Source organism: Lepus europaeus, chromosome 14 (genome assembly GCF_033115175.1).
Source record: "Lepus europaeus isolate LE1 chromosome 14, mLepTim1.pri, whole genome shotgun sequence".
Classification (NCBI taxonomy): domain Eukaryota; kingdom Metazoa; phylum Chordata; class Mammalia; order Lagomorpha; family Leporidae; genus Lepus; species Lepus europaeus.
Window position 1 is genome coordinate 958,290 of NC_084840.1, and position 256,219 is coordinate 1,214,508.

General features: G+C 58.7%; 6 protein-coding genes and 1 long non-coding RNA gene across 9 annotated transcripts in view; 3 read left to right on the forward strand and 4 right to left on the reverse strand.

Annotated features, from left to right (window-relative positions):
• RNASEL (ribonuclease L) overlaps nucleotides 1-6,443 on the reverse strand; it is an 11,740-nt gene extending 5,297 nt beyond the window's left edge. For both annotated transcript variants that reach the window (XM_062211460.1, XM_062211459.1), the window contains exons 1-2: nucleotides 6,357-6,443; nucleotides 2,790-4,369 (exon numbers count right to left, since the gene is read on the reverse strand). In XM_062211460.1, the coding sequence (XP_062067444.1) occupies nucleotides 2,790-4,266 (1,477 nt within the window). In that variant the 5' untranslated portion in view covers nucleotides 4,267-4,369; nucleotides 6,357-6,443. The remainder of the gene's footprint in view (nucleotides 1-2,789; nucleotides 4,370-6,356) is intronic.
• Nucleotides 6,444-13,992: 7,549 nt separating this feature from the next.
• Nucleotides 13,993-16,867, reverse strand: RGS16 (regulator of G protein signaling 16). The gene is made up of 5 exons (XM_062211409.1): nucleotides 16,786-16,867; nucleotides 16,401-16,496; nucleotides 15,976-16,040; nucleotides 15,651-15,817; nucleotides 13,993-14,181 (listed from the first exon to the last, which is right to left on the reverse strand). Exons 1-5 carry the CDS (start codon nucleotides 16,827-16,829, stop codon nucleotides 13,993-13,995), a joined length of 561 nt encoding a protein of 186 aa, XP_062067393.1. The 5' UTR covers nucleotides 16,830-16,867.
• An 18,066-nt stretch (nucleotides 16,868-34,933) lies between these two features.
• On the reverse strand, nucleotides 34,934-54,517 carry RGS8 (regulator of G protein signaling 8). Of its 2 annotated transcripts, none has more exons than XM_062211225.1 (5): nucleotides 54,498-54,517; nucleotides 51,369-51,470; nucleotides 50,829-50,893; nucleotides 35,868-36,034; nucleotides 34,934-35,116 (listed from the first exon to the last, which is right to left on the reverse strand). In XM_062211225.1, the coding sequence occupies exons 1-5, from the start codon at nucleotides 54,515-54,517 to the stop codon at nucleotides 34,934-34,936; spliced, it is 537 nt and encodes a 178-aa protein (XP_062067209.1). The 2 variants fall into 2 exon arrangements, with proteins under 2 accessions (XP_062067209.1, XP_062067208.1); XM_062211224.1 differs by lacking the exon at nucleotides 54,498-54,517 and adding an exon at nucleotides 53,305-53,330.
• A 41,132-nt stretch (nucleotides 54,518-95,649) lies between these two features.
• On the forward strand, nucleotides 95,650-128,578 carry NPL (N-acetylneuraminate pyruvate lyase). The gene is given in 13 exon segments (XM_062211464.1): nucleotides 95,650-95,726; nucleotides 100,120-100,204; nucleotides 107,106-107,179; nucleotides 108,816-108,827; nucleotides 108,830-108,902; nucleotides 112,566-112,623; nucleotides 113,180-113,255; nucleotides 113,831-113,923; nucleotides 118,448-118,596; nucleotides 118,717-118,763; nucleotides 122,119-122,203; nucleotides 124,637-124,676; nucleotides 127,685-128,578. Coding segments are annotated over 12 exon segments (960 nt in total). The 5' UTR covers nucleotides 95,650-95,726; nucleotides 100,120-100,136; the 3' UTR covers nucleotides 127,870-128,578.
• A 7,021-nt stretch (nucleotides 128,579-135,599) lies between these two features.
• On the forward strand, nucleotides 135,600-189,632 carry DHX9 (DExH-box helicase 9). The gene is made up of 28 exons (XM_062211465.1): nucleotides 135,600-135,697; nucleotides 139,651-139,783; nucleotides 140,671-140,811; nucleotides 155,383-155,494; nucleotides 156,232-156,344; nucleotides 157,251-157,399; nucleotides 159,664-159,710; nucleotides 162,425-162,561; nucleotides 163,538-163,627; nucleotides 163,725-163,886; nucleotides 163,993-164,070; nucleotides 164,557-164,748; nucleotides 168,195-168,336; nucleotides 168,703-168,785; nucleotides 172,120-172,276; nucleotides 175,104-175,204; nucleotides 176,166-176,379; nucleotides 176,546-176,640; nucleotides 176,886-176,959; nucleotides 177,751-177,903; nucleotides 179,957-180,117; nucleotides 180,935-181,046; nucleotides 181,802-181,963; nucleotides 182,064-182,191; nucleotides 183,176-183,405; nucleotides 183,515-183,630; nucleotides 184,269-184,469; nucleotides 189,011-189,632. Exons 2-28 carry the CDS (start codon nucleotides 139,673-139,675, stop codon nucleotides 189,330-189,332), a joined length of 3,783 nt encoding a protein of 1,260 aa, XP_062067449.1. The 5' UTR covers nucleotides 135,600-135,697; nucleotides 139,651-139,672; the 3' UTR covers nucleotides 189,333-189,632.
• Nucleotides 189,633-193,395: 3,763 nt separating this feature from the next.
• SHCBP1L (SHC binding and spindle associated 1 like) lies at nucleotides 193,396-226,660 on the reverse strand. Its single transcript, XM_062211466.1, is given in 11 exon segments — nucleotides 193,396-193,644; nucleotides 195,763-195,885; nucleotides 197,515-197,765; nucleotides 199,050-199,203; nucleotides 207,869-207,974; nucleotides 218,510-218,728; nucleotides 218,790-218,876; nucleotides 219,841-220,055; nucleotides 222,013-222,162; nucleotides 226,318-226,566; nucleotides 226,568-226,660. Coding segments are annotated over 11 exon segments (1,896 nt in total).
• On the forward strand, nucleotides 193,902-206,162 carry LOC133773925 (uncharacterized). Its single transcript, XR_009867980.1, has 3 exons — nucleotides 193,902-199,239; nucleotides 199,352-199,415; nucleotides 204,386-206,162. It is a non-coding gene; the product is annotated as an uncharacterized LOC133773925 (long non-coding RNA).
• Nucleotides 226,661-256,219: the final 29,559 nt, after the last annotated feature.

Genomic DNA, 256,219 nt, shown 5'->3' on the forward strand with positions numbered 1-256,219 from the left:
CTGCCTGTGTCGGCGTCCGCATCCAGTGTCCTCTGCCTGTGTCGGTGTCCGTGTTCAGTGTCCTCTGCCTGTGTTGGCGTCCGTGTCCAGTGTCCTCTGCCTGTGTCGGCGTCCGTGTCCAGTGTCCTCTGCCTGTGTCGGTGTCCGTGTCCAGCGTCCTCTGTACGTGTCGGCGTCCGTGCCCAGTGTCCTCTGTTCTCTTCGTGTGTCAGCATCAGCGTCCATGTCCAGTGTCCTCTGCCTGTGTCGGTGTCCGTGTCCAGTGTCCTCTGCACATGTCGGCGTCCGTGTCCAGTGTCCTCTGCCTGTGTCGGTGTCCGTGTCCAGTGTCCTCTGCACATGTCGGCGTCCGTGTCCAGTGTTCTCTGTGTCGGCGTCCGTGTCCAGTGTCCTCTGCCTGTGTCGGCGTCCGTGTCCAGTGTTCTCTGCCTGTGTCGGCGTCCGCGTCCAGCGTCCTCTGCCTGTGTCGGCGTCCGTGTCCAGTGTCCTCTGCCTGTGTCGGCGTCCGTGTCCAGTGTCCTCTGCCTGTGACGGCGTCCGTGTCCAGTGTCCTCTGCCTGTGACGGCGTCCGTGTCCAGTGTCCTCTGCCTGTGTCGGCGTCCGTGTCCAGTGTCCTCTGCACGTGTCGGCGTTCGCGTCCAGTGTCCTCTGCCTGTGTCGGCGTTCGCGTCCAGTGTCCTCTGCCTGTGTCGGCGTCCGCATCCAGTGTCCTCTGCCTGTGTCGGCGTCCGCGTCCAGTGTCCTCTGCCTGTGTCGGCGTCCGTGTCCAGTGTCCTCTGCCTGTGTTGGCGTTCGTGTCCAGTGTCCTCTGCCTGTGTCGGCGTCCGTGTCCAGTGTTCTCTGCCTGTGACGGCGTCCGTGTCCAGTGTCCTCTGTTCTCTTCGTGTGTCAGCATCAGCGTCCATGTCCAGTGTCCTCTGCCTGTGTCGGTGTCCGTGTCCAGTGTCCTCTGCACATGTCGGCGTCCGTGTCCAGTGTCCTCTGCCTGTGTCGGTGTCCGTGTCCAGTGTCCTCTGCACATGTCGGCGTCCGTGTCCAGTGTTCTCTGTGTCGGCGTCCGTGTCCAGTGTCCTCTGCCTGTGTCGGCGTCCGTGTCCAGTGTTCTCTGTGTCGGCGTCCGTGTCCAGTGTCCTCTGCCTGTGTTGGCGTCCGTGTCCAGTGTTCTCTGCCTGTGACGGCGTCCGTGTCCAGTGTCCTCTGTTCTCTTCGTGTGTCAGCATCAGCGTCCATGTCCAGTGTCCTCTGCCTGTGTCGGTGTCCGTGTCCAGTGTCCTCTGTACGTGTCGGCGTCCGTGTCCAGTGTCCTCTGCCTGTGTCGGTGTCCGTGTCCAGTGTCCTCTGTACGTGTCGGTGTCCGTGTTCAGTGTCCTCTGCCTGTGTCGGCGTCCGTGTCCAGTGTCCTCTGCCTGTGTCGGCGTCCGTGTCCAGTGTCCTCTGCCTGTGTCGGCGTCCGTGTCCAGTGTTCTCTGTGTCGGCGTCCGTGTCCTGTGTCCTCTGCCTGTGTCGGCGTCCATGTTAAGTGTCCAGTGTCCTCTGCCTGTGTCGGCGTCCGTGTCCAGTGTCCTCTGTACGTGTCGGCGTCCGTGTCCAGTGTCCTCTGCCTGTGTCGGCGTCCGTGTCCAGTGTCCTCTGCCTGTGTCGGCGTCCGTGTCCAGTGTCCTCTGCCTGTGTCGGCGTCCGTGTCCAGTGCTCTCTGTTCTCTTTAGGCGTCGGCACCCACCCAGCGCCCTGTGTTGCAGACCCGTCTGCCCACCCTTTGCTGCCGTGTGGCTCTCATGGTTTCTCTGCTCCTCCTCGCTCGTCTCCTGGGCTGCTGTTTCCCTCATTCTGTGGTGGAATGTGAAGGCCATGCCAAGATGGCTGCTGGCAACAGAAACTGCCTGGCAACAAGCTGACTGGATGGTTTCAGAAACCACATGACAACGGAGCCTGTCTGGCACCAGGCTGTGATTGGATGGCTTCGTAAACTGCCTGGCAACAGGCTGTGATTGGATGGCTTTGGAAACTGCCTGGCAACAGGCTGTGATTGGTTAGGGCACAGACCACCCCTTGACCGGATTGGCTGCCTTGGCTATATAAGCAGCTGTAGCAACTGAAATGAATGAGTCTGCAGGCTGCTGGCCTCAGGCCTGCTTTCCCCCGACTCCCTCCCGGGGCCTCCCGGGGTCTGTGTGGTGACTCCGCGCCGCTTGCCCCCACCACGCTCCTCCTCCCAGAACGAATCCACCGGAACATCATTCTGTTTCGGGCTGGGGCCCAGGTGCTGACTTGCTCTCTGGAGTCTGCCTCCTCCCACCAGGGACCCTCTGTTGAGACCCCAGCTGTGCCACCAGGACCACAGTGGCTGCCACCTGGGCTGGAAGAACTCACTTCACGACTCCCTGGCTGGCAGGCAGACTGCTCCAGGAGTTCACATTGCTGGAGCCAGGGAGATATGAAGCCACCTGGTGTCACCGGCCTCGGCCGACCTCTACCTGATGCTGGGCTTGGGGGCGGCTGCCCTGGGATTCTGGTTGGTTGCAAGGACCCTGGAATCGAACGTTCCAGATTCTCGCCAAGACTTTCCTCCACGGTGGGAGGTGAGGAGGCCGGAGGGCTCCGCCTTCCACGCAGGAGGGCGGGGCCTGTTAGAAAGGCGCTGTCCACTGCCTTCCTGCCTTCGGCCAAGGGGTGGGGTGGCAGGAAGTCCCTCACCAGCCCCAGGCCCTGCTTGTGTCCTCGCGGGAAACAAATCTCCACGCACTGCCTGGCCTCTGCAAGCAGCCACACGGAGCGGACACAGACTCACCCACGAGGATGTTCTGTGGCTGCAGGTCCCCGTGGGCATAGCCCCAGGACTCGTGCAGCTCCCGGACGGCCGCGAGCAGTGTGGCCAGCACCCTCCGGGCACGTACGTCCTCCTGGTCCTCCACAGCCTCCTGCCAGTGCGCGTGCAGGTACTCCTCCAGCGTCCACTCGCACAGCGCCACGCACACGTACAGGCGGCCCCGGTCGTTCTCGCACCCGTACAGCGTCAGCAGGTGGCTGCTGGGCCGGCCGTTCTGCAGGCAGGACACCTCCTGGCGTGCCCGCGCGCTGCCCAGCGCGAACACCTTCACGGCCACCTCCTGGGCCTCGTAGAGCCCCAGGTAGAGGCCCCCTTCGGACGTGGGCGCGATCCGGTAGTCCTGGTCGAGAAAGATCTTGAGCTTGCCGATCATGGGACGGTTCATCCTGTGGAGACGGCTCAGGGCTGGCCCCCAGCGCTGGCTCTGGGGCCTCCAGTCCTGGGCGGGGGCCTGCGGTCGCTCTGGAGCTCCGAGACTGAGAAAGAACCGGGCGAGGTCGTTGTCGTAATTCCTCCTGGCGGCCAAGACCAGGTCCCCGCAGTCCACGCGGGCCCCGCTGCGGCACAGCAGCCGGGCCACCTCGCCCAGGCCGAGCTGGGTGGCCACGAGCAGCGCTGTCCTGCCCTCGCTGTCCCTTTCGTCCACGTTGAGGCGCTCCTGCTCCAAGAGCGCCCTCACCGCGCCCAGGTGCCGCCTCTCCACCGCCAGGATCAGGGCCGTCTTGCCCTCGGCGTCCTGCCCGTTCGCGTCTGCGCCATGGCGCAGCAGGAGGTGGATCGTGGCCTCGGCGCGCTCGGCCGGGCAGCTCAGCAGCGCGTGCGTGAGCGCGCTGCGGCCCATGTTGTCGCGGGCGCCCACGTCCGCACCCAGCTCCAGCAGCGCCCGCGCCGCCTCCACGCGGCCGTTCTCGGCCGCGTCCATGAGGGCCGTGGCGCCGCCCTTGCGCAGCGCCTGCTGCTCCCGCGTGGTCTCCCGGGCCAGGTTCACCCGCGCGCCCCTCTCATGAAGGAACCGCAGGGCCTCGACGTGCCCACGCCCGGCGGCCTCCATGAGCGCGGTGAAGCCATGGGCGTCGCGCTCGTCCACGGCGGCGCCTCGCTCCAGGAGCATCTGCAGCACGCGCACGTTGCCCTCCAGCCCCGCGACGATCAGCGGCGTGGCCCCGTTCCGCTTGCGCAGGCCGGGGTCCGCGCCGTGCTGCAGCAGCAGCTCCACGATGTCCGGCCGGTCCCGCTGCACCGCGCTGTGCAGGGGCGACCAGCCCCACTCCGGCTCCTGGAAGTTGACGTGGGCCCCGCGCCCCAGCAGCTCCCGGATCCGCGCCACGTCCTCGGCCGCCACCGCGGCCATCAGGGAGCGGCCGTCGGCCTCCGCCCCGCCCCCGCTGCCGGGGGGCCTGGGGCCGTCCTGGGGGCTGTGAGGGTCCTGGGTGTCCATGGCGAACGCCAAGCTGGCCGCAGCTCTCCGCCTGGCTCGGCCCTGGGGCTCAGGCTGGGAGTGAGGGAGGCAGGTGCTTCGGTCTCACAGCGGCCAGAAGGGACTGCAATCAGAGAGGTCAGTGTTAGGAGCAATCTTGGGTAAATACACTGCGTGTGGCTTTTAGGGTTTTTCAAATTCGTTCGAGAGGCGGAAGAGAGGGGGGATGGAGAGACACTTCCTCCCACCCCATCCACTGGTTCACTCCCGAATGCCCCCAAAGGTTGGGACCGACAAAGCCAGAAGCTCAGAAAGAAATCCAGGTCCCCCCGGGTGGGCGGCAGGAGCCCAAGCATGCGTCCAGCCAGGGAGTGCGGGGCAGGGCGCAGCTCCAGGCCGCACACCGCCTCCCCTGGCAGAAGCCTGGAGTTCCGGAGTGGTCTGAGCGAGTGTGCGTCTGCAAGAGCCGCTGACCGCCGCCCACTGCGGAGGCAGCCGGGTTCACCCTGTGGCCACACGAGCGTCCCTCTCCCCTGTCACTAAGTGGCCTTGTTTCAGAGGATTTATTTATTCATTTGAAAGCAGAGTTAGAGAGGGAGGGGGAGAGACAGAAGAGGGGGGAGAGGTCTTCCATCCACTGGTTCACTCCCCAAATGGCCACAATGGCCAGTGCTGCGCCAAGCCGAAGCCAGGAGCCAGGAGCTCACCTGGGTCTCCCACTGGGTGGCAGGCACCCAGATACTTAAGCTGCCCTCATCTGCTTTCCCAGGCCATTAGCAGGGAGCTGGATCGGAAGTGGAGCAGCTGGGACTCGAACCGGGGCCCGCACGGGATGCAGGTGTCACAGGCGCCACTTTACCCGCTGCGCCACGTGGCCCACGTGCACTTTTTTAACCTGCGTTTGTTGTTGTTTGGTTTGTTTGTTCGTTGCTGAGAGACTGAGAGAGAGCTTCTGTCCTTTGGTTCGCTTTCCAAGTGCCTGCAATGGCTGGGATTGGGCTGGGCTGAAGCCGGGAGCCAAGAACCCAATCCAGTCTCCTACCCGGGTGGCCAAGACCCAGCCACGGAGCCCTGGCCCCTGCCCGCAGGGCGCACTCACAGGGGTGGGGGAGCCTGGCCTCCGGTGTCCTGACCCGCGCCACGCCTGCCCTCCCTGTCGGCTTCGGACAACTTGCCTTGCAAAACTTCTCAAGTCTCGACGCTATTGCCGCAAGTCCGGCTTTCTCAGCTCATTTCCTGTGGTAGCTTGCAAGGGGCGGAGTGACCGGTCTGCACTCAGCCCGCACTAACTCCTTTCTCTCGGGATCACAGAACCACCCCATCAGAAGACACGCAGCCTTCAAACACAAGAACCTGCAGTGGGCCAGAGGCACCGCGGGGCTTCTGTTTCCGCCTCCCCAGGCCTGAGCTCGCTCCCTGAGCGGCCGGGGTGCAGCCGGGGAAGCCACTTCCTGCAGCCGAGTCTGTTTCCTCAAACACAGCTTGGACGGCAGTGAGGCCGGCGGTCCTGTGGGTGCCTCCGTGACGGGAGAGCCGCGGAGGCCACTTTGTGGGACGAGTTCAGGCACCCCGTCCCTGACGCTCCTGCAGGCAGAGGAGCGCCAGCCAGCTCCAGGCCAAGGGGCCTGGGAGGCAGCAGGAGACAGCCCACGTCCTCGGGTCCCTGCTACCCACATGAGAGAATAAGATGGAGGTCCAGGCTCCTGGCTCCTGCCTGGCCAGGCCTGGCTGTGACTGTGAACTGGTGGGTGGAAGACCTCTGGCTCCCTGTAACTCTGGCTTCCAAATAAATAAATAGCGAAGGGGGAGGGGGAGGGAGGGAGGGAGATCAAGAGCCCGCTAGACACCCCCCCCCCCCCGTGGCCCCCACTGTTCCGGGTGCTCGGAGCAGCCAGGTCGCCGCCCACCCGGGGCTGAAGCCTTTGTGTGCAGACCCTGTCGGCGGGGTGGGGGCCGGCAGAGGGAGCAGAGGAGGAAGCAGCGCCTGGGGAAGCCTGGTGGCCGCTGGGAACCCTCCGTTTGGCTGTTGGTTTCGTTTTCCCCGAGACTGGAATGAGCCATGTCTGGGTTTCCCCTGCCCGCCCCCCAGCCTCTCCTGCTGCCCCTCTTACCTCCAGGCTGCTGCTCCTGCTGCTCCCTGGACAACTGCTGGCCCCGGAGCCTGCCCCTGGGGGCAGGAGGGCTGGAGGAGGCGGGGCTCACCACACCTCGCTCCGCCCTGCCCCTCCCCCTGCCCCTCCCCCTCCTGGGACTGTGGGGAAGGAGTGGACGGGGAAGCACAGGGCCAGTTAGTGGGAGGTGTGTGGTGAGGGTTGGTGGAGGTGTGTGCCTGAGGGGCCCAGCACAAAGCAAGCTGCTGTGGAGAGCACAGGGCCGCCCAGGCCCCTACAGCTGTGCAGAGCGGCCCCTCTGTGCCCAGCACCACGTGGGCCACAGCTGACCACACCGGGCGGCCCAGGGGGTCCCCAGTCGCCTGGCTCTGGACAGTGAAACCTGGGACTGAATGTCACCCGGTTCACCCTCAGCAAACCTGTGTCCAGGGCCGGGGCCACACCCCGCCCTCCTCCCCTCTGCAGCCAGTGAGGAGCAGGAGGGGGAGGAAGCAGCGCTCAGCCTGCCCTGTGGGGCTGGGGGCTGTGAGGCTCCTGGGCGGGAGTGGGGGTGGGGGTGGGGGGTGGGCAGGGGAGCCATGGCGGAAGTCAGTCTGGCCTGCTGAAGCTGGACCACGCCTGTCCCAAGGCCGTGAGGCATGCAGGAGGGACCTGGGCGGTGCCAGCTCAGGTCAGAGTTTGTGGAGGGTTCCAGGAAACAGTGGGTGCTGTGGGGGTGGGGCCTGGCGCCTCAGCCCAAGCTGCGTGGGATTCAGGAGGAGCCCAGAGCCGGAGCTGCCTGACAAAGGAGCAGCCCCACTCGGCGCCCAGAGGGACCAGGCAGTGAAATCCCGAGCTTAGTGATAGTTTCAGTATGAATGTCTTGAGGGTCTTTGCTGTCTACTCAGGTCGGGATTCTGGATATCAGCTCCAATAAACCAGGTGACATGGTAGGTGTTAGCATGTATTCAGTGAGAGAAATACACAGGAAGCGAGGGCTGTTAGGGGAGAGAGAAGTCTGGAAGCACAAGCTGGTCCATACCAGGCAGAGAGCAGGCCGGGAGCCACGTGGAGCGGGGCGTGCGATGAGGAGCAGCCACAGGTAGCGCAGTGTGGGCAGGAAAGCAGAGGCAGAGAAAGGCCACAGGCCCAAGAAGCGGGACAGCAAGGGGCGACCCACCATGCTCCAGGCCTTTGATTCACCTCCACAGGGGCGTGGTTACATAGTCTGATTGGCAGGTGGGCATACAAGTGAGGTCAGAGACGAGAGCACACGGGGCAGGGTGAAGGTGTGGTCCCCAGCTCACTAACCTTAACAGTTTAATCCCTTCAGCTGCTGTGTCATTCCTGCCCACATCTGTGGCAACACCTTTGTGACCAGGACCCGGCCCCGCCCATCCCTGGTCCTCCTCCCTCTCTGGCCCCGCCCCTCTGTCCCCACCCCCTCTGGTCCTCGGGTGTCTTAAGTCTTTTGTGTGTTTTCTCCTCACCTGTGTCCAGTCACCCCACGGCTTCAAGCCAAGGTGCTGGTTCTGGGCTGACCAAGGAGCCCATTTGCTCCAACCCAACCGGGCCGGATAGATTGGTTTAGAAAATCTACACCCCAGGACTCGGTGCTGCTCCTGCAGTGCCCGCATCCACTGTGGGCACCGGCTCCAGTCCCGGCTGCTCCACTTCCAATCCAGTTCCCTGCTAGTGGCCCGGGAAAGCGTTGGAAGACCGCCCAAGTGCTTCCAGGAAGGAGCTCCTGGCTCCTGGCTTTGGCCTGGCCCAGCCCTGGCCGTTGTGGCCGTTTGGGGAGTGAACCATGGAGGGAGGATCTCTGTGTGTCTCTTCCTGTCTCGGTGTAGCTCTGACTTTCAAATCAATAAATAAATAGTCCAAAAAAAGGAAAATCCTGTACCCCTCCCCCACCTGGGTCCGCAGACGGGAGCTTGTAATTCCTTTTCTTTTGATTTTTATTTATTTTTATTTATTACAGGCAGAGAGGAGCAACAGACACAGAGCTCCATCCACGAGTCACTGCCCAGGGCCCACGGCCGCCGGAGCTGGGAGCCTGGGAGCCAGGAGCTCTCCCGGGGGCTCCCGTGGCTGGCAGGAGCCCGGCTATCACCCTCGCGGGGTGTCTGTGGGCAATGAACTGCAGCCAAAACTGGGCCTGGGACCCCACGCTCAGGGCGTCCCCGCTGCTGGGCCACACGCCCGCCCTGGGGGGCGCAAGTGAGCACGTCTCAGGGTGGGCTGTCACGCCCACTCACTACACTGCTTCCTGATGGCTCTCAATTTCCACTCACACAGAGCTGAGGCCATTCATAATTCAGAAAAAAGTCAGGAATCACAAAGCTCAAACTAGGAACACGCCGGAGGAGGGACTACGGTCTGAGGGAGGAGGGACCAGGGTCTGACGGAGGGGGACCAGATCTGACGGAGGAGGGACCAGGATCTGATGGAGGAGGGACCAGGTCTGACAGAGGAGGGACCAGGGTCTGACGGAGGGGGACCAGATCTGACGGAGGAGGGACCAGGATCTGAGTGGGGAGGGACCAGGGTCTGATGGAGGAGGGACCAGGGTCTGATGGAGGAGGGACCAGGGTCTGATGGAGGGGGACCAGGATGTGAGAGAGCAGGGACCAGGATCTGACAGAGCAGGGACCAGATCTGACGGAGGAGGGACCAGGATCTGATGGAGGAGGGACCAGGTCTGATGGAGGAGGACCATCCCATTTAAACAGCAGCCCTCGTGCTGGGTCATTGCCAGAGGAGAGAGCAGATCCTCAGAGGACACAAGTCACAGACCCAGCCAGGTGCACGCCGGCCATCACCTCGGTTGTCTCAGGGCACAGAGCACAGGCCGGGCACCTGCTGTCCTCCCCTGGGGCCCATAAACACAGGGGCCACACCTGCTCTACTACCTGAGGACGCGTCTGCACACACGGACCCAGGCCTGCTGCCCTCCCCGGGTTGTGTCCACACACGCGGACCCAGGCCTGCTGCCCTCCCCGGGTTGTGTCCACACACGCGGACCCAGGCCTGCTGCCCTCCCCGGGTTGTGTCCACACGGACCCAGGCCTGCTGCCCTCCCCGGGTTGTGTCCACACACACGGACCCAGGCCTGCTGCCCTCCCCGGGTTGTGTCCACACACACGGACCCAGGCCTGCTGCCCTCCCTGGACGCGTCCACACACACGGACCCAGGCCTGCTGCCCTCCCCGGGTTGTGTCCACACACACGGACCCAGGCCTGCTGCCCTCCCCGGGTTGTGTCCACACACGCGGACCCAGGCCTGCTGCCCTCCCTGGACGCGTCCACACACACGGACCCAGGCCTGCTGCCCTCCCCGGGCTGTGTCCACACACGCGGACCCAGGCCTGCTGCCCTCCCCGGGTTGTGTCCACACACACGGACCCAGGCCTGCTGCCCTCCCCGGGTTGTGTCCACACACACGGACCCAGGCCTGCTGCCCTCCCCGGGTTGTGTCCACACACACGGACCCAGGCCTGCTGCCCTCCCCGGGTTGTGTCCACACACACGGACCCAGGCCTGCTGCCCTCCCCGGGCTGTGTCCACACACGCGGACCCAGGCCTGCTGCCCTCCCCGGGTTGTGTCCACACACGCGGACCCAGGCCTGCTGCCCTCCCCGGGTTGTGTCCACACACGCGGACCCAGGCCTGCTGCCTTCCCCGGGTTGTGTCCACACACGCGGACCCAGGCCTGCTGCCCTCCCCGGGTTGTGTCCACACACGCGGACCCAGGCCTGCTGCCCTCCCCGGGTTGTGTCCACACACACGGACCCAGGCCTGCTGCCTTCCCCGGGTTGTGTCCACACACGCGGACCCAGGCCTGCTGCCCTCCCCGGGTTGTGTCCACACACACGGACCCAGGCCTGCTGCCCTCCCCGGACGCGTCCACACACACGGACCCAGGCCTGCTGCCCTCCCCGGGTTGTGTCCACACACGCGGACCCAGGCCTGCTGCCCTCCCCGGGTTGTGTCCACACACGCGGACCCAGGCCTGCTGCCCTCCCCGGGTTGTGTCCACACACACGGACCCAGGCCTGCTGCCCTCCCCGGACGCGTCCACACACACGGACCCAGGCCTGCTGCCCTCCCCGGGTTGTGTCCACACACACGGACCCAGGCCTGCTGCCCTCCCCGGACGCGTCCACACACACGGACCCAGGCCTGCTGCCCTCCCCGGACGCGTCCACACACGCGGACCCAGGCCTGCTGCCCTCCCCGGGTTGTGTCCACACACACGGACCCAGGCCTGCTGCCCTCCCCAGGTTGTGTCCACACACACAGGGCCCGGCCTGCTGCCCTCCCCGGACGCGTTCACACCCACGGGGCCAGGAGTGGCAGGAGCCCTGGGCAGAGGACAGAGACCAAGGCCGGGTGAGCTGTGCGGAGACCGCAGGGGCTGATCTGGGCTCGAGGACGGGGGGGCTGTATCCACAGCAGTGAGAAGAGGCGGGGTCCGGCAGAGCGCAGCGGCAGCCTGGGCAGCTCCGTGGCCAGCGGTGTGGCCCGCTGAGAGGCTCCCTGCTGGCCTTGCACCTTGGCGACTCGCTGGCCCTCCCAGGCCCCGGGTTCCAGGGCTGTGGCTGGGGTGTGGACGGCAGCCCCCACCCCGGGAGCTGCGTGGGGGCCATGGACGTCCTTGCCGGGCCTGTCCTGCACGGGCAGCCACTGCTGCAGAGCACCTGCCACCAAGCGCCCCGAGCCCTGCCGGGTGAGCCCCTCGGAAGCGCTGGAGCGGGCGAGTCCGTGCCCCCCCACAGGGCAGCAGAAGTGCAGGCCCCTGCAGCTGCCCCTCAAAGCTGCGCACATTCGCTGTCCAGGCAGGGGCCTCCTGCCGGGCCTGCAGTGGCCTGCCGCACGCTCAGCGTCCCTGCTCTCCCCCTGCCCAGAGCCGGCTGGGATGCCACACAGGGAGCTCGGGGACACAGAATCCCCCGGGCGCCTCCCCCTGCACCTGAGAGCACCTGTATTTGAAGGCCAGAAACTTTCCAAATAAACAGAGTGGAAACGGATACATCAGCGAATCCAGAGAAGGGACGTGGGGTGCGGGACCAGCAGCTCCTGGACCCACGGCCACCACGATTCTGGCTTCCACACGAGGCTGCACGAATTTTAGCCAAATGCGCGAATAAACACAACTTTGCAGCCACACAGCGCAGCCGTGGGGAGATACCCAAAGAAAGAATTCAAATAGCGCGAAAGCCAAGACTGCGTGGCCAAGGCTGGCCACAGGGGGGCAGCAGAGGGCCGGGGAGGACTCAGCTCCCTAGGGCACCATTGTAATCAGCACTGGGCGAGCCTCCTGGAGTCCCTGGCCCTGCCCTGGGTGTAGACCGCACCGGTCAGCCTGGGCATCGTTAGTTTTAATATTCATACTCTTAATGGACACAACTCGACTAAACTCTGCCACAAATTTTGAGCCCCTTCAAGCGGCGTGGGATTAGCAGCGGAAGCCATTGGGCAGTGCACCTCACGGGGCCCAGCCCGGCTCTGCAGCGACAAAGGGAGGCAGCATCTGCCCCACGGAGCTGCTGCTGGGAGCCGGGCAGGGCCTGCAGTAGAGACCACGCTGGGGTCAGATGTCCTGGGCAGGTTCCCCTGGGAGACCTGGACCTGGGACAGGTGTTTGAAGGGTGGGGGAGGGAGTGGGGAGACAGCAGCCCTGGGTGGGGCGGGGGCAGAGCCCTGGTCCCGAGACCCCGGCTCCGGGCTGTGGCTGAGTGGGCCCGGGTGAGTCGCTGAGACCCCCCCTCCAAACCACCTCCTGCTGGACCGGCCAGCGGTCCATTCTCCCCACCTGCCACGTGCCCGCGAGGCCCACCTTCAGGGCGCCCAGTGTGTGCTGGGGGCAGGAGCCGCTTCTGTGAGCCTTGTGCGTCCTGGGGGCACGGCCTCCTCCAGGAAGCAGAGCTGGGCCCCAGCCCCCAAGCCATGAACTGAGGCCACCGTGACCGGTGGCACAGATGCCGGCTTTGGCTTTGGGTGGGCACAGGGCGTGCACTCAGTAGGCACCTAGTAGCAGGCGGCGGGAATGGGAAGGGTCCTGCCCCTCCTGTGAGCTGTGCAGCTGCCCCAGGCCTGCTCCTCCCCCTGTGCCCAGCCCCGCCGCCTTCTGTCCAGGGTCCCACGCAGCACCCGCTGTCCGGGCTTAGGGTGTGGTGCTGGGGTCCACGCAGGCTAACGGCAGGGGCAGCAGAGCTCAGCATGTGCCAGCAGCCACTTCAACACAGGGACTCATGTGTATGTAGCAGGCACCAGAGGGGCTGGCAGCATGGGTGGGGCGGGGGTGGGGCCAGGAGGCTGCTGGCGGGGAGGGGGTGGGGAGGGTGGAGTTGACACCTGCAGCACCCCCCCTCCCCCTGGCCCAGCACCGGCTCCCCGCCCGGTGGACAGAGAGCAACGTGAACGTGATGTCACACAGGCCGAGTCTGCCTGCACACAGCAGCCCAGCCCACGTGAACCAAGTCACAGTCCCGTGGCCTTGCTGGGACCCAAGCCCTCCACTCCATTCTGCCCATGCCGCCACGCCCATGAGCCGCACAATGGATTTTATTGTTTGTGTGACAGGAACACGGCACGCAGGAACACGGAAACCGGGGTGTCCACATCACTCCCACCACGGCAACCAGCTCCGGCTGGGGCCAGCCAGTGAGCAGGGAGCTCCTGGCCAGCTCTGAGTCCCCACGCGCTCAGAGGCACAGGCAGGGACGGGGGGTCAGCCACACCCTGCGAGGTTCTCCAGCGGACAGAGACCACGGCCACAGTGGCCATGGAAACGCTGCTACCAACATGGGTGCCGAGTGCCCACAGCCATGGAGATGCTGCTACCAACACAGACACTGAGCGCCGGCACCAAGTCGGCACCGAGCTGCACTCACAGGGCTGCTTCTGGGGGCGCCAAGGGGCTCCCAGGCCTGGGCTCCTGGGCGGGAAGCGGCTGGGGGAGGCTGAGGTGCCACTGCATCCCAGCATCCGTGTCCCATCCAAGGTGGCCACGGGCCTGCCCTCGGCTCCCCAATACCCCGCACCTCTTCCTCCCTGTGTGGGTTCCGGGACATCCAGGGACGCCCCTCCCCCCACTCCCCTGCCGGCCTGTGGGTCGGGCTGGCTGCTGCCACGGGCTTCCACGGGGTCCTCAGGAGCCCCACTCACGGGGAAGGGCCCCGCTGCACCACAGCCCAGGGCCACCTGCAGAGGCCACCGAGAGCAGCTGACCACCATCCCGTGGGGCTCACAGGCCGAGCTCTGGGCTCTCAGGTCCTCAGCCTGGGTCAGGGCCACACTGGCTCGCTGGCCTGGAGGAGCCTGTGGGGCTGGACACGTGGTCCAAGCAGAGGCCCTGGGGGGCCACAGGCAGGTGAGGGCAGGTGAGGGCGTGCCGCCCGCAGGGCCCCTTCCCTGCACTGGGCGGAGGTCTCGGCAGCCCAGAGCACCCTGTGTTTCCCAGCCGCTCCCCCAGAGCCCCGCCCACAGCCTCCTTCACAGCCCCACCTGGGGCTCTGTGCACGGGGTGGGGTCCGCGTATTGGAGGAGGGGGCTCCAGCAGCCGTGACCTCTCCGACCTTTGCCATGGCTGCATACTGCTTTGCAGAACCTGCACGGGGGGAGGGGGCGGCCCGTGGAGGGGGCTCCCCTGGGCTCAGGTGTGTGAGGGCCGGGGTGGGGCTTGGACGGCCAGGTCCCGGTAGGCGGGCGACTGCAGGAAGCGCGGGTAGGAGTCTTTCTCCATCAGTGCCCGCGCCTTGCCCTGCGCCACGTCGAAGCAGGCGGCCGTGGCGCCCTCCAGGTTCCTCTTGGTCAGCTCCCGCGTCTCATGGTCGAGGTTCACCTGGGTCAGGGCAGGCACGGTGAGCAGGAGGACAGGATGGCTCCTGGGTCCTCGCCAGCCGCTTCTCAGCCCTGGGCCTGGCCCCGCTCCAGGGGCGACTCTGCTCTCAGTTCACAGGTGCACACCGGACGTCGGGAGGGAGAAACCCTTTCTCTGTCCCCTGCCTGTGCAGCCCCAGACAAGCCCCCAGTGCCGCCCTGCTCCCCCCAGCCTGCCAGGACCCAACCAGGCTGGGGGCCCCGCTGCTGCCCTCCCCGTGACCCAGAGGAACAGCCACAGTGCCACCTGTCACCTGCCCACTGCCACCCACCAACCACCCACCTGTCCACTGCCGCCTGCCACTGCCGCCTGCCCACCTGTCACCTGTCCCCGTCCATCTGTCACCTGCCCACCTGTCCATCTGCCCACTTATCCACTGAACACCTGTCTACCAGCCCACTGCCACCCACCCACCGCCCACCTGTCCACTGCCCACCTGTCCACTACCGCCTGCCCACCTGTCACCTGTCCACCTGTCCCCGTCCATCTGTCACCTGCCCACCTGTCACCTGTCCACCTGTCACTTGTCCACTGCCCATCTGTCCACCTGTCACCTGCCCACTTGTCCACTGCCCACCACCCACCTGCACCTGTCCCACTGCCCACCTGTCCACCACCGCCTGCCCACCTGTCCCCGTCCATCTGTCACCTGCCCACCTGTCCATCTGCCCGCTTGTCCACCGAACACCTGTCTACCAGCCCACTGCCACCTACCCACCACCCACCTGTCACCTGCCCACCTATCACCTGCCCACTGCCCACCTCTCCACTGCCCACCTCCCACTTGCCACCTGCCCACTGCTCACCTCCCACCTGTCCACTGCCCACCGCCCACCTCCCACCCCCCACTGCCCCCACCCACCTGCCCACCCTCCTCCCCTGCTCTCTGCCCGCGGCACTCTGACCTCCGTGCCTGTCCCCTCGCAGTTGCCGTGTCTGACAGCCGCTCCTGATCCCTCACAAGGGGAGAGGCCGGCCTCCTCCAGGTCAGGCCGCTGGACACTCCCCCCCGGAGGAGCCAGGTCAGCGCCGTGGGCGTCTGTTCAACGGCTCCGGGCATCACCGTGCAGGGAGGGCCTCTCGCTGTGGCCCTGCGACCACTGCGGTGGCCTGGGTGTAACTGGAGCCCCGACCAGAGGTGCTCAGACACGAAAACACAGATGCAGAGCCAAGGGTCACCATGTCTGTCCACCAGGTGGCGCCACGGACTTTGTCAAACCCACGGAGGGACGGCTGACCTGGGGCCAGGGAAGGGGTGGGACAACAGCTGGCCAACTCCTCAGGCAGTGGGTGGAGCCCCCAAGCCCATGTCCTAGGGGTGCATGGAGGCCTGGCGTGGGCACAGCACCCAGGGCTGGCTCAGAGCCTGGCCTTCACCTCTGAGCCTGGCTCTCAGTGGGGAGGGAGCAGGGGCCCTGCGGGGCGCTGACCTCTCGCGGGGCCTCTGTGCAAATGAACTCCTCGAAGATCCTGCGGGCCCTGGAGGCCAGCTTGGCCGCCGACCGCGTCTTCTTGAAGTCCTCGCAGGCCAGCCAGAACTCCAGGTTCTCCTCGCTGAACTCCGTCTTGAGGAAGGCGCGGAAGGCGGCCACTCCCTCTGGGGTGAGGGGAGGAGGGGAGAGGGTCAGCCGGGAAGACAATAGCAGCTGCAGGCAGAGGCTCCATTCTTAGGACATCACCCCTCCCCCGCCCTGCCTTTGTGTTCCCCGGGGGTCAGTGCCGGGCGCCCGAGCCACCCACGTGGGCCCCACTCACTTCTACTGCCCAGCAGCAGGTCGAACGACTCCCTCCAGCCCAGCGTGTCTTCCGAGGGCTTCCCGCTGCAAACAGCCACCGAGTCACATTTTCAGGAAAACAAGGGCAAGGCAAAGCCCACACAAACCCCAGCACTCAGGACAAGGCGCTCGGCGGCAGGCGGCAGTCCCGCACGTAGGGGTCCGTCCCACGGGCAGCTCCAGCCTCCATCCTGTGTCCAAGCCCATGTGCCCAGAGCCCAGCGCCTGGCACGGCCGACGCCCAGGAGGGGAGGGCTCCCTGGCCAGGTGCTCACGCGCGCTGGAGGCTGAGCCACTGCCGGGCACAGGTGCCCTGGCTGCAGACATGGTCAGGGGCCTGGGGCCCTGCAGCCTCCCACCCCACCCCCGCAGCGGGTCCTGCTTCTCCGGGTCAGCAGCCCCTACCTCTGTCTGCTGGGCTTCCTGGGGTCGCTGCCCACAGCGGGGCCCAGCTCCTGTCCCTGAAGGAAGTCGCCCAGGCGCGCCTTGAACTCTTTGGCTCTGCAAGACAAACCCAGAGCTCGCAGGGGCTCCCCATGCGCTCGGCCAACACTGGGGCTCACTGCCTGGTTGGAGGCGCCGGCCCTCCAGTCTGCAGCGGCGCCCGGGCCTCCTCCTGCCCGGCACTGCCAGGGAGCCGGGTTCTCAGGGCCTCGGAGAAGGCTCCCTTTGTGTGTGCGGCCGGCGGTGGCCTCAGCCCTACCTCAGTCCAGAGCCCGCAGGCTGGCTGGAGAGCTGGCCCGCCCCCCCTTCCCCACCCCCACCCCGGTGGCCGCACAGGCCCCCTCACCTCTCCAGGCAGGAGGCGGGGAACACGCTCAGGGTGCGGCACATGGCTGTCACCAGGGACAGTGCTCGCTTCGCAGGGCCGGCAGGTGCACCCGGCTACTTTTGGCCCCGGCGGCGCTGCAGCTTTTGTGCCCTCGGCGAGGGCGGGGCTGACACCACCGGCCAATCACGGAGCTGGTCAAGAGCCGCTGGCCAATCAGAGAGCCAGGCGGGGCGCGGCGCTGCTTTCCCACGGCGGCCCCGGGGAAGGCACCGCGAGTGGGGTCTGCGTGTGCTGGGCGCATGGCGCCTACGCGGGGAACTGCGGGCGTGGCGTGTGTGCTGACCGGGAAGCCGAGGCTCGCACATGGCAGCTCCTCCCAGGCTCAGGGTTCACGCGGGAATCTGGGGCAGGGCAGGTGGGCGTGGTGTGGCGGCCCCAAGGCAGACCCTGGGAGGCCTCTCCCCTCCCCACTCCAGGCCCGCTGGGTCCCCAAGACGTGGACGCAGCGCCCTGATCCCAGGGCTGTGGTGAGTGCAGGGGTCACTCCCCCTGGCAGCGGGCAGAGGACCACGGGGCAGGGGCACAGAGGCCTTGGGGCGTCCCTCCCACAGCCCAGGCTCCTGTTGGGCTGGTGTGGATGCATGGGTGGCACTGCCCTGCCCACACAGCCTGCAGCTGAGTGCTCTGGTGTCGCCGGCGCCCTGAGTGTGCAGTGCAGGCGTCGTGCTGCTCTCCGTGCCCCCGCTTCCCCCCGGTGCCAGCGCCGGAGCATGGGCAGCCCAGGCTGAGTCAGCCACAGGAGGACCGAGGACAGCAGCCGCTGGCAGGGTGGCACAGCAGGTCAAGTCTTCGAGCGCTGGTTCAGGTCGCGGCCGCTCTGCTTCCGGTTCGACCCCTGCGGATGCCCATGGGGAAGCAGGAGGTGCTGGCCCCAGTGGTCGGGCCCCTGCTGCTCACGTGGGAGGCCAGGAGTTCCAGGCTCCTGGCTTCAGCCTGGCCCAGTCCTGTCCACAAGCCGCGGAAGCAGCACCGGTTTCTCTCCCCCTCGTGGTGCCGGGCGGCTGCTGCCTGCAGCGCCCTGGACGCGCAGAAGCTGAAGGGAGCCTCGAGCCCCAGGTCCCCAGCTGCAGAGCGGAGGGAAAGGACCCACGCCCAAGGCCTCCTCCGCGTGCTGCACTCCTCTGCAGGCAGAGGCTTGCTGAAATTCGAGTGTACCCCGAATCCGTGGCTGCCCCAGCAGCGACCCGGGGGCCTGTGGCAGGGCTGTGAACCCAGCAGAGCCACCTGCGACCAACCCGACCTCGCCTCCTCCTGCCATTCCCGCAGCAGGAGTCACGGGGGCCGGCGCTGCGGGCCGAGGCCTGGACTCCCACAGTGCCCCAGCTACACCACCTGTGCCGCCTCTGCCCTCCAACCCCGCCCCAGCCCTCCAACCCCGCCCCAGCGTTCCCACGGGGCCTTTGTCTACCAGGACCGGGGAAGACTTGAAAACCGCTGTTTCCAGCTCAGCACGGATGACCCAGGGCAGTGCGCACGCAGCTCCCAGCTGTGGCTCTGCAGAGAGCCCCTTCCTCCCCTAAGGCCCTCGGCTAACATCTGGGCTGGCCGCACGGCAGGATCTCTCCCCATTGGCTCAGGGAGCCCCTGGCCGCCCCTGGAGGGAGCCAGACCCTCAGCCCCCAGAGCCTCGGGGATGCCCCACCCTCCTGGACCGCCTGCAGGTGGACGGAGCGCTGTCTCCGGATGGCTGCTCGTGGGCGCAGCACCTGCTGCTCTGTGGGCTTGTGTACCCGGCTGTGGGGTCTGGGTCACCCCCTCCACACCCGGAGTGCACCTGCCTCCAGGCTCCCGAATCCCCTGAGCACGGTACCCAGGGCCCTGGGCCTCCCCTTTGCCACCCACAGACACTCCTGCCCCACCCCCGCTCACTGACCCAGGGCGACCAAGGGGCCACCTGGTCCCAACACTGCCCCCCAAGCAGGAGACCTGCCTGAGACCCCCAGAGTCTGGACGGCCTCCTAGTCCCACGGTGGCCAGGGGTGCTGCCCCCAAGCTTGTGCCTCTGTGCACAGGCAAGAAGCCAGCACGAGGTCCCACTGGCCACGCGGGAGGCAGGGACCTGGCCCCGACGCCTCCCAGTCTCCAGCCAGGGCAGCGGCGACGCTGGACCCGGGAAGCACACCCTGTGCTCGCCTGGGAGCCACAAGCCCCAGCACGCTGCTCCCACTGCTGGGTCAGGGCCCGTCCTCTGCCTGTGCCTTCCTGCTCGGAGCCCTGCTGGGAGTCTGGGCTGTCAGGGGGCTCGAGAGAGCAGGAGCGCAGCAGGTGGGGCGGGGCGGGGGGGGGGGGGGCGGCTCCCAGCCCAGCAGCCAGCCAGCCTGGTTGTGTGGTGCCCCGCCGCGGGGAGGAAGCCGGGCCACGTGGGAGTGCGGCAGGCAGGGTGGGCGGGCGCTGGAGGTCCTGCAGAGGCCCAGCAGCAGCTGGCCTGGAAACGGCTGCAGGTGGCTGCACGTGATGTCTCGCGGAGACCGGCGCCAGCAGGGCCATGCGCTGAGCTGTGTGACAGCCGCACCTGCCTCACTGGCCGTGTGGCTGCGGGGTCCCACATCCCCAGCCTCCCGGGCACCCTCCCCGGCTCCTCTCTGCCCAGCGCGGGTGCTGCCTGGGGCTGGGCCTGGACCCTCTGCCCGGCTCCCACTGCGGCCTGCCCAGAGCCACAGCCTGTGTGCCACCTAAGTACCACGTCCAAGATGGCACCGTGCCCTGGGCACTGCCCCCACCTGCCCACAGGGTGGTGCTGGTTAATGACCTCTGTGCCTGCAGTGACTTCTGTGAGGAGCCACACGTGCCCCGGTAGCCCTGTTCCCCCCTCATCTGCCCTGAGTGGCCCTGCCCCCCCAAGCGTCCCAGTGGCCCTCACTCCCATGCGCCCCCGGTGGCCTTGCTCCCTCCCTTCCCTGTAGGCTCTGCTCTGGCTGTGTGACGCCTGCCCTTCAAGCATCCAGAGCCCGCGTGTGTCCCCTCCCCCAGTCACTGAGATCCCGTCTGGCTCCTGTCACCTGCCCACCCCCTCGCAGCAGCATGAGGACCTGCGCGGATCCTGGCACACCTGGGCAGTCGGGAGACCCTCGCCCCTGGTGCCTCCCCAGGGGCTGGCCTGTGGGGCCTGGACGGGACAGGAAAGGGGACGAGGGATCCGCTCGCTCGCTCGCTCGCTCGCTCGCTCTTCCTTTTCTAGCCGGACACCGCAGAGTGCCGAGTGCCAGTCCAGCCCAGCGCCCTGCTGACGGCCTGGGAAGGCAGCGGTCGACGGAGGACTGCCCAAGCGCTCGGGCCCCTGCACCCACGCAGAGACCAGAGGGAGTTCCGGGCTCCTGGCTTCGGCCTGGACATTTGGGAGTAACCAACAGACGGGAACACACACTCTCTCTCTCTCTCTCTCTCTCTCTCTGTCACTCTGCTTTCAAATAAATGAAGCCCTCATTTGAAAGACAGCGCCATGGGACAACCGCAGGCGAGCGGCGTCACAGAGTGGAACGTGGTCTGCTGAGAGCGGCAGAGGACGGCGCCGGTTCTGGTGCCGCTCGGTTTAGAAGTAGGTGCCCTGCAGTGATTTTATTCAGAATCAATTATGTGAAGTAAAGATTTTTAAAAAACGAACACTACTGGCCGGCGCCGTGGCTCACTAGGCTAATCCTCCGCCTGCGGCACCGGCACACCGGGTTCTAGTCCCGGTCGGGGCGCCGGATTCTATCCCGGTTGCCCCTCTTCCAGGCCAGCTCTCTGCTATGGCCCGGGAAGGCAGTGGAGGATGGCCCAAGTGCTTGGGCCCTGCACCTGCATGGGAGACCAGGAGAAGCACCTGGCTCCTGGCTTCGGATCGGTGCAGCGTTGGCCGTAGCAGCCATTTGGCGGGTGAACCAGCGGAAGGAAGACCTTTCTCTCTGTCTCTCTCTCTCACTGTCCACTCTGCCTGTCAAAAAAATAATTAAAAAAAAAAAACCACTACTGGTCACGTATGTGGAAGCTAGCTGGCAGACAGTGAGGGAGGGAGAGCCGCCCACAGCTGTGGGTCTCGGGCTCCTCACCCAGCTCACGGGGTCATCTCTGGGGTTGAAGTCCTAGTTCATGTGTGAAGGGCCCAGGGCAGCGCCCGGTACATGGGAGCCTTCTGTCCCCGCCCCCCGGCACTGGGCACCGTGACGGCTGATCAAGGCCATCGAGGGGGGACCCTGTCCTGGTTCTCACTGTGTGGTGCACCTGTCTGAAGACGAGCGTGCCGAGCCCACGGCCCCAGTCCACCAGCTGGGGGACTCAGCTTCCAGGGGTAGCCCGGGTACCCACGGTGGGGGCCCCGCTGCACCCAGCCCACACAGAACCGGCCCCCGGCCCCCGGCCCCCGGCCCCCGGCCCCGGGGAGCGCATCCAGACTCCGCAGGGCTTTGGGTCTGGGGAGGGTGTGGCTCCCTCCTGACAGCCTCTGGTCAGGACAGAGACCGACACGGGGGGCGGGGGGGCACGGGCTGTACCCAGCATTTGAGCTCCGGCTCAGTCGCCAGGTCCCCGGGAGGCCAGGGGGTCCCAGCGTCCTGGGCAGGCCCCTCTTTCATTAATGCTGGAGCTCAGGGGGACAGGAGTGAAGGAGATGCGGCCCCAGGCCCTGGCGCAGGACACGTGGTGAGTCCCTGCCTGGAGAGCTCAGGGCATCCCTGGCTGTGGTGGGCTCCAGGCCCGGCTCCCCAGGGGCTGGGGGTGGGAGAGAAGGCTGGGTCCTGGCTGGAGGGGGGGGGGGTGGAGCACAAGGCTGCCGGGCTCCTGCAGGCCTTGGGAGCAGGCTGCGTGGGGTGAGGGAGGGCACCAGGGGAAGGCAGAGCCTGTCGCCATGGCAACAGGAAGGGCTTTGCAAGGATGCGTGCCGGGAGGGCCGGTGCGGCCTTTGCTGTCCACTGCTGGTGTCCTTTCCCTTCAGATGGGAGCAAGGGCAGGGGTTTGCTCTCCAGAGTTCAGGAGAGAGCCGGATGCTCTGTTCCCACGGCCGCACCGTGTCCAGGGTGGCCGGCATGTGTGGGCACCTGTGTGTGCTCCAACAGCCTTGTGCAGGCGAGCACGGCGACGCCACTCCTCCACAGCCAGGGACAGGCACGGTCACGGTCGGAACCCCGGACTACAAGTCCAAGTCCAAGCCGAGGTCATGAACCTTGAGACCACAGGAGCCCTGTAGGGGCAGTCCTGGCCCCCTCCTGCAGCGCCCTCCTAGAGTGTTCCAGAACCCTCTCTCCATCTGCATCACCAGCCTGACTCTGTGTTCATCTGTCCAGTGGTGGAGCCAGGTTGACCTGAGTGACAGGGCCCAGACCCCCTCCCCTGAGTGACAGGCCCAGACACCCTCCCCTGAGTGACAGCCCAGACACCCTCCCCTGAGTGACAGGCCCAGACACCCTCCCCTGAGTGACAGCCCAGACCCCCTCCCCTGAGTGACAGCCCAGACCCCCTCCCCTGAGTGACAGGCCCAGGTCCCTCCCCTGAGTGACAGGCCCAGACCCCCTCCCCTGAGTGACAGGGCCCAGACCCCCTCCCCTGAGTGACAGCCCAGACCCCCTCCCCTGAGTGACAGGCCCAGGTCCCTCCCCTGAGTGACAGGCCCAGATCCCCTCCTCTGAGTGACAGCCCAGACCCCCTCCCCTGAGTGACAGCCCAGACCCCCTCCCCTGAGTGACAGCCCAGACCCCCTCCCCTGAGTGACAGGCCCAGGTCCCTCCCCTGAGTGACAGGCCCAGATCCCCTCCTCTGAGTGACAGGCCCAGGTCCCTCTCCTGAGTGACAGCCCAGACCCCCTCCTCTGAGTGACAGGCCCAGGTCCCTCTCCTGAGTGACAGGCCCAGACCCCCTCCCCTGAGTGACAGCCCAGACCCCCTCCCCTGAGTGACAGGCCCAGGTCCCTCCCCTGAGTGACAGGCCCAGATCCCCTCCTCTGAGTGACAGCCCAGACCCCCTCCCCTGAGTGACAGCCCAGACCCCCTCCCCTGAGTGACAGCCCAGACCCCCTCCCCTGAGTGACAGGCCCAGGTCCCTCCCCTGAGTGACAGGCCCAGATCCCCTCCTCTGAGTGACAGGCCCAGGTCCCTCTCCTGAGTGACAGCCCAGACCCCCTCCTCTGAGTGACAGGCCCAGGTCCCTCTCCTGAGTGACAGGCCCAGACCCCCTCCCCTGAGTGACAGCCCAGACCCCCTCCCCTGAGTGACAGCCCAGACACCCTCCCCTGAGTGACAGGCCCAGACCCCCTCCCCTGAGTGACAGCCCAGACCCCCTCCCCTGAGTGACAGCCCAGACCCCCTCCCCTGAGTGACAGCCCAGACCCCCTCCCCTGAGTGACAGGCCCAGGTCCCTCCCCTGAGTGACAGCCCAGACCCCCTCTCCTGAGTGACAGCCCAGACCCCCTCCCCTGAGTGACAGCCCAGACCCCCTCCCCTGAGTGACAGCCCAGACCCCCTCCTCTGAGTGACAGGCCCAGGTCCCTCTCCTGAGTGACAGGCCCAGACCCCCTCCCCTGAGTGACAGCCCAGACCCCCTCCCCTGAGTGACAGGCCCAGGTCCCTCCCCTGAGTGACAGGCCCAGATCCCCTCCTCTGAGTGACAGCCCAGACCCCGTCCCCTGAGTGACAGCCCAGACCCCCTCCCCTGAGTGACAGGCCCAGGTCCCTCCCCTGAGTGACAGGCCCAGATCCCCTCCTCTGAGTGACAGGCCCAGGTCCCTCTCCTGAGTGACAGCCCAGACCCCCTCCTCTGAGTGACAGGCCCAGGTCCCTCTCCTGAGTGACAGGCCCAGACCCCCTCCCCTGAGTGACAGCCCAGACCCCCTCCCCTGAGTGACAGGCCCAGGTCCCTCTCCTGAGTGACAGGCCCAGGTCCCTCCTCTGAGTGACAGCCCAGACCCCTCTGAGTGACAGGGCCCAGACCCCCTCCCCTGAGTGACAGCCCAGACCCCTCCCCTGAGTGACAGGGCCCAGACCCCCTCCCCTGAGTGACAGGCCCAGGTCCCTCCCCTGAGTGACAGGCCCAGGTCCCTCCTCTGAGTGACAGGCCCAGGTCCCTCCCCTGAGTGACAGCCCAGACCCCCTCCCCTGAGTGACAGCCCAGACCCCCTCCCCTGAGTGACAGGCCCAGACCCCCTCCTCTGAGTGACAGGCCCAGGTCCCTCTCCTGAGTGACAGGCCCAGGTCCCTCCTCTGAGTGACAGCCCAGACCCCTCCCCTGAGTGACAGCCCAGACCCCCTCCCCTGAGTGACAGGCCCAGACCCCCTCCCCTGAGTGACAGCCCAGACCCCCTCCCCTGAGTGACAGGCCCAGGTCCCTCTCCTGAGTGACAGGACCCAGACCCCCTCCCCTGAGTGACAGGGCCCAGACCCCTCCCCTGAGTGACAGCCCAGACCCCCTCCCCTGAGTGACAGGCCCAGACCCCCTCCTCTGAGTGACAGGCCCAGGTCCCTCTCCTGAGTGACAGCCCAGACCCCCTCCCCTGAGTGACAGGCCCAGGTCCCTCTCCTGAGTGACAGGGCCCAGATCCCTCCCCTGAGTGACAGGCCCAGACCCCCTCCCCTGAGTGACAGGCCCAGACCCCCTCCCCTGAGTGACAGGCCAGACCCCCTCCCCTGAGTGACAGGGCCCAGATCCCTCCCCTGAGTGACAGGCCCAGGTCCCTCCCCTGAGTGACAGCCCAGACCCCTCCCCTGAGTGACAGGCCAGACCCCCTCCCCTGAGTGACAGGGCCCAGATCCCTCCCCTGAGTGACAGGCCCAGGTCCCTCTCCTGAGTGACAGGGCCCAGATCCCTCCCCTGAGTGACAGGCCCAGACCCCCTCCCCTGAGTGACAGCCCAGACCCCCTCCCCTGAGTGACAGCCCAGACCCCCTCCCCTGAGTGACAGGCCCAGGTCCCTCCCCTGAGTGACAGCCCAGACCCCTCCCCTGAGTGACAGCCCAGACCTCCTCCCCTGAGTGACAGGCCCAGGTCCCTCCCCTGAGTGACAGGCCCAGGTCCCTCTCCTGAGTGACAGGCCAGACCCCCTCCCCTGAGTGACAGGGCCCAGATCCCTCCCCTGAGTGACAGGCCCAGGTCCCTCTCCTGAGTGACAGGGCCCAGATCCCTCCCCTGAGTGACAGGCCCAGACCCCCTCCCCTGAGTGACAGCCCAGACCCCCTCCCCTGAGTGACAGCCCAGACCCCCTCCCCTGAGTGACAGGCCCAGGTCCCTCCCCTGAGTGACAGCCCAGACCCCTCCCCTGAGTGACAGCCCAGACCTCCTCCCCTGAGTGACAGGCCCAGGTCCCTCCCCTGAGTGACAGGCCCAGGTCCCTCTCCTGAGTGACAGCCCCAGCAAGCCGCACACTGCTCACTGCACAGTCCCGCCCCTGGCCTCTTGCTCCTGGTTCCTCAGTGCACAAAGCTGGATCGGCCTACAGCCCTTGGCCCACTGCCGCCTCGGAGGTCCGCCCTGCCTTGGTGACCACCTGCCCGCTGCACCTGTGCGGTGATCAGCCCAGCAGATCCTGAGCGTGACCCCCATGCTGCTCCCCGGGCGACCCCGGCCCTGCCAGGCCTCCCGCTCCTGCGTTGGTCGAGCCCGGGCCGGGGGGACCTGCGAGGACGTCCTGGGTTGACAGCTGCTCTTGCCGAGGCGGCGCAGGCAGTGAGGCTCGGCCCCTCCTCCAAACGGCCCAACAGTCCCGAGCAGCTGACGGGGTGGTCCTAGGTCTTACCTGGGAGTGGGATCACTGAGACTACTCTACAGAAGGGGAGACTGAGGCACGGAGCGGATCCTGAGACTGCCCAAGACTGCGCAGCCACGGAACACCCGGGCCAGGACCTGAATCCAGGATGCTGTGAAGGGGGCGGGGCATAGCTGTGGGGCGGAGCAGAGCGCCGCAGGCCTGGCCTCAGCTGGACACAGGTTCCTGTGCTCACGGCCTCACTGTGCTGGTCCGGGGAGGCCTGCTCCGTCGTCCCCGGCCTGGCCGGTCCTCCGGGCACCCTCCCTCCCGCCATGAAACCTTCCAGTCTCCACCTGCAGGGCCACCTTCTGACCCCACCCCAGGGCCACACCAGCGGGGTAAAGCCAGCCCCGGTGCCGTCCAGGGGTCCCCCGGCGCCGTCCAGGGGTCCCCTGGCAAGGCCACGCCCCAGTCTGTGCGACAGCGGGGATGACAAGCCACACGTGATGTCAGGGATGGGCAGAGGGCGTTCAATCAGACGCAGGATCGCCAGGCCAAGAGGCCGCGGCAGGCCGGCTTTCGCTGCCCGCAGTCCTGCGCCTGGAAACCTTGCACCGAGGGCCACGGCCCCCGCAGGGTCTCTCCCTTCTCCAGGGCCTTGGGCCTCGGTACAGCTCGCTGAAGGCTCCTGGGGACAGGAGTGTCCGAAGGGGAAAGCCACCTGGTGCTGAGGCACCGCTGACCGAGGGCCACCTGGGAGGGCCAGGGGCCGACCGTGGGCACCTCAACCCGAGGAGAAGCAGACCTGACGCTTGCCAGCAGTCCAGGGGAGAAGTCGGGGAGGGAGAGCAGGGGATGAGGTGGCCCCCGCCTCACCGACCAGGTGGCCGGTGTGGGCCCTGGGGCAGGCGGGCACACAGACTGCGTCGTCCTGGGAGGAGCGGCGCGTGACCCAGGATCCTGCAAGGCCTCGCACAGCCCGGGGCTGGGCCTCGCGCTCCTCCCTGGAAGCCCTGGAAGACCCCCAAGCCCCTGTGAGCTGGCCTGGCTCGCAGCCAGATGCTGAGGCTGGTGCAGGGAGGTGCCGCCAGGCGGGATCGCTCCCAGCCAGCAGAGGGGGCCTGTGCGTGGGGGCTTGGGGGTGGGGGGTGGGACAGGCGCCTGGGCCACCGCATGGACACAGGCAGCTAAAGGCCCAGGCCATCCCTCCACGGTCTCTCCAGCCCTTTCTTCTCGGCCAGATGCGTGCTCCTGCGACAAAGGGCTTAGCCGGCTGGTGAGCAGGTGGCCAGCAGCTGCCCCATCCCCAAAGGAGCTTGTGGGGGGAGGGGCCGAGCCCGGAGAGCAGCCCCTCTCTCTCCTCCAGGCACCGGTCTGGTGTCTAGTGCGCCAGGGTGGAGGCTCTGCCCTCTCCTGGGCAGGGCGCTCTGTCCCCGCAAGGACCCCAGCTCCTTCCCCTCACCGCCCCGCCCCCTCTCCAGCCAGGCCAGGAAGCCCCTCCCCCACTCCTGCAGGACAAACCTCTCTGCGCTCAGCCCCCTCCTCCGTAAAGACAAGGGCATCACCCAAAGCCCCAGGACCCTGGAAATGGGGCTGGGCTTTCTACAGGGGGGCTGAGCTCAAGGGAGGCCTCAGGCGGCCCTGCAGCGACAGGAAGGGGACAGGAAGGGGACAGGAAGGGAACAGGAAGGGGACAGGAAGGGGACAGGACGGGGACAGGAAGGGGACAGGAAGGGGACAGGAAGGGGACAGGAAGGGCCCGCAGGAGCGGGTCTGCAGCCCCGGGGTCTCAGCCTTGGGAGCCAGCCCTGGCACAGAGAGACGCCCCCGTCTGCTGCCCACGCTGACTCAGTGGCCTGCAGGGCGGTGGCAGGGGCCGAGCCGGACACAGCAGCTGACTGATGGCAGGCAAGCCGTGCAGCGTGGCCTGAGTGAGTGCACACTCACTCCTCAGTGTAGCCTTGTGAGTGCACACTCACTCCTCACATGGCCTGTGTGAGTGCACACTCACTCCTCACATGGCCCCCTGTGTGAGTGCACACTCACTCCTCACATGGCCTGTGTGAGTGCACACTCACTCCTCACATGGCCCCCTGTGTGAGTGCACACTCACTCCTCACATGGCCCCCTGTGTGAGTGCACACTCACTCCTCACATGGCCCCTGTGTGAGTGCACACTCACTCCTCACATGGCCTGTGTGAGTGCACACTCACTCCTCACATGGCCCCCTGTGTGAGTGCACACTCACTCCTCACATGGCCCCCTGTGTGAGTGCACACTCACTCCTCACATGGCCTGTGTGAGTGCACGCTCACTCCTCACATGGCCCCCTGTGTGAGTGCACACTCACTCCTCACATGGCCCCTGTGTGAGTGCACACTCACTCCTCACATGGCCTGTGTGAGTGCACACTCACTCCTCACATGGCCCCCTGTGTGAGTGCACACTCACTCCTCACATGGCCCCCTGTGTGAGTGCACACTCACTCCTCACATGGCCTGTGTGAGTGCACGCTCACTCCTCACATGGCCTGTGTGAGTGCACACTCACTCCTCACATGGCCCCTGTGTGAGTGCACACTCACTCCTCACATGGCCCCCTGTGTGAGTGCACACTCACTCCTCACATGGCCTGTGTGAGTGCACACTCACTCCTCACATGGCCTGTGTGAGTGCACACTCACTCCTCACATGGCCCCCTGTGTGAGTGCACACTCACTCCTCACATGGCCCCCTGTGTGAGTGCACACTCACTCCTCACATGGCCTGTGTGAGTGCACACTCACTCCTCACATGGCCCCCTGTGTGAGTGCACACTCACTCCTCACATGGCCCCCTGTGTGAGTGCACACTCACTCCTCACATGGCCCCCTGTGTGAGTGCACACTCACTCCTCACATGGCCCCCTGTGTGAGTGCACACTCACTCCTCACATGGCCCCCTGTGTGAGTGCACACTCACTCCTCACATGGCCTGTGTGAGTGCACGCTCACTCCTCACATGGCCCCCTGTGTGAGTGCACACTCACTCCTCACATGGCCCGTGTGAGTGCACACTCACTCCTCACATGGCCCCCTGTGTGAGTGCACACTCACTCCTCACATGGCCTGTGTGAGCGCACACTCACTCCTCACATGGCCTGTGTGAGTGCACACTCACTCCTCACATGGCCCCTGTGTGAGTGCACACTCACTCCTCACATGGCCTGTGTGAGTGCACACTCACTCCTCACATGGCCTGTGTGAGTGCACACTCACTCCTCACATGGCCTGTGTGAGTGCACACTCACTCCTCACATGGCCTGTGTGAGCGCACACTCACTCCTCACATGGCCCCCTGTGTGAGTGCACACTCACTCCTCACATGGCCCCCTGTGTGAGTGCACACTCACTCCTCACATGGCCCCCTGTGTGAGTGCACACTCACTCCTCACATGGCCCCCTGTGTGAGTGCACACTCACTCCTCACATGGCCTGTGTGAGTGCACACTCACTCCTCACATGGCCCCCTGTGTGAGTGCACACTCACTCCTCACATGGCCCCTGTGTGAGTGCACACTCACTTCTCTGCTTGGCCGCCCATGAGTGCACACTCACTCCTCACATGGCCTGTGTGAGTGCACACTCACTCCTCACATGGCCCCCTGTGTGAGTGCACACTCACTCCTCACATGGCCCCTGTGTGAGTGCACACTCACTCCTCACATGGCCTGTGTGAGCGCACACTCACTCCTCACATGGCCTGTGTGAGTGCACACTCACTCCTCACATGGGCCGCTGTGTGAGTGCACACTCACTTCTCTGCTTGGCCGCCCGTGAGTGCACACTCATCCTTGCACTGCCCGTGAGGCACACGTACTCCTCACGCCCACACCTGCGCACAAGGCCCCGGGGCCGAGGCTCTGCCTGTGAGGCCCGTCTTTGGTTTCTTGCCTCCTATCACTGGGGTCCTGATCCGTCCTGGGAACTTCCGGTGTGAACCCTTGGTCAGGAGACCCAGGATGAGGCCGCGCCCCGGGACCTGCGCCCCGGGAGCTGCAGCCCGGACGATCGCGGGCCCCGCTGCGCCGTCACGGACAAGGACAGGAGCGGTTACACTGACTCCCCTTGGCTCTAGGCTTGTAAGACACACAGCTGGGGTTCACACCAGAGGGTGCTGGGGCGACGCGGGTCAAAGGTCAAGCCCAAGTCATCAGGAAGGTGTGGGGGTGTTGTTAGGTATTTCTGCTAGGCCGTCACCAAACACACCAGACACCGGAGTACGGGAGCGGGTTTATTGGGGCAAACCAGCAGACCGGAGGGGAGGGGCGAGGAGGGAAAAGGAGAGGGGAGTATAAGAGAGAGACAGAGGAGAGAAGAGAGAGGAGCCCAGAGAGAGGAGCCCAGAGAGCCATGTGTTCAGGAACTGGTCCTTTGGAGGGCGGGCAGGGAAGCAGGAGCAGTGACTCCTGTTAGGATGGGGGTTGGGCCATGCGGCCACCCGGCTCTGGGGAGGGGGCAGGGCCTAGGATGTAAATCAGGGTGTCGATCGCGCCATAGATAAAACTGGCCAGTTCCTAACAGTGACCTGGGTTCTTCTGTCTCCACGGCTGGGGTGAGCAGGTGCGGGTGGGGGCGGCACCCAGGACTGTGTCACACACCTGTGCAGGGAGCAGGACAGACCCTAAAACGGACTGGATGTTGTTCCTGCCCGTGCACGTGTGGAAACCCTAACCCCAGGGTGCAGTGTCCGGAGGGGCACAGTGAGGGGTGCGCACAGGTCCGTGCCTTTGGCTGGAGGAGCTGCAGGAGCCCCCTGCCCTGTGTGGACTCACATTCCCCCCACCCCACCCCCACCCCCCACGAGCTGCGCTCACCAGGGCCCACCCATGCCAGCAGTGCACCCTAGTGCCCGGCTGGGCTGACACGACCACAGCTGGACAGATCCTGTTCCCACGCGTGCTGCGTGTCCAGGCGTGTACACGAGGCAGAGCCTAGGGGGCCCCAGACACCCAAGCAGGTCCCACGGCAGGCGAACACCCCATGGAGGGGCCCTGATAACATCCCACAGAGGGGAGACGGGGGCCTGGGGCCTTGGAAGGCTTGGGGAGAGCCGTGAGCCCACTGGGCCCCTCTCACTCCCTTGCGGGCCCAGCGGGGTCCGTGGGTCCATGGGGAGCTCGCCACGCGCACCAGGACCTGCTGCCAGCCTGGCCGACCAGAAGTGAGGGCAGTGGCCTGGCTGAGGCCTGACCCACAGGGCGGACAGCGGACGCCTGCAGCTGGCCAGGGGCCAGGCAGGCGGGGATCGGACAGCTGTGGGGGGGTGTTCCTGAGAGAGGTCTCCAAGGAACCAGGTGGACCCGGCCCCGCCCCCCACAATCCTCCAGGAGCCCCAGGCTCCGCCCAGCAGCCAGGAGAAGTCCCACCCTCTCCCCTTCCCGTCTCCTAGAGCAAGGGCAGAAGAGGGACTGCACTGCGCACAGCCCCACCCCCACACCAGCAGCCCGGGAACAGGGGCGATCATTTGCATAACAAAAGGCCCTTTCTTTGAACCCGAAGGACTCTTTAAAGTCTGGCCTGGGAGCATCCTAAACCGGGAGCTGATCCAGCCTTTGTCACGGCCAGCCCAGCCGACAGACAGGGGCCCCGCCCGCCTGTGCGCTTCCCGGTGCCTGCCACGGAGCACGGGGACCCGCGAGTCATCATCGGAGCCTTTTCTCTCCCCAGCGCTCAGGCCGTAGGCGGTGCTAATAAAAACGCACCTGGGGTGAGGCGCGCTTCACGGCTTCCAAGCCGCTCTCATAACCCGCAGCCACCCACAGCCCAGCCTTGCTGGCGGCCGGCCCCGTGCAGCCGCCGCCGAGGAGCCCACGTGTCCGTGAAGAGTCAGGCAGCCAGAAGTGTGGGCAGAGGGCCAGGGCCGGCTCCGGCTCCAGCTCCGTTTATTGTATTCACAGCCTGGTCGGAAGGAGGCAGCGGGGTGCGGGCCGCGGCTCAGCTGGGTGCCACCGGCCCCCTCTGCCATACTGGGGAGCAGGAGGGCTCGGGGCACTGGGACATCTGTGTGAGCTTTGGGAAGACAAGTCCTAGGCGACCCGGGGCGGGAGTGAGGGCGAGAGCGGAAGCTGCACCCCACCCCGGAGGCCGGTGACCCCACTCCGTGTCCGCCGTCCGTCCGTCCGCCGTCGGGGTCGCAGCAGCGCGGGCAGTCCTGAGAGGTGGCTCCCTCCTGCAGAGGCTCATGCTCCGTGGCACATGGTGGGGGCTCTGTGTGCCGGGAGCAGCCTGGCCCCTTTTCCTGTTCCTGCTGTGGAGGGCGCAGCTGTGCCGGGCACGGGCGGGGTGGCCTTGGGGAGGACACCGTGGCTCCTCTGCCTGCCGAAGACAGGGCCGGCGCAGCCCTGGTGCCGTCCCCCTGACCCCGTGCACATGGAGGCCCAGGTCTCACCTTCCCACCCGTGTCCTCCGTGGCCCCAGCATGACTGGCCCGCCTCGGGTTCACACGGCGCCCACAGTCCGAGGGACGCCACTTCCGGGCTTCGGTTTGCTCTAAGCAGCAGCTTCCGGGAGGCCCAGAGAATCCAGTCCCTGTCTGAGCCCCCCGGCCGGTGACACACCAGCCCCAGCTGTGTCCCTCACCCTCCAGGCCCCCAATCTGGTCCACCTGTGGCGCCTGGGTGCTTGCTGTGATCTGCCAGGGGACCCCAGGGTCAGCCGAGGTCCTGAACTCCACTTTAGATCGTCTGTTCAAAGCCCCCTGCCCACCCGAAGCCCAGGAGAGGTCCGCATTCCTGGGCCCGCCCAGCTCTGGCCCTCAGTGTCTCTGGGCCTGCACGGGCAACAGGCTCTCCGGAAACAGCCGCCCAGCGGGTCCTCGTGGCCCAGGGGCCTGCAGGCCGAGGGCAGCTCTGCAGGGTGGGCCTGAAGTCTTGAGGTCACAGCCGTGCCCAGGGCACTGCCTAGCTTCTCAGCCCCGCACAGGCCCCAGGGGCCGAGCAAACGCGGCGTCCAGAAAGCGGTCCCCAGCCAAGCTCGGGAAGATGCTGATGGAGGCAGCCTGGGCGCTGATGTGGGACAGGGCCGGGACGGGGGGCACGCTGCGTATTGCACTAGACGCTGTGGACACTGCTCTGGGCTGGGCCACGGACCGCAGTGTCCAGAAGCAGACATCCAAGACCCCTGGGCCTTCTGTGGGAAGCAGGGTGAGGGCATCTGGGGGGGTAGGGGGTGGAGCAGGGTGAGGGCAGCTGGGGGGGTAGGGGGTGGAGCAGGGTGAGGCAGCTGGGGGGGTAGGAGGTGGAGCAGGGTGAGGGCATCTGGGAGGGTAGGAGGTGGAGCAGGGTGAGGGCAGCTGGGAGGGTAGGAGGTGGAGCAGGGTGAGGGCAGCTGGGAGGGTAGGAGGTGGAGCAGGGTGAGGGCAGCTGGGGGGTAGGGGGTGGAGCAGGGTGAGGCAGCTGTGGGGGTAGGGGGTGGAGCAGGGTGAGGCAGCTGGGGGGGTAGGAGGTGGAGCAGGGTGAGGCAGCTGGGGGGGAGGGGGTGGAGCAGGACCAGGGCAGCTGGGGGGGGTAGGAGGTGGAGCAGGGCGAGGGCAGCTGGGGGGGGAGGGATGGAGCAGGACCAGGGCAGCTGGGGGGGTAGGGGGTGGAGCAGGGGGAGGCAGCTGGGGGGGTAGGGGGTGGAGCAGGGTGAGGGCAGCTGGGGGGGTAGGGGGTGGATCAGGGTGAGGCAGCTGGGGGGTAGGGGGTGGAGCAGGGGAAGGCAGCTGGGGGGGTAGGAGATGGAGCAGGGTGAGGCAGCTTGGGGGGGTAGGAGGTGGAGCAGGGAGGGGCAGATGAGGGGTAGGGGGTGGAGCAGGGGGAGGCAGCTGTGGGGGGAGTGGGGTGTGGCAACGGGGAGGAGTGGTCTCACAGGGGCAGGGCGAGGGCAGCTGGAGGTGGAGTAGGGAGAGGCAGCTTGGGGGGTGGGGGGGGAGTGGGGCATGGCAGCTGGGGGGCCCCACTCCCCAGGAAGTCCTGATGCTGGCCACTGTCCCACGTGCTTCTCGGGCCCTGAGAGGAGCCGCCACGCTCCTCGGCACGCGGACACGCGCACACACGGGCACAATCCTGGTGGAGTGAGGGAGGCCCTGGGCACAGGGACGCCGCCCACAGTCACTGGCAGGAGCGCTGAGCCCCAAGTTCAGACACTTCTGGGGATCGCCCCGGGCCTGAGTCTGTAGTCCGGTCCACCGGCCTCACAGGCAGTGCAGCTGCTCATTTGCATGTAAACAATGTGTAGCACACCCTGTCAGAATTTAATCACATCCAGCCGCTCAGCCAAGGCCAGTCCTTACCTGTGCAACCGGGAGGCCCCCTGGGGCTGCAGGGCTGGGGCAGCGGGGAGGGGGCGCCCTCCACACCTCAGTGCACGCCCACTCGCCAGCCCTCACGCCAGCTGACTGTGGCCCTAACACCGTGGCACTGGGGGCCTCCGTGGCCTTGTCCAGCTGTGGCCAAGGAAGGAAGGGGCGCACCGGCGCCACCTGTGGCAGGAGGGCGTCACTGCAGCCCAGGGCTGGCGCCCAGCCGCAGATCCCCTCTGCCCGGCTGGAGGCGTTGCCCGAGAGCTCCTGGGTGCCGCCACCGTGTCCTCTGTGACTCTGTCCCCCGGAGGCTGGCTTGGTCCCGGCCCGTCCTCCACACCTGATCTCCACGCCCTGTGCCACCGTCAGCATCTCCTGAGCTCCTGGGGCGGCCCCTGTGTACTCAGCCATCCTCGGGGAGGAGCGTCCTTCCAGGGTGGTTCCCGGGCACCTCGGCCACACGTCCCAAAGGCCGGAGGTCAAAAGGGGCCTTCCCCAGTGCGCTCCCGGGAGCACAGGGAGGGAGTTCAGCCGCTGGATGAGGAGTGCACAGACGGGGGAGCCTCAGGCCCCTGGGAGCTACTGGGCCCTGGCCCTCGCCGCCGTGTCCTGGGAGACCCCAGGCAGCTTTCCCAGTCTGCAGGTGCCACGGGAAAGGCTCCCGGTACAGCCCAGGGACAGGGGTGGGATTGTCCAAGCCGTGTCTTTGCAAGGGCAGCTGTATAGGTCAGAGGTCACAAAGGACGCCTCCCAAGACCCTCACGGGGACGCCGAGGAGGGGAGTCTCATGTGGTCTCGGGCGAAGACCTCGGCCCTGGGCCGCTCAGGAGAGAGCCGGCTCCCTGGAGGCGGTCTGCCCAGGCCACCGGCCGCCACAGTGGGAGAAGCTGGGGCTCCTGGGGGCCTCTGTCCAGCCCACGGGGCCCCTCCCTGGGCAGGCCCAGTTCCTCGGGGGCCTAAGTGAGCAGGGCGGGAGGAGGGGGAGGCGGTGGGAGACGCACCTGTGGAACAGCAGAGCCGCTCCACCTGGCAGGGGCGGTGACCCAGAGCAGGGGGCGAGCCAAGCCAGCACAGAGGGGGCCGGGGAGGGAGCTCAGCGCTGTGGGCTCCAGGGGGAGCCGAGGCTTCCTGCTGAGGCCTAGCTGAGCCTCCTCTGGCTCTGGGACAGCAAGTCCAAGTACAGCTGGGACCTCAGGAACCGGGGGTAGGAGTCCTTCTCCATGAGGCTGCGCACCTTGCCCTGGGCTTGGTCGAAGCAGGTGAGCGAGGGATCCTGCATGTTCTTCCTCGTGGCCTCGCGGGTCTGGAAGTCGATGTTCACCTGCAGGGTGCACACAGGGCGAGGTCACGGCCCGGCACCCACCCCAGCCCCGCCCCCACAGCGAGGCCCCAGCCAGCCCCTGGGGACTTCTGGAGCCAGGCGCGCCCGGCATCAGTCCTGGAAGGGAAGCAGACGCTGGAGTTCGGCCTACGCCGCTGGGGACGGTGGTGGCAGCCCAGGCACACCCAGAGCCTCCTGCCGGAAAGCCCAGGGCTTCCCCCAGCCACAGAGACACAAACTCCTGGCGCAGAGCCGGCCAGCACGCATGTCTGGCGCAGCTGCCCAGTGAGCCAGGGTCTCCCTGAAGGGCCCGGGCCTGCGAGCAAGCAAGTGGGGGACTGTCTTCCATTCAGCTCTCTCAGGGAGCGCCTGTGTCAAGGCCAGAGCGGCACCAGCCGTAAATCAATCCGGTTAGTGACGATGACCGAGTGGCACGAGTAACTGCAACGACTCACTAATGAGCCTCGCCACCATGCCCGCGGTGGCCGAGGCCGTGCCGGGTTACGCTGGGCAACGACGCTCCGTAAGCTTAAGAGACTCCGCCAGGTAGGGGTGGAACCTGGACGCGAGCCGAGCCTGGAGGACGCCCCGAGTCCCGGCCCTGCGGGAGCGCCCACTCAACCCCACCCACCCTGGCAAAATCCCCGCCGGCCATGGGCTGCGGCAAGGCTGGGCTTCGGCCCCTTCCCCGTCCCGCAGGGCCGCCCCCGGGAGAGGCACGCATGCCAGGCCCCACACAGGCCTGACGCACCTCCCGTGGGGCCTGCACGTCCACAAACTCCTCGAAGATCCTGTGGGCCCTGGAGGCCAGCTTGGCCGCCGACCGCGTCTTCTTGAAGTCCTCGCAGGCCAGCCAGAACTCCAGGTTCTCCTCGCTGAACTCCGTCTTGAGGAAGGCGCGGAAGGCGGCCACTCCATCTGCGGGAAGAGAATCAGGAAGAAGCCGCGGTCAGCACGGCGGGCGTGGGAGCCAGGCGGCCACAGGGCCGGCCACGGGGTCAGCCACAGGGCCCTCTGCAGGGACCTCGCAGGAAACATGTGGGCGCCACAGGGACAGCAGAGGCCACGAGAACTGCCCGGCTCCTCAGGCCCAGGTCGCACGCGAGCTGTCCGGGGCCTGACCCGTGTCGCTCACCCCGGCAGCACAGGGCGAGTGCCCCAGCACCAGCCGCCACGCCTCCAGGCTCCAGAGCTCCTGTGTTTGGTGGCTGAGCCCAGGCGTCGTGCCTACCCGATCACAGGTGTTAACGGAGATGAGTTTCACTTTTTTCCAGGTGATTCCACGGAGGATGAACCCCACATGTTTTATTCGCCAGGGACATGCTCGTCGCCACGTGGGGCCTCCCATCAGCACACGCAGGGACAGGGGATGGCACGGATGCCCGGGCACGTCGGCGATGCTTTGACTTTAAAACTGTAGCCGCGGATTTGGACTGAATGCACTCTGCCGTAGCTAGTGACAGCCATAGCTTTCGTCGGGAAGGTGGGAGACGCTGGAACGGGGCAGAGCCGCCCTGGTCCGGCCTGGTCCTGGCGACAACGCTCTAAGTCTGACCTGCTCCAGAGAGACCAAGCCTCCACGGCTCTGGATTCCAGTGCTGCGTGGGCAGTGAGCCGGGAACCCAGCCACACTCACCACCACACCCACACCCACACCCACAGCCATGCCCACAGGCCACACACACAGCCACACTCATGGCCACACACACAGCCACACTCACAGACACACTCACGGCCATACACACGGCCACACTCACAGCCACACTCACGGCCATACACACGGCCACACTCACAGCCACACACACGGCCACACACATGGCCACATGCACAGCTACACTCACGGACACACACAGCCACACTCACGGCCATACACACGGCCACACTCACGGCCACACTCACGGCCATACACACGGCCACACTCACAGACACACTCACGGCCATACACACGGCCACACTCACGGACACACTCACGGACACACCCACAGCCACACTCACGGCCACACACACAGCCACACACACAGCCACACTCACGGCCATACACACGGCCACACTCACGGCCACACTCACGGCCATACACACGGCCACACTCACAGCCACACACACGGCCACACTCACGGACACACTCACGGCCATACACACGGCCACACTCACAGACACACTCACGGCCATACACACGGCCACACTCATGGACACACTCACGGACACACCCACAGCCACACTCACGGCCACACACACAGCCACACACACAGCCACACTCACGGCCATACACACGGCCACACTCACGGCCACACTCACGGCCATACACACGGCCACACTCACAGCCACACACACGGCCACACTCACGGACACACTCACGGCCATACACACAGCCACACTCACAGCCACACACACGGCCACACTCACGGACACACTCACGGCCATACACACGGCCACACTCACGGCCACACACACAGCCACACTCACGGCAATACACATGGCCACACTCACGGACACACTCACGGCCATACACATGGCCACACTCACGGCCACACACACAGCCACACTCACGGCCACACACAGCCACACTCACGGCCACACTCACGGCAATACACACAGCCACACTCACGGACACACTCATGGCCATACACACGGCCACACTCACGGCCACACTCATGGCCACACTCACAGCCACACTCATGGCCATACACACAGCCACACTCACGGCCACACTCACAGCCACGGCCACAGGCCACACACACAGCCACACTCACGGCCACACACAGCCACACTCACGGCCATACACACGGCCACACTCACGGCCATACACACGGCCACATGCACAGCTACACTCACAGACACATGCATAGCTACACTCACGGACACACCCACACCCACAGCCACAGCCACACTCATGGCCACACTCACAGCCACACTCATGGCCACACACACGGCCACACGCACAACTACACTCATGGACACATGCACAGCTACACTCACACCCACAGCCACAGCCACACTCATGGCCACACACACGGCCACACACTCACGGCCACATGCACAGCTACACTCACGGCCACACCCACAGCCACAGCCACACTCACAGCCACACTCACGACCATACACAGGGCCACACTCACCGCCAGGCTCCTCCAGCAGTGAGACAGCTGCCTGTTTTCATTGGACAACAACAGGCACTGTGTGCAGGTTGTACGCAGTCCCAGGTAGGGAAAGAAAAGCATTGTCCTGCCTTTGTCCTCGGGGTGGGGAGAGACTGCCAGGCAGGGCCACCCTGCCCCTTCCCCACTAGTCAAGGCCAGGCCCTGCCCCTGGCTGCAGTCTCGTTGGGGGATGGCACCTGTGAGTGCTCAAGTTCAAGTCCTGGCTGCTCCTCTTCCCATCCAGCTCTCTGCTGTGGCCTGAAAGCAGTAGAAGATGGCCCAAGTCCTTGGGCCCCTGCACCCACGTGGGAACCTGGAGGAAGCTCCTGGCTCCTGGCTTCCTCCTGGCACAGCCCTGGCCGCTGTGGCCATTTGGGAAGTGAACCATGCTGACCCGCAGGTCACTCTTGTCTGCTGCAGGATGGAACCAAAGCTCAGAGAGGCAGGAGCCACGTCCACTGCCTGTGGACAGCTGCCAAGGGCAGCGCCAGAGTCCCCGGTGGCTCCGTGAGCCGGGTCTGCCCCAGGCAGTGTGCAGTGGGAGCAAGGCGAAGTGGGAAAAGGGAGAACAAGCCGAGAGGGACCAAGAACAAAAGCAGAGAGATGGGCGGGGAGATGATTACGGGGCAGTATGTGAGGCGGAGAGGGGTCCCTGCAGGTGCCTGGGAAGGAGGAACCCTTAGATCCTGGGCACTGAGCCTGCACCAGGGACCCTCAGACCCTGGGCACTGAGCCTGCACCTGGGACCCTCAGACCCTGGGCACTGAGCCTGCACCTGGGACCCTCAGACCCTGGCACTGAGCCTGCAGCTGGGACCCTCAGACCCTGGGCACTGAGCCTGCAGCAGGGACCCTCAGACCCTGGGCACTGAGCCTGCACCTGGGACCCTCAGACCCTGGGCACTGAGCCTGCACCAGGGACCCTCAGACCCTGGGCAGTGAGCCTGCACCTGGGACCCTCAGACCCTGGGCACTGAGCCTGCACCTGGGACCCTCAGACCCTGGGCACTGAGCCTGCACCAGGGACCCTCAGACCCTGGGCAGTGAGCCTGCACCTGGGACCCTCAGACCCTGGGCACTGAGCCTGCACCTGGGACCCTCAGACCCTGGGCACTGAGCCTGCAGCTGGGACCCTCAGACCCTGGGCACTGAGCCTGCAGCAGGGACCCTCAGACCCTGGGCACTGAGCCTGCAGCTGGGACCCTCAGACCCTGGGCACTGAGCCTGCAGCTGGGACCCTCAGACCCTGGGCACTGAGCCTGCACCAGGGACCCTCAGACCCTGGGCACTGAGCCTGCACCAGGGACCCTCAGACCCTGGGCACTGAGCCTGCACCTGGGACCCTCAGACCCTGGGCACTGAGCCTGCAGCTGGGACCCTCAGACCCTGGGCACTGAGCCTGCACCAGGGACCCTCAGACCCTGGGCACTGAGCCTGCACCAGGGACCCTCAGACCCTGGGCACTGAGCCTCCAGCTGGGACCCTCAGACCCTGGGCACTGAGCCTGCAGCTGGGACCCTCAGACCCTGGGCACTGAGCCTGCAGCTGGGACCCTCAGACCCTGGGCACTGAGCCTGCAGCTGGGACCCTCAGACCCTGGGCACTGAGCCTGCACCAGGGACCCTCAGACCCTGGGCAGTGAGCCTGCACCTGGGACCCTCAGACCCTGGGCACTGAGCCTGCACCTGGGACCCTCAGACCCTGGGCACTGAGCCTGCACCTGGGACCCTCAGACCCTGGGCACTGAGCCTGCAGCAGGGACCCTCAGACCCTGGGCACTGAGCCTGCAGCTGGGACCCTCAGACCCTGGGCACTGAGCCTGCAGCTGGGACCCTCAGACCCTGGGCACTGAGCCTGCACCAGGGACCCTCAGACCCTGGGCACTGAGCCTGCACCAGGGACCCTCAGACCCTGGGCACTGAGCCTGCACCTGGGACCCTCAGACCCTGGGCACTGAGCCTGCACCTGGGACCCTCAGACCCTGGGCACTGAGCCTGCAGCTGGGACCCTCAGACCCTGGGCACTGAGCCTGCACCAGGGACCCTCAGACCCTGGGCACTGAGCCTCCAGCTGGGACCCTCAGACCCTGGGCACTGAGCCTGCAGCTGGGACCCTCAGACCCTGGGCACTGAGCCTGCAGCTGGGACCCTCAGACCCTGGGCACTGAGCCTGCAGCTGGGACCCTCAGACCCTGGGCACTGAGCCTGCACCAGGGACCCTCAGACCCTGGGCACTGAGCCTGCACCTGGGACCCTCAGATCCTGGGCACTGAGCCTGCACCAGGGACCTTCAGACCCTGGGCACTGAGCCTGCACCAGGGACCCTCAGACCCTGGGCACTGAGCCTGCACCTGGGACCCTCAGACCCTGGGCACTGAGCCTGCACCAGGGACCCTCAGACCCTGGGCACTGAGCCTGCACCTGGGACCCTCAGACCCTGGGCACTGAGCCTGCACCAGGGACCCTCAGACCCTGGGCACTGAGCCTGCACCAGGGACCCTCAGACCCTGGGCACTGAGCCTGCACCAGGGACCCTCAGACCCTGGGCACTGAGCCTGCACCTGGGACCCTCAGACCCTGGGCACTGAGCCTGCACCAGGGACCCTCAGACCCTGGGCACTGAGCCTGCACCTGGGACCCTCAGACCCTGGGCACTGAGCCTGCACCAGGGACCCTCAGACCCTGGGCACTGAGCCTGCACCTGGGACCCTCAGACCCTGGGCACTGAGCCTGCACCAGGGACCCTCAGACCCTGGGCACTGAGCCTGCACCAGGGACCCTCAGACCCTGGGCACTGAGCCTGCACCTGGGACCCTCAGACCCTGGGCACTGAGCCTGCAGCTGGGACCCTCAGACCCTGGGCACTGAGCCTGCACCTGGGACCCTCAGACCCTGGGCACTGAGCCTGCAGCTGGGACCCTCAGACCCTGGGCACTGAGCCTGCACCAGGGACCCTCAGACCCTGGGCACTGAGCCTGCACCTGGGACCCTCAGACCCTGGGCACTGAGCCTGCACCTGGGAAGAGCCAGGGCTCAGGGCCCGTGGTAGGGAAGCAGCAGAGGGACATCAGGTCACCGAGGCAGGCGCCTGGCAGCACCTGTTCTGGGCCCCGCCCCAGGCAGAGGGGTTCCTCAGCGGTAAGCACTTGGCCTTCACAGCACACAGGAGAGGAAGTTAGAGAGGTAAGGGACACGGGGATGCGGGACAAAGCCAGCCGTTCCCGGGGTGGTGCCTGGTCTCCGCTCTGTGTGCACTGCCCCATGTGTCGGGAGAGGAAGCAGAACATGGCTGGGTGAGCAGAGCAGTGGGAGAGCAAGATGGGGGCAGGCCTGAGGCTCCCAGGCCTGGGGGCGGGGGCAGCTTGGCTGTGGCCCACCCAGGAGTTCTGACCAGAGCCAGGCCCACGCCCACAGGTGTAATTCAGACCACACGGACGCCCAAGTCTCCTTGCCGTCCACCCTGGCCGGGCAGCACCTGCTCTGAGTCCCCGGTGCCCTCATCACCGTCACAGCTTCCGGACCGGCTCCTGGCCACAGACAGCAACTCCACAGGAAGGCAGGGCTCTGAAGTCCCCAGCCTGGGGTCAGCCCTCACCTCCCCGCCTGTGACACGGGAGCCATGCGGGGCGACTGCCTGGGTTGGCACCCGTGGCTCACGGGCTGGACACCCGCCCTCTCAGAGAACGTGGCATTCCCCACGTGGGACGCAGGGCGTGGCCACAGGTCGGTGGCGGTCGGCAGGGGTCTGACGAAGCCGCTGTCCCGCCCTCTGATCACCCCTTCCTGGACAAGAAGCCCAGGTCCAGGAGCGGGGCGAGGGCTGCAGCCGGGCAGACGCTGCTCGAGGTTCACGGGCCTGGGATGCTTTGGGGGGGGGCTGAGGCCGCCGGCTGCCCCTGGGGCCTGGGTCCCCTGCAGCTTCCAGCCAGAAAGGGCCCAAGACTCCACAGGGCCTCCCGAGTGGGCTGGCTCTTGGCCAGCTGCACACAGGGCTGTAGCCACGGAGCTGACCAGGCACCTCTGGGAAATGGGGCAGGGCCTCAGAGGCGGTGGGGGGTGGGCCTTCCTGGGCGGGTCCGGTCCTGACATCAGCAGGGAGAGACAAAGGCTCACACGTGCACACAAAACGCAGCGGCCCCTGCAGACTGCACCTGCTCACCCACCCCTCTGCTCACCCACCCCTCTGCTCACCCACCCCTTCCCAGTCCTTCCTCCCCGGCCAGACTCCGGGCCATGGGGCAACACAAGCGGGGAGGGAGGAAGGGGCTGGGGTGCGGCCCCCCCTCCTGCCTGCAGGTCCGGCAGCCTCTGGATGCCACCCCTCCCCCCAGCAGGGGCTCCCTGCCCCTCCCCCTCTGCCCATAAGCAGGGCTGCTTGCCCTCAGGCTGTGCCACTCAGGCACCGCACCCCCCACCCCTACCGCCGCCCCGGGAACCGTCCCCTCCACCTCACGGGCAGCTGGAGGGAGCGGCTTCCCCTGCAGCTGCTTCCCCGGCTGGGGTGAGGCCGGTGAGTGTGGGCTTGGCCAGCTGTTGTCCTCTCCACGCCTCAGTGTCTGTGCTGGGCAGATGCTAACAGCTCCTCCACGGGGGCACGGGATGCGGTGGCCTCACACACATGGAGCACACGCGGGGGGATGTGTGACCTCACACACGGAGCACACGCGGGGGGATGTGTGACCTCACACATGGAGCACACGCAGGGGGATGTGTGAGCTCACACATGGAGCACACGTGGGGGGATGTGTGAGCTCACACACGGAGCACACGCGGGGGGATGTGTGAGCTCACACATGGAGCACACGCGGGGGGATGTGTGACCTCACACATGCAGTGCACACGTGGGGGGATGTGTGACCTCACACACGGAGCACACGCGGGGGTATGTGTGACCTCACACACGGAGCACACGCGGGGGGATGTGTGACCTCACACACGGAGCACACACGGGGGGATGTGTGACCTCACACATGGAGCACACGCGGGGGGATGTGTGACCTCACACATGGAGCACACGCAGGGGGATGCGGTGGCCTCACACACGTGGAGCACACGCGGGGGGATGTGTGAGCTCACACATGGAGCACACGCGGGGGGATGTGTGACCTCACACATGCAGTGCACACGTGGGGGGATGTGTGACCTCACACATGGAGCACACGCAGGGGGATGCGGTGGCCTCACACACGGAGCACACGCGGGGGGATGTGTGACCTCACACATGCAGTGCACACGTGGGGGGATGTGTGACCTCACACATGGAGCACACGTGGGGGGATGTGTGACCTCACACACGGAGCACATGCGGGGGGATGTGTGAGCTCACACACGGAGCACACGCGGGGGGATGTGTGAGCTCACACATGGAGCACACGCGGGGGGATGTGTGACCTCACACACGGAGCACACGCGGGGGGATGTGTGACCTCACACACGGAGCACACGCGGGGGGATGTGTGAGCTCACACATGGAGCACACGCGGGGGGATGTGTGACCTCACACATGCAGTGCACACGTGGGGGGATGTGTGACCTCACACACGGAGCACACGCGGGGGGATGTGTGAGCTCACACATGGAGCACACGCGGGGGGATGTGTGACCTCACACATGGAGCACACGCGGGGGGATGTGTGACCTCACACATGGAGCACACGTGTGGGGGTGCAGTGACTTCACGCAGGGAGCATATGCATGGGGACACAGTGACCTCACACATGGAGCACACATGTGTGGCTGTAGTGACCTCACACATGTGGAACACACGTGTGGGATGCGGCGACCTCACACATACAGTTTACACATGTGTGGCTGTAGTGACCTCACACATGCAGTGCACACGTGTGGAGATGCCATGACCTCACACATGCAGTGCACACATGTGTGGACGCAGTGACCTCACACACGTGGAGCATACGTGTGGGGATGTGGTGACCTCACACATATGCAGTGCACACGTGTGGGGATGTGGTGGCCTCACACATGTGGAGCGCACATGTGTGGCTGTAGTGACCTCACACATGCAGTGCACACGTGTGGGGACGCGGTGACCTCACACACGTGGCGCGCACACATGGGGATGTGGCGTCCTCCCACTTGCAGAGCGCTGGGGTCGGCGTCACAAAGACCTCGCCCCCCTAGGAGGGAGCTACCTGGTGCCCTCGGGGCGGTGGGAGGGGACAGGGGCTGCCACCCCTCACTGCCCGACCCCCTAGGGAGCCCAGTTCTGGGGGAATCAGTCACGTGAGGAGCAGGGAGTTGGGCCTGTGTCCTGTCGCCACACACGTGGTGCCTCCGGAGCGTCCACAGCGTCCGCCCGTGGCCCAGCCGCCGGCAGCCGGCTCGCTCCGCCCTCCATGGCACTTACATAAGAGAGAAACTGGGTCACCGGGAGCAGTGGGGCGGGGGCAGGGCGCTGAGCGAGCTCCGCGGTCCAGGAATCTGGGCAGCCGGTGCCCAGGTGGGCACGAGTGTAGCCCCTTCCCCAGGCTTGGGAAAGACCAAGGTCACAGGAGAACAGAGAGCCAAGCTCTGTGGACGGAGAGACGGCGAGGGGTGGGCTCCCAGGCGGGCCCAGGACAAGCGAGGCCATGTCTGCACAGCCCCAGGCCAGGACCAAGCTCTGGCTGGAAGTTGGTGATGGGGCGGTCAGCACTTGCCCCGCATCGCCCGTGAGGCAGGAGGGGAGAGCAGCCTCCGAGGGCTGTGTCAGGAGGGCGGCGGGAGGCGGGCGGGCCCGGCCACCCTGTGGGTAACGCCGTCCAGCTGTGGGCTCTGCTCCGCTGGTGAGCACTGGCACAGCGGCTGGGGGGTGCCTCGGGGGCATTCTCTGGGCTGGGGGCAGCTGGGAGACCCTTCCGTCCAGACCCACGCTGAGCACAAGGGAGCAGCAGGCGCCCGGCCAGGGTGAGGGGAACCTGACTCCAACGCCCTTCCCTGTTCCGCAGAGAAGCCGGGCCTGGCAGCCAGGACAGCAGGGGAGGCTGTGACGGCAGCCACTGGACACTGGGAGCCAGGGCAGGCCGGCCCTCACAGAGCTCCGCACACCAGGACCGCAGCCGTGTCCAGGGACAGCTCCCCTGCTGGGCTGGAGGAGCAGCAGCAGGGACCAGCCAGGAGGGGATCAGACGCACCCCCAGGCTCCTGAGGCCGCTCCCCGGAGGGGCAGGGCGGGGAGGCGGAGCCCAGGCCCCTGAACAAGACCCTCACCCGGTCCTAATGCTACCTGACCTCCGACTTCCAACCTCCGACCTTGAGCTGCCTCGGGGTCACAGGACGCGGATGCCCGTTTTCCACAGAGGGCTCTGTGCTGTCACAGCACTGTCATACACAGCTGTCCCAGACACGTGTCACCACGCCAGCTGCCGCAGACCACAGGCCCGCCAAGTGCTCACCGCCGCCTTGCACAGACGGGCGAGTGAGCGTGGTGGTGGAGGCCACGGGTGCCGGGTGCCAGGTGCCGGGCGCTGTCCACCCGCCCGTGCAGACCGCCCAGCAAGCTTTCCACGGCCACGAAACGAATTCCAGCATTGTCTGTACACCTGCCTGGTGCCACTAGAAGTCACAACAGCCCTGGCACGGCCGGGAAGCAGAGGGCTCCCTGCCACCCACCTCCAGAACCTCACCGCCTCCTCCGGGGAGCGCCACCTGCAGGCGGCAGGAGCGGTGGCAGGGACCAGCATGTTTCCTGCAGGCAGGCCCCTCACTGTGCCCCCCGCCCCAGGGTGCCGGCGCCCACGGTCGGGAAGGACCCACATGCACTCAGCCCTCGCGGCTCCCAGAGCGGCGCCCCGCCCTCCCGTCACCCCGAGGAGCGCCGCGTTCCAGGGCTGGCTGCGTGCGGTGGACAGAGGCCTGGCCACGGACGCCACGTCCTAGAGCCACTGAAGGGATTTCCTGAGCTGGTCACTGTGTTCGCAGGACTGCTGGGCGGGTGTGTGGCCAGCCCGGGCCACTGTTTTTCTCTTTCTCAGAGGGGAGCCATTTTAAACACTAAGAACTCCTCTGTCGGCCTCCTTTTCTCAGAGGGAGAGGAAGAAATATCACGTCTGTAAATGCGGGCGAGCTTCCCACATCCCGTCCCACAGACCAGCGGGGACCCCCGGTGCTCCCCGTGAATGGCAAACGGCCAAGTTCAAGATGAACTCCAGGGCGGGGCTCAGCCACCCAGGCGTGGGGCCCAGTGAGAGAGGACAGGGACAGGACCCTGCCTGCACCTGCACCTCAAAACCAGAGTGTGGGGGCCGGCGCTGAGGCGCAGTGGGTTGGTGCCCTGGCCTGAAGCGCCAGCATCCCATATGGGGCTCTGGTTCGAGACCTGGGTGCTCCACTTCCAATCCAGCTCTCTGCTGTGGCCTGGGAAAGCAGAAGATGGCCCAAGCACACGTGGGGAACCTGGAAGAGGCTCCTGGCTCCTGGCTTTGGATCGGCACAGCTCAGGCCGTTGTGGACAATTGAGGAGTGAACCAGCAGATGGAGGACCTCTCTCTCTCTCTCTCTCTCTCTCTCTCTCTGCCTCTCCTCTCTCTGTGTAACTCTGACTTTCAAATAAATAAATCTTTTAAAAAAAAACCCAGAGTGTCGAAAAGAAGAAGTGGGATGGGGGGGCACATGGATTCACGCTCAGGAGTGCCAGGGCTGCCAGGAGCTGGTCACACGGCACAGGGGAAGACCTGCACCCTGGGACATCTTCCTCAGCCGGAAATGGCCGTGGTGCAGAAGCCACATGCCAGCACACACGTGCACACGCACAAACCCAACACACGAGCACTCACACCTACACACATGGAAGCACACACATGCACAAACCCACCTTGGCACACACAGGCATGAGCACAACACTTGCACACATATCCTCACACATGAGCAAACCCACGCCGGCACACATGCACCTGGGAGCAAACACACACCCTCACACATGTGCACATGCACAAACCTGCACACATACACACGCATGTACATGCACATGAGCAAACGCACATAGGCACACACGCATGCACATAAACCACAGCACGTGCCCGCCGGCATGGTCTCTGCAATGCCCATACTCACGCACACACGTGAACACGGAGCTGCGCACGTGTGCACTCACGCATGCACACACATTGGCACAGCATGAGCAAACACACAGCTGCACATGCACACGCAGGTGTGTGCGTGCACTCGCTCACCTGCACGCACACCTCCAGGGACAACTCCAGAACAGCACACACAGACACCAAGTCCAATGCTGCTGACGAGCAGGAGAAAACGCCGCGGCAACGCGCATCCCTGCGAATGAGCCGCCAGAAACTTCGAGTTCCTTTGGCAAGTGGCTCCTTCTCAGACCTCGTGGGTGCTTCCCCTCTTGGTGCAGCGTTGGAGAGCAAATGACTGCAAATAAAACTGCTCCAAACAGCTGCTTTCCAGAGGTTCCGGAGCAGCCTGAGCTCTGAGCCCGGGCAGCGCTCTGCCCAGGAGGAGCCGGGATCACCCGGTCCCGGTCCCGGCCGCGGGAGCCGCTGCAGCTCCCAGGCAGATTTACGCAACCCTGCAGGCAGCGCTGTGGCAGACGCCGCCCGGGGTGCCCCGAGCTGGCTGCAGACCGCGCCCTGGAACAGGAGGCCGGACTGGACCCAGCCCCCGGCGAGTCCCGCACCGGCTCCTTCAAAGTTGGAGAGGAAAGCGACTAAGAGTCGGGGCCCCCTGAAGGCCGCGCCGCTGCCCAGGAGCAGAGCCAGACCAGATGCACCTGCTCCCGATCGGCTCGGACCGCTCACGGGGACAGGGGACCCTGCAGGACGAGGCCCCTCCCCATGCCTGCCTCCCGAGCCTGCAGACGCTGGCCCTGTTTGTAGATTGTAGCCTGCTCCAGGCCCGGGGCAGGCAGAGGGCGTGGGCTGCTGTGTAGACCGAGGTGGGGACACGGCTGTGGTGGGCTGCTGTGTAGACCGAGGTGGGGACACGGCTGTGGTGGGCTGCTGTGTAGACCGAGGTGGGGACACGGCTGTGGTGGGCTGCTGTGTAGACCGAGGTGGGGACACGGCTGTGGTGGGCTGCTGTGTAGACGGAGGTGGGGACACGGCTGTGGTGGGCTGCTGTGTAGACCGAGGTGGGGACACGGCTGTGGTGGGCCGCTGTGTAGACCGAGGTGGGGACACGGCTGTGGTGGGCTGCTGTGTAGACCGAGGTGGGGACATGGCTGTGGTGGGCTGCTGTGTAGACGGAGGTCGGGACACGGCTGTGCGAGACTTCTCCAGATGGAGCACAGAGGTGGGGGGGGGGGAGGCGGCAGCATGGGGCATCACGGGGGGCGGGCACTCCGGCCGTGCCCCTGGACCTCCCAGGGCGCCGCGAGGTCTCCTCAGATCACAGCTCGGAAGGCCGTCCTGCGCCCTGAGCCCCACGCCGGCCCAGAGCTGGATGGCTGCAGGGCCACAGATGGGGTCTCCAGGGCCCCAGTTCCACCAGCGACAAGGGAAGGGGCCCCTTCCTCTCACCAGTGTTGGCTCCCTCACCCCCACGGCGCAGGCCTGGGAAGGGCGGCGGGACCCTCGGCGGGATGCGGGGGCTCAGAGCACCTGGTATCCCCCTGACTCTCACAGACCCTGCCTCAAAGAAGCCCACAGCGGGGCAGAGACCAGGCGAGCTCAGATACGAGAGATGCCCTCAGACCTCCAGAGCCTGCCACCTCCTGCGCCACGACTGCCCCAGGTGGAGCCCGGCCACCACGGCCACACGGCACAGCCAGCACCAGCAGTTCCTACCGGGCTCCAGGGCACTCGCCTGGCGCTTGGTGGAGAAAAGCACCTGTCGCTAAGCACATGCAGACCCTCGGAAGCCGCCCCATGCAAGGGCTCCGGACGCTCACTCGGGGGCCAGCGGCCCCAGGGACATGACTAGGTGAGTCAGTCGCCAGCCAGAAGAGAAACCAAATGACCTTGAGTCGAACCCAGCCAGGGAAGGAGGCGAGGACTGGTGGCGACGCTTGTTCAGCCCGAGGTACGGCACAGCTGCACGCGGCAGGTCCTGAGTCCCACACGTGCCTCGACCTTGGCAAACGCCTGGCACAGCTCCCTGCTTGGCCTGCGCCACGCGCTCCGTGTGTGGTGTCCACGCGGCTGCCCTCCTGCCGCGGGGTGAGCCATGGAGGCCACCGCTGCCGTGTGCCCCGGCCCTGGCCCCCGCGTCTCACTGTGAAATCTACCTGCAAGCATTTGTCCATCGCTTACTGGGAAGGGGGCAGTCAGAGGGGACGCTGGGCGAAGCTGAGAGCCAACGACTTCTAAAGACACCTGCAGAGACCGAGGGCCTCTGCCAAGGCCCCTCGACTGCATGTCGACCCTGCAAGGTTGAGATCAAGAGCACGGGGCCAGGGCCGGCGCTGCGGCAGACCTGCAGTGCCGCCATCCCATATGGGCGCCGGTTCGAGTCCCGGTTGCTCCACTTCCAATCCAGCTCTCTGCTTTGCCCTGGGAATTAGATGAAGGTGACCCAAGTCCTTGGGCCCCTACACCCACGTGGGAGACCCAGAGGAAGCTCCTGGCTCCTGGTGGATCGGCCCAGCTCTGGCCATTGTGGCCAATTGGGGAGTGACCCAGCTGATGGAAGACACCCCCCCCCCCCACCGCTGCCTCTCTATAACTCTACCTTAAAACAAATAAATAAATCTTTTTTAAAAAAATCAAGAGCACGGGGCTGGCACTGTGGTGGGCGGGTTAAGCCACCACCTGCCACACCGGCATCCCATGTTGGAGCGCGGGTTTGAGTCTCGGCTTTTGCTCCAGCTCCCCGCTGATGCACCTCGGAGAGCAGCAGGACACGGCCAGGGGCTCAGGCCCTGGATCCACGCGGGAGCCCCCAGGGGAGCTCCTGGCTCCTGGCTTCATCCTGGCACAGCCTTGGCTGTTGTGGCCATTGGGGGAATGCCTCTCCCCCCCCCCCCATCACTCTGCCTTTCAGATAAACAACGAAATATTTAAAAAAATAAAATCCAGAGCAGGTCAGACTCCGACCCAACGCCCTCAGCCTGCTCGTTGCAGACCGTGCTGCCCAGCTCTGGCAGCTCTGGCAGCCGGGACGCCCAGCTCGGGGGCGGCTGCAGACGGCTGAGACTCCCTGGTTCCTCCTCGCCCTGCTCGGCGCCCCCTCCGCCGTGTGTAACGCCCTGGGGTGTCAGAGCCCCAGGGGTGTGGGCTCGCCCGCGAGGAGAGAGAGGCCAGAGCTGAGGGCGCCTCCCCACACTGCACACGCCCGACCCCTGCCTCGAGGGGGACCAGAGGGCAGCAGGGGCTGGGGGAGGGGCACAGCTGTGCACGGAACCCCCAGGACCACCGGAGACCCCAGCAAGGCCAGAGCCACAGGGGGCAATGGGGCCTCAGGACTTCACAGGTAAGATGCAGCAGAGCCGCAGGGCCCCCAGCCGGACTCGCGCACTGGGCTCGGCTCTCTGGCTGCGACCACGGGGCTCCGGGACCTCCCAGAGCCCAGCAGAGGGGAAGGAGGCTGGTGCCCGGCTTCCACCCTGCTGTCCCCGCCTCGCACCCTGCTGTCCCCGCCTCGCGCCCAGGCACCAAGGCCGGCGGGGAAGGTCACTTACACTTGTGCGCCAGGAGCACGTCGAACGAGTCCGCCCACCTCGCCGCCTCTTCCGTGGACAGTCTCCTGGGCAGAAGAAACAGCGTGAGCGGGTCTGCGTGGCTCCCCCCCCCCCCCCCGCGGTCTGCTCGGGGGAGCGGGGGCAGCGGGGCGCGAGCCGGCCGGGCACTCGGGAGGAGAGGACACGGCCAGGCCAGGACGCCGTCAGGGGACGGTGCAGAGAAACCCGTCCTGGCTCCCGCCCACCACCTCGCGTCTCCACAGGGGGTCACGCGAGGCAGCGCGTGCACAGGGAGGGCTGCTCCCGGGTTACCTGGATCCAGGCGTATTTTTAGAGTTTATTTCCAAATCGAGAGCTCAGATTGACAAGCAGAGGCAAGGAGTGTCCCTCCCACCCACGGCCGGGCAGTCTGGGGCGCAGAGGGGACCCGAGCTTCCGTCAGCGATACACAGAGAGGAAGACAAACTCCCCTCCACCCCCCAGGGTGCAGGGGGCTGCCATGGGCAGCGGCCAGGCACTGGAGGAGGGGGCGCCACTCACTTGAGAGCGCGGCTGGGCTTGTCGGGAAGGATGGCCGTGAAGTCGCTGCAGGAGTCCGACTTGTGGGACAGGCACCCCAGGCGCGTGCGCACCCCTTTGCTCCTGCAGACAACGCGGGCAGGTCAGGGGCTGTGGCGGGCACAGCTGCCGCCCCCCACGCAGCCCCGGGCCCACAGCCTCACAGAGGGGGCCCCCTGGAGAAGCCGGCCTCGCACCCAGCTGACTACGGGAACAGCGCCGGGCTCCCCACCTCTAGAGGTGCAGCCCGGGAGTTTCTAAATTAGGGTTCCGTGCAGCAGGCCGGACTTCACCCACCGCGGCCTGTGGACCCCAGACCCAGCGGGGTAGGGGGCAGGGGGCCTGGACCTGCAGAGCCTCTGCAGAGATCAGGACTCCCAGGCAGCCACATCCTGCCAGGTCCCCGCTCGTCCTACAGCCGGGCAGACGCACGGACAGCCAGGCCCCCGGGCAAGCCCAGTGCCCACAGCTCCTGTTCATTTCTCTCTCAGGTTCTCTATTTCCCGAGCACCCACACGATGACGGTGTTGCCGTCTCTTCCCCACTCCCTGTGTGCCTCGCTCGGCCGGGGCCTGGATTCTGCTCCCTGCGGGTGCCGTTTGTATAAATAAAGCTTTATTGGCACGCAGCAGCAGCCAAGCTCTACACCTTCAGCCACAGACTTCTGAACCACCGGGATGAGAACATCGAATCCCTGGCCCTTGACAGGTGAGCTTTGCTGACTCCTGACCTTTGGCCATGGCAACTCCCGGAGCTGAGGTCACAGGTGGGGGAGGGGCGGGCGCATGGGGCAGTGGGTTAAGCCGTCACTCAGGATGCGTGAGATCAAGGCCCGGCTGCTCCACTTGCAACCCAGCTCCCTGCTGACGCACCTGGGAGGCAGAGGTGGTGGCCCAAGTGCTGGGCCCCTGCACCCGCCTGGGGGACCCCATGGCGTTCTTGGCTCCTGGCTTCAGCCCAGCTCAGCCTGGCTGTTAAAGCCATTTGGGGAGCGACCCAGCAGAGGGAAGATCCCCTTTCTCTCTCTCTTCCTCGTTACTCTGCCTTTCAAGTAGATAAATCTTTTATAAAAAAGCAGACGACACAGGGGTATGGCTTGGTGGACCGAGCAGGACTTAGCTCTCTCCCCAGCGAACAGGAAGGCGCGTGGGCACCGACCGCTTGGAACGGGCGCCACGGCTGCCATCCCGGTGACAAGGGCTCCTCTGGCCTCTCCCCTTCCTCCTTCCCACAGACCTGGGGCTGAGCACAGAGGAGCCCGGCTCCGCGCTTCCTTACCAGCACAGGGGTCTCCCCTGTGTCCCACCACTGTCTCTGCTCCCTGGGGGCCGTGCGCCTGGCCCCTGCCCCCCGCCCCGCCAGGCAGAGCCACGCAGCTCCCCTAAGACCACGGGCACCACGATGCTCGCCTGGCAGCTCACAGGAGCCCTCGGCCTCGAGGGTAGTGTGGACGGCCACTTGGCCGGAGGCCCTGCTAAGGCTACATCAGGCACTCGCTCAGCAGGGGACAGCCGGCCACCGCCCCGGGAGCAGTGGCGTGGCCTCCAAAGGCCGGCAGAGCCCCAGGCGCCGTCCCCAGGGCCCCATGATCTGCACCACCTTCGCCAGGCTACCCCTACCCCCATGTCGTCTGTCTTTCCAGCTGAGCCCGAACGAAGCCCTTCTCAGGTGTAGAATAAGGAGAGCAGAGCGAGGCCCAACGTTCACAAAGGAGACGAGACCCCGCGGCCCGGCCTTCTCTCTCCCTGGGATCCCACCCCACCCCCCTCGCCACCCCAGAGTCACCCAGACCCCCGCAGGCTGGCAGGGCTGCAGCAGAGGCAGCTCCCACCCACAGGGCCGCAGCTTCGCCGTCCACTCGGCGCCCTCCAGTGCAAGTGGACGGCCCAGGCCCGTGGGGCGCGGCAGGGACAGGTACCTGCGGGGCATCAGCAAGGCAGCCATGCAGACATCCGCTTCGGGCCCGGGCCGGAACCAGGACCAGGACCGCGTCTCTCACCTAAAACCGAGGAAGCTGCCGTGAGGGGGCCGCCCTCGCGTGACTGACACCCGCCCAGCACAGCCCCACGCACCCCAGCCCTGCCTCTGCCGCCCTCGGCAAGGGCGCCTGACCAAGGATGGACACGCGCGGTGGTGGGCGGCTTCCTGCTGCTGGCCGTCAGCAGAAAGTGGGACGCGCGCCCCAGGGGAGGCCAGGGCTGGCCGGCCACAAATCACCGCTCCCTCTCAGGGGCTGGGGGCGGGGCCTTGCCACACGCCCTGATTGGCTCCCTCCAAGGGCACCTGCCCAGGTAGGACAGCGAGGCTGGGGGACGCCGAGGGAGCATTGCCAGGCACTGTCCCCACTGTGCACGTGCAGAGATGGTAGGGGCAGCCCAGGGAGGCCGTGGGGGCTGCCTGAGCAGGGGAGGGGGCACCGAGGCCCCCTGACCCGAGTCAGGCTCCCAAGGGCCCCTCTGCATCCACCCGGGGAAACCGACTCTGGCCCCAAACACCGGCTCTGCGTTCAGACTCTCGGGCGAGGCCCTGGGCTGCGCCGGCACACACTCCTCCAAGAAGACAACCAGGACCCCAGCAAGAACTCAGGGATCAGTCAGCTCGGCAGAAGGGCCCTTCCCAGGGACCCAGGAGGCGGGCACCGAAGCCCCTGCAGCTGTCGGGGTCTCTCGTTTCTCTGGCTGTGGGGCAGACCCCTCACCCCGAGAGCAGGGTCCTCACCACAGCCAAGGCCGTTTGGGGCAGGGGTCCCCCCCATCCCACCGGCGCCCACGCCCTTCGGGAGCTGTCACTCACACTCCTCTTCCAGACCCAGCACAGCTCAAATCGCCCCTCGGGTCCCCAGCCCTGGATTCCATCAAGTAGGAGCCTCAGGGCACCGCAGCCCCTCCCAACAGGGGCAGAACCGGGGTCCCCCAGAGCCCAGGAGGTTCCAGGGTGTGACTGCGCCAGACAGGACGGGGCACGGTGCAAAGAGAGGCGCCAGGGAGAGCAAAGGTTCTGAGAACTGGGAGAAGCGGAGAGAAGGCAGAGCGCGGGGGTGGGCGGGGGTGCGTGCACGGCAGGTGATGGCAGGCACCCGGACAGGCAGCAGGTCAGCAGAGCGGCACTCACCGTCGTGGGCCGGTCCTCATGGCCCGCAGGTCCCCGCCAGCGGCGGTCAGGGGAAAGAGGAGGCCCTTCCTTTAGCTGCCCAGCCTTGGCGAGCCACGGGCAGTGTGCAGGGACACACGGGCGCACACATCCACACGCAGCCACACGCATGCATGCACAGCCCGGCAGCCCGCGGCCTCGCACAAAGCTCTCTCTGTCACATCCAGTGAACGCCGAAGCAGCCTGCGGCCGGCAGGCGGGCGGGCGGGCGGGCGGGCGGCTGCGCGGTCACGCTCAGCTCCTCGCTCAGCTCCTCGGCGCCCGGCCGCCCCCTCCGGCACCTGCCTCCTGTCCTGGAGCTTCCCTCGCTGCCGCCCGGCGCCCTGCTGCGCCCCCCCAAGGTGTGGATTAACTCTTTCAGGCCCCCAGAGAGCTGGAAGTCCAGGTTGGGGGTCGGCTTCTGAAGCTGCTGCTGCCGCAGGCACAGGGAGCAGGGAGCGTGCGGATCTGGCCCCAGACAGCAGCGAGCGCAGGAGCCCAGCGAGCCGGATCTCCCTCCCGGGGGAGGGGGCTGTCCCTGTCCTGCTGGGTGTGATGGGATGTGATGGAGCCTGGGGGCAGGTGACGTGGCCAGATGCCACCCCTCCTCCCGCCCGGCCAGCCCTGTTCTCCCTGCCTCCTCCAGACCCTCACCCCCACAGCCCTTCCCCTCTCCCACCCCCAGCGAGCCCCTACCCCACCCCGCTGCCTAATGAGACATTTCCACCGCCTCCTCTGCCTGCCGGAGCGCAAGCCCAACTCTGCCTCTCACCTGGCTCCCACCCTGGGAGCTCCCCTCGCTCCCCATCCATCACCTAGCAACTTCCCGGCTTGCCTGTGTGGCAGAGCGAGACTTTTCCCTTTGTTCTGCCCGATCCGCACCAGCCCGTTCTCCTCCGGGTCGCTCACCGGCACGCACCTTCCCGCCGCCCGCCTCCGCCCACAGGGTGCTCAGGTCCTCCAAGTGGGCAGCCTGGGCATCGCTGGGGATCCTGCAGGACTGGCCAAGCCCAGGCCCCGCCCCCAGACCTGCAGACTCGCAGGGGGTGGGGCCCAGCCCTGCAGGTGACTCTGGGGCTGCTGGGGATCCCTGAGGTGGCGCCTCACTCTCACCAGGGACCGGCCAGCCGGCAGGCAGCGGGATTCTCCACAGAAAGTGACGAGTCCACAAGCCAGGTACGAGACCCCATTTGCCCAACCTCCCCCAGCACGTGAGGCGGTTCCTCGTGTCGCTATCACCCCAAACCACAGTCCCACGTCCCAAGCTGGTGGACGGTCCAGACAGGACACGAGACCAGGGCAGTGAGGGTGTCCCCCAGCTCAGACCGCAGAGCCGCTGCCCCCAGCCTCCCCGGGCAGGGCGACCAGCGGTGACCTGTGTTCTGCAGCCAGGCCGCCCCCCTCTGTGTCTCTCCGACAGCGCCCACAGGGCCTTGTTGGGTGACAAGACAGGAAGCGAAGGAAGAGCTTTGCACCCCTGGGGACCCCTCGCTCTGGTGCGTGGGTAGCAGAATCAGAGCCCCCACCAGCACCGGGCCAGTGCCCAGCGAACACTGGCATGTGCTGGACACTGCTGCTCTCCTGCCTTAGCCACAGCACGTGCAGCAGGCGGGGGCCGGCACTGAGGTGCAGGGGCGAAGCCACCGCTTGTGACACCGGCACCCCCTGGCAGCACGCCGGCTTCGCCCCGGCTTCTCTGCTTTCAGTCCAGTTTCCTGCTGATGCACGGGGAGGGCAGCAGGAGGTGACTAAGTGCTCGGGCTCCTGCACCCCCGTGGGAGCCCGGATGGCGCTCCTGGCCCAGCCCCGGCTGTTGTGGCCATTTGGGGGGTGAACCAGCCCTATGTGTCCCCTCTCTCCTCTCTGTCTCTGTCTCTGTCTCTGTCTCTCTCTCTCTCTCTGGTACTCTGCCATTCAAATCTTTTCTAAATGTTTCGCAGGCCGACAGCTTCGTCAGCCGCACATCATGGGTGGAGAGACGGGGCACGCGTGTCGTAGGAGCAGAGCTGACGCAGAACTCGGCAGGAACACGGTCTCCAGGGAACGCGGCAGTGACCGGCCCGCTCTGCCTCCCAGGCACACTCTGCCCTGCCCAGCACGGACTCCCGGGCGCCCTGCCCTCCGCGGGCGGCCGCTGCTCCCGGCAGAGCGCAGAGCGGGCGCTGGCTCCCTGAGCCCCGGCTGCTCGGCCAGGCCCACGCTGCTGGACAGCTCCGCAGCCCGCGGCGCCGTTTGCTTGCTCTGGACGTCGCTGTCCTCGGCCCTCAGGTCTCTCCGGCTGCTTTCTCTCCTCCGCTCCCCTGGCCGAGTGATTTCCAAGCTGTGTCTCAGCTTTGTCCCACACCCACCCGTGGTCGCTGCCTCATCTGGCCACACCCCCTCAAGGCCAGCTAACCCCGCCCAGCTGTAGGCTCTGCCGGAGACACCGCTTGTGGGGGGGGCTCCACGGCCCCCCTCGTCCTTGTCCTCGCCTGTCCCACCTACCGCCCACCACTGCTCACACGCACAGCCTGTCCCCTCGCCCAGAGTCCCCCCCTGGCCCCGCCCCTGGGCCCAGCTCCTCCTGTGAGCCCCTCCAGGCAGGCCGTGGTCCCGCAGGGCAGGGCAGGTGCAGCTGGGACGCCCGCATCCACACTGCAGAGCCTGGGCTGCACACCCAGCTTCCTGCCAGGAGGCAGCGCCGATGGCTCCCGTCACCCGTGGGGAGGCCTGGGCCGAGTCCTTGGCCCCTGGCTTCAGCCCCCACCCATTGTGGGCATCTGGGGAGTGAACCAGTGGACATCCCCCTCTCTCCCTCCCTCCCTCCCTCCCTCCCTCTTCTTGTCTTTCCCTCCCCTCTCCCCCTCCCTCCTTACTCCTCCCTCTCTCCCCCCTCTCCCCCCTCTCCCTCTCCCCCTCCCTCCCTTGCTCTCCCTCCCTCTGCCTCCCTCATTCTCCTTCCCTCCCTCTCCCTACCCCCTCCCCTTTCCCCTCTCCCTCCCTCCCTCTCCCCCTTTCTCTCTCTCTCCCTCTCCCCCTCCCTCCCTCCCTCCCTCTTCTTGTCTTTCCCTCCCCTCTCCCCCTCCCTCCTTACTCCTCTCTCTCTCCCCCCTCTCCCTCTCTCCCTCTCCCTCCCTTGCTCTCCCTCCCTCTGCCTCCCTCATTCTCCTTCCCTCCCTCTCCCTACCCCCTCCCCTTTCCCCTCTCCCTCCCTCCTCCTCCCTCTCCCTCCCTCCCTCTTCTTGTCTTTCCCTCCCCTCTCCCCCTCCCTCCTTACTCCTCCCTCTCTCCCCCCTCTCCCCCCTCTCCCTCTCCCCCTCCCTCCCTCCCTCCCTCCCTCCCTCTTCTTGTCTTTCCCTCCCCTCTCCCCCTCCCTCCTTACTCCTCCCTCTCTCCCCCCTCTCCCCCCTCTCCCTCTCCCCCTCTCTCTCTCCCTCCCTCCCTCTCTCCCTCTTCTTGTCTTTCCCTCCCCTCTCCCCCTCCCTCCTTACTCCTCCCTCTCTCCCCCCTCTCCCCCCTCTCCCTCTCCCCCTCCCTCCCTCCCTCCCTCCCTCTTCTTGTCTTTCCCTCCCCTCTCCCCCTCCCTCCTTACTCCTCTCTCTCTCCCCCTCTCCCTCTCTCCCTCTCCCTCCCTTGCTCTCCCTCCCTCTGCCTCCCTCATTCTCCTTCCCTCCCTCTCCCTACCCCCTCCCCTTTCCCCTCTCCCTCCCTCCTCCTCCCTCTCCCTCCCTCCCTCTCCCCCTTTCTCTCTCTCTCCCTCTCCCCCTTTCTCTCTCTCTCCCCCACCTCAGAACTCCCTCCTTGAGAAGGGGCCCCCTCAGCTCCACCAGGCCACAGGACCCTTCCCCACCGGCCATGCCCTGGAAGCAGCAGCGCGCCATCACCTCCCGTGCCTTGGACACAGCGGTGTTTAGTAACTGTCCACCCTGAGGACACTGAGACCGGGAAAAGTCTGGGAAGCCACTGCAGATCCCTCACGGCAGGAACCGGTGGGGCCCTGCTGCCTCCTGGCCAGCACTGGGGTCGGCAGAGCCGCGCGGGCGCCCCGGCCGACACCTGCTCCACAGCAAAGCGGCCCCCAGTGCCGTCCTACGGGCCACGCAAATGCGATTACGTGGGGGATAAAGGGCATGCGATCTGCACTCTAATATTTTAAAAGCCCTGATGGGGGAGGAGCTAGCTGCAAACGCCCCAGTGGGTGCTGGACCAGCACAGCACTGGGCAGCACCACCGGAAGCTTCCGACAATGTCGCACGGCAGGCGGGGATTCTGGTCGGCGAGCACAGCTCTTTCGGCAACCTTCTGAAAGGAATTTCCACCCCGTGGCTTCCCAGCCACCGTGGAAGCATGGATCAACACACGCGGCGTGGATGTGGCGTTCCCATGGAGACCAGAAGGACACAGGGAAGGGCAGGACAGAAAGAGGCCACTTGGCCCAAAATTCTACTTTTGAAAAAATGCAACTCAGTTCCATTCCTCTGAGCATTGGCAGCCTCATTTCCTGTTCAGGAGCTCAGGCTCCAGCTCCTTGATTTGAAATCACCCTGCCGCTGCGCACAGGGGCCGGGGCACACGGGGGAGCCAGGGCGCCGGGCCCAGGGCCACCAGGCTGCCGGGGAGAAGCAGGAACAACGAGCTTCAATCACAGAGAGGGGCCTGGGTTCCAGTGGTGCAAGTGACTGGTCTGTGACACTGCCACCCTCTGTGGCCACCCAGGTGACGGGGACACTGCCACCCTCTGTGGTCACCCAGGTGACAGGGACACTGCCACCCTCTCTATGGTCACTCAGGTGACAAAGACACTGCCACCCTCTGTGGTCACTCACCTGACGGTGACACTGCCACCCTCTGTGGCCACCCAGGTGACGGGGACACTGCCACCCTCCGTGGTCACCCAGGTGGCGGGGACACTGCCACCCTCTGTGGCCACCCAGCTGACGGGGACACTGCCACCCTCTGTGGCCACCCAGGTGGCGGGGACACTGCCACCCTCTGTGGTCACTCACCTGACGGGGACACTGCCACCCTCCGTGGTCACCCAGGTGACGGGGACACTGCCACCCTCCGTGGTCACCCAGGTGGTGGGGACACTGCCACCCTCTGTGGTCACTCACCTGACGGGGACACTGCCACCCTCTGTGGTCACCCAGGTGGTGGGGACACTGCCACCCTCCGTGGTCACCCAGGTGGCGAGGACACTGCACCCCCACAGCTGTGGTCACCCAGGTGGCGGGGACACTGCCACCCTCTGTGGTCACCCAGGTGGCGGGGACACTGCCACCCTCCATGGTCACCCAGGTGGCGAGGACACTGCCATCCTCCGTGGTCACCCAGGTGGCGGGGACACTGCCACCCTCCATGGTCACCCAGGTGGCGGGGACACTGCCACCCTCCATGGTCACCCAGGTGGCGAGGACACTGCACCCCCACAGCTGTGGTCACCCAGGTGGCGGGGACACTGCCACCCTCTGTGGTCACTCACCTGACGGGGACACTGCCACCCTCTGTGGTCACTCACCTGACGGGGACACTGCCACCCTCTGTGGTCACCCAGGTGGCGGGGACACTGCCACCCTCCGTGGTCACCCAGGTGGCGAGGACACTGCACCCCCACAGCTGTGGTCATTTTCAGGGTGGGAGTGCTGGACCGCAGCTTCCTCTGTCGACACTATTTCCTGTGCCCGCCCGCCCGTCGAGTCTCGGGGTTCTCATCGGAGTGGGCACTTAGGGAACGCGCTGGAAACCCCGTACTGTGTCTGTGGTGCTGAATGGGACGAGGCAGTGCGTGGTGCGCGAGATCATTGTGAGTGCAGGGGTGGGGCAGGGGTGGCCTGGGGGAAGGAGGCCAGTCTTGCTCGTTCCTGCAGGCTCTGGCCTGGCGGGCACGAGCCGCGCTCCCGGTATCGTCTTCGTCACGGACACGGGAGGCCATGACAGGCACGCCGCAGGGTGGCCCCCAGCAGGCCGCTGTGACCCCACAGCCTGCGTCCCTCAGCTCTTCAGTGAGCTGTTCGGGCAGAGTGCGGTGTAGACAGTGCAGTGTAGACAGACTCACTGTTTGCCGCCTGCTCTCCCAGGTGATACAGAAGCTCCCGGGGGAAATGTTGGGAGGGGGTTCCAGCATCTGGCTGCAGTGGGGTCCCCCCAGGTCTCCAGGGCGCTCACAAGCCCCGCGGGCGCTCTGGGACCGAGGCCGACACTGGTCTCCCCACCCAGCCTGCTTCCCGCACTCACTTGCTCCCCGCCTCCGTGTGTCTGCAGGGCAGTGTGGAGGTTACACTTTGGGGAGTTGGCAGTTAAACCCGCGACGCCCTTAGGGCTCCTAAAGGTAAGAGGCTGGGGTGGCGTCCTGCGTTGGCCCTGCCATCAGCGTTAAGGAAGAAAACCCAGGGAAATCCAGCAAACGAGTGCAAACGTCGTCAGGGATCCTGACCACAGCTTCAGACTGAAAATGCCGGAGACGCGGAGACGTGAGCGCAGGTGGCTGTGTGACGACGATGTGAATGCCGGTGGCTGTGTGACGTGAGTGCTGTGGCTGTGTGGCGACATGTGCATGTATGGCTGTGTGATGACGTGAACGCCGGTGGCTGTGTGACGTGAGCACTGTGGCTGTGTGACAACGTGAGCACCCGTGGCCATGTGACGACATGAGTGCCGGTGGCTGTGTGACGACGTGAGCACCCATGACTGTGTGACGACGACGTGAACGCTGGTGGCTGTGTGATGTGAGCATTGTGGCTGTGTGACGACGTGTATGCCTGTGGCTGTGTGATGACGTGAGCACTGGTGGCTGTGTGACATGTGTGCCTGTGGCTGTGTAACGACGTGAGCGCTGTGGTTGTGATGACGTGAACGCTGGTGGCTGTGTGACGATGTGCGCACGGTGGCTGCATGATGACGTGAGTGCTGTGGCTGTGTGACAACGTGAGTGAGGTGGCTGTGTGACGATGTGAGCGCTGTGGCTGTGTGACGACGTGAGCACTGTGGCTGTGTGACAAGTGAGAGCCCATGGCTGTGTGACATGAGTGCCCATGGCTGTGTGATAACGTGAACGCTGTGGCTGTGTGACAACGTGAACACTGGTGGCTGTGTAACGATGTGAGCACCCGTGGCTGTGTGACTAGTGAGCACCCGTGGCTATGTGACGGGAGTGCCCGTGGCTGTGTGATGACGTGAGTGCAGTGGCTGTGTGACAATGCGAACACTGGTGGCTGTGTGACGACGTGCGCGCAGTGGCTGTGTGACATGAGTACCCGTGGCTGTGTGATGACGTGAGTGCTGTGGCTGTGTGACGTGTGCACCCATAGCTGTGTGATGACTTGAGCACCCGTGGCTGTGTGCCGTGTGTGCCCGTGGCTGTGTGACGACGTGAGTGCCCGTGGCTGTGTGATGACATGAGCACCGGTGGCTGTGTGACGACGTGTGTGCCCATGGCTGAGTCCTTTTTGGTCCAATTTCACGTGGGATGGTTTTTCTAGAGAGGCTTCGCTGGGGGATTTGCTCTAAGCTCCGTGCTGCTGAGGTGAGACGCTCCCTGGAGTCGCTTTGCCATCGTCTAGGGTGGGGCCGGGGGCTGCAGCCAGGAGTAGGCACAGAGGAGTCCACAGTTCTGCTCTCTTGCCTGTGTATGTTGAGATGGTCACACAGGGGCCAGCGCTGTGGTGTAGCTGGTTAAGCCACTGCCTGCAGCCAGCATCCCATATGGGCACTGGTTCAAGTCCCAGCTGCTCCACTTCCCATCCACCTCCCTGCTAATGCGCCTGGGAAAGCAGTGGATGTTGGTCCAAGTGCGTGGGCCCTGCACCCACGTGGGAGATGCAGAAGAAGCTCCTGGCTCTTTGCTTCAGCCTGGCTCAACCCTGGCCATTGCGGCCATTTGGGGAGTGAACCAGCAGATGGAAGATCTCTCTCTCTCTCTCTCTCTCTCTCTCTCTCTCTGTCTGTCTCAAGATTTATTTGCTTATTTGAAAGGCAGAGTTACAGACAGGCAGAGGCACCGGCAGAGAGGTCTTCCATCTGCCGGTTCACTCCCCAAATGGCTGAGCCGATCCGAAGCCAGGAGCCAGGTGCTTCTTTGTGGTCTCCCATGTGGGTGCAGGGGCCCAAGGACTTGGGGCCATCTTCTACTGCTTTCCCCAGCCATACAGAGAGCTGGACCAGAAGTGGAGCAGCCGGGACTCAAACCAGCGCCCATAAGGGATGCCGGCACTTCTGGCGGCTTTACTCGCTATGCCACAGCACCGGCCTCTCTCCCTCCCCCTCTCCCTCTCCCTCTCCCTCTCCCTCTCCCTCTCCCTCTCCCTCTCCCTCTCTCCCCCTTTCATCTCCCCCCTCCCTCCCTCCCCCACAGAGTCCAGCTCTACCCTCTGTTCCCTGCTGAGCTGCCTGTTTACACCTGCCAAACCCAGGCCTGCGTCTACACATGCCAAACTCAGACCTGCGTCTACACCCGCCAAACTCAGACCTGCTGAGTCCACGTCCTCAGTCCTCAGTCCCATCTGGTCCACGTTCTCACAGGCTGGTCCACGTCCTCATGGCTCTGGATCATGGCCCTGGTCCACGTCCCCACGGCCTGGTCCACATCCCCACGGCCTGGTCCACATCCCCACGGCCTGGTCCACGTCCCCACAGCCTGGTCAAAGTCCCCACAGCCTGGTCCACATCCCCACAGCCTGGTCCACGTCCCCACAGCCTGTTCCATGTCCCCACGGCCTGGTCCACATCCCCACGGCCTGGTCCACGTCCCCAAAGCCTGTTCCATGTCCCCACGGCCTGGTCCACGTCCCCACGGCCTGGTCCACGTCCCTACGGCCTGGTCCACATCCCAACGGCCTGGTCCATGTCCCCACAGCCTGGTCCACATCCCAACGGCCTGGTCCACGTCCCCACAGCCTGGTCCACGTCCCCACGGCCTGGTCCACATCCCTACGGTCTGGTCCATGTCCCCACAGCCTGGTCCACATCCCAACGGCCTGGTCCACGTCCCCACAGCCTGGTCCACGTCCCCACAGCCTGGTCCACGTCCCCACAGCCTGGTCCACATCCTCGTGGCCCTGGTTCATGGTCCTGGTCCATGGCCCCAGGTCGTAGCTCTGTCCTCGTAGTAAGATTCATGGTCCTGGTCCAGGGCCCCAGGTCCTAGCTCTGTCCTCACAGTCTGGTTCATGGTCCTGGTCCACGGCCCCAGGTCCTAGCTCTGTCCTCAGAGTCTGGTCCATGGTCCTGGTCCAGGGCCCCAGGTCCTAGCTCTGTCCTCACAGTCTGGTTCATGGTCCTGGTCCATGGCCCCAGGTCCTAGCTCTGTCCTCACAGTCTGGTTCATGGTCCTGGTCCAGGGCCCCAGGTCCTAGCTCTGTCCTCACAGTCTGGTCCATGGTCCTGGTCCACGGCCCCAGGTCCTAGCTCTGGCCTCACAGTCTGGTTCATGGTCCTGGTCCAGGGCCCCAGGTCCTAGCTCTGTCCTCACAGTCTCGTTCATGGTCCTGGTCCAGGGCCCCAGGTCCTAGCTCTGTCCTCACAGTCTCGTTCATGGTCCTGGTCCAGGGCCCCAGGTCCTAGCTCTGTCCTCACAGTCTTGTTCATGGTCCTGGTCCATGGCCCCAGGTCCTAGCTCTGTCTTCGCAGTCTGGTCCATGGTCCTGGTCCAGGGCCCCAGGTCCTAGCTCTGTCCTCACAGGCTGGTCCATGGTCCTGGTCCAGGGCCCCAGGTCCTAGCTCTGTCCTCACAGTCTGGTTCATGGTCCTGGTCCAGGGCCCCAGGTCCTAGCTCTGTCCTCACAGTCTGGTTCATGGTCCTGGTCCAGGGCCCCAGGTCCTAGCTCTGTCCTCACAGTCTGGTTCATGGTCCTGGTCCACGGCCCCAGGTCCTAGCTCTGTCCTCACAGTCTGGTTCATGGTCCTGGTCCAGGGCCCCAGGTCCTAGCTCTACCTCACAGTCTGGTCCATGGTCCAGGTCCAGGGCCCCAGGTCCTAGCTCTGTCCTCACAGTCTGGTTCATGGTCCTGGTCCAGGGCCCCAGGTCCTAGCTCTGTCCTCATAGTCTGGTCCATGATCCTGGTCCAGGGCCCCAGGTCCTAGCTCTGTCTTCGCAGTCTGGTCCATGGTCCTGGTCCAGGGCCCCAGGTCCTAGCTCTGTCCTCACAGTCTGGTTCATGGTCCTGGTCCAGGGCCCCAGGTCCTAGCTCTACCTCGCAGTCTGGTCCATGGTCCTGGTCCATGGCCCTAGGTCCTAGCTCTGTCCTCAGAGTCTGGTCCATGGTCCTGGTCCAGGGCCCCAGGTCCTAGCTCTGTCCTCACAGTCTGGTCCATGGTCCTGGTCCAGGGCCCCAGGTCCTAGCTCTGTCCTCACAGTCTGGTCCATGGTCCTGGTCCAGGGCCCCAGGTCCTAGCTCTGTCTTCGCAGTCTGGTCCATGGTCCTGGTCCAGGGCCCCAGGACCTAGCTCTGTCCTCACAGTCTGGTCCATGGTCCTGGTCCACGGCCCCAGGTCCTAGCTCTGTCCTCACAGTCTGGTCCATGGTCCTGGTCCAGGGCCCCAGGTCCTAGCTCTGTCCTCACAGTCTTGTTCATGGTCCTGGTCCAGGGCCCCAGGTCCTAGCTCTGTCTTCGCAGTCTGGTCCATGGTCCTGGTCCAGGGCCCCAGGTCCTAGCTCTGTCCTCACAGTCTTGTTCATGGTCCTGGTCCATGGCCCCAGGTCCTAGCTCTGTCCTCACAGGCTGGTCCATGGTCCTGGTCCATGGCCCCAGGTCCTAGCTCTACCTCGCAGTCTGGTCCATGATCCTGGTCCATGGCCCCAGGTCCTAGCTCTACCTCGCAGTCTGGTCCATGGTCCTGGTCCAGGGCCCCAGGTCCTAGCTCTGTCCTCGTAGTCTGTTCCATGATCCTGTTCCAGGGCCCCAGGTCCTAGCTCTGTCCTCACAGTCTGGTCCATGGTCCTGGTCCAGGGCCCCAGGTCCTAGCTCTGTCCTCACAGTCTGGTCCATGGTCCTGGTCCATGGCCCCAGGTCCTAGCTCTGTCCTCACAGTCTGGTTCATGGTCCTGGTCCATGGCCCCAGGTCCTAGCTCTGTCCTCACAGGCTGGTCCATGATCCTGGTCCATGGCCCCAGGTCCTAGCTCTGTCTTCGCAGTCTGGTCCATGGTCCTGGTCCAGGGCCCCAGGACCTAGCTCTGTCTTCGCAGTCTGGTCCATGGTCCTGGTCCAGGGCCCCAGGACCTAGCTCTGTCCTCACAGTCTGGTTCATGGTCCTGGTCCAGGGCCCCAGGTCCTAGCTCTGTCCTCACAGTCTGGTCCATGATCCTGGTCCATGGCCCCAGGTCCTAGCTCTGTCCTCACAGTCTGGTTCATGGTCCTGGTCCATGGCCCCAGGTCCTAGCTCTGTCCTCACAGTCTGGTTCATGGTCCTGGTCCAGGGCCCCAGGTCCTAGCTCTGTCCTCATAGTCTGGTTCATGGTCCTGGTCCAGGGCCCCAGGTCCTAGCTCTGTCCTCACAGTCTGGTCCATGGTCCTGGTCTGTGCCCTTGTGGTTGTATTTCTTGTGACCCATACTAACTCGAAACTTGGCTCCACCCTGTAGCCAGTAGAGACCCACACCCCAGCTCAGATGGATCCTGCCTCTGAGCGTCTCACCCTGCCTGCCTCACACCCAGCAACCCTGTGCGGCTCACAGCCCTTGCCCTGCGCAGGATCCCAGGCCCTGGCCTTCCCTCCGCTCCCCCTGCCCAGGCTGTGCCCACCCGTCTGCCTCCCCCTAGGGCTGCACCCCAACGTCTCTGCCACGAAGCCCCAGCGTGCTAGGGGAAGCACTCCCGGGGCCAAGGTCTCTGCCCAGGCCCCTGCTCCCAGGGCCCGCGGCTCTTGCCTCACAGACCCTGAGCTCACACAGGCACGTGGCGTGACCGCGTTCATTCATGCAGCATACATCTGAGCTCCTCCCGTGTCCCACGGACGAGCCGGGCCTGAGCACGTGGTGCCTCCTGTGGAGCTGTGTGGCAGCCAGGTGAAAGTGTTGTCTCTGCTCCAACACCTTGCACGGTGGCCAGCACCAAGAAGATGGCAGCACGTTTGCTGAACTGACCCGAAGCGGCCAGCAGGCAGGCGAGTGAGGCCATGCCTGGAGCAGGCCACAGAGGCCGCGGGAGCCACGGAAAAGGCACAGCTCCAGGTCTGTGGCCAGGACCCAAGGCCCGCTAGATGCCCGTGGCTGGTCGTCTTGGCTCAGACCTAGCTTCCCACCTCTGGAGTCGGAGTCCCCGAGCCCATGCCACCAAGAAGTCAAGGAGAGGGGCAGCGCACAGGGGCTGTGGCCACCAGGCCTCCTTCAGACGTGAGTCTTGCTGAGAGCGGCCGAGTCAGCCCCGGGGCAGGGGTGGGGGGCCGCCTCTGTGGAGGGGCCGGCAGGGTCACAGGGGACCCGGGCTGCGATGCCGGCGGCAATCCCCCCCAGCAGGGTGCCACTCTTCCTCCCGCCTCTCCCTCGTTCACCACCAGGGCCCGGAGCAGTGGGCAGAGCAGGCTCCCGCCCTGGAACCAGCTCTGGCCCTCGCCCACAGTGGCAGAGACCCCGGGGAGGTCGGAGGCCGCCTCACCAGGAGGAGCTGCAGGAAGCCCTGGAGCCGGGAGCCCCGGGGACTGCTGGAGGCGCGTGCCGGGCGCGGAGCAGGGGCGAGGGCTGTGTGGGTGCACCCCGAGCTCAGACATGACACGTTTCCCGGGAGACGAAGCCGCTCAGCTGTCCTGGGATCCCCTCCTTCTGGGATGTCTGCTTGGAGGACTCGAAGCTCCTGGGAAATTGACCCGGAGTGCGCTGTGGAGGTCCCGGGGGAACGAGAACTCTCCGGAGCCCCAAGGCGCCTCCCCCGCGTTTCTCTGGAGGCGGACGTGCAGCACAGGGGCTGGGGGCCCGGCCGGGAGCCCTCCGTCCACGCAGCTTTCACTCGGCTGGACCCTGGGGCCTCGGCTGGCTCTGGGGCATCCAGCAGCACCGGGGAGGGCCGTGCCCAGCGGGCTGCTCCCCACATCCTCCAGGGGCCGGGGAGGGCAAGCTGGGCCCTTGGCCTTGCCCCCATTCTGCAGATCACTAAACTGAGGCCGCTCGGCAAAAGCCCCGGCTCAGCTCAATCAGGGGTCCTGTGGAAGACGTGGGCGGGACCCTCCAGGATCTGTGTGTTCCGTGGCTACTGCTGCTGCCCCAGCCACCAGCACCAGCACCACAGTCCCCAGGGACGGCCTGGCTGCTGCGGCCACAGTGTGCCCTCCAGGTCAGAGCTCCCTGCCCGGGCCCCCAGCAGGCCGGGCTCCCGCACACAGCCCCTGTGCGTCCTGGGCACCCTGCCTCCACCTGGCTGGGCTGCAATGCGGACCCTCACCCCAGTTCCTGGTTCTCACTCAGGCTCCTCCAGGAACCCCCCACCCCCAGAGCCTGGGAGGCAAACGGCCCCCAGAGTCGGGGCGGGGAGCGGCCTCAAGTGCTCATGGCAGCCGCCAGCGTCAACAGAGCCACAGCCAGGGTGCTCGGGCCGCCGGACTCCGCCCACACGAGCGGGACCCCTGGGTGTCCGAGCCTTCTCCTGGGGCAAGTCACTTCAGGTCTCCGCGTCACAGAGCCGGATAGGCTGTGTGTGATTTGCTCCCAGGCCTGTAACTCTTCTATTTCTCTGCCCGGCCACGTCTGAGCTCAGTGGCTGCCGTGGCTCGGGGCGAGCTGAGGAGCCACGGGCAGTGTGTGACCAGCAGTGCGGCCGGCTGTCCGAGGGCGGCTCTGCATCTAGCCCCCAGCAGCCGACCCGGGCACTCGCCCCGGAAGACCACAGCCTCGGGGCAGAGCCACACGTGCAGGCTGAGCCTTGAGACGCCGGGCTTGGGGCTCGCTCCCTGCTGTTCTTGGAATCCTGCGGCCTCCGCGTGGAAAAGCCGGCACAGGGAATGCGATGACCAGAAGCGTGGGACCCAGGCGCAGCCAACAGTCACCCGCAGGCACGTGTACGCGGTCACACTGGAGAACCCCCAGCCATCATGAGCTAGGCCAGTCCAGCCCGGGCTTGCCCAGCCTAGCCAAGGCCGCTAAGTCCAGGGTACCCTGGCACCTGTGGGAAAGCAACCCAGATGCACCATGGAGCAGCCCAACCCAGGCTCAGCCCCCGGCACGGGCAGCCCTGGGCTGGGGGAGGGGCGAGCTGTGCGTCTTGCTTCCCTGACGTGACGGGCGGGTGAATTCGCCCCGGATCACCGCACGGAGCACGGCTGAGGGAGCCAACTTTGTGCAGCCAGGGGAGGAGGGCTCGCTCCTGGGGGGCAGGTCCCCCTGCACTCCCGTGTCCCCAGAGCCTCTCCGTGGCCAAGGTCGTCGACCCTGCGCGTCCCACCCAAGAGCTCTGACAAGCGCAGCCAGGACCCAGAAGTGGGCAGGATGGAGCAGCAGGTGCCGCCAGGCTTGGACCCCGCGGCCTGGGGGGAGGCGGCAGATGGGCCGCCCTGCGGTGCTGGGATTCCGGCTGCTCCAGCCCCGGCCTTGCGGATTCGCAGCCCTCGGCTCTGGCACCCCACCTGCAGCGGCGTTGCTGTGCCGTTGGCGGCCGCCGCCACCGCGTAAGGGACTCAGGGCTCTAAGGGCCCTGACTGTCCCCGCGTCTCCGAGTCATTTGGCCAGGCTGACCGTGGCCAGGCCGCCTCAGCAACCTGGGGGCAGCCGGCAGATCTGCCGGGGCCGGCTGGGCTGGCCGCTGCCACGCGGGTGCCCGGTGTTTGGCCGGGCGTGGCCAGGGCGATGTTTCCCATCTTCCCCTGAGCGGGCCTCGCCGTGGGTTTGTTTGACAGAGGCGGGGCCCGAGAAACCACCAAGCTGCAGCACGGCCTCTCCCCTGCACTTGACGGCCATCCCGGGCCAACACGGCAGCCGGCGCCTGGGGAGAGCCGAGCGGGAAGTCAAGGCGGCCGGCCTTGGCGCTGGGTTTGTCTCTGGATCTGAAGGTCACTTTCCTGGTGATGCCAAAGCCAGCTTCTCCCCAGCCTTCTACCCCGCCCTCCCCTGGAGTGGAAGCTTAGGCCCCGCCCGCGAGCCGCTCCCTGACCCTGTCCGGGAACCAGGAGCCTGCAGCTCCTGCTGACCACGGGCCTCACGGTCCTGCCACCTTCTAACTTCCACAGCCAAGACGTCCCTCGGGGGTGCATCCCACAGGGCCGAGGCGGGGACCGCCCTCCCAGGGACACCCCTCAAAAGCAAAGTTGTGGCGCCAGTGCAGTGGGTGTTAGGGTGACCTTGTTTGTTTATTGTTTCTTTATGGCGGGGGTGTGGGGGGGAGAGAGAGAGAGAAAGAGAGAGAGAGAGATTCCCCTATCCTCGAGTTCTCTCCCCAGCTCAGCCAGGCTGGGCCAAGCCTGAGTCGTCCACGTGGGCACAGGGTCCCAGCAACTCCAGCCACCCCTGCTGCCCCCCAGGTGCACGTCGGCAGGTGGGGGGAGGAGAGAAGGGGGCTCGGAGCACCCGCGGGGCTCCAGCTGGGCCACGCCCTGGGACGGCGACACAGAGAACAGTCCCCCGACTCCACGTCTTCTAGAACGGCTGGGATGGCGGAGTCCCCGCCAGAAGGCAGGGAAAGCAGCGGGCAGAGCCTCCCGGCACCGCCGGCTGGGGTGCGGCTTCGGCGGCCGTGAGCCAGGCTGCAGTCAGGCTACACGGTTTGAACCCCAGCTCCTGGCTTACGAGCTGCGCGACCTGGGGCATCGCTGGGCCGGCAGCGCTTCCGGGGCCTGTGTTACCAGGGCTCTCGGCGACTCCTGGCGAGCTCCTTGGACAGGAGAGCCTGAACAGCCCCGGAGAGCCCTGACGTCCCAGCCTGCCTCCCTGACGCCTGACTAGTTCCCCAGGGGACGAAGTCCCTTCTCCAAGACGTCCACCTCAAGCCAGGGGAGGGGGCTCGTTCCCGACCCCGCTCCTTGCCAGGGTTCCAGTCCCCCCACCCCACCCCAGGGCTGGTGAGGGGCAGCGGCCCCGGGGAGCCTGCCTGCTGTCACACAGGTGACTGTCACACGCACAGGGCGGCTGTGTGCACGGCGCAGGTCCTGGACGAGCAGGCAGAGCTCCAGGGGCAGCCATGAGCCTGCGCCCATCAGCCGCACAGGTAAAGGCAGAAGTCAGGCTCCTCAGAGGGCGGCGTGACTCAGCCCTGCATGCCAGCAGCGGCTCCTCCCACGCTGCCTTCACCCCTGCCGCCCCCAGCCCTGGGCCAGGGGTCACGCCAGGGACCTCAGGTGCTTTATCTCTGCCGCCTGGGGGCCCACGGCTGCAGGTGCTCCCCCACCCCACCCCGCACAATCACGGGATGTGCCTTCAGCGTGCAGGGACCCAGGCCCGGGAGGCAGCCCGACCCCTCCGAGCAGCCCTGGCGGAGGGACCCAGGCCCGGGAGGCAGCCCGACCCCTCCGAGCAGCCCGACCCCTCCGAGCAGCCCTGGCGGAGGGACCCAGTCCCGGGAGGCAGCCCTACCCCTCCGAGCAGCCCTGGCGGAGGGACCCAGTCCCGGGAGGCAGCCCTACCCCTCCGAGCAGCCCTGGCAGAGGGATCCAGTCCCGGGAGGCAGCCCGACCCCTCCAGGGCAGCCCTGGCGGAGGGACCCAGGCCCAGGAGGCAGCCCGACCCCTCCAGGGCAGCCCTGGCGGAGGGACCCGGGCCCAGGAGGCAGCCCGACCCCTCCAGGGCAGCCCTGGCGGAGGGACCCGGGCCCGGGAGGCAACCCGACCCCTCCAGGGCAGCCCTGGCAGAGGTGCTCCCGGTGCCGCGGTCCCCAGAGTCGGCTTCGCCGGGCAGGTACCTCCTGGGCTCCTGGGGTGTTTCAGGTCCCAGGGGGTCTTCCTGGCAGGATGGGCGTCCCTGCTCCCAGAACCGCTCATCCTGAGAGCTGCAGGGAGGGCTCCTTGGCGACCCCGCGTCGTGCAGCATCAGCTCAGTGGCCACAGCTGCTGCATGGGGACTCACGGGGTGGGGGGCTCGGGCGGTGGCCGGGGCCCAGAGCCTGGGTGACATGCCCCCTCCCCACCCCGGGGGAGGTCGCTGAGGTCCACACCGCTCTGGAGCTCAGCACAAGGGTAAACCTGTGAGGACTTGCAGGACTGAGTGTCCCCAGGGCCCCCACAGGGCGGTGCGAGGCCTCCTTCGCCCCCCCCCCTCCAGCAAGGGGGCAGGGCCCTGCAGGCCGGGCCTGCTCAGCTATAGGCTGACACATTTCCAAAGCCTGTCGCTGGGCAGCAGCTGAAGCGGCTTTCCCTGGACAATAGGAGAAGCATGTGTGACCATTCATCCCACCCTGACCCCCGAGACCCCTACACTCTACATCCAGGAGGGTCTTGTCGTCCCTGGGCGTGCCAGCAGGTGCACCAAGCCCCGGGACCCTTGCGGTCATTTAGGGAGTGACCCAGCAGCTGGAAGATTCTCTCTCTGCCTCCCCCACCCATCACTCTGCTTTTCAAATAAATAAATACATTTAAAAAAAAAAAAAAACTTCAGCATAAAGAACTCACATGAAACCCGGACTCAGAAGCAAGTGTGTCCCCTGGCTCCACAGCTGCTGGACAGGGACTTAACGGTCAGGGTCTGGGCGAGGACAATGCAGCCCACACAGGCGCCCAGAGACGCGGCCCCGCACGCACCCCGTGCTGGGCCAGGCCATGCCCACAGCACCCTATCCTGCACGGATTATCTGCCTGTCACCAGGCCCCAAGCAGCCGGCATAACCACTCTGGAGGCGGCAGTGGCCGTGTGTGAGGTGGGACAGGACCCAGGGTGCCTGGACACACGCAGGAGTGAGCCGCACAGTGCACACCGGGGAGCGGGGCAGCTGAGGACCTGGCGCTCTGGGGTCCTGGGCCCCCTCCTGCAGGTGCAGACAGAACACGGCGCCTCTTCTCCCATTTGTGGCAGGAGCGTTCGTCCTGTGTTTCAGGTCTTCCCGGACGTGCAGGGGAGAAAGGATGCAGACCCGACTCTCCAGAGACCCCCCGCCCGGGGGCCTGGGAAGGGCCACAGGAGTCACACCACCCTTGGCACCCACCTCCCGTCAGTCCAGAGCTTGGTAGCTGACAAGGAGCATCAGGTCTCCAACAACCAAGAGACGGTGGCAGGGCGGGGCAGGCCCAGTGGCAGGTGGAGCTCATGGAGGCAGCTGGAGGGCCAGGTCAGGACGAGGCGGTGCCGGGTGTGATCCCAGCCCCACCTCACAGGCAGCGCCACCACAGCCGCAGGTGGCCAGTGCAGCCGAGGCTGAGAACGGCGACCCCCGGGGCCAGCGGGGCTGCAGGAGAGGAGGAGGAGAGAGGGCAGGGCGAGCTGCAGCTCGGCCGCAGGTCCAGCCGAGACCGGAGCGGTGCCGGCACGGGGCGGGGGCTGCACAGGGCCGGGGGGACACCTCTTGACGCCCAGTGCTGGCTTCAGAAAGCTGATCAGTCTCAAGGGGACCAGATTCTCTTCCCGCAGGTGGATGCTGACTGCTTGGAGTTAAAGAAGGGACCACACGGGGATGGGCGGCCCGGAGACGGTGCGGAGACGGCCGCCCCGGGAGCGCCGTCACCAGGCCGCGGCGGCACCCCAGATCCCACACCCGTGCATTCTCCGAATCGGCAGCTGACCCCAATACGTTTCTGTTGTCTCACTGTAAGGTGTGGCTGGACCAAGCAATCTTCCTGTAATAGAATCTACTAATATTAACCGGGAGGTGAGGGACTTGACCTAAATACCCACGCTGGAACCGAGGCTCGCACCTGTGCGCGCTGGCCCTGGGGCGGGCGGCCGATGCCGCAGGCCTCACGCACGCTTCCCGACGCAGTGCCGTCCACAGGAAGCGAACAGAAGTCGCCCTGTAATTCCAACTTTCTAGAGGCCACACTAGCAGCCAGCATGACCAAATGCTACCGTATTGGCACGGAGTCAAAATGTTACATTAGCAACAGAGTGTTTAACAGAACGGTGCTGTGGCACAGCGGATAAAGCCACCACCAGCCACAGCAGCATCCCATAGGGCTGCTGGTTTGAGTCCCAGCTGCTCCACTTCCGATCCAGCTCCCTGCTAGTGCGCCTGGGAAAGCAGCGGAGGATGGCCCAAGTGCTTGGGCCCCTGCACCCGCTTGGGAGACCCAGAAGAAGCTCCTGGCTCCTGGCTTCAGCTGGGCCCAGCCTGGCTATTGTGGCCAATGGGAGAGTGAACCAGTGGATGTAAGATCTATGTCTCTATTTCTCTCTGTCTCTTTTACTCTACTATTCAAATAAATCATTCAAAACAAAATTAAGGGGCTGAGAACAGAATCTGAAGGGGTCGGGAAAGGAGAAGGAAGTGGGGGGAGGGGCAGGGCAGAAGGTCTCTCCCAAAAATAAAGAGAGCCTGGGGGGCAAGGAAAGCGGTTTCATCTTAAGAGCATTTTTGCCAAAAAGCAGTCTTGATCTCACCAGAAACGGAGCAGGAGTGTCCCACACAGCCCTATTTCCCCCATAGGAGCAGGTGTGTGCCACTACACAGCCTGATCTCACCCTACAGGAGCAGGTGTGTGCCCCCACAGCCATATCTCACCCACAGGAGCAGGTGTGTGCCCCCACAGCCATATCTCACCTACAGGAGCAGGTGTGTGCCCCCACAGCCATATCTCACCCTACGGAGCAGGTGTGTGCCCCCACAGCCATATCTCACCTACAGGAGCAGGTGTGTGCCCCCATAACCTGACCTCACCTACAGAGCAGGTGTGTGCTCCCACAGCCTGACCTCACCCTACAGGAGCAGGTGTGTGCCCCCACAGCCTGACCTCACCTACAGGAGCAGGTGTGTGCCCCCACAGCCATATCTCACCTACAGGAGCAGGTGTGTGCCCCCACAGCCTGACCTCACCTACAGAGCAGGTGTGTGCTCCCACAGCCTGACCTCACCCTACAGGAGCAGGTGTGTGCCCCCACAGCCTGACCTCACCTACAGGAGCAGGTGTGTGCCCCCACAGCCTGACCTCACCCTACAGGAGCAGGTGTGTGCCTCCACAGCCATATCTCACCTACAGGTGCAGGTGTGTGCCCCCACAGCCTGACCTCACCTACAGGAGCAGGTGTGTGCCCCCACAGCCTGACCTCACCCTACAGGAGCAGGTGTGTGCCCCCACAGCCATATCTCACCTACAGGAGCAGGTGTGTGCCCCCACAGCCATATCTCAGCTACAGGAGCAGGTGTGTGCCCCCACAGCCGTATCTCACCCTATAGGAGCAGGTGTGTGCCCCCACAGCCATATCTCACCCTACAGGAGCAGGTGTGTGCCCCCATAGCCATATCTCACCGACAGGAGCAGGTGTGTGCCCCCACAGCCTGACCTCACCTACAGGAGCAGGTGTGTGCCCCCACAGCCATATCTCACCTACAGGAGCAGGTGTGTGCCTCCACAGCCTGATCTCACCTACAGGAGCAGGTGTGTGCCCCCACAGCCATATCTCACCCTACAGGAGCAGGTGTGTGTCCCCACAGCCTGACCTCACCTAAGGAGCAGGTGTGTGCCCCCACAGCCATATCTCACCTACAGGAGCAGGTGTGTGCCTCCACAGCCTGACCTCACCCTACAGGAGCAGGTGTGTGTCCCCACAGCCATATCTCACCTACAGGAGCAGGTGTGTGCCGCCACAGCCATATCTCACCCTATAGGAGCAGGTGTGTGCCCCCACAGCCATATCTCACCCTACGGAGCAGGTGTGTGCCCCCAGAGCCATATCTCACGTACAGAGCAGGTGTGTGCCCCCACAGCCATATCTCACCTACAGGAGCAGGTGTGTGCCCCCACAGCCATATCTCACCCTACAGGAGCAGGTGTGTGCCCCCACAGCCATATCTCACCTACAGGAGCAGGTGTGTGCCCCCACAGCCATATCTCACCTACAGGAGCAGGTGTGTGCCCCCACAGCCATATCTCACCTATAGGAGCAGGTGTGTGCCCCCACAGCCATATCTCACCTACAGGAGCAGGTGTGTGCCCCCACAGCCTGACCTCACCTACAGGAGCAGGTGTGTGCTCCCACAGCCTGACCTCACCCTACAGGAGCAGGTGTGTGCCTCCACAGCCATATCTCACCTACAGGAGCAGGTGTGTGCTCCCACAGCCTGACCTCACCTACAGGAGCAGGTGTGTGCCCCCACAGCCATATCTCACCTACAGGAGCAGGTGTGTGCCTCCACAGCCATATCTCACCCTACAGGAGCAGGTGTGTGCCCCCACAGCTATATCTCACCTACAGGAGCAGGTGTGTGTCCCCACAGCCATATCTCACCCTACAGGAGCAGGTGTGTGTCCCCACAGCCTGACCTCACCTACAGGAGCAGGTGTGTGCCCCCACAGCCATATCTCACCGACAGGAGCAGGTGTGTGCCCCCATAGCCTGACCTCACCTATAGGAGCAGGTATGTGCCCCCACAGCCTGACCTCACCTACAGGAGCAGGTGTGTGCCGCCACAGCCATATCTCACCCTACAGGAGCAGGTGTGTGCCGCCACAGCCATATCTCACCTACAGGAGCAGGTGTGTGCCCCCACAGCCTGACCTCACCCTACAGGAGCAGGCGTGTGCCCCCACAGCCATATCTCACCTACAGAGCAGGTGTGTGCCCCCACAGCCATATCTCACCTACAGGAGCAGGTGTGTGCCCCCACAGCCATATCTCACCTACAGGAGCAGGTGTGTGCCCCCACAGCCATATCTCACCTACAGAGCAGGTGTGTGCCCCCACAGCCTGACCTCACCCTACAGGTGCAGGTGTGTGCCCCCACAGCCATATCTCACCTACAGGAGCAGGTGTGTGTCCCCACAGCCTGACCTCACCTACAGGAGCAGGTGTGTGCCCCCACAGCCATATCTCACCTACAGAGCAGGTGTGTGCCCCCACAGCCTGACCTCACCTACAGGAGCAGGTGTGTGCCCCCACAGCCATATCTCACCCTACAGGAGCAGGTGTGTGCCCCCACAGCCATATCTCACCTACAGGAGCAATTGTGTGCCCCCACAGCCATATCTCACGTACAGGAGCAGGTGTGTGCCCCCACAGCCGTATCTCACCCTATAGGAGCAGGCGTGTGCCCCCACAGCCTGACCTCACCTACAGGAGCAGGTGTGTGCCCCCACAGCTATATCTCACCTAGAGGAGCAGGTGTGTGTCCCCACAGCCATATCTCACCTACAGGAGCAGGTGTGTGCCCCCACAGCCATATCTCACCTACAGCAGCAGGTGTGTGCACCCACAGCCATATCTCACCTACAGGAGCAGGTGTGTGTCCCCACAGCCATCTCACCTACAGCAGCAGTTGTGTTTCCCCACAGCCAGGGGGAGCAGGCGCTTGTGCCGTTGGGACTAAACTTCCACTTCATCGTGAAAGCCTGCGTGAGATTTGCCACTGCAGGTTGGAGTCTGGGCCGCCGCTGTGGCACAGTGGGTTAAGCCACCGCCTGTGGTGCTGGCATCCCATATGAGCACTGGTTCGAGTCCCGGCTGCTCCACATCCAACCCAGCTCCCTGCTGTGGCCTGGGAAAGCAGCAGAGGATGGCTCAGGTGCTTGGCGCCTGCACCCACGTGGGAGACCTGGAGGATGTTCACGGCTCCTGGTGCAGCCTGGCCCAGCCGCTGCCATTGCGGCCATCTGGGGAGTGAACCTGCGGATGGAAGAGCTCTCTCCCCATGTAACTCTTTCAAATAAAGAAAGAAATTCCCGCTGAGCTGGGGGAATGAGAGCAGGTGCCACAGGTAGGAGGTCGGCCCGGCGCAGGCCCTGTGACTCACGGCGTCCTGCGGGTGTCTCCGGCGGCAGCCAGGGCTGCCCGGTTCCCGGGGCTGCTACAGTGAATGCCCACACACAGCGGGCCTTGTTCCCTGGGATCAGAGGGGCCAACCTCAGGAACTGGCGAACCTGGGCCACCTTCGGGGCGGCAGAGCCGCACGGCCTGCACGGGCCGTCGCGGCGATGTCGCAGCCCCTGGTGCCGCAGCCCCCCTGCGCCCAGAGCCAGGACTGCCGTCTCTGCCGCCTCGGCTCCTGGGTCCCGCCCCCTCGCTGCTGGTGGCGCCGGTCTTCTCCATTAGAAGCTCCACCGTCGGTAAATTTGCTGCACGTATTTTACTGCGATTAAAAAACGCTTTTAAAATCCTCACCACAGACTACGACACAGAGTCCTGGGCCGAGGCGTCCGTGGGGCCACCAGGCAGCCTGGGTCAGTGACTGGCGGGGAACCGAGGCCGCCACAGCCAGCTGAGCCGTTGGCCCCAGGATGACCCCAGCCTGCCAGACACAGCAGCCGGGGGTCCCGGCCGAGCCACACCCAATCCCCGAGCACAGACGTGGGTGTCGGAGCATGTGGCGCCAGGCTCAGAGGCAGCAGGTGCCGCAGCGCTGACGTCATCCGGGCTCCTGGTGGCACTCACTGGGGACCTTGACGAGCTGCCACTCCCACCCGCGTGGGATGGGCTCCCTCTGCCTTCCCACTGGGCTGCGGTGACGTTGGCTCAGACAGTGGCACACGGCAAGTGCGCAACAGCAGCGGGCTGATCTCGGATGACTCCACGTGTCTGACTTACCGGCCTGGAGGTTGCCGTGGAGTCACTGTTCCCGAGGTTCATCTTTTGGTGCTGTTAAGTAATTTAAAAGATTCTAGCATTGGAGCCGGCGCTGTGGCGTAGCAGGTAAAGCTGCCTGCAATGCCAGCATCCCATATGGGCTCTGGTTCGAGTCCCAATTGCTCTACTTCCGATCCAGCTCTCTGCTATGGCCCGGGAAAGCAATGAAAGATGGCCCAAGCCCTTGGGCCCCTGCACCCGCTTGGGAGACCTAGAGGAAGCTCCTGGCTCCTGGCTTCGGATCGGCGCAGCTCCAGCCATTGCAACCAACTGGGGAGTGAACCAGTGGATGGAAAAAAAAAAAAGATTCTAGTGCCTTCCACGGGGCTCTCGCCTATCAACCCCCGCGAGCTACAGTGCAGGCGCCCTGGCTGAGGCCAGTGCCGTCAGTAAACAACGCTAACCCAGAGAAAATGAGGGAAGGGAGAAGTCGGAGCCAGCTGGCTGGACAGAGCATCAGCAAAGGCAGCCTGAGGGCAAGGTCGGGCCTGGGGACGGACAGCAGGTCCACCCCGTGAAGGGGCGGGGCCGTGCACAGGACTGCAGGGTCTCAGCAAGGACCCAGAGCACGCGAGGCCCGGAAGGAAGGTGCGACGTGCAGGCCGGTCCTCGTCACCTGGGTTCCCTCCTGGTCCCCGAGGCAAGCAGTCTACTGGTCGGCTCCGGCTCCCGAGGGCAGAGTCCGTGGGGCACTGGGCCTTAGGGACCGCGCCAGGGGAGCCGGGGGAGCTGAGGGCCTCTGCATGGGTTTGAAGGCACACCGGGGCCAGCGTTTGCACGGGAAGTTAAGCTGCTTGGGCACTCACATCCCACATCACAGCGCCTGGGTTTCGCCCTGGCTCGGCTCCTGATTCCAGCTTCCAGCTCACGCAGACCCGGCAGGCAGCAGTGGGGCTCAGCAGTGGATCCCTGCCACCCCCGTGGGAGAGCGGGCTGAGTTCGGGCTCCGGCTTCAGCCTGGCCCAGCCCTGGCTGTGGCAGGAACTGGGGAGCGGAGCAGCAGGTGCGCTCTCTCTGTGACTGCCCTCGTTACAGCAAATAAATAAACAAGTAGCGTGCTACAGTGCCTCCCAGTCACTCTGCACACACGTTCCCTGGGGAAGATGAGACGTTAGGGTTTCTTTTAAAGGGAGACACAGAAGAACAAACCCCACCTTTTGTGGGGTGTCGCAGGCATCCTGGCTTCTGTTCGAGAGCTCCGCGTCGCCTCTGTGTGTTTGGACCTCTCCCCCTCCCCCAGCCCCGCGGCCATAATTTGTGGGAGACACTGCAGCTCCTTCCATTCCTCTGGCCTTGACCTCTGCCCCCAACCCTCCCCCTACTCACCCAGCCCACAGGCAGCTGACCCAGAAGCCCTTGCACCAGCGGTTACCTGGCAACAGCAACAGCACTGACAGGTGATGATGGGGGGGTTCACCCCCGCCTCTCCCCCTGAATCCCACACCCCCAGTTTCTGTCTTCCCCTGGCAAGCACGGCCCTCACGTGGAGCCTGCAGAACAGCTTCGGAGACAGGCACGCAGCTGCCGACTTGGGGAGTCCCAGCAGCCATGGCCGCAGCACAGCCAGGGTGCCCGGGAGCCCCCAGGCCCCTCTCCACCCGGGCGCCGCCCACCCAGCCATCCCACCTCCACTGAGCCCTCTGCGCTGGGTGCTGAGGAGCCGCGGCCCCTCCTGGCCTCCTCCTCCTCCTCACACAGCCCTGCCTGAGCCAGAGGGACTCAGAGCCCCGCCCACCTGTCACCCAGCACCCACCACAGCCCTGGAGAACTCCAGATGCCCAGCTCATGGGCTGTAACTTAGCGCTGGTTCCTGTCACTAACCTCTTACACCAACGTATCAGTCAGTCTTCCCAGGCACTCAGCCTGTGACACCTGCGCCTGTAGGAGCACCGGTTCCAGTCCCGGCTGCTCCACTGCTGCTCCGGCTCTCGGCTATGGCCTGGGAAAACACCAGAAGACGGCCCAAGTGCTCAGGTCCCTGCACCTGCGTGGGAGACCTGTGTGGAGCTCCTGGCTCCTGGCTTCAGCCTGGCCCAGCCCCCACCATTGCAGCCATCTGGGGAGTGAACCAGCGGATGGAAGACTCTCTTTGTCTCTCCTTCTCTCTGTGTAACTCTTTCAAATAAATAAATAAATATTTTTTTAAAAAATAGAGGCAGATTTCCTGGAGAAGGACATCTGTGTCTGAAGGATTATGGGGGGGGGAAGAGGTGGGGCCCGACAGAGGGTTCGTGGGCTGGGGACCCCTGGGGAAGATGAGGTGGTCTGAGCTGCGACAGGGCCTGGGACACCAGCACCACCCAGATCTCTGCCGTTCCTGCTCTCTAACGCTGCCTTTCAGATAGATCAACTGCTTTTTTAAAGATCGCCGCAGCCCCCTGCCCACCCCCGCACGGCCGCGGCCCCTCCCTGGGACACACGCACCGCCTGATGCGGGCCCACACACCACACCACCCCGCCTGCTCCTTGGCTCCCGCTGAGACCCCAGCCCGACAGACGTCAGGCCACTCGGGACAGACACGACTCCCACACTGGCCTGAGCCACCTGGCCGGACACTCCTGTGGGGTGAGCACATGTCTGTGGCCGCCACAGGAAGTGGCCCGTCGCCCAGCCCCGGTCGGCACAGGCTCCGGGCAGCAGGTCGGGCCCTGACCTCTCAGGCCAGCTTCTCCGGGCGTGGGCAGCTGTGCCCTGTGGGGACACTGGTCAGAGGGGGCAGTCTGGCTTTCCCTCTCACTACAGCTTCCTCCTGCCGCGTAGCCAGGAGAGGGGCCCGCCCGTGCGGCCCAGCGGCTAAGGCAGGCCACCCACACCGAGACCGGGGACTGTGCATGCCTGTTCCAGCTGCGGAGACTCGGCCACCACGGTGTTGGGCAGGGGCCCTGCAGGCCTTGTCGTGTTCACAAAGGACGCGTTCTCGGACAGGAGTGTAACCTGCTCCCTGCTCACCCAGGTGTGGCGTCTGAGGGCCCTCGGATCCTGCCTGAAGCCAGCAGGCCCCAGAGCGGCTCAGGTTCCAGGAGAGCCGGGCTGGGGCAGGCAGATTCTCTTAGCCATCTCCCCGCATGGGAGGGGCACGGCCTCGGCAGGCAGGGGACGGCCCAGGGCCACGTCTGGGGCCAGCGCCTCGCCCCAGACTCACCAGCAGCCTGACAGCCCCGCCATCCTGCACGACCTCCCCGGCCATGAGCATCTCCCCCCGCGGGGAAATGGAGCACACACACAGTGGCACGGGAGGGTGGTCCCGGGAGCCACACAGCGCTCCCCGCCCCCCACCCAGAGGGGCAACAGTCTCTAATGAAAGAGTGAACGCCAGGAAGCAGGCCGGGAAGCAAGGGCCATCCTTGTTCCCGCCTCCTCCCCGGCCCCCAGGAAACCGGGCGAACTCGGAGCACTGGGGGGAGGTCCTGTGCAGGGACGGGCTCACGGCCATCCACAAGCAATCAGCCCCCGTCCACTCCTCGCCCTCAAGCCTGCCAGTCGTCTGGGGCATGTAATCCATGGTGGACTGTCCCCATTCACGGCCGCACGGCTAAACTTAGTACTGACCTGAACACGGCGCCCACGGGGCTCCCCGGAGCTGCTCCTGGCGGTCACACACATCCTCGTCAGCACTGGGGACCGTGGTGGCCCCCAGGCCTTCCCCGCAAATGCCCTAGAACCCCAGGCCCTCTTCCCAGCCCAGGGTCCCAGGGGCCTGCTCCAGCCCACCTGGACCGGGCTGGCCCTCTGCTCTGAGCCATCTCGCCAGAGGCTTGGGGGCTGGCAGGCCCACCCTTTGCCCACCAAGCTGTTCCCCACGAGGGCACCCAGTTCCAGTGCATCACTAAGGGCCTTGACAGCGGGAGCAGAGGGGGCGGCAGGTGGTCTGGTGACCGCCCGAGGCACCGGGCAGCTTCCCAGGGAGGGGTTCCTTCGGGGGGCTCAGACGTGTCTTCCTGAGCTCGGTTTCCATGACAGCAAACAAAACTCACTCACAGTGACTTGAGCAGGGACGCCACTGTGGGGCGTACACAGAGAAGGGGCTCCCAGGAAGAGCCGAAAGGTGAGCCCAGAGTGGGCGAGGGGGCCCTGGAGAACCACGCGGGAGCCGGCACTGCCGCACAGGCGCTGGAGCCCGCAGGGCGCCCTGGCTGTCAGCCCCAGGCCACACTGCCGGCTCTTCCTCTCCGTGACACCAGGCAGGATGTTCACAAGTGACCGCATCTAAACGCCACCCGCTAAGCATCCCAGTGGCTGGGCTCACTGGACAGCGAGGGCTGCCTGGCCATGGGGCAGGGGTGCACCCAGCACGGGGCAGCGAGAAGGATCCAGCGGCCGGGGAGCTCCCGGGGGCTCCTGCCTGGCTGAGTACCCCCCCCCCATCCCTGACACTGAGTCTGTCGACACCTTTGTTCTTACAAAGCGCACTTGACTCCAAACACTCAGGCCTTGGCCTGTTCACACACACAGCACCTGTTACAGCAGCCAGGGCTTGTAACGGCTATGCTTTCTTTTCTTTTTTAAGATTGTATTTATTTTATTTGAGAGGTAGAGTTACAGACAGAGGGAGAGAGAGAGAGGTCTTCCACCTGCTGGTCCACTCCACAAATGGCCGCAACGGTTGGAGCTGGGCTGATCTGAAGCCAGGAGCCAGGAGCTTCTTCCGATCTCCCTCATGGGTGCAGCGGCCAAAGGACTCAGGCCACATTCCACTGCTTTCCCAAGCTATGAGCAGAGAGCCGGATCAGAAGAGGAGCAGCTGGGACTTGAACCAGCGCCCATATGGGATGCCGGGACTGCAGGCAGAGGCTTAGCCCACTGCGCCATAGCACCGGGCCCGCTGTTTCTTTTTAAAGTGGGATACCTGTAGTGCCAGCATCCCATATGGGCACCAGTTCTGGTCCCAGCTGCTCCACTTCCAATCCAGCTCTCTGCTGTGGCCTGGGAAAGCAGTGGAAGATGGCCCAAGTGCTTGGGCCCCTACACCCACGTGGGAGACCCAGAAGGAGCTCCAGGTTCCTGCTTTGGATCGGCACAACTCCAGCTGTTGTGGCCATCTGGGGAGTGAACCAGCAGATGGAAGACCTCTCTCTCCTTCTCACTGTCTGTAACTCTACCTCTCAAATAAATAAATAAAATCTTCAAAAAAAAAAAAAAAAGTGGGACACAAAGCAAGACAAGAGAGCACCTTGCGGATGCCAGTGATGCGGTGGTGCCAGCCATGGGCACACGGCACACGTCGGGCACTCACCAGTCCCAAGGCAGAGCCCTCAGTGTGGGCACAAACTGGAATTGCCCATGGCACTAAACAGAGCCTGGCCCTCAGCCAACCCTCCCCATGCGAGGCCCGGGGAACAGAGGCGGCTGCGTGAGAGAGCTCCCCGCGGAAGTCAACACAGCCTCACAGCACAGACACGGTGGCCCCGGGAACCGGAAGGGCCGAGGAGGCAGGGGCTCAGGTCTGAGCTTCGGGGAGGTGGAGGAAGGGGTGAGGCCCTGGGGTCGTCGGGGGCTTTGCTGAGAATGGTGACAGCCGGAGCACGAAGGGACACTCAGGGATAAAATGGAACATAAAGGCAAGAGGGGGAGTGGCAGGGAGAGGACCGCAGACAGGGCATGGTCTCCACCCACCACGCCCCACCCCACGCTGGGACCCACCGACAGAGACAGGGATCTGCAACGTGGGTGGGAAAACGCTCGTCCTGATCCTCATCCCCCTCTCACTGCAGCTGGGCCGTCTCCCAGCGGGACAGTGGCCTCCCTGCATGGGTGACGCACCTGTCACTCTGTCACCGTGACAGTCACAGCCGCTGCTCTGTCACTTCAGTCAGTGTGGCCTCCCTGCATGGGTGACGCACCTGTCACTCCGTCACCATGACAGTCACAGCCGCTGCTCTGTCACATCAGTGTGGCCTCCCTGCATGGGTGACGCACCTGTCACTCTGTCACCGTGACAGTCACAGCCGCTGCTCTGTCACGTCAGTCAGTGTGGCCTCCCTGCATGGGTGACGCACCTGTCACTCTGTCACCGTGACAGTCACAGCCGCTGCTCTGTCACTTCAGTCAGTGTGGCCTCCCTGCATGGGTGACGCACCTGTCACTCCGTCACCATGACAGTCACAGCCGCTGCTCTGTCACATCAGTGTGGCCTCCCTGCATGGGTGACGCACCTGTCACTCTGTCACCGTGACAGTCACAGCCGCTGCTCTGTCACGTCAGTCAGTGTGGCCTCCCTGCATGGGTGACGCACCTGTCACTCTGTCACCGTGACAGTCACAGCCGCTGCTCTGTCACTTCAGTCAGTGTGGCCTCCCTGCATGGGTGACGCACCTGTCACTCTGTCACCATGACAGTCACAGCCGCTGCCTTGTCACATCAGTCAGTGTGGCCTCCCTGCATGGGTGACGCACCTGTCACTCTGTCACCGTGACAGTCACAGCCGCTGCCTTGTCACATCAGTCAGTGTGGCCTCCCTGCATGGGTGACACACCTGTCACTCCGTCACCGTGACAGTCACAGCCGCTGCTCTGTCACATCAGTCAGTGTGGCCTCCCTGCATGGGTGACGCACCTGTCACTCTGTCACCGTGACAGTCACAGCCGCTGCTCTGTCACATCAGTCAGTGTGGCCTCCCTGCATGGGTGACGCACCTGTCACTCTGTCACCGTGACAGTCACAGCCGCTGCTCTGTCACTTCAGTCAGTGTGGCCTCCCTGCATGGGTGACGCACCTGTCACTCTGTCACCGTGACAGTCACAGCCGCTGCTCTGTCACTTCAGTCAGTGTGGCCTCCCTGCATGGGTGACGCACCTGTCACTCCGTCACCGTGACAGTCACAGCCGCTGCTCTGTCACTTCAGTCAGTGTGGCCTCCCTGCATGGGTGACGCACCTGTCACTCCGTCACCGTGACAGTCACAGCCGCTGCTCTGTCACATCAGTCAGTGTGGCCTCCCTGCACGGGTGACGCACCTGTCACTCTGTCACCGTGACAGTCACAGCCGCTGCCTTGTCACATCAGTGTGGCCTCCCTGCACGGGTGACGCACCTGTCACTCTGTCACCGTGACAGTCACAGCCGCTGCCTTGTCACATCAGTGTGGCCTCCCTGCATGGGTGACGCACCTGTCATTCCGTCACAGTGACAGTCACAGCCGCTGCCTTGTCACATCAGTGTGGCCTCCCTGCATGGGTGACACACCTGTCACTCTGTCACCATGACAGTCACAGCCGCTGCTCTGTCACTTCAGTCAGTGTGGCCTCCCTGCATGGGTGACACACCTGTCACTCTGTCACTCTGACAGTCACAGCCGCTGCTCTGTCACATCAGTCAGTATGACCTCCCTGCATGGGTGACGCACCTGTCACTCTGTCACCGTGACAGTCACAGCCGCTGCCTTGTCACATCAGTCAGTGTGGCCTCCCTGCATGGGTGACGCACCTGTCACTCCGTCACCGTGACAGTCACAGCCGCTGCTCTGTCACATCAGTGTGGCCTCCCTGCACGGGTGACGCACCTGTCACTCTGTCACTGTGACAGTCACAGCCGCTGCTCTGTCACTTCAGTCAGTGTGGCCTCCCTGCATGGGTGACACACCTGTCACTCTGTCACCGTGACAGTCACAGCCGCTGCCTTGTCACATCAGTGTGGCCTCCCTGCACGGGTGACGCACCTGTCACTCTGTCACCGTGAGTCACAGCCGCTGCCTTGTCACATCAGTGTGGCCTCCCTGCATGGGTGACGCACCTGTCACTCTGTCACCGTGACAGTCACAGCCGCTGCTCTGTCACGTCAGTCAGTGTGGCCTCCCTGCATGGGTGACGCACCTGTCACTCTGTCACCGTGACAGTCACAGCCGCTGCTCTGTCACTTCAGTCAGTGTGGCCTCCCTGCATGGGTGACGCACCTGTCACTCTGTCACCATGACAGTCACAGCCGCTGCTCTGTCACATCAGTCAGTATGACCTCCCTGCACGGGTGACGCACCTGTCACTCTGTCACCGTGACAGTCACAGCCGCTGCCTTGTCACATCAGTGTGGCCTCCCTGCATGGGTGACGCACCTGTCACTCCATCACTGTGACAGTCACAGCTACTGCTTTGTCTCATCTAGGAGACGCCCGTCTTAACATTGTTACATGATATCCAGACCGTGGGAGGGGGCACTGTGGCTGAAGCCTTCAGCGTAGCCCACACCACTGCTTGTGGGCAGAGTCCCAGGAGGCCCTGTGGCTGCGACCTGTGGCCTGGTCCAGAAGACAGACTGCAGGGCCTGGATGGAGCCTGGGCTTGACCTGTGCCCTGCCCCATCGCACCGAGTGCCCTAGGGCACAGCCCACTCCTCACCCATAAATGTCCTTTGTGCCCCGTGAGGTCCTGCCATAATTACCGCCCACGGCCTCGCCACGGCTCACCCAGTCTCGGGCCTGCACGTCGGCCGGGGTCTCGCGCCGGGCGCAGGGGTCTGTCTGGGGCTGTCTAGCTGCTCGTTAGTGTTCCTGTCGAAAGTTTAACCAGACTCCAGGAAACATCACACACAAGCAGTGTGACAGTACAAAACACTGACCTCGATTCTTCAAAAACGTCAAGGTCATGAACATCAAGACAAGCCAGAGAACCGCCGGGATGTGCAGTGCAGTTAGAAAATACAAAACTACGTGGCACAGATGTGGGCGTGGCTCAGCCCTGCCCCTCAGCTGAGCGCACTCCGGGCTAAAAGCCTTCAGGGACCAGGGGCAGGATTCGGGAAACTGGGAGAAAATGGTTCAGGAAATACATACATCTAAAAATAAAATGTACGTGGAGAGCGAGCGACAGAGCAAATTCTGCCAAGCATTGGAAGCGCCCTGACAGGAGAGGCCCCGAGGCCGCCCTGATCTTAGGGAGAGGGGCGGCTCACGGAGCCTGGTTCTCCCCGAGTTCTCAGTGCCAGAGGCCACGCTGACGGGGCCACAGGCACGCAGGACCAGCACGTGAGCCGGGAGGGCAAAGGTCCCTCCGAGAGTCTGCACCACCGCGCTGGGCCCAGCTGTGACAAAGCTGCGCCCCCTCCCCACTCAGAGCACGCAGACGGGGCCAGGCGAGGGAGCAGCAGCCCACCCCGGCCAACCTCGTGTCCCAGGTCCTACCCCCACCCCCACCCCCGCTCTTCCCCGCAGTCCCGGGGCGCTGCTGCTCCAGGACCACCGCGCCGACCCACAGCCCCGAAAATCCTCCCGCTCGAGCGGACCCGCGACCTGCCCACGCCGGGGCGCTGCCGTGGGCCGCGGGGGACACGCGCCGGCCTCCCCGGGAAAGAGCGGTCCCTGAGGCAGGGGGTTGCCCCCGACAGGAACGCCCGGGGCTGACGGCCTTAGGTCCGCGGTCCCCCTGCTGCGCGGTGTCCCCGCCGCCCGCCCGCTCTCCGCAGGGTGAGTGGCAGTGTCTCCCCAGCTGAAGCAGACACCCCTGGGTAAGCCCAGCGGCTCCATGAGTGGAAAACACAGCAGGCTCCGCGCCAGCGCTCTCGGCTCACTGCCCCCGGGCCCGGAGCAGAAGCCGAACGAGAAATCAGCGCGGAGACCTAACACGACCGAACCCACCGTCCTGCCTCGCGAGGCCGCTGCCCGGGAGCCTCCATGACGTCAGAGCGTGCCCTCCACCGCCTCCATGACGTCAGAGCGTGCCCTCCACCGCCTCCATGATGTCAGAGCGTGCGCCCCACCGCCTCCATGACGTCAGAGCGTGCCCTCCACCGCCTCCATGACGTCGGAGCGCGCCCTCCACCGCCTCCATGACGTCAGAGCGTGCGCTCCAGCACCTCCATGACGTCGGAGCCTGTGCTCCACCGCCTCCATGACGTCAGAGCGCGCGCTCCACCTCGGGACCCCGGGAGGGTTGCCCCTTCCTGGCTCCTCACGGGAGCGGGCGCCCAGGGCCGAGCCCCTTCCCTGGCGAGCTGGGCGCTCCGGGAAGGCCGCCCGCGCCCGGCCCGCAGCGGGCCCCAAGCCCTGAGGCCGCTGGGAGGGTGCCCGCGACGCTGCAGAGCCGAGGGCTGCAGAGCCAAGGGCTTTGGAAGACACCAGGTGAGCGGAGATCCGAGGCCACGGGAGCGGCTGCAAATGCGAGCGGATGCCCGGTCTTGTGGACGTCACCAGCTCGCCGACCTCTCCACGTGTCCTGAAACAACCCCTGGACTGCCCGCGAGCCGCCACTGTTCTCGGTCCTGCGGCAAAGGCCTCAGCTGGTGATACCCGGGTGATTCCGCCCTGCACCGCCTGCGGGAGGGCGGCTCGGAAAGGTGGGCTGTGGTGCCTGGCTGGGCCAGAGCACGCATCCCTGTCGCCTCCTTGCATTTAAATCAGCGAGTTTTTTGGTTTTTTTTTAAGGTGTTATTTGTTTACTTGAAAGTTACAGAGAGGCAGAGGCACAGAGATCCTCCATCCGCTGGTTCACTCCCCAGATGGCCTCAACGGCCGGAGCGGGGCCAGGCTGAAGCCAGGAGCCAGGAGCTGCTTCCTGGTCTCCCACGTGGGTGCAGGGGCCCAAGGACTTGGGCCATCTTCTGCTGCTTTCCCAGGCCATAGCAGAGAGCTAGATGGGAAGTGGAGCAGCCTGGACTGGGACCAGCGCCCATACGGGATGCCCGCACTGCCGGCGTCGGCTTTACCCGCTACGCCACAGCACCGGCCCCTAAATCAGCAAGTTCTTAAGAGACTGAGAGGACAACGGGCTTCAGGTTCCCCGGGACGTTTGCAGTAGGAACCTTCCTGGGCTTCAGGTCCCCCGGGACGTTTGTATGAGGAACCTTCCTGGGCTTCGGTCCCCCGGGACGTTTGTATGAGGAACCTTCCTGGGCTTCGGTCCCCCGGGACGTTTGTATGAGGAACCTTCCTGGGCTTCGGGTCCCCTGGGACGTTTGTATTAGGAACCTTCCTGGGCTTTGGTCCCCCGGGACGTTTGCAGTAGGAACCTTCCTGGGCTTCGGTCCCCCGGGACGTTTGTATGAGGAACCTTCCTGGGCTTCGGGTCCCCCGGGACGTTTGTATTAGGAACCTTCCTGGGCTTTGGTCCCCTGGGACGTTTGCGGTAGGAACCTTCCTGGGGTGGACACTGCAGCTTTGAACCCTTAAATTCTGCTCAGTGACTTCCAGCTGTGAAGCAATCTCTTCTCTTTCCATCACACATCCAACCGCACCTGCCGGCCAGCTGCCAGGGCTGCACCTCCAACCACACCTGCCGGCCAGCTGCAGGGCTGCGCCTCCAACAGCACCTGCTGGCCAGCTGCCAGGGCTGCGCCTCCAACCGCACCTGCCGGCGAGCTGCAGGGCTGCGCCTCCAACCGCACCTGCCGGCGAGCTGCAGGGCTGGCAGGCAGTCCAGTCGCTCCTGCCAGTGTGCGGCTGTGACAGGCTGCCTCCAGCTAGCGAGAGCTGCTCACACCCGTCTGTTCCCAATCTGTGCTCAGAGACACCGCCACGGCACGCACACCGGCTCCGGGAGGGGGTTCACACCATGGCAACTGGCGAGTACAACACATCAGGGTTCTTTCTCTTCCCCTGGATCTGGCTTAGCAGCCCATGGCCAGCTGGACGCCTAAGCACTCAGGATCCCCCCCCGCCGGCACACCCCACTCCCAATGCCACACAGGGAAATGTGGCCGAGCCACGTAGGGGTCAGGTGAGGATCGCCACAGCCAGGCAGCTCTGTGAGGAAGGAGGAAGACAAGAGCGAGGCTCGGTTCCGGGGCACCTGCGGCACTTTGCTGCCTGAAGTGTCCTGAGGGGTTTTAAGCTGAGTTTTTCCCTGGGATGCAGCCCGGAATCTAACACTTCCCCTTGGAGGCTGGCGTTGTGGCCTAGGGGGAAAGCCACTCCTGCAGCGCCAGCATCCCCTGTGGGCGTCCGTTCCTGTCCTGGATGCTCCACTTCTGAGCCAGCTGCCTGCAAATGGCCTGGGAAAGCAGTGGAGGATGGCCTAAGTCCGTGGAGCCCTGGACCCACGTGGGAGAAGTGGAGGAAGCTCCTGGCTCCTGGCTTCAGCCTGGCTCCGCCCTGGTCATAGCAGCCTCTTGCAAAGTGAACCAGCGAATGGAAACTCTCCCTTTCTCTCTCTCTCTCTCTCTCTCTCTCTCTCTCTCTCTCTCTTTCTCTGTCTCACCCTCTCTCTGTAACTCTTTCAAATCAATCAATAAATCTCCAGATAAATAAATCAGATTTGACTTTGGGTTTCTCTAGCACAGCCCGGAAGCTGCATGTCCACTGGTCTTGCTTGGGAGGACACCATCTCGCCAAGGCCTCTCCCCGCCTCCTCCAAACGCAGAAGCCACTCCGCGCGTGGCCGTGGTGTCCCCACATCCCATCCGGGCTCCCGGCAGGCCCTGGCGAGCGGGCAGCGCTCATGGCCGGGGAGCCTGCCCTGCATGCTGCAGCCCACACACCGTCTCACGGAGCTGCACTGTGCCGGCTGTCGGTGCCAACAATTAGCACCGTGCTACATGCTCCCGAGTCCTCCCGGCGTCTGCGCCACACAGCTCAGCACCTGGCACGGCTGTCAGACCTGTCACCATCTCGGCTATTTTTGTCTCATTCTCCAGGGTGGCAGTTCCATTCCCACGGCACCCAACCCATGCCCCGCACAGCAGACCTCAAACCAACCCTGTGGGCGACCTAGAGAGGGGCCGGGGGTAAACTCTCTGATGAGCTCTAAAGAGAGGGGTCATCACACCCAGAGCAGGAGACAGGGGCAGTAACCAGAACCACCACCTACCTCGGACATAGCACGGACCTCCCCCACCCACAGGTGTAGACGGCACCTGCAGTCACCTCATCCCCAGGGGTGTAGACGGCACCTGCACATCACCTCCATCCCCCAAGTGTGTAGACGGCTCTGCACAGTCACCTCCATCCCTGGGGTGTAGACGGCACCTGCACATCACCTCCATCCCCAGGGGTGTAGACGGCACCTGCACAGTCACCTCCATCCACAGGGGTGTAGATGGCACCTGCACAGTCACCTCCACCCACAGGGGTGTAGACGGTACCTACACAGTCACCTCCATCCCTGGGGTGTAGACGGCACCTGCACATCATCTCCATCCCCGGGGTGTAGACGGCACCTGCAACGTCACCTCCATCCCCAGGGGTGTAGACGGCACCTGCACAGTCACCTCCATCCCCAGGGGTGTAGACGGCACCTGCAGTCACCTCATCCCCAGGTGTAGACGGCACCTGCAGTCACCTCATCCCCAGGTGTAGACGGCACCTGCAGTCACCTCCATCCCCAGGTGTGTAGAGGGCACCTGCAGTCACCTCCATCCCCAGGTGTAGACGGCACCTGCAGTCACCTCATCCCCAGGTGTAGACGGCACCTGCAGTCACCTCCATCCCCAGGGGTGTAGAGGGCACCTGCAGTCACCTCCATCCCCAGGTGTGTAGACGGCACCTGCAGTCACCTTATCCCCAGGTGTAGACGGCACCTGCACAGTCACCTCCATCCCCAGGGGTGTAGACGGCACCTGCACAGTCACCTCCATCCCCATGGGTGTAGACGGCACCTGCACATCACCTCCATCCCCGGGGTGTAGACGGCACCTACACAGTCACCTCCATCCCCAGGGGTGTAGACGGCACCTGCACAGTCACCTCCATCCCCCGGGTGTAGACGGCACCTGCAGTCACCTCATCCCCAGGTGTAGACGGCACCTGCAGTCACCTCCATCCCCAGGTGTGTAGAGGGCACCTGCAGTCACCTCCATCCCCAGGTGTAGACAGCACCTGCAGTCACCTCATCCCCAGGTGTAGACGGCACCTGCAGTCACCTCCATCCCCAGGGGTGTAGAGGGCACCTGCACAGTCACCTCCATCCCCCAGGTGTGTAGAGGGCACCTGCAGTCACCTCCATCCCCCAGGGGTGTAGACGGCACCTGCAGTCACCTCCATCCCCAGGTGTGTAGAGGGCACCTGCACATCACCTCCATCCCCGGGGTGTAGACGGCACCTACACAGTCACCTCCATCCCCAGGGGTGTAGATGGCACCTGCACAGTCACCTCCATCCCCCGGGTGTAGACGGCACCTGCACAGTCACCTCCATCCCCAGGTGTAGACGGCACCTGCACATCACCTCCATCCCCAGGGGTGTAGATGGCACCTGCACATCACCTCCATCCCCGGGGTGTAGACGGCACCTGCAGTCACCTCCATCCCCAGGTGTGTAGAGGGCACCTGCACAGTCACCTCCATCCCCAGGGGTGTAGACGGCACCTGCAGTCACCTCATCCCCAGGTGTAGACGGCACCTGCAGTCACCTCCATCCCCAGGTGTGTAGAGGGCACCTGCAGTCACCTCCATCCCCAGGTGTAGACGGCACCTGCAGTCACCTCATCCCCAGGTGTAGAGGGCACCTGCAGTCACCTCCATCCCCAGGTGTGTAGAGGGCACCTGCACAGTCACCTCCATCCCCAGGGGTGTAGACGGCACCTGCAGTCACCTCATCCCCAGGTGTAGACGGCACCTGCACAGTCACCTCCATCCCCAGGGGTGTAGACGGCACCTGCACATCACCTCCACCCCCCCGCCATCACCTGGAGAGTCAGGCGCAGTCTAACATCTGCCACCAGGGGGCGCTGTTACATGTTGGTAACTGGAGCAGGTTCCCAGGGTGGGACTTGCACTCCTCAACCCCTCCATCCCTCTCTCTCTCTGCTAGGAGCACGGTGAGTGGGGAGTGTTGGCGTCGTGGCCTCTGAGTGCTGGTAAACTGCCGGAGTTTGGTTCCCTCTCCCGGTTTATACAGCTACGCCAGCAGTGCAATGTGAAGTTCGTTACCCACACGTAAACCGAACGGCTCAGAGCCTGCTGGGCCGCGAGTCCGGGTTTCCTTCGCAGTGTGCATGCTGAGTCAGAGCACAGCACTGCCCGATTGACCTTTGCAGGTTGAAGTCCCGCTCGGTGTCCGACGCTGGACCTCAGGTTGACCCGGCGCAGTGAGGGAAGAGCGGCTGGCCGGGAATGTGCTGGCTGGCCCAGCCCTGAGCCCACCGCAGGCCCTGCGTCCCCACAGAAGGCTCCCTCCACGTGTCACCTGCTCCTCCTCTCGTGAGCAGTGGGCTGGTCTGGAGCCGGGCCTGAGCCCTGTCCAGGCTGTGACGCCTGGGGCTCAAGTGGGAGGGGCAGGGCATGAAATGGGCTACGTTTGCCCGGTGCCCCCAGCACAGCTCCCGTGGGAGTCGGACGACCCTGGCACGGGAAGCTACCTCGCCCTGCGGAGCCCCCAGCGGCTCTGGCATCCTGGGGGCACAGACGCGGCCCCCACCCCGTCCCGTCTTCACAGCAGACGCTGTAGGAGACCCGGGGTCCAATCAGGAGAGAAACCCACCCCCGAGGCGTCGTCTCTCAGAAAGCCCAAAGAACCAATATTTTGGGGAAACCAAATTTCCTATTCTAATTCCTGTTTCTACACATCAATTTGAAAAGATGTATTTATTTGAAAGAGTTAGAGAGAGAGAGCACGCGCGCGAGAGCGAGCTTCCTTCCACCTGCTGGTTCACTCTCCAAATGGCAGCAACAGCCGGGGCTGGGCCAGGCGAAGTCAGCAGCCAGGAGCTTCTTCCACATCTCCCACGCGGGTGCAGGGGCCCAGGAACTTGGGCCTTCCTCCGCTGCTTCCCCAGGCCATAGCCAGGAGCTGGATTGGAAGTGGAGCAGCCAGGACACAAATCAGTGCCCACACAGGATGCCAGCGTCACGGGCGGCTTTACCTGCTACACCACAGCCCCGGCTACACATTGTTGTTTTATTATTATTATCTTAATATTAATGAGAGGACAAGATCTAAAAAGAAAGCTTAAAACTGGAGCTGCAAATGTGACGCTTGGAGAAGGATGGGGAAAACGAGCTACAATAGCGCGGAATATTTGTGGACTATTGTTTCCCGCATCTCCCATGTCTGCTGTCACGCTGCCCCCTGGTGGCCAGTTCTGCCTTGTCCCCAGAGGCCAGGCCCCCGCTGGAGCTTTCCCAGGACAGGAGCAAGCAGGACGCAGGAGTGGACGCGGCTGAACACCTTCCACTGGAGGCCCTGTCGCTGGGAGGACTGGGTATCGTCAAAGGAGCCCTGGAAGCAGAATTCATGTCAACTTTCTCCTGTCCTCACCACCTCGCGCGCCCTCCCCACCCCCAGGCCGGCCCCCACTCAGGTGTGGCCAAAGAAGGCCACACCAGCTGAGAGACGCAGCCCAGGAGGAAGGGTCCCAGAGCCAACAGGGGGCGGCGCCCCCAGAGCCCCCATGCCTGCAGGCCGCCTCCCGCTCTGCGGCCGCTCCCAGTACCCCATGTGCAGGTGCCACAGTCCCTCTTGGTCACGAGGCTACCCCAGCTGCATTCACAAGGGGAGGCCCCTCCTGGCGGCAGGACCGCAGAGCTGCCGCGTGGCCCCGGGTGCCAGCCACCGCTCTGTGTGCACCACAGCCCGCCTCCATCCACAGGGTGCAGGCACTCGTACGTCTCACGGAGCAGTCACCTGTGAGCAGGCCAGAGCACTGGCAGGACCGGGCTCCCTGGAGCCTGGGCCTGAGGGAATGAGCGGGGTCAGCCAGGGACAGGCATCTGGCAATGATCTTGGTGAGGACGAGGAGCTGGACAGAGGCCGAGCACAGGGCACCACAAACTCCAGGAGGCCTAAACCCACGGCGGGGGCTGCCCTGTGCTGCAGTGGGTGAAACCACCACCTGTGAGGCCAGCGTCCCACATGGGCACCTGTTCATGTCCACTGCTCCACTTCCGATCCAGCTCCCTGCTGTGGCCTGGGAAAGCAGCAGAAGACGGCCCAAGTCCTTGGGCCCCTGCACCCATGTGGGAGACCAGGAAGAAGCCCCTGGCTCCTGGCCTGGGCCTGGCCCAACCCTGGCCGTTGCAGCCATTTGGGGAGTAAACCAGTGATGGAAGAGCTCTCTCCCTCGCTCTCTCTCTCACAGTCTGCCTTCAAACAAGCACGTAAACCCTTCCTAGAAATCCAGGACAGCTGCTTGGTCACAGCACCAAGAGTGGGGCTCCAGTCCCCACACCCAGCACCCGCTCGCCCCAGTCCAGGCGCCTGCGGTTTGCTTCTGCTTCCGGAGTCTTGCTCTGCTGGCTGACAGTGCGACTGAAACCTGTTGGCCACTTGATCCTGCGTGGATTACAGAGTAACTTGGAAAAAAGTTACTTGGGATTTGGAAGCCCTGTTAAGGTTACAAACAAGCCCCGGGCGCGCCCAGGGCCCTTCCCCCTCGCTCCTCCCTTGCCCAGGGGCTCCCGCACACCTCCACCGGCCCGCCGCCCCGCGCCCGTGCACCACACCGACGCCCCTCGGCGGGGGAAGCCGCAGGGCGAACGCCTTCCAGCCCAGCGCGTGGGGAAGCGCCGGACCAGCCGGGAAGGCCTGTGCCGCACGCCGCGTGTCCCCAACGAAGGGCCGAGCTGCGGGCCAGAGCAAACCTCCTCCTCCCCAAACCTCCGAACCACGCCGGCGCCCAGCACCCTCAGGAGCGCGCGGCGGGAGCGCGCAGGGAGGCGGCCCGGCTCCAGCCTGCCCGGGGCGTGACGACCGGACCGCCCCCTCGCCCCAACCCCGCCCCGGCCGCGGGTGTCCCGGCCTCGTTAGGCAGCTGACCGGCGGCGGCCTCGGTAAGTGCGGCGCCGGGGACGTGGGTCGGGGACGCGGGGCTGTTCCGAGGCAGGGGACGCGGTCCCGGGGCAGCGCGGAAACCGGGGAGCGGGGGGCAGAGCGGGACGCGGGATTGCCGTGGGAAGGGGCGGCAGGTGCGCTGCAGCGGGCGGGGGGCAGCACCCGCGGGGCGAGGGCCGCTCTCGGGTGTCTGCGGCCGCCCCGCCGGGCCGGGGACCCGGTCTGGAGGGGTCTGAGCCGCGGGGGAGGCCGGCCGGGACGCCGTGGCGAGCGGCCGCTCCGAGTTTCCCGTGCACTTCTGCTTCCTCGTGCTCCGTGCCCGAGCTGCGTCCCCTCCCCCCCGCCCCGTGATGTTGAATTTCGTGAAACCTTGCCACTTTGAGAATGGGCAGCTGGCTGGCCCAGGGGACCGAGTGGCCACTAAGTGGTCACAGTCCCGAGTTCATTTAAAACTAGGATTTTCTAGACGCTGGCCGGCCTCTGTTAAAGGAGCTGCCTTCCTACCCAGCTCCTCCGCCCTCCCACCTTGGGGTCAGGGCTCCCCACTTTGTTTTGAGTGACAGACGTCGGCCAGGGCGGGTGGGGGGGGGCCACAGGGCAGAGAGCGCAGCCCGGAGCGGCGGGGGCCTGCCCTGCAGCCTCTGTGCCCTGAGGGGGGAGTGGGGATTCGGGCAGGGACCCAGCCTGCTCGCCACCCTGCCAAAGGCCCCCGATGTTCACTCTTCACTCAGACGGCATTGGAGTGGCCCTGGATTCAATCTTCCACTGGGAGCCTCCCCGGAACTGCCCTGAGTGTAAAATAAAGGCAGCCCAGGACCTCCCAGGGAGGCTGCGTGGCTGGAGGGAAACTCCCGCCCCTGAGATGCGTCCTGCAAACCGCTGGCCAGTGCTGGGCCTGGGCTTGCGTCCTTTGTCCCCAAGAGTGAGGGGGGAGAGGGAGGAGGAGGACAGCGGCAGTGCCGTGGCTCAGTGCCCGGGAGACGACGCCCGGGTGCTGGGCCCACAGTCAGCCCACAGGGAAGTGGTGGTGCCCGGAGGCAGACCACACCTCTGCCCCACTGCGGCCCTGTGCCATACACACCACAGCCTCTGCCATAGGGACCAGGACACATCACCAGGAAGACCCACTGCAGGGTCCCTGGGGGTGGGCACAGAGCTGCCCTGCAGGTGAGCAGGGTCCCTGGGGGTGGGCACAGAGCTGCCCTGCAGGGGAGCAGGTCCCCGGGGGTGGGCACAGAGCTGCCCTGCAGGGGAGCAGGTCCCCGGGGGTCTGGGCACAGAGCTGCCCTGCAGGTGAGCAGGTCCCTGGGGGGGGCACAGAGCTGCCCTGCAGGAGAGCAGGTCCCTAGGGGTGGGCACAGAGCTGCCCTGCAGGAGAGCAGGGTCCCTGGGGGTGGGCACAGAGCTGCCCTGCAGGAGAGCAGGTCCCTGGGGGTGGGCACAGAGCTGCCCTGCAGGGGAGCAGGTCCCTGGGGGTGGGCACAGAGCTGCCCTGCAGGGGAGAAGAGGCCAAGGCTCAGCATCCGTGTCACTGCTGGCCGCGTGACACTGAGGATTAGGGCCAAGTCTGCGGCTTCTTATCTGTGTTAGCTCGTGGTCAGGTGATCACGCGGCTGCTTCCTGACTTCCAGCGCGGCTTCGGCTCCTCCAAGCCAGGAATCCTCACAGCCTCAAGATCTGCTGAGGCTGCCCTGCCCTGCCCAGCCCTGCCCTGCCCTGCCCAGCCCTGCACTGCCCAGCCCGCACTGCCCAGCCCTGCACTGCCAGCACAGAGCTGCCCCCAGCCCAGCTCCGCACTGCCCAGCCCTGCACTGCCCAGCCCGCATTGCCCAGCCCTGCACTGCCCAGCCCTGCCCTGCCCAGCCCTGCACTGCTGGCACAGAGCTGCCCCCAGCCCAGCTCCGCACTGCCCAGCCCGCATTGCCCAGCCCTGCACTGACCAGCCCTGCCCTGCCCAGCCCTGCACTGCCCAGCCCGCACTGCTCAGCCCTGCACTGACCAGCCCTGCACTGCCCAGGCCCGCATTGCCCAGCCCGCACTGCCCAGCCCTGCACTGACCAGCCGGCACAGAGCTGCCCCCAGCACAGCACGGGGGAGGGTCTGCGCTGCCCCCACACAGCACAGGGGAGGGTCAGCACAGCCCGCACAGAGCTGCCCCCAGCACAGCACAGGGGGAGGGTCTGCACTGCCCCCACACAGCACGGGGGGAGGGTCTGCGCTGGCTCCACACACACAGGGGAGGGTCTGCACTGCCCCCACACAGCACAGGGGAGGGTCTGCACTGCCCGCACAGAGCTGCCCCCAGCACAGCACAGGGGGAGGGTCTGCACTGCCCCCACACAGCACAGGGGAGGGTCTGCACTGCCCCCAGCACAGCACAGGGGAGGGTCTGTGCTGCCCCCACAGCGCTGCCCCCAGCACAGCACGGGGGGAGGGTCTGCACTGCCCCCACACAGCAGGGGGAGGGTCTGCACTGCCCCCACACAGCACGGGAGAGGGTCTTCACTGCCCGCACAGAGCTGCCCCCACACAGCACGGGGGAGGATCTGCACTGCCCCCACACAGCACGGGGGAGGGTCTGCACTGCCCCCACAGCGCTGCCCCCAGCATGGAGCCGCCCCCTCCCTGCACAGAGAGGGCTCTGCCCAGCCAGCTCTGTCTGTGTGTCTGTTTACAAGGGGGTGTGTCCAGTGCTATCCCACGACATCAGGGCTTCTCATGGGCCCAGCCGAACCAGGCTCTGGGGTGCCGCTGCTCTGTGCACCCGAGCCGACCGTGCTGGGAGACAGACTTCCCATCTTCGAGTCAGCAGGAAGCAGAACGGGGCGGTTGCTGATCGAGTGCTGCCTCACGGGGTCCAGTGTGAGCACAGTGGTGTCAGAACTGCACCATCCTCCACCCGCTGCTCCACTCCTCAAACGGCCACAATGGCTGTGGCCGGGCCAAGCCAGAGCCAGGAGCCTGGAGCGCCATGCCGGTCTCCACGTGGGTGCAGGAGCAGCAGCAGGGAGCTGGGTCGGAAGCCACACGTGGCCGCTTCCCTGCTGCCGACGGCCTGCAGACACCGTGTCTGCTCCGTGTCGGCTCCGAGCAGCCTGTGGTTCGTACAATTCACACCGAGTCCCACCTGATGGTTTTATTCTCTTCACTTGTTAGAGGCTGCGTTTGTGGCTGCTTAAGTCTTGCAGCTCAGAACAGCAAGCAGCAGCGGCCGAGGTGGGAGCCGAGCCAGGCGGTCTGCCTGCGGGTCCCCGGCTGTTCCCCAGCGGCTCGGTAGCCCCTCGCTGCGTGTCTTCACAGACGTGGGCCCGCACACCTGGGCTGGGGCTGACCCCTGCAGCGGCCCCTGTCCAGGGAGGTGGCTCTGCCCTGCGGTCTGGACACCTGTGCGTCACCCCTACTCCTCGCTTCTGAGCACCCGGTGTCAGGAGACGACAGCGAAGCCAGGGGCACAGTCCCCATGGTTGGGAGCCTACGCTAGCCAGGAAGAGAGCCGAGAGTGCAGGTGGCACGCTCGCCAAACCAGGGAAACTGAGCAAAACAGCAAGGTGGGGAGAGGGTGGGTGAACCAGGAGGCTCTGCGGGTCACCTGCTGGCTTTGGGTGAGATTCCAGCCGAAAGGATGGGGCTGTGGGAGGAGGAAGGGGGGCCGCCTCACGGCGGTGCCCCCCTCAGGGCTGCACCTGTCACGGCTGCACCTCTCACGGCTGTGCCCTGTCACGGCTGTGCCCCCCCGGCTGTGGCCCCTCAGCTGTCTCCCCCCAAGCTGTGCCCTCTCGCTGCCCTTGGGTTTCATCTGGACTCTTGTCTGACCCGCCTGGGCCGAGTGCCTGCCCGAGGGCTCTGGTTTCTCCACCCCCGACAGCACCTTCAGGAGGCCTTTGGGAGGGAGCTCGTCCAGGCCACCTCCCCTATCTCAAGCCCCCCCCCCCCCGAACTGAACTCTGAACTCTGAACTCTGGCTCAGGGCACATGCTTGGCCTGCAGTTAGCACACTTGTTCCAAACCGGAGTGCCTGGGCCCCGGCCGCCGACACAGGTTCCTGTGCACGCCAGCCTGGGGGAGAGGTGACAGCCAAGGCGGTTGGGTCCTTGCCACCCACGTGGGAGACCTGGATTGGGTTCCCAGCAGGCATTTTGGGAGTGGATTACTGGATGGAGGATCTGTGTGTGTGTGTGTGTGCTTCCTAAATCACTAACTGAAAATGCGTATTTTACTATTGTGCAATCTTTCTCTGCCGGGTGCCGGGGTGGTCTGTGTCCTCTGTCCTTACCTGGCCTTCCCCGGGGTGTCTGTGTCCTCTGACCTTCCCTGGCCTTCCCCGGGCTGTCTGTGACTCCATCATTACCTGGCCTTCCCCGAGGAAACAGCTGTCGCGCCCATGTGTTCCAGATCCTTCCAGCAGCTCGATGGCCTCCCCAAAGAAGCAGCTCCAGGGTCTCGTGGCTGCGACCATCACACCGATGACCGAGAATGGGTAACTATTGTTTGGGTCCCAGAAGGATCCGACCTGCGTGTCCCAGACTCTGCCCAGCTCCATCCCCCAGTGCTGGAGGCAGCTTTGTGGGGTGGGGTGGGCGACCCCTGGGTAAGAAGCAGCTCTCACCTCTGCCCAGCTCTGCAGCCGCACAGCAGGTGCTCTGTGGGCGCCGGCAGGAGGGCGGTGGGGCGGGGAGGGGAGGGGGTCCTGTGGACTCCCCAGTGAGGGCTCTCAGGCGGTGGGCGAGTCCTGCCCTGGGACCCCGCGGCGCAGTCACAGCTCGCGGCCGGCACGGCCGGTGCCTGTTGGGTGATCATTGCCCGAGCGCGTGTCGTGACAGCCACGTGAGCACTGCTATCTTGCTGAGCTGGCGTCAGAGGCGCTGATGGGTGTCTGCTCCTCCTCCCTTCCTGAGCCCTGGAAGACTGTGGTCAGCTGTTCCTGGGCCAGGCAGCGGAAGCCGCGTGACCGCAGGGCAGGCGGCCTCACTTCCTGTTGGGGGGCTCCCTGACCTTCTAAGGCCTCTCTCGACCTCGAAGCGGCGGCTTCACGTGGTCCCGTCTGTTCGCTGCGTCGGCGTGTGCTGCTGTTTGCCGGAAGGCCAGGCCCCGAGGGTCGCCACAGGGCTCTGTCCGCCTCCCAGGCCCCCAGTCCAGCTGCCCATTACCCCTCCCTCCCGTCTCTTCTGGAAACCACACGTCCCTGAGTCACGAATTCAAAATGCAGATGGGCTTTGTGCAGGGGCCTTGTGGGCGTTTATTAGGCGCCTGCTGTGTGTGGGGCAGTGGGCGTTCCGGCCGTCCTGCCACCACGTGCTCCACGCCCGGTGCCTGTGGGTCCACGTGGCCGTTAGCGTCCCGCCCACACAGGAACCTGTGCTCTGACAGGTTCCAACAGAGCAGACACCAAGGTGCCCTGTGGGCTGCCAGCGCCACGGTGGGGGCGCTCCTATCCTGGCTGCCTGGAGCTCCACGCCCCCACCTTGTAATTCTGGTAGCTGAGCCGGGGCTCTTCCTGGCTCGTGTTTTCTCCTGGGTCCCGGTGACTAGCGGTTCAGCCAGGTGCACGTGACGGCCTGCCGTGGAGGAGCTGGGGGGAACGTGGCTAAGTGAGTCTGGGTGCCTGCCCCGAAGGCCGGTCACCTTTGCTGTGTTCTTATTGTTTTTATTTATTTGAGAGGTAGAGTAACAGAGAGGGGAAGAGACAGAGAGAGGTCTTCAGCCGCTAGTTCACTCCCGAAACGGCTGCCACAGCCGAAGCTGCACCCATCTGAAGCCAGGGAGCTGGCGCCCATGTGGGATGCCAGCGCCGGGGGCGGCGGCTTTCCCCACTGTGCCACAGCGCCAGCCCCAGAGCGCTTTTGAATCCCGTCAGGAGAGGGGTACGGCCGCTCCCAGCCCTGTGTGACACCGTTCGCCACGCGGGTGTCGCCCATCCACCTCCCCAGGAGTCGCTTCTGCTTGAGGTCTCTGGACGCTCCCTTTCCTCTGGGTCCTTCCCGCGCGCTGTGTGGTCTGCCGCCCGTAGCCCTACTGTGTGCCACCGAGTCAGGGCTCCCAGAGGATGCTGTGCCACGTCGGGGGCTGAGAGGAGCTGGGCCGAAGGCGGAGCCCCCTCCAGCCCCAGTGCCACCCCAGGTCACCTCCAGGGTGGCATCACGGCCCTGCCGGCCCCAGTGCCGGCCCCTGGGTCACCTCCGGGGTGGCATCACAGCCCCTCTGGCCCCAGTGCCGGCCCCCAGGTCACCTCCGGTGGCATCACAGCCCAGCCGGCCCCCGTGCCACCCCGGGTCACCTCCGGGGTGGCATCACAGCCCCTCTGGCCCCAGTGCCGGCCCCCAGGTCACCTCCGGTGGCATCACAGCCCAGCCGGCCCCAGTGCCACCCCCGGGTCACCTCCGGGGTGGCATCACAGCTCCTCTGGCCCCAGTGCCGGCCCCTAGGTCACCTCCGGTGGCATCATAGCCCAGCCGGCCCCAGTGCCACCCCCGGGTCACCTCCGGGGTGGCATCACAGCCCCTCTGGCCCCAGTGCCAGCCCCCAGGTCACCTCCGGGGTGGCATCACAGCCCAGCCGGCCCCCGTGCCGGCCCCCAGGTCACCTCCGGTGGCATCACAGCCCCTCTGGCCCCAGTGCCGGCCCCCAGGTCACCTCCGGGGTGGCATCACAGCCCAGCCGGCTCCCGTGCCGGCCCCCAGGTCACCTCCGGGGTGGCATCACAGCTCCTCTGGCCCCGGTGCCGGCCCCCAGGTCACCTCCGGTGGCATCACAGCCCAGCCGGCCCCCGTGCCAGCCCCCAGGTCACCTCCGGGGTGGCATCACAGCCCCTCTGGCCCCAGTGCCGGCCCCCAGGTCACCTCCGGTGGCATCACAGCCCAGCCGGCCCCAGTGCCACCCCCGGGTCACCTCCGGTGGCATCACAGCCCAGCCAGCCCCCGTGCCGGCCCCCAGGTCACCTCCGGTGGCATCACAGCCCAGCCGGCCCCAGTGCCATCCCCGGGTCACCTCCGGGGTGGCATCACAGCTCCTCTGGCCCCCGTGCCAGCCCCCAGGTCATCTCCGGGGTGGCATCACAGCCCCTCCAGCCCCAGTGCCACCCCCGGGTCACCTCCGGGGTGGCATCACAGCCCCTCTGGCCCCAGTGCCACCCCGGGTCACCTCCAGGGTGGCATCATGGCCCTGCCGGCCCCAGTGCCACCCCTGGGTCACCTCCGGGGTGGCATCACAGCCCCTCTGGCCCCAGTGCCGGCCCCCAGGTCACCTCCGGTGGCATCACAGCCCAGCCGGCCCCCGTGCCGGCCCCCGGGTCACCTCCGGGGTGGCATCACAGCTCCTCTGGCCCCGGTGCCGGCCCCCAGGTCACCTCCAGTGGCATCACAGCCCAGCCGGCCCCAGTGCCACCCCGGGTCACCTCCGGGGTGGCATCACAGCCCCTCTGGCCCCAGTGCCGGCCCCTGGGTCACCTCCGGTGGCATCACAGCCCAGCCGGCCCCCGGGTCACGGCAGGCCCCTGCCAGGCTTTGTGCCATCAGGCTGTCTTGCTCTCTGCTCCACGCCAGTGCTTCTCCGTCAAACCGTGGTTGGGGCTGAGGGAATGGCCCCCTGCGTGTGAGGGTTCCCGGGGTCATGTGTGCAGAAAGAGCGGCAGTGGGGTCACAGGAGAGGCACACGTGCCTGTGTATCCCGGAGACCGAGCAAGGAACAGAGGGCGGGGCCTAAATGCCCCTTCCCGGGGAGGCGCGGACGTGGACGTGGGGCTGATAATAGCTTATGGTTTCCTCTGCAAACTGGACGGGACTGGAGAACAGGCCAGCTCGGGACAGAGGCCCTGTGACGTTCCTCCGCCTGCCTTCTGGAGATAAGTTTGCTGGCTAATAAGATTTCAGGGGGCGACGGGCGGCGCTGTCCCTTGGGGGGCTCCCCCTGCACGGCGAGAGGCAGGAGGGCGGCCAAGGAAGCGGCTCCTTGGGTTCCAGGTGCCCAGCTCGCCCCAGCGGAGCCCAGTCCTTCCCCACGACCCGCGCAGCCTGGCACGCTTGTCCGCGAGTGTTCCTAGCAACCATCGCCGGGCCGGTCAGCCACGTGCCCGCCTCTGGTCTGCTCCACCTCCGCCGTGGCACTGCCGGGAGCCGGGCAGCTCCCGGGGGCAGGCGCGGGCCTCATCCACCGCCCTCGCGTCTGCGCGGCCGGTGCAAGTTGTGGTGAGCTCTGTCACTTCCTGACCATTTGTCCATGGAGAAGACAGGCACTGACAGGGAGGAGGAGGGTGCCAGGGCCGCAGGGGACAGCCCCGCGTGTCCTCAGGCTCACCTGGGCCTCCGCCACAACCCGCACGCCTGCCCCGAGCCCCGCGGCTGCAGAGGGAAGTCTCTCCACCCACCCACGCTCTCCTCCTCCTGCCCTGGCGCCAAGGCCTGCGTCCCTGACTCGGGGCAAGAAGTCTTCTCGTCCTTGGACGAGAGCGGCCACCAGGACACAGAGTCCACTGGGACTGGGAAGACGTCGGGGAAAAGCTCTTTTTCCCTCACATTCCCAGGCTTCACCGTGGGAGTCTTTACCGGGCCTTCCACGGAAAGAAACCCGTGGCCCAGCCAGAGGGGGCCCGGCCTGCAGGAGTGGGAGTCGTGTGGGTTCTGGGCCCTTCGGCAGCGGCTGGGAGACCGAGCGGCCACACATGCACGCACACACACACACACGCGTGCGCGCGCGCCTGTGCCTGGGTCTGGCCGGAGCAGAGCAGCTGTTTCACTAGGAGCACGCGTGATGTGGAATCCCAGCGCCACGCGAGGGCCAAGGGTCGTGGGAGGTCATGGCGCCGCTGTGCTGCCTCATGGGGCCAGGTGTGTGAAGGCTCCCTCGGCCGAGGCCGGGCCTCTCAGGGCGCGTCCTGCGCAGGAGACGGAGCACAGGGGGCCTGTGGAGTCTCCCTCGGCCAAGCTGATTCAGAAAAACCATGTGCGCTTTGCACTGTGAGAGGAGAGCCGTGCGTGCCGCCCCTCCCCGTGCGGGCCCTGCCTGCAGCGAGACAAGGCTGGGCAGTTTCATAGCACACCCACTCTGCGCCCCAGTGTGCGGCAAAAAGTAATTTGTTGTGCGTTCCCTCCTCCCAGGTAGGGGGCGGACCAAATGTCTAGGAACAGGGAGTTGCAATTCGATTATGTTAATGCATAAAAACGGAGTGTGCCATAGCCAGCGTAGTAACTGAATACCTACAAATGTACGGAAATGTGCAATTTAGAATGCAAAGTGGAAAACTTACACAGCTGGGTGTAGAACCCCGTGGATTTGTAAGTGGGAAGATGTCAGAGTGTGAGGGAAATCCTCCCCCGGGAGAGCCCGTTCCAGGGGACCTGACCTGTCCCCGCCGCGCCCAGCCCCCAGCCCCCAGGCAAGGAAACCCTGCAGGCCAGGGTCTCGCCTGCAGCAGAAGGGACCCGGGCACCATGGCGGGCGGGGAGCAGCGGGAGGCCACGCTGCAGCCTGACCTGCCGTTGGCGGCCTCAGTGACCACAGTGGCACAGCCCTGGCCGGTTTCCCTGGGTCCACCTGTGATGGAGCTCTGGGCATTTCTGCTGAGGGCTGCAGGCTGGCACCTGGCCCAGTGCCACCCCTGTGTCCGGCCTGGTGGAAGTGTAGCCCCGGGGTCACCACACAGCCTGGTTCGTTTTGTACATGAAGAAAATGCTGATGGTGGCGAGAGTCAGCCCCTTAGAGGCTGCTCCCCTCTGGGCGGGGAGTCCTGGGGACAGGGGCATGGGCTCTGTGCCGCCCAGCCCCCCGAGTGGGGCCCAGCCTCAGCTGACCCCGGCTGGCCTCCTTTCACGCGTGTTGCCTCTGGAGAGCAGTCACGGAGGTTGAGGTCCCCCAGGGTTCTGCGGCCGCTGCTGCTGGGTGCGCTCGCCCGTGGCCAGGGCTCTGCAGGCCTCGGCCCCCATCCCGTTGCCCACGCTCCCCACCTGTGTTTTGATTGAGGCTGGGTTGCTTCACCCAAGGCGCTGGGCACCTGTTTCAGGAAGTTAAAATCAACGGGAAGAAGCACCGATTGCCTTAAGCATGGATCCTCTCAGGCCACGGGGCTCAGACTGCGAAGGCTAAGGGTGTGCAGACCCCACGGGGTCCCTACAGAGTCTCACTGGGGGGGCTGTGTGGGGCGGGGGGTCTGCAGACCCCACGGGGCCCCTGTGGGAGCCCAGAGTCTCACTCGCGGGGCCGGGGGTCCGCAGACCCTACAGGGCCCCTGTGGGAGCCCAGAGTCTCACTTGCGGGGCTGGGGGTCTGCATTTCTGGCGAGCTCCCCAGGTGCCAAGGCTGCTGCTCCCCACTTTGTTCTGAGAGCGAAGTGACGCGAAGTCCCTTCCAGCTCCCCCCTCTCCGACCTACAAGGCCGGCAGACGGTCCTGAGCCTTTGTTTGCCGTCGCAGATACTGAGTGCTGAAACTCTCGAGTGATGGGATCCGGTTCTCCCGTAAGCCTGCTGCTTGTTATCAGCCAGCACGGTGGCCTCGCAGGTGAAGCCGCCACCTGTGATGCCGGCTCATGTGGGCACCGGTTCGAGTCGCGGCTGCTGCACTTCCCGTCCAGCTCCCTGCTAATGCACCTGGGAAAGCAGCAGATGGCCCACACATGAGGGTCCCTGCCCCCACGTGGGAGACCTGGAAGGAGCTCCTGGCCATTTGGGGAGTGAACAGCAGACAGAAGATCTCTCTGTCTCTCCTCCCTCTGTAACTCTGCCTTTCAAATAAATCTTTTTTTTTTTTTTTTTGACAGGCAGAGTGGATAGAGAGAGAGAGACAGAGAGAAAGGTCTTCCTTTTTGCCATTGGTTCACCCTCCAATGGCCGCTGCAGCCGGCGCATCTTGCTGATCTGAAGCCAGGAGCCAGGTGCTTCTCCTGGTCTCCCATGCGGGTGCAGGGCCCAAGCACTTGGGCCATCCTCCACTGCCTTCCCGGGCCATAGCAGAGAGCTGGCCTGGAAGAGGGGCAACCAGGATAGAATCCGGCACCCCAACCAGGACTAGAACCCGGTGTGCCGGCGCTGCAAGGCGGAGGATTAGCCTGTTAAGCCACGGCGCCGGCCTCAAATAAATCTTAGAGAGGAAGGAAGAAATGTTTGTTCTTCCCAACACCCCCAACCGCCATTCTTCCCAAACGAGGATGGGGGTTAGGGAACTGCTTTCTCATGGGGAGGTTTCCAAACGCCAAGCCTCTGCTGTGGCGAGCCTAAGTGGGCAGACGTGCACGGAAACCTCCGGACCCAGGAAAGCAAGCAGCCGAGCCGCTGTCCTCGGGACCAGGCTGAGAATTTCACAAACTGGACTTCTGGGGGCGGCTTCCGGCCCCGGGGCGGGGGACGTAGCGCAGAACGCGCGTGCGCGCTTCCTGTCTCCCGTGTCTTTCAGAGAAGTCAACCTGTCCGTGGTTGGCCGGTACGTGGACTATCTCGTGAAGGAGCAGGGCGTCAAGAACGTGTTCGGTGAGTGCCCTCGGGGCTTCTCGGCCTCTAGCTCGGTCCCTGCGGTGTCCATCTCCCCGGGGGTGGCCCAGGGCCTGGCGAAGCTCCATGCACGTCAGCTGTGCTCCGTCTCTCCCCGAGGCCCGGTGGCAATCTGCAGCTCCTGGGGTTGGGCCATTCGGCAGCCGGCCGGGAGGGTACCCCGGCCATGGAGCCGTCCAGTGCCCTCCCCTGGCCTTGCAAACTGAGGCGGGGAGAAACTACCTTCAGCACACAGAGGAGCCGCAGGGCGTGCAGGTGACCCCGCGTGTGTCAGCGACAGTGAGCATCCCCAACGTCAGACCCAACACCTCGCGCCGAGAACCACGGTGCCTGTGATGCAGCTGCCTCTTGTGGGCAGCACTGGGCTTTTGGCCTCCACCCAAGGACACTGCTTCTTTTCCCTGGAGGTGCTGTGGTCACAGTCAGAGCCGGTTACAGCCGGTGTGGAGAGCTGTCCCTCGGCTGTCACAGCCAGGTACAGCCGGTGTGGAGAGCTGTCCTTCGGCTGTCACAGTCAGCCGGTTAGAGCCGGTGTGCAGAGCTGTCCCTCAGACACATCCCATAACCCGAGACCTGACTACGGCACCGCCCAGCATCCCTCAGCTCCGAGCTGGGGCGGGGGTCGTCAGACTCCTACTCCACAGACCGGTGGTCTCTCCAGGCCCAAGGCAGAAGCAGGAGCATCCCCACGACAGGAGGGTCCCTGGAGTGTCCCAAGACACCAGAGGAGTGAGAAAGGAGACCTCACCTCCCAGACGGCTTGCTCCCAGCACTACCGTTGGCACGTGCTGTGCCCCACGGAGGGGAGAGCAGCCTGACTCCCTGGGTGTCACACACCCCTGCCATCTCCAGGGGCATCATTGCTGCTTTTTGTTTTTTGACAGGCAGAGTTAGACAGTGAGAGAGAGAGAGAGAGACAGAGAAGGTCTTCCTTCCGTTGGTTCACCCCCCAAATGGCCGCTACGGCTGGTGCGCTGCGCTGATCTGAAGCCAGGAGCCAGGTGCTTCCTCCTGGTCTCCTGTGCAGGTGCAGGGCCCAAGCACTTGGGCCATCCTCCACTGCCTTCCCGGGCCACAGCAGAGAGCTGGCCTGGAAGAGGGGCAACCGGGACAGAATCCGGCGCCCCAACCAGGACTAGAAACCCGGGGTGCCAGCGCCGCAGGCGGAGGATTAGCCCAGTGAGCCGCGGCGCGGCCATCATTACTGCTGTACCAACCTCAGAGTTCCTGCCATGCAGACACGGCCCCTCCTGCGCTTACCTGCGCATCCTCTTCAAGTCCCGGTGTCAGGCGCGCACAGGCACTTCGCAGGAGCCTGGCTGGTGTCGCCTTCCTGCCTTCCGGGCCCAGGTGTAGAGCTGAGGAGCAAGCTGGGGGATTGGCCTGTGATGGGGGCAGTCACCTGCCACCTCTGTCCCCATTCGGTCTCCGCCATCTGTCCTGACAGCAAGGACGGGTCTGTCACCTCGGGTCATAACCGCGTTCCCACTGCTGTCCCCAGGGACAGTGGCAGAACCCCCGAGCCAGGAGCAGCCACGAGACGTGGAGACAGGTGGGCTGGGTGGGAGGAGCACAGGTGCGGCCGCCCCCCCGACCGTCTCTCTGTTTGACGCAGTGAACGGCACGACCGAGAAGGCCTGTCCCTCAGCATCGCCGAGCGCCGCCGGCTTGCCGAGGAGTGGGTGACCCAAGGGAGGAGCAAGTGAGTGGCGCCCCCCCGTGGGAGGGCCCTCCGTGGCTTCTGTGGCTGGCGGGAGGTGGGCCCGCCTCCTGGCTCTTCCTGCCCAGGCGGTGCCCGGCCCCCAGACCGGCCTCTCCTGCACCTCACGCCCATGCCCCCGTGTTACCAGTCGGCCTGGCAGCACCCAGGCGCCCTCACCTTCTCGAGGTGCCTGGGCAGGGCCAGCGTGGCCTTCCCTGAGGCCCTTCCCTCGGCTGAGCCCCTCCTGGGCCCCTCTCGTGCCGAGGGACTAACTTCCCTGCATGGACAACTCTTTCTTGTCACCTCCAGTTCACACCATGACAACACAGGACAGTGCAGTCCTGTCCACCGCACGTCCAGCCACCAAGTCCTCGCCCTCGTCTTTGGGGGGCTGTGCTGACCATCCAGTGGGTGTCAGCCTTCCAGAAATTTCAAACCAGAGAAGGGGGGCTTTGGCACAGCCTTGGGTGGAGGCAGAAGACCACAGGCAGATCCCGGGAGCTGGGGCGGGCTCATCAGCCAGGAGGGACCTGTGACCTCCCCGGCTTCCTCGAGTGGCCTCAGAGCGCACCAACAATCTGTCACGCGTGAGCACTTGTCTCACGGGCAATTCCTGGCGATCCTTCAGCTTTCTGCCTGTTTCCGGTCAGCCTGGGCCCCAGAAAGTGACCAGCCACGTGTGCACAGAGCAGGGAAACAGGAGACGGAGGGCAGCAGAGACAGGGCAGGGCTGGGCCCTGCACGGGTGGGAGGGAGGCAGCAAGGGGCCCCACAGCTGACCAGGGAGTGGGGCAGAGCTCTGAGCCGCCGCTGTGGGCTGCCCTGCGTGGGGCCGGCTCTGCCCCCCATGAGCTCGGGAGCCTGGCAGGACGCTGGCCCCTCTGCCCCTGCCCGTGAGGCAGGAGTGATGACAGCGTGGCTGCCATCCGAGGTCGTGCTGGTACTTAGAGCAGTGCCTGCTCCCAGGGCTCTGCAGTGCCCGTGCCGGGTCGGCGTGCATCACGCCAACCGTGAGACGCCGTGAGAGTTGCAGGTGGAGGCAGAGAAGGCCACCTGGTTTGGCACAGGGAAGTCACCATCGACCTGAGTGCGTGGACACGGGCAGAAGCCGGACCACAGGCAGCCGGGGAGCACCCCGGGCTGGCGGACGTGGGGCCGCAGGGCAGCTGCTTCCTGCTGCGAGTTGCTGGGGAAGGAAGGAGAGAGGGAGGCGTGGGCGGGAGGAGGCAGCGCTGCTTTCTCTGTGGGAGAGGAGGCGAAGGGCAGAAGAGAACGCAGGCCTGCGGCTCTCTGGGCAGAGGGTCCTGAAGGGGTCAAGTGCAAACGGAAGCAGACAGGGACTTCCGGAGACAGCGGAGAAGCCGGGGGACCTGGGGAGTGGCTGAGCTGGGGCTTCCGGAGAGGTGGAGAAGCTGGGGAGCTGGGAGTGGCTGAGCTGAGGTTTTAGGAGACAGTGGAGAAGCTGGGGAGCTGGGAGTGGCTGAGCTGAGGCCTCCGGAGACTGTGGAGAAGCTGGAAGCCAGGGAGTAGCTGAGCTGAGGCTTCATGAGTTGGTAGAGAATCTTGGGTGTGGGGAGTGGCTGAGCTAAGGCTTCATGAGTTGGTGGAGAATCTGGGGTGTGGGCAGTGGCTGAGCTGAGGCCTTTGGAGACGGTGGAGAGGCTGGGGAACCGGGGAATGGGCTGAGCTGGGGCTTCCGGAGAAGGTGGAGAAGCTGGGGACCTGGGGAGTGGCTGAGCTGAGGCTTCAGGAGACAGTGGAGAAGCCGGGGAGCTGGGGGAGTGGCTGAGCTGAGGCTTCAGGAGACGGTGGAGAAGCTGGGGAGCTGGGAGACGGTGGAGAAGCTGGGGAGCTGGGAGTGGCTGAGCTGAGGCCTCTGGAGACGATGGAGAAGCTAGGGAGCCGGGGAGTGGCTGAGCTGAGGCCTCTGGAGACGGTGAAGAAGCTGGGGAGCTGGGAGTGGCTGAGCTGAGGCCTCTGGAGACGGTGAAGAAGCTGGGGAGCTGGGAGTGGCTGAGCTGAGGCCTCCGGAGACGGTGGAGAAGCTGGGGAGCTGGGGAGTGGCTGAGCTGAGGCTTCAAGAGATGGAGAAGCTGGGGAGCTGGGGAGTGGCTGAGCTGAGGCTTCAGGAGACAGTGGAGAAGCTGGGGAGCTGGGAGTGGCTGAGCTGGGGCTTCAGGAGACAGTGGAGAAGCTGGGGAGTGGCTGAGCTGGGGCTTCATGAGATGGAGAAGCTGGGGAGCTGGGGAGTGGCTGAGCTGGGGCTTCATGAGATGGAGAAGCTGGGGAGCTGGGGAGTGGCTGAGCTGAGGCCTCCAGAGACGGTGGGGGAGCTGGGGAGTGGCTGAGCTGAGGCCTCCGGAGACGGTGGAGTAGCTGGGGAGCCGGGGAGTGGCTGAGCTGAGGCTTCAGGAGATGGAGAAGCTGGGGAGTGGGGAGTGGCTGAGCGGGGGGCTGCTTGCAGGAAAACCAGGGGTCCAGGTGAGGACACTGACTTGGCAGGGAGCCGCCGGGCTGCCCAGGGTGGCACAGGAGCAGGGGCAGCTAGGTGTGGAGTCGTCGTGCGTGGAGAGGGAGGGGTCTTCAGGAGCCACTTCCTCCTGAACTGGGAACCGACTGGGAGTTTGTGTTAAAGCCAGGCTGAGGGAGACACGGGGGACACGTTCACCCCAAACCAGAGGAAGGCTGGGGAGGGCGAGAGAGGCTGCTGCCCAGGCGGGGTCAGCCTCTGTGCCCCTGGAAGGCTCCTGCCGTCCTCAGAACTGCTAAGCCCATTGGGGCTCCACCCAGCGAGCTCTGCTTCAGCCCGGCACAGCACCGGGACGCCCTGGGGGCCGCGGTGTGTCCAGCTCATGTCAGGGCCCCTCAGAAAACATGCTGGTGAAACCGGGCCTCTCCCCATAGGGTCACGGGGGCACCCCCAGAGATGAACATGGGGTCATCCCTTCTGGCCGAATTCGGAGATGGAAAATGGCAAACTCATCCCCACGCAGCCAGCTCTCGGTTCTGTCCCTGGAGGGACCCGTTTTATCGCCAGCCAAAAGTCCCAGCATTGCACCTGCAGCACTGCACCTGCCCGAGCCCGTGGGAGCCCAGCTGCAGCCCGCACAGCAGTGCCCAGTGAAACCAGCCCTGGGGCGCCGGCTGACCACCCAGCACCCTGTCCAGCTGAGCCTCACGCTGTTCCCACCTAGTCCTGCCTTTACCCTTCCCCCCGTTTGTGCGCTTCTAAGCCTCCGTGTGTCAGGCTGGTCGGGCTGGTGTTTATTCCACGTGTCCCCTGCACCACGTCCCATGGTGCTTCACACACGTGAGCGCGCGTGTTCCTCACGACAGCCCCGTGAGGCAGGCTCTGTTACCAGGGGCTTGCCTGGAAGACAGGCATGGGAGGGGCCAGAGCCTTCTTTAGGGGTTCACAGCCTGGTGGAATCGGGGGCCAGGCTGGAGCCGGGACTGTCTCTGTCAGCGATACACGAGGGGTCTTCAGAATGCCACACACCCATTGAGAAGGTCACCATCGACCCCCGCGATTCGGGTCATTCTAAATGAATCGCTGCGGAATTTCATACTCTCGGGGTTGACTTAACGAGGTGTTGGTGCCAGCTCAAGCCACGACGGCGCGGCCTCGGGCCCTCGTGACACAGCGGCTTCTCTCCCCGGCAGGCTGGAGCAGGTGGTGGTTCACGTGGGGGCGCTGAGCCTGAAGGAGTCGCAGGAGCTGGTACGTTGTGTGCCCTTCAAGTGGCCACCAGGGGCCTCCACGTCCACGTTTGCCATGGGGTGGCTGCTGGGGTGCGGTTCAGAAGCGGGCACCGAGCCATAACCAAAGTGCCACGCCCAACGTGGTGACCGCCGAGGGCTGGGGCGCGGGCTCCGTCAGTCCTCTCCCTGGGGAAAGCGAGGGTGGGTGTTGTCGTGCTCGGGCTTGGGGCCAGCGTCGGTGTCCTCTGGGAAGTAGAAGCCAAGGCGGCGTGCTGTGCTGGTCAGGTGGGGGAGGCTTGCGGGGCGGTTGGCATGGCTGGCGGCGTCGCGTCGTGGGAGGGTTGCCCCGCGGTGCCGAACGCCAGGCCACGCGGTCACTGTGCCAGCACTCAGCCAGACATGGCATGCTTGATGTAGCTGTTCCCTGAGCCAGGACACAGGAACGGTGCGGACGGTGCTGCTCCAGCCTTAGCATCAGCAGCTCCTGCACACAGGGGCGAGAGGGCGAGGGGTTAAAGTTGCTGGCCCATCACCAAGCCGCTGACCCCCATGTGCGCTCTCCTCTCCTCGCCAAGGCCCAGCACGCAGCGGAAATAGGAGCCGATGGCATTGCCGCCATCACACCTTTCTTCCTCAAGCCACAGAGCCGAGGTAGGCGGGGGTCCAGGCCCCCGGGGCGTCCGCACCCACTTGCCTGGTCCCTGGGCCCCCAGGAGAGCCGGCTTGAAAGCCCTCCCTTCCTCTGCCCAGTGCTCCGGGCTGCCCGCCAAGCCCCCGCCAGTCTGCTGGTGCAGGCGCCCACTCCTGCTGTGTGCAGGAGTCACGGGGCAAGACTTGGGGACATCTGTCTCCAAAGAGCGGCCTGCCGGGGAGGGGCACCTGGAGACTGTGTCCGGTGTCGCTTCTCCTCCTCCAGCGTCTCCATGGAAACCACTTACAGCACCCGAGTGCCCCAGACTCTGAAATCCTTACTCCCTGCCCGGGGGACGGCAGGGGCGCTCCCTGGTGGGCTTCCAGCCTGCGTGAGAGTCTTCCGTGTCTTGTGGGATTTGGTGGCAAAGGTCACCCTCTTGTGTGCTTTCTGCAGGAGGGAGCATGGTGACTGTGCAGGAGGCAGTGGCCGGGACCCCAGAGGCCGGTGCAGCCTCGTGCCCTGGGGGGCGCAGGTGTCTCAGCACGAGGCTCGGGCTCTCCGCTCACCAGCTCATGCCCTGCTGTCCTTTCAGACGTCCTGGTCCATTTCCTCAAGGAGGTGGCTGCGGCCGCACCCGCCCTGCCATTCTACTACTACCACATCCCCGCCGTGACAGGGGTGAGGAGTGAGTACCGCCCCCCGACCCCACATCCCTGCTCTGACGAGGGTGAGGAGTGAGTACCGCCCCCCCCCCCCGACCCCACATCCCTGCACTGCTGGGGATGAGGAGTGAGTACCGCCCCCCCCCCGACCCCACATCCCTGCACTGCTGGGGATGAGGAGTGAGTACCGCCCCCCCCCCCCGACCCCACATCCCTGCTCTGACGAGGGTGAGGAGTGAGTACCGCCCCCCCGACCCCACATCCCCGCCGTGACAGGGGTGAAGAGTGAGTACCGCCCCCCCGACCCCACATCCCCGCCGTGACAGGGGTGAGGAGTGAGTACCGCCCCCCCCCGACCCCACATCCCTGCACTGCTGGGGGTGAGGAGTGAGTACCGCCCCCCCGACCCCACATCCCTGCACTGCTGGGGGTGAGGAGTCAGTACCGCCCCCCCCGACCCCACATCCCTGCACTGCTGGGGGTGAGGAGTCAGTACCGCCCCCCCGACCCCACATCCCTGCACTGCTGGGGGTGAGGAGTGAGTACCGCCCCCCCCGACCCCACATCCCTGCTCTGACGAGGGTGAGGAGTGAGTACCGCCCCCCCCGACCCCCACATCCCTGCCCTGATGGGGGTGAGGAGTGAGTACCGCCCCCCCCCGACCCCACATCCCTGCTCTGACGAGGGTGAGGAGTGAGTACCGCCCCCCCCGACCCCACATCCCTGCACTGCTGGGGATGAGGAGTGAGTACCGCCCCCCCCGACCCCACATCCCCGCCGTGACAGGGGTGAGGAGTGAGTACCGCCCCCCCCGACCCCACATCCCTGCACTGCTGGGGGTGAGGAGTGAGTACCGCCCCCCTGACCCCACATCCCTGCCCTGATGGGGGTGAGGAGTGAGTACCGCCCCCCCCGACCCCACATCCCTGCACTGCTGGGGTGAGGAGTGAGTACCGCCCCCCCCGACCCCACATCCCTGCACTGCTGGGGGTGAGGAGTGAGTACCGCCCCCCCCGACCCCACATCCCTGCACTGCTGGGGGTGAGGAGTGAGTACCGCGCCCCCCCCGACCCCACATCCCTGCACTGCTGGGGGTGAGGAGTCAGTACCCGCCTCCCGACCCCACATCCCTGCACTGCTGGGGGTGAGGAGTGAGTACCGCCCCCCTGACCCCACATCCCTGCACTGCTGGGGGTGAGGAGTGAGTACCGCCCCCCACCGACCCCACATTCCTGCCCTGATGGGGGTGAGGAGTGAGTACCGCCCCCCCCCCGACCCCACATCCCTGCCCTGATGGGGGTGAGGAGTGAGTACCGCCCCCCCCCCGACCCCACATCCCTGCACTGCTGGGGGTGAGGAGTGAGTACCGCCCCCCCCGACCCCACATCCCTGCACTGCTAGGGTGAGGAGTGAGTACCGCTCCCCAACCCCCACATCCCTGCACTGCTGGGGGTGAGGAGTGAGTACCGCCCCCCCCCCCACATCCCTGCACTGCTGGGGTGAGGTGTGAGTACCCGCCCCCCTATCCCCACCTGCAGTGCAGGTCTTACCTCCTCCCAGTGCAGGTCTCACCTCCTCCCCGTCAGCTCTCACCTCCTCCCCGTGCAGGTCTCACTCCTCCCAGTGCAGGTCTCACCTCCTCCCCGTGCAGGTCTCACTCCTCCCCGTCAGCTCTCATCTCCTCCCAGTGCAGGTCTCACTCCTCCCCGTCAGCTCTCACCTCCTCCCAGTGCAGGTCTCACTCCTCCCCGTCAGCTCTCATCTCCTCCCAGTGCAGGTCTCACTCCTCCCCGTCAGCTCTCATCTCCTCCCAGTGCAGGTCTCACTCCTCCCCGTCAGCTCTCATCTCCTCCCAGTGCAGGTCTCACTCCTCCCCGTCAGCTCTCACCTCCTCCCAGTGCAGGTCTCACTCCTCCCTGTCAGCTCTCACCTCCTCCCAGTGCAGGTCTCACTCCTCCCTGTCAGCTCTCACCTCCTCCCAGTGCAGGTCTCACCTCCTCCCAGTGCAGGTCTCACTCCTCCCCGTCAGCTCTCATCTCCTCCCAGTGCAGGTCTCACCTCCTCCCCGTCAGCTCTCACCTCCTCCCAGTGCAGGTTCTTGAGAGAGGAGGAAGAGCTGAGCCCTGGCATCGCACACCCTGCTTGCTGCACTGAGGCCATGAGACTGCAGCTGCACTTGGCAGGCCGTGCCGCCTGTGCCCCCGCGTTCCTGTGCTCCCCACAGAGGCCGCCTGCTCTCTGTGGCTTCCCTTCCAGCTTTTCTCTCCTGTAACTCTGCTTCTCCAGGGAGGAGATTCTTACAGTTAGACGAAGTTCCTCAGGTTTTTGAGAAAGATGTATTTATTTTCATTTTGAAAGGCAGAGTGACAGAGAGAGAGCGAGAGACAAAGAGAGATTGTCCATCTGCTGCTTCACTCCCCAGATGGCTACCACAGCCGCGGCGGGGCCAGGCCGAAGCCGGGAGCCTGGAACTCCAGCCCGGTCTCCCGCGTGGGTGCAGGGGCCCAAGCACTTGAACCATCTCGCACTCCCCTCTCAGGCCGTCAGGGGGAACGGAAGTGGAGCAGCCGGGACACGAACCGGTGCCCACATGAGACCCTGGCATCACAGACACAGCTTCACCGGCTATGCCACACACCGGCCCCCTCAGATTTGATTTGTCACACGTAAATGTTGTGTTGAGATATACTCCCACGCCACAGACTTCCCCCTTTATTTCTGTATTTACTTGTCTAAGAGACAAAGTGGCAGACACAAAGCTCCCATCTGCTTGCTCACTCCCTCAACGCCCGGGGCTGGGCAGCCTGAACCTGGGAGCTGGGAAGTCCCAGGCCTCGCACACAGGGGCCGGGACTCGGTCACTGGAGCCATCAGCGCTGCCTCCCGGGCTGTGCGCCCGCAGGAAGCTGGACTCCGGGCCGGAGGCGGAGCCCGGGCCCCCAGACGTGGGAGGGGTGCTCTTCCGCACCAGGCACGACGTTGTCTTTTACGTCCCGTTCTCTTCCACACTCCCTAGGAGGAAAGCCAGAGTGCTCTACAGCCCGGCTGTTCCTCCGGCCCTGCTCTCACTTGCCACCTCGCACCCTCACCAGACGTGCGTGGACTCTCCCAGCACAGCCAGCTCTGCTGTGGGGACTCACTGGCGTCCGTAACTCAGCTCCGTCTGACCCTGTCTCCCCGAGTGGGTGTCACATCCCGTCCCACGAGACTGCCATCCGCTTCCGATGCCAGCTCGTGGCCTGGGCTGCTGACCGAATGGGCACAAATCGAAGTTCCCGCAACCCCCTTCCCCGTTTCAGTTAATTTGCTGAAGCGAGTCACGGGACTCAGGGAAACCCTGCGTGCTCTTGCCTGCTGATCACGAAGGCTGCAGGTGGACAGGGGCACAGGGTGAGGTGGGCAGGGAGGGCTCGGGGCTTCTGTGCCCACTGGGTGCAGCGCCATCCAGGAGCGTGAGCCAGGAGCAGTCACCTTGAGGCCCTTCTGTCCCCAGCAGCGAGGGCACTGGAAGTCCCAGCCCTCTGCTCACAGAATCAGCTCCTGGGAACCAGCCCCCGTGGTGAGGCTGTCTGGAGCCCCAGCCGCAGCCACCTCGCTGGAGCCAGCGACGCTCCTGTTACCCCCGAGTCCCAGTGCACCTGTCATGTGGGAAAGTGCAGAGGTCTTGGGAGCGCCATGTCACAAACCAAGATCAAAAATCAGATGCTGTGGCCAGCATTGTGGTGTGGTGGGTAAAACTGCCACCAGCCACACCGGCACCTCGCTGGGTGCCAGTTCACGTCCCCCGCTGCTCCACTTCTGATCCAGCTCCCTGTTAATGACTTGGGAAAAGCAGTGGAAGATGGCCCAAGTGTTTGGGTCCCTGCCACCCACATGGGAGACCCAGATGGAGCTCCTGGCTCCTGGCTGCGGCCTGACCCAAGTGTTTGGGTCCCTGCCACCCACATGGGAGACCCAGATGGAGCTCCTGGCTCCTGGCTGCGGCCTGACCCAGCGATCTGGAGCCATCTGGGGAGTGAGCCAGTGAATGGAAGATCTCTCTCTCTCTCTCTCTCTCTCTCTCTCTCTCTCACCCTGTCTTTCCCTGTAATTCTTTCTAAATAAGTCTAATAAATCTTTTTAAAAAACATTGGCACAAGAGCCTCTCCTGGCAGCCCTGTCTACAAGGTTGTAGAAGCTCAGGCCCAGGAGCTGAGACCAAGACAAAACATGAGCCCCAGCTTTCACAGCATCCGTGCGGCGAGGTTGTAGGAGCCGCCGGGTGGGGCAAGCACCCGCTGCTTCTGGCTGTCGACAGCCAGGCAGCTCCTCTACCTCATGTGTGCAGGGTGAGGCTGACGACAGCCGGGCAGCGCCCTCGTGTGTGTGAGCCCGGGGCAGCGCCCTCGTGTGTGTGAGCCCGGGGCAGCGCCCTCGTGTGTATGAACCCGGGCAGCCCCTCGTGTGTGTGAGCCCGGGGTAGCGCCCTCGTGTGTGTGAGCCCGGGGTAGCGCCCTCGAGTGTGTGCAGGGCGCGGGCTGACCGGCACCGTTTACTGTCTCGAGCAGTTCGTGCGGAGGAGTTGCTGGATGGGATTCAGGCCCAGATCCCCAGCTTCCAGGGGCTGAAGTTCAGTGACACTGACCTCCTGGACTTCGGGCAGTGTGTGGACCAGCACGGCCCACGCCGGCTGGCTTTCCTCTTTGGGGTGGACGAGGTAGGTCCCCCGGGCCGCCGGGTGTCAGCTGCCCTGGAGGACGGCGTGAGGGGCTGTTTATTGTCAGTGTCTCGTCTCCGTCTGTTCTCACGAGAGCCTCCTCTGTTTGTCTCTGATCAGCAGCTACTGAGTGCGCTGGTGATGGGAGCCACTGGTGCGGTGGGCAGGTGAGTCCCGGGGTCACAGTGTGAAGTCCCCTGTCGGGGGGGTGGGGGCTGTCCTCCATGTCTGGAAGGCCGAAATCCCAGGCTTAGAGAGCAGCACTGGGCGCAGGGAGAGTCCGCGCAGGGCGAACACTCCCAGTGGGCCGTGGGCCGTAGTGCTCGGTGTGTCAGGAACGCCGTGCAGGTCAGAAGCGTGCCGACAGTCACGGGATCCCGTGCGCAGCCGCGTTTGGAGAAGACGTGAGTTACTGGGCATGCAGGCAGCTCTGTGTCCTCCACGTCCTTCCGACCCTCTCTTCCCTCTGCCTGCACAGCCCCAGGCCAGCATGGCGCAGACAGCACTGTCCAGTAGGTGTCCACCAGAGGTCCTCTTGGCCACGGCCGGGAGACCAGAGTCATGTCCGAGACCCCTCACCAGAGGCAGGCACTGGGTCGGCGTGGCCACTGCATGTTCGCCTGTGGCAACCAGTGCCCCAAGTGAGGGTCCCGTCCACACTGTAGCGAGCAGTGCCCCGGGTGAGGATCCCGTCCACGGCGTGGCAACCAGTGCCCCAGGTGAGGGTCCCGTCCACACTGTAGCGAGCAGTGCCCCAGGTGAGGGTCCCATCCACGGCATGGCAACCAGTGCCCCAGGTGAGGGTCCCGTCCACACCGTGGCGAGCAGTGCCCCGGGTGAGGGTCCCATCCACACTGTAGCGAGCAGTGCCCCGGGTGAGGGTCCCGTCCACACCGTGGCGAGCAGTGCCCTGGTTGAGGGTCCCATCCACACTGTAGTGAGCAGTGCCCCAGGTGAGGGTCCCGTCCACACCGTGGCGAGCAGTGCCCTGGTTGAGGGTCCCGTCCACACTGTAGCGAGCAGTGCCCCAGGTGAGGGTCCCGTCCACGCCGTGGCGAGCAGTGCCCTGGTTGAGGGTCCCGTCCACACTGTAGCGAGCAGTGCCCCAGGTGAGGGTCCCGTCCACGGCGTGGCGAGCAGTGCCCCAGGTGAGGGTCCCGTCCACGCCGTGGCGAGCAGTGCCCCAGGTGAGGGTCCCATCCACGGCATGGCGAGCAGTGCCCCCGGGTGAGGGTCCCGTCCACACTGTAGCGAGCAGTGCCCCAGGTGAGGGTCCCGTCCACGCCGTGGCGAGCAGTGCCCCGGGTGAGGGTCCCATCCACACTGTAGCGAGCAGTGCCCCAGGTGAGGGTCCCGTCCACACCGTGGCGAGCAGTGCCCCAGGTGAGGGTCCCGTCCACACTGTAGCGAGCAGTGCCCCAGGTGAGGGTCCCATCCACGGCATGGCGAGCAGTGCCCCAGGTGAGGGTCCCGACCACGGCGTGGCGAGCAGTGCCCTGGTTGAGGGTCCCGTTCACACTGTAGCGAGCAGTGCCCCAGGTGAGGGTCCCGTCCACGCCGTGGCGAGCAGTGCCCTGGTTGAGGGTCCCGTCCACACTGTAGCGAGCAGTGCCCCAGGTGAGGGTCCCGTCCACGGCGTGGCGAGCAGTGCCCCGAGTGAGGGTCCCGTCCACGCCGTGGCAAGCAGAGGCTTTCCCGGCAGGCCCACGGCCAAGGAGAGTGAGCGGGCCGTCCTCACCGCAGGGACCTCTGTGCTGGGAACCCCAGGTGCCAGTCTTGCCGGCCGCGGAGCCTTGGCCCTGGGAATTTTTCCCTTTTGGGCTCAGTTCTGGGGCCCCCACACCTGGCACATCAGCCCCCCCACACATGGGCAGGCGGGGCTTCGTTTCTCCCTGGCTGTCACTGCTGTCACTGTGGAGTCCTCTCGGGACAGGAGCAGGAAGTGAGGCCGAGGCCGGCGCAGCTCTTGTTGAGCCAAGTGGCTCCAGGTCCTGGGCGGGAGGATGCCCTGTGATTGACGCGGGGCCCTGTGTGTGAAAGGTCACACCCTGTCACTGTCCTCTCGTCTGGGATCTGGTCGGGAAGAGATGTGTGAGGCTCCATCAGTGGTGTCTGCCGTCCCTTGCGGGCACTGCCCACCTCCGCCTAGGGCCAGGGCCCCCAGGGTTCCATCTCACCCGCAGCTACCCCCCACCGCTGCATCTCTCCTGCAGCTCAACCCCACCTTCATGGCTGCGTCTCTCTCCCAGCTCCCCCCTCCCTGGCTGTGTCTCACTCTCAGCTCCCCTCTCCCTGGCTGTGCCTCCCCCACAGGTTCCCCCACCTCCCTGGCTGTGTCCTCCCACAGGTTCCCCCACCTCCCTGGCTGTGTCCCCCCACAGGTTCCCCCACCTCCCTGGCTGTGTCCCCCCACAGGTTCCCTCACCTCCCTGGCTGTGTCCCCCCCCACAGGTTCCCTTACCTCCCTGGCTGTGTCTCCCCCACAATTCCCCCCCTCCCTGGCTATGTCTCCCCCACAGCTCCCCCCACCCACCCCAGCTGCTCCCCCACAGCTCCCCCCACCTCCTTGGCTGTATCTCACTCACAGCCCCCCCCCCCCGGCTGTGTCTCACTCACAGCTCCCCCTACCTCCCTGGCTGTGTCCCCCCACAGGTTCCCTCACCTCCCTGGCTGTGTCCCCCCACAGGTTCCCTCACCTCCCTGGCTGTGTCCCCCCACAGGTTCCCTCACCTCCCTGGCTATGTCTCCCCCACAGCTCCACCCACCCACCCCAGCTGCTCCCCCACAGCTCCCCCCACCTCCTTGGCTGTGTCTCACTCACAGCTCCCCCCTCCCTGGCTGTGTCTCCTCCACAGCTCCCCCCACCCACCCCAGCTGCTCCCCCACAGCTCCCCCCACCTCCTTGGCTGTGTCTCACTCACAGCTCCCCCCTCCCTGGCTGTGTCTCCCCCACAGCTCCCCCCACCCACCCCAGCTGCTCCCTCACAGCTCCCCCCACCCCCTTGGCTGTGTCTTACTCACAGCTCCCTCCTCCCTGGCTGTGACTCCCCCACAGTTCCCCCCACCCACCCCAGCTGCTCCCCCACAGCTCCCCCCACCTCCTTGGCTGTGTCTCACTCACAGCTCCCCCCTCCCTGGCTATGTCTCCCCCACAGCTCCCCCCACCTCCTTGGCTGTGTCTCACTCACAGCTCCCCCCTCCCTGGCTATGTCTCCCCCACAGCTCCCCCCACCTCCTTGGCTGTGTCTCACTCACAGCTCCCCCCTCCCTGGCTGTGTCTCCCCACAGCTCCCCCCACCCACCCCAGCTGCTCCCCCACAGCTCCCCTCCCCGTGTTGCAGCTCAGCCCTTGTTGAGAGCAGGTGTTGGCCCCTCTCACTTTATTCCTGATTTCATCCTTTTGGGTTCTCAACCCTGGAACGCGAGGCAGGGGATCTCTTGGGCTTGTCCTGGGGGCTGCCCGGGTGAGGTCTGACCCCTGCTGCCCGACTGAACCTGTGGCCTTTGCTGCTGTCTCGCCAGCACCTACAACTACCTGGGGAGAAGGACCAACATGCTGCTGGAGGCTTTCCAGCGAGGGGAGCTGTCCTCCGCCCTCAGCCACCAGGTCAGCCACCCGGCTGGGGCGTCCCTTGCGGGGCGGGGGGGGGGGGGGGGGGTTGGGGGATCAGCATTCCCGGTGCCTCGGTGCCTCTCCCTTTACCCTCCTCCCATTTCTTTGTTCCCGCTGGCCGTGTCCCCTCCCCCCACCCCGCCCGCCGGGACTGCGCTCTGCTCCCCCCAGAAGGGCCCTTGTTCCGCCGCCTCTGACTGTGAGAAAGCCAGGATGGCTGGGTCTGCAGACAGCGCACACTGGAACGGAGCTGAGAAGCGGAGACGCCCACCTGACAGGCCCAAGAGCCCAGGGGCGACCCAAGGCAGGCGTTGGCTCTGAGGCAGCCCGAGAAAAGCAGGATGAGTGGCAGGGAGGCCCCCAGCACGGTGGCTACTGGGGAGCGTGTGCACAGGTGGGGGGGGCATGCACGGGGGGGGGTAGCATTGCACAGGTGGGGGGGGGCGTGCACAGGCAGGGGTAGCACGTGCACAGGTGGGGGAACTGTGCACAGCTTGGGGAGCGCACAGCTGGGGGGTGTGCACAGGTGGGGGGGAGCGTGCACAGGTGGGGGGTGCACAGGTCGGGGGGCTTGCACAGGTGGGGGGCGCGTGCCCAGGTGGGGGGCGCGGGCACAGATGGGGGGAGCACGTGCACAGTTGGGGGCGCGCACAGTTGGGGGGCATGCACAGATGAGGGGAACCTGTGCACATGTGGGGGGAGCATGCCCAGGTGGGGGGTGCGTGCACAGGAGGGGGGAACCCGTGCCCAGGTGGGGGGCACGGGCACAGATGGGGGGAGCACGTGCACAGGTGGGGGGAGCATGCCCAGGTGGGGGGTGCGTGCACAGATGGGGGGAACCTGTGCACAGGTGGGGGGCGTGCACAGTTAGGGGGCGTGCACAGTTGGGGGGCGCACACAGTTGGGGAGCATGCCCAGGTGGGGGGTGCGTGCACAGGAGGGGGGAACCATGCCCAGGTGGGGGGAGCATGCCCAGGTGGGGGGTGCATGCACAGATGGGGGGAACCTGTACACAGGTGGGGGGTGTGCACAGTTAGGGGGCGCGCACAGTTGGGGGGCACGCACAGTTGGGGAGCATGCCCAGGTGGGGGGTGCGTGCACAGGAGGGGGGAACCGTGCCCAGGTGGGGGGAGCATGCCCAGGTGGGGGGTGCGTGCACAGGTGGGGGGAACCCGTGCCCAGGTGAGGGGGCAGCCAGGTGCAGGGAAGCAGGGCCAGCACAGAGGCAGGGCGTGGGGGCTCTTTTATGGGTTTTGGGATTTTTTTAACCAATTTTTTGTGAACTCATGGATGAGTATTAGTGCTGGGATAAGCTGAAGGCTATTATTTCTGTTTGTGTTTTTAAAGCAGTAAGTACTGCCAAGCCCTGTTTATGTAACTGAGTGGATAAGAGTGGGGAAATGGGGTTGAGCAGCGTCTCTGTTCTGTGAATGGGTTTCTGTTTGTTATTTATTTGCGTGTCCTGCCGAAGTCACAGGCCCCTTCTCCAGCAGGGCCCTTGAGTAACAACGAAGAAGCCACAGTCAAAGCCCCTGGGGAGCCGGGAGGACCGTGGCTGCGGGGAGTGTGCGGCCCGCACTGCACACTGCGCAGTGGTCTTGGTCCGCCCAGCGGGGTCCTCAGAGCTGTGCCCAGGCCGAGCTGAGGCCTCAGCAGCAGGAGCAGGGCTCCGAAAGGACGTGCACCTGCCTCCCGCTGACCGGCTGGGCGTGCAGACGCTGGTCCCTGTGAACCTCAGGCTGGGCCAGCTGGCCCTCAGCTGGCCTGGGAGGGATCCCGGAGGGACACACAGCCCAGTGTGCAGACGGCTGCACGGCCAAGCTGGCCCGTGGCGGCAGGACAGGTGGGAGTGCCCTGTCTCTGCCGTCTTGTGCAGCGCCATCACGGGAGCCGCTGCTCTGTGGGCCCTGTCTGTGAAAGGGTCCTCGTCTGTCCGGGGGTCTCACCGTCCTCCCTTGGCAGTCCCTCTGCCCTCGACGGACCTTAGAGAGCGAGGGTACGTGGCGGCCCGACATTGTAAAGCGCAGGTTAAGCCTTCACTTGCCATGACGGCATCCCATATCTGAGTGAGTCCCGGCTGTGCCACTTCCCACCCAGCTTCCTGCCAAGGCTCCTGGGATCAGCGGTGGTGGTCCAAGGGCTTGGGCCCCTGCACCCATCTGGATGGAATTCCAGCTTCCTGGCCCAGCCTGGTGCCATTGCAGCCATCTGGGCGTGAACCAGCGGATGGAAGACCTCTCTCTCTGTCTCTCCCTCCTTCCTTCCTTCCTCTGTTCTGTGCCTTTCAAATAAGTGGATAAGTGGTCTCTTTGGAAGAAGAGAACTGAAGTGTGTGGACCGTGTAGGGTTCCTGGACTCTGATTTCTAAATTCCTTGTCATGCTTCAGTTTAGTGACACTGGTTGTTGATTTGCTTTTTCCTTTCTAGTTTTGTATCCAGAGATTTATCAACTATGTGGTTAAACTAGGTAAGTGCTGCGTGTGGCCCCTGCTCTGTCTGCTGCCGGGGACGGTAGAGAGGGGATAGCCTGGCCTCCCCGAGGCTCGGGGGGTGGTAGGGAGGGGATAGCCTGGCCTCCCCGAGGCTCGGGGGGGGGGGTGGTAGGGAGGGGGGGATAGCCTGGCCTCCCCGAGGCTCGGGGGGTGGTAGGGAGGGGATAGCCTGGCCTCCCTGAAGCTCGAGGGGTGGTAGGGAGGGGATAGCCTGGCCTCCCCGAGGCTCGGGGTGGGGGGGTAGTAGAGAGGGGATAGCCTGGCCTCCCTGAAGCTCGGGGGGGTGGTGTAGGGAGGGGATAGCCTGGCCTCCCCGAGGCTCGGGGTGGGGGGGTAGTAGAGAGGGGATAGCCTGGCCTCCCTGAAGCTCGAGGGGTGGTAGGGAGGGGATAGCCTGGCCTCCCCGAGGCTCGGGGTGGGGGGGGTAGTAGAGAGGGGATAGCCTGGCCTCCCTGAAGCTCGGGGGGTGGTAGGGAGGGGATAGCCTGGCCTCCCCGAGGCTCGAGGGATGGTAGAGTGGGAATAGCCTGGCCTCCATGAGGCTCGGGAACAGTAGAAGGGCTGGCCTGGCCTCTCTCAGGCTCAGGGGACGGTAGAGAGAGGGAATAGCCTGGCCTCCCCGAGGCTCGGGGTGGGAGTGGTAGGGAGGGGATAGCCTGGCCTCCCTGAAGCTCGAGGGGTGGTAGGGAGGGGATAGCCTGGCCTCCCTGAAGCTCGGGGGGTGGTAGGGAGGGGATAGCCTGGCCTCCCCGAGGCTCGGGGTGGGGGGGTAGTAGAGAGGGGATAGCCTGGCCTCCCTGAAGCTCGGGGGGTGGTAGGGAGGGGATAGCCTGGCCTCCCCGAGGCTCGGGAACAGTAGAAGGGTTGGCCTGGCCTCTCTCAGGCTCAGGGGATGGAAGAAGGGATAGCCTGGCCTCCCCGAAGCTTGGGGACAGTAGAAGGGATAGCCTGGCCTCTCTCAGGCTCAGGGGATGGAAGAAGGGATAGCCTGGCCTCCCCGAAGCTTGGGGACAGTAGAAGGGATAGCCTGGCCTCTCTCAGGCTCAGGGGATGGAAGAAGGGATAGCCTGGCCTCCCCGAAGCTTGGGGACAGTAGAAGGGATAGCCTGGCCTCTCTCAGGCTCAGGGGACAGTAAAGAGGGGATAGCCTGGCCTCCCTGAGGCTCAGGAGATGGTAGAGAGAGGGGATAGCCTGGCCTCCCCGAGGCTCTCCAGGATGCCTGTCTAACTCCAGCCCTGACCGTCAGTGCAGCCCCCACAGCCCCCTCTCGGTTTCAGCTGTCCCCTCACAGCCGCTGGCTGTTCCCGGCCTCCTGCCACTGCAGTGCCGATGCTCACGGCAGTCCCGTGGCCGCCCACTGCAGGGCTGGTGGGAGCAGCCAGAAAGTGGCCCTGCCTGCTCCGTGAGCGACAGCATATCGGCCACATACAGGGTCCCCTGCCGCAGGTGCCGGGAAGTGACTGGGAGCCAGAGGAGACCCTTCCCTTCCCCAGTCCCTTTGGGCTTACTCTGTGACGAATGGCAGAGGCCGCCCTCCGCTCTGCAGGAGATCGGCCCTGGGCCCAGTCCCAGAAGATCTTGGGTTTCCTGTCAGCACCCGCCCCCAGCCCTCCCCCCAGCCCTGTGCATCTGACCCTCCGCGGCTCGGCAGAGAGGGCGTCTCCCCGGGTGTTTGTGCTTGGGGATTCGTGCTTGGTGCTGTTTACCTGCTTCCCCTCGCCTTGGGTGGCTGGGGGGAGGCTCACGCAGAACAGTGCACCTGCTGCCCCAATCTCCCCGGTTCTGTGGAAGCCTCGCTGTGTCCTGTGCCTGCCGGGTCCCGTGCCTGCCGCGTCCCGTGCCTGCCGGGTCCCGTGCCTGCCGCGTCCCGTGCCTGCCGCGTCCCGTGCCTGCCGGGTCCCGTGCCTGCCGGGTCCTGTGCCTCGCTGTGTCCTGTGCCTGCCGCATCCCGTGCCTGCCGGGTCCCGTGCCTGCCGGGTCCTGTGCCTGCCGGGTCCTGTGCCTCGCTGTGTCCTGTGCCTGCCGTGTCCTGTGCCTGCCGGGTCCTGTGCCTGCTGGGTCCTGTGTCTGCCGTCCTCACGCGTCCCCAGCCTCCTGTTGCTCCCCTCGTGTCTGTGCCGGGACTGAGTACCTGCCCTGCCCCTCCCTTCTGCGCTTGGTGTTTCTGCAGCTCCAGCTCCGGCATCACTGACCCTCTCGGTGTGTTTTCTCCAGTTGACCTCCCTGAATGTATGTTCTTCATCTCCAGTGTTCTTTCGGCTTCTTCCACCTCTCCCTGTCTCGATTCTTGGCCCTCTCGTGGGCCATGGCTTGGGTCCCTCCCTTTGTGCGAGGTGACTGTTAGCCCTGAGCTCCTGTTCTGGACTGGTTCTGCAGGTAACCCGCTGCGCCCTGGGTTGTGAGGGGCCCTGCCGGGCGGGCTTACGTTGGCCTGCGCGAGCACCCTTTACTTCTTTAGGTTAATGTCGTACTCCGCGCCTGGGCCAGGTGTGGGATGCAGGTGTGATCCCTGGTTCAGCTGCGGCCCCGGCCTGGGGTCTCCTGGAGGCCTGGCCACCAGTCTGACACGGGACTTTGAGTCCAGCTCCTCACCACACCCACACCGTGGCTTCGTCTTGCGGCCCGTGCCACTGTGTCCCAGGGCCCTGAGACGGCGGCCTCCTGAGTGCTGCCCTCCCTCCAGGGACTTCTCACGGGTGCTTGAGCTCGGGTCTGCTCTGCCTCCTGGGTCCGTCCTTGACCAAGTCAAACGCAAGGCTGTTGGCTCCTCCTCCTTCCGCTGACCTCTCTGACACCTTCCCCCAACCGCTCTGGGCTTTCAGGTCCTTTGCTGCTCCCCCACACCTACTGAGTGGACCTGGACTGGGGCTTGCCCTTGGCCTTCACACTGCCCGGCTGGGTGGTCCCTGGGATGGGAGCCCTTGGGCGTCTGGGGAAGTGCAGGTGGCCACTCAGGTCTCCTCACCCATCTCTCCTGGGCAGGTTTCGGAGTGTCACAGACCAAGGCCATCATGACGCTGGTCTCGGGGATCCCCATGGGCCCACCCCGGCTGCCCCTGCTGCGAGCCCCCAAAGAGTTCACGGAGAAGGCCGCGGCCAAGCTCAGGAGCCTGGACTTGCTCCCCGAAGCCAGCTCTCAGGAGGGAAGCTGGGAAGCCTGTGGCTAGTGTCTGACCGTGGGGTTGAGACTCCGCCCACCATGCGGGGTTCATTCTTCTCTCAGGGACTTTTCACATGAACTTGAACTGACCCCGTCCTAGCACATGGAATCCCGTCAATCAGTGCGTGGCGTGGGACCTACCACGAGCCTAAGTGTTCTCTTTCGTGAAGGGGCAGAACTCTTGGAGGAGTGCGGGCTCAGTCATTGCTTGTGCAGTTTCTGTAGAGAAATTTCTGTGGGTGAAACAGCTCCCAGCGGAAAATCATGATTGATTGATCTACCTGCCTTAGGGAGTGCCCGTTGTCTTGATGTCTGGATCTTAATCCTGTTTTAACATTGCCTAATTTTAAACCACTGTCATGTACACTTAACTTTAATAAACACTTGCTTGGAAGCTGGTGCTGTGGAATACCAGGTAAAAGCTGCCCCCTGTGACTCCGGCATCCCACATGGGCATTTAAGTCCTGGCTGCTCCACTTCCGATCCAGCTCCCTGCTTACGCACCTGGGAAAGCAGCAGAGCATGGCCCAGGTCCTTGGGCCCCTGCACCCACATGGGAGACCAGGATGAAGATCCTGGCTCCTGGCTTCAGATCAGCCCAGCTCCGGCCATCGCAGGCCTTTAGGGAATGAACCAGCAGGTGGAAGACCTCTCTCTCTCTCTCTCTCTCTCTTTCTGTAACTCTGCCTTTCAAATAAAAGTCCTTAAAAATCGTTTGAGTCTAGTCCTGAGCGGTTGCATTTGGACAGCATGTCACCTCTAATGCCACGTTAAGCGCGCCTGGACCCCACGTGACTAACAAGCCACTCCCCTGGCTGCTCGGTGACCACTGGCCACGTGTCAGTTTCCCCCAGAAGACTGGGAGCTCATCACTTGCTTCGGCTTCCATAACCAGAGGGCCCTGTAAGGGGTGCCACAATGTACGGCTGACAGAGCCTAGAGAGGGGTCCCTAGGGCAGGGGGCATTGCCCTCGGGGGACGTGCTGGGCTGTGTTTCTTTTTTTTTTTTTTTAATTTTTGACAGGCAGAGTGGACAGTGAGAGAGAGAGACAGAGAGAAAGGTCTTCCTTTTTGCTGTTGGTTTACCCTCCAATGGCTGCCGCGGTGGCGTGCTGCGGCCGGCGCACCGCGCTGATCCGATGGCAGGAGCCAGGTGCTTCTCCTGGTCTCCCATGGGGTGCAGGGCCCAAGGACTTGGGCCATCCTCCACTGCACTCCCTGGCCACAGCAGAGAGCTGGCCTGGAAAAGGGGCAACCGGGACAGGATCGGTGCCCCGACCGGTGTGCCGGCGCCGCAAGGCAGAGGATTAGCCTAGTGAGCTGCGGCGCCGGCTGGGCTGTGTTTCCACAAGAGCAACTGACCCCTGAGACCTGAGCTCTCCCTCTGGTGCACACCAGCACCATGCCCGCGAGCCTCCACACCAGGAGCCTGTGAGCCTCCACACCAGGAGCCCGTGAGCCTCCACACCAGGAGCCCGCGAGCCTCCACACCAGCACCATGCCTGCGAGCCTCCACACCAGGAGCCGGCGAGCCTCCACACCAGGAGCCCGCGAGCCTCCACACCAGGAGCCGGCGAGCCTCCACACCAGGAGCTGGCGAGCCTCCACACCAGGAGCCGGTGAGCCTCCACACCAGCACCATGCCCGTGAGCCTCCACACCAGGAGCCGGCGAGCCTCCACACCAGGAGCCGGCGAGCCTCCACACCAGGAGCTGGCGAGCCTCCACACCAGGAACCGGCAAGCCTCCACACCAGGAGCCGGTGAGCCTCCACACCAGGAGCTGGCGAGCCTCCTTTCTTTACGTGAGTGTTGTACACAGCAGAAGTCAGCCCTCGGGCGACAGCCGACATCATCAGAGGAAAAGTGAAAGTGTTCAGGCAGGGTGGAGACAGAGCCAGCACCTGCCCACTCACCAACCAGGACAAGTTCTAGGTTTAGAGAAAAACCAGCTAGAGGGGCCCGGGGCCTTCACGGTAACCAATGCATAGCCGCTGCCTTTGTTCCTTGGGGTAACGCGGTAGGGACGAGCCCGCAGCCTGGTCTTTCCATCAGCCCCTCCGATTCTACTGTTTGAAGCTTCTGCTTTGTATTTAAATAAAATTTCACTTCTGCTCTCACCGTCGTGTCCCGTCTCGTAAATCGTCATCGACACCAGGACACGAACTCGTCTCACCAGCTCTCCCGCAACACTTCGCGCGGGTTGGCTGGGACTCCCCAACACGACTGCAGACTCGGCACACCTGTCCCCCATGGTGACCTGAGCCTCACTTCCCATCATGCACAGGACTCCACGCCACCTGTGGTCTGCAGCCCTACAAGACGCCATGACACTTTTTTTAAAAGATTTATTTTATTTGAAAGGCAAAGTTACAGAGAGAAAGAGGGAAAGAGAGAGAGATCCTCCAGCTGCTGACTGACTGCCCAAATGGCCACAATGGCTGAAGCTGGGCCAGGCCAAAGCCAGGAGCCAGGAGCTTCCTCCAGCGTGAAGCTCTTGGGCCATCTTCCACTAATTTTGCCAAGCATTAGCAGGGAGCAGGATCAGAAGTGGAGCAGCAGGGCAGGCACTGCGGCACAGTGGGTAAAGCTGCCGCCTGTGGTGCCAGCATCCTATATGGGCGTGGGTTCAAGTCCTGGCTCCCCACTTCCAATCTGCCTCCCTGCTGAAGTGTCTGGGAAAGCAGCAGAGGGTGGCCCAAGTGCTGGGGTCCTGCACCCACATGGGAGACCTGGGTGAGGCTCCTGGCTCCTGGCTTCTGGCTTCCAATTGGCTCAACTCCAGCTGTTGTGGCCATTTGGGGCGTGAACCAGAGAATGGAAGACCTTCTTCTCCCACCCCCACCCCCACCACCCTGTGGGCAACTCTGCCTTTCAAGCCTTCAGAGCAACATTCTGTGTGCATTGTTTTGTTTAACCTTGAGCCTGGGACATGGAAGTTAAGATCCCCTATCCACAAGAGGAAGAGATTGGCACACAGAGTTAAATTATCCAGAGTTACACAGCTAGGAAGATCAGGATGGAACACAGCACTCTCTACTGTTAAACCACTGTCTCTCCTAAAAGCAACAGCAATAAAAAAGCAAAGTTAAGGAAGCCACAGTAAGCAGTTGTGGAAATCACTCTGGACACGAGGTCTAAATAAATGCCTTCGGATCCTAGTTATTCCGTTTCTTGGCGTGGTGACTTTGGGCACAGCATTGGACTACTTTGAGTGACAATATACTGGTTTACAAAGTGGGAATAATCACACACACAAAAAAAAGGAAATCTTAAAAAACAGAAAAACAGAAGTGTGGGCCGGCGCCGTGGCTTAACAGGCTAATCCTCTGCCTTGCGGCGCCAACACACCGGGTTCTAGTCCCGGTTGGGGCGCCGGATTCTATCCCAGTTGCCCCTCTTCCAGGCCAGCTCTCTGCTATGGCCCGGGAAGGCAGTGGAGGATGGCCCAAGTCCTTGGGCCCTGCACCGCATGGGAGACCAGGAGAGGCGCCTGGCTCCTGGCTTTAGATCAGCACAGCTCCGGCCGTTGCGGCCATTTGGGGAGTGAACAGATAGAAAACCTCTCTCTCTCTCTCTCTGCCTCTCCTCTCTGTGTGTAACTCTGCCTTTCAAATAAATCAATAAATCTTAAAAAAAAAAAAAAAAAAGCAAGCTCAGAGGACAAAAAGTAAGGTTTTACTCACACGTGTAACCGTAACTGAAACCGAAGCCTATAAAGTGTCTCGAAGGCAGGTGCACTGGATCAGCAGGTCCTAGGGCCCTGCCCTTCCTTTATGACCGCACAGCAGAGGAAGCTGTGCAACCGACCCTGTGAAATTCTCCAGTAACCCCAGCGTGACGGTGGGATCACTTCAGGGGGTCTCTTCAGGGAGGGAACCAGCTGCTTGTGGCCCCGAAGGAAGGGAGCCCCCTTAGGAAACGTGGTATCGCCGTCCCATCTGGGAAGGCCACAAGCACCCGAACCAACCCGGAACCTGGACACATGCTGAACACGCACCCCTCGCTCCCCAGCTCTGGACTGTGAGAGTCACTGCCTTTACTGCCGCCGGCAGTCCGGGAGCTGAGCGTTAGCCGCCTGGCCCCTGGCTCAGTGCGGCGCCATTGTCCTTTCTCCCACCACCCCATGGCAGTGGCCAGGGTTCTGTGCATGGAGCAAGCAAAGCCAGCTTGGCGGTTCTAGGGCAAGTCCTCCAGCCAGTTCTGCGGGTTGTGCTGTAGGAATGAATCCTTCTTCCTTTCTTTTCACAATCTGATTAACAAAAGCTAACTGCCAACTTTGTGACTAATTAGAATGATTGTTTTTAAGATTTATTTATTTATTTGAAAGGGTTACGGAGAGAGGGAGTAGCAGAGAGAGCTCTTCCATCTGCTGGTTCACCCCCTCCATGGCTGAAATGGCCAGGGCTTGGCCAGGCCGATGTCAGGAGCTTCTTCTGGGTCTCCCACACGGGCGGCAGGGATCCAAACACTCGGGCCGTCTTCTGCTGCATTAACAGGGAGCGGGGTCAGACGTGGGGCGGCAGGAACGTGAGTTGGCACCGTAGGGGCCACCGGCATTGCAGGTGGCATTCAGGGTTTGCAGGAAAGCAGGGTTTGTTGAAAGGCAAAGGGACAGACACACAAGGTATGGGAGACATCCAGGCTGGACTGTCCTGTTTATGGGGTCGGGAGGTACTCAGTGCACAGGGTGACCTCCAGGCGTTTGGGGCATGAGGGAGAGGGGGCTCAGCTGCCTCAGGAGGAGTGGCTGTGCGGGTCTCAGAGGGCGGTGGGACTGGGGCAGGGCACATGGCGTGGGGGTGGGCAGTCCTTAGCTCCCTGCCCCTCACTGACTCCCTGCCTAGCCCCAACTCCCGCCTGTGCTGAGCGACCGTCCGACTCACAGAGGCGCTCTGTGCCGGGTGCGCCATCTCAACAGCGTGGAGCAGCAAGAGCTCCGGTCTGTCCCTGCGGGCACCTGCGCTGCCGGCAGCACAGATGCACAGGGAAGACTGCCCGGCCGAGCCATGCAGGGAAGCGGGAGGACGCCCCCAGTCTCTGTCTCCCAGCCCTGCACTGTAGCTCCAGCCCGTCCATGCCAACCCAGCACGCCCATCTTCCTAGGGCGCACCTGGTCTCCCACACTACACAGGAGACGCTGTGAGGTCAGGTGCCTGTGGGGATAGGGAAGGGGGAAGTCTCTTCAAGGCCGGTGTCTCCCCCAAAGCTATCTTTAGCAAGACAGAAGTGCCGATCTCAGCCTTCTGTTTCTAGAAGTTACTATGCCACCCTTCAGATGGCACTGTTGGACAGGATTGCAATTCCAGCCTCCAGAGGGCTTCCTCCCTGACCTTTGATGGCCCGTCCCCAGCTGCGCTCCGCCACTTTCCCGAGTCTGCCACAGGTGGGTCAGGCTTTGCTCACTGCCTCGCCCTGCGTGGGACAGCACCGAGGTGGCCTGGCCTCGCCGGCCTCACCTGTGGGACCTGGCCACCCTTCCCTTGCCCTCTGTGGGACCCAGTCCCAGGCAGCTTCTCTCCTATGGGGTGACCTGCACGACGCATTCTCATTCTCCCACTAAGCACAGCCTGCTCTCGGTTTGCGCCTTCCGCCTCTGCTTTTGAAGCAGGCAGGCATACAGGTTGGAGTTGGTCTGATTTGTGAACTGGAAGACCACGCCCCTGTGTGACCTCATGCTCCTACCTGATGCCTTGGCCACGCCCCTGTGTGACCTCATGCTCCTACCTGATGCCTTGGCCACGCCCCTGTGGACCTCATGCTCCTACCTGATGCCTTGGCCACGCCCCTGTGGACCTCATGCTCCTACCTGATGCCTTGGCCACGCCCCTGTGGACCTCATGCTCCTACCTGATGCCTTGGCCACGCCCCTGTGTGACCTCATGCTCCTACCTGATGCCTTGGCCACGCCCCTGTGTGACCTCATGCTCCTACCTGATGCCTTGGCCACGCCCCTGTGTGACCTCATGCTCCTACCTGATGCCTTGGCCACACCCCTGTGGACCTCATGCTCCTACCTGATGCCTTGGCCACGCCCCTGTGTGACCTCATGCTCCTACCTGATGCCTTGGCCACGCCCCTGTGTGACCTCATGCTCCTACCTGATGCCTTGGCCACGCCCCTGTGGACCTCATGCTCCTACCTGATGCCTTGGCCACGCCCCTGTGTGACCTCATGCTCCTACCTGATGCCTTGGCCACGCCCGTGTGACCTCATGCTCCTACCTGATGCCTTGGCCACGCCCCTGTGGACCTCATGCTCCTACCTGATGCCTTGGCCACGCCCTTGTGTGGCCTCATTCCCCTACCTGGCCGGACCGGGGTGCCCACCAGCCAATCAGGTTAATTGACCACTCCCCTTTGGAGTGGGTTAAAAGCCTGGGCACAGTGTGCCCAGCCCTGCTCTTTTTCCCTGGCCTCTTGCTAGGAAGGGGCTTGCTGTAGCCCCACGCCTCGAGGGCGCATGGCCTTTGGGCCATGTGTTCTAGGCTTCCCGGCCTAGATGCTCTTCCACGTGGCTGGTTCCTGGTGCTCGCTCTCACTCTCCTATGCATCTTTCTTATTGAATAAAAGCTTAAAATGTACCATGCTGCCTTGTTTATCTGTGCCGGTATTTAGAATTCTTCTCTAAATATTAGGCAAGAACCCTCTTGGGCTTATTAATATCGGGGATTTAGTAATAAGCCCGTGGTGAAATCGTAAGGCACCCCAAATTCCGGTAGTACATGTGGCACCCGGCTAGCATTTCTATGGAACTTTAAGGGGCCACATTTTAGTGTGAATTTTAGGGGGCCTTGTCCGATATCACTTTGAGTTAGCTCAGGAGGCTGGGGGTGGAGACCAGGACTTAGAATAAAAACGGGGACACAGTTCTGTAAGGCCATAAGAACTGATGCACCGGGCCGGCGCTGCGGCACCACAGCGGGTGAAGCCGCCGCCTGCAGTGCCGCCATCCCATATGGGTGCCGTTCCAGTCCCGGCTGCTCCAGTTCCCATCCAGCTCTCTGCTATGGCCAGGGAGTGCAGTAGAGGATGGCCCAAGTGCTTGGGCCCCTGCACCTGCGTGGGAGACCCGGATGGAGCTCCTGGCTCCTGGCTTCGGATCGGCGCAGCTCAGGCCGTTGCGGCCACCTGGGGAGTGAACCATCAGGTGGAAGACCTCCCTCTTCTCTCGCTAACTCTGCCTTTCAAATAAATCTCTTTTTTGACAGAGTTAGACAGTGAAAGAGAGAGACAGAGACTAGAACCCGGGGTGCCGGCGCCGCAGGCGGAGGATTAGCCTAGTGGGCCACGGCGCATGCCATCAAATAAATCTTAAAAAAAAAAAAAAAAACCCACACAACAAAAAACTGATTCGCACGTGGGTATACGGAGCAAGGCGGGCGGGACCCCGAGGCCGCAGCAGGCTGGGCGGGGCGGCGGCGACGGGGAGCGGAGCGCGGTTCTCGGCCGGCTCGCTCCGGCGGAAGCAGGTTTCCCACAGAAATGCAAATTTCCTTCACAAATGGGCAGCCGAGCAGCCCAGGCCCCGTCTGCGGTTTCTCAGACCCTGACAAAGAGCTGCACCTTGGGCCGCCCCTCTGGGAGCCCGCGCCACCGGAAGGCCTCCGCCGCCGGGGCGGGGCGTCACCGGAAGAGGCGGGGCCGCGGTCTCCTGGGCGACGGCGCAGCGGCGGGGCCCGGCGGGGGGCGGGGTCGCGCTACAGCGCGCAGTCTACGCATGCGCCCGGTGGTCCCGCCCCTCGTGCCGCCGTCGGCCATTTCGCTGCTGTTTCCTCAGTGCAGCCTGGGCGTGAGGGCGGGCGTCCGGCCACCGTGCGGAGCGGCGAGCGGTCCCGGTGAGGGAGCGGGTCCCGGGCGGGCGCGGGCGGGCGTCCGGCCTCCGTGCGGGGCGGCGAGCGGTCCCGGTGAGGGAGCGGGCGTGTGAGGGGCGGGCGCCCGGGCTTCGTGCGGGGCGGGGGGCGGGCGGGTGAGGGGCGGGCGCCCGGGCATCCAGGCCTCCGTGCGGGGCGGCGAGCGGGCCCTTGTGAGGGAGCGGGCGTGTGAGGGGCGGGCGCCGGGGCATCCAGGCCTCTGTGCGGAGCGGCGAGCGGTCCCGGTGAGGGAGCGGGTCCCGGGCGGGCGCGGGCGGGCGTCCGGCCTCCGTGCGGGGCGGGAAGCGGGCCCCGCGAGGGAGCGGGCGTGTGAGGGGCGGGCGTCCGGCATCTGTGCGGGGCGGGTGAGGGCGGGCGTCCGGCCTCCGTGCGGGGCGGGAAGCGGGCCCCGTGAGGGAACGGGCGTGTGAGGGGCGGCGAGCGGGCGTGTGAGGGGCGGGCGCCCGGGCATCCAGGCCTCCGTGCGGGGCGGCGAGCGGGCGGGTGGATGAGGGGCCCTGCCTCGGCCCCGGGCCTGCCGCCCCCTCCTGTCCCAGGACTGCCCTCGCCCGCTCCCACGCGGGAGGGGTCTCTGGCCTGCTCCACTCGGTCCCGTCCCTGGCCTCTGTCCTTACCTCTCAGGGGAAGTGTGGGCGACAGAGCGGCTGCCCTGCAGGTGGGGGGCGTCTGGGGACCAGTGAGGAGGATTTAGGAGTCCGTGGCCACACAGGCGGATCTGCAGCAGCACTGCCAGTCAGGAGTCTGTTAACGTCTCTCTGGGGGATGGGGGGTCGGGGGCTTCCAACCTGAGTAATTGGCCAGGCGCCCAGCAGGTGCGGGAGAGGGAGTGCCCCGTTCTGCCTGGGCTGCGATGTGTTACGGTGCAGAGGGCTGGGAGCCTGCAGCGGACCAGCCAGGTTGGGAAGCTTCAGTAGAAAGGTCCCAAGTGTTTTTTATGTAGATGCGGTATGATTGTTTCAGAGTTAAATGGCTGTGGAGGAAGAGAGGAATTTGATATTGCAATTCTTCAAAGTTCATGTTACCCCGAGAAGTTGTTTTTTAAATCAATTATTCAGGGGTGGAGTTTCCAGAGCTTCCCATGGCTTTTCTGTTAATGGGCTGTTCCTTCAGGTGACCCAGCAGGGTTAGACTTGGCCACCGAGTAAGCCTAGCAGGTTTATACTAGGGAACAGGCGCGTGATACTGGACTTGAGTACTGACCGAGGGCTCTGGACGTGAACAGAAGACGAGATTGAATGCTGGTAACAGATCTCCTCCCAGGAAACAGCGCGTTTTCTCTGGTTTGAGCTGTGGTCTCCAGCATCTTGCTTGTTGCCTAGACTCCTTGTAAACTCATAGGTTCCAGATGGTTCATAGGCTCCAGCAGGGAAGTGCGAAGCATGTGCTGCACTTAAGGGAGATGTCTCTCAGACCGGAAGGAATAAGAGGGCCTGAAGCAGTTACTGGGTACAAACGTTACCTTCACAGGCACCAAGAAAGGAGTGCTTACTGTGTCTGTTAGCACTCAGAATGAGAATAAATCATGGGGCTTACGCACGATGTATGCACCCTTTCTTAATCTGGAAGTTGGATTTGAATTCAGATTCCCATCATGAGTGGCTTGGAACAGTTCTGTAAAGTGCAGTAATAGGATCTATCCTGTTGGGAAAAGTAAATGAGTTACTACACATGAGGTACCAATTGTAGGACATTATATAAAATATTTGTTAAGTTAAACATTCCTAGTCCCCAAAGGCTAGGTACTATTTCTTTCCAGTTTTGATTTTTTTATAGATTTAATTATTATCATGCCTTGACACTAGATTTTGACAGTGCTTTGTATTTTCTTTCTTTCTTTCTTTTCTTTTTTTTTTTTTTTTTTTAATTTTTTAGAGAGAGAGTTAGGCAGAGAGGGAGAGAAAGGTCTTCCTTCTGTTGGTTCACTCCCCAAATGGCTGCAATGGCCGGAGCTACGCCAATCCGAAGCCAGGAGCCAGGTGCTTCCTCCTGGTCTCCCATGCGGGTACGGGGGCCCAAGCACTTGGGCCATCCTCCACAGTCCTCTTGGGCCACAGTAGAGAGCTGGACTGGAAGAGGAGCAGCCGGGACTAGAACCCAGCGCCCATATGGGATGCCGGCGCCGCAGGTGGAGGATTAACCAAGGGAGCCACAGCGCTGGCCCTCCAGTTTTGATTTTTATATATATTTGTATATAGTTCAAAATATACAATGTTGTATCCTTATGCCAGAAGCTTTCCACTTACGTCATTAAAATTTCTTCCTGGGCAATTTTTAAAAATTTATTTATGGCCGGCGCCGCGGCTCACTAGGCTAATCCTCCGCCTTGTGGCGCCGGCACACCGGGTTCTAGTCCTGGTCGGGGCACCGGATTCTGTCCCGGTTGCCCCTTTTCCAGGCCAGCTCTCTGCTGTGGCCAGGGAGTGCAGTGGAGGATGGCCCAAGTGCTTGGGCCCTGCACCCCATGGGAGACCAGGATAAGCACCTGGCTCCTGCCTTCGGATCAGTGTGGTGCGCTGGCCACAGCGCGCCAGCCGCGGTGGCCATTGGACGGTGAACCAATGGCAAAGGAAGACCTTTCTCTCTGTCTCTCTCTCTCTCTCACTGTCCACTCTGCCTGTCAAAAAAAAAAAAAAAGAGAGATTTATTTATTTGAGAGAGTTAGAGGAATCTTCCAACCGCAGGCTCACTCCGGACGGTTGAAATGGTGATGGCTGCAATGGCCATTGCTTGGCCAGGCCAAAGGCAGGAATTTTTTTTTTAAAGATTTTATTTATTTATTTGAGAGGTAAAGTTAACAGACAGTGAGAGGGATAGACAGAGAAAGGTCTTCCTTCCGCTGATTTACTCCCCAAATGGCCGCAATGGCTGGAGCTGCATCAATTCGAAGCCAGGATCCAGGAGTTTCCTCCAGGTCTCCCATGTGGATGTAGGGCCCCAAGGACTTGGGCCGTCTTCTTCTGCTTTCCCAGGCCATAGCTGAGAGCTGAATCAGAAGAGGAGCAGCCAGGACTAGAACTGGTGTCCATATGGAATGCCAGCCCTGCAGGCGGAGAATTAACCCACTGCGCCACGGTGCCTGCCCCTGAGGGCAGGAGCTTCATCCAGGTCACCCACGTAGCTGCAGGGGCCCAAGCATTTGGACCATCTCTGCTTTTCCTAACCCATTAGCAGGGATCTGGAAATGGAGCATCTGTGACACAAACTGGTGCCCATATGGGATGCTGGCGTCACAGGCGGCGGCTTTACTGCTACGCCGCAGCACCGTTGTAAATCAGGATATTTATGCTCAAATCTTTTATCTTGGAATCCAAAGCACTTGACAGTTGATAGTCATTTGAAATTTGCATTATTTTCATGTTTTCTCACTGAACTTCAGGGAGAAAATGTGTTCTAGTTTTCAGTGGAAAACTGTTTAAGGATTCCAGAAATAATGAAATTAAAATGGACTAAGTTAGCTGCATTAACTAAAACCATCATTTGCCATCAGGTAATTTATCTTCTGCAGTCTGAAACTGATGAGATTTTTAGGTTCAGAATCTGCTCAAATATAGAAGTACAGCCAAACAGCTTCAGTAAAAGAATCTTGAAAAGTACAGAGACGACACCGATCTTTCATATCATAAAAGGAAACCTCTTCCGATTTATAGTCTAGGGAAATGCTGACCCTCCTGTGTGCTGCTACCGGCAGAAGCTGGGTTCTCCTGGGACCCAGGGCAACACATCCATTCGTGGCACGTTGCCCAGATACTGTCCTGGACTGAGGCCTGATTCTGCTGGTTCCTTCTTCCTAGACAATTTCAATTGCATGATAGACTATACTGTACTTAATTTGGATTCTCAGCAGTTTACAATTTTTGCAAATACTATGCTGTTTAACCAACTTTAGTGGGGTTTTTAGTTGTTTTTTGTTTTTTTAGGTTTGAAGAACACACCTGAATCATGGGGGACGTTAAAGATTTTCTGTATGCCTGGTGTGGCAAAAGGAAGATGACTCCATCCTATGAAATTAGAGCCGTGGGGAACAAAAACCGGCAGAAATTCATGTGTGAGGTACTGAAGAATATTGTCTACTTGTGAAGCTCAATTTGGGATTAAGAGCATTTTGTGTTAAGAAATGTGTGTTGCACATTGAAGAAGAGCAGTTCTTGTTTTTGTTTTTAAAGATTTATTTATGTATTTGAAAGGTATGGTTACAGAGAGGCAGCAAGAGAAGTCTTCCATCCAATGGTTCACTCCCCAAATGGCCGCAGTGGCCATAGCTGGGCCACATCGAAGAAAGGAGCCAGGAGCTTCATCCAGGTCTCCCACATGGGTGCAGGAGCCCAAGCACTTGGGCCACTTTCCGCTGCTTTCCCAGTCTCATTAGCAGGGAGCTTTAGTGGAGCCAGAGCCTGTTTGGGATGCAGGTGCGGCAGGTGGCGGCTTTACCCACTACACCATGGCACCAGCCCCCAGAGTAGTTCTTTATTGTTATTTGATGGCTATTCTGTTCATCAACAATCTGATGAGTAAATTATTCTAATTGGAACCTGGAGCTTCCTCAGTACCAGTAGGATGAGTGCAGAAGCTGGATCAGTTTGCAGTTCTACTTCTTTCAAAAGTAGAGCAACCCTTGATTGCTAAGTAAACACAGATGGAGGGCTGCTGTTGGATGTTACAAAGTCGGGTTTTATTCTGGAACCTTTTATTATGTGCAAAGAGAATATCAGCTGTATAAGTTGATTTGGATTATCTTATCATTGGACAGTACCAGTACAGTTCAGTCTTTTTCATAAGTTTATTCCATGGAATCTCTTAGGTGTGCTAGTTCTGCTATAGTCATACAACATGTTTCTAGAAGTTAGCTGTTTGTTATTTCTTAATAACTGAATTGTGTATTTTTAAATCCTGGAGCTACCCAGGCAGATCTCTTAATACATCTTTTTTTTGGCTTCAAGGTTCGAGTGGAAGGATACAATTACACTGGCATGGGCAATTCCACCAATAAGAAGGATGCGCAGAGCAATGCTGCCAGAGACTTTGTTAACTATCTGGTGCGAATAAATGAAGTCAAGAGCGAAGAAGTCCCAGCTATGGGGGTAAGGACTTGTGGCCAGGCATTTTATTTTTGTGTGTTTTTTTGGGGAGTGAAAAATAGTTTCCCTCTACCGTTCTAAGTTCTTTGGCTGTGTTATGAGTTAAATTAACATGACAGATTAACAGAGGAAAAGGATTACAAATTTATTACAAGCAAAGGGTCATTGCATGAAGAAAAGGAATGTTTAAAACCAACAGGTTTAGAAGCTTGCACATAAGTTTCTTAATGCTTGGTGTACATGAAATACAAGCTGCACGTGGAGTTAGGAATTTTCACCTTTCTGTAGACTGTAGGTTTCTCGGGATGTGATACCACCATAAGCTGAGGAGGATCTGTATTCTCTGAGGCTTCGGAAGAACAGGTGATAGGATGGCTGGGTGGGGTGTCAGCCTTTAATTCCTGTCTTATGGATACTGGTTTTTTTTTGTTTGTTTGTTTGTTTGTTTTTTTTTTTTTTCGACAAGGCAGAGTGGACAGTGAGAGAGAGACAGAGAGAAAGGTCTTCCTTTTGCCGTTGGTTCACCCTCCAATGACCGCCACAGTTGGCGCGCTGCGGCCGGCGCACCGCGCTGATCCGATGGCAGGAGCCAGGTGCTTCTCCTGGTCTCCCATGGGGTGCAGGGCCCAAGGACTTGGGCCATCCTCCACTGCACTCCCTGGCCACAGCAGAGAGCTGGCCTGGAAGAGGGGCAACCGGGACAGGATCGGTGCCCCGACCGGGACTAGAACCCGGTGTGCCGGCGCCACAAGGCGGAGGATTAGCCTAGTGAGCTGCGGCGCCGGCTAGATACTGTTAATCTTCCCAGGTTGATATGTTTCTTTCATTCATTCATGCAGCAATTTTTTCATTGTCTAGTAATACTCTAAACTTTCAAACACAACATTTTTAATGAAAAAAATTAGTAACATTTTAATTTTTTTAAAAAGAGAGTGCTCCAGTCCACCTTCTTACTCCCCAAATGCACACAGCGCCCTGGCCAAAGCTGAGAGCAGGTACTCTATCCAGATATCCCGTGTAAGTGGCAGGGTCTGCATTAGCAGGAAGCTGGAGTCAAAACGGAGCTGGATCCGGAACTCTCATGTGGCACGTCAGTGTCTCTTATCTGGTAGGCCAAACTCCCACTCCAGTGTAACACTAAGTAGAATGTAAAATTCAGCAACTTTTTTTCAAAGATTTATTTGTTTGAAAGAGTGACAGATGTCTTTTATTGTCTAGTTCACTCCCCAGATGCCCACGGCTGCCTAGGCCAGGCCAGGCAGAACTCCCATCTGGGTCTCCCGTGTGGGTGGCAGGCACCTGAAGTACCTGAGCCAGCGTCCTCTAGCTCCTGGGTGCATCAGCAGGAAGGTGAAGTGGAAGGGTAGATTAGCCAGAACTCCAATATGGGATGCAAACCTCCCATAGGGGACTTAACCAAATCCATTGTGCCACAACACCACCACCAAATCAGCAACATTACATACATGTGCTTTCATTAACAGTTCTCATAGAGCAGAAAGAAAGCTGTATTTTGTGCAATGGAGTATCATTTAAAAAAAAAAAAGATTTATTTATTTATCTGAAAGAGTTGAAGAGAGAGAGAGATCTTCCATCCACTGGTTCACTTTCCAAAAGTCTGCAATGGCCAGTATTGGGCCCAGCTGAAGCCAGGAGCCAGCAACTTCATCCAGGTCTCCTGTGTAGGTGCAGGGGCCCAAGGACTTGGGCCATCTTCCACTGTTTTACTGAATGCGTTGGCAGGAAGCTGGATCAGGAGTGGAGCAGCTGGGACTTGAGCTGGCACCCATATTGAATCCCGTATGGAATGTTGCAGGTGGTAGCTCAACCCCCTATGCCACAGTGCAGGCCCCTCATCTTTTATGCCATAATTAATCATGTAGGTGTGCAGCAGATACCCCTCTTGTGTTTTTTGGTATTTTGTTTTTAAGATTGTTTATTTGAAATGCAGAGTTACAACGAAAGGTCTTCCATCTGCTGGTTCACTCTCCAAATGGCTGCAACGACTGGAGATGGGCTGATCCCAAGCCAAGAGCAAAGAGCTTCTTCCAGGTCTCCCACATGGATGCAGGCGCCGAAGAACCTCTAGGCCGTCTTCCACTGCTTTCCCAGGCCATAACAGGGAGCTGAATTGGAAGTGGTGCAGCTGGGACTCAAACTGGCCCCCATATGGGATACCGGCACTGCAGACAGTGGCTTTACCTGCTACAGCCACAGTGCCAGCCCCTATAATTTTTTTTTTTTAAATATTTATTTATTTACTTGAAAGAGTTACACAGAGAGGAGAGGCAGAGAGAGAGAGAGAGGTAGGTGGTCTTCCATCCACTGGTTCATTCCCCATTTGGCCGCAACAGCTAGAGCTGTGCCAATCCTAAGCCCGGAGCCTCCTACTGGTCTGCCATGCAGGCGCAGGGACGCAAGGACTTGGGCCATCTTCCACTGCTTTCCCAGGCCACAGCAGAGAGCTGGATTGGAAGTGGAGCAGCCAGGACTTGAACCGGTGCCCACATGGGATGCCAGCACTGTAGGCGGTGGCCTTTACCTGCCACACCACCATGCCGGCCCTCCCTATAATTTTTTAAATTAATATTTTAACCTATTCGAACCTTTCCTATTAAAGCCCGGGCTGTGTGTGTACTTTCTCTCTCTTCCTTTGCTCCAGCTACACTGTCCTTGTTCTCACCTTTCTGCCTCATCACTTCTGTACTCAGCGCTACTTCTCCTGGAGCACACTTGAGGCAGGGACAGTAGTTAAGGTTGTAAATTCATGCAGCCCTCACACTGTGGTGTTTCTTAGGCCCTTCACAGCTTCATTTCTCTCCAGAGCATTGACATTTAATGGAGTGCTTCTCGACTAGAGACTGTCTCCCAGGGATGCTTGACAGTAGAGACACTGTAGGAGTGGAGTGGGCGTGGTGGTGCGGCGGGTCAGAGTGCTCCTTGGGACAGCTGCATTCCATATCAGTGCCGTTCAGCTCTGCTCGTGTGCTTGGTCTGCAGCAGGTGATGGCTCCAGTGACTGGGTTCCGGGCAGAGTTCCTGGCTCCTGGCTTCAGCCCTGGCTGTTGGTGTTATGTGGGGAGTAAATCAACAGATAGATAATCTCTCTTTCTGTCACTGTGCCTTTGAAGTAAATAAATAAATAAATCTTTATTAAACAAAACTAGAGGGAGCCACTGTCTTCTAGCAGGTGGAGGCCAGGGATGCTGCTAATTAATTGTATAGCGAACTTGACAGTATCCTACAACAAAGAATTACCTGCCTAAAGCGTCCGTTGTACCAAGTTGAGAAACTTCTGACCTAATTTATTTTATTTTTGTTGCCTAGATCCTCATGTTAACATGTCAGTTCATGAAGCAGGGATTTTGTCTGTTTTTAGCTTGTTGCTGTGTCTTAGCATCTAGAATAGTTCCTGCTGTAGTAAGCACTGAAATGTTTTGTTTGAATGAATGAATAATAAGAGTATGTATTTGAACAAGAAAGTTCACAAATCATTTCTACTTTGAGCTACCATCCAAGGAAAACCTTTTTTTAAAATTTATTTTAAAGATTTATTTGTTTGTTTGAAAGAGTCACACAGAGAAGGAGAGGCAAAAAGAGAGAGGTTTTCCATATGTTGGTTCACTCCCCAGTTGGCCACAATGGCTGGAGCTACACCAATCCGAAGCCAGGAGCCAGGTGCTTCCTCCTGGTCTCCCATGCGGGTGCAGGGGCCCAAGCACTTGGACCATCCTCCACTGCCCTCCTGGGCCACAGCAGAGAGCTGGACTGGAAGAGGAACAACCAGGACTAGAATCCGGCGCCTGGTTTCTGTTTTTTAAAGGCTTGATTTTTTTTTTTTTTTTTGAGCATTTTTATCAAGCAAAATTGAGCAGAAGCTACAGAGATTTCCCATATACCCTGCCCCACTGAAGCATAGCTCCCCACCAGTGTCGTCATCACCAGAGTGCTGTATCTGTTAGAATTGATGAACCCATACAAACATCCTATCATGAGAAATCTGTAGTGGAATTTACTGTTGGTGTTTTCTGAGTTTGGACAGATGTGTAAGACTTCCATTACATATTATACAGAGTGTTTTTACTGCCCTAAGAAATCTTTGTGTTCCATCTAATCATCCCTTGTTTTACAAATGTTAAAATATTGGATGTGAGAAGCAGAGAGAGGGAGAGAAAGCATGCCCATCTGCTGGTGCACTCTCTAAAAGCATGCAGCAGTTGGGACCTGGGCCCTGCAGAATCCAGGAGTCAGGGACTGCGCCACGTGGGTGACAGGGAGCCACCTACCTAAGCCATCACCTGTTGCCTCCCAGTTTGTACATTAGCAGAAAGCTGCAGTTGAGCGGAGCCAAAACTCGAACCCAGGCACTTTGATAATAGAGTGTGGGTAGACATCCCAAGTGGCATCTTAACTGCTAGACCAAACACTGACCTTCTCAATCATTCTTTAACCTCTTTTTTTTTTTTTTTTAAGTATTACAAATGGTGCAAAACTGAATAATTGTGCATGTGTGTTTTTGCTAGTGTGTTTGTGAGAGAGAGTGTGTGAAATGGCAATGCTAAGTCAAGATATGTGCATATGTGATGTTTGCAGGCTGCTGTCATTTTCCTCTCTGGGGAAGATGGTGATTTCTGCATTTCCATTAGCAGTGGTTTTTAACAGGGATGATTATGGCGCCCTGTGGACATTTGGGAATGTCTGGAGAGGGTTTTGACTGTCAGGACTTAGAGGAAGAGGTGTGCTGGTGACCTCTAGAGGGGAGTGGCCATGTATACTTACAAACACCCTATAGTGTTCAGGACAGCCCCCCATCTCAAAGAATGATCTGACCAGAATGTCAGTGGTTTCAGGGTTGGTCAGCCTTGGTTTGTAATCTTAATACTAATGTGTGTGTTTGTCAATCTGACATATTCAGTGTACTTTGAATTTACATTTTCTAATGAGTAAAGTTGAACATTTTTGGTATTCAACTGCTATCTGCACATTTTTCTGTGAACTACCTATTTATATATCTACTCATTTTCCATTGAATTCTTGGTCTTCTATTTTAAGCTATTTCTGTGTTATTGGTGTTAACTCTTTATCTGTGATACATTGAAAATATTTTTTCTTCTTACCTTTTATATATTCTACTTTCACTTACGGTATTTTCTGCTTTAACCCAGCCAACATCCCACTTTCTTAACACCTCTCATCTCAGTATGCTCTGCTTTAGCACTGGATCATTAGTTTTCTGTCTTTAGCTTTTCCTTCATTACTTGACATTTTAGGCCCATACACGGAAGTGTCCATATGTACATTCTACTCTGAGTGTGAGCATTCAGTCACATATTGGTAATTGACATCTTTTTGCAATGACTAAATCAATACTTGACTAAATAATTAGTGGTTTGGTATTACTTGATAGGAGCTATATATATTAATCTACATCTTGAGTAAGCCCTTCAGTCTCAATAGATCAGATAGAAACAAGCAGGATTTTTGTTTTTTTCCCTTGAAAAATAGACCAAGACAGGTCTTTTCATCTGATGGCTCACTCCCCAGGAGAGACCTTCTCTGTTTTCCTTTTCGGGGGAGAGAGACGAGGGTTATAGGGGAGGGGAGAGAGGCAGACATAGACAGCTGCCATCTGGTTCACACCTGAATGCCCTTGGTTTGGCTAGAAGTTAGTAGCTCAGTCCAGGTCTTCCACATAGTTAGCAGGCACCCAATTGAGCCAGGACTGCTGCCTCCCAGTGTTTGCTTTACAGAAATCCAGAGCCCACAGCTGGATGTTGAACCGCCATTCTTGTGGAACTTGGGCCTCTTAATCACCAGGCCAGCGCCTGTCCCAGCCTTTTGACTTTTGGCTGGAGTTTTGTTTCATTCAAATCCTCTGAAATAGCTTAACTTTGTCACCAGTTTTGGGCAGGAGGTTAGTCACTTTACTCTCTCTGAGTATTGACTGTCCAGTAGGAATCCTAGTGTGATGCTGCAAGTTTTCAAAGTGTTCAGCCGTGCATATCTGCATCACAGTGCTTAGACTGATAGAGTCACTAGTTTTGACAGTCTTTGTCTTTAAAAATGTTTTCCTAAGAGATAAATGATAGTTTATTAATTTTGCATGCATTTCTGTAGTAGTTAATAAGTAGAACATTTCAGCCGGCACTGCGGCTCACTAGGCTAATCCTCCACCTGCGGCGCCGGCATCCCGGGTTCTAGTCCCAGTTGGGGCGCCAGTTCTGTCCTGGTTGCTCCTCTTCCAGTCCAGCTCTCTGCTGTGGCCCAGGAAGGCAGTGGAGGATGGCCCAAGTGCTTGGGCCCTGCATCCGCACAGGAGACCAGGAGGAAGCACCTAGCTCCTGGCTTTGGATCAGTGCAGCGCGCCAGCCATAGCAACCATTTGAGGGGTGAACCAACGGAAAAAGGAAGACCTTTCTTTCTGTCTCTCTCTCTCACTGTCTAACTCTGCCTGTCAAAAAAAAAAAAAAAAAAAAAAAAAAAAGGGCCGGCGCACCAGGTTCTAGTCCCAGTCGGGGCGCTGGATTCTGTCCCGGTTGCCCCTCTTCCATGCCAGCTCTCTGCTATGGCCCCGGGAGTGCAGTGGAGGATGGCCCAAGTGCTTGGGCCCTGCACCCTCATGGGAGACCAGGAGAAGCACCTGGCTCCTGCCTTTGGATCAGCGCGGTGCACCGGCCGTGGCGGCCATTGGAGGGTGAACCAACGGCAAAAAGGAAGACCTTTCTCTCTCTCTCTCTCTCTCTCTCTCTCTCTCTCTCACTGTCCACTCTGCCTGTCAAAAAATAAATAAATAAAAAGAAAAAAAAAAGTAGAACATTTCTTTACATTTTTGCCTGTCCTTTGAATTGTTTATTGTCAGTATACTTGTTTTGCTGTCATTTACAGTTAAAAGGCCATCATTTTCATAGTGTAATACATATTTATTGCCGAAATTTTGGCAACCAAAAAGATTATAAAGGAAATTCAAAGAAATAGAATGTTGCCAGTTGCTAAAATCCATGTATTATTACTTTGGTATTTTTTTTTAAGGATTTATTTTATTTATTTGAAAGAGTTACAGAGAGGTAGAGACTGAGAGAGGGTCTTTTATCCGCTGGTTCACTCCCCAGATGGTTGCAACGGCCGGAGCTACGCCGATCCAAAGCCAGGAGCTTCTTCAGGATCTCCCATGTGGGTACAGGGGCCCAAGGACTTGGGCCATCTCTGCCTTCCCAGGCCACAGCATAGAGCTGGATCAGAAGAGAAGCAGCCAGGAGTAGAACTGGTGCCCTTATGGGATGCCGCTGCCTCAGGCCAGGGCTTTAACCAGCTGTGTCACAGGGCCAGCCCCATTGCTTTGATATTTTAAGTACTGTTTTACAACCCACTTTTTTCTTTTTAGATTTATTTATTTGTTTGAAAGGCAAACACACATCTATCCACTGACTCCCCCCACCACCACCACCTCATTGTCTGCAATGACCAGAGCTGGGCCATCCGAATTGGGAGCCAGGAGCTTCTTTCAGGTCTCCCATGTGGGTGGCAAGGGCCCGAAAACTTGGGCCATCTTCTATTGCTTTCCCAGACAACATTAGCAGGGAATGGGATTGAAGTATGGCAGCCAGGACTCTAATTGGCACCCATATGGGATGTTGGCATCTCAGGCAGCAGCCTTACCCCCTGCACCACAATGTCGGTTTCTATGACCCACTTTTAAAATTTTATATATGCTCTATTGTGTTATGAAATATCTTTCCTTAAGCAGTGTCAAGGTTATACACACACATCTATTATTTTAATTAAGTATGAAATGCTAAAAGTTCTCTCCACACCTGGAGAACAGGAAGTTGTCCCACTCAGTTATTTAGGGAGAAATTTATTTTGGACTAGTGGAGGGTTAGAGTGTGAGGCAGAGGAACTATGGCTAGGGTGGGGAGGGGGTGGTGGAGGAAGAAGGACATGTCACATGCTGATTTTGGCACCAGTGCACAGATTGTTTCCTAGGCTTTGATGTCAGGGCTGTCCCCAGAGTCGGCACTACTTTACCTTCACACCCCAGCCTTGGAGGGGCACTGTCCTTCCAGTTGTCTGTTATCTGTATAAGATAAAGAATATACAGAAAAACTGAAAGTAACTGCAAGAATCAAGCTGTGACAGGCAAATCCAGTTCACCTTAGGAGTAGCAACATCGTTATCAAAATAAAATTTTAAAGAAGAAAGCAGGGTGGCTGGCACTGTGGCATAATGGGTTATTGCCCTGGCCTGAAGCACTGGCATCCCATATGGGTGCTGGTTCGAGACCCGGCTGCTCCACTTCCAGTCCAGCTCTCTGCTATGGCCTGGGATAGCAGTAGTAGATGGCCCAAGTCCTTGGGCCCCTGAACTCGCGTGCGAGACCCGGAGGAAGCTCCTGGCTTCTGGCTTCGGATCAGCACAGCTCCGGCCATTGCAGCCAATTGAGGAGTGAACCATTGGAAGGAAGACCTCTCTCTCTGCCTTTCCTCTCTCTGTGTAACTCTGACTTTCAAATAAATAAATCTTCTTTAAAAAAGAAGAAGAAAGCAGAAAAGAACAGTGGACCGGTCCACCTAGCACTAGAAATGCTGTTAAAGGGGACAACATTGTGGTATGGTGGGTTAAGCTGTCCCCTACAACACCTGCATCTCTTGAGCACCATTTTGAGTCGGCTGCTACACTTCCAGTCCAGCTCCCTGCTAATGAGCCTGAAAAAGCATCAGAAGGTAGCCCAAGTGCTTGGGCCCCTGCCACTACCACATGGGAGACCCAAATGGAATTCCAGTAGTAGTAGTCATTTGGGAGTGTGCCAGTGAATGAATGATCAATCTCCCCCATTGTAACTGTTTCAAATAAATAAATTTTTTAAAAAGGAGAAAAGTGAACACTAGATCTTTAGTTTTTATCTAAAAAACCATGTGGTTGTGGATGGGTTTGAGGCTTCAGAATTTTTAATAATTTAGAGAAATAATACAGTACATATATCTTATACAACACCTAATCTTTTTAAAAAGATTTATTTGGAAGGCAATGTTACAGAGAGAGAGCTTCCATCCACTGGCTTGCTCTCCAAGTGGCCACATTAGCTGAGACTGGCCCAGGCCAAAGCCAGAAGCCTGGAACTCCATCCAGGTCTCCCACATGGGTAGTAGGGATCGTTATCTTTTTTTTCTTTTTTTTTTTTTCTTTGACAGGCAAAGTTCTTGTTATCTTTGACTGCCTTCCCAGGCACATGAGTGGGGAGCTAGATCAGAAATGGTGCAGCTGGGACTCAAACCAGCTCTTATCCAGCATCACACGTGGTGGCTTAACCTCCAGTATGACAATGTTGGTCCTTGTACAACACCTTTAACACGTCAGAAGCAGTACCCTAGAGTGAAAAATTGTTAATATATTAATACTTCATAAGTACTCAGTGATCATTTTAATGGTTTTTATAGCATTTGATAAAATTAAATACTACTAAAAGTACTTAAGAAATGGTGTAATTTTATCGTACTAAACAATGTCATCTAAAATTAATAGTGAGCACCATACTATGAATGAACCTTTGAACAATGGTAATAGTTGATAGTAGGTAAAATAGGTAAATGTGATAGCAGTTTATGTTTGTTGAGTCTAATAATGAGCAAAGCTGAGCCTTTTTTGTATTTTTGTTTTATGTTTTAACAAAATTTTTTTAAAAATATCTTTTAAAGAGTTACTTATTTATTTGAAAATCAGAGTTAACGCAGAGAGAGGAGAAGCAGAGAGAAAGAGGGGTCTTCCATCCAATGGTTCACTCCCCAGATGGCCACAACAGCCGGAGCTGTGCCAATCCAAAGCCAGGAGCCAAGAGCTTCTTCCAGGTCTCCCACACAGGTGCGGGGCCCAAGGACTTGGGCCATCTTCTACTGCTTTCCAGGCCACAGCAGAGAGCTGGGTTGGGAGTAAAGCAGCCGGGTCTCCAACTGGTGCCCATGTGGGATGCTGGCGCTTCAGGCCAGGGCTAACCCTCTGCGCCACAGCACCAGCCCCTAAAAAAATAAATATATTTTATAAATTGTTCCCAATGGATTAGAGGAGAAAACTCAAACATGGTTGGCTCTTCATTATGTAGAAACTAAAAAGAAATGAGTGGGATATGTTGAATTAGAAGGAAAATTAGGTGTGAACATTACAGAGGAATTTGTGGGGTGTATTATCCACAGTACAGCAGATTTTTACTGAAGAGTAGTGTCTGGAACTGCAGACAGTCTTTACGTTTTTACCATACCTGCAGGCTGAAGATTACTACAACGTTGTTGTTTTAAGATTTATTTATTATTTATTTGAAAGGCAGAGTTAGAGAGTGCCTCTATCCACTGGTCCACTCCCCAGATAGCCACAATGGCTGGAACTGGGCTGATCAGGAGCCAGGAGCTTCCTTTGGGTCTCCCACGCAGGTGCAGGCGCCCAAGCACTTGGGATATCTTCCACTGCCTTTCCAGGCCATAGCAGAGAGCTGGATCGGAAGTGAAGCAACCAGGTCTTGAACCAGCACTCGTGTGGGATGCTGGCAGCACAGGCAGTGGTCTTACCTGCCACACCACAGCACCAGCCCCTCTGCTATGGTTTTATACATGCTGGCTGAAGACAGGACGCCTGAGTCTGAGATGTTGCTACTGCAGCATAGCATGCAGCGATAATTTCATGTTTACATACGTTCCTGTGTCCCCACATGATTCTGGGATGACATGGAGTGGGCCTAAGTGGTTACAGAGAACACAGTGTGTAACATAGAGTTAGGTGGCTCCTGCAAAACTCTATCCCTTTGAAATTATCCTGGGTGGGAAACAAATGCCTTCTGCCTTAGATTAGGACACTTCATCTCTTTCTTTTTTTATTTTTTTAAATTTATGGATTTCACTTGAAAGAGAGAGAGTGAGAGAGAGACACAGAGAAAGAGATCTTCCATCTATTGTTCTATCCAGCCTTTGCAGCCGTTTGGGGAGTGAACCAATGGATGGGTGACCGACCCCTCGCTCCCTCCCTCCCTCTCTCTCTGCCTCTGCCTCTCTGTAACTTTTCCTTTCAAATAAAGAAAGAAATCTTAAAAAAAAAAAAGTTGAGCTCCCAAGACTTACACTGGGGCCCATATGTGATGTTGTCACTGCAGGTGTGGCTTTACCTGCTGTGCTGACCCCAGTACATTTCATCTTTCAAGGCTGCTTTATTGATTGCTCCGATGACCTCAGGAAGATGTTTAGGTAGAATAGTGTGCAAAGAAAATACAAAAACCATGGGTTGCTGTAAGAAGAATCGTAACTAATACTGTTAGAATAGGAAAGAGATAATAATAATATTGGGCAGGCATGTGGTACAGTATTAAGTTGCTGCTTAGGGTACCTGCTGCCTGGGTTGGGTCCTTGCTTACTCCCATCCCAACTTTTTTTCTGTTTTTTTCTCTCTTTTTTTTTTTTTTTTTTTTTTTGTTGTTAGTTTAAACATTTATTTGAAAGAATTAGAAAAAGAAAGGGAAACAGAAAGCTTCCATCTGTGGGTTCATCCCCAAAATGGTCACAATAACCAAGACTGGGCCAGGCTGAAGCCAGGAGTCTGGAACTCCAACCAGGTTTCACTTGTGGGTGCAGGGAACCAATCCCTTGGGCCGTCTTGCACTGTTCACTCAGGCACATTAACAGGGAGCTGGATCAGAAGTGGGGCAGCTGGGGCTCATGTGATACCAGGTCACAGATGGCAGCTTATCCTTTGTGCCACTCTGCCAGCCCAGCTTGCTCCCTTCTCAATCAACTTCCTGCTCTGCTTATCTTGGGAGACAGCAGGTAGTGGTTCAATACTTCAGTTCCTGTCAACCATGAGGGACACACGGATTGAGCGCCAGGCTCCTGGCTGGTCTAGTGCTGGCTGCTGGATTCATCTGAGGGAGTGAACTAGCAGGTAGAAGAGCTCTCTCCATCTTTCTCTCTGCCTTTCAAATGAAATGGAAGTAAAAGTTTAAATTAAGGGAGAAAAAGTCACATACTGTAACACCTGGAGTAGGAAATAGGTGCTCACACATAACCCTGGCGGTAAGTCAGCAGCCATTTTCTAAAGCAGTGTGGTGCTTTCTGAAGTGTTCTGCCTTTTGCGGCTGGCATTGTGGTGCACCAGGTTAAGCTGCCTGCGATGCTGACATCACCTATCAGTGCTGGCTCAAGTCCCAGCTGCTCCACATGCCATTCAACTTCCTGCTAATGTGCCTACAAAGGCAGTGCAAGGTAACCCAAGAGATTGGATCCCTGCCACTCAGTGGGATATCTAAATGGAGTTCCAGGCCTCTGGCTTCAGCCTGACTCAAACTTGGCTTTTGCTGCCTTTTGGGGAGTGAACCAGTGGATGGAAGACCTTGCTCTGTCTTCCTCTGTCTATAAGTGCATTGCCTTTTAACGCAGGAACTTTACTTTCATGAAATTTTGTTAAAGAAAATAGGCTAAAGTACAAATGAATTTTGGCAATTTTTTTTGTTTTTAGATTTACTTATTTGAGAGGTGCAGAGTACAGAGAGAGGGAGGGAGAGACAGAAAGATCTTCCATCCACTGGTTTGCTCCTCAGATGGCCACAGTGTCCAGAGCTGGGCTGATCTGAAGGCAAGAGCCAGAAAATTCTTCCATTTCTCCTACGTGGGTGCGAGGAGGGGCCTAAGCACTTTGGCTGTCTTCCACTGTTTTCCCAGGCTAGTAGCAGGGACCGGGATGAGAAGTAAAGCAGCAGCCAGGACTCAGACTGGTGCCTATATGGGGTGCCAGCACCATAGGCGGGGATTTAACTCACTGTGCCACATCACCAGCCCTGTTTGTTTTTTTTGACAGAGTTAGAGAGTAAGGTCTTCCTTCCGTTGATTCACCCCACAAATGGCTGTGCCGATCCAAAGCCAGGAGCCAGGTGCTTCTTCCTGGTCTCCCATGCCGGTGCAGGAGCCCAAGCACTTGGACCATCCTCCACTGCCCTCTTGGGCCACAGCAGAGAGCTGGTCTGGAAGAAGAGCAACCGGGACTAGAGCCCGGCGCCCATATGGGATGCCAGCGCTACAGGTGGAGGATTAACCTAGTGAGCCACGGCGCTGGCCCCAAGCCCTGTTTTTTTAACACCATTATTTTCTTACCTATTTATTTTGAAAAGCAGAGTTTGAGAGAGGGAGAGACAGAGAAGTCTTCCTTATGTTGGTTCACTTTCCCAGGTAGCCTCAACAGCCAGACCTGGGCCAGGATGAAGGCAACAGCCTCATCTGGGTCTCAGAATCAGGTTGCAGAGGCCCAGACATTTGAGTCACTATGTAGAACCTTTTGCAGGCCATGAACAAGGAGCTGGATGGGAAGTGGAGCAGCTGGGACATGAACTGGTGCACATATGGGTTGTCAGTGTTGCCTTACCTGCCATGCTACAACACTATCCCCGAGCAGTGTTGTTTTCTAATTTATATAAAATTGACTACAATAAAAAATCCATCAACATGGTTCTGCTGGTGTTAGGTATGGAACACGTATTTAATGGACCCAGGAGTCATTAAAATTCATGTAGGTCAGCATTTAAATGTGTAGAATCTACGTAAGTGCATTTGTCATAGGACCCTCCTGTTCTCTCTGGAATGCTGTTGGCTACCCTCCCCCTGTCTTTTTTCAGATGTTAACGTGAGTGCAGCTTTACCCGTGACTGCAGCTTTACCCGTTCACTTTAAATGTGAATTCTCCCTGGATTATTCCCTGCTTTGTTTTTCTGTGGTATTCTTTTTCTTTCCTTCTCTCTTTCTTTTCTCTCTCTCTCTTTCTCTTTTATTTTTTTCTCTTTTTTTTTCCTCTCTCTCTCTTTCTTTCGTCAGAGTTACACAGCGAGAGGAAAGGCAGAGAGAGAGGTCTTCCATCCGATGGTTCACTCCCCTAAATGGCCGCAACAGCCGGAGCTGCGCCGATCCGAAGCTGGGAGCCAAAAACTTCTCCCGGGTCTCCCATGCGGGTGCAGGGGCCCAAAGACTTGAGCCATCTTCAGTAGAGAGCTGGATGGGAAGAGGAGCAGCCGGGACTAGAACTGGCGCCTGTATGGGGTGCCGCTGCCTCAGGCCAGGGCATTAACCTGCTGCGCCACAGCGCTGGCCCCTCATCTTTCTTGCCATATTACGATTATGCACTTTGTTGTATTGCTCTCCCCATTAGAGCATAGCTCTGTGAAGACTGTTCATCTGCCTGTTGCAGTATGGGATCTTCTGTACTTAGAATGATAACTAGCATGTGGCAGCTCCTGAAAGATTCTTGTTGAATGTGAAGTATATTCATGAAGATAGTGAGTACAGAGATAGTCATTTAACCATATGGAGTAAACTAATTCCACCTTTTGTGGGGCAGTTATATTTGCATCCCTGTAATATATAATTTCCTGGTGAAGAATTGAGAAATTTTTATTGTCCTTTTTTCTGCCTAATTGAGAGCTGGATGGTTGTTATAAACATTTGAAGCAAGATGGTAATGATGTGGTGTGAAGGGAGATGTGACATATGGGCCTCCTTGGAAGGGTGTCTAGTCCCAGTAAAGGCAGACACTGACACTGCTGTGGCTCTTCTCTTACAGATAGCACCTCCTCTGCCCCCACTGACTGATATGCCTAACAATACAGCCAATGCTGGCGGTTTACCAGCAATCATGGGGGGACCACTTCCTCCACATTTGGCTCTCAAAGCAGGTAAGGAACTTTATACATGTGATTAAGACGTAGCAAAAATAACCGCTAAAAACTTGGCAAGAGACAGCTCAAAGCCTTTAAATTTTCTTACAAAGTATAGTGTGACTGTGCTTTTAGCTTTTACTAGATTTATTTATGACTGCATAGATCTAGAACATTAAGTTAAAAGAATATGAATAGCCTTCATTGAGGTGTCTACTGTAGAGTAGATTAGTTAGGATTTTGGTCAAACTGTCCAGTCTGTAATATCATCTTCACATGATTGTTTTGAGTAGTAAATGAAAGGAACAGCATGTATAAATCTTCAATAAAGTTCATGACCAGTCAATGCTATTTTTAGTTACTCTGCTTTCTCATTGTGAATCTTACCAGTCCTACAGTTAGCTTTCTTTTCAGGGTCCTGTGTAGTGACTAGTTTACCCTTTAATGTGATGTTGCATGTGTAACATTGAAGACAAAGCTGCATTTGTGATAAATGCTGGCTTGTCATTCACTCCCTTCGCTAGTGAAGTAGCTTCCTGTGCCTCTCAGCCTTGGGATTTTCAGTGTAGATGTGAACTGCAATGGTGTGGTAATTTTGAAGTAAGTTGTGAATATTTCAAGCCACTCCCCAAATAACTGCAACCTTGTATTTCTAAGCATGAAGTACCAAAATTTAATTAGGAAAACTCTAATATATTTAGGATTTTTATACATTTTGATTCATCAAAAGAACAGTCATTTTTTTTCTTTAATAGAAAATAATTCTGGAGTTGGGGCATCTGGCTATGGTGCTCCTGGGCCCACTTGGGACAGGGGAGCCAACTTGAAGGACTACTACTCGAGAAGGGAGGAACAAGAAGTCCAGGCGGTAAGGCTGTCCCTTGTGTGCAACTGGGGTTGGAAACTGGGACTTAGTTCAGAGCAAGGTGTAGGATAGTCACAGGTTAATAATTTGGTGATTGTGTAAAGTGGTTGTTTGTGACTCTTCTTCACGCAAGTCACCATGAACCTAAGCCACCATTAAATCTGGTCATTCCAGTTGCCTGTTGGGGAGAAATGTGGTTATAAGAGGTCTCATCTGCTTTATTTTATGAGAGCACTCACTGTTAAAATGGGATAATAGTACAGCTTATCTTTCTACTTAAGGTATTTAAGTGTCAGAAGCACAAAATGTAGTCATTTCTTAGGAACAATTTTTTTTTTTTTTTTTTTTTTTTGACAGGCAGAGTGGACAGCGAGAGAGAGAGACAGAGAGAAAGGTCTTCCTTTTGCCGTTGGTTCACCCTCCAATGGCCGCCACGGTTGGCGCGCTGCGGCCGGCGCACCGCGCTGATCCGATGGCAGGAGCCAGGGGCTTCTCCTGGTCTCCCATGGGGTGCAGGACCCAAGAACTTGGGCCACCCTCCACTGCACTCCCTGGCCACAGCAGAGAGCTGCCCTGGAAGAGGGGCAACCGGGACAGGATCGGTGCCCCGACCGGGACTAGAACCCGGTGTGCCGGCGCCGCAAGGCGGAGGATTAGCCTAGTGAGCCGCGGCGCCGGCCTTAGGAACAATTTAAATCAATATGTGAGTTTTAACTCCTGGTTTATTGATGCAGTAGGGTCTTCAGTTGCAGTTAAAATTGATTCTAGTTCAATTTTGACTGGGGGTAGAAACTTATTAAATGAATATTTGTATTAAAAGGGATGGCACAAAGAAGATATTGTTAGAAATTTCGGTACCTGAAAGAACTAAACTTGGCACAGCTGAATTTAATTGCTATTATCCTACAGACTCTAGAATCAGAAGAAGTGGATTTAAATGCTGGGCTTCATGGAAACTGGACCTTGGAAAACGCTAAGGCTCGTCTGAACCAATATTTCCAGAAGGAAAAGATCCAAGGAGAATACAAGTACACCCAAGTGGGTCCTGATCACAACAGGTTTGCTTGTTTCACTCTTTTCCTTCTGTAGTAAGTTGGTTGTGTGGGAAATTTCGTTGTTGAATGTGTTTTATTTTCTGTGTATGTAAAAGTTGGATCAGAAGTGGAGCAGCCAGGATTTGAACAGGCGTCCATATGGAATGTCGGCATTATGGAGGGCGGTTTTACCCGCTACACCACAATGCCAGCTCCAGATACATTGTTGTACACAGAGTTGTAATTGATTTGCGATGTGATATTACTATAGTTTTCACTTTGATTGTGATCTTAGCTGCACTAGCCACAGTGGTTTGTCCCTAGTAGGCTTAAAAACAGCGGAAGTGTTTTTTGTTCGCTGTGGTACCTTTAGAGGTAGTTCTGAGTACTGTTTATTTCTGTAATTGGTTGGATTAGACACAAGGTTCTGAGTCTCAGAAGTAGACTGTGTTGCATTTAGGTCCAGATTTAATTCCAGCTTTGAAGGTTGCCAGCTTGCTTGAGAATTTTGTTCAGATTTCAGTGTTTATTGTCAAGTTGAAGGAATACAGGCTCAGTTTTTGTATGTGGATTAATTTAGCATAGTTTATCAGACAACATGAGGGAAGCCGTTCCAGTGACAGTATGTTTCTCAGCCTGCTTGCTGTTCTTCCCGAGAGCATTCCAGGGTGTAGTCGTTATTACTCCCAGGAAGGCTCATATGGATTAGATTCTTCTGGTGGACACTGTGCTTTTGTTGGAAGGGAAGGGAGGGTTGCAGTGGAAATCTGAATGAGTGAATTTGTGATCCTTAATTATGTGAAATTATTCAGAATAAATTTAAGGCATTTTTCTTGAAAAACCAAAATGGTGTCCCCTGGATGCAGCCCTAAAAAAATTATTACCAAAATGAAACTGACATTATGAACAAATTGATGCTCAGAGACTTATTCTCCCTGCTTCCTACTGTATGTTCAGTCCTGAATTCTTAAATACTGTCAGCCTTTTTTAAACCTTGAGGCTTTAAAGCAAGGATCCATTTGTGAATAATTTGTCTCCTTGAACATGTTTTTTTGAACTGATTTCACCTGATGACTTAGGCACATGAAGTACATCTGAATCTCATTGTTGCAAACATTTTTTGCTGTCCATATCTTACCGATTTCTGATAGAAAATCAGCAAAGAATTCAGGACATAATGCAGGAGGCAAAGACGATGGGGGGAGCCAGCACAGCACTGCTCCTCACATACCCTTTATTTCAGGGCAGAATAGACAGCAACACCAGAGGTCTGTATTCAGACACACATGTGCTGCTGCTTAGGCTGAACTAAGCAATCACATGGGAAACTATTGTAAACTGATTTCTGGTGTCGCTGTTCCCCCTAGGTGGAGGAGAATGAGATTGAGTGCTGACTTTAAGCCTGGCTGAGAAACATACTGGCATCGGTGTCATTAATGAAAGGGTGGATGTTGTTCCCCTGAAAGCCAGTGGCCTTTGACCCCTGAAGCCGCTGTGCCTGAAGGTCAGTTCACAAGAGGTATAGGAAGGAACCTAACTTTTTTTTTAAAGCCTCACCTAACCTTTGATTTGCAGCACAAAGTCAAGGCTAGAATCGTACCTGAGCAGTGGGAGGACCAGAACGCATAGTTCTCAGAAGGCCGTTTTTCCTTTGCAAAAACCTTGATTCATCCTGAGAGCCTGCTAGCAATTTTAGCCATAATGTTAAAAAGTGTGTCCTCTAGACCTGATTTAAGTAAATATGAGATAAATAGGCTAAATTTTTTTGTTACCAATGGCTGCTTCCAACTGCAGGCAGATACCAGAACCCTGTCTCAAGAGCCACTGATAGCCAGAGTGTTTGTATGTGCATGTGTGAGTTTGCATATGTTAGTTTACCTTAAGAGATAATGGATGGCCTGCACAGGAATGTTAAGATAACCAGAATTTGAAGAATTTGAGGCCTAATTTATTTCTTGGCTCCAAGCTAAGTCAAAAATTTCTTTTCCTTGAATGTTAGACTCAAGCGTTTGGAATAAGAGTAAGTAAATACATGCGGAGAATCTAAAACCTTGCATTTTCCTTTCATGAACAATTGGCTCATCAACTTTCTCATAGCTGTCTCGTGCCATACTATGTATTGTGAGGTTTAAACTTTATTCGTTCTAGGATTGGATACCAATAAATATTTAGTATTTTTTCTTTCTGTGATTTGCCTAAGCAGTTGGAAAGCCTGCCTGACTTGGAGACCTGGATTTAGTAACTTCGAACAGTGAAATTCCTAACCTTTTTTGTATATGTTGTTACAGGAGCTTTATTGCAGAAATGACCATTTATATCAAGCAGCTGGGCAGAAGTAAGTGTTACTGTTTCCCTGATGTTCTGTGTACAGGAAAAATCTTCACATTAAAGTCTTGAGCCACATACATGTAAGCTGTATGATCAAAACAGTACATGATACAAGATACCATTGTAGGAATGTGCTAAATTTGCTCTTTTCCTCCAAAGAGTTGATAATAATTTTAGCCTGTGAAGTGAACTTGACAGTAGATTAACGGGAAAACAAATGTACTTAGTTGTAGAATTTTGGAAAATATGTAGATTCTGAGCCTCAAAAGAGGGCTGAACATTGACGCTTATACAGAGAGAGCTAAACAAGCAAACTGGGTTTGGCTATGAGGGTGAGGAGCGTGTGCATTGCAGCAAGGTGGTCTTGTTATGCTGGTGACGGCTCCCAGGTATCAGCTGCCAGGCTTCAGACCCCAGTCTCTTCTTTCTGGGAAAAGATCTTTCCTATGTAGAAAGTAGATGCAGATTTCCTTAATTGATGCAAATTTTTTTTTTTTTACAAAAGGACAGCCTTGCAGACATAATTATTTGTCTGTAGTTTCTCAGACTGGCCATCTTATAAATGGCCAAAGTAGTATATTTGAAAGTCAAGAGTTACACACAGAGAGAAGGAGAGGCAAAGAGAGAGGCCTTCCATTTTCTGGTTCACTCCCCAGCCGGCCAGAATGGCCAGAGGTGTGCCGATCCAAAACCAAGAGCTTCTTCCAGGTCTCCTATGCGGGTGCAGGAGCCCAAGGATTTGGACCATCCTCCACTGCTTTCCCAGGCCATAGTGGAGAGCTGGATCGGAACTGGAGCAGTCAGAACCTGAACTGGCGTATGCCTGTATCTGCTGTGGCATAGCACTGGCCCCTGTGTGTCATATTTTGATATCCCACAGCATGTATTCTATTTTAGAATATTTGTAATGATATAAATAGCAGCCCAATCTCCATGGTTACACATGAAAAAAGGTGATGCTAGTGTTGTATTAAAAAGTGAGATATAGGAAGAGTGTGCCAGTGTCAAAGAAATTTAAAGTACTCTCATCTTTTTGCGTGAAAGAGTTCATTCAGGTAAAAGTAGCTAGGGTGAAAGGTGAGAAGTGAAAAAGTAGCTATCTGGAATGTAATCATGGCATAGGCCGGCGCCGCGGCTCACTAGGCTAATCCTCCGCCTGCGGCACCAGCACACCGGGTTCTAGTCCCGGTCGGGGCACTGGATTCTGTCCCAGTTGCCCCTCTTCCAGGCCAGCTCTCTGCTGTGGCCCGGGAGTGCAGTGGAGGATGGCCCAAGTGCTTGGGCCCTACACCCACAGGGGAGACCAGGATAACGGCCATTGGAGGCTGAACCAACAGCAAAAGGAAGACCTTTCTCTCTGTCTCTCTATCTCACTGTCCACTCTGCCCGTCAAAAAAAGAAAAAATAATAATGGCATGAAGCAGATGTGAGAAATAACCCTGAGGAAATACTTAAGGGGTGAATAACCTTGAAGAATATGATGCCTGTGGTTTTAATTCTTAGGCATACGTTTGAGGCAGGCAGTGTGTTAGGCTTGAAAGGTAAGGAAGGTAAGGAAATAGCCCTGTGTGACCTGGTTGTTGGCTTTTTTTTTTTTTTTTTTTTTTAATGATTTATCTCCTATTTATTTTAAAGGCAGAGTTAAAAGAGGAGGGTACAGAAACAGATCTTCCATCCACTGGTTCAGTTCCCAAATGGCTACAGCAGCCTGGCCCAGCCCAGGCCGAAGCTAGGAGTCCAGAGCTTTTTCTGCGTGTCCAGTATGGGTGCAGGGCCCAAGCACTGGGACCATCCTTTGCTGCTTTCCCAGGTGCATTCACAGGGAGCTGAGTAGTGGAGCAGCCGGGTCCTGAACGAGAGCCCACACGGGACGCCGGTGTTGCGGGCAGACTTCACCTGCTGTGCCACAACACCAGCCCTTTTACGTGGTTCTGACACTTAGAAGCGTTGTGGCTCTGAATAAGTCACTCCAGTCTCAGTTTATGTGTCTGCAAATTGAAAGTAATGGTCTAGAGCCGGCAACGCGGCTCAATAGGCTAATCCTCCGCCTTGTGGTGCCGGCACACCGGGTTCTAGTCCCAGTCGGGGCTCCGGAGTCTGTCCTGGTTGCCCCTCTTCCAGGCCAGCTCTCTGCTGTGGCCAGCAAGTGCAGTGGAGGGTGGCCCAAGTCCTTGGGCCCTGCACCCGCATGGAAGACCAGAAGGAAACACCTGGCTTCTGGCTTCAGATCAGCGCAGCACGCCGGCCATAGCAGCCATTTAGGGGGTGAACCAACGGAAGGAAGACCTTTCTCTCTGTCTCTCTCTCTCTCACTGTCCACTTTGCCTGTCAAAAAAAAAGAAAGTAAGTAATGGTCTAAGATTTTCCAAGCTTGGGAGTACCCACTTTGGACCCAATTGTTTTAGATTCATTTGCTTTTCAAAAGTTTAATTCTATTTTCTTTCTCTGTTTTAATGCCAAATGATAATAACGAGAACTTCGTATGGTTTCATAATGTTGATTTGTGTGTGTGTTGGTTTCAGTGTTTTGTTAAAATGGTTGGCAGTTTAGTTAATAAGCTGTTATGGAATTGCTTTTGGTTAGCAGATGGAGTGAAAGAGAACTAAAACCCATGGCATCCTCTGTACTTTGGTGTGTTAGCCCCAGGTTGCTTGTGATAGGATGTTTCTTTCCGGAGGAGATTTCTCCTCTATCTCTGATAATCCTGACCTTACATTGTAGGGATTTTTGCACGTGAACACGGATCAAATAAGAAATTGGCAGCGCAGTCCTGTGCCCTGTCTCTTGTCAGACAACTCTATCATCTTGGAGTGGTTGAACCTTACTCTGGACTTACAAAGAAGAAAGAAGGAGAGACAGTGAGTCTTTTTTTCTTTTAAAACTTATTTATTTGAAAGGCAGAGTTACAGAGAGGTAGAGGCAGAGAGAGAGAGAGAGGTCTTCCATCCATTGTTTGAGTCCCCAAATGGCCACAACTGCCGGAGCTGGGCCGATCAGGAGCCAGGAGCTTCCTCTAGGTCTCCCTTGTAGATGCTAGGGCCCAAACATTTGGGCCATCTTCTGCTGCTTTCCCAGGCGATAGCAGAGAGCTGGATTGGAAGTGGATCAGCCAGGACTTGAACCGGCGCCCAAGTGGGACGCTAACACTGCAGGCGGTGGCTTTACCCGCTACGCCATAGCACTGACCCTGAGACAATGAGTTTTTTTGTTTTTTTTTTTTTTTGACAGGCAGTTAGAGAGAGAGACAGAAAGGTCTTCCTTCCATTGGTTCACCCCCAAAATGGCCGCTACAGCCGGCGCTGCGTCATTCTGAAGCCAGGAGCCAGGTGCTTCCTCCTGGTCTCCCATGCGGGTGCAGGGCCCAAGCACTTGGGCCATCCTCCACTGCCTTCCCAGGCCACAGCAGAGAGCTGGCCTGGAAGAGGAGCAACCGGGACAGAATCCGGTGCCCTAACCAGGGCTAGAAACCGGGGTGCCAGCGCCGCAGGCAGAGGATTAGCCAAGTAAGCTTTGGTGCTGGCCTGAGACAGTGAGTCTTAATAGCCTGTGACATATGTGAAGTATGATTTTTTTAGGGTTTGTCCAATGTTTGTAGTTGAGGAAGTCTTTTAATACTCGAGACATGAGAGTGGCTCTACTACTGATTATCTGTGTTTGCTGTAATGCTGTTTATAGTGGGCAGTGAATGACCTGTCCCTGAAGCAGTTATCTCGCTGATGAGACCCTGGCTGTCAGTGTAGGAACATTGCATTCCCTGTGTCCCTTAGCATCAGATCTGAGTGGTGCTCCGTGTGTGTGTGTCGTGGAGTTTTCATGGTCAGTCTCTGTCTGTAGGTGGAGCCTTACAAAGTGAACCTCTCTCAAGATTTAGAACTTCAGCTGCAAAACACAGTTCAAGAGCTGAATCTTGAAGTTGTGCCCCCGGTAAGCATGCACTTTTTAGTGTGCCTTTTTTATAGGATGTGTGTTATTCAACAAGGAATTCATGCTGCTGTCCTTGGCCTTTCTCATTTTTTGATAGCCTGATGACCCTTCTGTGCCAGTGGTTCTCAACATTGGCAAATTGGCTCACTTTGAACCATCTCAGCGACAAAACCAAGTGGGTGTGGTTCCTTGGTCTCCTCCACAGTCGAATTGGAATCCTTGGACTAGCAGCAACATCGACGAGGGGCCCCTGGCCTATGTGAGTGCAGCGTTGTGCTTGAGATTCTTCTTCAGTGTGTCCGGTAAACATAGTACTGTTTGAAGTGGAAGCATGTGCTCTCGCTCACTCTTGCCTTGTTTTACAGGCCACTCCAGAACAAATAAGCATGGACCTTAAGAATGAGTTAATGTACCAGCTGGAGCAGGATCAGGACTTACAAGCAGTAAGTCTGAAGGGTTCAGACGTGTAGTTCCCAGAGATCCTGTACATTACAGAGAGGGGCAGGAGGGTGGAGCACAATATTGTGCCAAACTGCTAGTTCTGGTTACCTCTGAGGGTAGTTAGTGGGCGAGCCTGGGAAAAAACTTTGCTTCTCACCGTAATTTAATAAAGTGGGAATATTTGGGATAATAATCTAACATTATGTAAACATGATGTAACAAGTTTTAGAGGAAAGGATAATGCATGCGAATGTTTGTGGGAAACAGGTAATTAAGGGTGAGGCGACAACCACAGGTTTCTTCAGAAATAAAAAGGCAGTTCTAATACAGATAGAAATTAACACACTTTTTTAATGAAGAAAATAAATATTTTGAGTGCCGATCCAGTGGGAAGGAGTTAAGTTTAAACAGGGCAGTTTTTTAAAGGATCACAACAGTTGCTGCTTTTGTGTGTGGGTAGAATTTGAAGTCTGGCTTTTCAAACACAGGTCTTGCAGGAGAGAACGTTGCTGCCTGTGAAGAAGTTTGAAAATGAAATCCTGGATGCAATTAGTCAAAATTCAGTTGTCATCATCCGAGGGGCCACGGGATGTGGCAAAACCACACAGGTTCCCCAGTTCATTCTAGATGACTTTATCCAGAGTGGCCGGGCAGCAGAATGTAACATTGTAGTCACCCAGGTAAGCAGCAAACCAGCCAGGAGGTGTAGAAGTCCTAGAGAGCAGATCTGCCATGTTTCTTCCATTGACCAGTCTCCCTTGGGGTCACAGAAGGCCCTGAGCATGTCAGAGCGTGAGATCCTTTAAAGTTAGCACAACATAAATAAAATGAGCATCTTGCATTGGTAAGCTAAACTGGACCTTGGACCAAAGGGACTCTTTGGACCTCAAGTCAAACTCAAGAATGAGATTTTTTTTTTAAGAATTTATTTGAAAGGCAGAGTTAGAGATCTTTCATCTGCTTGCTCACTCCTCAGATGGCTTCAGTGTCTGGGGCTGTGGCAAGCCAAAGCTGGAAGTTTCATTCTGGTCCCCCATGTGGGTGCAGGGGCCCGAGCACTTGGGTTATCTGTTGCTGCTTTCACAGCACATTATCAGGGGCTGGATTGGAAGTGGAGCAACTGGGATTCAAACCAGCTCCCATATGGGATGCCAGTGATGCAGGCGGCAGCTTAACTCATGCCACAACAGCAGCCCCAAGAGTGAGATTCCTCTCCTCAAGTTCACATCCAGATCCTCCCTTATCTCTCCTACACTAGCTTAGTACTGAGCAAACCTGCAAAACAGGCAATGGTTAGTTTTTACCGAGTGTTTACTCTATGCCAGGTTCTATTGTGTGCAGTTGATTTTATGGTAACTCATTTGCAATTAATAATGACCTGAAGTTATAAGCACCATTTTTATTTAATATCTCTCTTTGAGTAAGTTAAGCACAGAGAAGTTAAGTAAATTGCTGAAGGTCAACTTATGACGTAGTAATACTAAAAATCGAAACCAAGTAGTCAGGCTTTAGGATTTTCCTTTTTAACAACAGCACGTCCTCTTCCTAGCAGAGCACCATGCCTGCAGATGTGTTTAGGGAAGAACTGCCAGCCTTTCCAAGCAGCTCAGCTTCTGTGGGCCAAATAGCTAGATGCCAGCTCTTAGTTTCAGGCTTTGACTTAGACCCTCTCACTGGGGAAGTGTGGATGGTAATCTGGACGTTGGGTCACGGACCTTCAAGCAAGATACAATGTGCGGGTGCCACCTACTAAGTATATGCATGTTTGTGAGCGTTTTTACATCTTTGAAATTGAGATACGTTTTACAATCAGTGTCAGTATTTCATGTGAGAGTTGGAGTTTTGGCCTGAAGAAATTACTGAAAGAATGAATGTTGCCTCTTAAAATTGATCAAATTTTAAGATTTTAAAAAATATACAGGTTGAACATCCCTAATCCAAAATTGCTCAGAATCCAAAACTTTTCAGCACTGACACGTGAGTAGAAAACTCCACACTTGACCTCAGGTGCTGGGTTACAGTCAAGTGCGGCTCTATTAGAAGTACTGTGTAAAATTGCTGACTGTATATGCAAGGTGTATATGAAACACAAATGAGTGTCCTGTTTAGATTGGGTCCCACATCTGAGATCTCAGTACATACAAGGGTACTTCTGGAGGTTTGTGGATAATGAAATGAAAAGGTATTTGTTGCAACCAAATTTTGAAATTATGCGTAGTTTTTTTTATAATACACATTTCCATCATAACTGTATACATAGAGATTAATTCTCAATATGGAGTTGTTCCAAAAGGTATGCATATTTTGCCTTGTATGTACTTGCCACACTTCCCTCAAGAAAAATTGCATTGATTTCCCACAGAATCAACTATGAATGAAAGAAGCACTTCTCTCTTTAGTATATATTTTAAATATTTATTTTAAAATCGGGGCTGTTGTAAAGAATCAAGAAACTGGGGCCAGTGCTGTGACATAGTAGGTTAAGCCTCTGCCCACAGTGCTGGCATTCCAGTCTTAGCTGCTCCTCTTTTGATCCAGCTCCCAGCTGATGTCCTGGGAAAGCAGTGGAAGATGGTCCAAGTGCTTGGGTCCCTAGAGGAAACTCTTGACTTCAGATTGGCCCAACTCTGGCCATTGTGGCCATTTGGGGAGTGAATCAGTAGATGGAAGACCTTTCCCTGTCTGTGTCTGTCTCTCCCCCCCCCCCCCCAAATAAATCTAGGAACTGATAAGTCAGAAAAGCATACAAAATACAGGAAGGAGATTACATGAGTGTTTGTTTGTTTGCTGTTTGAGTCATCTTATTGTTATGTTCTGTTCATACTCAGTGGAATATAGCAGAAGGCTTCTGATAGTGGTGGTTGTGGTACCACTTAGGTTAATTTGTAACCATCTGTGTTCTTTCATAGCTTCCTTGCATTTTCAGCAGTTGTGTTGGGGGTGGGGCAGTATCTACAATACAACTGCTTCTGGAAGAGGCTGCCTGCCACCTGCCCAAATCTCTTACTGGATGGCTGGAAGCAACAAAGAGAGCAAAGATAAATGTAGCCCCAAGGGGACAAATCCAGTACTTGCAGCAAATGAAATGAGTCACGGTGTCTAGTGTCCTAATGGGCAGGGCATTCTTGCAGAATCCAGCAGTTAGTAGAAGTGCTTTTGTTATTAGCCATATACCCTAAAGCATCTTTGTTTGAAGGATATAGAAATTAATTACTGTTTTGTATTCAAATGACATTGATAGCTCTTGAAGTTTTTTGGATTCTCATGTTTTTAGATTGTATGAGCCTCTGGTTTCTTGTTTACATCATCACTTGTAATTCTTAACTAGGAAACTCAAAAAAATATCTTCAAGCAAGGAACTAACATGCAAACTGTTACCAGGAACCTGTTGACAAAATCATTTTTCTTTAAGGCGTTAAGTCTATAAATTTATAAGTAACTCTGTAGTTTCACATTAAACAACAGGTTACATTAGCCATTGTATACACTAAGTAAAGAGTTTTGTCTAATCTAGAAAACTAGAAAGGAACATTTCAAGAAAAGTTTTCAAATTCAAGATCTGTGTTAATGTTTCCCATTCCCCTTAGTGCTCTGCGCCTTATTGCTGGAAGCTAATGCACACTCTGTTCCCGCTGTGTAAGCTGATCAAGCAGTGACTTTGTTGAGTGTCTTGTCTTCAGCACCTTCTGAGGCTGCGGACACAGATGTGCGATGAACAGGCAGTCGTAGTAAATAGGGCAAAGGCGATCGCTCAGCTTCTTGAGTTCCATTTGTCTCAGGTGATTCTCTGAGCGTGTGTCTTCAGCATGGCAGAGCGGTTACAAGAGTCTGTTCCTGTGTGTTGTACCCCCTTCCCTACCCAAAAGTCACCCTGAATACTGTAGCAGTTGGGACCAGTGGAAACCAGTGACTTTACTTACAACAGGGATAGCAGTATTTTTAATTGTCTTGAAACAGAATGGTAATATTTTCTGTACTGAGGGTTTTTTTTTTTTTTTTTTTAAAGTGGATTTCGGAGCTTACTAAAAAATCACTGTTGTTATTACTTCTGTTAAATTCCTGGGCTGGTGATGGGATAGATTTATTACAGTAATCTTAAAATTGAAGTGTTGTCTCCCTTTCTCAGCCCAGGAGGATCAGCGCGGTGTCCGTGGCAGAACGGGTTGCCTATGAGCGAGGGGAGGAGCCTGGGAAGAGCTGTGGCTACAGTGTGCGGTTTGAGTCCATTCTTCCCCGCCCTCATGCCAGCATCATGTTTTGTACTGTGGGTCAGTACTGTGTGTTGTGGTTTCATTTGGGGTTTATGTCATGGTAAAGTATAAGAAGACACAGTAACAAAACAGTGTGGCTAGAATTAGTGAGCCAGTCTAACAGCTCTGTAAATGGAACCTTTAGTAATTTTTTACTCCTGGAGAACACAGTGTACTTGGTAGTTGTTGTAGTTTGGAGAAAATGAAATAAGTGAAAAACAAATGCACGTCAACCTGTACTGTCACCTGTTGAGTAATTTAGTTTCCTGAAATGCTGGAGTTAGTTGACGTAGTTACTTAGAAATTTGCTGCTCTAGTTTTTCTGTTTCGTACTTTTCTGTGATTAACATCGGCATCTCCAATCGTTGCTGTCTTCTTTTTAAGGTGTGCTCCTAAGGAAATTAGAAGCAGGCATTCGAGGAATCAGTCATGTAATTGTGGATGAAATACACGAGCGAGACATAAATGTGAGTAATGGGTTTACAGTAGGGGGCCAGAGCTGCTCTTTGAACAGCAGGAACCAGAGGAGAGCGGTGGCTCCGTTTCCCTTCCCCATTGCCTGTATCCTTTGTCTGCAGTGAAAACTCGTGGGCCTGAGTTGCGGAGGTGTTGAATGCTTTTTTTAAAAACCACGTGACTGTTTTTCTGTAGAGTGAGTGTCTGCAGTGGTCAGTGAGAGCTGGCATAATTCAGGCTTGAACTCCTAACTCCGGATTGTGAAGAGCTGAGGGATTTTTATGACAGGTTTCTTTTACTCAAAGTTTATGGCTTAGGCCTTATCTCATTGTGATTGGCGGCACCTCTGGCTGTTTTGCAGCTCTAATCTTCAGATATTAGTGATGATCGTGCCAGAACTAGGATGAAACTGTAACTTATTTCCTACATTTCCCTCATTTGGTCTTTAGCAAAACCTGTGTTAAAGAAACTTACTATTGTATAGTAATAGAGCTGCAATTTTCTACACTAAAGCAAAAACTTGTTCCCGTGACATCACTTACACATGCAGACTCCGTGTACCCTCTCTCAAGAGGAAGCACACGGAGGGACTGCTGCCCCAGCGGTCAGCTATTAACAGTGGTTTGTCCTGACTTAAATCAGAAATCCAGTCATTCAGTAGGACCAAATATTGCATGTTTTTGTCACTCACAATCTTTTGAAAGCTTGTTTCTTAATAACTTGAAAGGCTTAGTATTTATAATTGCATATGCTTTTCTTGAAAAGTTCTCAGGTCTCTATTAATGTACTATTCACAGTGAAAAAATGGAAAAAGGCCTTTATAGAAACTTTGTTTCCTTTCAAGTAGACCTTAAATTTTTTTACTTTACCTGAAAGCCCCAAAGAACTTGTGGACAAATTATTAAAATAATAGGAGGAGACTGGTAAACAAACAGAAGAGTGTGATATTCCTGAGGATAAATCCAACCAAAAGGCATTCAGAACGTCTACAGGAGAAATTAAAGTTTACTACAAAACTTATTATTAAAGAATAGATCATGTTCATGGATATGAGGATTTAATACCACATAGATATCAGTTCTCCCCAAGTTTATTCACAGTTTTGAATGCAATTCTAATCAAAATTCCAGCAGTGTTTTCCATAAAACTTAATAAACTTGTTATAAATATGTACTGGGAAGACTTAATGGCCAAAAGTTACCAATAATTAATTACCTTGCCTATGTCAGAACTTACTTTGAAGCAGGAGTAATGGAGATGGTGTGGTTGTAGGTTAGTAGTGTGGCTGATGGAATGATGCACAGTGCAGAACCACAGCACACGTTGAATACGCTAAAGCCTTGATGTCGATCAGCGGGAAAGGGACTGGAAACAGGTGGTCATTTGTAGAATAGTAGGAATAGTAGAAATTGGATCCCTACCTCATAACCAAGTTAAAGATTTACTCCAGGTAGATTAAGGACTTAAATGTCAGTACAATAGAACTCTATTTTTTCCTCCTTTTTATTTATTTATTTACTTTGAAAGGTAAAGTTAGAGGGAGACACAGAGACTTTCCACCTGCTGGTTCACTCCCCAAAAGGCCACAATGGCCAGGGCTGGACCAGACCAAAGCCAGGAGCTTCATCTGGTCTCCCCTGTGTGTGCAGGGTCCATCTTCTGCTGCTTTCCCAGGCCACATTGTCAGGGAGCTGGTTCGGAAGTGGAGAAGCCGGCAGGTTTACCCGTTAAGCCGCAACTCTGGCCCTTGATTTTAGAATTCTTCTAAGTAGTGAATTTAACTAACCATCTTTTAGGTAGCACTGTCCAGTAGATACAGAATGTGACCCACATAATAATTTTAAGTTTTCTAATAGCTCATTTGAAAAGGTGAAATGGGTAATTATTTTTAATATGTTTTATTTAACCTGTTACAGCTAAAATATTTCCAATGTATAGTCAATTTAAAAAACATTGGGGGCCGGCGCCGTGGCTCACTAGGCTAATCCTCCGCCTTGCGGCGCCGGCACATCGGGTTCTAGTCCCGGTCGGGGCACCGATCCTGTCCCGGTTGCCCCTCTTCCAGGCCAGCTCTCTGCTGTGGCCAGGGAGTGCAGTGGAGGATGGCCCAAGTGCTTGGGCCCTGCACCCCATGGAAGACCAGGAGAAGCACCTGGCTCCTGCCATCGGATCAGCGCGGTGCGCCGGCCGCAGCGCGCTTACCGCGGCGGCCATTGGAGGGTGAACCAACGGCAAAGGAAGACCTTTCTCTCTGTCTCTCTCTCTCACTGTCCACTCTGCCTGTCAAAGAAAAAAAAAAAAAAGCATGAGTGTGTATATGTGTGTGTGTGTGCATGTTTAAAAAAAAAAAAAAACATTGGGGTGAGCATTTGGCACAGCGCTTAAGATGCTACTTGGGACACGCATATCCCATGTTGAAGCACCTCAGTTCCAGTCTCAGCTCTCCTGCTTTCAATGCAGCTTTCTGCTCATGGGAACTTTGGGTAGCAGCAGTTGATAGCTGAAGGTCTTTGCATCCCTGCCACCCACACAAGAGACCTGGATTGAGTTCTGGGCTCCTGACTTCAGCTTGGCCCATCCTTAGCTGTTTTAGGCATTTGGAGAATAAACCAGTAGATACAAGGTCTACATCTATCCCAGAAAAATACAAATGAAATTAAAAACAAAAATTTAAAAATTCTTTGAGGTATCTACATTTAAAATCTGTATTCTTTATACTTACATCACATCTCAGTTTAGACACGTTTCGTGTGCTCAGTAGGTACGGGCAGCTGATGCCTATTCCACTGAGCAGTGTAGTCCTTGACCTTCTGAAAGAATTTCTTTAAAAAAAGATGCCTTGAAATAAAGGATTGGTGCTTCATTCTATATTTACATTAACATCATTTGTCCATTTGAAAGATAATTAAAGAAAACCAGGAGTCAGAAGATTCTGTTACATTAGCAAAGTACAGATCAGTAAAGAAAAATCTAGATGACTGCATGAAAAGTGAGCAGAAGACAAACATGTCATATAAGAGAGGTTGTTGGTAACTCGTCTCAGTGGGGTAAAGTCCAGAACAGGACATTGGAAATTCTGAGACTTATTATTTTCATTAATGTTTTCTTTTTCCCTACCCAAAAAACATTAGATTAGAAACTAATCTATCCATCTAGTGGCTATCTAGCCACAACAGGTTTTCATTGTTCTTATATCTCATTGTAACCCTTTTTCTTGGGCTTGTACAATCACCTAAGAAAATGAATTTCACTGATGTTTGATGGCTGTATAACATCTTGTAGATAAATCTCATTGTATAAACATTTTAATGTCACTTTTTTTCATTTGTGCTTGTATTTTAATAGACTGACTTCCTTTTGGTAGTACTGCGTGATGTGGTTCAGGCTTATCCTGAAGTTCGCATTGTCCTCATGTCTGCTACTATTGATACCAGCATGTTCTGTGAATATTTCTTCAATTGCCCGATCATTGAAGTTTATGGGAGGACTTACCCAGTTCAAGGTAAACACTGTGGTGAGGGTGCAGGGTGGGGGTGAGGGGTGAACACATCTTGGCAGGGTGTTGGATGTTCCCAATCTTGGAGATTGGAGTAATAGCTTAAAGGGCAGTTAGGGTATCAGATGCCTCAGAGTGTTCTTGGGGAATTTCTTGCCTGTGATGTTAGTCAGACATTAGCATAGGCTGAGGAAGACAACCAGATCTCATTCACTTCTGAGGAATATGGGTATCAAGTGAGTTTCTAGTTCTGTACAGGGGCCAGACAATTTACACAGTTGTTGCATACATTAATTCCCCTCCTTATCCATGGTTTTACTTTCCACAATTTTAGTTTGGCCTGAAGTCCAAAAAATATGAAATGGAGAATTTCAGAAATAAAGAATTCATAAGCCTTAAATTGCATGCTGTTCTAACAAGTGTGATGAAATCTCGCTGACCTGAGCAGGATGCGCATCTTCCCTATGTCCAGCCAGTCTGCTCTGCGCTACTCTCACCCATTAGTCACTTAGTAGCTGTCTTTGTTCTGCACTTAACAGAGAAAGAATAGACTTAACATGCTGAGGTTTGCCAAAGTAAAGAAGTTAGAAGAAATTCCTGCTGCTTTTACTATTGCACCTGAGGCTGCAAAAATTAGGGCCGCTGTATGTGATAAGCATTGGCGGTGGAAAGGGCATTATATCTGTGTATGTATGTCTGTATAGGGAAAAATATATAGGAGGTTTGACACTGTCCATGGTGTCAGGCATCTGCAAGGGGTCTTGGAACGTATTGACCAAGGGGAAGTGACTTTTGGTCAAGTATATGTCAGTGACCTGTGTAAGTTCACGTGAACTACTGTTTGCAGGATCAGATGAACAGGTGAGCCTTGACGTGAGATTAAGAGAAGTTCAAGGCTTAGGTTTCTGGTCAGTCAGTTTCTGTGGTGTCCTAGGTTTTGTCACTACCAGTACCATTTTCAAGGACAGTCATGTAGTAGCTTCATTTAAAAATGAATAACAGCATAGTCCAATTGAGGGCAAGAAAATAAAGTGTGAAATGGTGTAGGTATGGAACAATGAGTGGCTATGCCAAGGTGCTAGTTTTTGAAATTCAGAAGGAAATAAAGTTCTGAAAAAAGCCAATGAAGGGCACTTTAACGTTATAATGGAAAAATGGGATTATGTTTGTTTTTGTGCACAAATAATTGCAATTCCATGCCTGGTTTTTTCATAATACTAATTTTCTATGAAGTTTTCAAAGAGCCTCATTTTTCACAAGGGTGTGAGTTAACAATTCTAAAACTTGTGTACATGTGTACTGGGATTGAAAAGATAATAACAGATGGTGGGAACCAGGTTTCTTAGTAGAATGAGAATTCAGATAAGTAGAGGGGGGCTGGAAGAAACCAAGAGGGTATTAGATTACAATTGGAAAAAAATAATAATATGACTCGTATTTAGCTAAATGTAAGTACAAGTAGGTGACCATAGAACTAATCAAATGGGTGTGGATTCAATGATTGTTACGTACTGTTCCTGAGCTCTGTCTGCTGAGTGGCCATAGCAGTGATGAGACCCCACCAACAAGGAATATGGCCAGCACTGTTCTCCAGCTCAGCATCCTAGGAGATATGGTCAGTTCTGGGACCGAGGCGGAGAACAGACAGGATGGCTGTGGAACATCTTGTGCCTTGAAATAAGGAAGTGCTTTTTCAAAACATCTGCATTGAAGAGGGAAATGGGGTGAGGAGCTAGCATAAAGAGTGCCCATTGGCCCAAGCCAGAACAGTTTGAGCAGAAATGACATATAGCATGGTACTGGGGTAACCCTCTAGTATAAAAAGGGCCATCTGAATATACTGATATAAATAAGTGAGTGAATAAGCAAAGAGTGACTAGTTAGTCATATATAAGAATTCTAAATAATTTATGTGAATATTCTCTCCTTCCCTCCGGCAAGGAGGAATTAATTCTTGCCTGGGTGGGCTGTACATAATGTTTGCTTCTGAAGAGCATGGTGGGAATGAGGAGTGACTTCTCAGTGTAGAAAGTTGGCCACCAGGAGATTATTCAAATGACAGCGTTCAGCATCGTCAGGGATAGGTCATATTGTCAGTAAGTGGCCTGGTGATAAGAAGGACACTCTGTGTTCTTAGGGCGTAGGGGCAGGGACTCAGATCTCAGAGGCATTTCTGGATCCATCAGAGAATTCTAGAGGTGTAGTCGCTTAGTCCATCTTTAGTATTTACATTGAGATCCTTCTTAAGAGAGAAAGGAACTCGTTTTATGTGCATTTTTACTGTCGTGTATGTCACTGCGTAGAGGTTATGTCTTTCCATATAGAACTCCCACACCATGGGAGTGTATGGCAGAATGGGCACTCCATAAGTGTTTAAATACTATGCACAGGGTAACCAGCTGGCTCTGTGCCTCCCTCCTCTGCCAAATAATTCTGGAATTTAATCCCCATCGAAAAGCATTCAAAGGGTCAAACTTAATCCAGCTGTGGTGCTTACAGGTAAGATCCTGTGTCAGGAGACTAGGGCTAGATACGGTCATCGTGGTGGAGCCCCACGATTGAATCCTGGTGGCCCTCTAAGAAGAGCTAACAGGGGTGTGCAAGAAGGCCACCCCCAGATGCAGCCCCTTGGCATGCACACTTCTCGCTAATAATGGAAACAGACTAATAGGAGGTCTGAGGAAACACTGAGTGTGAGTGGGATAAGACTGTTGCTACTAGAACTTCTTGGCAGTTGTAAAGAATCAGGGTTAGAGGGTATCAAAGTAATTTTCAGCTGTGGCATTGTAAAAGCTGATGGTACATACTTCATTGATTGGCTTGTCCCTGGCAGAGTATTTTCTGGAAGACTGCATTCAGATGACTCAGTTTGTTCCACCGCCAAAGGACAAGAAGAAGAAGGATAAGGAGGATGATGGTGGTGAAGAGGATGATGTAAGTGGATCTCATGGCGAATTTTCATCGAGCTGATACAGAAAGATTTTTTTAAAAAAACTGGCAATAGGGGCCGGTGCCATGGCTCACTTGGCTAATCCTCCGTCTGCGGCGCCGGAATCCCATGTGGGCACCAGATTCTAGTCCCGGTTGCTCCTCTTCCAGTCCAGCTCTCTGCTGTGGCCCGGGAGGGCATTGGAAGAATGACCCAGGTGCTTGGGCCAAGCACCCGCATGGGAGACCAGGGAGAGGCATCTGGCTCCTGGCTTCAGATCGGCGTAGTTCCAGCTGTGGTGGCCATTTGGGGGGTGAACCAACAGAAGGAAGACCTTTCTCTCTCTCTCACTGTCTAACTCTGTAAAAAAAAAAAAAAAATGACAATAATGTGTGTCTTTGGATTAATTGATCTTTATTTCTGTTCAGAGATTTCCAGGCTTAGTGACAAAGCTCTTTACTGTCATGACTTAAATCATTTATATCATAAAGATCAACAGAAAAAAAAGAAAGAGTTAATTATAAGGCCATATATTGTTAGAGAAAACTATTTTCTAAAATTTGGCTGTGTGGGCCAAAGCCTGTAGTTGAAAAGAATTTTTTGTTACACCCAGAAGGCTGAATCCCCGGGTGAACCATGCCCTTGGTAAGATTTGGTGGTGGCGGCCAGTGTTGTGGCATAGAAGGTAAAGCTGCCTGCAATGTCCACATCCCATATGGGCACCAGTTCATGTCCCGGCTGTTCCACTGATGATTCAGTTCCCTGCTAATGGTCTGGGGAGAACAGTGAAAGATGGCCCCTGCACCCACTTGGGAGACCCAAATGAGGCTCCTGACTTCAGCCTGTCACACTCTAACTCTGCCTTTCAAATAAATAAAAGATGTTTAAAACACACACACAAATCTAGAGAACTTAATCAGATATGATAATTGAGACCGTCCAGAATACATCTTCCTGTCTTTGCAGGCAAACTGCAACCTGATTTGTGGTGATGAGTATGGTCCAGAAACAAGGATGAGCATGGCCCAGTTGAATGAGAAGGAAACCCCCTTTGAGCTCATCGAAGCTCTGCTGAAGTACATTGAGACTCTCAATGTTCCAGGGGCCGTGTTGGTGTTTTTGCCCGGCTGGAATTTAATTTATACTATGCAGAAGCATTTGGAGATGAACGCACATTTTGGTATGTGTCTTTGAATTCGCATTTACTTAAGGGTGAAAGTGAATATTTTTGTTTGTGTCTTAGCCAGTACATGAAAACAAAATCAGTGCTTTGTCTGTTTTTGAATAAACATATGTGCAGTGGGTAGCAGTTTGTATTTTCAGCACTCAAACTTTTGGTGTTACAGGGAGCCACAGGTATCAGATATTGCCTCTGCACTCCCAGATCCCGCGAGAGGAGCAGCGCAAAGTGTTTGATCCCGTGCCAGCTGGAGTAACCAAGGTAAATGTTGCCCATGCAGTGGTGGGGTTGAGTGGCCCGAGTGGCAAGCAGGTGTCGCAGGGCACTGCCAGAGCTGCTGTAAGCCATCCAGATTGAAGAGGGAGTTTTCATTATCCAGTCAAGAGACAAATGATTTTTTTAAAGATTTCTGTAATTCTCTTACTTGTTAGTATAAGTAATTCAGTCCTTTCTAGTACATGATTGGAATATTTTCTGAAGTCTAATTTTTCTTCTTTTCCTCATAGGTTATTTTATCCACAAATATTGCCGAAACAAGCATTACCATCAATGACGTCGTTTATGTCATCGACTCCTGCAAGTAAGCTTCCAGGGAGCCTGCTGCCTGATCCGTTGGCGGCAGCAGGAACACCTTCTGAAGCTCCTCTGTTCTCGTACCTCCTGATTTATTGTGTTTGTGTTACGGTGGAACACATGTCTCACAGCCAACAATAGCATGCTGTTGATGTATAAAGACATCTAATATTTAGCACATGACAAATATCCCACTTAGAATTACAGAGGACTTCCTGTTTGCTGTGGGATGAGCCAAATACAGGGGGCATTGTTTACAGAGAGGACAGTCAGAAACAGTTCTCCCTGGCCGCTTTGTGCCCGTGTCTCCTGCCTGCAGACCCACATTCTGTGCTACTCCCAGTCTCCACGTGGTGGCTGCCTGTGTGTTGTGTGAAGGAACATGAACCACATGGGCACTGCTTGATGAGGCCTGGTATGAGATTGTGCCACGTTCTCCCCGAACATGCAACCTGTAGACCTTAGATACCTTGATGTACATGGGCCTCGTGTAGATGGCTTGCGCAGTTGGCACTCACATGGCCGGGTCAGATCCTGCATTGGTGAATTTGCTTCATGTTTCTAAATAGAAACCTTTTAAGTAGGAAGTGGTCATTGCTCTGGTTGTCAGACAAGGCTGTAGCTGGGAAGTGGTGAGTGTGTCCAGCTTGGCAACCTGCAGAGTCAGGTCCCTGATGGCCATTCACAACAGACCTCCCAGCGGGCCCACTGTCTGGAGAGGGTCCCTGCCTCAGTGGCTGTGTGGTTGTGACAGGTAGTGCCTGTGTGTCTTAGAATTAACCCCTTCTTTGTATTCAGGCAGAAAGTGAAACTGTTCACTGCGCACAATAACATGACCAACTATGCCACGGTGTGGGCGTCCAAAACAAACCTTGAGCAGCGGAAAGGGCGAGCTGGCCGTGTGCGGCCTGGATTCTGCTTTCACCTCTGTAGCCGAGCTCGTTTTGAGAGGTGAGACCAAGTGTTGAATGAAGATGGAGGATTTGTTTTTAACCCTTCATGCGTCTTCACTGCACATAGCCCCTGGTTTCCTCTGCACTTTGCCATGAACTTAATGAATTCAGGCTAGAAATGCCTCCAGGTAGCGTCTGAGAGGACGTTCCCTGACAAGTACAGGGCATTATTTGAATAAGGAGACTCAACTTTTAGCTCACTTCACCAAGACTACTTCAGAGCCAGGATTGAAACCAAGTCTCAGTTCCTCGTCCATTTCCATGTAGAGCCTATGAGGCTTCTTGGGGGATGTGTGTGGATGGGCCTGTTGGCTAACGATACCATTTTTACATTGAAGGTGAAGGTAGACTTGTGTCTGGGGGGTCCTTGTGCTGTACACTTGATAATAAAGGGGAGAGTTTGGGGCTTGTATTAATGCACACAGGAAATTACTTAAGTGACCAGGTATACATGGTATGCAGAGGAAAAATCAGATACGGTAACATCAGACTCCCTTGTAATTCTAAGTACTCTTACGTAGCTGTAGATGAGCATTAGAAGTTAGGAAATTGGCTGCAGCATTTGGAATACATTTAGTTCTTTTTGAACATTGGCTATTCACTTGCACTTAAGAAACAAATACTTACTATTTGACATCTTAGAGTAAAATCACCTACTAATTAGTAGCAATGTGAGATTTTCGCTCTTTTCTCTTTAGTGGGAAGAGCAGATATGCTACTTTTGTAGACTTGAATTGAGCTGATCTGTCTTGCCAGCAATGTTGGAATTAAACCATGAGTCTTCGTTGTGAGTAGTTTATAGGAAATGAGCCTGGATTAGAAGTGTACAGACCTGGATTTTAATACTGTCTGTGCCTAATACCGATACATGGCAAAATCCTAAATATTTAAACTCTTTAGGCCTTTGTTTATCCCTTCCATAAAATGAGACAACATTACTGTCTGTGTGTTCTTAGTCATGAGAGGATGAGAGTAATGCCTAATCTATAAGATTGGTGTGAGGCCGGCGCCGTGGCTAAACAGGCTAATCCTCCACCTAGCGGCGCCGGCACACCGGGTTCTAGTCCCAGTCAGGGTGCCGGATTCTGTCCCAGTTGTCCCTCTTCCAGGCCAGCTCTCTGCTGTGGCCCGGGAGTGCAGTGGAGGATGGCCCAAGTCCTTGGGCCCTGCACCCCATGGGAGACCAGGAGAAGCACCTGGCTCCTGCCTTCGGATCAGGGCACCACGGCGCCCACTGGAGGGTGAACCAACGGCAAAGGAAGACCTTTCTCTCTGTCTCACTGTTCACTCTGCCTGTCAAAAAAAAAAAAAAAAAGATTGGTGTGAAAATTAAGTGAGTTAATAATGTCAAATTCATACAGCAGTGCCTGGCACAAAGGAAATTCTTTTTTTTTTTTTTTTTTTTTTTTGACAGAGATGATAGAGAGACAGAGAGAAAGGTCTTCCTTTTTGCCGTTGGTTCACCCTCCAATGGCCGCTGCGGCCGGCGCACCGCGCTGATCCAAAGGCAGGAGCCGGGTGTTTTTCCTGGTCTCCCATGTGGGTGCAGGGCCCAAGCACTTGGGCCATCCTCCACTGCCTTCCCGGGCCATAGCAGAGAGCTGGCCTGGAAGAGGGGCAACCGGGACTAGAACCCGGTGTGCCGGCGCTGCAAGGCGGAGGATTAGCCTGGTAAGCCACGGCGCCAGCCAGGAAATTCTAACATTATAATAACTTGTATTTGAATTTTAAAAGGTTAGTTGATCTGTAAGACCCTTCCCAGTAGCACTAAAAGTTACATAGACAAAGTCTTGCTGCTGTTTTAACCTGTATTTGTCAACAGACAAGAGGCCTGAGGAAGCTATAGGTAGTGGCGTTTCTCCAGCCTGCCTTCAGCTGAGAGTGCCACCAAGCACCAAGTCAGAACCAGCTGAAGTCTTGTCCAGAGAATGTCATGCATGTTTAATTATGAAAGATGGGGAAAGGGTAGATCTGTGTATCCATCATTCCCTTGCAAAGCCTTTATTAATATCTGCTTATGCAAAAGGATGTTTCTTCTGCTTCTTCCCCAGACTGGAAACCCACATGACTCCAGAGATGTTCCGGACACCACTGCATGAAATTGCCTTGAGCATCAAGCTTCTGCGTCTAGGAGGAATCGGCCAGTTCCTGGCCAAGGCGATTGAGCCCCCGCCCCTGGACGCTGTGATTGAAGCGGAGCACACTCTGAGAGGTGTGCACACTCAGACCTGTGTCCTGGGGACCCCGCGTGTGCACACTCGGACCTGTGTCCTGGGGACCCCGCGTGTGCACACTCAGACCTGTGTCCTGAGGACCTCACGTGTGCACACTCAGACCTGTGTCCTGAGGACCCCACACAGCACATCAGGGGGCTGTGAAGGAAGGCTTTCGGTGTCACTTCATGTGATCAGTCAGGCCATCATTACAAAGAAAACTTAAGAATGGGATAATGTTATTCTCATTTTGGGGGAAAAAATTAAAAGGGAAAAAGTAAGGCATTATCTCTTAACCAGTACTTAAAGATCAGAATATCGTGAGGCCTATAGAATTTTATATGCATCTCTTAGAACATTTATTTATGTTTTCTTATCAGAGAAACAGCATACGAAAACACAAGGGTAGTGCAGCCAGATGGGTCTGCATTTCAGTTCACCTGCTGAGTGAACTTCAGGTTCTGCTTTTGCAGATTTCTTTTCTTTCTCTTTAAAAAATTATCACAAGGTGGGTGTCAGACTTTGAGGCATGTAGGTACTTGCAGTGCTGTTACAATGAATACCATTACAGACTTCACGGACTGTGGTTGGCTTTTCGACCTGCGTGTCCTTCATGCAGGGTGCTGCAGAGTTGGGTTCTACTCCATTTGTGAGGAGAACTGTTGGCTGCAAGCATGGTGTTGGCAGTCAGGCTGACCAGTGTGAGGTCCTAAGTGTGGTGTCAGTGCCCTAACAGTCCACAAAGAAGACTGCTGCCTGTTGAGGGCCAAGGATGTTTGTTGCGACCTCTGCTCACAAAGGATTATCTCCCCGCAGAGCTGGACGCATTAGATGCCAATGATGAGTTGACTCCTCTGGGACGGATCCTAGCTAAACTCCCCATTGAGCCTCGTCTTGGCAAAATGATGATCATGGGGTGTATTTTCTAGTAAGTACTTTGTTTTATTGCTGACAGTTAAGTGACAGAAAGTTTCAGAATCAAAACCCTCCCCCCATAAAAGCAAGATGGGCTCAAGTAGAAGAAACTCAGTCTTCAGAAGTAAAGGAAAGTGGCACACCGTGAGATAAGAAACGTGACTTGTTCCCTTGTAGCTCATTTCAGGAGTTTGGGTGTGTCTTGGAAGAAAATAGTCTTAGTGAAAGAGGTGTGGGTGTGTGTGCATACAATTTTTTTTTAAAGATGTTTTTATTTGAAAGAGTTAGAGAAAAGGAGAGACAGATCTCCCAAATGGCTGCAGTGCTGAGCCAGGCCAAAGCCAGGAGCTTTGCCCAAGTCTCCATGCAGGTGCAAGAGGTCAAGCACTCAGGCTGTTCCTCCTGCTTTCTTAGGCACTTCAGCAGGGAGCTGGATTGGAAGTGGAGCAGCTGGGGCTCGATCATCGCCCACATGGGGTGCTGGAGTTGCAGATGGCGGCTTAACCCATTCTGCCACAGTGCCAGCCCCAAAGAGATTTATTGTACCACAGCATTTGGAAGGTGAAAATGGAAAAGGAATAGGAAAGGAAGAATACAGTACTTGGTCATAGTTTATGGTAGATAGGTGGCCATCGACTCCAGAGTCGATTGTCCCCTTCTGCTCTGAGCAGCTGTAACGTTCCCTTGCTCATCAAAGCTGAAAGACTCCAGTGCGTGTTTGCCAGCCCTGCCTCGCCTGTTGTGAACGTAGCCATGTGTGTGTTGCAGTGTGGGAGACGCTGTCTGTACCATCTCTGCCGCTACCTGCTTCCCAGAGCCTTTCATCAACGAAGGGAAGCGGCTCGGCTACATCCACCGGAATTTTGCTGGAAACAGATTTTCTGATCACGTGGCCCTTTTATCGGTATTCCAAGCCTGGGATGATGCCAGGTATGGGCTTGAGCTTTGGGTAAACTATCTCTAGTTTCTAATTTGTACCTAGATCTCTGGCCTTTGAGAATGACCCCCTTAATGTCCTAATTTATTTTAGAATGAGTGGAGAAGAAGCAGAGATACGTTTTTGTGAACACAAAAGACTCAATATGGCTACACTGAGAATGACTTGGGAAGCCAAAGTTCAGCTTAAAGAGATTCTGATTAATTCTGGATTTCCAGAAGGTAATTTTCAGAATATTTTCAAAGTGACATCAATGTACTATGTACACATTAACACATATTTCAACTTCAGACTTTAGATCCTGTGGTTTTTCCGTGTTTCTAGCCTCTAGTACTTTGAATGTGGTGATAAGTTTTTTTACATTAAGTCTTTTTTAAAAAAGGAAGTAAAAGGTTTTCATCCTGAAAGAGTTTGAGAAATGGTGTATCAGTTTGCCCCATGTTCATTTTTGGACTTGAAGTGAATTCTCCCATGTTCAATGGCTTGAATTGAATTCCCATGTGTAGATGGTTCTAGATGTTCTGTGCTTTAGAAATAGAAACAGTGGTCCAATTCTTCATCTCTTGATGGGAGCTGGAACCATATACTTCAGTTGGCAAAATCTTTACAGTGGTCCTGGGTACAGATATTATTGTCCCAATTTAAAAGATCATAAAACCAACATAGAAGTTTACAGTTTTAAGCTTTATTCAGTGAGGACATTGTAAGATTTCGACTCAGGCTGAGCTAGAGCAGAATCTGCTCAGGCCTTGGCAGTTGTGTTTCCAGATGAGGTCCTCATGAATTGTAGTTTGAGTTGGACGTGCCTGCCTCCATTCCGGTGGGTGTCCTTTGCTGTGTCTCTCCATCTCCGCATGCGGTAGCTGTTTAAGAACAGCAAATACGTTGACCATGGTCCTCCTGGTCACTCAGAGTAGGTGGCTGGTGAGGGATTTTGTTACAAGTTACCACCCTAAGCTTAGGTTTATGGTTGAATCAGTAAGGGAATACAGACATTTTAGGTTTTTGATTATGGAGACTCTGCAAAATTTCCTCTTGAGCTTAATCTGGGTACAAGGCTTCTAAGAAGAAAAAGGCTTCTAGACAGATGATCTGAGAAAGGGAGCTGGGGAGAAATCAGTTCTTTTATTCTTGTGTAGTTTGCATGTGATGTGATGATTGGTCATTACCTGATTTTTTTTTTCTTTAAACCTCATTCCTAACAGATTGTTTGTTGACACAAGTGTTTACTAACACTGGACCAGATAATAACTTGGATGTTGTTATCTCTCTCCTGGCCTTTGGTGTGTACCCAAATGTGTGCTATCACAAGGAAAAAAGAAAGATTCTTACCACCGAGGGGCGCAATGCACTTATCCACAAATCGTCTGTTAATTGTCCTTTTAGCAGCCAAGACATGAAATACCCATCCCCCTTCTTTGTATTTGGTGAAAAGGTAAGAAAAGTTCACATCAGAACGTAAGTTTTGGGTTTCTTTAAGCCTAGTTTATATTATTAGACAGTTAATGTAACCTGTTTACTCTTGCCATTTTCTCCATCTACAGATTCGAACCCGCGCCATCTCAGCTAAAGGCATGACTTTAGTCACTCCCCTGCAATTGCTTCTCTTTGCCTCCAAGAAAGTTCAATCTGATGGTCAGATTGTGCTAGTAGATGACTGGTATGAACTTTTGCATGTGAACTCAGATTGGCGTCTTTTTTTTTTTTTCTTTAAAGATATATTTATTTAAAAGGCAGAGTTATGCAGAGGCAGAGAGAGAGGTCTTCCATCTGCTGGTTCACTCCCTAAATGCATGAAACAACCAGAGCTGGGCCAGTCTACAGCCAGGAGCCAGGAGCTTCTTCCAGGTCTCCCACGTGGGCGCAGGGGCCCAAGCACTTGGGCCATCTTGTACTGCTTTCCCAGGCCATAGCAGAGAACTGGATTGGAAATGCAGCAACCAGGACTTGAACTGGGGCCCGTATGGGATGCTGGCACTGCAGGCGGCGGCTTTACCTGCTACACCACGGCACCGGCCCCCAGCCACATTCTTACAAATCAGTGTGGAGTCGTTTTCATTCTCAGTGGAAGCCGTGTGGTCTGCATTGAGGCAGTATTCGGCTTGAGGGACTTCCTGGGTTACGGTTCCTGCAGATAGGTAGCAGTGGATTTTTAAAGGGTGGTGCAGGTAGTTGTTCTCTGTACCTGTCTGCCTGAGTCTGGGCTGCTGTAGTAGCTTAGGATACTGGTGCTTGCCATACTGGCAGTTTTCTGTACCTACTTCCTTTCTTATATTTTATTGCTTTTCTCCATTTTAGGATCAGACTGCAAATGAGCCATGAAGCTGCTGCCTGCATCACCGCTCTGCGGGCTGCAGTGGAGGCTCTTGTTGTTGAAGTGACCAAGCAGCCCAGTATCATCAGCCAGCTAGACCCTGCCAACGAGCGCATGCTGAACACCATCCGCCAGGTCTCCAGGCCCTCAGCTGCTGGCGTCAACCTGATGATGGGCAGTACACGGTAAGTACCAGGTTCACAACTTGTGGTGCCGAGCCAGAGGCTTTGTCATGTCACAGAGGCCCAGAGTTAGTTGATAGTGGAGTTATTTAACTTGAAATTCTAGAGAAACACTAAATGTGGGACTTAATTCTGGTCAACACATTCAGAATGAAAGGTTGTTACTTTGCTTCTGTGTTATAGTTTGTCCACTTTGTCAGTGTAGGTAGAGACAGATGGGGTTCCTGAAACGACAGAGGCTATCCAGGCAGCCACATGATGGAATGTAACAACAGCCCGGATGGTCCTTTCTTCCTCACTGTTCTGACCTCCCTACAGAGGAACTTGGGTGAACCCTTCAGGCTCCCACAGATGAGAAGTATCAGTGTTTATCTTAGGAAAATAGTATAGTACAGTCTTAAATGTGAAGTTTCTCTTAATTTTTAAAATGCTTTATTTGTTCCAGATATTTTTCATTTTTTAATAGCTTTTTGTCTGGGATTATTTGATACCTACAAGAAAGGCAGAATAGTACAACATACACCTTCAGTGTTTTGTGCCATTTGTATAATCATTTGTGATAAATTTGCAACTTCAGGAAATTTTGTGTCAGAATTTCTTGTGTCTAACAACATAGCCACAACATCATGGACCCATCTCAATTGAGAAATATTAATAATTTAAGTTACAAATGTTTGTTAAATTCCGTTATCTAAAACGTCTCTCTACTCTTCTCATCAAAGATAACTTACCACATTTGGTTATAAATGCTTTTTTTTAAAAAAAAAAAATTTTATTTGACAGGGAGAGACAGAGATCTTCCATTTGCTAGTTCATTCCCCAAATGGCCACAACAGCCGGAGCTGGGCCAATCTGAAGGCAGGAGCCAGGAGCTACTTTCTGGTCTCCCACATGGCCTCAGGGGCCCTAGCACTTGGGCCATCTTCTGCTGCTCTCCCAGGCCATAGCAGAGAGCTGGATCAAAAGTGGAGCAGCCGGGACTCAAACCACTGCCCATATGGGATGGTGGTGCTGCAGGCAGAGACTTAACCTACTACGCCACAGTGCCAGCCCTGTAAATGCTTTTTAATTTTTTTAGAAAGCTTTTGTTTAATAATTATAAATTTCATAGATACAGCTTTTGGAATACAGCAGCTCCCCCCCCACCCATACTCACCCTCCCACCCCCACTCCCATCCCACTCTTATTTAAGATTAATTTTTAATTATCTTTATATACAGAAGATCAGCTCTATACTAAGTAAAGATTTCAACACTTTGCACCCACAGAGTACTGTTTGGAGACAAGTTTTGCCATTAATTCTCATTGTACAACTCATCAAGGACAGAGATCCTACATGGGGAGCAACTGCACAGTGACCCCTGTTGTTGATTTAACAGTTGACACTCTTATTTATGACATCAGTGATCACCTGAGGCCCTGGTCATGAGCTGCCAAAGGCCTATGGAAGCCATTTGAGTCCACAAACTGTCATTATTTAGACAGGGCCATAATCAAAGTGGAAGTTCTCTCCTCCCTACAGAGAAAAGTACCTCCTTCTTTGATGGCCCTTTCTTTCCACTGGGATCTCCCTCACAGGAATCTTTCATGTTGGACATTTTTTATCACAGTGTCTTGACTTTCCATGCCTGAAATGCTCTCATGGGCTTTTTAGCCAGATCTGAATGCCTTAAGGGCTGATTCTGAGGCCAGAGTGGTGTTCAGGGCATTTGTCATTCTGAATCTGCAGTGTGGCCTGCTTCTCATGTTGCATCATTCTCTCCTTTTTTAAGTCTATCTGTTGTTATTAGCAAACACTTGGTCTTATTTATGTGATCCCTTTGACATTTATTCCTATCTATGAGATCACTTACGCACTCAAAGTGATCACTTTAACTAATGAGATGGCCTGCCAGCTTAATGGGATTTGGAGTCTTCTGGCAAGATTTTAGCTTTACCCTTAGGTAGGTGTAAGTCCATGGGAAAGTATGCTGAACTTTACACCTCCTCCCTCTTATTTTTACAGGGATCAATTTTCAATTGGATTTAAACACCTACAAATAATTCTGTGTCAAGTAAAGAGTTCAACCAATGGTATTAAATAGAAAAAGAAAATAGTAAAAAGAATAAAATAATAAACTGTTCTTCGACAGGACTAGGGCTGGTCAAGTCATTGCTTCTCATAGTGTCAATTTCATTTCTACAGGTTTCCTTTTTTTTTTCTTTGACAGGCAGAGTGGATAGTGAGACAGAGAGAAAGGTCTTCCTTTTTGCCGTTGGTTTACCCTCTAATGGCCGCTGCGGCCGGCGCATCGTGCTGATCCGAAGCCAGGAGCCAGGCGCTTCTCCCGGTCCCAAGGACTTGGGCCATCCTCCACTGCACTCCCGGGCCACAGCAGAGAGCTGGCCTGGAAGAGGGGCAACCGGGATAGAATCTGGCGCCCCGATCGGGACTAGAACCCAGTGTGCCGGTGCTGCAAGGCGGAGGATTAGCCTGTTAAGCCACGGTGCCGGCCATACAGGTTTCCTTTTAGGTGCTCAGTTAGTTGTCATAGATCAGGGAGAACATATGATATGTAAATGCTTTTTAAAATATATTTATTTGGAAGAGAGGGAGAGAGATCTTTCATCCTCTGGTTCACTCTCCACATGGCTAGAACGACAGGTCTGGGCCAGGCCAAAGCCAGAAAGCAGGAACTCCATCCTGATCTTCCCACATTGCTGACAGGGGCCCATGCATTTGGGCCATCTTCCACTGCCTTCCCAGGCCATTAGCAGGAATCTGGATTGGAAAAGAGAAGCTGGGACTCAAAACTAACAACCCCTTGTGCAGTGCGGGGCTCACAGGTATCCACTCAACCCACTGTGTCACATGCCAGCCCATTGTTCTCTCCTTTTCATGTCAGTAAGGAAACTAGTCACAGATTAGTTAATACCAGGGTCATGCAGTTAGCAGCTGAGAGATGGATTCAGGCTTAGGCAAACGAAGAAATCTTGAGTAGGTCAAGTGTCACAGACAGACATAGATGTAATGCTTCTGGGTGTTTAGGGGAAGAGAAATCAGTTTGGTATGAGAGTGGTAAGTAGCAAGGCTTCGTGTATCACCTACTTCTGTGATGGAGAAATGTCAAAAGACTAGAACAGATGGGATAGATACAGTACAGTCTGTGACATAGGAAGATGGCAGTGGCCCAAGTTACAATGCGGAGAATAAAAATGAGGGAGGAGTGACAGTATCAACACAGCTTGGTAATGGATTAAAATAGGATGGCAGTGGGGTCAGCACTGTGGCATAGTAGGTTAAGCTGCCTCCTGCAGCTCCTACACCCATGTGAGAGATGCAGAAGAAGCTCCTGGCTTCGGATTGGCCCAGCTCCGGCTGTTCTGGCCATTTGGGGAGTGAACCAGTGGATGAAAGATCTCTCTGTTTCTACCTCTCTGTCTGTAACTCTGCCTCTAAAATAAATCTGTAAAAGAAAAAAATGGGGTGGCAGTACAGTGAAGGAATGAAGATGTATATCCCACCCCATTCATATTTCTGAATTGGGCAGCTGCTAAACTGGTAGTGTCAGTTTCTTCAAGCATGAGATGGGCCAGTACTGTACCATAGTAGGCTATGCCTCCACCTGCGGCACTGGCACCCCATTTGGCTGCTGGTTCCTGTCCTAGCTGCTCCTTTCTGATGCACCTCTCTGCTAATGGCCTGGGAGGGCAGTGGAAGATGATCCAAGTACTTCGGCCCCTGTGCCCACACGGGAGACCCAAAAGAAACTCCTGGCTTCGGATTGGCACAGCTCCAGCCGTTGTGGCCTTTTTGGGAGTGAATCAGCAGGTGGAAGATTTCTTTCTTTCTGCCTACGCCTTTGCCTTTGCCTCTCTGTAACTCTGCCTTTCAAATAAGCAAATAAATCTTTAAAAAAATATGTGGGAGACCTGGAAGAAGCTCTTGGCTTCAGATTTCCCCAGCCTCAGCTCTTGCAGTCATTTGGGGAGTGAGCAGTCTATAACTCTGCCTCTCAAGTAAATCTTTTAAAAAAAAATGGGAGGAGTTGGCAGTTTTTGTGTTAGATTGGAGTTGTGGGTCAGACATCTTGATTTGTGTCGGTTCTCAGTGGCCTTCCTTGTCCTGGGTTTCCAAGCGAGACGGGTTTAGGCCTGAGGAAGGCACTGAAGGCATTTTTGAGGACTATATTTCAGAGTTAATTTAGGAAATATTTGGTGATAAAGACAAAACAGTTTATTCCCAACTCCGAGAATATCAGTTCTTAACATGTTATTTAGTACTTGCTTTCCTAGAAGTATCTCTGGCCTGAGTCAGAGAACTGTCTTCAAGTTGTGAGGACATACTGCCAAAACTATTTGAGAATGAACCGGAAGGAATTTTAGAAAAGCAAAGTGTTCTGGTTGATGCCTCTTCCTGTCTGTTTCAGAATAGCAGAATCATTTCATTTCAGCTTTGTTTTCATGTATTAAACTTTGAACTGCGACCAGACATGCACATCTGGTGTGTAGACAGGGAATCGTAGGGATACCTTGCTGAAGCGGTGGTTTTGTTCTTTTCCTAGGTATGGAGATGGTCCACGTCCTCCCAAGATGGCGCGCTATGACAATGGGAGCGGGTATAGAAGGGGGGGCGCTGGCTATGGTGGTGGAGGCTATGGCGGCAGCTATGGTGGTGGAGGCTCCTATGGGGGAGGGTATGGCGGAGGTGGAGGTGGGGGCTACAGAGGAGGTTCCCGGGGGGGCTTTAGAGGTGGGTCTGGAGGGGACTACAGAGGGTCTGGTAGAGGGGGCTTCCGAGGATCTGGGGGTTTCCAGCGAGGAGGTGGCAGGGGGGGCTATGGAGGTGGCTACTTTGGACAAGGAAGAGGAGGTGGTGGCTATTAAAACTTGATTGTGTCAGTGCTTGTGCATAGAAAGTTTTAAAAAATGCATGCTACATGTTTTCCCAAGATGTTTGTTTTCGACTCAGATGTAAACCTGTTTCACTCATTCTGTAGTTTATTGTAGTTCAAGGAAACCAAGCATCTGGATCCATTAGTGTTTTGTTTATATTGTGTAAAATATAATGTTCTATTATAAAAGTACCGCCATTTGTATTTTTTTCTCTAGGATTTGCCCTTAAAATTAACTTGGTATTTCCTTTGCTTTTGTTTAATATGATTAAAAAATAAAGTATTAAACTGAGTACTGGATGTATAATTGATGTTGAATGCTAATCTTACACATTAGAATAATTTTACTTTACCAGTTACATGTGTTCACTTTAAATCAGTTAAAAATTTGTAATCCATTACAAAAGTACACCAAGTAATATTTTTGCTTGTGTGGTATACGTAGCCTAGGGTTGAATTGCTACTCTTGCTGGCGTGTGTGTATGTGTGTACGTGTACACGAGCGCATGTGTGTACCATACTGGCCAGTGCAGGAGTCATGTGGGCCTCTGTATCTGAGTGAGATGGTTTCACCTAGGGCAGAACATTTTGGCTTCCTCTTGAGCGTTATCTTTGAAAAACCTGAGACTGTTTTCTTACTCTGAATTAGTTTCCAGTGTAAAAACCCTGGGGAATATAATTACTCCATAGAACTCTTGAATAAAAGTTACATTTAGGTAAGGAACAAGGGTATGCAGAGCTTCCTAACTGCATAAAGTTAGAATTTGAAGGGAAATACTTGACAAATTTTTATCTTTTTTTTTTTTTTTAACTTTTATTTTATTTTTGACAGGCAGAGTGGACAGTGAGAGAGAGAGAGACAGAAAGGTCTTCCTTTGCCGTTGGTTCACCCTCCAATGGCCAGCGCGCTGCAGCCAGTGCTCCGTGCTGATCTGAAGCCGGGATCCAGGTGCTTCTCCTGGTCTCCCATGGGGTGCAGGGCCCAAGCACTTGGGCCATCCTCCACTGCACTCCCAGGCCACAGCAGAGAGCTGGACTGGAAGAGGAGCAACTGGGACAGAATCCAGTGCCCCAACCGGGACTAGAACCCGGGGTGCCAGCACCGCAAGGCAGAGGATTAGCCTATTGAGCCATGGCGCCAGCCCCTATACATTTCTAATACTTCACATTTTCCAGTGCGTTTTCACAGCTTTCAAGAGTCCATGATGAGTGGAGAGTGCCAAGGCCTTGAACAGAACTCTCCACTGCACTCCCGGGCCACAGCAGAGAGCTGGCCTGGAAGAGGGGCAACCGGGACAGAATCCGGTGAGATCCCCAGGCCACTGAAGCAACTGAGTTCGTCAGACTGCTTCAGTGATACTCAGCTTTGAAGAAACACATGTAAACATGAGTTTCTGGAAACTCCTAGGGTGAGCAGAACAGACTGAGAACTGGCCGGCTTCCTGAGGTGAGAAATGCTGACACTGGGCAGATTCGTCACTTGGGGTTAGTTAAATGGCAGCCGGCATCTTTAGAAATGCTAAAACTTTAAGTTCCTGAAATCTTGAAATGATCAAGTCAGTGCTTAATGCTTCTGCTGGTACAGCTGTCTATGGTTTGAATATTACTTGGGTGCCCCTGCAGTGGCCCTCGTGCTACACGCTCAGCTCTCAGCGTGGCAGGGCCTGGTGAGAGGGCCTTGGTTCACAGAGCTTGCTGCCCTTGGGAGGTGAACCTTCCGAGAACTGACGATAAAATAAAAGCCCCTCTCTTCTGGCGTGAAGCCAGACCAGTGGCCACCCTGTCTTAGACTTGAACCTCTGTAACTGTTAGAGAAGACTTTTCTCAATGAAATTAGTTGTGTCAGGTATTTCTTCACAGTTAAGCTAACATAAACTATAAGATTTTTATGTTAACCTGTAAACATATAAAATAATACACTTAGTGGTTATTTATTTTGAAAGAGTTAACAGAGGGGGACGGCGCTGTGGCATAGTAGGTTAAGCCTCTGCCTGGAGCACCAGCATCCCATATGGGTGCTGGTTCATGTCCCAGCTACTTTTCTTCCAAACCAGCTCTCTGCTGTGGCCTGGGAAAGCATTAGAAGATGACCCAAGTGGTTGGGCCCCTGCACCCACGTGGGAGACCTGGAAGAAGCTCTTGGCTCCTGGCTTTGGATCAGCCCCGCTCTGGCTATTGTGGCCATATTTTGTGCATGGTTAGGAATGAGAGAATAGGAAAAAGCAGTATCACAGTACTCTGAAATTCTCCTGGGAAACCAGTAAGTGGCCGGTGAGTGAGTTTCCTCCCACAAGGCTGTCTTGTTCTTGCTGCTTCCAAGATCCTGTGTTTGTCCATGGTTAACTCTTGCTCAAGCCAAAGACAGAAAGGTAGGGAAAGAGGATTGGAAAGGAAAACTCCATTCGTTGAATTCATTATAGAAAGGCTGTTCTTGTGAGGGCCCCCAGGGACAGTCCCCGAGAGTGTTGGCCAAGCCTGTTGAATTGCCCTGGACTCTAACAAGGGGCAGGGCTGACAGAGCAGTGAGGAATAAGCATGCCTTTGAACCTGATCCGTCCTCAGCCTCGAGATTCTCTGGCAGATCAGGGCCAGCTTTGCTAAATTAGGTAACAAGTACACAAGTTAAAGCCTTAAATATTTGAGCCTATGTGCTGCTTGCTTTTTTAAAAAGTCTTTTTCCTCCATTTATTTACAAGGCAGAGATCCCCAGTTGCTGCTTTGTTCCCCACATGTCTGCAATGGCAGGGCTGGGCCTGGCTGAAGCAGGAGCTGGAAACTCAATGCAGGTCTCCAGGTGGGTGACAGATCCAACCACATGAGCCTTCCAGGGTGCGGGCCTCAGCAGGAAGCTGGAATTGGGAGCCAGCCAGAACTCCAAGCATTGCAGTATGAGATATGGCGTCCCAAGCAGTGTCTTAACCTCTACCCAAGAAGACCTTTTTTTTTTTTTTTTTTTTTTAAAGAAAATTAACCCTCTATTTTAGAGAAAGGATAGCAGTGTAAATTTCACACGTCCTAGTCGCCTTTGTAGGTAGGTATAGCCAGGTGATGGGGTTCTGGCTAGAGGTCTGAAAGTCAAAGCTTTGTAGGAAAACTTTGTCTGCAACTTTCTAGGAAACGTGTGTCCCTCCTACTTGTTTGGCATTTGGACATAAAGTGGTTTACATAAGAATTGCATCTATGACCTTGTGGTGATACAACAGCAAGAGATCTGTCACCCACTGGCTCAGTCCCAGTTGCCCACAAAAAGCTGGGTCTGGGCCAGACCAAATCTGGGGACCAGGAACTTGGTCCAGGTCTCCCATGCAGGCGGCAGTGACCTCCCCAGGTGTGCAGCAGCAGGAAGCTGAAATCAGAAGCAGCAGAGCTGAGACTAAAAACCCGGAGACTCGTCAGGGATGCCGGCTTCCCAGTGGCCTGACTACACCAGACACCTGCCCTCCCGCCGCCCCCCCCCCCCCAGGCAGTGACTGAGTAGGACGCATACGCTGGCAAAACAAGACAGCAGCAGCTTGAGTTTTCCAACACCAAACACCGGCCTACCAGCCACAGCACACTGAGCGTGGAACATCCGTCAGCCTTCAGCGGTGAGCCTGTGTGTTTCCTGACTGGGGGCGGCGGGGGGGGGGAGCACATTCCCACACTGTTCTCTCTTCTTTCTTGCAGCTAAACTTAATGCTGTTTTTAATGCACAGTCCCGTTCCCTTGTTCTGGTTCCTAGCACAGATAGGAAGGGATTGGCAATAACAATTTTTATCTCCTCTAATGCCTTTTTTGGAGTCAGTGTTAACAATGTTTGCAGTCATACTTGTTTCTGGAATTAAATAGTGATGAGGGCTGTGCCACATACTCAGATACGCCGAGGATTATTGAATCGTACATTATGGTATGAAACATCTCAAAAAAGCTGTTCTTTAGATATGTTAAAATGTGTCAGTGAATGCATTTGAATGTTTTAACATTTTAATTAAGCTTTAATTTTAAGTAAAATACCATTTTTGTGGGATATAAGAATATTAAATTCTAAGGAAGACTTGAACGTGAACCTGGATGCTTTAACTTGTGACTATTCTGATGTCCCCCTTCAAATTTGCTTCTATCTTGTTGTTATTCATTTCCAGATTCAGGTTTTGCATCACTTTGGAGAGCATGTTATCATCTTTTTTGTCTCCTGAGGCAGCCCCTTTGTTCAGAGTTTCTTCTACAATAATAAACTGTTCTGTCGGCTGCAGAATGCTCACTCCATAGCCATTGTTGCTATAAATATGATTATTAGTCATCTTCAGTTTGGGTGCTGGAAGAACCTGTTAAATTGAGAAATTAGTTTTTCAATAGTTTCTATAACAAGAAACAACTAATTAACATAAAAATCACTCTGGAATTTACTTTAGCACAGGTTTCTTTAAAACAACAGACTTTCAGTTTTGAAAAAGTGCTGTTTTCCTCACACTGTAATTTGTAATATAAAATTTGTAATATAAAAAATTAGAAATGCTTAATGAGAAAACACTAAATGAGGTTTTAATTTTTATCAGTTTTTAATTTTAAAAAGTAACTCATTCTTCATGGAGATACAGTAATAGCCCCTACTCTAATAGAACATGATAAACATGAAAAGAAATCAGGTAATAACTGATAACAGAACAAAATAAGGTGAGATAGCGTAGCCTGAGTGGGTGGGGATGACCACTTAGCGAGAAAAGACTTCTCTGAACACTGAGGTCACCACTCGACCAGCGGAGGCCCACTGCGCTTAGCCATAAGCATAAAGCATTCCAGTAGCAAAATTATTACACTCAAAACCAGGTTAGTAATTTCTGGGCATGTGAGAGCCAGTGTGGCTGGACTGCCACGTAGCAGAGGAGGAGCTGGGGTTGGAGGAAGTCAGGGACGGTCTTGGATTTATAAGCCATGCTTACTGAACTTCAGGTATATCCAAATCTCCAGAGATTACCTGCCCAGCACGCCAGGTGATGCCACTGCACCTGGGCCTGGCTCCTGCCTTGACCAGCAGGAGCTGGGTCCTCAGAGCAAGCAGCATCACCTGGACAGTTCCTAGAGCACATGCTCAGCGTAGCCTGGACCTACTTACTGAGTCAGGAACTTGGGGCCAGTCTCCGTGGGAGTGATTGTGATGCATGCTAATACTTAAAAACCAGTGCAAAGTGGGAAAAACGATTTAGGAAAAGATTGCACAATTGCCCCCAAGGTGCTCCAATGTACCATTTGTACTTGTTTTCAACAGTTTGTCTGATTTCCAGTCTAAATGCTGGGGATAGGGTCTGCTAGCACAGGTTGAGTGTCCCTACTCCTTCTATCCAAAATCCTTCTCCAAAATCTGAAGCTTTGAGAGCGGACGTGATGCCGCAACTTGGAGATCCCAGGATACTTCATGTCCTGCACAAAAGCTGATGAATCATGTACCTTCAAGCTGTTTGGGTAAGGTTTATGTGAAACATAAGTGAAGTTCATGTTAAGATTTGAGTCCCATCCCCAAGATGTTGTATTACGAGTATGCAGATATTCCAACATCCAAAAAATGTGAAATCCAAAATGCTCATGATTGCAAGCACTTGGGTACGGAATACTCACCCTGTAGTGTATAATACAAGTCCCGCCCTTTACTGATTTGTAATCTGAGGACACAGAAACGCACTCGTGGGGACACCTGTCCGCACCACTTGGGACAACCACGTCCCATGCTGGAGCCCCTGGATTTGAGTCCTGGCTCTGCTTCAGATCCAGCTCCTTGCTAACACGCACCCTGAATGGCGGCAGATGATGGCTCATGTATTGGGTTCCCCCACTATGTGGGAGACCCGTGAGTTCTGGGCTTCTGGGTTCTACTGGGCCCCAGCCCCAGCTATTGTGGACATCTGGGGAGTGGGCCAGTAGAAGGAATATATTTCCTCTGTATGTTTAAAGTACATCCAAACAACAAAGATTAAAATGTAGAGTTCCAGGGAAAACTTCATAAACATAAACTCACTGACTGACTACGCAAGGTAAGAAAGGAGGGCTCTAAGGTAGGATTTCTAGAAGAAAAAAGAAATTGGAAGAATCTCACCTATAAGTTATTGCTATTAATGTCTCCATCAGCTTAAATCCTTTCTTACCACTTTGAAAGACTTAACAGTGTTTTGAATAGATGCTGTTAATTTGCCTTACTGCCCAAAATATATTAGAGATCTAGTCAATGATAGATCTGGAATATAAGAACAAAACCTGTCTACTTATATTCAAAGTTACTTACCCGAGTTTAAGTTGAAATTATAGGCTATGAGCCATCATTTAATGTTTTATTTCTTGTATGTTTGTGTTCTGAATCAATGACATTTAATACTGAAACTCGTATTTTAGTGCCTTTCTCCTCATTAGCTGCAATTCTCATAACAAGTCTACATACAGAAACCAGAGAATACCTTCATATTTACTCCTCCCAGGGTGCTCTTGGAGCTGTCGCTGGTTCTGAGGTTGTTACAGTGATGGATCTCATTCCTCTCCAGAATGGCTATGCTCCCAGGGTAGAGTTCAACACCAGCTCCCTGCCAAGTGGACACAGGGAAACAGTCGGCAAGCCACGGAGAGACTCCTCCCCCCCGGTGAGCACACTGGGACACGGGTGCATACATACGGATTCCTTCACAGACACCCCGGCCGCTGCTCCCACCCACGTGAATGCTCTATCTAGAGTACAGACACCTTCAGTGTTCCAGTCGTTTAACATAACCTCGTGCAAATCCCTGGTGAGTTTCCTCATCATAGTGGAAGTTAAGCCAAGTCCTGTGGAGAAAGCTCCTCTTTCTCACTCAGTTCTCCAGCCCACTCGGGACATTCGTGACTGCTGCCTTTTGGATTATTCAAAACACTGCCAGAACTAATCACAAGTCTAAGAACCTGCAAGTAGCTTTTTCTGTGTTTCATAACCATCATATAACTGACTCATGACCTGTGTTATATACACTGATTTCTAACTTTTTTTTAATTTTTATTTTTAAAACTTTTTTTTTTTATTAGAGTTAGTGAGAGAGAGAGACAGAAATGTCTTCCTTCCATTGGTTCACCCCCAAATGGCCACTACAGCCAGAACTACGCCGATCCGAAGCCAGGAGCCAGGTGCTTCTCCTGGTCTCCCATGCGGGTGCAGGGCCCAAGCACTTGGGCCATCCTCCACTGCACTGCTGGGCCACAGCAAAGAGCTGGACTGGAAGAGGAGCAACCGGGACAGAATCCAGCGCCCATGTGGGATGCCGGCACCACAGGCGGAGGATTAACCAAGTGAGCCACGACACTGGCCCTGATTTCTAACTTTTTAAAAAATCACATTTAAAGTAAAGCTAAGGGGGCAGGCACTGTGGCTCAATGGGTTAAAGCCACAGCCTGCAGCACGAGCATCCCATAAGGGCACCGGTTCAAATCCTGGCTGCTCCACTTCTGATCCAACTTCCTGCTAATATGTCTGAGAAAGCAGCAGAGGATGGACCAAGTGCTTGGGCCCCTGTACCCACGTGGGAGACCCAGAAGAAGCTCCTGGGTCCTGACTTGAGCCTGTCCTAGCCTTGGCTGTTTTGGCCATTTGGGGAGTGAACCAGTGGATGGAAGATTCTTTCGTTCTGCCTTTCAAATAAATAAAAACGGAAAAAGAAAAAAAAAAAAAAAACAGCTAAGGGCTGGCATCGTGGCACAGAGAGTTAAGGGGAAGCTGTGACAGTGACAGTGGCATCCCATTGGAGTGCTAGCTGAGTCCTGCTGTTCTTCCCATCCAGCTCCCCGCTAATGCTCATGGGAAAGCAGCAGAAGATGGCCCAAGTGCTTGGGAGACCTGGATGGAGATCCAAGCTCCTGGTTTTTTGACTTGGCCTAGCCCAGCCCAAGCTACTGCAGCCACTTAGGGAGAGAACCAGCAAGTCAAAGAGTCATCCTAATTTTCTCTCTTTTTCTCTCTGCCTTCCAAATAAATAAATCCTTTAAAAAAAAAAAAAAAACAGTTCCCTACTCTGGGCTCTGCAGTTGACTTTCCTAAAAGTACAGTGACACTGGCCTGACGTACACCCATTGCTGAATTTAACTGTAATTCTATCAAATATTCAAAGTCAGCTCTCGCCCCTTGTTGCATGGGCTCGCTCAGGGTTGCTGTGGTCACGTGAAGCCCCACGCTCTGCAGGGTGCAGTACCTGGGCCCCCGTTATCTCACTGTCTGTGACTGTCAAGGCGGCCCCCGTGAGCACACACACTCCTGTTCCTTCACATTTTAGCACGCAGTTCTCCAGAGTCAGGTGGCCAGACTCCACCACCACAATGCCATCGACTGTGCCTTGTTGTATCAGAGACAGATGCATCAGCTTAACGTTGTCGGCTTTGGACACCACAAAGCTGTCGTGAGAAGGCTCGGAAGTGATCAGGATGTCCTCTCGCCTGCCAACTCCTAGTTCACAGGGACGAGAACACACGGCCAGTTAGCCTGCAGGATGTTTCAGTGTCTGCCATTGTCTTAACAATTGCGGATGTGATTATTCAGTTGTTAGCCAAGTAAATACCTAACTATGATGTCATATTTCATCTTTATTCTGCTGCCATGATGGGAAGATCTGCGTTATGAATGGGCCTATGGATTCTTTCATTATAAATACTCATACTTCCCAATCTTACAATTAACAGTCATGTCCGAGATACACAAAATAGGCCATGGTTCAATAATCGTCAGACAAAGACTAGCAGAGACTCCTGAGTTAAAGTACATATGAGAATATTTCAAAAAGATTGTGGAAATTTTGAATTAATTTGGTGCAAAAAGTTTTGAAATCCTTACATATTTTCTCCACTTTCTATAAACTTTTTGAAGACCCTGGATCATATTGCCCACACAGTTCAGCAGAATACTGCTTCCTACAGTCATCAAAATAAAGCAAAGATTTTGCTTGATTTTGAAATTGATCAGTGAATGTTACTGTTTGAATAAGCTCTGACCCATGAATTCATGCAACAGCTTAAACCCCAAAGTTCTAAACGGCACTAAGTGGGTGTCTGCTTAACCCAGTTAAGATGCTCACAGGGAGCCTTCGGGAAGTGGCTGTGCCTGGACTAGTTTTGAGCCTGTGGTTGAATCTGGTGCTTTCTCAGGAGAGAGCCCGCAGACTGAACGCACAACACGCCCTCCCCCTCTCCATCGTGATGTGTGCTGCTGCCTTGGGACTCTGCCAACCAAGGCCCCGACACCTCGTACCTCCAGAATGAGGAGCTGTAATAAGCTTCTTTTCTGTATGAAGGTAACCTGCCTGCTTCAAGTATTTTGTTAGAGTAAAAAAAGCTAACACTGCAGTTTGGGTCAGCATCTCTGTTCTTGTGGCAAGACAGACAACGGGAATACCTCTACTGTGAAGTTAAAGGGACAGGTACTAAATAAGTTTAGAATCTGCTATTCTGCTTCTGTTTTGGTAGGCCACCATGTGAGCCAGCCTTTTTGAGAAAATGCTGAGTATAGTTTAATGTAGCCTTACAACTCAGATTCCTGCTAGAGTCATGGTGAAGAGCAGTGGAGATAAAATGGTTCTACAAAACAGATGGAGCTGGTAGAAAATGCGGTGAGCAGATGCTACGTGTGAGACACATAAGGTAACTTTTGTGATGTCACTCTGACATTGATCAGGTTAATAACAGTTTATCTAGCATACATTGATTTAAGAAAAGCCACAGAGAACGCGCTGCAAACCCCTTATGACGATGTCCTCAGTGAGCACAGCGAGGTTCGAAGCCTGGTACTCTCCCGGGAAGATGACCACGGTGTCCCCGCTGTAACAGCTGTCCAGAGCCACGTCCAGGTCGCCGTGCTGTTGCAGGAGAGTGTCTGAGGACAAGCCCTTCACCTGAAAAAGCAGACCAGGTGCCCCCTTCAACAGCAGGTACGCCGAGCACGCGCTTCCCGGAGCACTGACACACGCGTTCCCTGAGTGTTGTCAGTGCCCCCACACGAGGACGTGGATGGCTTCCTCACAGTCACCATTTCACTGCCAGGAATGCTGGGTGTTTGAACATTAAAGACGGGATCCCCTCCTAAGCCTCACAACAGTTCTTGGAGGTAAGTGTGGTCACTGTTGTGCGTTAAGGAGTTGCGGCTCTGTGGGATTCACTGAGCTGCCCACAGACAGCTGGGCTCGGCCTGACTCTCTTTCCTACAGGCTACTTCATTCTAGCAAAATGACCCTCTAATTTTGCTAAGTCAGCCAAATTTTACATACGAAAGATCCTGGAGCTGAAGACAAAAAGCACTAACACTCTGCAATGGGCATAGCTCCGTGGACAGCAAAGGGCTTTGTAAAATTTGGAAACTAAAGTGCCCATTATGTTAATCCAGTGGAAAACGGCACTAGTATTCACATACAGTCTTCTTATTAAAAAACTTAATATTTGTTATGACTTGTTCTAAGAAATAAACAGAATGTGAAAGCATAAAGAAAACATTAATTTGCAAGTTTTGCCATATAAAACTCTAGATAGCTGTTTCCTTTGAATGTTTCCCCATGCATGTATTCATGTGTGCGCCCATGACCGTAGCATGGCTGAATGCAGCTTTGAATTCTGATTTTCTTCATGTTACTCTTGCACCCGGATGCTTTTGCAGTCTGTTTCAATGGTTACTTCATAGTGCATCATACAGATGGACCATAATTCATGATTTTCTTTTACTTACCTGGCTTATTATTTTTCAACATTATGGAAAGACTACAACAAGTAGGCCTTAGGATCACCTCTGGTTATTTTGGGTGAATTACGAGACGGGGAACTACTGAGTCAGCATCTCAAGGCTCTTGGCTATCCTTGGGCAAACTGTCATCCAGGAAAGTTTAACCAAGTCAAAACTGGACTGAGTTTGTTCATTTTGCTTCAGATTCATAAATATGAATTTAAAAGTTATTTAATAGTGGTTTTTAAAATTTATTTATTTGATAGAGTTAGACAGTGAGAGAGAGAGAGAGAGAGAAAGATCTTCCTTCCATTGGTTCACCCCCCAAATGGCCGCTATGGCCAGAACTACACCAATCTGAAGCCAGGAGATGGGTACTTCCTCCCAGTCTCCCACGTGGGTGCAGGCACCCAAGCACTTGGGCCATCCTCCACTGCCCTCCCAGGCCACAGCAGAGATCTGGACTGGAAGAGGAGCAGCCGGGACTAGAACCCGGCACCCGTATGGGATGCCGGCACCACAGGCGGAGGATTAACCAAGTGAGCCATGGCGCTGGCTCCTGAATTTAAAATTTAAAGTATTTGTCAATTTAATAGACAAAGTGGTCTGCCTCATTTTAATTTCCATTTCTTTGATAAGCAAAAGTGAAATCTTTTCCAGATATACATAAAACTTATACAATCCATACTAAATCAGCAAACCTATAGATCCATGTATGTGGGTATTACACATTACATAGTCTGCTAATGTTGGAGGTGGGATAACCTCTGCAATAAACAGAAGAACTCTGAAGCCCTTTCATTTATATTTTCTTATTCATTGAAACAGCAGAGATGGGGAAGATTAGTTTAATTTTGGTGCCACTCAATTTGAGGTGCCAGTGGAGTCATTAAAATAAAGATATTCAGTAGATGATGGACAGAAGGGTCCTAGCAAACAGGCAGAAACACAAGATCGCAAGAAGAAAACCAAGAGCAGCCAAAGAGATGGTCAGAACACCTGAGACTAAGGCGTCACAGGAGGAGGAAGCTGCTGTGGTGTCAGGGAGCAGTCGGCCACGAGGAGGTCCCCAGATCAAGTCCCAGCTGCTCCACTTCCAATCCAGCTCTCTGCTGTGGCCTGGGAAAGCAGTGAAAGATGGCCAAAGTCCTTGGGCCCCTGAACCCTTGTGGGAGACCCGGAAGAAGCTCCTGGCTCCTGGCTTTGGATTGCCACAGCTCCAGCTGTTGTAGCCATTTGGGGAGTGAACCAGCAGATGGAAGACCTCTCTCTGCCTCTGCCTCTCAAATAAATAAATAAAGTTTTAAAAAGGAAAAGATGCATTACAAACAAACTTCTCAAAGACAGAGAGCCTTGTAGGCAGACAGGAGCAGCTGGCTGGGTAAGACTGACAGCTGATTTCTCATCAGAAACCATGGAAGTCAGAAGGCAATGGATGATCTATTTAAAGTGCAAAAGAAAAAAAATTGTCAGCAAAGCATTTTTTTTTTTTTTTGACAGGCAGAGTGGACAGTGAGAGAGAGACAGAGAGAAAGGTCTTCCTTTTGCCGTTGGTTCACCCTCCAATGGCCGCCGCGGTAGCGCGCTGCGGCCGGCGCACCGCGCTGTTCCGATGGCAGGAGCCAGGTGCTTATCCTGGTCTCCCATGGGGTGCAGAGCCCAAGCACTTGGGCCATCCTCCACTGCACTCCCTGGCCACAGCAGAGAGCTGGCCTGGAAGAGGGGCAACCGGGACAGGATCGGTGCCCTGACCGGGACTAGAACCCGGTGTGCCGGCGCCGCAAGGCGGAGGATTAGCCTGTTGAGCCACGGCGCCGGCCTCAGCAAAGCATTTTATGTTCAGAAAACTAATTTTTTAAAATTATTTATTTGTTTGAAAGGCAGAGTTATAGAGACATAGGGAGAAAGCGAGAGAGAGAGAGCGCTTCCATCTGCTAATTCACTCCCAAAATGAGTGGCAAGGACTCAGACACTTGTGCCACCTCCCACTGCCTTCCCAGGCACATTAGCATGGAGTTGGAGCAGAAGTGGAGCAGCTGGGACTTCAACAAGCAATCACGTGGGATCCTGGTGTGGCAGGTGGCAGCTTAACAAGCTGTACCAAAGTGCCAGCCCCAGAAAACCCAGTCGTTAAAAATGAAGAAAAAATTAAAAGTTCTCAAGTCATCTTAACAAAGTCTGGACACACTAAGTGCTGCTAGAAGTCCTTCAGACTTAAATGGACAATAGACAGTAAATCAAAACCAAATGAAAAAATAAAAATTTCCAGTAAAGGTTAACACATGTAAATATACAGCAATAGTACTATATTTTTGATTTCTAACTCCTATTAGTTTAAAAAGCAGTGTATAAAACAATAATTATAACTATCAACAGGCAGACAATGTACAGCAGTATAGTTTGTGATGACAACAGGGGAATGGAGCTCTGTGGAGCACAGTTTTTGTATATTATTGAAGCTAACTTCACATCAATTCAAACTAGATGAAGGATGTGAGTTGTAATCCTCTCAGTGAACACCAAGAATGTAATAAAAAAAATACACAAAGGCCGGCGCCACGGCTCATTAGGCTAATCCTCCGCCTTGCGGCGCCGGCACACCAGGTTCTAGTCCCGGTCGGGGCACCGATCCTGTCCCGGTTGCCCCTCTTCCAGGCCGGCTCTCTGCTGTGGCCAGGGAGGGCAGTGGAGGATGGCCCAAGTCCTTGGGCCCTGCACCCCATGGGAGACCAGGATAGGCACCTGGCTCCTGCCATCGGATCAGCGCAGTGCGCCAGCCGCCGCGCGCCTACCGCGGCGGCCATTGGAGGGTGAACCAACTGCAAAAGGAATATCTTTCTCTCTGTCTCTCTCTCTCTGTCCACTCTGCCTGTAAAAAATAAAAAAAAAATAAATAAAAAATAAATAAATACACAAAAGGAAATGAGAAATGAGTTGAAATGATACACTAGAAAAAATGATCAAACACCTTTAGAGGCAGTATTGAATGAGCTTAAAAACAAAAAAGATGACATGCAGAAAACAAATCAGTAACCACCTTAAACCTAGTGGATTAAGATCATCAGTTAAAAGATGGAGGCTGGGGGGCCGGCACTGTGGCGTCATGGGCTGAGCCTCCGCCTGTGGCACCAACATCCCATATGGGGCCTGTTCTGGTCCCAGCTGCTCCACTTCCAGGCCAGCTCTCTGCTGTGGCCTGGGATTGCAGTGGAGGATGGCCCAAGTGCTTGGGCCCCTGCACCCACATGGGAGACCTGGAAGAAGCTCCTGGCTTCAGATCAGATCAGCTCTGGCCATTGCAGCCATCTGGGGAGTGAAGCAGTGGATGAAGACATTTCTCTCTGCCTCTGCCTCTCAAATATATAAACAAATCTTTCAAAAAAAAAAAAAAAAGGTGGAGGCTGACAGAAAGATAAAGAAACATAATCCAATGTGATGTGTTGCTGTATTCCTCACCCATAGATAAAATAACAAGTAGAAAGGCCGGCGCCGCGGCTCACTAGGCTAATCCTCCGCCTTGCGGCGCCGGCACACCGGGTTCTAGTCCCGGTCGGGGCACCGATCCTGTCCCGGTTGCCCCTCTTCCAGGCCAGCTCTCTGCTGTGGCTAGGGAGTGCAGTGGAGGATGGCCCAAGTCCTTGGGTCCTGCACCCCATGGGAGACCAGGATAAGCACCTGGCTCCTGCCATCGGAACAGCGCGGTGCGCCGGCCGCAGCGCACTACCGCGGCGGCCATTGGAGGGTGAACCAACGGCAAAAGGAAGACCTTTCTCTCTGTCTCTCTCTCTCACTGTCCACTCTGCCTGTCAAAAAAAAATAAATAAATAAAATAAAATAAAATAAAATAAAATAAAATAAAAATAACAAGTAGAAAATACTTTGAGATGAGAGAAAATTAAAACACAACACATCAAAACTTGACGCAGTGGAAGCAGATCTCAGAGTGAAATTTATAACAGAAAAACCTACAAATTAAAACAGAGATCTTGTGGGCATTTGGCATAGAACTCAAGATGCCACTTGAGAGACCTGTGTCCCATGTTAGAGTGCTGGGGTTCAAGTCCCAGCTCCACTGCTAATTCCAGCTTCCTTCTAATGAGCCCCCTGGCACCCCGGGAGGCGGCGGGTGATGGCTCAGGTAAGTGCACCCACGCAGGAGACCTGGATTGAGTGCAACCTGGCCTAGCCCCGGCTCTGGTGGGGTTTGGGGAGTGAGGAGATTGGGAGATGTCTGTCTGTCTCTCCCTCTCTCCCTCCCTCCCTCCCTCCCTCTCTCTCTCTCTGCCTTCCAAATAAATAAAATGAATAATTTTTAAAGTTAGTTAAAAAAATCTCAAATCAAAAACCTAATTTTATGTCTTCAGAAACTAGAAAAGGAAGACCACACTAGGCCCAGAGCTCACAGAAGAAAATAATCAGGATTAAAGGAGAGATCACTGAACTCCTAAACTCAAAAACAGAATCAGTGAAATCAGAAGTTGGTTTATTGAGAAGATCCACAAAACTGACAAACTTTCAGCCAAACTGGCTAAGATAAAACAGAAGGCACAAATGACTGAGTGAAAATGAGGACGTTGCCGTCAACTTTATGGAAGTCGTGATGACTTTAGGAGTATTCTGTGAACAATTGTATACCAATAAAGATTAGGAACCCAAACTCCTAGGGACATATAAATTTCCAAAACTGACTCAACAAATAGAAAATCTGAACAGATGACGCTGATAATCAAAACCTTCCCAGCAAAGAAAATCCAGGACAAGGGCGTTTCACTGGTAAGTTCAACCAAACATCTAAAGAATTAACACCACACTAGCCAGAGGCCCAGATGAAAACCACAGACCAATCCACGTAAAATCCCACAATGAAATATCCCTAGAGGTGGCAGACTGGAGAAGCAGCGTTTGACAAAGTCCAACAGTGTTTCAGGATTAAAGAAAAAACACTCAGGAAATGGGATGGGGGGCTTCTTCACACGATAAAGGCAGTTTATGGAAAGCCCACAGCACCACCACACTCAGCGCTGAGAGCTGACAGCCACCCCAGGTGTTGTTTTCTAGGGCTGCCGTTACAAAACACGATGGAGCTGGTGACTTCAGAACCAGACGTTTTTCCCACGAGACGGAGCTGCCAGCAGTTTGGTTTCTTCCGAGCCCTCTCGGCTCCGGTGGCTTCCTCGGCACCTGCTCATCTCTGTGCATAGCCTTGCTGTCACCTTCTGAGCCCAAACCCCAGTGGCTGCATTTTCACGTCATCGCCTCTTTAAAGACCTGGGTGCTGGGCGCTAGGAGCTGCCAAGTCTTCTGGTAAGATCCCTGAGGGCAGGAGAAAGACAAGGGCGCCCACCTGGACCACTGGTGCTCAACACGGTACTGACGTTTCCAGCCAAAGCGACTGGCAGGAGCGAGAACAAGCAACTGCGCAGGAAAGGAGGAAGCAAAGCCAGCACTGCATCCCGGGGCACGAACAGCAGGGCGGCCATAGTGAAGGCGTTCAGCTTTGTGGACGGGACGCTAGGGCACACGTGATTACTCACATGGGTCTAACTCCCTATGGGATAGAATCCACTACTCTCTCTTACAGATCAAGGAATATGAAATAACAGGTAACTTACTTAATTTCACATAAATAGTAGGAAGCAAAACCTTTAGTCAAACTCAGATTTTTAAGATTCAAGGCCTGTGTCTTGGGGGTTCTTGTGGCATCATGGTTTAAGGTGCTGTCTGCAGTGCCAGCATCCCACGTGGGCGCCCATTCAAGTCCTGGCTGCTCCACTTCCCATCCAGCTCCCTACTGTGGCCTGGGAAAGCAGTGGAGGATGGCCCAAGTGCTTGGGCCCTGCACCTGCATGGGAGACCCGGAAGAAGCTCCTGGCTCCTGGCTTCAGCCTCGCCCAAACGCGGCTGCTGTGACCATCTGGGGGGAATGCAGTGGACAGAGATCTCTAATTCTGCCTTTCAAATAAATACAATAAATCTTAAAAAAAAAAAAAAAAAAAGCAGGCCTATGTCTCCACTGCCACACCATACTTTTTCCACAAAACTCTTTGGAAAAACATAAGGAAGGAGCCACAGCCCAGAGACCTGTGCTCAACAAAGAGTAAAGCACTGTTCCTGACGGGCCTCGAGCCCAGGCACCGGGCTGCACGCTCCCAGAGGCGCCGGGGCCCTGCACCTGCTGTCAGCGGCAGAACCGAGCCCAGGCACCGGGGCCCTGCACCTGCTGTCAGCGGCAGAACCGAGCCTGGCTTTACATCCCTCGCGTGGACACCAGCCTGGGGCACACATTCCATCTCCCTCTTCTTAGAGCAACCTGGCAGGAGGAAACATGTTCTGAGGCGGTCTGCAGCCTGCCCCAGCGACACAGTTGTCACATGGCCTCAGGCTTAGCGGCACACAGCGTGCTGTGACCAGCACTGTGAAGTGAGGGGCGGGCACTGAGCAAGGCACCTGGGACGGTGGGTAAGGGCGAGGGGCACAGCTGTGACCCCATGGACCGAGCCCTTTGTCGGCCTCTGTGGAGGGCCGCGCTGGCCTCTTGCCCTCGGGAGACTACCTAGAAGATGAACACAGGATACCAAGCTGCTCATGGATAAAAATAAGACTTTTCTCACCCTTGGGTGGGGAACTCAAGAAAATAAAACCAGAACAGATTGTAAAACAAAAAAAGTAAAAATAAAAATTATAAAACGATTAGAGATAAGAGCAAATCATGGCTTACTTTTACAAATAGGTGTTTTAAAAGATGCTGGTGATAGTCAAATAAGCAATTGAAATCCATAGTAGACCTGATTTTGACGGCAGATGAAAGACAGTCCAAAAGGCGGCTTGCCCTCTCGCCACTGCGCCCCAGCCCCGGGGCCGCCTCTAGTTCTACGCAGGCACCACTTCCTGAGACCACAAGTGCCCGGCGCCACCATGTGCCATGCAGCAGCTCGGTGGCTCGATCAACAGTAAATACTATTCCTTCTCAAGCGCTGATTTCAGAGAGAGAGAGAGAGAGAGAGCCAGGAACAGTACTTACAGGGCCTCCGGAAGGGGGAACCTGCCAGTTAGAAAAAAGGCAGGGTGTCAGCAGTCTAACTGACAAGGCCGAGAAGGTCTTTTTCTGCAGAAATGACAGGAAACTGATCCCTGGAGGACGCCTAGTGGCTCATCCCGCAGAGGAAGCGACCCAGCTTGCAGCCTGCTGTGGCGTTCCTTACTGAGGGATATGACTGAGATAAATCCCAGGAAGTTATCACCCACAGCTGGGGAGACGGTGGTGCCGCTCACGGAAACAGAGCTGTAGAACAGACATTTGCGTAGACGTGGGCGTGAGCAGGGGGCAGTGGCACACCTGGCTGGGGCCGAGAACCAAGGTGTGGTCTCGGTGTGCATCCTGGATCCCAGGAATACACAGGAGGTTATGGGGGAGATGAGTGCAGGAGAAAGACACCAAACACTTGGAGACCGTAGAGGGGACAACAGCGACTGAGAGAACAGAAGACAGGAAAATACAGAGACAAGGTGAGAGATGCGAGACGCCACTGAGAAGCTGGCGGGCTGCCACAGTCACTGTCGCAGGACGTTTTTGCTCGTGTCTGGTGACATTTATATTCGTCCTGTAGGTTTCAGCTACAATTGCAGCCGCCTCCGGTCCACGCTGCAGCCACACTTGAATGTATAAAGAGCCACGGCTGCAGGTCTCGCATCTGTGGCATCGTCACCTTAGCAACCAGCAAGGTACCTGGCAACAGGGTCAGTCCTCAGCGGACGGCCCCAGGCTAACCACTGGGAGGAGGCTGCGGGGGCTGCTTTTCTGACCGGTACAGCCGCAGGTGCATGAACAGGAACAAGGCGTGTCTTACCATCTCAGTCGTCATCACTTTGGCGACAATATGTGTTATCGTCTTTCCGAGGTCTCTCTTTCCTTTCCTACGTCTCAGAATTCTTGGGAAAAAAGGTCCATGAACTCTGCAGTTGAAAATATTTGTTATTAAGTTAACATGGGGAATGCTCAAACCATCCTTACTTAGTAAATAACAACTTAGCATGAGCACCTGGGAGAAATCGGTTTATTGACTGGGAGCTTTCTGACCGTACGAGCCACTTGAGAGCAACGCGAAGATCAAGATCTAGTTAACTCCATGTCCAGCCCCTAAATGTGAACTCGTCCTGTTACTGGGCTGTAGCTGGGCACCCACTGCCTCAGCTCCCTCGGGCGTGGGAGTCCCTGCTGTCTGTCCTCTCGGAACCCAGAGGTTCAGACTCACACGACACCCAGCACGGGCCTGGGGAGAAGCAGGTCTTGGAACACGCCTCGTTGTGGAGACCACGTTCAGCTGGCAGGTGGTTTCCACAGCTAAGTTGGCCGTGTCCTCCCGCAGAAGCAGCCTGGCTTCCCAGCTGTGTTTGTCCCGTTGCTGCTCAGCACTGCCAGCAATCCGCTCTTTCCCGTCTCTCAGTACTTGTCCCGAGTGCTCTCAATCATGTCTGCCTCTCCAGCAGAGAGTCCGGAAACCGTCAGAACAGCCACTGACTGACAGGAGACAGGACGCACCAGTCGCGGCCTTAGCATTAACCCTTCGGCTTCTGTGGCACTCTGATTATTGCTTGATGCAAAGGAGGTGTAGCTTTAATACCAGTTTTTTTTTTTAGCTTATTTCCCAATTATCAAATATTCTTTGTGTAGCTCAAGATTTCTAGAAAGTGTTTCTAACAATTTCCCATGCAAGTTACTCAGATTTGAATCTCAATATATTAGCAGTGTCCTCCAAAGCAAAAGTTTGGCTAAACATTACAAAATCAAGCCCACTCCCCATTTCCACACTACTTAACTGAGTGGTCTCAGTCTTGATAAACAGACCGCTCCCCTGTCCACCCGTGCCACCCCGTTACCTGCCTCGAGTGGCGTCCTCAGCCTTCCAGGACCTGAGCAGTTACGTTCTCCTGGCTTAGAGCCAAAGGTAAGTCCAAGATTTCTCAAATCCAAGCTACTGCATGTGGCTTACGTGCAGCTAAGAATTCCCCGTGAGCTGTTCCATGCAGTCTCCCCCGAGCGCACACTTGGTTCAGTCACCGTAATCAGATGCAGCGCGCCCAGCCCGCGGACGCCTGCCCTGGCGCACCTGTGCAGCCAGGCCCGCATTCCGGGGAAAGCCCATCTGCTTTCTGCCATCCTGTCTTCTCGTTTTAAATTCACAGCCAAAGTGAGCAAGAGGCGCAGAGAGCTCCCGTGTGTTCCTCGCCCTCCACCCACCCGGCGGCACACCTGCCCCAGCGGAGGAGCCTGCCTGGCGCATCTCCATCCCCGAGTCCGTGCGTGACAGCAGGGCCGGCTCTCGGTGCTGTCTGCTCCGGGAGTTCGGTCAAATGGGTGACGAAAGGTGCAACCCACGCTGGCCTCGTGCGGGGCGGATTCACGGCCTTGTCTCCCCCTCCCCAGGAGCCCTCTGACCGCCTCCATCGTTCTGCCCTGCGTGGAACGCCAGAGCTGGTACCACGCATGCAAGTGCCCAGCACGTCTCTCCCTGCCCGTGAGTGGCGCCGCGCGCCTGATCGCCACGGAATATTCAGGCTCTCACCCCTGCAGCACGGCTGGGCTGATCCAATCGCTTCCTTGCCATAGGCCCGTGCACAGTTCATGTTTCCACTCCAGTCAGCTTGGGTAGATTGGGTCTCGCTAAGCATTTGCCCGTGTAATCTGGGTTGCTTACTCTGTGGGCTTGCTTTATTCATATGGCTTAAAATTCTTTTTAGGGGCCGGTGCTGTGGTACAGCAGGTTAAAGCCTGGCCTGCAGTGCCGGCATCCCATATGGGCACCGGTTCAAGTCCGGCTGCTCCACTTCTGATCCAGCTCTCTGCTATGGCCTGGGAAGGCAGTGGAAGATGGACCAAGTGCCTGGGCCCCTGCACCCACGTGGGAGACCCGGGAGAAGTTCCTGGCTCCTTTGTTCGGATCAGCACAGCTCCAGCCATTGCAGCCATTTGGGGAGCGAACCACTGAATGGAAGATCTCTCTCTATCTGTAAGTCTGGCTTTCAAATAAAATAAATAAATCTTTTTAAAAAATTAGTTGAGTAAAATCCCAGCTAGGAGTGCAACTGCTGGATCGTATGAACTATGATGAGCTCTGCAAGAAACTGTCAGTCTTGTTACGAGTTGGTACCGCCATGCAGCCCAGCCGCCAGGGAACGGAGTCTCCGCTGCCGTTCACCCCCGGCACTCGGCGCCATCGGCTTTCTGGGTGAGCAGGCGGCATCTGGCACTTCATTTCACAGCTTCCTAAGACAAAGGCTGCTCAGCACCTTTCTAGATGCTTCTCGGTCATCTGGGTATTCTCTTTGCTGACAGATCCAAATCGTTTTGCACATTTTTAGTTGGGTTGTCTGTCTTGCTACACTTGGGTTTTATGAGACTTGCATATTCGAGACAGAAGGTTTTTTTTATATCAAACTTGTGTTTTGCAAGTGTTTTCTCCCAAATTGTAGCTTGCCTTTTCACTCTCTCAACAATGTCTTTCTGCAGAGCAATTTTCAATTTGAATCAAGTCCACCCCAGCATTTTCTTCTCTCTCAGGGACCACAGGCTGGTTGTTACGTCCAAAGATCACTGTCAGACGCCCGGTCTCTTAAATTTCCTCTTACGTTTCATTCTACAAGTCTCAAAGTTCTGAGTTTTAGTTTTGAATCTATGAGGCCTATTACGGTTTGAGAAGGATTTGATGTTGAAACTCGAAGTCTTCAGTTCACCATGAGTGGATTCCTGTTAGCAGCCGGGACTGTGGATGGAGACTGGGTCTCGGACAGCGCCTGGGAGGCAGCCGGGTGGGAGGGCTCTGGTCACCAGGCCACGTCCTTGGAAGGCAGCTGTCCTGACGGAGCTCACTGTGGCCGCCCGCACTGCTGGCTGGCTGGCCCCGCCTTTGGCCAGTGGCCACCTCAGCAGAAGCCAGGCTGGGTATGCTGGAACCCTGGCTGCAGCCCCAGAGCACTTGGTGGGAAGCCGGGCTCTGTAGTGGGTGCCTGGGCCTTTTCCTGGGAGACTTCTACCCTGGAAGATCTTTGGAACAAATTTTATTTCTAAACCCCTGCTGGCCTGGTGCTTTCTGTTTTTGAAAGGCTATTGATTATTGATTTAATATATATATATATTTTGGACAGATAGAGTTAGACAATGAGAGAGAGAGAGATAGAGAGGAAGGTCCTCCCTCTGCTGGTTCACCTCCCAAATGGCCGCCACAGCTGGAGCTACGCTGATCCGAAGCCAGGAGCCAGGCGCCTCCCCTCTGGTCTCCCATGCAGGTGCAGGGCCCAAGCACCCGGGCCATCCTCCTCTGCCCTCCCGGGCCACAGCAGAGAGCAGGACTGGAAGAGGAGCAACCAGCACCAGAACCCGGTGCCCACATGGGACGCCAGCGCCGCAGGCAGAGGACCAACCAAGTGAGCCACGGCGCCGGCCCCCGACTTAATATATTTAATATAGTCTTATTCAGATTTCTACTTGCTCCTCTCTGATGTGGCCCAATTTATCTAAGTTATCAAATTTGCCCTTATTAACCCAGGCGATCGGCAGTGGCGGCTGAGCCCTGGGAGGAGAGCTGTGTGCTTCAGTGTGCCGCGTGTGTGCAGCCGGCGCGGTCCCGGGGCTGCTTAGCCTGGCCACGGTCCCCTGCTTCACGGAGCTTCCCAAGGAAGTGGCTTCGGCTCAGCAGTTTTTCTCCGATGTTTTCCTGCTCTCAGCTCATTCATCTTGACTCTAATTTTTATCCCCTCTCTCCTGCCTGCTTTAGGTTTTAACTATTCTCTAATTCCTCAAGTGGAAGCTTAGATTATTGATTTCATGTCTTCTTCCTATTTTTTGAAGATTTATTTATTTCAAGAGTTATTTATTTATTTATTTATTTATTTCAAAGAGTTACAGAGAGAAGGAGAGGTAGAGAGAGAGAGAGGTCTTCCATCCGCTGGTTCACTCCCCACTTGGCTGCAATGGCCAGAGCTGTGCTGATCCAAAGCCAGGAGCCAGGAGCTTCTTCCGGGTCTCCCATGAAGGTGCAGGGGCCCAAGCACTTGGGTCAACCTCCACTGCTTTCCCAGGCCACAACAGAGAGCTGGATGGGAAGTGGAGCAGCCAGGACTAGAACCAGTGTCCATATGGGATGCCAGCGCTTCAGGCCAAGGCATTAACCTTCTGTGCCACAGCGCCGGCCCTTCTTTCTATTCTAATATGAGGATACTTCAATAATCTCATAAAGTAAACCTGTTTATTTTGGTGCAAGAATTTGAAATTCCTGCATAGCTTTTTTTAAAAGATTTATTTATTTTTCACTTGAGAGTAAGAGTTACACAGAGAGAGGAAAGGCTGAAAGAGAGGTCTTCCATCTGCTGGTTCACTCCCCAATTGGCCGCAACAGCTGGAACTGCGCCAATCCGAAGCCAGGAGCCAGGAGCTTCTTCCTGGTCTCCCACGTGGGTGCAGGGGCCCAAGGACTTGGGCCATCCTCCACTGCTTTCCCAGGCCACAGCAGGGAGCTGGATCGGAAGTGGAGCAGCCAGGTCTCAAACTGGCGCCCATATGGGATGCCGGCACTTCAGGCCAGGGCATTAACCTGCTGCGCCACAGCGCCGGCCCCTGCATAGCTTTTAACGTGGGCTCTCATGAACGTTTTGAAGTCCCATCGTCGCCGCATTAAAGCTGTCAATCACCTCCCAACAGCTCTTTCTGCGTCCCACAGGTTTTGATATTTTCACTTGAGTTTTATTTTTATTGCGACTTCCTTGACTCGTGTGCTATGTGAGAATGTTAATATCCGAATATTGAGGAAATTTTGCTGCTATTTTTCTGTTGGTGATTTCCTTTCATTCCACTGTATTCTGAGAATATATATTCTATTCTTTTAAATTCGTAAGTTGTGTTTCATGGCCCAGACGATGAGCCTCTAGGAGAAAGTCCTGTTGAGTGTGAGAAGACTGTGTATACTGTTGTCACCCAGTGACTCACTCTACAGGTGTCACCCTGACGGACAAGGCCGCCAGTGACTCACTCTACAGGTGTCACCCTGACTGACAAGGCCGCCCAGTGACTCACGCTACAGGTGTCACCCTGACAAGGCCGCCAGTGACTCACCCTACAGGTGTCACCCTGACGGACAAGGCCACCCAGTGACTCACTCTACAGGTGTCACCCTGACTGACAAGGCCGCCAGTGACTCACCCTACAGGTGTCACCCTGACAAGGCCACCCAGTGACTCACCCTACAGGTGTCACCCTGACGGACAAGGCCGCCAGTGACTCACTCTACAGGTGTCACCCTGACTGACAAGGCCGCCAGTGCCTCACCCTACAGGTGTCACCCTGACGGACAAGGCCGCCAGTGACTCACTCTACAGGTGTCACCCTGACTGACAAGGCCACCCAGTGACTCACTCTACAGGTGTCACCCTGACTGACAAGGCCGCCTGTGACTCACTCTACAGGTGTCACCCTGACAAGGCCACCCAGTGACTCACTCTACAGGTGTCACCCTGACTGACAAGGCCGCCAGTGACTCACTCTACAGGTGTCACCCTGACTGACAAGGCCGCCAGTGACTCACTCTACAGGTGTCACCCTGACGGACAAGGCCACCCAGTGACTCACTCTACAGGTGTCACCCTGACTGACAAGGCTGCCAGTGACTCACTCTACAGGTGTCACCCTGACAAGGCCGCCCAGTGCCTCACCCTACAGGTGTCACCCTGACAAGGCCACCCAGTGCCTCACTCTACAGGTATCACCCTGACGGACAAGGCCACCCAGTGCCTCACTCTACAGGTGTCACCCTGACAGACAAGGCCACCCAGTGCCTCACTCTACAGGTGTCACCCTGATGGACAAGGCCACCCAGTGCCTCACTCTACAGGTGTCACCCTGACTGACAAGGCCGCCCAGTGACTCACCCTACAGGTGTCACCCTGACTGCAAGGCCGCCCAGTGACTCACCCTACAGGTGTCACCCTGACAAGGCCACCCAGTGACTCACTCTACAGGTGTCACCCTGACTGACAAGGCCGCCAGTGACTCACCCTACAGGTGTCACCCTGACTGCAAGGCCGCCCAGTGACTCACCCTACAGGTGTCACCCTGACAAGGCCACCCAGTGACTCACTCTACAGGTGTCACCCTGACTGACAAGGCCGCCTGTGACTCACTCTACAGGTGTCACCCTGACAAGGCCACCAGTGACTCACTCTACAGGTGTCACCCTGACAGACAATGCTGCCCAGTGTCTCACCCTACAGGTGTCACCCTGACGGACAAGGCCGCCAGTGACTCACTCTACAGGTGTCACCCTGACAAGGCCGCCCAGTGACTCACCCTACAGGTGTCACCCTGACAAGGCCAGCCAGTGACTCACTCTACAGGTATCACCCTGACGGACAAGGCCACCAGTGACTCACCCTACAGGTATCACCCTGACGGACAAGGCCACCCAGTGCCTCACTCTACAGGTATCACCCTGACTGACAAGGCCAGCCAGTGACTCACTCTACAGGTATCACCCTGACGGACAAGGCCACCAGTGACTCACTCTACAGGTGTCACCCTGACTGACAAGGCCGCCAGTGACTCACTCTACAGGTGTCACCCTGACGGACAAGGCCGCCAGTGACTCACTCTACAGGTGTCACCCTGACGGACAAGGCCGCCCAGTGACTCACTCTACAGGTGTCACCCTGACTGACAAGGCCGCCCAGTGACTCACGCTACAGGTGTCACCCTGACAAGGCCGCCAGTGACTCACGCTACAGGTGTCACCCTGACTGACAAGGCCGCCAGTGACTCACTCTACAGGTGTCACCCTGACTGCAAGGCCGCTCAGATCAACCACAACCTTCCTTAGTTCCTGTCTGCTTGATCTATCAGTTGCTGAAAAACCGATGCTGGTGTTTCCAAGTATAATACTGGACTGCAGTTCCAAACATCACATGTTCATTTATTGCTTTAAAAGGCAGAATTAGAGAGAGAGAGTGAGTGAAAGACAGGTCTTCTATCTGCTGGGTCAGTCCCCAAATGGCCACAACGGCCAGAGTGCGCCAGTCTGAAGCCAGGAGTTTCTTCTGGGTCTCCCACGTGGGTGCAGGGGCCCAAGCACTTGGGCCATCTTCTACTGCTTTCCCAGGCCACATTAGAGAGCTGGATCAGAAGAGAAGCAGCCGGGACTAGAACCGGTGCCCACATGGGATGCCGGCACTGCAGGCGGTGGCTTTGCCCACCTCGCACAGCACTGGCCCCCAGGAATGTCTTTTCTCACAGCTCTGCACGCTGGGAGGCCTAAAGTCAGGCAGGAGCGTGTGAGGGCCTCCGGGCCTGTTGCCTGTGCCCTGCTGCCCGTATCTGACGTCGGAAAACTCGGCCCTGGTGAGCTCCATCACTCCCCCTCTCCTGGATCCCGGTAGAAAGTGCACGACGATGGGTTCTGCCGTCTCTGCCTCTCTCCCGTCCCCCGTTCCCTCCGGGAAGTCTCCGCGCACAGCTCGGCTCAGCCCCTCCGGCTGTCCTTTACCTCCTGTGAGGTGTTCACTCTGGCTTTCCTCCCTCGCAAGTGTCCCTGGTTCCCACGGCCCAGCCGTGCTGGCAGGCCCCTCCTGACCCGCGTCGCCACTGCGTCTAGCTTCCTGGATGGTTGCTCTCACAGCCGTGAGGCGGCACGGTGGATGGGGTCGGTTCCCTAAGGGTGTGGGCAGCAGTCCGGCCAGGCCACCAGGGCCTCACGCTCTGGGCAGCAGTCCGGCCAGGCCGCCAGGGCCTCACACTCTGGGCAGAAGTCCGGCCAGGCCGCCAGGGCCTCACGGTCTGGGCAGCAGTCCGGCCAGGCCGCCAGGGCCTCGCGCTCTGGGCAGAAGTCCGGCCAGGCCGCCAGGGCCTCGCGCTCTGGGCAGCAGTCCGGCCAGGCCGCCAGGGCCTCGCGCTCTGGGCAGCAGTCCGGCCAGGCCGCCAGGGCCTCGCGCTCTGGGCAGCAGTCCGGCCAGGCCGCCAGGGCCTCGCGCTCTGGGCAGCAGTCCGGCCAGGCCGCCAGGGCCTCAGTGCTCCTCACGAGCGCTTTGCATTTCAGACCTGAATCTGAAAATCTTTGATTCTTTCTCATAGTTTTGTACTTTTTAAAAAAGCTTTATTTGAAAGGAGAGTTAGAGAGAGAGGTCTTCCATCTACTGATTCACTCCCTAAATGGCCGCAACGGACGGGGCTGGGCCAGGCCAAAGCCAGGAGCCAGGAGCTTCTTCCGGGCCTCCCACGCGGGTGCAGGGGCCCACACACTTGGGCCGTCTTCTGCTGCTGTCCCAGGTCACAGCAGAGAGCTGGATCGGACGAGGGGCAGCAGGATTTGAACCGGCGCCCTTGGGGATGCGGTGCCACAGGGGGCAGCTGGATCAGCTCCGCTGTGATGCCAGCTCCCTTTGTCAGTGCTCACGTCTCTGTTCGAGTTCCATGTGTCTGTTGCTGTATTTTCCTTGATTTCTACAATCATGTTTTCCTTCCATTCCTTCAACAGATTGATGTAAAGGCTCTGAAACCTTCAACAAATCCAGCATCCGCACCCTCTCAGCTTCGGTCCTGAGCGTGGGTCTAAGTCTCCGACTTCTTTCGTTTTCTTTTTTTTTTTTTTTTAAGATTTATTTTATTTTTTTATTTTATTTTTTTATTTGAGTTAAACAGTGACAGAGAGAGAGAGAGAAAGGCCTTCCTCCATTGGTTCACCCCCCAAATGGCCGCCACGGCCGGCGCACTGCGCCAATCCGAAGCCAGGAGCCAGGTGCTTCCTCCCGGTCTCCCATGCGGGTGCAGGGCCCAAGCACTTGGGCCATCCTCCACTGCCTTCCCGGGCCACAGCAGAGAGCTGGCCTGGAAGAGGAGCAGCTGGGACAGACCCGGCGCCCTAAGGGATGCCGGCGCCGCAGGCGGAGGGTTCGCCAAGAGAGCCACGGTGCCAGCCCTAAGTCTCCGGCTTCTTTGCACGTTTATTGACATGGCTGGGGTTTTGAGGACCGCGACCGTCCCGGCAGCTCTGGCTGTGTGATGTCTCTGAGGACTGCGGTTGCACTTTCCACCCGGCGCCCAGCCCCTCGCGGCTCCCGGCTCTCTGCAGCCTAACTCCCTGCCCCCCACCTTCTCTGCCGCAGCCAGGAGAACCGGGGTCACCGCAGGTCCCCATGTCCTCCCCCGAGGAGGAACTGTCCCGGCGCTGCTCCGGCGCGGAGCGCCTTGGAGAGCTGCAGGCCCTTCTGCATCCTGTCTGTGCTTCTGCTGGTTTTCGGGCAGAGGTGGGGGCTGTCAGCCACTCCACCATTCCGGGACCGGACAGCCGATGGCGCGTTTCAGAACGAGAGGCCCTGTGTTTCTTCACGCCACGAGGACTAGGGATGACCACGGCAGCCTTTCTGGGGGTGACTGAGCCGCCTGTGTTTCCCAGTGGCCCCAGAGCTTGCTGTGGGCAGCAGATGGGCTGCTTCGTCACCAGAGAGGGGGGTAGGGAAAGCCCTGGGCCCACAGCTCCTCGGCGGCTTGGGAGGAGCTCCCCGCTCCACCCGGCACCGCCCGGCACCGCCCAGAAGCCGTGCAGCGTCCTGGTTGGATCTGCATCTGTTGTTTCTCATCAGGAGAACGTCCGGTGCTGTGTTGGTCAGAGGCGCTGCGTGGCCGAGCCCAGCCACTTCCGGGGGGACACGGGGGGGGGGGGGCGGCTCCTGCCCACTTGCCCCTCGGCCCGGAATCAACGATCAGGAAAGGGCTGGATTCAGGAGGCCATCTTTGGTCAAGAAAGGACACCCCACACCGATCTCCGTGTTCAGTTAACACAGATAGGAAGCTCGTGGGATGTCTAAGTGTGCAGCCGACCTGGGCCCAGCGCGCACCCCCCGCAGCCGCACACCCCCCGTACCTGCTGCAGCCACCCCGCACCCCCTGCACCCACCCCTCACCCGCTGCAGCCACCCCGCACCCCCCGCAGCCGCGCACCCACCCCGCACCCTCTGCAGCCACCCCGCACCCCCCGCAGCCATGCACCTACCCCACACCCGCTGCAGCCACCCAGCACCCCCCGCAGCTGCGCACCCCCCGCGGACGCGCACCGACCACGCACCCTCCGCAGCGCCCCGCACCCCGCAGCCGCGCACCCCCACGCACCCCCCCCCCGCAGCGCCACGCACGCCCTGCACCAATGGTAGACGCACACCCCCCGCACCCGCTGCACCCACCCCTCACCCAACCGCAGCCGCCGCGCACCCCCGCAGCCGTGCACCCCCCACAGACGCGCACCCACTACGCACCCCCCGCAGCGCCCCGCACCCCGCAGCCGCGCACCCCCACGCACCCCCCCGCCGCAGCGCCACGCACGCCCTGCACCAATGGTAGACGCACACCCCCCGCACCCGCTGCACCCACCCCTCACCCAACCGCAGCCGCCGCGCACCCCCGCAGCGCCCCGCACCCCCTGCAGCACCCCGCACCCCCTGCAGTGCCCCGCACCCACCGCAGCCGCAGGTCCTCCCAGGTCTTCAGCAGCCCGCACAGCATCACGATCTCGTAGTACTTCTTCCAGCACTCCACGGCCTCAGCGGCCGACGGGTCCTCCTTGATGCTGCCCTGGTACTCGATGAGCTCCACGCGCTTGCTCTTGTACTTCTCCAGGGTCCTCCGGAACCGCTGAGCGATGGGCCCGGGGATCGTGCCGTCCTCGATGTCGCACCACCTGCAAGGGACCCACACGTCGGCCCCTCCCCGGCGCGCGCCGCCCCGCCCGCCCCACTTACAGGTTGATCCGCTCCTCAATCAGTGCGGTGTAGTGCCCGCAGCCCTCCTCCTCGTCCCAGTCTCTCCAGAGAAAGTCATAGAAAAACCTGCGAGGAAGCACATTGGGGACAGCCATTGACAGCCGCCCGCTGTGCTGCAGACCCGGCCGCGGGCAGTGCCTGCCACGGGACCCAGCCTGGACCACGGGGAGTGCCTGCCACGCGGACCTGGCCTGGACCACAGGGAGTGCCTGCCACGCGGACCCGGCCACGGGGAGTGCCTGCCACGCAGACCCGGCCTGGACCACAGGGAGTGCCTGCCACATGGACCCGGCCTGGACCACAGGGAGTGCCTGCCACGCAGACCTGGCCCGGACCACGGGGAGTGCCTGCCACGCGGACCCTGCCCAGACCACAGGGAGTGCCTGCCACGCAGACCCGGCCGCGGACCCTGCCCAGACCACAGGGAGTGCCTGCCACGCAGACCCGGCCGCGGACCCTGCCCAGACCACAGGGAGTGCCTGCCACGCAGACCCGGCCTGGACCACGGGGAGTGCCTGCCACGCAGACCCGGCCTGGACCACGGGGAGTGCCTGCCATGCGGACCCAGCCTGGACCACGGGCAGTGCCTGCCACGCGGACCCGGCCCAGACCACGGGGAGTGCCTGCCACACGGACCCAGCCTGGACCACGGGGAGTGCCTGCCACACGGACCCAGCCTGGACCACGGGGAGTGCCTGCCACGCGGACCCAGCCTGGACCACGGGCAGTGCCTGCCACGCGGACCCATGAGGCCTCTAAACGTGAACAGTGAGATCCAGCTCAGCAGAGAGGCTCACGTGTGAGAAGAGTCCACGTCACTCATTTCTACAACTCTTAACTCCAAGTTTTGTAAAATGCACAGTGAGAAATGGGAAGGTCTTAACCAACCTTGCACACGGCTTCTGCAAGGAAATGTTTCAACCCAAAGAGTTGCCAATGTGTTCATTAACAATGAGCACATTTAACCTGAGCATGAGGGAGCCAAGCCGGCACAGCCGGGGCTCGGGGCGCGAGGCGGGGACGCCCCTACCTCACGACCTCCAAGGCCAGGGCGATGTCGCCCACGGCGGCGTCCTGCCCCTCCACGGGGTACACCTCCAGCAGCGGCACGCTCTGCGCCAGCTCCTCCAGCACCTCGTCCACCACCTCCCTCGGGATGTTGGCGATGTTGGAGGAGAAGGGCTCGGCCACGGAGACGGCGACCTTGAAGCAGGGCGAGGAGCTCTGGCGCAGCCTGCAGGTGACCTGCGACAGAGACACGCGTCAGCAAGGGCGGGCCGCAGCTGGCTGTAACCTTTAATCATTCCTCCAACAGTCAGCGTGTCGAATAGTCCCGGGCGGTGCTGGAGCGCCAGCCGCCTTCCCTAAGGCTCTGGGAAGCGGGCGTCCCTTCCCGGCCACCCCGTTCTCCCCTGCTCCTGCTTGGGAGCGAAGCCGGCCGTGCTCGCTGCGGCTGCTCTGCAGTCGCCAGCTCCTTCCCAGCGGCCCCGCAGGTGTGCGGCTTCATGTCGTTTCTCACCATCTCGTCACCCAGAAGCCCCCCCTGAGCTCATGCCTTCACTGCCCGCCCTCGGCAAACGGCGCGCACTGCCTCTTCCCCGCGGTGCCGGCCTTAGCCTGCAGGCCGATGGCTTCCACCCGATCTGGGAAGTCTGGTAGCCACTGTTTCTTCAGCTGTCTCTCTCTCTCTCTCTCTCTCTCTCTCTCTCTCTCTTTTTTTTTTAAGATTTACTTATTTCTTTGAAAGGCAGCGTTACAGAGAGATGTTCCATCCGCTGGCTCACTCCTCAAATGGCTTCAGCACTAGTCTCCCACGCGGGTGCAGGGGCCCAAGGACCTGGACCATCCTCCGCCGCTTTCCAGGCCACAGCAGAGAGCTGGATTGGAAGTGGAGCAGCCGGACTAGAACCAGTGCCCATATGGGATGCCGGAGCCGCAGGGGGCAGCTTGACCCGCTACGCCACAGCGCCGCCCCGGGTGCACTGTGTTAAAGTTCTTGATGCAGTCTGCCAGACTGCCTGGTACAGGGACCACAGGAAAGTTCCCTTCGTCCCGGACCACACGCAGTCACACGGCGTCTCCTCCACTCGCCTTCCGCTCTCCTTCTTCCGCTCCGGCACAGCCTGGGCCTCTGTGTTCTCGTTTTCTGTTTTCAGAGAAGTCGGAGGGCGGCCAGGGGTTGCCACGGAGCTTCAGGGGGGAAAAGCTGCTCGGGGCCCGGGGCTCGGCCGCTCGCCCGGGGTCGCCAGGCGGCCACAGAAACCTGCCCGCAAAGAGGCCCACGCTCAGCCTGCGGGCAGCTCAGAGCCCCTGACACGCGCAGAGCCCACGGCCTCTCACCCCGGCCCGGTGGAGGAAGAGCTGCCCAAACTCCCAGCTGAGCCCGCGGCTGGCAATCAGCCACCCGTGCCTGAGAGCGCGCCCTCGCGCGTCCCACAGAACACGTGTTCCCCACTTTCTCCACGGTGCGTGACGCAGCGAGTCCCAAAGTTTCTCCCGAGGCCAGAACTGCCGCGGTGACCCGCCAGGGCGGGGTGCCTCTGTGTCAGCACCTCGCACACACCACGGCGTCCAGCAGGCCACGAGCGCGAGCCACAGAGCCCACAAAGCAGGCGCCGAGGCGGGGCCTCGAAGGGGAGCCGAGCATGGCGGGCCTTGTCAGAGGAAGAACCGTGCGGCTTTAGCCGGAGCTGAAACCTGTCACCCAGCGACCTGGGCCGTGTCTGTGGGGAAATTAGTTACACGAAGCAATTCAAAGATGGCGCCCAGAGGAAGTAAGGTGGGCAGAATCCAAAGTTGTTTACCACTAAAACTAATCGGCTTCGCAGCATCAGGGGAAGTGGCAACAACTGATGGCAAGTATACAGACACATGGCTCGTCCTGTGAAATCGCCCTGTAAGATGACCCTTCAAGTGAGTGGTGGGTCCTTGTGCCCCGCCCCAATGACTCTGCAGTTTCGTGCTTTCAAAGGCTTTGCTACACGCGAAATAAACGCGTTCTTGCTAGACTGGCTCCCCGCTGCCTCTGATTGTCTCCGGGCTCGGGGAGGCTGGGGAACCGGCGAGCGGAGCACTTACCTCGGACCCAGTCCGTCCTGTGCGGGCGCACTAAGACCCTGCACGTGTCCCCTGCCCATGGCCGCCGGCTCCGACCGTGCAGCCAGGGCCCCGCCCACACCGAGACCGAGTGCGACCGCTGTACCTCGACCAGGATGCCCACGAACGGGAGCGACGCCTCCTCAAACTGCGCGAAGAACAGCTCCGGGTTGGTCTTCCAGACGCCCAGCCACTTCTCCTTCTGCGCCAGCTTTCCCGACAGGTACTTGCTCATAGCCTCATCCACGTCTTCCGCCTGACGGAAGGAAACACGCGTGTGAACACGGGACACCACACGCCGACAAAGCACGCGTGTGAACACGGGACACCACACGCCAACAAAGCACACGTGTGTGAACACGGGACACCACACACCGACAAAGCACGCGTGTGAACACGGGACACCACACGCCAACAAAGCACGCGTGTGAACACGGGACACCACACGCCGACAAAGCACACATGTGTGAACACGGGACACCACACGCCAACAAAGCACATGTGTGAACACGGGACACCACACGCCGACAAAGCACGCGTGTGAACACGGGACACCACACGCCAACAAAGCACGCGTGTGAACATGGGACACCACACGCCGACAAAGCACACATGTGTGAACATGGGAAATCACACACTGCCAACACATGTGTGTGAACACGGGACACCACACACCAACAAAGAAACATGTATGTATGAATATGACACATTGACAATGGAACACGTGTGCGTGACCATCTTACATGTACATCTTGACATGTACAAACACAGGAAATCAGACGCTGATAATGAAACAAGTTTACTGGTTTCTAAATGGAACCAAGATAGCCTTAAATAGCGGAGAGATTTTAACTGCAGCTGTAATTAGCTTAAACATCACAAACATCAGACTTAGGGGACCCAGTCCCCGCGTGCGTCACTGTATCCCGAGCAGGAGCATAACCACGCCTATTAAAACGCCAATTATTTAACAAACACGCTAATTACTCTTTCCTAACCTGTGTAATGACCGGCCTAACCCATATCGGCTGTATAGAACCTTAAGGCCACACTCTGGGGCGGCTCTCTGACACAGCGGTAAGCTGCCTCCTGGGAGCCTGCGTCCCGTGGGAGTGCCTGGGAGGGGCGGCGCCTGGGGTGGGCCTGCCCTGCCCCTCCCCTGCCCCGGCCCTCCCCCATGTCCTGCTCCTCCCCCTGCTTCTCCTGGTCTCCCATGGGGTGCAGGGCCCAAGCACTTGGGCCATCCTCCACTGCACTCCTGGCCACAGCAGAGAGCTGGCCTGGAAGAGGGGCAACCGGGACAGGATCGGTGCCCCGACCGGGACTAGAACCCGGGGTGCCGGCGCCGCAGGCGTTGGATTAGCCTAGTGAGCCGCGGCGCCGGCCCTTAAATACTTATTCTAATAAAAAATGTATTTGCAAGGCAGAGAGAGAGAATGCACTGGGCTGCCCCCCAAATGCTCCCGACAGCAGGTCTGGGCCAGGAAGGAGCCGGGAGCTCCGGGGGTCTCCCTGGGCCCCCTGCTCGCGGCCTCCCTGGGTGTGCGTGAGCGGGGAGGCGGGGGAAGCCGGGCGCTCTGCCCCCCCCCCCGGGGGGTGGCGTCTTGAGGACTGCGCGCAACGCCCACCCCTCCGGGGCGCACGCACACGCGTGTCCTGCACTAGCGGCCCGCGGCCCCGCCCGCTGCCCGCCCCGGAGCCCCCGGAGCCCCCGAGCCCCCGCCCGCTGCCCGCCCCGGAGCCCCCGGAGCCCCCGCCTGCTGCCCGCCCCGGAGCCCCCGGATCCCCGCCCGCTGCCCGGCCCCGGAGCCCCCGGAGCCCCCGGAGCCCCCGCCCGCTGCCCGCCCCGGAGCCCCCGCCCGCTGCCCGCCCCGGAGCCCCCGGAGCCCCCGAGCCCCCGCCCGCTGCCCGCCCCGGAGCCCCCGGAGCCCCCGAGCCCCCGCCCGCTGCCCGCCCCGGAGCCCCCGGAGCCCCCGGAGCCCCCGCCCGCTGCCCGCCCCGGAGCCCCCGGAGCCCCCGCCCGCTGCCCGCCCCGGAGCCCCCGCCCGCTGCCCGCCCCGGAGCCCCCGGAGCCCCCGAGCCCCCGCCCGCTGCCCGCCCCGGAGCCCCCGGAGCCCCCGAGCCCCCGCCCGCTGCCCGCCCCGGAGCCCCCGGAGCCCCCGCCTGCTGCCCGCCCCGGAGCCCCCGGATCCCCGCCCGCTGCCCGGCCCCGGAGCCCCCGGAGCCCCCGGAGCCCCCGCCCGCTGCCCGCCCCGGAGCCCCCGCAGCCCCCGCCCGCTGCCCGCCCCGGAGCCCCCGCCCGCTGCCCGCCCCGGAGCCCCCGGAGCCCCCGCCTGCTGCCCGCCCCGGAGCCCCCGGAGCCCCCGGAGCCCCCGCCCGCTGCCCGCCCCGGAGCCCCCGCAGCCCCCGAGCCCCCGCCCGCTGCCCGCCCCGGAGCCCCCGCCCGCTGCCCGCCCCGGAGCCCCCGGAGCCCCCGCCCGCTGCCCGCCCTGGAGCCCCCGGAGCCCCCGCCCGCTGCCCGCCCCGGAGCCCCCGGAGCCCCCGCCCGCTGCCCGCCCCGGAGCCCCCGGAGCCCCCGCCCGCTGCCCGACCCCCGGAGCCCCCGGAGTCCCCGGAGCCCCCGCCCGCTGCCCGCCCCGGAGCCCCCGGAGCCCCCGGAGCCCCCGCCCGCTGCCCGCCCCGGAGCCCCCGGAGCCCCCGCCCGCTGCCCGCCCCGGAGCCCCCGGAGCCCCCGCCCGCTGCCCGGCCCCGGAGCCCCCGGAGCCCCCGGAGCCCCCGCCCGCTGCCCGGCCCCGGAGCCCCCGGAGCCCCCGGAGCCCCCGCCCGCTGCCCGCCCCGGAGCCCCCGGAGCCCCCGCCCGCTGCCCGCCCCGGAGCCCCCGGAGCCCCCGCCTGCTGCCCGCCCCGGAGCCCCCGGAGCCCCCGCCCGCTGCCCGCCCCGGAGCCCCCGGAGCCCCCGCAGCCCCCGCCCGCTGCCCGCCCCGGAGCCCCCCGCAGCCCCCGCCCGCTGCCCGGCCCCGGAGCCCCCGGAGCCCCCGGAGCCCCCGCCCGCTGCCCGCCCCGGAGCCCCCGCAGCCCCCGCCCGCTGCCCGCCCCGGAGCCCCCGCCCGCTGCCCGGCCCCGGAGCCCCCACGGCCCCGCCCGCTGCCCGCCCCGGAGCCCCCGGAGCCCCCGCCCGCTGCCCGCCCCGGAGCCCCCGGAGCCCCCGCCCGCTGCCCGGCCCCGGAGCCCCCGGAGCCCCCGGAGCCCCCGCCCGCTGCCCGCCCCGGAGCCCCCGCAGCCCCCGCCCGCTGCCCGCCCCGGAGTCCCCGCCCGCTGCCCGGCCCCGGAGCCCCCACGGCCCCGCCCGCTGCCCGCCCCGGAGCCCCCGGAGCCCCCGCCCGCTGCCCGCCCCGGAGCCCCCGGAGCCCCCGCCCGCTGCCCGCCCCGGAGCCCCCGGATCCCCCGGAGCCCCCGCCCGCTGCCCGGCCCCGGAGCCCCCGGAGCCCCCGCCCGCTGCCCGCCCCGGAGCCCCCGGAGCCCCCGCCCGCTGCCCGGCCCCGGAGCCCCCGGAGCCCCCGCCCGCTGCCCGGCCCCGGAGCCCCCGGAGCCCCCGAGCCCCCGCCCGCTGCCCGCCCCGGAGCCCCCGGAGCCCCCGCCCGCTGCCCGCCCCGGAGCCCCCGGAGCCCCCGCCCGCTGCCCGCCCCGGAGCCCCCGGAGCCCCCGCCTGCTGCCCGCCCCGGAGCCCCCGGAGCCCCCGCCCGCTGCCCGCCCCGGAGCCCCCGGAGCCCCCGCAGCCCCCGCCCGCTGCCCGCCCCGGAGCCCCCGCAGCCCCCGCCCGCTGCCCGCCCCGGAGCCCCCGCAGCCCCCGCCCGCTGCCCGGCCCCGGAGCCCCCGGAGCCCCCGGAGCCCCCGCCCGCTGCCCGCCCCGGAGCCCCCGCAGCCCCCGCCCGCTGCCCGCCCCGGAGCCCCCGCCCGCTGCCCGGCCCCGGAGCCCCCACGGCCCCGCCCGCTGCCCGCCCCGGAGCCCCCGGAGCCCCCGCCCGCTGCCCGCCCCGGAGCCCCCGGAGCCCCCGGAGCCCCCGGAGCCCCGCCCGCTGCCCGGCCCCGGAGCCCCCGGAGCCCCCGGAGCCCCCGCCCGCTGCCCGCCCCGGAGCCCCCGCAGCCCCCGCCCGCTGCCCGCCCCGGAGTCCCCGCCCGCTGCCCGGCCCCGGAGCCCCCACGGCCCCGCCCGCTGCCCGCCCCGGAGCCCCCGGAGCCCCCGCCCGCTGCCCGCCCCGGAGCCCCCGGAGCCCCCGCCCGCTGCCCGCCCCGGAGCCCCCGGAGCCCCCGCCCGCTGCCCGGCCCCGGAGCCCCCGAGCCCCCGGAGCCCCCGGACCCCCCGCAGCCCCGCGGGGCGCCCACACTAGCAGGGGCCCGGCCGCGCGTCGCACCTGGCAGCCCAGCAGCACCGCGTCGCAGTACAGCGCCACCTTCTCCGCCCGCCACATGGCCCGCAGCGGCGACGCGCACACGGCGGGCAGCGGCCGCGCCTCCTCCTCGGGCCCCGCGGCCGCCGCCGCCGGCTGGGCCTCGGCCGCCTTCCCCCGGCGCTCGGCCGCGGGGGCGCCCGGGGGCTGCAGCCGCCGCCGCGCCGCCTCCCGGCCCGCTCTGCCCCTGACCGGCCGCGGGGCCGCCGCCACCCGCGCGCACCGGGGTCGCGCCCGCCGCCGCCTCGCCCGGGCTCACGGCCCGCAGCGGCTCTTCGGGCCCCGCAGCCCTGAGCCCCGACGCCATCGCCTCCGCTCCAGGCCCGCGGCGGCCGTTGGCCCCGCTGGGAGCCGCGCGCGGGGGGTGCGGACCTGGGCGCGGGGCGCGGACCTGGGCGCGGGGCGCGCGGACCTGGGCGTGGGGCGCGGGGCGCGGGCCTGGGCGTGGGGCGCGGGGCGCGGACCTGGGCGCGAGGCGCGCGGACCTGGGCGTGGGGCGCGGGGCGCAGACCTGGGCGCGGGGCGCGGGCCTGGGCGCGGGCCTGGGCGTGGGGCGCGGGGCGCGGGCCAGGGCGCGCGGCAGGGGGCGGCGGGGCGGGAGCGCGCCCGGGGCGTCCCCCTAAGTCCCCGAGCAGGGAGCCGGGCCGTGAGCAGTGGTGAGGGCTATGCTGGCCCTCCCGGGCTGGACAGGCACTGAAGGGGCCCAGTGCTGGTGGGCCTGCGGGGCACAGGCGGTGAGCCCGGCTCTTTAAGGCTGCGAGGAAAATGGAAGCCTGGGTCTACCGAAACACCATGGCTGCTGTCCGGCCCACGTGATTTATGACAGCCGTGGGCGCCACAGATGCCCGCAGGCGCGGGGTCGAGAGGCTCCTGCACACGAGTCCACCCCGCACACCCAGCACCCACGCGGCCCGGACCCCGTCCCGCGCGACAGTGGCATTGGCGCCCCAAGTCTCCGCACAGCTCCCGGGTGATGCCGTCGCCGGGCTCTGTGGAGGCCACGAGGCAGGGATCGCCCCCGTTCGCGGAGACCACGCCATCTCCGCCTTCTCGACGCCCCTTGCGCAGAGCGGGGGGGGGGGGGGTCTGGGAGGCCACTTAGTTGTAAGAGTGACTCATCTGTGTGTGGACGGCAGAGCGAGCCCTTCTGTGGGGAATCCCGCAGGAAGTCCCCAAAGAGTCCCGGATCAGCGCTTCCCTGCCCGGCAGCAGGAGGTGAACAGTGCAAACGCCACAGGAAAGCATCTGGGGTCAGCACTGCCACCATCCACCAGTGGGAGGAACAGGAAATGGAGTCACTCCTGCTAAGCCAGGCGCTGACGACGTCACTCATGTCAAGCTCAGCGCTTGCTAGAAAAGTGGCCTCATCAGACCGGACAGGCATCTCTGGACAGCCTGAGCGTGTGCTATGGCGACAGAGAGCCACCTCTCCAACTCGCAGGAGGATGGACGTGAGCGGGAGACACGCGAGCCCAGACAACGGACTGGTGACACCTCGGGGAGCTCCGAGCTGGTTGGACGGCACGTGAACAGCAGGTGCGCTGCAGGAAAGAATTAGGATAAAAAGGGAGCCTCAGGGATCACGGCCCGGAGTGTGTGAACCTCTGGATCCCCACACATCTGGAGCTGAAGAGGCAGCCCGCTACTCCGCACGGAGCAGGTAGCGGCACAGGCTGACAACGGACAAAGGCCCGGTGGCTCTCCTGGCACTTGGAGCTGAGGAGCCAGCTCGCTAGCCCCCTTGCAAGCGACACAAGATGACTTCGGGGTCAGAACTCCAGCCGAGATGCCGCCTCGCCTGGACCCCTTTCCAGCCTGCTGCCAGAGCAAGCTTCAGAGCGGACCAGGCCTCTCCCATCCTCCCGTGCCGTCCGCCCGGGAACTCCGAGCCCACTGCCCGGGTGACAGCCTTCCCGCGACTTCCTGCCTGGAAGTGACCGATCCGAGATCCGTCTCTGCAGAGACCTGGAGCTCCGGACCTTGAACACTGGCACTTCCTTGGGACCGGGATACGGGCCTTGAAAACACAGCTTTTTTTTTTTTTTTTTTTTTTAAATTATTTGACAGGTAGAGTCACAGACAGTGAGAGAGAGAGAGAGAGAGAGAGAGAGAGAGAGAGAAAGGTCTTCCTTTTTGCCGTTGGTTCACCCTCCAATGGAGACCAGCACTGCGCCAATCCGAAGCCAGGAGCCAGGTGCTTCTCCTGGTCTCCCATGGGGTGCAGGGCCCAAGCACCTGGGCCATCCTCCACTGCACTCCCGGGCCACAGCAGAGAGCTGGCCTGGAAGAGGGGCAACCGGGACAGGATCCGGCGCCCCGACCGGGACTAGAACCCGGTGTGCCGGCGCCGCAGGCGGAGGATCAGCCCGTTGAGCCGCGGCTTCTCTGAACGTGAGCAATGCACTATCGGGTAGCACTCGAAGTTCCTTTTACGGCGCCTGTCGTGACCTGTGGTCTAACACAGCTGATGCGCAGTAAGTAGTTTGTTGTTTATTGATGCGAGTTAAGAAGCAGACATTGATCAATGTATTGATGCTGGTAAGTGTATTGACCCCAGTGAGCAAACACTGTGATAAAACCCCTGGCGTGTAAGAATTAACTCTCCACCGCCAAGGCTCCTGCCCGGGGCTCTGACGAGCTGCGCGGCACAGGAGGCAGGCGCGAGGCCTCCTCACCCCCCAAACGCCGCACCTGCAGGCCCCGGGACCCCCGCTCCATCCGGGTCCCCCACTCCACGGGGACGCCCGCTCCATCCGGGACCCCGCTCCATCCGGGACCCCGCTCCATCCGGGACCCCGCTCCATGCAGAACCCCCGCTCCATCCGGGTCCCCCACTCCACGCGGACGCCCGCTCCATCCGGGACCCCGCTCCATCCAGGACCCCGCTCCATCCGGGACCCCGCTCCATCCAGGACCCCGCTCCATCCGGGTCCCCCGCTCCATCCGGGTGCCCCGCTCCATGCAGAACCCCCGCTCCACCCGGAACCCCGCTCCATCCGGGTCCCCCACTCCACGGGGACGCCCGCTCCATCCGGGACCCCGCTCCATCAGGGTCCCCCGCTCCATCCGGGTGCCCCGCTCCATGCAGAACCCCCGCTCCATCCGGAACCCCGCTCCATCCGGGTCCCCCGCTCCATGCGGAACCCCCGCTCCATCCGGGTCCCCCGCTCCACGCGTACCCCCGCTCCATCCGGGACCCCGCTCCATCCGGGTCCCCCGCTCCATCCGGGACCCCGCTTCATCCGGGACCCCTGCTCCATCCGGGTGCCCCGCTCCATCCGGGTCCCTCCGCACCGCCATCTTGCATCGGCCGGAAGCAGCCGGGCCCTGGCCGGCGCGACCACGCGGGACGCGGGCGTCGTGAGCGGCTGTGAGGGCGCGGCACGCGCGGAGCCGGGCGGCTCCCAGTGGCCGCCGTGGCCGTCGTCGGAGTCGGGAGGTAACGGCGGGCCTGGCGGGAGGCGCTCTCCGCGAGGGCGGCGGCCGCGCGTGTGCTCTTCGCGGCCCCGTCTGGAGCGGCCTAGACGGGCCGGGGACGGCGCGGGCCCCGTCGGGAGCCGCCATGGCCCGCGGCGCGCGCTCCCGCTCCCGGCCGGCGGGGGGCGCCGGAGAGCCGCGCTCGGGGCGGGAGGGAGCCTCGTGCCGCACCCCGCGCTCCCCAGCACGGCCGCGACACAGTAGCGGAGAGCGGACGGGGCCTGGCACAGCTGGCGGCAGCCGCGGTTTCCCACGCATGCTTGTTAGCTCGGTGCATCAGCTGCTACGAGCGGGGCCGAGAGCGCCGGGGCGCCCGGGTTCCAGGCTTGCTCTCTGCTTCTGGCCCTGCTCGGCCGTCCTGGGAGGCAGGAAGGCGGCCCTGGGCCCCCACCGCTGTGGGAGACCCGGGCGGGGGAGCCGTCCCCGCTGTCTGCGTGCGGCCTAGCAAGCAGCTGAGAAATAGAGTCGTGTTTTTAGGGGAGCGTTGTGGCGAGAGGCTTGCCGCGGAACTGCACGGAGCCCACGCCCGTGGGGCCGCGTGCGCTGGAGGACACGGCCTCGCGGTGCTAACAGCGCAGGACTGGGGGATTCTGGGTTCTCAACCAGCAGGTACCTCCTGGAGAAGCAGAAGCCGCACTTCAAAGTCTCCGACAGGAGCTCTCCTGGCCCCTGGAGCAGGGCAGGGGCCGCTCCCTGGCGGGAGGGAACTTCCTGGCAGGAAAGAGGCTCGCGGCAGCCCTCCCAGTCCCCGTGCTGAGCCCGGAGGCTCTGGAATTCCCAGGGAAAAGGCTGCTCCGAGGGCATCCGGCGGCACGTTTCCCGGGGAGGAGCCTGGGAGCCGGTCCAGCAGGGCCTCAGGCCTGAGCTGCGGAACCAACCGGCGCTGTGGACAGAGCCAGCCTGGCCCCCTTCTGGCCTGGCTGCCTTGAGAACTGCAGCCGCTCCTGTGACTGGGAGTGACAGAGGCGCTTGTGTCACCGGGTGGTTGTGAGAACCCAGCTGAGGACGTGTGTGAGGAGCGGGAGCGCCGGCTGCACGTTCTTGTGCTTCCTTTACCATCATGGGGCCGGGACCTCGGCAGAACGAGTTCTCACTTCCCCGGCTCCCCCGCCTGCCCACACGCAGACACGCAGTGCACACAGGCACATGTGAGACACAGGACAGGAGCACACACAGACACATGTGAGACACAAGACGGGCACACACAGACACATGTGAGACACAGGACAGGAGCATGCACAGTGCACACACAGACACATGTGATACACAGGACAGGAGCACACACAGTGCACACACGGACACGTGATACATAGGACAGGAGCACGCACAGTGCACACACAGTCACATGTGATACACAGGACAGGAGCACGCACAGTGCACACACAGGCACATGTGGTACACAGGACAGGAGCACGCACAGAGCACACACAGGCATATGTGGTACACAGGACAGGAGCACGCACAGTGCACACACAGGCACATGTGATACACAGGACAGGAGCACACACAGTGCACACACAGACGTGATACACAGGACAGGAGCACGCACAGTGCACACATAGACACGTGATACACAGGACAGGAGCACACAGTGCACACACAGGCACATGTGGTACACAGGACAGGAGCACACACAGTGCACACACAGACACACGTGATACACAGGACAGGAACATGCACAATGCACACACAGACATGTGATACACAGGACAGGAGCACACACAGTGCACACACAGACACGTGGTACACAGGACAGGATCACACACAGTGCACACACACGCTTGGTGCACACACGTGTAGACTCACATCCTGAGAGATGTGCTACAGCACTAGTGCTGTCTCTGGCAGGTGAGTTCATGGACCCAGCAATTGGACTAGAATTTGAGCCATCGCGCATATTAAAATACAATATAAATAGGCAAGGGTGTATTAGAAATACTTTTTCTCCACTTTTTTAGGCTTTCTCTACATCCATAGAAATTGTTCTTAGTATTTTGCTATATTCATTTTCCAAATCCCTTAAAACTCTCCGCGACTGGGAAGAGCTTGGCTGTGTGGCGGTGGAGGCTTGCCAGCGTGCCACAGCTCCACGTGAGTGGGGGCGGTACTGCCGGCTGCAGGACATCATACGGGGTTGTAGTGGCCACCTGCATCCCCCAGAAGGACTTAGCCCCTATGCTTCTCAGCACTAGAAACTGGGTGCTTCGTCAAAGCTCCTGCCTCTGGGTAACACAGCACCTGCTGGATTTCTAAGGAAAGTGAAATCCAAAGACCGTTCTCCAACCAGTGCACCTGCTACTGAGAGTCCTCCAACAACCACGAGGGAAGGTAGCCTGGGTCCAGACCCAGCATGGGCAAAGGCAGCTGTGACACTCTCTCCCTCTCTCTCCCTCTCTCCCTCCCTCTCCCTCTCCCTCTCCCTCTCTCTCAGGTTATTTATCTATCTGAGAGGCAGAGTTACAGACAGAGGTAGAGAGAGAGAGGTCTTCCACCCGCTGATTCACTCCCCAGATGGCTGCAGTGGCTGGAGCTGCTCCGATCCAAAGCCAGGAGCCAGGAGCTTCCAGGTCTCCCATGTGGGTGCAGGGGCCCAAAGACTCGGGCCATCTTCTGCTGCTTTCCCAGGCCATAGCAGAGAGATGGATTGGAAGTGGAGCAGCCAGGACTTGAACCGATGCCCATATGGGATTCCAGTGCCACAGGCAGAGGCTTAGCCCACCATGCCACAGCACCGGCCAGCCACCATCTCTTGCACCTTGAGTTATAGGGGCCATAGATCTGGGTGCCTTTCACAGTTGCGAGCCAGTGGCTTTTGTTGTGTGTCCAGCATTAGTGTCCATCAGGTGCCTTTGAGTTTCCAGTTCTGGCTTTGACTCCTAGAGCCAGGGCTTCAACAAGACTGAGTGTTCTCTCTGTCACCGTGACTTGCCATCCATTCTGTGGGAAACGTCCACTCAGGTTCGCCCCACATTGCAGAGGTCTAAGCCGTGGTGCGTTTCACAGGTGGACGCATTCACAAGTCGGTGTCGGGCTGCAGAGGCTGGAAGCCCCCATCTGCCACCCCCACAGAGCTGGGCTGGCCCAGGGATTGGGTGGCCGAGGGGACTTGTGCGAACAGGCACAGTGCTCGGGAGTCGCCCGCCCGGTTTCCTCTGTGGGTTTGTGGCTGGAGGGAACATTCCTAACGAGGAGGGAAGGGGAACTGGGCTGCATCTTAGATAAGGTCGGCGTGACCCAGACTTCCCAGTCCTGTCCCCTTTGATCTCAGAGAGGCATGCGGAGGGCGAGTGAGGGGAGCAGGCAGCTCTGTGCCCTGAGATGCTGGAGCGTGAATCACTGAAGAGATCTGGCTGCCGCTCCTCTGTGGAGATGCACACACAGGCCCAGGCCCTGCAGGGAAGACCGGTAACGAGGAATCGGAACTCTCCACAGGTTCCCATTTGTTTTCTAAATCAAACTCATTACGTTTTCAAAAGAGCTCAGAATCTGGGTGACCAAGGGACTAGAAAAGATTGAGAGGCGTGGGGGGACGTGGGCTGGGTGGGGCCCCTGTGTCCCCAGCCAGGCGGCACACGGGGGTCTCTGGGCCTTGCTCCGTCTTCCAGCCTTGCCTCCTGCTCAGCTGCCTCCCAGTGTGAGCCCCTGCTTGTTGGAGCTCCTGCGTTCCTGCTCCCAACACCGCCTTCCCTGCCTCCTCTAGTACCTGCCCCTCACAGGCACAGTCTTTAAGGCAGAGCTCAATCCTGTGCACCGCAGGGCGTCTCTCACGGGCCCCAGAAAAGAATGGCACCGGCTCTAAGGGCCCCCTGATAGCTCACGTGAATTGCTGTCCCCAGCCAGCGCCTGTCTCTCATCACAGTCGCCCTGTGTCCCTCCCTTGCGCTCGGAGGCAAGGCCACGGCTCTTCCAGTGCTGGGCCCAACAAGGGCTTTGCACATTGGCTGTAGCTCACAGGTGGAACATTCTGGTTCCTTGTAGTACTGAGGCTCCACCTACAATAACGGCTCATCCTGGCTCATTCAGGCACTGTGGTAAGAGCTGTGCATAGGAGCTGGTGCTGTGGCAAAGCAGGTAAAGGTGCCGCCTGCAGGGCTGGTATCCCATATGGGCTGCTTCTCCTCCGATCCAGCTCTCAGCTATGGCCTGGGAAAGCAGTAGAAGATGGCCCAAGTCCTTGGGCTCCTGCGCCTGTGTGGGAGACCTGGAAGAAGCTCCTGGCTCCTGGCCTCGGATCAACACAGCTCTGGCTGTTGCAGCCATCTGGGGAGTGAACCAGCGGATGGAAGACCTCTCTCTCTCTCTCTGCCTCTCCTCTCTCTGTATAACTCTGATTTTTCAAATAAACAAAATCTGGGGCTGGTGTCCTATATGGGCGCTGGTTCGAGTGCTGCCAGCTCCACTTCTGATCCAGTTCTCTGCTGTGGCCTGGGAAAGCAGTAGAAGATGGCCCAACTCCTTGGGCCCCTGCACCCGCGAGGGAGACCCGGAAGAGACTCCTGGCTCCTGGCTTTGGATCAGCTCAGTTCTGGCTATTGTGGCCATATGGGCAGTGAACCAGCGGAACGGAAGACCTCTCTCTCTGGCTCTACTTCTCTCTGAAATTTTGTCTTTCAAATAAATAAAACAATTCTTTAAAAATATAAACATGTTTTCAAAAAGCTGTGCATATACAGAGTCATTTATATATATAAATTTATATATTTTATAAATTAATTTGACAGGTAGAGTTACAGACAGTGAGAGAGAGAGTCAGAGAGAAAGGTCTTCCGTTGGTTCACTCCCCAAATGGCTGCTACAGCCAGAGCTACAACAATCTGAGGCCAAGAGCCAGGAGCTTCTTCCTGGTCTCCCGTTTGAGTGCAGGGGCCCAAGCACCCAGGCCATCCTCCACTGTTATCCCAGGCCACAGCAGAGAGCTGGACTGGAAGAGGAGCAACTGGGACTAGAACCGGCGCCCATATGGGATGCCAGCACCGCCGATGGAGGATTAACCTGGTGTGCCACGGCGCCGGCCCCAATATACAGAGTCATTTAAATCACACATTGCGGAGTGGTGGGCAGGCTTGTGGCATAGTGGGTTAAGCCACTACCTGCGAAGCCAGCAGCCCATGTGGGTGCTGGTTCATGTCCTGGCTGCTCCTCTTCCAAACCAGCTCCCTGCTGATGGCCTGAGAGGGCAGTAGAAGATGGCCCAAGTGCTTAGGCCCCAGCACCCGTGTAGGAGACCCAGAAGAAGCTCCTGGCTCCTGGCTTCGGTCTGAACCAGCCCCGGCCGCAGCCTCAGCCATTGCAGCCATCTGGGGAGTGAACCAGCAGATGGAAGACCTTCCCTGACTCCCTCTCTAACTCTGCTTTTCAAATAAGTTAAATATTTTTTGAAATAGTAAAAAATAAAACAGCCCAGTAGATTTGGCTGCTGTCGTCACCCCAGTCTGCGCTTGAAGAAACAGGTTATGTAAATTGCAACAGGCAGTTCTGCTCGCAGAGATCCCGCTGTTCCCCTGGAGAGACGCACGGGTCTGAGACACGGCCTCCTGTGGCGCAGACACTGGAGATGGGTTAGATGGGGCCCTCCGGAGTCGGCCAGAGGTCCGGCTCAGGAGAATTTGCCTGAAATAGGCAGGCCCTGCGCCCTTGACCACGCCTGCCCCTCCCAGGAAACCTCTGACCTCAGCAGTCAGCTTCCCCAAGAAACTCAACTCCCAGGAGGGACCCTCTGCAGCTGGGGCATAGGGCTTGGGACTCAGAGCAGAAGTTGCATCAGGAAGAGGCTCGTCCGTGTCACACACCAGAGCAGGAGCAGAAAGGACGCCTGGAGTCTCACCTGGGCATCAGCGCTGGTACTGGCTGGCACCGAGGGTCCTGTGACGCTAGCCCCACAGCCAGGCCTGCAGGTACGGCTGCGCAGACTCGGGCCTGGCGCGGTGGGCACCCCGAGCGGCTCTTGGTTCCTTCACGCTTTCACTGATGTTTACAGCTATAACATCACCTGCCGCAACCCCACATCCCTTTTTTTCTTGAGATTTATTTAAAAGAGTTACAGAGAGAGAGAAAGAGATCTTCCATCTGCTGGTTCACTCCCCAAATGGCCAGAACTGAGACGACCGAAGCTTCTTCCGGGTCTCCCACGTGGGTGCAGGGGCCCAAGGACTTAGGCCATCCTCTGCTGCTTTCCCAGGTGCACTGGCAGGGAGCAGGGTTGGAAGAGGAGCAGCTGGGACTCGAACCAGTGCCCACATGGAATGGCGGCATTGCAGGCCAGGGCCCCAACCCAGCATCCCATCGGTTACAGCCTTTGGTAAACTGCTTGGGCTAAGCACTTGGAGTTGCTGGTGGCATTTCTCGGGGGTTTGTTGTGGCTTTTCTGTTCTTAGCTTTTCATCAGCTTCTCTTCACTTGTCCAGTTCCGTGTCTGTGACACGTTTCCTCACACGCACGACACGTCTCTACATAGTGCAGGGTCCTGGAGCGGCCTTGGCGCCTGACTGCCCGATGTCCGTGGTTCTGTGTGCTGGTTCATCTCACCACGTCGCATCTGATGGCGAGGAAGTGAAGTGACACCATCCACCAAACGCTTTCCTTTCTTATTCGTTGGCTTGGGTCATTTTTGAAATTAAGTTACATAATGACATAGATGAAAACGCTGCCACTCAGGCCTCCCCTGCCTTGTGTCCCTGGGACGCCGGACTGGACACTACCCACCTCCTAGGAGGCAGCGGCCCCTGCGTCCCCTCAGCACATCCCCTCAGCACGGGGCGGAGCTGGAGACCCCCAGGAGCGGCAGGATCTAAAAGGCAGTGCGATTAAGTCAGGAATGATAAACTGCGGGCTTTTGTTGTCTTAAATCCAAGGTCTTGGGGGTCTTACACGGAGTCAGTTTACTTAGAATAGGCCTTAAAAGGCGGGAGGAGCCAACAGCAGGCGGCAGTGTGAGCAGGTGCAAGTGGGAGGGGCCCTGCGTGGAGGCGGCTGGGTGGGAGGGGCCCGCCCTGGAGCTCGGCTCTTCTAAGCACCGCGCTCACCGATTGCACCCCTGAAGCTCCTGCACAGCTCTCTTCTGGAAGAATTTGTATTTCTTTGTGAGACAGAGACCAAGCTCCCGGCTGCTGGCTCACCCCTCAGATGGCCACGGCGCCAGGACTGGTACAGGCCAAAGCCGGGAGCTGGGGACTCCATCCAACTCTCCCACGGGAATGGCAGGGACCCAAATACTTGAGCCATTACCTGCTGCCTCCCAGGGAGCACATTGGCAGGGAAGCTGGAGTTGGAATTCCGGGCGCTCCAATGTGGGGTGGGAACATCCCAAGTGGCATCTCAGCTTCGTGCTACACGCCTACCCCCGTTGACTATCATGTTTGATCATAAACTAGACTCAGCATAGAATTTACCATGGGAGAGGAGTCATCCCATCTTTACCCCCTTCCTCTTTTTATTTATTTCTTTTTTAAAGATTTTTCTGTTTGAAAGGCAGAGTTACAGAGAGACAGGACAGAGACCTTCCATCTGCTGGTTCACTCCCTAAATGGCTGCAGCAGTCAGAGCTGGGCCCGGCTGAAGCCAGGAGCCTGGACTTCCATTCTGGGCTCCCACCTGGGTGGCAGGGATTCACGCACTGGGCCGTCTCCCACTGCTTTCCCAGGTGCATCGGCAGGGAGCTGGATGGGAAGTGGAGCAGCGCCCCAGGGGATGCCCGCATCGCTTCCCCCTCGGGCTTGGCTTCCACCTGCGCACAACCTGCACTCACCAAGCAGTAGCTGTGAGAAGGGGCTGATTGTCCTGAAAGTGTGTGTTGGCCTCAGCCCTCAGCAGCGGGGCCGCTGACTTCAGCTCGAGTGTGAAAAGCTTGAAGGCCTCAAATCAGCGTTTGCCAAAGAGGAAAAAATAAATACATTGGTGCTTAGAGGAAGGAAGTGTTATTTTTATAGTAAGAGTCTACGTTACATATTTAAACAATAGGATGCTTAAAAAAGAAAACCTTAAGAAAATGTAAAAATAAGCCAGTTTCCTCTGAAATACTGTGTTATTTCCTTTATGAAAAAAATCTGTCAGGGCCAGCGTGGTGGCGTGCTAGGTAAAGCCTCCACCTGTGGTGCCGGCATCCCACGTGAGCACAGGTTTGAGTCCCGGCTGCTCCACTTCCCATCCAGCTCTCTGCTGTGGCCTGGGAAAGCAGTGGAAGATGGCCCCTGCACCCACGTGGGAGACCTGGAAGAAGCTTCTGGCTTCGGATCTGCTCGAATTCAGCTGTTGTGGCCATTTGGGGAGTGAGACCTCTCTCTGTCTCTACCTCTCTCTTTCTGTAACTCTGCCTCTCAAATAAATAAAGCCACATTTTTTAAAAAAAGAAAAAGATTCTGTCAATGCCTATTTTTTTGTTAAAAAAAATTTTTTTTAATTTGACAGGTAGAGTTACAGACAGTGAGAGAGACAGAGAGAAAGGTCTTCCTTCCATTGGTTCACCCCACAAATGGCCGTTAGGGCTAGCGCTGCGCTGACCCAAAGCCAGGAGCCAGGTGTTTCTTCCTGGTCTCCCATGCAGGTGCAGGGCCCAAGCACTTGGGCCATCCTCCACTGCCTTCCCGGGCCATAGCAGAGAGCTGGACTGGAAGAGGAGCAACCAGGACTAGAACTGGCGCCCATATGGGGTGCCGGCACTGCAAGGCGGAGGATTAACCAAGTGAGCCACGGTGCCAGCCCCAATGCCTATTTAAAAATAAAAATATTTGTGCTTTTAAAAACATGGTTGACTTGTTTTTCATAAACAATTTTAAGGCTGATTCATTTATTTGAAAAGGCAGAGCGATGGGGAAAAAATGGGAGACAGGGTCCTCCCATCTGTTGGTTCACTCCCCAGATTCCCACAGTAGCCAGGGCTGGGCCTGACTGAAGGCAGGAGCCTGGAGCTCCCTTGGGTCTCCCATGTGAGTGGCTGGGCCCAAGCACTTGAGCCATTACTGCAGCCTCCGAGGCACTCTGGCAAGGAAGCTGGATCAGAAGTGGGGGAGCTGGGACGTGAACCAGCACTGCGGAGTGGGATCCAGGCGTCCCAAGCAGTAACTTAAGCTCTTTCTTTTTTCTTTTGAAAGAAAAAAATGACAGAGAGAGGGAGTGCTCTCCTGTCCACTGGTTCGCTCCCTAAATGGCCTCAACAGCCACGGAGCAGTGAAGATTCCATGCCCCTGTTTGGACAGGAGAGCAGAGCGTCACCCCTGTGATGCGCCAGGCAACGGTACACCGTCTGAACTCACGAGGGGAGACGGTTGACGACGCCTGGGCAGTGACTCAGACACGTCAAGGTGGCGGAAGTGGAGAAGGACCGAGGGATGCGTGCGTTAGAAGACATCACAGCTCTGGACAGCCCTGTGTCAACAGCGGAGATCTTAGTGTTAACTTCCTGGTTTTTAAAAAAGATTTTATTTATTTATTTGAAAGGCAGTTACAAAGAAGCAGAAGCAGAGCGAGAGAGAGAGGTCTTCCATCCGCTGGTTCACTCCCCAGATGGCTGCAACAGCCAGAGCTGTGCCAGTCTGAAGCCAGGAGCTCCTTCCAGGCCTCCCACGTGGGTGCAGGGGCCCAATCACTTGGTCCATCTTCCACTGCTTTCCCAGGCCATAGCAGAGAGCTGGATCAGAAATGGAGCAGCCGGGACTGGAATTGGCGCCCATATCAGATACTGGCCCTGCAGACGGCAGCGTTAACAGTGCCAGCCCCAACTTCCTTATTTAAAAAAAAAAAAATTTATTTGAAAGGCAGTTACAGAAAGAGAGAGAGATGTCTTCCATCCAATGGTTCACTCCCCAAGTGGCCACAACAGCCAAGGCTGGACCAGACCAAAGCTAGGAGTGAGGAAAACTTCATCCAGGTCTCACACATGGTTGGCCCCTGCACCATCTTCTGCTTTTCCAGGCACATTAGCAGGGAGCGGGATTGGAAGTGGAGCAACAGGGACTCAAACCAGCGCCTATATGGGATGCTGTGCTGCAGGAGCAGCTTAGTCTGCCACACCAGAGTGCCGGCTTCCTGATTTTTTATAAAAATACATTGCTTATTTGAAAGACAGAGAGAGAGATCACCCGTCCCAGGGTTCACTCCAAATGGTTGCAACAGCTGGAGCTGGTCCAGGCCAAAGTCTCCACTCCGGTCTCCCACACAGGTGGCAGGAGCCCGAGCACTCTCCCAGGCCCATTAGCAGGGGGCTGGGTCTGAAGGGGAGGAGCCGGCTGGTGTGGCATGCCAGTGTCACAGGCAGCACCTGCCCCTGCGGGCCACAGTGCCGGCCTGGTGATGCTGTCTCGGTGGATGTGAACTTGGGCTTCATACAGCCTTTTCTGTGTGTTCTGCCACAGTCTCTGTATCAGTCACGTTTTCTAAGTGGTCACTGTTGGCACACATTGTCTATAGATAATGATTGTTTTTGTTCCACATTATCTTCCATTTTCTCCTTGTCCTACCACAGTGGTGAGGGCCTCCCGTCCAATGTGAGTGATAATCTCTGCGTTCTCTGGACTGGAGTAGAGGTACATTTAATGCCACACCATTAGATGTGCTGTCTGCTACAGCAAACACAGAATTACTTTTATTGATTTCTGTCCTGCCTTACGAAAGGGTCTTTGTAGATGTGGAATTTTATTGTATTTCATCATGTTTTGAGAGGGTCACTTTTTTTTAATCTCTAACCTAGCAGTGTAGGTAGTTTGTTTGGATTATGTGAAGTTGATGCATGTTATAATCCTGTGAGAAATCTAATTAAGAGAATGTATTCATCCTTCATGTACTTCAGGATGTAAGTTTTGTGGTGGTTTTTTTTTAGTATTTTTGCAGCTTTGCTCCATGGTGATATTGCCCACAGCTTTCTTCTGGGTGTGCTGTAATTGTATTTAGAACTAACACCGTGGTTAAGTCAGATTCCTAGAATGGGTTGGGAAGACTTGTTACCATGTATTCCTGAACCTTTCGACAGCACAGCAGTGGCTGAAGCCCGCTGGGTGAGCTGCACACAGCTGGCCTTTCCCCAGACCCCAGTTTCTTCTGCGGTTTCTGTTCTTTGCCTGGACACTGAGTTGAAGGGAGCATCCACAGTGCATTCCCTGGAGAATCACCCTTTCAAACAGCTGGTCAGATTCGTTCTGCACAGTAGTGAACAACGCTTTCTAAGAATGTGCAGCCTCACAGCCACAGGCGGCGAGCCCCTCTCCTGTTCCAGTGGGGCTCAGTGACTTCCGCCCACTTTCCTCCTGTTCATTCTTTTTTAAAGATTTATTTATTTATTTGAAAGAGAGAAAAGGAGGGGCAGAAATAGAGAGGTCTTCCATCTGCTGGTTCACTCCCTGATTGGCCACAACGGCTGGAGCTGCACTGATCCGAAGCCAGGAGCTCCCTCCAGGTCTCCCACGTGGGTGCAGGGGCCCAAGGACCGTCTTCCGCCGCTCTCCCAGGCCACAGCAGAGAGCTGGATGGGAAGTGGAGCAGCCGGGACTAGAACCGGTGCCCCTATGGGATGCCGGCACTGCAGGCCAGGGCGTTAACCTGCTGCGCCACAGGGTGGGTCCCTCTCCTGTTACTCTTACCACAGATTCCTTCTACTTCACCGGGGTCCTCAGTGGTTAGGGCTGCATTGTTATCTTGGTTTGGCCCTTAGTATTCTTTCCATTGGCCTTGTCAGTCCTTCCCTGTGCTTACTGAGATACATTTCATCATATTTTCCTCCAACTTGTTGAGCAGAAGGCTTGACTTTTGTATTTCCTCTCAACATTTAAACATCCTAAAGCTTCTCTTCTTCAGGGTGACAGGTAGAAGTGAGCCAGTTAGCCTCTGCAGACAGGACGGCAGCAGAGCCCCCGCCAGCCCCACAGCCACCCCGGGGCAGCCACTCTGGTGCTCACCGCTGCCTCCTCAGTCCGCTCCAGCTCCCCGGAGGTCGCCGTACGCTGCCGCCCCTCACTTCCGCAGGGATCTCTGGTTTCCCTGTGCCTCCGTCCTCCCAGCCTCAGACACGCTCAGATACGATCGTGTAAATGCTGCCCACCGCTGCCCGCGGAGGATGTGAATATCGACGCGTGGCCTCTGTGACCCTTTCTCTGTTCCTGAAGGCAAGAATTGCCTCCTCCGTGCATCTGCTTATGTTTTCTCTGTGCCGGGCTCCCAGTTTGTCTCCCAGTGCCCCCACAAGTTTCTCCGAATGCCCGACCATTCGGATAACGCCCGGTTTTGTTTTCCTGGACAGCGTTGTGCTGCCGCCCACTGCCCGTCGCAGCATGAGCCACGGCAGAGCGCACAGACTGGTGGTTCACACAGCGGAGATGGTCTGAGGCTGGAAGTGCAGAGCTGCGCACCGGCAGGTCCTGAGGCTGCTGGGAGCTGGCTTCCTGCTTCAGGGATGCGGCCTCCTGCTTTGATGAACGTGCCTTATTTACCAGAAAGGGGGAGACAGGAGGAGGAGACAGAGCTGTGCCCTCTGCTGAGTCACTCCCCAGTGCCTGCGGCAGCCAGGGTGGGCTCCGCCCGAGGGGGGAGCTGGGAGCTCCATCCGGGACTCCCACGTGACTGGCAGGAGCTGCGTTCTTGAGCCATCACCGCTGTGTCCCAGAGAAGGCATTGGCAGGAAACTGGAGTCGGGCGTCCGAGCTGGGACTTGAATCCAGGCGGTCTCATGTAGGTGGAGGTCACCCCACCGCTGGGCCGGACCCACCCGCCCAAGCCTCCTTCAAGAGGGCACTGATCCCACACCTAGGACCCCCTCCTCCCCGACGGCTCCGCCTCCTGAGGGACCCCTTATCGCAGTGGGAGTTGGGTGTCTGCACAGGACTTGGGGGCAGAGGGGCACGAGCTTCAGGCCACAGCATGGTCAGCTGCCTTCTCCAGCGTGGACAGCTGGCTCTCCAGGCCTGGTGGACAGCTGTTAGGATGGGACAGTGCTCTGTCATTCCTCTGTTCTCTGGCTCCCGCGTGCATTGTGTGGATGCCTAGTCGCGAGCGTGGGAACCGCTGGAAGAACTGGAGTCCACCACAGCTGCCAGCTCCAGGGCCCTGGCCTCCCAGCCTCCGTGTTCTGGAGAACAGCTGGCGTGGGGGCTGTGCCCCGGCGTGCTGGTCACTCAGCACCCGCCGCCCTTCTTCCCACGCCCACACCTCTGCCAGCAGCACATTCCCACGTGACACCGTGAGTACTGCCTGTGTCCTACAGATGTGAGCAGCCGCACTGTCTTCCTGGCGGGAGACCGCCGTCTTGGTCACTGCATCGTCCCCGAGTGCCGCCCTGCCCGCCTCAGTCTGCTCACCACCCGCTGTTAGGCACTCGCGACAAGTGAAATAAACTCCCGTCCACCGGCACCTCCGTGTGAGATGGAAGGGAAGGAGGAGGAAGGCTGGTCACCATGTGTAAATGCGTACGTAGGACAAACCTGCACAGCCACTGCCGGCCAGTCTCTGCAGGGGCCCCCACCCGCTCCACAGCACGGCCCCGTTCTCTGACCCTAGGCAGCCCCACCGCTGGCCAGGGTCGCTCCCAGGCAGGGTGACCAAACCTTTGTCTCGGGGTCCCCGTGCCTTTGTTGGTCCTGTCCACAGCGGTCACAGGTCCAGACTGCCCATTCCCTGGCCCGGGTGTGATGTCACAGTCGGCTGTCTCAGCTGTGGAGAAGACGGTCTCAAGGAGGTGAGATGGCCGACTTCCTATTAAAACACCTCGGGTCTGCTGCTTTGTGGGGACCTTTCAGATTTCCTGCCAGCGACAAGGAGGGTGGTTCCTGTAGGGTTTCCTGAGTGTCACTCAGCCACGTCACCTTCCAGGTTCGCACTCCCCTCTCCCCGTCCTACTGAGCCGATCGTGAATTGTGAACCTCACGTCCCCACCAACCGCCGAAGAGGAGTGACACATCCCCTCGGGGGTAAAAAAGACAGGACTGCCTGTTCCTCGGCTCCTCATGCCTTACCTGTCGCCACGCGTGTGCGCGTGTGCCCCTCTGCAGGCACGAAGCTCGCCTTGCTGACAGATTTGTCTCGGGTGGTCGGCACTGACGACCTCGGACGGCATAGGGATCTTACTTCCCACGAGCCGATAGAGCGGCTCCTGCTTGTTTGTCCAGCCGCTGCCGCGCTCCATGTCTCACTCAACGCGGCTTCCCCTCTGCGCTCCGAGATGTCCAGACCAGCAGAATGGCCACAGCTGGAAGTGGGTCACTGGGCGTGACCATGGGCAGGGCCACTGCCCTGCTGCGGGAGAGCCCCTATCTCGCACCGGGAGGCTCAGAAGGTGCCGTCTCCCGGCCTGGAGGCAACCAGATCCGCGTCCATCCGTTCCTCTCTCGAGGCCAGCAAGCACGGCTGGGACGCGCAGGTCTCGGCACCAGCAGCTCATTGCCTCGCTTTCTCTCTGCTGCAGGGAGTACTGGACAGTGACAGCGTGCTGTGGGTGCCGGGGTGGGGCCGGACATTGTCAGGGACCGTGCGGCAGACGTGTGTGAAGGATAAGAAGCGTCTGGGTTGGGGCCAGCATCTGCCTCCCACCTCCCACCGGGCACGTGCACGTTGGGCCCTGCACATGGCCGGTCCAAGGTCTGTGCTCAGCAGCTCTGAGCAGACGGCCCAGTGGTCCCAGTGTGTGCTCTCGTAATTACACAACAGTTGTTTGTTAACAGTGGAGCGCTTGGGTCCACGTGACTGCCCCGTGAAGACCAGGTTTCCCGGCTTCCCTTGCCGCTTGACCTCACGGTGAAGTTCAGGAAAGGGACGTGAGCCTAAGCAGTGTGCAGCTGTCAGTGTGAGCCCCCAGTGGGGCAGGGGGCTTCCCCTCCCTCTCCTCCTCTTGGCTGAAATGTGGCCCTGACTGTGGGAGCTGCCACATCCACCTCGAACCACGCCAGGAAGTCCAGGAAAGCAAGCCGGAGGTGGGCACTTTGGAAGAAGCGGGGCGATGGCAGAGCCTCCAACGCTGAAGCTGCCGAGTCGGCCTGGATTCCTGCTGGGGTTCTTGAAAACCGCTTCATGGACGACAGAGACAGCCGGCCAGGCAGGTGTGTTCCATCTCCTGGTCACTCCCCAAATGCCTGCAAGGGGCTGGGCCAGGCCAAAGCCAGGAGCCAGGGCTTACTGTGCTCTCCTGTGTGGGTGGCAGGGATCTGAGGACTTGCGCCATTGTTTGCTGCCAACCAGGCTGTGCGTTAGCAGGGAGCTGGATCATGGTGGAGTCGGGACTTGAACCCAGGCACACGGATCCCGATGCAGGCGTCCCAAGCAGCGGCTCTCCCTTGGGCCAAATGCCCACCCCTGCTGGGATGTTCATGGGAGGGATCCTGCTTTCTCAAGGCCGCTGCTCTTCCTGTGCAGCCTCGGTCGGGGAAGCCCGTTTCTAATGCTGTATCCATGGAGCTCATGCCCACTGCTGGCTTGGCTAATCTGTGCTTGGGCCCATTAAACACCCACTAGGCTGGGGCTGGAGAAGGAGCTGGCTGACCCACAGAGGTCACCTGTTCATCTGATTAGAGATCGCTGGCTGGTGACGGCCGGAGCATGGACCCTCCTGTGCTGAAGTCACCACTGGTGTTCCTCGGAGTCCAGCCCCAGAGCTTCTCCAAATCCCTGTCACTGATGTGTCATTCTTGCAGCCAGTGCTCACTGTTCCCACGCCCCTGCACTTGGTCACTGCCATCAGTCACTGTCCATCTTCCAGGAAGGTGGCTGGGTGCAGGCCTGCTCCGTGCCAGTGCCGCCATGTGTTACAAAATCATGGATAAGTCAGACTTTTCCTGCCTCAACTGACTGGCGGCACTGGACTTGGATGACGCTGCCTGGGGACCGAGGGAGGGGCCGGTGCACGGTCTGAGCAAGTGCGCTGTAAGCCTCCCGGGGGGCTCAGAGGGCCTGCTTCGGACCAGGCTCAGGGTGGCTCCCTGTGGCGGTGGAATGCACTGGTCACACCCAGGGGGACACTGGGTGCATCAGATCAGAAACGCCCAGCTGGTGATGAGTAACCAGGCTAATCGCCCAGCTCGTGTCCTGCAGTCAGCATAACCCTTATCAGGACCTGATAGCTGGTCGGGAGGGATTTAGGGGGAGGGGAGCGGCTGTTTGCTGGAGAGAGCGAGCCTGTGCGATAGGGTTCGAGGGCGTTGGTATGGCACCCGTTGAGGCCGGTCCTCAGTCTCAGGGACACCGCCTGGAGCAGCTGTGGCCTCCTGCATCCTGGGCGTCACTCAGCGGTCAGTGGTCAGTGCTGTGCACGCACCTGGGGCGTGTTACCCCCACAGTGCAGTGAACCCCACAGGGTCCTGCCTTCCCCAGGCAGACTGCAAGGTGCATCCAGGTGTCACCGCTTCTGCAGGGAGCGTCCTGACGTATGCGAGTAACTGGAACCCAGGACCTGCCGCACGTGTGGAGGCCGCTGGTGACCGCTCTTCACGGGGGTGGCAGGCCGTGCACTTGTGGGGGACAGCGGCCGCTCTTAGTGCATGTGACGTCAGCTAAGATGATAGAGGGGAGTGCCGTCCCCTGTACGTGGAAGTGGCTCCGTCTCGTGGTTTCAGCTGACAGACCAATGGTGCGCACAAGAGGGGGTGCTTGGTCAGTTTGGTCCTCGTTCAGCTTGTGACGCTGAGACCTGTTTGTCCAGCACACGCCAAGGTCGGGTTTAGTGAGGGGGTTTGTGTTGAGACCCACTGTGAACTAGACCTGACCAGTCAAACTCTGCTGAGTGGGTCCTCAGGGACTGTGGCAGCTCAGAGGCGCCAGTGCGGGGCCAGTGCTGTGGCATGGCAGCTAAAGCTGCTGCCTGCAGTGCCGGCATCCCATATGGGTGCTGGTTCAAGTCCTGGCTGTTCCACTTCCGATCCAGCTCCCTGCTAATATGCCTGGGAAAGCAGCAGAGGATGGCCTGAGTCCTTGAGCCCCTGCACCCTCTTGGGGGACCCAGAAGCTCCTGGCTTCGGATCAGCCCAGCTCCAGCTGTTGCAGCCATTTGGAGAGTGAACCAGCGGATGGAGACCTTTCTCTCACTCTCTGCTCTGCCTCTCTGTAACTCTGCCTTTCAAATAAATAGACAAATCTTTAAGAAAAATACTCCCCAGTACACTTATATCTGTGGGTGACGCGGGGCTGGTCTGGATAACCGAGGGTTCCTGGGGTGGCACTGCGATGACATGACAGTTCGGGGGCTCTGCTGTCTGGTTTCGGCTGGTTTGGTCTTGTAGATTGCACAGAGCCTGCGGGTCCCCTTGATCGGCTGACCAAGATGGGGGCTGGAAGGCTTCCCACGCTCTCTCAGCCCTGCTGCTGCTGTCCCCCAGCCCAGGGCCCCGCCGTCCTGTGCTCCAGTTACCCAGCCAGGCTCGGCCACTCCGGGATCACGGGACACCACGGACATCAGGGAGCCACCAGCCTGGAGAAGGCAGCTGTGTCAGCCCCTCTCGGAACCAGCACCCTCCTACAGCCGTCAGACTGCTCGTGCCCACGTAAGGGGACCAGCCCTCGGGGCTCCCTGTGCATCTGACCCCACTGATGAGGCCACGCCCACAGCCCTGGAGTTCTGTCCTTAGGCTTGTCCTGCATCAGGAAAGGTCTTGGGGGGGAACTGCCCCTCGAGGGACTGGGGAGACACAGGGACTTCAGGATGATGGAGATGGGGATGTTGCTAGCATGTGTTGGCAGGGGCCAGAAGCAGTGACTACAGCAGCTCACAGACGGCCCCACACAGTCACGAGCCGTCCGGCACCCACGTAACATCCAGTGTCCCCAGTAATGGCGCTGTCTGTACGCCCTGTCCATACTAGCCGGGACCTGGAACCTAGCACACTGAGCACGGGGATGCAGGGTTTGGTGAGGTTTGGTTGACACGAAACGTTCGGGATGAAGCCACGTATGCAAATGTGTTGTCGCGGTGTGCTGTCAGCCTGGTCACTCTGGGGGAGTCACATCATGCAGCAGCTTAGCCTCAAGACCACACGTCCGTGTGTCCACATCTGGAACCCCGGCTAGAGTGATTCCACGCGCAGACACGGCCACGGGGCTTGTGTGTCTTCTAGGTGGAGCTGAGTGCACATTGAACTGCTCATTCTTTTGATCACTCCCGCGTGGCACAGCTGGGATGTTGTGTTAATTTTAAAAAGATGTATGGCAGGTTATCTAAATTACAGATTTCATTGGAGAATAATATAAAAAGGGTGTTACCGAGAACATTATTGTGAAAAGGAGGCATTGGAAAGGGTAGAAAACTAGTGTCTCCCATAACACCAAGGACTGCCTGTTACCTCACACAGCCACGGCCTGAACTGTTCTCACCTATTGGGCTCACTCACCTGTTCCGGAACCTCACGTACCAGTTGATAGATCCCTCCCGATCTGAAGTGACGCTTGCCCCTGCGGAACACCCCCTGCCCCGGTCACATCAGCTTCCACTCAGCAGGGCTGGGACAGCACAGCACCTGGGAGCAGCCAGCCACTCAGCGGCTTTGCCTCCTGCACGCCACCTCTTTTTAATTTTTTTTAAAGATTTATGTTATGTATTTGAAAGTCACAGTTAACAGACTCCCTTCCGCTGGTTTATTCCCCAGATGGCTGCAACAGCTGGAGCTGGGCCAATTGGAAGCCAAGAGCGTCTTCTGGGTCTCCCACGCAGGTGCAGGGGCCCAAGGACTTGGACTATCTTCTACTGCTTTCCCAGACCATAGCAGAGAGCTGGATCGGAAGTGGAGCAGCCGGGACTCGAACTGGCGCTGCAGCCAGGGCTTTAACCCACTACCCCAAGCGCCGGCCCCGTGTGCCACCTCTTAAGAGCTCTCGCGGTAGACAGGACACCTGCAGAGCCTGCCGTCAGTGCGCTCACGGGACTGGAGTGTGCTGCCACTGGGGGCTGCTCGCCCAAGGTCCATGTCACTGCGGTTTTCTGAGAGTATTTCGCAGGGGAGGTGTCTGTCGGATTTCACAGAGGAGGACAGAAAATGCCACCGTCTTCCGAGCAGCGCCCTGGGTGATTTTCTGAGACCCACTTGGCCACCCCCAGGGGTGGGCTGTCAGTCACTGGCATCTGTGGAGACCGCCCGGTGCTCCTCCCGAGCTGGGCTGTGCCACCACATTGTCTGCTCACCAACAGCCCAAGATGCTGTTCCGCGCCCTGTTCTGGAGTTTCTTCATGGCCCCGCTTAATTTTTGTCTCTTTCCTTATTTCTCAATGAGGTGAAATCGTTCCAGACTTTGTCAAAAGCAGTGGCATTGGGGTATATATATAATATTTAATTCTTGGGGCCGGTGCAGCAGGTGAACGCCCTGGCCTGAAACGCCGGCATCCCATATGGGCACCGGTTCGAGTCCCAGCTGTTCCACTTCCAATCCAGTTCTCTGCTATGGCCTGGGATAGCAGTAGAAGATGGCCCAGGTCCTTGGGCCCCTACACCCGCATGGGAGACCTGGAAGAAGCTCCTGGCTCCTGGCTTCAGATAGGCGCAGCTCCGGCTGTTGCAGCCCTCTTGGGAGTGAACCAGTGGAAGACTCTCTCTCTCTCTCTCTCTCTCTCTCTCTCTCTCTCTCTCTCTCTCTCTCTCCTCTTTCTGTGTAACTCTGACTTTCAAATAAATAAATCAATCTTAAAAAATATTTAATTCTGGGCCATGGCTAAAGGTTTGCTAATTGAGCTGTAAGAGTATTTGCATGCACAATGTGCAGGACACTGGGCAGACCCAGAGGGAGCTGACAGGCACCTCCACGCCCTCGGCCACTCCCATTGTGCAGGAAGTGGGCGTCGTTGCCCAAGGTCGCGCACCGGTCTGGTCTCCAGCGGGCAGCTTCCCACCGCGTCCCGCTAACATGCTTCTCAGCTCGAACACTTGCCTCCCTCCCGCTCGCCACCGTGGGAACTGTCGTGGTCACTGAGGAGAGCCCAGAGCCCAGAGCCACCTGCTCCGACTTCTCCCGCAGTGACGCACTGAGAGCCGAGAGACTTGTGCTTCCTTCTGTCGACCTTCGATCTCCCTCTCCCTCTCCCTCCCCAGGTGGGGAGTTCCCTGGGGCTCACGCCCTGTGTGACTGCTCTTTCTGTCTTCGGCACCCACGCCGGACTCACTGACGATAGGGACTCGACCCATGGTTCATGCTGGGCGTGGGCCCAGGCCCACCTCTGTAAGAGAGTGGAACGTTACTCCGCTCGCTGTTCACACCGGGACTGAACTGTGAAAGGGCCCAGTGGCTTACGGTGTGTTGTACACGAGTAGGGAAGAAGCGGATCTGGAGTTTCTTAACACAGAGCAGGTTCCCCCACAGATAAGCTCACACAGAACACAAAGACGGGAGGGGGGCGCGTGGCCCAGCGAGGAAGATGCCGTTCGGCACTCGGCTTCTTGGACTGGGGCAGCCGGGTTTGAGAGCCAGTCCCTCCGCTTCGGCACTGGCTCCCTGCCACGGTGCACCCTGGCCGGCAGCAGGTGACGGCTCAAGTGCTTGGGTTTCTGCCACCCACAGGGGAGACCCGGATGGAGTTCCGGGCTCCTGGCTTCTGCCTGGCCCAGCCCTGGCTGCTGCAGGTGTTTGGGGAGGGAAGCAGCAGATGTGAGATCTGTGTCTTTCTCTCGCCCTCAACTTCTCTCTCTCCCCATTCTGCCTTTCAAATACATTTTAAAAATAAGTAAAGGATACCAACAATAAAACAGCCCCACCGAAGACCAAAACAAAGATCCTTTGTGCGACCTGAGCGGTGTTCAGACACAAAGCGTGGACTGTGTGTGACGTGTGAGTCCGTTCTGAGAAGCAGCCGTGGAGGGCCTGCTGTTCTGTTTTGCACACGTTATCTTGGTGAAAAGGCCGTATCCTCCCCCGGGACCTGAGGGCGGACGTGAGACGAGCGCAGAGGAGCGGGCCTTGGCTGGAGGAAGGAAGCAAGGCCGCCGCGGGGGCTCCCACGTGCCCCACACACGGCGCGGCAGGCCGGAGGCAGCGGCCGGGCGGTGAGCGGGTGACGGCTGCTCCTGCGCTTCCCGTGCTGCTGTCACGACATGGCTGCAGGCGGGTTCTCAGCAAACAGAGCCCGCAAACGATGGCCCAGGGGCCCGAGAGCCCACGCCTGGAGCGGTGATCCGGGTCCAGCGCGGCGCGGGGAGCGCTTCTGGGCCTCTGCCGCTGGCTTCACCGCTCACGGAGCCGACCAAGCCAGAAGCCTCGGTTCACCCCTTGGCCCTCGTCAGTCCATGGCACATACACACACACAACACACAGAACACACACACAACACACACACCACACACACAACACACACAGAGCACACACACACATGTACCCTGGCCCCCGTCAGTCCATGGCACACACACAACACACACAGAGCACACATACACACATGCACCCTGGCCCTCATCAGTCCATGGCACACACACACACAACAGACACACAGAGCACACACACACAACACACACACAGAGCACACACACATGCACCCTGGCCCTCGTCAGTCCATGGCACACACACAACACAGAGCACACACAACACACACACAGAGCACACACACACACATGCACCCTGGCCCTCGTCAGTCCATGGCACACGCACAACACATAGAGCACACACAGAGCACACACATGCACCCTGGCCCTCATCAGTCCATGGCACAGCCTCTGAGGAGACTCACCTCCCTCTGCATGTGCACACTCACACAACACACAGAGCACACACACACACTCGCACACAGCACATACACTCTCACATACAGCACACATACACACGCACTCACATACTCTCACACAGCACACACACACTCAGACAGCACACACACACTCTTACACTCACACACACTCTCACACTCACACAGCACACACCCCGGGCTGAGCTGTCTCCCCAGGACATTGCGCCTCCCTCCTCTGCTCCACCCACACCCAGGGCATCCGTTATCGGAATCCGAGGAGCTGCGCTCGGAGCGGAGTCGCTGTCAGTGTTGCGGGGGTGGTGGGGGGTGTGTGTGTTCTTGCCCGTCTCAGCTGGGGACAGACGTCAAGGTGACAAGGCACACTTCGGGGTGACGCCTTACATCTCACAGCAGTGTCCGGTGTCCAGTGCTCACAGGGACCCCAGACGGGGGGCGCCCTCCATGGCTTGCCCACTTCATCTCCACAGGAATGCTCAGTGTGGCGCCCAGAAAACACACCTCTGAGCCCCGAGCCACCCCGTGGGGCCCGGGGTTGGCGTCCTGTGGCTGTGGCTGACTCCATGAGCTTTCTGGGTTCCCAAGGAGCTGCTTCTCTCACTCTTGCGAGGGTAGTGATGGTCAGGGGTAACCAAATGGGCTTATTAAGAAACAGTTCAGGGGCCGGCGCTGTGGCGTAGCAGGTGAAGCCGCTGCCTGCAGCGCCCGCATCCCGTAGCATGCCAGTTCAAGTCCCGGCTGCTCCTCTTCCGACCCAGCTCTGCTGTGACCTGGGAAGGCAGTGGAGGATGGCCCAAGTCCCTGGGCCCTGCACCCGCGTGGGAGACCCGAGGAAACTCCTGGCTCCTGGCTCCTGGCTGCTGATCGGCGCAGCTCCGGCCGTTGCAGCCAACTGGGGAGTGAACCAGCAGGTGAAAGACCTCTCTCTTCTAACTCTGCCTCTCCTTCTCTCTCTGTGCAACTCTTTCAAACGAATAAAATCTTAAAGAAAGAGTTCAGTGTGTGTTTGTGTCCCACAGCTGACTTGAGAATCAGGCGGGCTCGTCGGCAGTCCTCGGGATTCCTGAGACGTCGCAGGTTCACCCACCGCCTCTGCTCACTGCAGGCCGTCGTGCACGCGCCGTAGACCGGGCAGCGTGACGGCAGGGCTGCTGGGGGCCCACGGGGCTCTGTGCAGACAGCCGCCCTCTGTTCTCGCAGGGTGCGAGGGAGCGAGGGCCCCTTGGCCTCCTCTGAAGGCCAGAATGCCAGCAGACCAGGGCGCCCTCGCGACCTCCTCTCCAGACCCTGCACCCGGGCGAGGGCCGCAGCCCAGGCAGCCGGCAGCAGCCCGGCACGGAAAGGTGGCTTCCTTGCAGCGCTGTGGCTGTCAGGCGCGGCCCCGGCTTGCCGAGTTCCTTTTTCCCGTCCTGGACTGTACTTCCCTCACTTGGGCCTTTGCTGTGGCCGTGGCCGCGGGCTCTCGGTGTTGCAATGCGTGGCGAAGTCTTGGAGGGCCTGTCCCTCCTCTGCAGGAGGCCTCGAGGCCTCTGGCTGCTGGGACGTCACAGAAGCCCTTTGTGTGGGCCAGAACAAGGGAGCGGTGGCTGCACCAGCCAGATGTGCAGACGCTCTGCAGAGGGAACAAGGGAGCCTTATGCTGAAGCCCCGGTGACATCGTGTCCTGCCCTCGGGGGTCCTCGGGTCCGCTTCCTTCCTGGAATGACTTCCATAAAGCCAGTTGGCCTCGGGGTGGATCCTGCCTCGGGAAGGGGGGTCGTGCACACCCAGCAGAGGTTGGCGGCGAGAGGCTCAGCAGCGAATGGTCACTTGACTTGAAGTTGGTAGATCAAAGCAGGTGCCCCGCGGGGGACAGCCAGCGCCCCCCGCAGGGGTGAGGGCCACCGCCCTCCACAGCTCGCGGGCAGCCGAGCAGCTTCGCCCGCCACCCTTGCCGTGGTCCTCGTCCTGAGCCAGCCCGTCCCGGCAGCACAGGCACAGAGCCCACAGGGGTTTGAGCGTCGACTTCTAACTGGAATGATTCCGGCTGCAGCTTCTGAAGAAACCGATGCGCATCATTGCTGGCGTCTATACAGTCATTTCTTCCGTCAGAGCACAAACCTGGGCTAACGATGCTTGTCAGTATAGCGGCTTGCCAATTATGTTTAAAATTTTTATTTATTTGTAAAGCAGAGAGAGAGCGAGAGCGAGAGAGAGAGAGAGAGAGAGAGAGACGACTTCCATCCACTTCCATTCACTCCCCAAATGCCTCAGCCAGGGCTGGGCCAGGCCAAAGCCAGGAGCCCATCACCAGCGGCCTCCAGGGTGCACATTTGCAGGAAGCCAGAACTAGAAATGGAGCCAGGACTGCAGCCCAGGCTCTGACGTGGGCTCTGATGCGGCTCTGTGGTGGGCTCTGACGTGGGCTGACGCGGGCTCTGACGTGGCTCTGACGCGGGCTCTGACGTGGCTCTGACGTGGGCTCTGACGTGACTCTGTGGCAGGCTCTGACGCGGGCTCTGACGTGGCTCTGTGGCGGGCTCTGACGTGGCTCTGACGCGGGCTCTGACGTGGCTCTGTGGCAGGCTCTGACGTGGCTCTGACGCGGGCTCTGACGTGGCTCTGACGCGGGCTCTGACGTGGCTCTGACGTGGGCTCTGAGGCGGGCTCTGATGTGGCTCTGACGTAGCTCTGTGGCGGGCTCTGATGTGGCTCTGACGTGGCTCTGTGGCAGGCTCTGACGTGGGCTCTGATGCGGCTCTGTGGTGGGCTCTGACGTGGGCTGACACGGGCTCTGACGTGGCTCTGACGCGGGCTCTGACGTGGCTCTGACGTGGGCTCTGACGTGACTCTGTGGCAGGCTCTGACGCGGGCTCTGACGTGGCTCTGTGGCGGGCTCTGACGTGGCTCTGACGCGGGCTCTGACGTGGCTCTGTGGCAGGCTCTGACGTGGCTCTGACGCGGGCTCTGACGTGGCTCTGACGCGGGCTCAGACGTGGCTCTGACGTGGGCTCTGAGGCGGGCTCTGATGTGGCTCTGACGTAGCTCTGTGGCGGGCTCTGATGTGGCTCTGACGTGGCTCTGTGGCAGGCTCTGACGCGGGCTCTGACGTGGCTCTGACGTGGCTCTGTGGCGGGCTCTGACGCGGGCTGTGATGCGGGCTGTGTGCCCCCAAGCAGGGTCTCAACTGTTGTGCCCAGTGCCCACCCCTGCACCGTATTTCTATTGTGCCTCAAAGGTATGGTTTTTTTCTAAAATATTTATTTATTTATTTGAGAGCCAGAGGTACAGACAAGGAGAGGGAGAGACAGAGAACAAGGTCCTCCATCCACTGATTCACTCCCCTGATGGCTGCAGGGGTGGAGCTGGGCCAATCTGAAGCCAGGAGCCACGAGGTTCCTCTGGGTCTCCCAGGTGAGTGCGGGAGCCCAAGCACTTGGGCCGTCCTCCACTGCTTTCCCAGGCCATTATCTGGGAGCTGGGCTGCAAGTGGAGCAGCTGGGACTTGAACTGGCGCCCATATGGGGTGCCAGGGCCCCAGGCGGAGGCTTTACCTGCTACGCCACAGCACCAGCCCCGTAAGAATATGTGAAAACACTAAGGTCTTATCTATGGGCAGAACATCTGCGCAGAGATCCACGTCCCATCATTTCTGATGTACTTGTCAACCCCACGTGACAGTGGGATGGTCCTGGTGACCTGAAGCTTGGCCCTTGCAGATCTCCGAGTGATGGCGAGGACAGAGAGGCCACCGCACGGAGCTCAGCTCTGGGTCTCTGATCCCCCCAAGCCTCTGCTTGCACGTCTATGCAGCCATGTATCTCCCTGGATTACGGCGAAGATTGAGTGAGTTAATATAAACCGAGCACTTAAAATGTCGCTGCTACACAGAAAACGCCATGGGGACACTTGTGACCATCGGCATCGAAGAGCTGGGTGCCAGCCTTAGATGTCTTTAAAAATACCTTTATGTATTTATTGCCCACTTGGAAGGAGAGAGAGGGGCAGAGAGAGAGATTCCACCTGCTGGTTCACCCCCCGAATGCCCACAAGCGCTGAACTCCATCTGGGTTTCCCACGTGGGTGGCAGGGGCCGAGCTCTTAGCTCTGCCTCCCAGGATGCACTGGTGGGAAGCCGGAGTGGGGAGCGGGGCTGGCACTTGAAAGGGCACCCTGCCGTGGGACGCAGGCGTCCGGAGCAGCGGCCAGCGCCCACCCCGCTGTCAGAGGTCTTGCCTGTGGACAGTGACTGTGGACAACTTGACAAAACAGCGGCCTCGTGTCTTCATCTGAAGGTGGCGGTAACACGCGGCTGACCCAGCAAGGCCAGCACCTGGAGGCGTGCCCAGCACTCATGGCCGCTGGGGGGGGGCTAGCGAGGGTCCTGTGTTCACGTGGACCCTAATGTGGAAATCATACGCACGTTTTCCAAACATCACATGAACTGCAAAATGATGACTGTGATTTCAAGCCGGAAGTGTTATATTGGATTTCACCAGCTTGGAGAGAAACTCCAGGTCACGTGTACTTGGCAGTGATGCGGTGGCAAACGTCTCCTGCTCATTCTAGGACAGCGACTGCCTTGGGTGCCCATGGCATGGCCGCTCAGGGCCCCAGCGGGGGTGGCTGTCCCACGAGTGCCCTCTGCTACTGAAAGAAGGCCAGCGCTGCTCCCGGGTGCTGCCGGTGCTGCTGGGGCAGGCGCTGCCGGTGCTGCCGGTGCTCCCTGGGCAGGTGCTGCCGGGGCAGGCGCTGCCGGTGCTGCAGGCGCTGCCGGTGCTGCCGGTGCTGCCGGCTCTC

What these genes read in the sequence shown, in the direction of transcription:
- RGS16 (XM_062211409.1), bottom strand. Translation starts at nt 16,829, where the DNA reads ATGTGCCGCACCCTGAGCGTGTTCCCCGCCTCCTGCCTGGAGAG. An exon ending in CCCGCCTCCTGCCTGGAGAG is followed by an intron (nt 16,497 to 16,785) that starts GTGAGGGGGCCT and finishes TTTGTCTTGCAG; the next exon opens with AGCCAAAGAGTTCAAGGCGC. An exon ending in CCTGCTGCTGGGCAGTAGAA is followed by an intron (nt 15,818 to 15,975) that starts GTGAGTGGGGCC and finishes CCCTCACCCCAG; the next exon opens with AGGGAGTGGCCGCCTTCCGC.
- RGS8 (XM_062211224.1), bottom strand. Translation starts at nt 53,330, where the DNA reads ATGGCTGCCTTGCTGATGCCCCGCAG. An exon ending in AAGCCCAGCCGCGCTCTCAA is followed by an intron (nt 50,894 to 51,368) that starts GTGAGTGGCGCC and finishes TCTTCTGCCCAG; the next exon opens with GAGACTGTCCACGGAAGAGG. An exon ending in CGTGCTCCTGGCGCACAAGT is followed by an intron (nt 36,035 to 50,828) that starts GTAAGTGACCTT and finishes CTCTTCCCGCAG; the next exon opens with ATGGAGTGGCCGCCTTCCGC.
- DHX9 (XM_062211465.1), top strand. Translation starts at nt 139,673, where the DNA reads ATGGGGGACGTTAAAGATTTTCTGTATGCCTGGTGTGGCAAAAGGAAG. An exon ending in ACGAGGGGCCCCTGGCCTAT is followed by an intron (nt 163,887 to 163,992) that starts GTGAGTGCAGCG and finishes CTTGTTTTACAG; the next exon opens with GCCACTCCAGAACAAATAAG. An exon ending in CAAGCCTGGGATGATGCCAG is followed by an intron (nt 181,964 to 182,063) that starts GTATGGGCTTGA and finishes AATTTATTTTAG; the next exon opens with AATGAGTGGAGAAGAAGCAG.